The sequence below is a fragment of the Mesoplodon densirostris genome, chromosome 7, assembly GCF_025265405.1.
Source record: "Mesoplodon densirostris isolate mMesDen1 chromosome 7, mMesDen1 primary haplotype, whole genome shotgun sequence".
NCBI lineage: Eukaryota > Metazoa > Chordata > Mammalia > Artiodactyla > Ziphiidae > Mesoplodon > Mesoplodon densirostris.
The window spans coordinates 105,356,100-105,643,112 of record NC_082667.1 but is presented as its reverse complement, the minus strand read 5'-3'; the positions used below and the strand labels follow the sequence as shown (position 1 = coordinate 105,643,112).

The window sequence follows — 287,013 nt, the reverse complement described above, 5'->3', positions numbered from 1 at the left end:
TTTCCCCTGCCCTAAATCAACCTAGAGCCAGATGCCAGACAACAGAGACTGCCCTAACCCCCAAAGCCCACTGGAATTACTCAACCAATCCTAAAATATTTTCCTTTCCCTGCCTTGTCTTTCCCACAGAAAACATAACAAAGGCTGTGGTCTGTGCTTTTCCTTCCCTCCTCTCTGCTTCCGACTCTGGTGCATCCCCTGTGGCCCTGAATGGTATGACATGCCTTTCACTTCTAGGGCAACTTTTCTTACAATGGCATTGACCTCTCCGTGTTTTTACTCAGTCATTTTTATAAATTAAGAGCTGGGCACAAATGATCTTACTTTTCTGCATTCTTTGGCCATCATGCCTAGCTTTTTTTCATGTCTAGTTCTTTTTTCAGAAGCAGCTGCTACTGCAAAAAATATTTATTTACAATGTTATGGTATTGTCGAGCATCTGTTGATCATTCACTAACTGCACAATGTGTGAGTTCTGTTTATAACCTCCTTCCACACAGGCGTGCACTAATCATTTGCTGATTTTAAAAAAGGCGGGGGCGCTACAGAAGCCACAGCTTGTTCATTCATTCTACAACTTTTTCCTGACTACTTAGCATGTGCTGGACAGGGTGCTGAGTGCAGGAATGGGAATACAAAAGTAGCTGAGACATGATCCCAGCCCTTAAAGTATCAAAATCCAGCTGGGTAAGAAAAACATAAACAGAAAATTTCTAAATTATAAAAAAAATGTAAATTTAACTTAGAGACAGCTCTTTTGCTTTCACATCCTTTTTAAGGCTCTCCCAGAGAGCTGTTTCACAGACATAATGCTGATACTAAAGTCCAATTTATAAACGTGCTTACTTACTTTTCCAGAGGAAGGAAAGTGGTTAGTAGGTACTTTCTGAGAGTGAATGAAACAAAACTCTACAAGATTCAGAGTCAAATCTCAAGACTTGTGGAGATTGTCCTGTTTTGCTACTGTTGAAGGGGAAATATGGTTCTGCTGCGTTTCACTTGGCTTCTAAGAATAGTTGCATTTTTTTCTTTTTAAACTGGGAAGCATGGCTGGAAAACCAGAGGGAAAATACAACACACACACCCACACACACATATTTTTGTCAGGAAAGCTTCAGATTATATGACAATAGCAAAACTTTTGCCCATCAAGGAAGTATATAAATACAATTAAATTCCTAGAGCAACAACTTTAATTTTAAAGCTGGGTTAACGTCCTGAGAATAATATGGAACCAAATTAATTCCAAAGGGAATCTAAAACTCTCTAGTCAATTAAACAAATAAGTTGGGGATAGAAAAAGGCAAAAAGAAAAAAGGTGAAGAGACACTGATGGCCACCATGTACACACACACAGTTCTGGAGGATGAGGGACATGAATAAAAATGAGGAAGACGTGGCACAGAAGATGGGGAAGGTCATTCCAGGTCATTCCATTCCAGGTCATTCCAGGTACAGGAGATGCAAAAGTATGATAACGTTTTTACTTCAGCTTCTCATTGCTTCCACACCTGTGACCATGCACCCTTGCTCAGTTTTCCTCTTAGGCAGCACCTTAACTTCAGTTCATTAGAGCAGATTTTTTATGGTACCCACCAGAAGCCTCTCTTCACTTTCACTACAACTATTAGGGCACCTTTCAATGGGCTGGCCTGGGAGCTTTACTACTGCTCAATCCTTTCCCACACTGTAACTTTAAAGTGCTATGTGGGGAAATTAAATGCTGTGGGAATCTCATTCTCTATTCTTTCTCCTCGGACTTACCTGGTGAACTTATTCACATTATAGCCCTTTACAGTCTGTATCATAAACTTCCACTTACTTCTCTGTGTCCCCCACTAGACTATGAGCTCCTGGGGTGCAGGAACTCTCTTTTTTTTCTGTGAATATTAACATATATGTTGAACAGAACCTGACAGGACATCGAACGACTCTACCTCCCTCTTTCTCACAAGATCCATCAAGCTGATTTGTCTTCAGCTTTTCTGCTTTTCTGCCTGTTTTACTATAATATATAACTTCCCCAATTGTGTTATTAAGGCTTCTCATCTTTGGTAATCACATAAGTGCTTTGGTATCTAATTATGGTTTTAGTTATTAAGTAAAGTTATTGCTCCTTTCATGTATTTAAAAGCCACTTGTCTATCTTTAACCATTGCTCATTTTTCTATAGAGTTGTTTGTCTTTCTCACTGATTTATTTTCTAAAACACCAGTTAATTAATCTGTAAGTCAATCCATTAAAATGATATTTAACCCATTAAAAGGACAGTTTTGGAGTCAGATAAATCTGTGTTCAATCCTTGTCTCTGGGTACATATTGTCATTTCTAAAATGGGAATGAAGATAATACCTCCTGTCTCATAGAGACACTCATAGAAATGTCAAGAGTACTAAATGAGAAAATTCACAGTGTACCTGCTATATAATTATAGGTACCATTTAATGTTTAGTATCATTGTTATTATTAGGAATAAAAACACTAACACAATAATGAATGTTTATATTGGTATAGCATTTTAAAATATTCTAAGTATTTTAACATCTTTTAAAATCTTTAGAGCAATCCTGTAAAGTAGGTAGGACTCTGCTGAAATAATGCCTCACTTGTGCTCTCTAGGCTCAAAGAGTGAATAGAGTTGCAGGTAAGGTTTTTAGGTCAGAGAGGAGAGAAGACAAAGTCCAGGTAAGCTAGGTCTAGGAGCTAATTCAAATCACACCTTGTACGTAATGAGAAAACGCAATGCACAAGGCTGATCCTGAGTTCGACAAATATAAAGAAACACTGGACAGGGGTTTTGCATAGTGTAACCTAGATGTCACCTGAAGTTTTCCACATTGCATGGGATATTAGATCCCCACCCCAACCCCCAGGATTTCTACAAATTCCTAGGAGGCTTACATTCTCATACTCATTTCTGGCTCCAAACTCCTTCTTCCAGTGAATTGGTAGAGTTCGTGGATCATCTTGGCATCTAACATGTGCTCTGTAATAAGGATATTGCTTTGACCCTGATAGAAATTCATTCCTGATATAAAATATCCAAAATAAAATAAAACAAAAACACTCATACTCTTTCAAGAATAGTAGATATTACCAAAAATATGTGAGGGACAAAAGAATGAATCATGTTGTCAAAATGGAAAAAAAAATTCAAATTGCACACAGACAATCTTGTCCGTCTTTTGGTCACTCTACGACCAGGAATTTTTTTCTCTGGCCACTGTTTCCCCATTGTTCCCCGGATCCCAGGCTCACTCCCTCTTGCCACGTCTTTCCTCATCTGTCCCTCTGATCTCACCTCTTTCCCAAGTTCCTTCCTGGATTAGTTCTAGGAACTTCAAATTCTCCTTATTCTATTTTGCAGAACAATTTTTCATTCCCCTCAATCTTTGCTCTAAAACTTGGGCTCACATCTGCCTTTCCCAATCATTACATGCTCAGCAGAACAGAAGGGATTTTCATGTAACTCATGCTTTTAGAAGACTTTCTTTGTATGTTGGCCCCATTCTCTCAGTTATGATTATACAACACATTTTTTTCCTCCATTACATCATCACTTAAAATTTCATACAGTAGCAACATATTTGTCTCCATGTCTGTCCCCAGTGCTCAAATGCTAACAATAAGTGAACACACTTTCTGGAGAGTAATGATGGAGGCTCCAGATACCAACATGCTTTAGTCTAGAAACAAAGATTAAGATAACCAGCCTACGTCTGCTCACTACTGAAACCCACCCAGCTAATTTCATCAAAGAATACAGAGCAGGAAGAGGCCAACCCTAGCAGGATGATAAAATACACACTACCTGTGTATGCACTGTTTTATTTTTTTAATTTATTTTTTAAAATAAATTTATTTATTTTATGTTTTTATTTTTGGCTGCATTGGGTCTTCGTTGCTGCGCGCGGGCTTTCTCTAGTTGAGGCTAGCAAGGGTTACTCTTCGTTGCGGTGCACGGGCTTCTCATTGTGGTGGCTTCTCTTTGTTTCAGAGCACGGGCTCTAGGCGCTTAGGCTTCAGTAGCTGTGGCGCGCGGGCTCGAGAGCGCAGGCTCAGTAGTTGTGGCGCACACGCTTAGTTGCTCCGCGGCATGTGGGATCTTCCCAGACCAGGGCTCAAACCCGTGTCCACTGCACTGGCAGGCGGATTCTTAACCACTGCGTCACCAGGGAAGCCCCACTGTTTTATTTTGTTAATCTATTTTTCTAATTGGAATATATTTTCATTGCCAAAAAATAAACATTACCAAAGGATATAATTAACCATTGTTAATAGTATATATATATATATATATATACGCACTATATACACACACAAATTTTCAAAACAAAATTGGAATCAAATTATAATAACTGCTGCACTGGTTTTGTTTGTTTGTTTGTTTTTTGCAGTACACGGGCCTCTCACTGTTGTGGCCTCTCCCGTTGCGGAGCACAGGCTCCGGACGCGCAGGCTCAGTGGCCATGGCTCACGGGCCCAGCCGCTCCGCGGCATGTGGGATCTTCCCAGACCGGGGCACGAACCCGTGTCCCCTGCATCGGCAGGTGGACTCTCAACCACTGCGCCACCAGGGAAGCCCTGCACTGTTTTTAATTAAAATGTAGGAACATAACTTACACATCTTAATTTTAAAGGTTAAATGTTTTTATGATGTGTGCACTTTGGGAGGAAAACAAACTATGAGGAACCTTCCACTAAAATTATTCCTTTAAGTCACATTGCTTGGAATGTTAGATTATATCAAAACAGAATCCGACTATATCATCTTCATCAAGCAATGGACACTTCTTTAATAAGCTATGGTAGCCCAAAAAGCAATCTGAACCATTAAGGCATGGTAGAAGATCTCAGTGTGTTGCCATTTCTTTGAATGTGTTAAATGGATCACATTTGCTGCAATGAAATAAACTGTTGAGACTAAAATCTGCAATGAAGTGAAATGTGAACCTTTGCCTATAGTCAAATCCTTCCTGTCATCTTACTTGCTGTTGCTTCGTAAGGTGGACACCTAGCTCATTGATTTTCAATCTCCCTTCCTTTCTAGTCTATATTTATAAGGCTATAAACACAGCATTTAAAGATGTTTTGACTGCAGGAAATGAGTTTTGCCATGTACCATTTTTAATTGACCTATGAATTTGTTATTATCATATAATTTCTACCATAACTCATTCTTTGACCTATAAATTATTTTGAAGTATCTTTCTTTACAAATGTATCACACTGGATACTGTTTTGGTACTTGTTGAAGCTTCTTTGTAGTCTACATACATGGTCAGGTATGCTCTTGAAAAGAATGTGTATTCTCTAATTGCTGGGTTCAAAATTGTATATATGTCTACTAAATCAAACTTGTTGATTTTATTGTTTAAATCATCTATGTCATTATTAATTTTTGTCTAATTGATCCATCCATCTCTGAAAGATCCTTGGAATTTTCCACACTTTCTCTTAGAATTCTGTGAATTTTGTTTTGGAAACTTTGAGGCTGTAATTATCAGGTGAATTTATAAAATATTGGTGAATTTTTTATTTTATCATGTAATGGCCCTCTACCTTTAACAGTGCTTTTTGCCTTGAAGTCTACTTTGAATGATATAAATATAGATATGCCAGCTTTCTTTTGGTTTGTATTGCACTACATTTTTCTATCCCTTTGCTTTCAACCTTTCTATGTTCTTATATTTTAGGTATATCTCTGATATGGTATATAGCTGGATTTTGTTTTATCTCATCTGTGGATCTCTATTTTTTAAACAGCAAGTTTAACCCACTTACCCTTCCAGAAATCAGTGCTATATCTGGATTAATTTCTACCTTTATTTTCTGCAAGTTGCCATGAATTTCTTCTTCTTCCCCCTCCTATTCTTTAAGTTAATTAGTACACCATCCCTGGACACCTGGACAATTTCTAAGTAAGACAAAACATTGGTCACCAATCAAAAATATTTTTAAGTAAATATTTTTATACATTATAAACTTACCATCAATTAACAGTTTAATAGAATGTTCCTATGCCCTTGGTGACATTAGTGTTACTGAGGTACTTTGTACATCAGCTCTTAGTCATCTGCCTTCTGCTTTTCTGTCTGTAAGAGAACAGAAATTTACTGCTGTGATTAAAGGTTGTAACTAGATGGATAATTAAGACTATACTAGACATAGTAGGTGCAATAAAAATATAAATTTGAAAAAATTGATATTTGTCTATTTATCAAGGAAATTTTTAGTTCATGAAGGTAGAAAATTTAACAAAATATATGTTTGCCTAACATGCTAAGACTAATTACTTTTTTTTTTTTTTTTTTTTTTGCGGTATGCGGGCCTCTCACTGTTGTGGCCTCTCCCGTTGCAGAGCACAGGCTCCGGACGCTCAGGCCCAGCGGCCATGGCTCACGGGCCTAGCCGCTCCACGGCATGTGGTATCTTCCCAGACCAGGGCACGAACCCGTGATCCCTGCATCGGCAGGTGGACTCTGAACCACTGCGCCACCAGGGAAGCCCAAAATTAACTACATTTTAAAGCTAAAGGTGAAAGTTTTAAATCTATCATCTACTCGTATATTTGTATAAGCATAACATATGAAGAAATAATAAGATTAGTAGGCAAAAAAGGCTTATAAATCATTTTTAAAGAGAAAATTGGTAGTACATAATAAGATTGATTTTTAAATATAGTTTTTGTGTCTTTATCATTCTCTTGAATCAGTCTTAGCAAAAGTTCCTCACTTCTGAAAGTTTCCTGTTGTGCATATTGTTACTCCAAAGCAAGATGTTTTATGTATTTTGGTATCTTTGACTTAAGCCTATATTTAATAACCAATATTCTCTGACAGATTTTTGTTGTTGTTGTTGTTGTTCATTTCCTAAACTCAAGGCTTAAATTCAGAATAATAGAATTGTTAAGAGGACTTTTACATCCAAACTTTCTTTGGGGTGTCCTAGATGACTATAGTATTTTCTTACCTCATGAAAGGAGAGATACTAAAAATATTAGTTACGTTTGTATTCTTCATACTTTGATTAGCTAAAACACTATATGAGCTGACTTTATTTTTTATTAATTAATTAATTAATTTTTGCCTGCATTGGGTCTTCATTGTTGTGCACGGGCTTTCTCTAGTTGTGGCGAGCAGGGGTTACTCTTCATTGCGCTGCACAGGCTTCTCATTGCGGTGGCTTCTCCTGTTGTGGAGCAAGGGGTCTAGGCGCACGGGCTTCAGTAGTTGTGGCACTCGGGCTCAGTAGTTGTGGCACGCGGGCTCTAGAGCATAGGTTCAGTAGTTGTGGTGCATGGGCTTAGTTGCTCCGCGGCATGTGGGATCTTCCCGGACCAGGGATTGAACCCATGTACCCTGCACTGGCAGGCAGATTCTTAACCACTGAGCCACCAAGGAAGTCCCATGAACTGACTTTAGAATATCCAAGAGCTCTGCTATGGGATACAGATGTTCAATGGGACTTTTCTTTCTTTAATAACCTATCTTACATTAACCTCTTAACTTTGGACATTCCTAACTATGCTAAACCATTCTTGTTGACATGAAAGACAGACTTGTGTTTTAGTGATGCTTACTCAAAAGTAGGAACCACATAAGCTACCTTTTATAATATTATTTCATTGTCTGCTTCCTTTATAACTATTGAGTGCTACTCCAATCTAAATCTAGTTGCCATACCTCCCCTTCATGATAAAGAGTAATTTCAGTATTATTCAACAGCTGTTAAACTCTAAGCAAGTTCAGCCACGTTTTAAAAGTTATTCTTGTTGTTTAACATTCTTAGGTGCGTCATAGCAAAGTAATTCCTAAAATTTAGTCTGTCATACTGACAAAAAATGCAAGTCTACAAATCCTCTCTTCCTGGATATCTCACAAATCCAAAACTTTTGTAGTGACCTAACCCTCCACTACCATATCTAATTTTCCTTCAAAAATTAATGACACTACTTCCCATTTTTCATTTTTTACAACAAAAAAATTGAGCTAGCCTCCCTCCTCTCTCAATCTTTCATACCCCCGTATAACTTATTGATTCTAAGTTCTAGATATCTCTTGAATTTATTTTCATCCTCACTACTACTGCCTTCAGAATTCATAATTGCTTTTCTGGATCACTGAAATAACCTGCTTCCTCCTTCAAATCCACACTGTGCACAGCTGCCAGCATAACCTATTTAAAATAAACATCTGGGGCTTCCCTGGTGGCGCAGTGGTTGAGAATCCGCCTGCCAATGCAGGGGACACGGGTTCGAGTCCTGGTCCGGGAAGATCCCATATGCCACAGAGCAACTAAGCCTGTGTGTCACAACTACTGAGCCTGTGCTCTAGAGCCTGCGAGCCACAACTACTGAAGCCCGCGCGCCTAGAGCCCGTACTCCGCAACAAGAGAAGCCACCACAATGAGAAGCCTGTGCACCGCAACAAAGAGTAGCCCTCGCTTGAGAAAAGCCCGTGCACAGCAGCTAAGACCCAACGCAGCCGAAAATAAACAAATAAATTTATTTTAAAAATAAAAATAAACATCTGACCATGTCATTTGCATAATTAACAACCTTCAGTGACTCAATTCTCTCAATTACTTATCACGGCATAGAAGGTCCTCTACAGTCAGTCCCTCTCTACGTTGCAATCGTACCGAATCACGTGCAATCTTCTGCCTGATCTATCTACCATCCTCTAGCCTCCTCACACCTCACCCCAGCTTGCCTGGCCTCGTATCAGCTCCTTATCTTTCAGAATCCAGGTCAAGACTCTTGTCTCCCATGAAACTTGCAAGCAAATTCTTCTTGTACCCTTTGTTACATCACTGCTCAATGTGCTTAACTATTCTCGCACTTATTACACTGTACTGCAATCATTTATCTGTTGCCCCAATTAGACTATGAATTCTTTCTAAGGGGAGAGAAATTCCTACCTCTTTTGCCACCGTACCTGGCACAGTGCCAATTACACAAGGTACTTAATACCTACCAAATGAATGTTGACTTCTACACCTTTTGAAATTGACTCCTACTTTCCACTGTCACTGTCTTCTACATCTATCTTCTTATACATCCTTCTGCCTCTAGTTCACCAACCTTCCTAATGCTGCCTAAATTCCTTCTGAAGCACAATTCTGATCATGTCCTGCCTAACCTCAGAAACCTTTTATTGCTGGTAGCCCCTGCCTCATCTTCGCTGCTGCTCCAGTAACTCACAGCAACCCATTGATTTTCCAAAGTGACAGCTCAGCTCCAACCTAATTACAAAACTGACCAGGACGTGGGGCAGGTCCACTCTAACCAGCCTCCACTCTAACATTCAATCACGATCTAATGAAGCTTATTAGCGTTAGACACCCTTCCAAAGCCAAACTACGATCTGATGGTATCGGTGATAGCGACTCTATGGAAAAATCCATTTCCCCACTCCATTTGAGAGCAGTGGTGTACTGGGGGCTGGGGGGATAGGGAGGGCGGGGGGGGGGGAAGGAATGACTACAAGGGGGATCACTGTCTATAGAGAATTCTAAAACAATAATGAAACTGACTAAAGGTCAGTCCGCTTTTTATCATCGTAATGAACCACCAATTCTAAACCAAGTCAGTAATAAAATCCTCCTCCCTGCCAAGGCGGACTGGCCCACCACCATGACTCCTTGGTGAACCACTGCTACTCAGGCATCACCCCCTTCTGGCACCTTTAACCTGCCCCAAAACAGAATTAACCACGTCTTCCTAAACCCTTAATACATATCCTACAAGGCCGTAAGCACATTAAGGGGAGCTTATCTTTAACCTCCAGCATGAACACTTACCCTCTAGCCAGCTCCCCTTCCATAGCTTGCCTCAGCTACCCAGTAAGGTCCTCAGTGAGTGAAATGCACCAACTCCCATTTCATCTACACCGCTAGATGAAACCATCATGCGTTACACTCATCCCTTAAGACCAGACTAACTGCACACAGTATAAAATTTGAATATAAAGGCTGGCAACCACAGAACACCATAATCTGGACCGAATTCTAATTCCTACTACTTAATCTTACTACTTTCCTCATACCAAACTACTTATACTCAGTATATTTCTGCCTATTACATGTAAGTCTTTTCTGTATTACAGCACTTTGTGTCTGATTTACCTAACTGCTAAACTCAGAAGGAAATTTTAAACACTCAGTCCTGTTTCAGTGCTATAGATGCAATAGACACTCAGTTCTACTGAATAAAACTATGGACAATTAAGACATAAAAGAGTAGAACAAATTTTTATTATACAGCATTTTTATTCTTAAAAAAACTTTACCTTCATAGAATACATTTTCACATTAGCGATTCCCACAGTGGGAAAACAACTTATTATTACTTATAATTTTATATTTGTGAACAGATTATTTTAGGACAAGTAAAATAAACATATTTGAGGATTAAGTCTCCATTTAGAACCTGTAACAATTTGAAACATCTTTAAAGGGACCTCTTCCCTACATGAAACTTCTCTATATTCAGAAACTCTCCAGGCTCTTCTTCCTAGGATTTAGAAATCAGTAATGTGAAAACTCAGCATTTTTAATTTTCAAATCTCCCTAGGACACGTAACCATCAGTAACTGGTATCGACTGAACAGAGGGGGGATGTTTACAAAAACGAAACACTGCCTAATTTTCTGCAAAGTCTTTACTTATGAATTAACAGTCGTTCCCTTTCTCCATCATCCTAGGACAAATATAGAAGTTTGATCAAATATTGAGAGTAATAAAGCTGAATTCCCTTTAAGAGTCTGATAAATTAACAGGCAAAGGCTCATATATAATGTTTAGTTATACTGTGAGTCTTCTGAGAAGCTGTGAGACACCCCATTAACTCTCCAGAATAAAAAACTCAGTCTCACAATTTCTTGGATACAATTTCTCTCAAATCTTTCTTCAAAGATTAAACTCTAAAAATAACTGGCTGATTAGGAGAAGAGGTTTACCAGCGGACTAATCTGTTATTTCCCTCTTATTGTGAGTTGAAATGGCATGACAGAGCAGAGGCAAGGAGGTGTACAAGCAATTCTCAAGGTGTCAAGTCTAAAGGGTCAGAGCTTCCACAGCATAGCCACAGCTTTGCAGATGCCCACATCATGATAGTTGAAATAACAAAGCCCAGCAAAGGTGAACGCCGAGAGCACCAAAAAGCCTGCCTTGGCGGCTTTCTGCAACGCAGGCCCTCGAACATAGTCAGTAACAACTTGTCCAATGCCCCTAAAGAAAAAAAAAAAATCACAGTACAAATGAAAAACCACAAGTGGCGTTAGAAGGCTATTCGGTTAACTTGGCTGCAAAAAAAATAATCGGTCAAGGTCAAAATGCAACTCATGGTAATAAAAATCATAAACCAAAATGAAGGAATCAAGTGTACCCTAACAATATAATAAAGACACCTTCCTATCCTTCAGATTTAATTTTCGAGTCGTTGATATCAAAGACAGTAACTAATTCCTACTCTATTTATAAAATTTTGTTTTTTATTTTTAAACCCAAACAAATGGCCTACAGAGTTTTTCATTAATTGAAAAAGAATTTATTAAGCAGATATTATGTGCCAGAATCTGTTACGGATGTTGAGAGTACAGCAGCAAATAAGACAGCATTCCTGCCCTTATGGAACAAACATTTTAGTGAAGAGAAAGAAAAAGTACACACGTGCTATGAAGAAATATTTTAGAAAGGATGGCTTGAATGAAAAGAACATCCCAAACAAAAGTAACAATGACCTTGGCATCTCTGAGGAATCGTAAAAAGGTTATGTGGCTGGAGAACAGGGAGACCAGAAGGCGGGGCAGATCGCACAGGGCCTTGAAGGTCATAACAAGGAGTTTGAATTTTACTCAAAATACGACGGGAAACCACAGCTGTGCTTTAAGTGGGGAGTGACCTAAGTAAGGAGTGACCTAATTTTACTTTTTAAATAACAGTTCTATTGAGATATAATTCACGTACCATAAAATTAACAATTCTGTGGCTTTTAGTATACTCACAGAGTTGTGCAACACCATCACTGTTTAATCCCAGAACATTTTCATCAAAAACAAACCCTGTACCCTTTAGCCCATTACCCAATCACTAATTTGTTTTCTGTCTCTACATATTTGCTAACTCGGGACATTTTTCATAAATGAAATCATACAATATGCGGCCTTTCGTGTTGAGTTTCTTTCACTCAGCATAAGGTTTTCAAGGTTTAGCCATGTTGTACCATGGATCAGCACTTTAATCTTTGTATGGTCAAATAATATTCCTTTGTAAAAACATATCACATTTTGTTTAGCTATTCATCAATTAAGAGACATCTGGACTGTTTCGCCTTTTTGGCTATTATATAGTAATAACACTGCTATGAACATTATTGTACAAGTTTTTGTGTGCGTGGGGACACATGTTTTCAATTTTGGTAAGTATACACCTAAAAGTGAAATTGTCAAGTCATATAGCAACTCTCTGTTGTTAACTCATATTATAACTCTTTGTTATAATAACTTCTGTTAGACCTGCCAAAATGTTTTCCAAGGTAGCCGCAACGTTTTACATTCCCAGCAGAGATATTTGAGGACTCCAACTTCTCAACACTCATTATTGTCCATCTTTTTGATTACAGCCATCCTCGTAAAGTGTAAAGTGGTGTAAAGTGTAAAGTGGTATCTCAATGAGGTGTAAAGTCAGTGTAAAGTGTAAAGTGGTATGAAGTGTAAGGTGTAAAGCGGTATCTCAATGAGGTTTTGATTTGCATTTCTCTAATAACAAACAATGTTGAGCATTTTTTCATGTGCTTATTTTCCATTTGCATATCTTGTTTGGATAAATGTTAATTTTACCTTTTAAAAAGGTCACTCTGGCTATATGTGGTGAAAGGACAGTGCGGGCAGAAGGGTGGCAAGAACAGAAATAGACACCTAGTTAGGAAGCAGCTGGAGTAGCCTAGGCAAGGCTGCTGGCTTAACTTAGCTCACATTATGTTCTGAGGAGAGAACTAACACGAGCTGATGGACTGGCTGTGGGGTTAAGACAAAAAGTAATACCTAGAATGACTCCCAGGATTTTTGGCTTGAACAACAAGATTTAATTGAATTAGGGAAGAATGGGAGAGAAGGAGGTTTTGAGGGGAAATCAAGAGAGATTTCGGGGGCGGGGAAAGAGTGATTTGGGGCAATATTAAATTCGGGATGACTATTAGACATCCAAGTGGATATGTCGGTCAGACAACTGGAAATACAAGTCTGCAGCTCAGGAAAAGAAGTCTGATCTGAGCTCACATTGGAGAAGTGTGTAGCCAGAGAAATTTAAGAAAGCCTAGAATGAGCCTGGACGTCAGACCTTTATTATTCAGAGGTCAGACAAGAGGAAAAGGAGCTGACAGAGGAGACTAAGAAAGTACAGCTGGTAAGGTAGAAGAAAACAAGGTGAGTATGGCATCTAGGAAGCCAAAGAAAATTTACTTAAGGAGAGAATGGTCGATTAAGTTGAATGCTGCTGAGTTTCAAGTGGAGGACAGAGAATGGACAACTGGATTTGGAAAAAATGAAGGTCTTTAGTGATTTTGCTAAGAACAACTTCAGTTACACAGTTGGGATAAAAAGCCCAATTAATGTGGGTTAAAAAAGATTGGATGCTAAGGAACTAGTGCACAATTATAGACAATTCTTTCAAGTCTTTTCTGTGTATGTGTGAAAAAGGAAGAGAGAATCAGTAAGGTAACTGGAGAAATCAATCGTAATTTTTAGAATGTATGACTTTAGGACTTCCCTGGCGGTCCAGTGGTTAAGACTCCACACTTCCACTGCCGGGGGCACGGGTTCAATCCCTGGTTGGGGAATTAAGATCCCATACGCCACACAGCACAGCCAAAAAAAAAAAAAAGTATGACTAGATTTAGCTTATTCTGATTCTTCACCGATTTTGATGGATCTCCTTTCAAGAAACACACATCAGAGAAATCCTACTGTAGCTGTGAGCTAGTATTTCATATGCAACTGGAATCTTTTATTGTGAGAGGTCTATCTGGTTGAAGGGTAACTCTAACCAACCCTAGAAAACTAGGTAAGCAAAATCCCCTTTAATACTAGCTAGAAAATGATTCTGACAAGTTACTTACTTCCCTGGGGTTTAGTTTCTACAACTGTAAAACAATAGGGTTGGTTAAGATACTCCCCCAAGTGCTTTCACTTCTAACAATCCAAAAAAATCCTCCCCCACCCATGACAGCATATTGTCCTTGCAAAACAACATAAAATGGACAACTTAAGGAACCCAATTGTTATTAACAAACTTTCTAGAAGGTTCATTAACTTAGAAAGTCTAACAAACTACACTGGGTAAAATAAATAAAAACTGGAAATTCATCCATTCGACAAATATTTACTTAGTGCTATGTGTGAGATACTGCCCTAGGCACTAAAGATACAACAACAAGTCAAAACTCCTATTACATTTCTTTGTTTAAAAAGGGCAAAACTGAACTATAGTGTCTAGTGATGCACATTTGGGTGATAAAACTATGATGAAATGTAAGAAAATGATTGCTATAAAAATCAGGATAAAATTGTTTCTGGTGGGGGGATGTTGAACCATTATGCCTGAGATAGAACACAAGGAAGAGGCTTTTGCAGTAGGTGGCAAAGGTCTATTTCTTGACCTGGGGGGTATTACTATTATAATAATTCACTAAGCCATAGATTTGATTCTTACGATTTTCTGTATCTGTGCTTTCATTCTCGTGAGGGGAGACAAGAAATATACAAGATAATAAACAGATGATAAAGTATATTAGAATGAAATAAGTGCTACTGAGACAATAAAGACAGCGGAGAGGGATAAGGAATGTTGGGAGAGACACTGCAATTTTGAGTAAGTCGTTAGAGACGGCTTCATTGAGAGGTAACATTTAAGATGTGAAGGAAATGAGGCAACAAGCCAAGTATGTAACTAGGAAGAGTTTCAAGTAGAAGTAACAGTAAGAGTAGAGCCCCGAGGCCTGGAGTGACCCAGGTGTGTTCAAGAATTAGCAAGGGGACTTCCCTGGTGGCGCAGTGGTTGAGAGTCCGCCTACCGATGCAGGGGTCGCGGGTTTGTGCCCCGGTCCGGGAAGATCCCACATGCCACGGAGCGGCTGGGCCCGTGAGCCATGGCCGCTGACCCTGCGCATCTGGAGCCTGTGCTCCGCAATGGGAGAGGCCACAACAGTGGCCACCAAAAAAAAAAAAAAAAAAAAAAATTAGCAAGGAAGCCAGTGTGAATGTGGCAGAAAATCGTTGAAAATGAGGAAAGAAAGAGGGGGAAAGACCATATAGAGTCTGTAAATCACTATAAGAACTCTGCCTTTTAGTTTAAGTAAGTTTAGGAGACAATGAAGGGTTTCGAGGAGTGTATGGACCTGTCTTAATATTTTAACAGGATTACAGGGGCTGCTGTGTTGAGAACAGACAGGAGTACAGTTAGGAGACTACTTCTGGAATCAAGCATGAGGACCAGGTTTGGGGCTTGAACAAACAGAAGAATGGAAATGTCATTAATTCAAATGGGCAAGAATACTGGAGGAAGAGATCTGGGGAAGATCAGGAACTCAGTTTTATGACATGCTGTGTTCAAAATGCGTACAGATATGAAAGTGAGGACATCAAAGAGGCATGTGGATACATAAATCTGGGCATATAAATAGTTTATAAATGTTTTAAGATTCTCTTCAGATCTTCAGTATCTCAACCAACTTCTCCCTCATACGCAATAGTGAGACAAGCTCACAGCAAACAAACTGAGCAGACAAGGTAACACTCAAAGGACTGCTGTACTTGCCAGTGACTATGAAGAGTGAGGGCTGCAGCCAGAGAGTAGTCCACCGCAGAGCAAGGGTTCAAATAAGCAGCTGGAATTAGGCCCAGGAGCAAAACACTGACAACCCTCTCACCAGTCCAGTGGAGAGATGCAGCCTTGGAAGCAGCTGTAGAAAGGAAGGACGAGATTCATAAGAGTTACAGGGGGAAACACACATCTCAATGTTTGCCACAAAATAACCCAAACTGACATAATGGCAAACAGAATGCGTGGAAGACTTAACTCTGAGCATAAAAAGGGTAAGACAAAGGTAAGGGAGAGATGCAATCTCCTTTCTTTGAAGTCTTTCAGCACAGGGTGTCTCAACGCCTACATATATTAATTAGAAGACAGATCCACTTTGCTTATAGGCAAGAAGATGGACCAAGTATCTTTGCAGAATTACCAATGTTGGACTTCAGTGTAATAGACAGATACCTTATGAATATAAGTTGGTGACACCTATGGAATTCCTTTAAAACATCACTCTTTTGTTTACATCTAATCTTGCTAAGTAAAGTAATATTAAAAATCCTCCCAAAAGAAAATTAAACCAGACAACTCAGAGAAGCAAAGTTCTCGGGCTTCCCTGGTGGTGCAGTGGTTAAAAATCTGCCTGCCAATGCAGGAGACACGGGTTCGAGACCTGGTCTGGGAAGATCCCACATGCTGAGGAGCAACTAAGCCCGTGCGCCACAACTACTGAGCCTGCACTCTAGAGCCCGTGAGCCACAACTACTGAAGCCCGCGTGCCTAGAGCCCGTGCTCTGCAACATAAGAAGCCACCGCAATGAGAAGCCCACGCACCGCAACGAAGAGTAGCCCCTGCTCGCTGCAACTAGAGAAAGCCCGCCCGCAGCAACAAAGACCCAACATAGCCAAAAATAAATAAATAGATAGATAGATCGAAGCAAAGTTCTAATGTCAACTTTTAGGATCATCGTTCTTCTTCTGTCCCGTTACTTATAAATAGCCAAAAATAGATATGGAACATGAAAACTTCTTTTATTTATTTTTTTTATAAATTTATTTTTATTTATTTATTTTTGGCTACGTTGGGTTTTCATTGCTGTGCACGGGCCCTCTCATCCAAGTTGCGGTGAGCGGGGACCACTCTTCGTTGCGGTGCGCAGGCTTCACACTGCGGTGGCTTCTCTTGTGGAGCATGGACTCTAGGTGCACAGGCTTCAGCAGTTGTGACTCACAGGCTCAGCTGTTCCGTGGCATACGGGATCTTCCTGGACCAGGGCTCGAACCCGTGTCCCCTGCACTGGCAGGTGGATTCCTAACCACTGGACCACCAGGGAAATCCCTGAAAACTTCTTTTAAACAAGTGAAAATAAAATGGGCTTTAAACATCTTTTTGAGAGCCTCTACCTTTTTTTGGTTACGTACCCCATTGGGAATCTAGTAAAAGGATGGAGCTACTTCCTGGAAAAGTGCACATAGGTACACACATTAAAAACTGTGTAGGGGGACTTCCCTGGCAGTCCAGTGCTTAAGACTCTGCACTCCCAATGCAGGGGGCGCAGGTTCGATCCCTGATCAGGGAACTAAGATCCCATATGCCACGCAGCGTGGCCAGAAAATTTAAAAAAAAACAACTGTGTAGGGACTTCCCTGGTGGCGCACTGGTTAAGAATCTGCCTGCCAATGCAGGGGACACGGGTTTGAGCCCTGGTCCGGGAAGATCCCACATGCCGCAGAGCAACTAAGGCCGGGCGCCACAACTACTGAGCAGGTGCTCTAGAGCCCACGAGCCACAACTACTTAGTCCATGTGCCTAGAGCCCGTGCTCCACAACAAGAGAAGCCACCGCAAGGAGAAGACCGCACACCACAATGAAGACTAGCCCCTGCTCGCCGCAACTAGAGAAAGCCTGTGTGCAGCAACGAAAACCCAATGCAGCCATAAATAAATAAATAAATAAATAAATAAAAGTAAATTTATTTATTTATTTAAAAATAAAATAAAATAAAGACTGTGTATACAACTTTGGGGGCCTTCCCTTAGTCCCATGCACCCCAAGTTAAAACCACTCTGCTAAATCTAACTGAACAAAGTTCAGAAACAAAACCTTTTCAAAGATAACATAATTCTAAAAAGCAGGAAAGGGCTTCCCTGGTGGCACAGTGGTTGAGAGTCCACCTGCCGATGCAGGGGACATGGGTTCGTGCCCCGGTCCGGGAGGATCCCACATGCCGCGGAGCGGCTGGGCCCATGAGCCATGGCCGCTGGGCCTGCACGTCCGGAGTCTGTGCTCCACAACGGGAGAGGCCACAGCAGTGAGAGGCCCGCGTATCGCAAAAAAATAAAAAATAAAAAAAAAAATAAAAATAAAAAGCAGGAAAACTATACTTGCCTAATTACTCATAACTCAGATGCAATTATAACTGGTAGACTTAAGAACCAAAGAAGTCTCCTCTGTAAAATACTGATCTTTCTAGACTTTAAAAATGAAAATATAGTTAACTTGTTATTCACCTACAGATTTTCTAAGATTTAGTAATACCTAAACAGTATTCATCCAAGAAATGCCATGATTTTAATATCAACCTAAATAAAAATAAGCATGTCAATTACAGCTATAAATATGCATGATTTTTTAAACTGTCCACTATTCCAAATTCTTTGGATCTGGCTCCTCTCCATTAGCTACATAAATAAAAGTAACTAAATTATATTGAATAGCCTCTTCCTACAGAACTATTTTCTTTTTAAAAAATTTAAAAAGACTTAGACCAGAAGTTTCTGTATGAGTGTAAATGGCATGATTCAACCATGCTAGCATTGTGTGCCCAGGTGTAGGCTAGGTCTTCATTCGACAGAGTTGGACACAAGAATTCCTCTCAGAGACAGCAAGTCCTGCCAAAGGCATGATAATCAGCCCAGATGAAGATGGACATACAATGGTGGCTGGGTGACAGGTGAATTTGCTGTATTCCACACCATCCTGGGGCTGATCGGTCCTGGAGAAATGCTGAGACATGAGCCGGTCTGACCACTGGGGTTCGGAGGAAGAGAACTAAGGAAAGAGACATTAGGGGGATCATAAGCACCTCTCCTTTAACAGGATTGACAGACTTTAGATAAATGACCACAGGCAAGCTATTTAACCCCTAACAGGGAATAACCAACTCATCTGTAAAATGAGGATAGCATCTATTTCACTGGGTTGCTATGAGATTAGACTAAGTAGCTATGGAAATATTGAAAAATCAATGAACACTTACATAAAAGGGCTTCACTTTGACTAATTAAAAAAAATAACTTATAGCTCCTTTCTTCTCCCATTTATTCATCTATTCATCCAACAAACATTTAATACATGCAAGATTATGCTCTGCACTAGAGCAAGAGAGATAAAAGACAAAGTCTTTGTCTTCAAGGAATTCAGTCTAGTTTGGGAAATACCATCTTTCTTTTCAAGATCAATTTCTCTGCTTGCACTCTTGAACCCATCCCTTTCTGTCCTCTTTTAGATCTTGTCTCTTGGTTTAAAAATACGCAGACCTAGGTACACCCAACCCTACCAATACTGCTGTGAGACGATGAGCAATTAAGTTAAATAGGCTCTCCAAGAGTCAATGTCCTCTCTTTTGTAAAATGAAAATACTGGTACTTACTTCATAATACTCCGTTGAAAATTTTAAAATGTATGTAAAATGTTCAGCATAATTCCCAGAATGTTATAAGCACTCAATAAAACGTAATTTCTCTCCTGTATCTTTAACCTCTCCTTCCTTCCTACTGACCATTTTCCCTCAACTGATGTAATATAATTAACCCTTCCCTTGATCCTATGTCCTCTAATGCCCATGCACTCTTTCCCTGCTCCCTTTTTTCACTTTCCAAACATGCTTCTTTAAAGTGTTGTCTAAATCACCTCAACTTCCTCATTTCCTTATCATTCTTCAACTCTGAAACTCGTCTTTATCCCCACCAAAGCTGCTTTAGTAAGTCACCAATGGTCTCCTGTGGCCACATCCAATAGGCACTGTTTAGTCTTCATCTTACTGGGCTTTCTGCATCACGTGGCACTGGTGGCCTCTCCTCCCTTCTTTTCTCTGAAAGAACTCTCTTCTACTTCTCCTTTTGATTCTCTCCTCTGCAGCCACTCTTAAATGTTTGACCAGGATTCCATCATCTGCCCATTGCTCTCCTTGCTTCCTATGCCCACCCCTAGACATTTTGTCCACTCAACTTCTAGTGCCTTTAAGCTGATGAAACCCAACTCTGTATACCCAGGCCTGATATCTCTCCAGAGTTTCAGAAGTTTAAGTGCCTGGAAGGCCTCTCCTCTGAGATACCCCACCTAGTCCTCAAACTTACCATGGCAAAAACTAAAATCACCCTTCAACTCACTTTCTCATTTAAACTTGCCTCCCATCTACATGCTTACCACTTTATTTAAGGACATCCCAGCCACTCTTTCACCTTACCCAGAAATCTGGAAGTCATGTAGGACATTCCCTCTAAATTCAGTCAAATGCCAAATCATACTGATGTATCTCCTAACATTTCCTGAGACAATCTTCTCTTATGTACAACTTTCCAAGTTCAGGACCTCACCATCCCTGCCAACACTGCTACAACAATGTCTCAACTCGTCTCCCTGACTTATGTCTTAGCCTGCCCCATTTCCCATGACGGCCATCTACCACATTGTTACCAAAGTGGTCAATGTAAACTGCGAATCTATGTCAAACCTTTCAAGGGCTCCCCTTCACACGAAATAAAATGCATACTCCAAATCAAGACAAGTTCTTCTGTGATTTGATTTCAGTTCACCTTTCCAGAACCATCTCATTCCTCACCTTGAGCTTCACACTCTAATATCTGATTTGTTTTATTTTCTCTCATAACAAGCAGTTTCTACACCTTCATCATTCTTTTGCTCATCCCAGTAGCCCTAACTGTAACGCCCTTCCTCCTGTGGCCTTCCTTACCCTCAACACTCAAATCAGGCACACCTCCTTCAAGAACCCAGACAGGGTGATCCTTCCAAAACACACAGCTAATATATTCCTCCTCTGGACTGGCATACAATTTACTTACTGCACAGTTTTTACTTTATGTTATATTATGTTTATATGTGTTTTCTCTACAAAAACGAAAACTCTTTGAGGGCTGGAACTATGCTTTTTCACATTTGTAACCCAACCATAATACAGTGCCTGGTATAACCCAAATGCCCACTTCAGTAATTATCGCACTGAACTCCAAGGGAAATAGGCAAGACGTAGATTGGGAGTGAGACCCTGACACTCTTTTGCAATTCAGGGAGGGAGCACTCTAAAAACAGCGAATGGGGAGAAAAAAGAGAACTCATGTGAATAGCCTCTGCAAGACTGTAACTTTCAAATTACCCCCATCACCACATCAGCCCAGAGCAGGGGAGATATGCCCTCGGGTAAACATCTGGGCCCGCAGGCAACGCTGGTGATGCTGTGGTTTCGGCAGGAGCTAGAGCTGCCAAAGGGAAGGAGGAGGGACACCCCGCCCCCACCCCACCCCACCCCCGCACAAAAGGTCTCACCGCCCAGCACACGAATCCTCACCGCATTCCCTTCCCCGGCTGGAGGTTGTGCTAAGCACCTCCGGCTGCCAGGATCCTCACCTCGCCCACCTCCGGCACCGCAGAGGACACTCAGCCTCCAGAGAGTCGCCATGTCGCTCGGGAAGGCTCAAGGTCATCCAGCAACCCGGAAGCAGTCATATGACAACATCCACCCCGCGCCGACGAAAGAAAACGAGGAAAAGGAAAACGCCGGGTGAACCGGAAGTCGGGGTTGGCTCGGTCCCGCCGCACATGCGCACACAGCTCGTCGGAAGGTCCCGAGCTCGACGCAGGCAATGGCGGAGCTGGGTGAGGCGGATGAAGCGGAGTTGCAGCGCCTGGTGGCGGCGGAACAGCAGAAGGCGCAGTTCACTGCACAGGTGCGGGGACAGGGACCAGTGTGAAGAGAAAAGAGGGTGAAGTACAGGTTCCGGGCACCCGCGGAGCTCTGAACGGTGGCGGTGCGGTAAAGCCGCCCTATGCTCCGTGCCTGCTGCGCCCGGTTCTGCTCACAAAAGAAACGAGTCACTCCTGCCGCTGGTGACCCGTAGTGCTCAGGTACCCTCTAAGCAAGCCTATAGTGGGGGGAAAGAGAAGGTGTAAAGCGAAGAAAGGCTCGGGTGACACAAAGGCACGGGAGCCTAGCTTGGCGGTGAGCTCTCTGGGCTGGCTTTCGGAAGATTCCGGTTCTAAGCTTGCCTCTGCCCCTTACAGGTCACGTGCCCCTAGACAAAACGCCCGTTCCCAGTAAGTCTTGGTTTCGCAGTCGCCCGCTGCCTCACTGGATATCGAGGATCATATGCAATAATGTATTGTAAGACGATAGAGCAGTAGAGCATTATTGGATCAAGGTGGGATCTGAAGTAGTCTGTCTAGACTGTTAGAACAAGGGTTCCATCCGCAGCGTTGCCCCTTTCTAGCTGCATGACTAACCCTAAACCTAATTACTTAACCGTGCCTCTTAAACGGAGGTGATAGTCATCTTTTAGGACCGCAGAAAGGATTGACTGCTTAGTACCCAGCCTCCCAAAATAGTTAAGCCCTTGGTAAATGGTTATTCCCCCGTGTTGGGGGTGGGGGGGGGGGGGGGAGGGGAAAGTTCGCTGAATGTAAGTAGCAAGAACCCTGGTTAGAAATCTTTGAACATTATTAAAGTGCACACATTTTCTGTGCCTGTGTGTGCATTTTTCTGTAGATTGGGCCCGTAACCTTCATCGGATTCTCAGATATGTCCATGACCCCAAAAAGGTTAAGAACTACTTAAGAATAGGTTTAGAATGAGATGAGTGCAGTGGTTTGGGGGAATTAATTGGTACCATAGCCTCCCAGCTTACACTGGTGCTAGTTTGGAAATACAAAAGAAGGTATTAATCCTGCCTGAGATTTTCTATCTGATTAAGGAAGTGACACAATTAGAAAATAATAGGCATTGCTCTCAAGGAGGTAATCATTTAAACTGTGGAAAATCTTTAGGGAGGAGTATTGAGAGTCAAGTTGAGTATGCTGTGTGTGGCCCTCATTGAAACAGATAGGTTGGGTGTTAAATAAGGGAGTGCCCTCAGTGGCTAACAGAGAAACTGATGCATTAGGGTGACTTGATGAAAAGTACATATTTTTTAATTACTAAGAAAAATAGAAAAGGAGAGAATAAAAGGATTGTTTCAATGTAGGGATGAGGAGTTGGGCCATATGGGTGACAAATTAGAAGTGAGGAAAGAGTCAAAGAATAGTTCAGTCAGGTGACAGAAAATGAGAAAAATGGGAAGGAAATAAGAAAATTCATAGTTAGGCCTGTCTGCAGACCCCAAGTGGTTACTATTTTTCTTTCTTCTTAGGTGCATCACTTCATGGAGTTATGTTGGGATAAATGTGTGGAGAAGCCAGGGAATCGCCTAGACTCTCGCACTGAAAATTGTCTCTCTAGCTGTGTGGACCGCTTCATTGACACTACTCTTGCTATCACCAGTCGGTTTGCCCAGATTGTACAGAAAGGAGGGCAGTAGGCCATCCCGTGGGAGAATGACTGAAGAAGCAAAGGACTTATTATTAAGCAGGTTGAAGGGCCACCAGGGGAAGGTTGTCAACCCATTGTCAGGTTAACTTCAGGCTGTTACCAAGCCTGTTGGTGCTAAAAAGTAAGAGATCAAATGTTCAGAAAGTGGAATTTATTTATTGGGAATTCAGAAATTCCATCTTGTATCACAACAATTATTCAATAAATGTGAATTCGCCAACTCTTTTTTTTTTTAATCCTATTTTAGGGTTTAATATATAGATCTCTGATTGGCAGGAACATTAGAAACAAATATGTTCCAAGGCCAATAGTGCAAATGAGAGATCTCAGGTTTTGAAGAGCCACCCTAAGCCATATTTAAGGGGGCTGCAAGAACCATCAAAGCCTTACCCTAAGGCATAGAAGAGAATTTGGGGTTGAGAAAGGTGAAGAACAGAAAACAGCTTTATTGCTTATATAGGACCAAGAAAAGGTAAACATGGCAAAAAACAGAACAGGCAAAATGTGTATTCATTGGGAAGAGGCCTGCTAGTATGAGAGGAAGGGAAGGTCAAGACCCAAACAGAACCAACTTCCTGGAGAAGCCTTGTTCCAATGGCCCATCTTCCTGAGTCTGTGCTTAGAATCAGTACTTTAATAGCACAGAAACAATGCTAAAAAAAAAAAATCCATCTAGAAAACTCCTTCCCACCAAGATTTCACTTGCTCCAAGAACAAAACAATTGCGTTAGGTTAAGAGGTAGTAATTATATAGACTATTCCTCCCTGCTTGGGCCACTAATAATCCCAAAGGTAAAAATATATACACCATGGGACATCAACAATTGAGTACCAAAGTATTAATATTTCAAATAAATATCCCAAAAAGTAGCACCTGCTTATAATCAAGGGATAGGGAACCTCTGGCCAACCATGTATTTTATGACTAAGCATTTTATTAGAAATCTGTTCCGTAAACAGAACAAATTTAATAGTTAAGAACTACAAAATATTGCCACCTCATGGAATGTTGTCATAGTCTATTGCTGGTGTTGTACAGTCATGCTACCATCAAGTATTTCTGTATTACACAAAGGGAAAGTAAGGCCAGGGAGGTTGACTTACCTGCTCCAGACCTCATAACCAGTGAATGGCAGACCAAGACCAAACGTCTGCGCCTTCAAGCTTTACTTCACCCATGAAGTGATGACCAAGAAAAAACAATGTCACTTGATCTGCCTTAATGAAAATAATACATGTGTTCTGCCAGCCTTCTTCCAGTGATATTTTGGTTTCTTAAGAATTAACATAGTAGGGATCACAGTATACAGCAAAGGGAAATAAGGTCTCTGCTTGGTGCTTTAATCCAAAGGCAGACTAGGAAGAAATGGATATGTCCCTGAGAAGTTACTTCATTTTGGAACTGATTCAACCTAGTTTCAGGAAAAATCGAAAGTTCATTAACAGATTAAGAAATGAACAAGGAAGACAACACTTAAGTAGCTGTTGCTGCCCTGAACCCTGTTCAGAGCACCATTAGCGCAACTAATGCCTAATTCTTCCTCATTTGGTTGAGGACTTACCTAAGAGAATTGAAGAAATAATTCTGAACACAAGTGCATTTAGACAATAAACAATGGAACTAGAAAACCTTTTACTATCCAATTACCATGTTTAGGGGTATACTGAGTGTAGCCACCCAACAGGGAAATTTGTCAAAAATTCCTAGTCTCTTCCAATAACAGCTGTCTATGGATGTTATCATGAATGGAAAATGTTTGTTCTTACGCTCATTTCCTCATCAAGTAAACTCGACCACACCTGTGGGGTCAAAATACGGAAAGATCAAAGCACCAAGGCTAAAGACAAAAAAAGTCAAGTTGTGGCACCTACTATGTAAACAGACGAGCAACACGATGTTCCCTTATCATACCATTGTATACAGCACTAGTTCCAATCCATCTGACCCCCGTCCTTGCTTTCCCCAAATTCAACATTCCAATTGGTATACCCAGGTCATTACTGGATTCAGCTTTCCGGGTCCTTTAATTTACTGCATATGCACTCTATGCTAAATGTGATTAATCACAAAAAATAATCTCTTCAAGAAACCTTCATACCAAAATAACCGATTCCCTATTAACAATAAGAGGATCAAGTTTAACAGGCCAAAATAGAAGACAAGAAGTCTGTCAGAATGTATATAGATGGCACAGGACAACTCTGACCTCAGGCCCCCTGTGCTGAGCAATAGAGTCACTGGCAAATCCCCAAGGTGTAAGAGCTGTAAATATCCAGAGTCATGCAAGGAAACGTGTTTCTTTCTCATTTAGTCATCCTCTGAACTCTCAGCAGACCTCTCATCTGTAGCCACTTTCCAATTTGTGCGTTTGTTTGTCCTCTCCTGTATTTCACTGTTAACTACAGGGATGTGGGCTTTTTTATCTCTCTTTTTCCTTTTGGTTTTCTTACTGTCTCTTTCCTCACTTTCCTCAGAACTGCTGGATGCAGAATCATCTGACTGGGAAGTGTCACACTCCACCTCTAAGAATAAAGCAGATTTCTTGAGAGATTTTTTCCTGGATTTTTTCTTGCGCTTATGTGATTGTTTCCTTTTCCTGGTACTAGAAGCCCCAGTTTCTTCTGAGAACTCACTTGAGGAATCTGCTGTTATATCTGTGGCTTCCTTTTTGCTTTTCTTCTGTTTTTTGTGTGACTTTTTTTTCTGCTTTTTTTTGTGGGATTTCTTTGACTTCTTGTGTTTGTGAGATTCATGGGTAGATGATTTTACCTGGGGAGATGTTTTCTTCCCATTGGTAATATCTTGCTGATCACTACTAATAAAAAAGAAAAATTGCTTTAATATAGAAAATAAGTGTATTTATATATTTTTTATATTCTGCTTTCTAGATGGGAAGTTGGGGTTAACATCTGAATTTTAAATCAAAACTGATATAATGTTACTATGAGACTTTATCACTGAGTTTTTGTTTCCTCATCTTTAAAATGAAGATAAAAATTCTAATCTGCCATACTGAGTTACTGTATGGAACACTATATATAAAAAAACCTACATGCTGTAGATAATGCCAAATATCAGGGAAAGGCAAAATACCAATCATCTCCCAACTAAATCTATTATTTCTCTGGTTATATTTTTAATGGCAAATGTATACTTTATAAAAATTACTAACTCGGGACTTCCCTGGTGGTCCAGTGGGTAAGACACCGAGCTCCCAATGCAGGGGGCCCGGGATCAATCCCTGGTCGGGGAACTGGATCCCACATGCATGCTGCAACTAAGAAGTCCGCATGCCACAACTAAGAAGTCCACAAGCTGCAACTAAGAGTCTGCTTGCTGCAACTAAGAGTCTGCTTGCTGCAACTAAACATGCCGCAACGAAGATCCCACCTGCCTCAACTAAGACCCAGTACAGCCTAAATAAATAAATAACTAAATAAATACTAAAGTGAGTTTATAAATCATTTACACGTATACATATATCCACTCTTTAAAAAAAATTAAGAACTCAATTTATAATTCAGACTGTGTATTAATCTTACCTTCTAACTTTTTTTCAGTAAGCATACTTGCCTTACCTGTCTGTTTCAAATTCTTCAGGGTATAACTCTTTATATCCACTGTGACCCCATCTGTAAAATAACATTTTATTACATGTATTGTTAAAGCAATGCATACATTTCTTAAAAATTAAAGACAGATTAGACTTAGGAGTGTACATATACAGAGACACACAGAACAAAGAAAGAGATAGGGTAGAGCCAGCACCACATTTATAGCTCGGTAACTTGGTTACATTTTCTGTACTGAACACTCATTTCAGACACAAAGGATTCCTTTGTCCATTTGTAAGAAAACTTGCCATTTTCTTCCTTAAGAAACACTAAGGGACTTTTATATTCTGCTCTTCAGCTGTGAAGTACTCCAAAAACATTTCAAAACATAATGCTGTCTACCTTGGGACAACTTTTTTTAAGTAACAACTTTATTGAGATATAATTCATATACCATAAAATTCACCCTTTTAAAGTGTACAATTCAGTGCCTTTTAGTATTTTCAGAGTTGTGCCACCATCACCACTAATTTCAGAACATTTTCATCACCCCCAAAAGAAACAATCCATTAGCAGTCGCTCCATTCCTCCATCTCCCGTAGCCCATGGCAACCACTAATCTACTTTCTATCTCCATAGAATCATATCATGAGTGGCCTTTTCTGTCTGCTTTTCTCACCTAACATGTTTTCAAGGTTCATACATGTAGCATGTATCAGTACTTTATTTTTACTGCCAAATAACATTCCATTACCATCCCATATACCACATTTTTTTAATCCATTTATCAGTTGATAGACATTTGGGTTTCCACTTTTTTGGCCATTATGAATAAATATGCTATGAACACTTCTGTATAAACTTTTGCAGAGACAATTAATTTTTAAAAGTACACATTCTCAGGCCAAATACCATTAATGGTCACAGGAATTTAGTCACAAACCTGTCTGGCATGTTAGCTTCATAATCATGTAACTTCTTGTTCCAGGATTTAGCCTTAAGAAAATCATCATCCAGTGCCCCAGAAATTTCACTCTTTGGCCTCCAGTAGTCTCTTTGACTTTCTTCATCAAAACCATCACTACGCATCCGGCTATAAGAGAAAACAGAAGAACTTTCAGATAGAGGAGCAATCTGTGAGGTTACTTTATGGAATATGCACAAAACTCACTGAACAAGCTAAGGGGAAACCAAAACAACCTGATACTTAACGTTAAAAAAATTTTTTTTAACATGATCTGTTCCTCTCTATTAATTTGTACAGTTAGGTGTTCAATGAAAATATGATCATCACTACCCGTCCTACTGCAGAGTATAGACGAAATGACTTTTCGACTGTGGCATGCTGTACCTCACTCTCTGATCCTCAAAGAAGGAAGCAGAGCATAATCACAGCTGGGGACATTTCAAACTGCCCTAGAGATTCTGAAATACACTCCCTTCCCTGAACACCAGCAACCTGCTGTAGTTAAGTCAGAGTAACAGTGGCAGCAAGGTGTAACCCATGAGTAAGCTGGGGTGGATAAACAGTTGAGAACCACTGACTTAGCCTGTACTTACAACATCCACTAACCAGTCACTAAGCCAGTTAATTGGTTATCAAAAATATTTGAGGACCTCCTATGTGCCTGCCAGGCACTGCTCTAGCTGCTGGGACTATAATGGCAAATGAGACAATCAGAAACCTGCCCCTAAAGAGATTATGTTTTAAAGACTTATTCATTATGACAGGCATTAATAGTCCACTCCAAAAGAACAATATTTTGTTCCTGGAAATGCTGCTTGTAACTGAATAACCAATACAAAACAAATCATCATCTGCACTAAGTACTTCCAAATTCTCAAAGAATCATCTTCAGAGAGAAAACAGACTGACAAGGTATTTATTTTTATGTTAAGACTCTGCCTTCTTTACCATGGATACCCTGAATACTTTCTTGTCAAAAGCCATTACACACAGCCAATCACACTCCAACGTACACACACTGCGCAGGCACACTCTACTTAAATATCTCACTATTAACTATTTCCCTGTGTGGATTTAGAAATCAGCATTATTACTTTATAATCATTTTTCATACACACAGTTCTATACCAACAGGCATATGAGACCCAGGAGATGTTCCCAATACTCAGACATTCCTATACCTCCACAGGTAAGACAACTAAGCCTGCATAATCCTTCATATCCACACTCAAATTATTAAGAAGGTAATGTGAAAGGTTGTGTGACTAAGATAGTAAGTAGATGGGGCAAAGAAAAGGCTGAGACAGAATGAAAGACTAATAGGGGAAAGGTGTGAATGATCAGCTAAGTGACCATAAGATACCTATAGAAAATCGTAAGTTAAAAGCCATCAGGTAAGGTCAGAATCCACAGAATCCTTAACGTTTACAATTGTTCAAGGCAGAATTTTTAAGTTCTCCATTGCAAATAAGTGCAAAGAGTGGGGCCATATGCATCATAGCCATTACCTTTATGATTGGGTCTAGATTTACTGAAGAGGAAAGGCTTAAGGACTCACAGAACTGAATTCATCTATCTTTAGCATACCATAATGTTTTTAAACAAAAGTTGATGATTCTGAATAAGATGAGAATTATTTTGGTTCTCAGAGTTGCAACTTCACCTTGAACTGCTGGGTAACATTTTCCTTTTCGTCCCCCGGTACACATCTTCCATCTGTTTCTCCAGCTCTCTTATTTTCCACATATCTGATTCCTCCTGAATCTGGATTTTTTTTTAAAAGGAAAGAAATAAAAATAAGTTACTAAAAATAACACATTACATCACTGAAAAGTAACTGAAAATACGGTCTGCACTAATTATTGGATTACAAACTAAGTTTTGATCAGGAATCTGGGAAACAAATTCTGGTTTCTCTAGAGTGATTAAACAATCCAACCTAGTACATCTCAAATATGTAGAATTCTGCAGCAACAAAAGAGCTTTTTCACCCCTGCACAGACACACTTATTACCTTATTAACTAAGCAATTATGCTGCAATTAGCAAATGATAATCCCCTACGTTTCTAAAATGCTTTACGGTTTTAACTATATCATCTCTCTATTGAACTTTAAGCAATCTTATGAGGAAAGCAAAGCAGGTACCATTATTATATTTTACTGAGAAGAAACAAAAGCTCAGGGATTTTTACCAAAGTCAAAAAGCTAGTAAGGACAGGTCTTGAAACTTTCTAGGCTAAGTCTCTTTTCACAACATAATAATTTTTGTTAAAAACAAAGCAAAACAAAACAAACAGCATGGGAACTGTTAGAGAATTTCCTGAAAGGCAGAGTACAGCTGCACAAAGAACAATAATAAATTTTATTTCTAAGTCCTCCTGTAACATTTTGTTAAATTTGTCCTAGATTTATCTTTTTTAGCTACTGCTTTCAAATCTAAGCTCACCATCCAACTGGGGTAGTTTACGCAATTGCAGAGGCTGCTTAGGTAGCAGTTATACCCTCACTCACAATGAGAATATCAGGTGATATGACAATAATAACATTTGTGGTCAAACTAGGTGTACAGTTCACCAAAGAAAACCAAACAAGGGTGCTTGACCCTTGTTTCACTATATGTGCTCTCATAGGTGACCTCACCTACTCTCGTGACCTCTATCACTTCCTATATCAGTAATCCCCAAATCTTTATATCCAGCCTCAACTTTTCTCCAAGTCTGAACTGCGAACTATTTGGACATCCTATAAGCATTTCACCATCAAGATGTTCAAAACCAAACTAATTACCTTTCCCATCACACTTGTCTCTTTTCTTTAGTTCCCTAACTCAATTAATGGCACCATCATCATTCACCCAGTCGCACAAGGTGGTTATATTTGATTCTGTAATTATCACTATTATCCAATCAATCATCAAGTTCTTTGAACTCTATTGCCTAAATTCCTCATCTTCATCCCTGTCACTGTTTTCATGTGAACCACTCACCATCTCTTACCTGGAACATTGCAATCGCCTCCTAACTGGTCCCTCTGCTGTTTCAACCCATCTGATCTATCCCCTACCCAGCTAACAAGTCAGCTTTCTAAAATACAAATACAATCATGTCAAACCCTGCTTAAAAATATTTGATGGTGGGCTTCCCTGGTGGCGCAGTGGTTGAGAGTCCGCCTGCCGACGCAGGGGACACGGGTTCGTGCCCTGGTCCGGGAAGATCCCACATGCCGCGGAGCGGCTGGGCCCGTGAGCCATGGCCACTGAGCCTGCGCGTCCAGAGCCTGTGCTCCGCAATGGGAGAGGCCACAACAGTGAGAGGCCCGCGTACCACCAAAAAAAAAAAAAAAAAAAAAAAAAAAAGTGATGGTTTCTTTATTGCCTACAGGAAAAAGTCTAATCTCCAAGCATCACAATCCAACTCAATTTACCATTTGGGCCTCCTCTGCCACTACCCCCCACATTCTCTACTTTCTGGATGCATACAATTTCTTGCCCCAAATGCTTCATGTTCCTTGCCATACACTAGTACAAGATGTTCCCTCTGTCCTGAATGATCTTTTACACCTGTTAAACTTGATCCTGTTCATCAATAACTAGTTCAAATAACACCCATTATGTGAAGCCTTTCCTAATTCCCCAAGGCAGATTTCATTATTCCTTCCTCAGTGCATAAAAGGACTTTGTGTATGTCTCCATTACAATACTTATCAAACTATATTCTAATTATTTTATTTATCTTTGTCTTTCCTAACTGTATCAAAATAATTCCTAGCACACTGTATGCCCTCATGAAGCATGTGGAATAACTAAGTTGTACCTCTCACCTTATTGTGAGCATCTGTGTGCCGGATGACGTTCCTCAGGAGGACTTTCCCCAAGGGAACTCGGGACATTCTTCAATCTGAAATGAATCAATAAGTAACATTTAATAATAATTTATGTTATTACCTTATCTTTTATTACTATGTTATAATGAAGCATGAGATAAAGGAAAGATCACTGAACCAGAAGTCAGAAGTCCTGAGGAATAGTTTTTCCTTCACCATTAAAAGGGGAAAACACCTGACCACACTACTGTGAGGATAAAAGGAGGTAATGTTCATTAGAGCTCTTTGAAACTGCACCAAATTAAGTGCTTTCAAGAGACCCACTTTATTTAATCCTCAAAATAACTATGTTTTATGAGGCAAGTATCTTCATTCCTATTTTGTAGATGAAATTCCATTAAAGCCATAACTTGCCCCAGGCCACACAGTCCAAGGCAAACATGGTTCAGACTAGAAATCAACTCCCGAATCCCAAAATTAGTTTGCAATTAAACACCTAGATTTGAGAGTGTCAGGACCACAAATGTCAACAGTAACAAAAACTGACGCCTAAAAACATTAAATGCAGAGATGCCCTAAATTTCTTCATTCAAGAGAATTTTATGTTCTATTTTGTACAGAAGCCTCCAAAAAAAATAGATGACAGGGATATTCACGTGTGTAGCCAGCAGGGGCTTTGTGCACCACCCCAACGCTCACTCACCCCTCGATCCTGAGGAAATCAGGCATCTTGCTAGTGTGAGACGAAGAACCACTCCATTACAAGATCTCCTCCGACCCAGAAGCCAAGCAAAGGCAGCTCTGCAGCTTCACCCGAGTCCTTCGTGAAAACGCAGCCTTCCCACCGGTTATTCCGCCCTCACCCGTGGCCCAGGCCACGGCCGCCTTTCCCCCAGCCCAGGCCGACAGGCAAATATCTCTCCGGACTGAGGCCGGAGGCTGCTCCGGCGCGGAATCCGGACGGCCTGGTTGGCTGGGGCATTACCCGCTCACGCTCCTCTGGGATGGACCCGGGGGTTGGGTTTCGCTCCCCAAAAAGGATGGGGACACTTTGGACGGGTACGACCTTCGACTGGGCCCCAAGATGTATCTAGAGTGGCTGAAGGGGGGGTTGAGGCTTCCAAGTGAAAGACAGAGAAAATACCCCCATCTTCGTCACCGGGACCCCTGCCCCCCAGCGGCCACGGAGCTCCCGGTAACCTTCCCTCCAAACGCCCTCCCCACACAAACACACACAAACACACCCATACCGTGCGCCGCGGCCTCGCGTGGCGGGGGTGGGGGAGGAAGCGGTCTGTGAGAAGAGGGTACCGACTTCCCTTCCAGGCCGGAAGTCGTGCTCTTGAGAAATTCTTCCCACCAACAGGAGTCCCAGAGACTCCCACAGGAGGGTTTCCAGGACACTCTAGAAGTCGACAGGTGTAGAAAGGGAGGCGGGAGCCTTCCTGGAAAAGAAGTGGGTCGGGCTCAGCCGAAAAGCAAGCCCAGCACCAGAAGAAGCTTCCGGAACTGGATGTAAAAAGACATTTCTTCCTGGAGCTTTCCGGACTCAATTAGATGTTGTACCAGTCTGGTTACCCTGGTAACAGGCGTCGCGGTTTGTCAAGAAACCGAGAGAAGAGGTGGGTTCGCCGGCCTCTAGAAAGATGATTAAATTTCCCATTTAGTCTAACCCTAATGTAGTATTTGGAGAACCCAAACCTTCTCTTCTCCTCACTCTGTGGATGCTGTGGGACACTTCTTCATTGAGGGAGGTAGGTTATTCAAGTGGTAGAATATTATTATTCTCACATAATGCTTACCAAGTGTTCCAGCCTCTCTGTATTACCTTACTTAATCCTCACGATAACCCTATGAGATAGGTATTCTCGTCTTCATTTCGAGGAGAATAAACTAAGGCACATATGTAAATTAATTTCTCAAGATCACACAGCTAGTAAGTGATAGAGCTAAGACTGGAATCTAGGCATTCTGTCTGCAGAGTCCATGCTTTTAACTCCTAAACTATGCTGAGGATTGAGGAAGTCTCATGTGGCCCTCGACCCACACAAAATCAGGAACTGGATAGGCCCCAGTCAGCCAATACCCAAGTGTTGGAACAAGAATATCCCCGGAAATACAGACTTTAAATGACTGTTCTGTCCTCTCTTATTATCTGAGAGAACATCTTGAGAATGTAGGAAAAGGCATTAGATAATTAGAGAATAAGGAAAAGATAAAGTGGTGCTGATCCACAATCGTTTACACACAGGGGTTAAGGATAGCTGCTAACTTCAACAAAACAGTTCCTGAACTGTTCCTCCTCCCCCAAAAGAAGAAATGAATCAATAGACTTTTTTTCTTCCTTAAGTCATGTCTTTCCACAGACTTCAGAGGCCTATTCATCTCAATCATGGAGTCATCCTCGAAGGGTCTGCTCACCCAAGTTACTCAATTCTGGAACCTCCTAGATGATCTGGCTGAAAGTAACCCTGAGAGCTATGAGAAGTTCATTCAACAGCAGCTGAAAGAGGGGAAAGAGCTCTGTGCTGCCCCAGAACCACAGCTCTGTCTACAAACCAGGATCCTGGTATGTAGAGTTGGTGCCCAGGGGAAGGGAAGTCCTGAATGAAATGGTCCTGGAATAACCAGAGAATGGCTTACCCTTAGCTATTACCACTTTAACACAAGAACACTTGAGGGAAACTGCCACTCTGAATGGAAAATTAAACATAGTGTGGAAGATTGTGTTGAAGGAGTAAGAATGGGAATTTCATATTTGATACATTTTGGAGATCTCAAAATGAGCCATTTTCTGCTAGGATGAAAATTAAGTCACGTAATTATTTAAAGGAGAATAATAGAGTTGGAGATTTTCCAAATAAAGAAAACTTATTTGATTGGGGAGGTAAGGAAGTGGTGAAGTAGGGTCAAATTCACCTGGAATAGCTTAGATCAATTCCCCCACCCTCCTCCCACTTCCTGTGGGAGCAGCAACTGGATGCTTAATGAAAAGCCAGCAGCGTTAGGGAAATCAGTAATTTCTTACAGTTTTTCAAATGCAGTTTAAATCTATGGAATGACTTATTTGGAGCCTAAAGTTCTCACTCTTCAAATTCTGTGATGAGTTACCTTTAGGATATTATTTAAAAATTTAAAAACTAGGTTTTGAGATATGCAAAATTATTTGCTTTCTAGAAACCGAAAGAAAAAATACTTTTTATCAACCTATGTCAGTGGAAAAGGATCCCAGCTCCCCAGTCAGCCACTCATCCAGTACCTCTAAGTGTTGGCAGACCAGAAGATATGTCTGAGACATCAGGTACATAGAATTATGGGAGAAAAGCACATTTTAAAAATTTGGGGGGAAATAAGCAAGAACCAGATTTTCCTTGGTAAAAGGCATTACATATTTTATTTGCTCATAATATACTTAATGACTAATAAGTATACCTTTATGAAAATTGAATACTGTTTACTTTTCTAATAATATGAGCTATTTTTAACCCATATAAAATGTCAAGAAATGCTCTAATTGGAATTTTGTGTATATAGCACCACTGTGATTGTCTCTGAAAATATAGGAATAGAATTTATACTTTCCCAGCTTTATCAGGATATGGTTTAATATATTACCTGACGATATCATTAGTGAAACAAATCGTTTTCATTTCACACCCTCTGAATTACACACACAGACGTTTACACAGTCATTGATGTTGCCTACCATCCTGATGTTCTCCAGGCAGCGGAAAAAGACCAAGTGAAAAAAGATCAACTAATACGGATGGCCATGAAATGCATTGAGGAAAAACTCCAATTCACTCTCTCAAACTCTTACCATGTTACCGAATTTAGAATAAAAGGAAGTGTTCACAGAATGAAACAAAATCTGATGGGAATCCAAACTGATCCCACAGATTTAAGAGAGAAAATGAGAAAGGGTAAGTTAATGAATGTAATGGAAAATTAAACTGATTTAAAATGTTTTTTTTTTTGCCTCTGGTGTACATTTTGCAGATTAGAAGTCTCAATTGCAAAAGATGAGAAATTTAAGATAGAAAAATATAAATGTTAGATGTTAGAAATATTAACATGTCCTAACATGGATGGACCTAGAGATTGTCATACAAGGCGAAGTAAGTCAGAAGGAGAAAGACAAATACCATATGATATCACTTATATATGTAATCTAAAATATAACACAAATGAACATATCTACGAAACAAAAACAGACTCATAGATATAAAGAACAGACTTGTGGTCGCCAAGGGAGAGGGGGGACAGGGAGAGATGGATTGGGAGCTTGGGATTAGCAGATGCAAACTATTATATATAGGATGGATAAACAACAAGGTCCTACTGTATGGCACAGTGAACTATATTGAATATCCTGTAATAAACCATAATGGGAAAGAATATGAAAAATAATATATATGTATAACTGAGTCACTGCTGTACAGCAGAAATTAAACACGACATTGTAAATCAACTATACTTCAATAAAACTTTTTTTTTAAATTAGCATGTCCTTAAAGATGTTTAAATCCTGCAAACTTTTAAACCAGATTCTTTGGTTTAAGAGTCTTTTAAGATTTCCCAAACCGATTTAGCTGCAGCTTTATCTGCCATCTTGGCTAACACTACATCTATTACAGCTCATCGCCTGATAGTACTTCATGTTGTTGATTGATTTTGTGATTTCATCTTCTCCTTTTTTTTTCATAAAGAACTAACCCTTGAACAGATAAGAAGCAGTTCTGTGTGCAATTCAGATCAGTTTCCTCAACTTTTACTGCCAAAAGACAAAGTTTCAAGTAAAACAAGGTGTCTGATAGAAGAGATTTCTAGTACAGAGATTGAAGTGGAGATGAAGAGACCAGCCTATGAATTAAAAATTGTGGCAGATCAGAATGAGAAACCTCTGAAAATTGAATTAAAAGTTGAACTGCCTGGTATTAATTCAGTATCTCTCTGTAACCTTAGTGTTTCTGAGGTAAGTTGAATGGATAATACTGTAAATTTGTATCAGTCAATATTCACTATATTATGCTTTAGTAACAAACTCCATAATCTAAGTGGCTTACAATAATTTGGTCAGGTTACATGTCAGCTCAGCCTGCTTTGCTCTATGGGTGTTGCACATTTTAAGATACAGGTGAAGAAACAATTCCTAATTTAGGTAAGTCATTCTCATGGAAGAGGGAAAAATAGAAATGGCCAAACCATGCAATAGATCCTAAAACTTCCTCTCAGATATGGAATATATTACTTTTACTCACACTGTACTGATCAAAGTAAGTCACAAGGCCAAGTCCTACATCAACAGGGCTGGGAAGAACATTCTTCTCACAGGTGGTCACTGGAAGTTACATGGCAAGGATGTATAATCCTCTTATAAAAGAAGAGTAACGATCCTACAGTCTACCACAGTCCACCCTCTTGGTCACAAATATTTGCTTCCTTCCCCAGAACGACACATCCAATCCCAGTATCAGGCTCCAAAGTATAGGATTTTGCCATCATAATCTGCGTTAGACAAAGTTTTCATAAACTGCAAAGACAAGTTATCTATTCCTGTAACCCCATGCACCATACAATGTGGAATGGGGAGACAATTACCACAATTAACAGTGTCAATTCAGAAATTGGAAAAAATATGAGGCACACAGTAGTTGCTGATGCACGGCAATTCTGAAATCCTGGTAGGCAGATATTGTGAGGGTCCCTTTCCTGGAGGTAGAGGATGTTCTTGCTTAGGTCCCTTGACAAGGTTCCTTGATTACCTAGCCTCCTAGTTCCATTGTTTTCCATGACTTTCAGCTCCATTCTTTGGAACGTTTTTCCTTTTTCATAATCTACCTTAGCCACATCTGAAAAGACCGTTGAAGAATATGCTGTCATTAGGTGCTGAGCAGCTTACTCAAGCCTGTTTGCTGCCCATGGAATGTTGGGGTCGAAAGATTATTTTAAATTAGTTTTAGTCCAGACTGGTAGCACTTTCTTTGATTCCAGTCAGTGCTACACCTCTCAATTCTTTTTTAGACATGTCCATTTTTCAATAGCCTCTTTTGACTTAATTGCTGTCATCTGAGCCAAATGTAAGGATTTAATGAGGTCCATCTTAAGCCAGTTAGAGGTTTTAGCAAAGGGTATAAAGACTTATGATTTAGTATTTGCCTCTAGGCAGCTTTACTCAGCCTTTGTTCATAAAGAAAAAATTTCTCAACTTTATTGTTTACTGGTTGAAAGTAAAAATTAGTTCCCTTTTTCATTCAAGTCTTAGAATTTCTGGGCTCTGTATATCCCCCTTCAATTCTGTATTTTCCCTTGCAAACTGAGAAATTCTTTTCTAAGCTCATCTTTTTGTAGTACCTTGTTAAATGTGGCCAATAGAACCAATGCATGCAAATAACATTCTATTTTCCCACTTCTGTACCTAAAGCCACAAATTAACCAGGTACATTATGTCTTCCAAATTATTGTGGAAAGGGCTTTGTCACCATAAAACATAGATCACCATCTTTCCAGTCTCCAAGAAGTTTCCTTGCCGTTTGCTGGTCAGCCCCAAAGTCAATGCCACATAATTTAGGATGGCAACACCGATCTTCTGGTACTGTATCAGTTAACTTTTGATGTACTGAGCAGCAATAACCACCTCAAAATCTCAGGGATTTACAACAGCAACTTTATTGCTTGTAAGTGGGATCCTCTTCTTGGGCGAAAGGAGTAACTGGGAACAATAAACAAATAACACAAATTTTAACCAGGAAATATTTTTCTATTTTCATCTTTAAAAATTTCTCTTGGTTTATTATTCTTAGGATGACTTATTGATGGAGGTTTCTGAGTACAGATTACATCTGAATCTTCCAGAATCTGTGGATACTGAAATGACTACAGCAAAATTTATCAAAGAGAAAGCTACATTAATTGTCACAATGCCATTGGTGTAAGTTAAGAGCATCGTGTATTTGGAGTTTTTGGACTTTTCAGTGATAGTCATGTGAACTAGAGGGCCTTCATTATGGGTGAAGAGGTTTATCTTAAACACTAGTTTCATTTTCTAAGAGTTCCTTTTGATGGAATGAGATTTTCTCATCAGCCGTTTTTTTTGTTGTTGTTGTTTTGTTTTGCTTTGTTTTAATTCTTTCTCCTTCTCAAGTAAACTTAGCATCAAGCAGAAACTACTGAAAACAGTACTGCCGTGATATGCTTGTTTCAAAGATATTTGTAATGGTCTTAAGTAACTTAAATATCATTTGGGAAAAGTCTATTTGTCTCCAAGTATTCAATAATATGTGAAAATTCTTGCTTTACCAGTTGAAAAAAAATTTTGTCTCTAGTAAATTTTTTCATCAGGAATAAATCCCACACTGTGAAAGAAGTTTTTTATTACCAAGATGTGCCTTAGCAGTGACAGCTTCCTCCAGCAATAAAGATGTAGGGCCAATGTAATAGTATGCAAACCTTTCCTTCTATTAACTTCTGTACTTCTATAAAACAGCTCTGGCAGGAGTCCAAGCCACCCAAGCCTACCTACCTTTTAATATCAGATATGGACTTGTCTGTGGATTAGATACAACGATGCAGTAACAGTAATTGGAGGTTATTACACAGAAGACACAAAATACATCCAACTCTAATTTAAGAAGAAGGAGCTGACTTTGGGGCCAGTGCCTTTCTCCTAAGAAAATAATTTTTAAAATACAGAAGTGATGTATTTTTAAACTCCCATTCATCTGTCAGTTCATTGTTCAATACAAAAGTATCAACTTTCCAACTTATGTCCTAAGTAAGGAACATTCACATCAAACTTTAAACATCTGTCTTTTCTAGATATAAAACAACTTCCTTGTAATTATTAGTTTCTAATCCAACATAAGGTCTTTAAAGTTCTCATTAACTTTGAAACTTTTTAACTTTAGAAACCAATGTATGTGTAATAGAAATAATTGAAATGTGACAATTAAAAACAAATATAATTTTCTTAAACCTGGCCTGGACTTGAATTTTTCTAGCAATAGGATAATTTATTGTCTGAAAGTTTTCTAGAACTATATGATGTCCTAAAATTAACAAACCTATTATATTCGCCTTATCCCTCAAAAAAACTTGGAATGCTTTGACCTTATCTTTGCTTCTACAAAATCACTGTGGAACCTTATTTCCTATAAACTCCCATACCTAACTATATAGAACTGGCTGACTCTACTCTTGCACTCTCGCACTTAGGTGTTACTTATGTCAGCAGCTATGTAATTGGGTACTTACTAATAAAATGAGTACAAGATCTAACATGCTTAATGTTAAAATGTTAAACTTACATCCTAGTTATTTTCCAAAATACTTTCACTTATATTCTAACATCTCCACCTCACGCCCCCTACAAAAAGCAAAACTTTGTCCAGGAAGAGCATTAACTAATAATGAACTGTGGAGTAGTTTAAATTTGAAGCTTACCAAGATTTTTCTTCTTCAAAACTGAAAACTTTGAGACGGACATGAATTAGCCTTGATTTAGATACCAGATTTTTCTGTAAACTTGGTGTTAGAGATCAGTAATCAGCAGTGATTATTTTCCCATGTATTCCAGAGTTCACGCATTACTGGGTGATGAGTATTCCTTACAGCAAGCACATTCCTATTATCTCTCGCACTGGTCAACTCCTCTTGTAGACCATGCCTTGGGATATTTTAACTTCACTCACAAACCTCAGGAATGGAGTAAAGTACCTAACAGAGCCAGACCACACTTCCATCTTGCTATGTGCCACCCCCCAACAAGAGAGCTCCTTGAGCCTAAAGCGTTAGATTATATGCTCCTAAACTCAGTCCTTATTTTACCAATTCTATAAACTCAAAATGTTTCTGTATTAAGAGCTTACCATGTACACAGCTGTTCCTGGTCTTAAATAATCTAATGTGAAAAATAATTACCCACAGATAAAAAATATTAGACCAGACACATTGAAATCATATAGTTTAATTTTTAAACAATCTAATTTGAACCAAAGCACTATTTATAACTTTTGTTCATTCAGTTCTGGTAAGAAAAATAGACTGAATCCAGATTTAGATTATAGCTCAGATTAATTTTTAACTCAGAACAATTTTTCTTAGAATTCAACTTTTTATTTTTCTCTCAAGGGAACAATAGAGCCGTAAACATTAGCAAAGAATGAGTTATCTTTGAAGTTTCATGTATTTGAATCACTCATACTGGTGATTGTCCCTTGTCATAAGTTTGTTCCTTCTGCATAATCTTCAGTTCAAGCTAAAATTACTAATTACTGAAAAATCAGATTAATGTATTGAATTGTTTTCATAATAATACAGCAAGGAAAATATTTCTGGAATATATGGAGTGTCACTTGTGCACCATGAAATAATGAACATTTAGAAATAGATTCAACATTGAAAGACCTAAATTTCAGGGAACAGCTCCACATATTACAATTCCAAATATTTATTAAAACAAATCAATAGAAAGTCTAGAATTGTGATGTTTCTAATTCATTTTTATTATCCTGAATATCACCACCATCCACCCCCACCCCAAAGAAAGGCAAATCGTAACAAAATGGAAAAAAAATATTTAGGCTGATAAGGTAGCAAACAACCTAAATAATTTTTTTCTCTCTGATAGGATTTTAGGGCTTTCTTATTTTACACAAGACAACACTGGGGTGGAAAAACACAGAACACTTTTTTTGTACACATTTAACATTTTTCACTTTATCCAAGTAAAACTAACCACTTCGTTTTGGTCATCATCTTTTATCACTCCAAACTGTTCAGCAGCGTATCGCTCCCCTCTTCTTTTCAGATAGAACCTGGTGATATATGGACTTTGGCACATATCTCACTAGGAAACATAGTTTACATATGCACACTTAATTCCATAGTTACTTGATATAGTTTTTCAAAGTTATTTAAGTAATAAATCCTGGTAATTAAGTTCATTTACAAGTAACCACCAGTTAATTTTGGAGGAAAAATTCTACTTTCACAACTTCACTCTGTTAAATTCTATAAGCATGTTCTTTTATTTGGAGGTAATTATAGAATTCTGCTCTCAGAATGACACATTTCAATTGTTTAAATAGATACCCACACAAATTCTCACTTATACCAAGTAGCTGGCTCATATTTATATCTTCATCTCAAGAGGGGAAAACAACCATTTCTGAATTCATAGAAAAATAAACAAAGAACAGCTGGTGGAACAGTTCTAAGAAAATGTTGACTTTTAAAATTTCACTTATTTTCCTTGAAGTTCTCTATGTTTCCCATCCATGATAAACCGAGATTATGTAACAGAAAATTTTAAATTAGGTTTATGTTCCAAAATCAAGCCTCAATTCAAACCCTTTCTCCAAGAGAACTAATTTTCCCGACTTCTTCTCTTTTTCTCAAATCTAAACAAAACATTTGAGGTAATTAAATTTCAAAACCTCAAGATCTCATCAAGGTTACTTTTATGTGCCTGTCTCAATAGGGAACCACAATTCTACCTCTACATTTCCCAGTGGAAGTCCTTATCACCAAAGGGCTAAGCCACATGCCCCTTGACTAGGAGTATACAGCTTAAAATTTGGTATTGATTAAATGTGCACAAAATTTGGATGTAATTGGCATTTTAAAAAATTCAGTAATGCCCATTACAAATAACTTATCTGGACAGACTCAAAAGTAACTGGTCAACCTTAAAATAAAAAGAGAACCACCGGTTAATAACATATTTATATCTTGGTAAGAATGAACCAGTGTGACCTGGGAGAGTCTAGAAATTCTTGGGTTAATTATAACAACATGGTGATAGGTTTTTCAAGGAACTTTCTAAACTCAGCAAGCCACTGGGCTCCAACTGCTCCATCCACAACCCGATGATCACAACTGAGTGTAACAGACATCATGCTGGCCACATCAAATCTAGAAAAAGATAAAAACATTATTAGGAATTCTGAAAGCAATCACTAGATTTTAGCTAGTAACCAGCCCAAATGCCAACACCTAACTTATAATCCCAACCAGGTAACATTATTTTCCATGTATTCTTCATGGGCTGTACACCCCTAGCTCAAATTAATAGTTTGAAGAAACAGACCAAACAGCCATCTAGAGGATACAGGTCCACAAACAACAGCCCTCAGACCAAATCCCACAAGTTTACTGGAATACATTTATGTATTGCCTATGCCTGCTTTCACACCACAATGGCAGAGTATTTGCAATAGCCACCGTATGACCCAGAAAGCATAAAATAATTTACTAACTGGCTCTTTAAGAAAAAAGTATGCTGACCCCTGACCTAGAGTAAACAAGACTTCCCATCTCAAACAGTAAAATAAGAAGAGTTGTTGCCTGAAGCTCCAATATGCCACGGCAATAATTATAAAAACTGAGACTCAAAAACAGGTATATTGTAATGAAAGTGAGTTTACAACTCCCTCTCCATTTTGGCACTTACCCTTTTTCACTATCTGCTGGAACCAGTCTATCCTCTGAAGCACCAATTGCCAAAATACATGCTTGAGGTGGGTTAATAATAGCAGAGAAGTTCTTAATTCCAAACATTCCTAAATTTGAGATCGTAAAAGTGCCACCCTAAAGAAAAAAAGATTAAAAACAGATCATGGTAACTGCTTGTCAACATAAATTAGAAAAAAATGACAAATGTTTTGTGAAAAGACCTTAAGATAATATTTTACTTTAAGGACTCTCAGCAACGTGGATTGGACCTAGAGATTATCATACCAAGTGAAGTAAGTTAGAGAAAGACAAATACCATATGATATCACTTATATGCGGAATCTAAACTATGACACAAATGAACTTCTCTACGAAACATAAACAAGACTCACAGACAGGGAGAACAGACTTGTGGTTGTCAAGCGGGGAGAGAGGGTGGGGGAGGGATGGATTGGGAGTCTGGGATTAGTAGATGCAAACTATTATATATAGAATGGATAAACAGCAAGGTCCTACTGTATAGCACAGGGAACTATATTCAATATCCTGTGATAAACCATAATGGAAAAGAATATGAAAAGGAATGTATACACATGTATAACTGAATCACTCTGCTGTACAGTAGAAATTAACACAACACTGTAAATCAACTATACTTCAATAAAATGAATTTTAAAAAAGGATTCAACTACCATAAAAAAGAAAAGGAAAATGGTAAATATATGAGGTGATGGAAAATTGGCTTGTCATGATCACTTCACAGTGTATACATATATCAAAACATCAAGTTGTACACCTTAAATATTACAATTCCTATTTGCTAATTATACATAAGTAAAGCTGAAAGAAAAAAAGGAATGAATGGAATACACTTTACTGAAAACATACAACTATAGCAATATGAACAAAAGTTGTGTGGCTTTTGCACACTACTTGAAAATGTGTTATTTTCAGCTTTTGATAGGTTACTCAGTTTTTCTTTATTTTCAAGACCTTGTGTCAGTGAGAACACAAGGCAGAATCAAAAGGTGGAAAATGCAATAGAAATACAATGCCAAATTTTAAAATAACAAAATTCATTAAAATAACATAGTAACATTCAGAAGATAAATAATTAATACCTTACCTGGAACTCCTGTGGTTGTAGTTTACCCTCTCGTGCTTTGGTTGCTAAAGAAACAACATCATTAGCAATGGTTTCCAGTCCTTTTATGTGTGCATTAAATACAATAGGTGTGATGAGTCCTGCAGGGGTACTGACTGCGACACTGATATCAACAACGTGATTTCTATTTAAAAAGAAAAAGTAAACCTCAATAATCATCAACAATGTTTAATTAAGAGTTTGTTTTAGGTTACCCAAGAATAGTGGTATTTACTTCAGCTTGTGCTACTTTTCAGCCAGGGAGAGCTCTTTCCTGGTTTTTGAATTTTGCTGTGGCCTCTCTTAGACCTGCACTTTTAACAAATGAACGAGAGATGTGTCAGTAGGCTGGTTTCACACGTACTCGCTAACTACCCCTCATCTGCCTTGACTAACACCATGGGTACAGGTGGGGAAAAAAAAGTTTCAGCATCCAGTGAGAATTAAAAAGAACTCCTGAGATTTTGAAACGAAATGGACTGGCTGGAGCTGAGTCTGCAAGCAGAGCTTGAGCAGACCAACAGAAGAGTGAAGGGAAAGGACTGCACGGTGGGAGAAACAGAAGTACTCACGTGGTAGGGTGGTGGTGTTGCCTCAGAACATAGAAGTAGGATTCCTAATCCTTTCTAGGCCATGGGGCACATTTGCATTTGGGTCCCTTCTCAGAATATATTTTTTAAACACAGAAAACTAAATACTCAAATTACCAGAAAAACTTCCCCCAAAACAAACTATATTGAAATCCAGTTTATCAAACTATTCAAAAAACAAAATCGTGATACATGCGCTTCTGTATTAACTCAAAATAATCTTACAGCAGGTCTAATTATGGCTATACTTTTGAAGTAGTGATAAGAAAAAAATATATTTTAAGATATCCGCAATAACTACAATGTGATACGAAAATAACTTGATTTTTATTTGGTCATCAGCACAAGTACTATTAATACCTCTTTGATTTGTTCTTTATATTTATAATGGGAGGAAATGCTAAATTTCAGTTAAAGGTTAGTAGAAAAGAATGACTCCGCCCCCCCAAAACCAAGTTCCCAAACTCCTGAATTGTATCAGAGTCTCCTTAGGGGTCATCTGTGTAAGGGCCCCTGCCAAAGTGATCTGCAATAAAGAAAAAGTTAACAAATGCTGGTGAGGATATGGAGAAAAGGGAACCCTTGTATACTGTTGGTGAGAATGTATCAACAAATTGGTGCAACCACTGTGGAAAGAGTATGGAAGTTCCTTAGAAAACTAAAAAGAGAACTACTATATGATCCAGCAATTCCAATCCTGGGAATATATCCAGAAAAAATGAACATACTAATTAAAGACATGGAAGAAGGGACTTCCCTAGCAGTCCAGTGGTTAAGACTCCAAGCTTCCACTGCAGGGGGCTCAGGGTGGATCCCTGGTTAGGGAAGATCCTGCATGCGTGCGTGGCCAAAAAAAAAAGAAGACATGGAAGCAACCCAAGTACCCATACACACCCATGAACATTCCTCAGCCATAAAAAAGAAAGAAATTCTGCTATCTGCAGCCATGTGGACAGACCTAGAGAATATTATGCTTACTGAAATAAAGCAAAAAAAGACAAATACTGTGTATCTTACATGCGGAATGTAAAAAATAATACAAATGGATGCACATGCAAAACAGAAACAAACTCACAGATACAGAAAACAAACTAGTGGTTACCAAAGGATGGAGGGAAGGGGGGAGTGACAAATTAGGGGTATGGCATTAACAGATACAAACTACCATGTATAAAATAGATAATCAACAAAGATATATTGTATAGCACAGGGAATTATAGCCATTATCTTGTAATAACTTATAATGGAGTATAATCTGCAAAAATACTGAATCACTATGCCATACACCTAAAACTAATATAATATTGTAAATCAACTATACTTCAATTAAAAAAAAAAAGAAAAAGTTAAAACTTCACATGAAGGAAGAACTCCAGCTCTTTGGAGATTACGGGGACCATACCCCGCAGTGTGCCCAAGCTCGCCAGAGGCAGCAGGCTTTTGTCACTTGCAAACACAGGGACCTGCTCTAATAATACAGTGTGTGACACTTAGCAACTACTGTAGCTGGGCTCTGGCCAAGGTATCAAACAGCAAACACTGCTTTCTTAATTAAATTACCCTGTCATTACAATATTATTTGTTCAATAATCTTCCTCCTAAGAGAGTAGGGATGGTGTTTCCTATCTTGTTCACCACTAAATCCAGAAAACAGTATATGTTCAATAAATATTTGTTGAATAGCTGTATGAACAAATTGAAGGGCATTTGGTAAGGATTAATAAATAATTCATAGAACTTGCCCTGCAACGTCCATCCTTTCATCTAAGCAGTGTTTCCTTCAGATATTCCTGAAAGATTAAACATAAATTTACCCTATGACCCAGCAATTCCACTCCAAGGAGTCTACCCAAGAGAAATGAAAACATATGTCAACACAAAGAATTGTCCTCAAATGTTCATAACCGTGCTGTAAAAGTTATGTCTATGTCTTAATCCCAGAATCTAATAATGCGACCTTATTTAGTAAAAGGTCTTTGCAGATGTAATTAGGCTCTTGAGAGGAGATCACCCTAGATTATCTGGGTGGGCCCTAAATCCAATGCCAAGTGTCCTTGTAAGAGACAGAAGAGAAGACACGGACACATGAAGGCCATGTGAAGTTGGAGCTGTGCAGCCACAAGCCAAGGTATGCCTGGAGCCGCCAGAACTGGAGAAAGCAAGCAAGAGTCCACCCGAGAGCCTGTGGAGGGAGCACACAGTCCTGCCGACACCTTGATTTCACACTTCTGACCTTCAGAACTAGGAGAGGATAAATTTTTGTTAAGCCACAAATTTTGTGGTAATTTGTCATGGCAGCCCTAGAAAGCTAATATAGTCTCTAAAAAAATAGTAAGATCCTCAGATGTTCTCTAAGAGTGGGGTGACCAAGGAAAAAATTAGAATCAGTAAACGATTTTTCAGTCTTGTGAAACACGTTTAGAGTTCTCTTGGGGAGTTTCAGAAAGATTTCATGATGAGTAATTTAAAAATTAGCCCCTCTTAGGCAATCATTAAAATCAGGTTGGTATTCGTGGTATACTATACTTCCTTAGTCATAAACAATTTTTCATAGTCATAAAGATATTAACACTGAATACTGATTTGTCCAAAATTTGTGTATCAATCAATTTGGTAGGATGATGGGTTGTGTGTGTGTGTGTATGTGTGTTTGTAGAGAGGGTAGAACAAAGCTAAATCTTAACCTTCTTTAATAGGAAGTCAGTTGATAAAGTAAATGAAATGAAAAATTTATGAAAGACAACAGAAAATGTTGTTTAGAAATAGGAAAGAAATAACAATTCAAAGGCTGTGTTTGCCTCTTGGGAGTGGACCTCAGATTAAAGGTTGAGCAGGTCACCGTAAGCCATGAATTCATACTCTAATGTACATACTATTATTGTAAAAAAAATTAACTTAATAATATAAAAAGCATCTACATAGTAGAAAAAACCTAGGCTGAGTCAGAATCCTGGTTCCAATCACAGTTCTGCTACTTACTAACATATTAACTCAGGGAGTAACTCAACTTACTGAGCCTCAGTTTCTTCATCTAGAAAATGTGTGTAAAACCACCTAACTCATAACATGGTCGTAAGGATTAAATGAGACAACATGTGAAAGACACCAAGAGCACCACGCCAGTCACATGCTACCGTAATATTAACAAATACTCTTTTTTTGGTTTTGTTTTCAATTTTGCCCCCACTAAAGTTCAGCAGAACTCACTGGTGAACAAAACGATTTCAATCTTGCTTTGTGAGAGTCATTATCAACTTAATTATACATATCTGTACACTTATCTCCCTTTCCTGAACTCATACAAAGAATCTGTGGTCTTTACTAACTCAATGTGGGATTATCTCAGAAATAGCTTTATGTTGTTTTCAAATTGTCTTGCCTGTGGAAGCCATCTCCCCTCCATCTTCTGCTTCTCCTTACTCCCTATACTCCTAGTTATACGTGAGACAGCTCACAAAACACTGCTGATGGATATATATATAGATATATAGAGATATATATATACCTTCCCCAGAAGTGTTATACTTACTGTCTTATAACTGTGTCCAGCCAAGAAGAATTTGCTTCAGGAACTTTTAAACATGCCAAAGCTGAAGCTTTTATAATGAAGTCATTGACAGAAATTTTGCTTCTCCCTTCTAACATCTGCAAAGACAAGAAACCATAGTAGTTTCTTAAATTCTCTTCTCAAAGACTGAAATTATATAATCTTGAGAAGGTGGGAGGGGGTGGATATACAGATGTCCTGAGGTGGAAAGGATGAAAAGAAACCAAAAGTTGGTTTTCTTCATCTATTTTCATGTAGATCATTACACCTGTACGCTTCCTGCTAAGCACTGCTTTAGCTGCATCCCCTAAGTTACTAAGTAACTAAACACTAAGTAGGTGCTTGGTACTTAACGATAAACACAAAGTAAACATACTGTTTCCTACCTACCAGAGGAGACTCAAGTAGTCTCATAGGATCACAGTGACTATGTTAGGCTAAAATGGATCCACGGCAAAGTCGACTTTAATCATAAACTTTAATCAAGGGTTAGAAAATGAAAATTCTCCAGGATACTCTCTGTAAGTTAAAATTAAGATGACATCCATTTTTCCATTATCAATTGGCATTTGTAACAAAATACAATACATGGGCAAAAATGTAAATATTCAGTGAGGGAAAACAAGATTTTTAGAATTTACGAAGGTGGAATTTCCAGACCTTTTACCTTATTAAGTTCTTTCCGTACCAACAAAACTTCTCCCATATTTACATCAACAGAAAGGTAATAATGAGGTATGGTTTGCTTAGATTGCATTAACCGCTGTGCAATAACCTGAAATCAAAGAGATTCAAAAATCAATTATCTTGAGTTGAAATGAGACCTCAACTCATTCAGGGCTCTGTTTGCCCCTTTACCCTGTTCCCTGGTAATGCTTACCTCAAGCATTATTAGAACTGGAAGATGGAGGACTGCACCACAACTTAGCCCCTTCCAAGAGTATTTAATCAGAATACAGTGTTTGTGTATCCCAAGAATTCTATTGGCCAAACCAAACACCTATTAAATGAATCATCTAAGGTTCCCAATTTTAAAAAAGTCTCTTCTTAGTGTTTCAAACTGTGGATGCAACTGAACAATCAGAGTAAAGATGCCCCCAACAGCTTTGGGTCGAAAAGTTATGGTAATACTCTTACTCGGCGAATGTTGCTGATTGGGATATCTGTGAAGACACCTGTAGGAACCGGTGCCACTCCCGGACTCGGGGGAGACACAGCAGCTGCTGGAGTCTAGAAGGAGGTAAAAAAGTTCTTAGTCTTAGCATAAGCAACTGTGAACAACTGTTAGTGACTCTTTTACAGATGGCAAAGTGAAAATTAAATGGTTTATAGAAAAACAGCTATTTCTATCCTAAGGGAGCAAAAGGGACTCCAATTTGGACTGTGCTGGTTTAAGAGTTTTGTTTCTAATTTTCATACTTAGAATTGGGTAATCATGCTTTAAATGTCATTTTTCTATGACTAGTTTATATCAGAATAATTTTGTTTTCACAAAACTTTCTTAAAGAAAAGCAATCAAAGCATTCCTAAATTGAAAAGATTAAGAGATAAATTCAAAGAAAGTAATGTATTTTCCTGAATAGTGTTAAGAAAAAACAATGACAGGGGCTTCCCTGGTGGCACGGTGGTTAAGAATCCGCCTGTCAATGCAGGGGACACGGGTTCGAGCCCTGGTCTAGGAAGATCCCACATGCCGCAGAGCAACTAAGCCTGTGCGCCACAACTATTGAGCCTACGTTCTAGAGCCCGCGAGCCACAACTACTGAGCCCATGAGCCACAACTACTGAAGCCCGCACGCCTAGAGCCCGTGCTCCACAGCAAGAGAAGCCCGTGCACCGCAACGAAGAGTAGCCCCTGCTCACAACAACTAGAGAAAGGCCGCGCGCAGCAACAAAAACCCAACGCAACCAAAAATAAATAAATTTATTTTTTAAAAAAAGACAAATCTTTTATTTTAAAGCAAACATCTAAATATCTAAATCATTTTCCTTACTTATAGTTGATTATTTTAGCGCCTTTACTGATCAGACGGAGTTGGCTATGTGGATTTAATCCCTCTGTGAACTAATTAACCACATAAAACTCAAACGCTAGCCAACCAACTTGCAAGCATACTTTAAAAAATAGGGCCTGAATAAGATGATAAGTTAGGAAAAATTTAGTATCACTACTCAAAAAAAAACCAAAAACAACTTGGAGTGGATTTCAATGTGGTATATCATCTTTGCTTTTATGTATGAGTAACAGCACATTCATATGTACATATCGCTAGCCAGTGAAATTAGACAAAAGAAAACACAGTTCTGATTAAGCTATTTCACTCATAAATAATGTATGCAAGGGTCTAACAGGCTGGACAAAGCACTCTGCAGGGACAAACTGCAACCAAAATCTAGGAAGCGAAATATAACTCACAGGAGCAGCTTTAGTAGGCACAAAGGAGTCGATGTCCTTCTTGATGATTCTGCCGTCTGGTCCCGTCCCTGGAAGAGACACAGAAATACCACACACATGAAAGCGTACCACTAATTCCTCAAGGAGATCAGCACTGTGATCCTGAAGTGCAAGTTCCTAAAGGTTCTCTACCAAAGACCCTCTAAAGGGGCCACTGCCTTAATCATGCCCCTTAAACTTTTCCCTAAAAATACCACCTTTTGTTGCCCTCCTCTCCGTTAGCTCCAAAACACCCTTTCTGAAACCCTGGAATAGATCTCATTTGGGTTCTACATTCATTTGCTCATAAAGAATTCCCTTGCTACAGAGTCGACAGATATGATAACAATTATTTTGGACAAATCAGGCAAGTCAATTGTTTTTACCCTGAGATAACATGAATAACTCTCAAATGCAATGATCTCATCTTTAGAACCATTCATTCTATATGTGGTCTCCATTATTCACAGCTTTCTCACAGTAGCCAAGGCACTATACTGGCTTGTGTTAGAGATTATGAAGGAAAAAGGTGCCATGTTACACATGAAGAAAGATCTTCAAAGTTCCCTCAACAGGCTTAATTTTACTTTCATTCAATTTCTTTCCTCCTCCCATCCACAATCTCTTAGGTTTAACATTACACCTAAGTAGATAATCCTGAACCTTAATTCTAAGGAGATTCAGAATTTAGTTATTAAAATACCTTTTACACTGGCCCACTTCTAGAAAATATTTGGTCAAATTGATTCATCTTCCCCCAAGGCAGACTTTTAAAAGGATTCTCGTGGTGTGCAGTTCGTCCCAACTCCTTTCCTTCATTATGAAAACGGAGTTGGCTAGGATTGTGTTTATCCTCACCAGGAGCTCTAGAACAGAGGCAGTACGCCTATTAGATTCCCTTCCTTATAAAAGACAGAAACCATAACCTCCCCTTACAATCAAGGCTGATCTGGACACTGCAGCCCCTCAAGATGAGGAAACTGCAGTACCACCTGCCTTATACTAGGCTTCATCCACCTATAAGAATTTCCTGACTATTAGGAGTTAGCTGAAATCTTTGAAATTCTTTTGTCTCTCCCCCTAAGAAGGCACAACAGACCATCATAAAGCAATATGGTATAAAGGGAAGAAGACTAGACCAGGAGTGAAAAACATAGGGTTGTTGTCAAACATAAACTAGACAGATGACTGTAGTCACTTAATATCATCTGGTCTTTAGTCTCATCTGTAGGACAGATTATCATACCAGCCCCTACTCATGGGAATGCTGTAAGGATAAAATGGGACAGTGATGTGAAAATGCTCTGCATCAAAGAAATATAAACCATAATATAGGTAGCTCTGAGACAAATCAAACTCTGAACATCAGGGTTTAGGCTTTCAGAACAGTTTCTCCCCAAATGATTATATTTTGGTCAAATTTGGTAAGCAATCTGTCCCTGGGGGGAAGGGGTAGGGGTGGGACTGGAGATTGAGTTCAATAACCAATGGCCAATGATACAATTAACAATGCCTATAAAAATAGTAATTGACTCCTATAAAAATAAAACTCTTGAACAACAAGATTTGGAGAGCTTCCGGGTTGGTGAACACATTAATGTACCAGGGTGGGGTGCTCCCAGAGAGGCACGGAAGCTCAGCACCAACCCCCAATCCCCATACTTTGTCTCATGCATCTCTTCTATTTGACTGTTCTGAGTTGTATCCTTTATAATAAACAGGCAATAGTAAATAATGTGCTTTCCTGAGTTCTGTGAGTCATTCTAGTGAATTATCAAACCCGAGGAGGGGGTCTTGGGAGTTCCTGGTTTATAGCCAGTGCATCAGAAGTATGGGTGATCCTCAGGACTGGCATCTTAAGTGGGGGCAGACTTGTGGGACTGGGCCTTTAAACCTGTGGCGTCTCGGAACTTCCCTGGTGGTGCAGTGGTTAAGAACACCCATCCTTCTCAAACTCTTCCAAACAATTTCAGAGGAAGGAACACTCCCAAACTCATTCTACGAGGCCACCATCACCTTGATACCAAAACCAGGCAAAGATGTCACAAAGAAAGAAAACTACAGGCCAATATCACTGATGAACATAGATGCAAAAATCCTCAACAAAATACTAGCAAACAGAATCCAACAGCACATTAAAAGGATCATACACCATGATCAAGTGGGGTTTATCCCAGGAATGCAAGGATTCTTCAATATACGCAAATCAATCAATGTGATACACCATATTAACAAGTTGAAGGAGAAAAACCATATGATCATCTCAATAGATGCAGAGAAAGCTTTCGACAAAATTCAACACCCATTTATGATAAAAACCCTGCAGAAAGTAGGCATAGAGGGAACTTTCCTCAACATAATAAAGGCCATATATGACAAACCCACAGCCAACATTGTCCTCAATGGTGAAAAACTGAAACCATTTCCACTAAGATCAGGAACAAGACAAGGTTGCCCACTCTCACCACTCTTATTCAACCTAGTTTTGGAAGTTTTAGCCACAGCAATCAGAGAAGAAAAGGAAATAAAAGGAATCCAAATCGGAAAAGAAGAAGTAAAGCTGTCATTGTTTGCAGATGACATGATACTATACATAGAGAATCCTAAAGATGCTACCGAAAAACTACTAGAGCTAATCAATGAATTTGGTAAAGTAGCAGGTTACAAAATTAATGTACAGAAATCTCTGGCATTCCTGTACACTAATGATGAAAAATCTGAAAATGAAATCAAGAAAACACTCCCATTTACCATTGCAACAAAAAGAATAAAATATCTAGGAATAAACCTACCTAAGGAGACAAAAGACCTGTATGCAGAAAATTATAAGACACTGATGAAAGAAATTAAAGATGATACAAACAGATGGAGAGATATACCATGCTCCTGGATTGGAAGAATCAATATTGTGAAAATGACTCTACTACCCAAAGCAATCTACAGATTCAATGCAATCCCTATCAAACTACCACTGGCATTTTTCACAGAACTAGAACAAAAAATTTCAAAATTTGTTTGGAAAAACAAAAGACCCCGAATAGCCAAAGCAATCTTGAGAACGAAAAAAGGAGCTGGAGGAATCAGGCTCCCTGACTTCAGACTATACTACAAAGCTACAGTAATTAAGACAGTGTGGTACTGGCATAAAAACAGAAAGATAGATCAGTGGATCAGGATAGAAAGCCCAGAGATAAACCCACGCACATATGGCCAACTTATCTTTGATAAAGGAGGCAGGAATGTACAGTGGAGAAAGGACAGCCTCTTCAATAAGTGGTGCTGGGAAAACTGGACAGGGACATGTAAAAGTATGAGATTAGATCATTCCCTAACACCATACACAAAAATAAGCTCAAAATGGATTAAAGACTTAAATGTAAGGCCAGAAACTATCAAACTCTTAGAGGAAAACATAGGTAGAACACTCTATGACATAAATCACAGCAAGATCCTTTTGGACCCACCTCCTAGAGAAATGGAAATAAAAACAAAGATAAACAAATGGGACCTAATGAAACTTCAAAGCTTTTGCACAGCAAAGGAAACCATAAACAAGACCAAAAGACAACCCTCAGAATGGGAGAAAATATTTGCAAATGAAGCAACTGACAAAGGATTAATCTCCAAAATTTATAAACAGCTCATGCAGCTCAATAGCAAAAAAACAAACAACCCAATCCAAAAATGGGCAGAAGACTTAAATAGGCATTTCTCCAAAGAAGATATACAGACTGCCAACAAACACATGAAAGAATGCTCAACATCATTAATCATTAGAGAAATGCAAATCAAAACTACAATGAGATATCATCTCACACCAGTCAGAATGGCCATCATCAAGAAATCTAGAAACAATAAATGCTGGAGAGGGTGTGGAGAAAAGGGAACACTCTTGCACTGCTGGTGGGAATGTGAATTGGTACAGCCACTATGGAGAACAGTACGGAGGTTCCTTAAAAAACTAAAAATAGAACTACCATATGATCCAGCAATCCCACTACTAGGCATATACCCTGAGAAAACCATAATTCAAAAAGAGACATGTACCAAAATGTTCATTGCAGCTCTATTCACAATAGCCCGGAGCTGGAAACAACCTAAGTGTCCATCATCGGATGAATGGATAAAGAAGATGTGGCACATATATACAATGGAATATTACTCAGCCATAAAAAGAAACGAAACTGAGCTATTTGTAATGAGGTGGATAGACCTAGAGTCTGTCATACAGAGTGAAGTAAGTCAGAAAGAGAAAGACAAATACCGTATGCTAACACATATATATGGAATATAAGAAAAAAAAAATGTCATGAAGAACCTAGGGGTAAAACGGGAATAAAGACACAGACCTACTTGAGAATGGACTTGAGGATATGGGGAGGGGGAAGGGTAAGCTGTGACAAAGCGAAAGAGAGGCATGGACATATATACACTACCAAACGTAGGCTAGATAGACAGTGGGAAGCAGCCGCAGAGCACAGGGAGATCAGCTCGGTGCTTTGTGACTGCCTGGAGGGGAGGGATAGGGAGGGTGGGAGGGAGGGAGATGCATGAGGGAGGGGATGTGGGAACAGATGTATATGTATGACTGATTCACTTTGTTATAAAGCAGAAACTAATAATAAAAAAAAAATAAAAAATAAAAAAAAAAAAAAAAAAAAAAGAATCCGCCTGCCAATGCGGGGGACACGGGTTTGAGCCCTGGTCCAGGAAGATCCCACATGCCGCGGAGCAACTAAGCCTGTGCGCCACAACTACTGAGCCTGCGCTCTAGAGCCTGCGCGCCACAACTACTGAAGCCCACGTGCCTAGAGCCTGTGCTCTGCAACAAGAGAAGCCACTGCAATGAGAAGCCCGCACACTGCAACGAAGAGTAACCCCCTCTCGCCACAACTAGAGAAAGCCTGCGTGCAGCAACGAAGACCCAACGCAGCCATAAATAAATAATTTAAAACAAAACCAAAAAAACCTGTGGAGTCTGATGCTAACTATGGAGAGTTAGTGTCAGAATAGGATTGAATTGTTGGATACCCATGTGGTGTAGAGAACTGATTGCTGGTGTGGAAAAAAAAATTACATTTAGTGTCAGAGGTGGTGTCATAAAACACCAACCACTGATCCTCTCAGCTCACTTATTTCAGGCCACATGCAAAATTTCTTCCACTCCACTAATTCCTCTGCTCTCATCATGTTGTCAAGCCTCCTGTCTTCACTTCCTCCTTACCCAGCCTACACTCTATGGATCATTGTTATAATCACTCCCTGGTCAAACTCTAAAACATATGCCTTCTCAGTGCCAGCACCAGAGTAGCTTAATATTGCTGGGGTAAAAAAGTACACACCTAGCTGAATGACTGTACTATAAATTCAGAAGCACAAAACTAAAACAGACACACAAAACTACCCAGAAATTAAACTGTTTCCCTTAAGTTCACTTTCCCTGTCTCTGAGAACACTATTTCACAATCTCTCTAATCTCAGACCTTCCCACACTAACTCTCCAGCAGATCCCCTCACCTTATACTTTTTATTTTTTTTGGTCGCGTGCGGGATCTCAGTTCCCCAACCAGGACTGAACCCGGGCCACAGCAGTGAAAGCGCCGAATCCTAACTGCCAGACCACCTGGGAACTACCCCCTCCCTTTATATGTTACTGATCAAATAGCAGGAACCGGAGAGGTACTCTCCTCATCTGCTACCACCAAACCTATAAACCTACTCCATATTCTCTTCTCTCCTGTAAAAGTAGACAAGCTGTCCTAATTCCTACCCAAAACCAATCCCATCCCGTCTTACATTCTCAAAAACTTTGTACCTTGCCAAGTTATTCTGCTCTTTCTCCTTTTCTACATCATCCATTTATCCCTTTCTATTAGACCACTGGGCAATTTTGCCCCCAAGGGGGCATCTGGCAATGTTTGAAAATATTTTTGGTTGTCCCAAGTGGGGTATGCTACTACCATGGAGCAGGTAAAAGCCAAGGATGTTGCTAAACATGCTACAATGCACAGGACACCAGCTGCCACCCTGCCAACAAAGAGTTACCTGGTCAAAAATGTCAACAGTACCACAGCGGAGAAACTCTACACTAGACCTGTTTTACTATCACTCATTTTCAAAAGCTCCCTCTTGAGCCCATATGCTCCCAAAAGCTACATTTCTATTTCTATGCCTTCCTTCACAGCAAATGTTCTTGAATAAGTTGCCCACAATGTTATCTCCACTTCTTCATTCATTTTTCAACCTGTCCAGACCAGCGTCCACTGCACATTTCTTTTGAAGTTGCCGTTGTCGAGTCCCCATATCCAATCCCTGACTAAGTTGTTGATTCTATGGCAGAAGTGTATGTTGAAGCTGCCCATTTCTTTTCATTTCTACTCTCACCACCCTTGTGTAAGCCACCATCATCAGCTCCAGCAACAGCATCTTAACAGGTGCCTTGGTTTTCATTTAATCCATTTGCACAGAGCAGCCAAAATGATCTTTTAAAAATATAAATCACTTTATGCCACTTCCTCATTTTAATCTTTCAATGGCTTCCTACTGTACTTTAAATAAAATTCAAATTCTATCATAACCTGTAAAATCCTTTATGTTCTCACCCCTGAGTTTCTTTCTGACCTCATCTCCTACCACTAGATCCTTTGCCCACTATGCTCCATTAACACTGGCCTCCTTTTTGTTCTTCAAACATGCCAAGCTCTTTCCACTTCAAGCTGGTCTTTGCCCAAAATGCTTTTCCTCCAGTTCTTCACATGGTTGGCTCATAGCTGACTCATCTTTCACGTCAGATCAACTGTCACCTCATCAAAAAGACCTTCTCCAACCACCCCGTCCAAAAGCAGTCACGACTACACATATATTCACCCTGTTACTCATTAGTATGTCACTTGGTTTATTTCTTTCTTAGCATTCAAATCATCTTATTTAATAAGTTATTATCATCATAGCTAGTGCTATCATCATAGCTAATGCTTTCCATGTACAGGCACTGTTTATTAACTTATCTCATCCCAACAAGCTATAAGGTATTATTTTTATATACAAATGAAGAAACTGAGACACAAAAGGTAACGCACCTAGTGTTCGACAGAGCTGGGTTTTAAATCCAAGCACTCCAGCTCCAAAGCCAATACTCTTAACTACTACGCTGTAACTCCCTGTCCATTTAATTCTTTACTGTTGGTAATGTGAGCATCTGAAACTGAAATCTTGTCTGCCTTATGAACAAGTGTTGGATACACAGACAATACTCAATGAATATTTGTCTAAATAAATGAATCACTTAACTCTAACTGCATGATAAGAATATTGAGATTTTTCCACTTAAATCTCTCCTAAGGCAGTCAGTATTGCTAAATATCTAATAAATGGTCCTTGTTTACTTGTCTAAATTCTTCAGATATAATTATTAACCTTGTCCCTCCTCCCCTTAAAATGTATTCCAATTTAAATTGCTGTCCCTGATTCTAATCACATGTACATAAAGAATGGCAATACACTAGTGAAATAGTATTAAGGTGAAAAAAGGGTCTTCCAATATTACAAGAATCCCCTGAAGTAAAACAGCGATAACATTCTATTCTTGTGTCTTTGGGGATTGGCTTGCTTTCTAACCATAAAAACAATAGATTGCAGACAGATGATAACCACCGATGAGTACCCACAGCTGGACAATAAAAAAATGGGAAATGATAATTCTTACTTCAATAAATGATATGCAAATTAAATCTGGTAATTAAAAGACTAGCACATAGTATTAGCCATCAAACCGTGTTCCTGGAATAGTAATTTCCCCCCTTTTCTAAAGTATATTAATTACCTTACATTAAATTTTACCTTAAAACATTTAAATGCCAGCCAATAATAGTAATAATGTGAACAAAACTAATATGTATTGAGTACTTATTACATTCTAGATACTGTTCTAAGCACTTCACCTGTTTTAATGTAAACTATTATCTAGTTTTACAGATGGAAAAACAGATGGATTAAAGTAATTCATTGAAAGACATATTACACAGAAAATGATAAAGCCAGGATTAAACCCTAGATGGTCTGATTCAAGACCCCATGCTCTTATCACTAAGCAACACTGTCTCTCTGGGGAGGAAAAGATGGGTAAGACATTTTCCTTTGCCCTCAAGGGGCGTTAGTTCAGTTTTGTATGAATTTTATTATTTTAAGTCACTTCAAATCACCCCAACTTCATGTTTTGGTTTGTGTATTACTATATTCAATCAGCCTAGCACTAATACAGATTTCTTATTATACAGTCAAGTACCATAACCCAACTCTGATGAACAAACACATCATACTTTCACCAACAATTAAGCAGTTTCCGTTAACAGAGAAGGAAAAAAAGCTATCTAAATTATACAGGTAGATCTTAGACAGACTAAACAAAGCACAGGAAATTTTCCTACTCTATGGTGGCACCAAAGGAGATATTTCCCTCCCTCATCCTTCCCCCAACTATCGCAGATAAGACGACTATATATAGTTGTACTCTCTGGTCCTGAGGAAGAAACTCTACTACATTTTAGTAAAACCCCACTCCATAGAAACAGACTTACCTTTTACTTGTGTAAGGTCAATCCCTTTCTCTGTTGCCAACTTCTTTGCAAGAGGGCTAACAAACAACCTTCCCTTTGGTCCAGCAGGAGTAGCTGGGCGGGTGGCTGAAGGTGGAGGGGCTACAGGTTGGGGAGCTGGAGAAACAGGGGCTGCCTTTTGAAAAAAGTTACAGATTGTTAATTCACCACTGCAAAGACTGGTCTGAAAGATTTAAGAGTTTATGGTTTATTTAGTCAAACCTATTTTAATTAAATAACTTTCATCTTTTTTCCAAATGCACATTTTTCCTGCTTAACCAACATAATACAGCAATATGAATAGAATAACATTATTTTATGTCAAAGACAGAACAAAGTCAAATCCTCTAACTCCATGATTAACAAAGAGAGGCATGGAATTTAATTTTGGTAACCAGTATATAACATCCTTATAGCCTTTCTTCACTTTAATCTCTTGTCCCTTCTTTATTCTCATTCTCGTATATCACCTACATGGATTTTGTTTTTACTTAACCTAATTCCAAAATAATAAATTATTCTGGAAGGTTCCATGTTGGAACACATTAAAAAATAAACCACTACAACTACCTGCCAGCTCCCCATAAATGTATGGCAGTCAGAAATCAAGTTTTTTCTGACAGAACTGTGTACCTCATCTAAACTCACATGATTCTACACCTGCAGAAGCTTCATTATAGTGTTACTGATGCCTGGAATTCATACAAGCTCATGTTATAGCTATATAGTATACAGTGCATAGAGACAGACTAAATTCTATGCAAACTAAGCCGTTTACATGAAGGTTCCAATGTATTACAAATATAAGCTTGACCTACTATATGTTAATACCAAGAAGATTGACAACGACAAAAACTACAAATTCTACAGAAAATGGGTGACAAACCATTACCTTCCATACACACACACACACACACACACACACACACCCCACCCCACCCCCAAAGCAGAAAAAGAACATGTCACCTCAGCTGTGTTCTCGGCAGGACTCAAAACACCAGGAAAAAAAAAAAGCTATACGAATCAAACTATTGACCATTATGTAAATGGTGCAGTGCCACACACTGTGTAGGTCTCCGCAAATGTTAACTATCTCCTTCCTTACTCATAGAATCTTAGAGCTGGAAGGAACCTAGAATACCATCTACTTTAATCCCTTAATTTAGAGATGAATAAGGTTTAAGTGTTCCCTCAATTCTAGAAGCATACCTACCATGGATGGGATAGGTGGTGGTGCTGGTGGTTTTAAATCAGCTACTTCTGTTGGCCGATAGTCAGCAAATGCTGGTATATCTGCCTCTTTTTCTACAATGATACAGAGTGGGGCTCCTAGAGGGACATCTCTTGTACCTTCAGGGACCAGGATTTTTGCTAGGTAACCTTCTTCCTGTGCTTCAAAACCTTAAATAGAAAGAAAAAACCATTATGGAACTTAAAGGACTCCACTATCCTATCAAACTCAAAGCACAGTTTTAAGTAAAAGGTTCTTCTTCAAAGTAGCTATATAACCTTTTGCAAGCTATTTAACCTCTCTGTGTCTCAGCTTCTTTACCTACAAAATGGGAATGACAATAGTACCTACCTCACGGGGATATTACAAAAATTAAGTGAATATTTTCCAAGTACTTAGAAACAGTACCTGGCACAAAGTAAATACTAAATAAATATCTGTTAAATAAAACTACAAGAGATTATACAGTGGTTAGTTCTGAACATTTTCTTTAAAACATCCCCAGGGGCAGCCCCTTGCAGACCCACAAGACTCCAAGATGGCATCAGTTGTACTGCGAAAGATCAGAACCACATGGTTAAATTAAAAGACCTACTATAGTTGATAGTGACATGGGATTACACCCCTAAAAGCATCTTTGGAACTTTCTGAAGAGGTCATACTTGGTATTACATCAACTATTTCATTATGAAGAAATACAGCATAACTAGAGATTCTGTGGTGTTGACAACTTTATTCAGCTACTGCTTTTCTTTTCTTTTTTTGGCCACATGGCTTGCGGGATCTTGGTTCCCCTACCAGGGATTGAACTCAGGCCCTCGGGAGTGAAAGCATGGAGTCCTAACCACTGAACCGCCAGGGAATTCCCAGCTAGTGCTTTTCTTACAAGGAACTCAAATATGAAGAGTTCCAAAAGTAAAACTAAAAGAACCCATTGGAGAGGACAACTTTTGCCTTCCAGATCTTGGCTTTCTGTGGCGTTGTGCCTCTCCCTGACAAACACATCTTTGATGAATCCTTCCATATCCCAGTTGAGAATTAATATCCAATACAAGACATGTATAAAAAGAAAAGACTCCAAGGCCACAATAGAGTTTAAAGAGTTTGACCAAGGTAATACTTCTCTAGTGACCAGAGTCTTTAGAATACTAGTCTCTACAGCAACATTGGTATTCAAGTTAAAATGCAAACCAGATCTATTTTTGCCAGGTTTTTTTTGTTTGTTTCTCTCTTTTTAACAAACAGAATCCTTTCTTCTAATAAAATCTTATGGGAGGAAGTGCAATATGCAGAAAGATAAAAAGGAGTTGTCCTGGTGGAAGTGGGGGAGCGGGCACGGAACAGTAGAGTGCTGCTCCTTAAGTTCTCCTTTGCCCCAACGTGCCATCAAGGAATCACAGGGTTTGAATAACAAAATCTGAAAACAACCACTGCAGAGGATGCCCAGAATCTCATAAAGCATCTCTGAGAACTGGACAGGAAGTACATTTATCTACAGATATCTATACACGGTATGACAAATATGATTATCTATATGGGTTTTGTTCTAAGCATAAAAATAAATCAGAGAGGGAATAAAAGGAAATGTGATATGATATCTGAACAGGTAATACATACATTCCATCACTCATTCTCAAACTATGAAAACAATCTAAGCCCTGCTTTCAAGTCTTCCCTCAAAGTCATCTGAAATTCTTTGGTATTTTCCTGCCTTTGATGTTATTTTCTCCTGTTTCTTCTTTTTTCCTCCTTGCCCAGTTTAGATAATGATAAGGCTAATAAATAAGCAAACTCTGGCCTAAAAATAATCCCTAAACTGACATATCCTTGATTCAATGAGACTACAGTATGGTACTGACAAATCCAACTATGCACACTTTTGTTATGAAATATTCTGTTTCAGGAAATGAATCCCAAGAATTAAAATTTTTCACGTTATCACTCACTCATTATAGGATAGGACGGCAATCCTCTTCCCTCATTGGAAAACTCAGTGCCTCAACCATTAAGAGCTGAAGAAATCTCACCTATAGTGGCCTTGTCAGTCTCTATCTCTGCCAATAAATCTCCTTCACTTAGCTTCTCACCCACTTTTTTTTCCCATCTCTGAACTGTGCCCATGGTCATGGTGGGAGAGAGGGCAGGAAGAAGCACCTGTAGAAACAAACACATTTTATTACTGTGTAATACTAGGAAGCTGTGGACACAGTGGAACTCAGGCCAGCAAACAGTTTTATGGAATGATAGTGACTGTGACCATCCAAATTCCCATGCCTCCACAGCAGCAAAAGCCCACTGCCTCAAGTGTCCCTACAAGTGAATCTATCAAATCTCAAGCTTTTATAGTACCAGCGATACTCTGACCCACCTTCAAAATACTTTTCTACCCTCCAGACATAAAAACAATGGGCAGATGGGAAAGAGTTCTTTCTAGACAGTTAAAATTAATTCCTCAATAAATATCTAAGCACAGAACACCTTTTCGTCTTTCTTAACACTTAGATTAAGCTACAGTTTTTCATTTTCACAGAATGACCTTAGTCCAGACTTTCCACTAAAATTTTACTGTGCGCTGTACTGGAATCTATCTCTTCACTCAGGGGAAACTGAATTTCTCCCAAACTTCCCAGATACTTTTTCAAGATTAAAAAAACTCTTATTAAGAACTGTTCGGGACTTCCCTGGCAGTCCAGTGGTTAAGATTCTGCACTCCCGATGCAGGGGGCACGGGTTCGATCCCCTGGTCGGGGAACTAAGGTCCCACATGGTGTGACAAAAAAAAAAATGAATGAATGAATGAACAAATGAACGAACTGCTCTTACAATAGTCACTTCCACCCCAGTAACATCTAAACATCAGATTGGCTGATCTAAATTTAAAATTGCTTTCTTATTTATATGGCTTGTATGTCCACTGAATTTGGATGCTTACTCATTATGGGTTTTGTTTGCTATCTTTTAGTTTTTTAAATCTAATTAACAACAGGATTATGCTGAAAGAAAAATCATTTCAATTGATGATGTCTCAGGAAGGTGGTTGGGGAGTAAAACAAAACTTAGAACTCTAATTAGAAAATTTTAAAAATGTTTTTCTTGGTCAGAGTTATCTATCTTATCTATGTACCTACCTACCTACCTACCTATACCAGGTCTTAGTTGCGGCACTCAGGACTTTCGTAGCTGCGTGCGGGATCTTCATTACGACATACAGAATCTTTTTTTAGTTCCCTGACCAGGGATCAAACCCGGGCCCCCTGCATTGGGCGCGTGGAGTCTTTAACCACTGGACCACTAGGGAAGTCCCTCATCTTCACCTACTTCTTAAAAATTAGTGGATCCAATAATCTCTATCCTGTATCTTAAAGGATAATTAAGACAGAACCATAAAACTTTCACAAAAAGACAAAGACATAAATTATAGAGAAATGTACTGTCTTGTGTAGTGAGACAGAATTTGCTGAACAGGATGAGATAAATGCGTGAAATGACCACCAGGCAAAACTTTATAATGAGTGAATGTTAATAAAAGATCAGGGAGGACTTCCCTGGTGGCTCAGTGGTTAAGAATCTGCCTGCCAATGCAGGAGACACGGGTTCGAACCCTGGTCTGGGAAGATCTCACATGCCGCGGAGCAACTAAGCCCGTGCGCCACAACTACTGAGTCTGTGCTCTAGACCCCTGAGAGCCACAACTACTGAGTCCATGTGCCACAACTACTGAAGCCCGCACACTCTAGGGCCCGCAACAAGAGAAGCCACCACAAGGAGAAACCTGCACACCTCAACAAAGAGTAGCCCCCCCTCGCCGCAACTAGAGAAAGCCCGTGCACAGCAACAAAGACCCAATGCAGCCAAAAATAAATAAATAAATAAATTTATAGGGAAAAAAAAAAAAGACCATGGAATAGAACATGATGTCCAAAGAAGAAAATTATTCCTATACAAAAATTTCTACAAATAAACTAAGTGAAGGAAAGTTCTAGTCTTAATCCTTTAGAAAAAGTGCAGCTGGCTTTTATCCAATTCCAGTATCTGAAACACAAATACAGATGGGATAATCTTAATATCTAATAAACTAATTAGCTTCTTATAAACTGATTTAGTTAATCGAATCAACAGTGACTATATTTACCACCTTCAGCTTTGTTGCAATGTTATTATATGTCTATTTGACACTTATTCTTTATTTTAGTTCAGTCTTTTATTAATACTACTGGACTACTTCACTTACTCTTAGAAAATAGAATACCACATGTCAAGGAAAAACACCAATTGGGAACTTTCATTCAACGGACAGTACTTGGGGCCTACTAAAAACTCTTATTTATACAGGGAGTAGTGTAAGTACAAATCATCCTCAAAATCTAACCAAATGTTCTTGAATGAGAAGTACCAAACATTATCCTATCTGCTACACTGAGGCTGCGAAAGGTTAAAAGAACTAGCCAAGTTCACACACCTGGAAATAACCACCAGGAATAAAAGTTGTCAATTTTCATGTTTAAACCTCTATTTACTTTCAAATGACAAAAACTAGCCATATTTAATGCCAGTTCCCAGGATGTGAGAGCCACCTATGAAAAATAATGAACGAATAATAAATTTTCTAGAGCAAACACCCAGAGGTTGAGCCTCACCTGCATGTGAGGAGGATATGAGCTACCAGGAGCCTGAGCGGGAGGTGCAGGTGACGGAGCAGCGGCAGCAGGGGTTGGTGCTGGGGCTGCTTGTGGGGTAGGTGCTGCTGAAGAGTCCAGCGTATAATTTTTAAAGGCCTCAATATCTTCAGGCCTAAGGAAGAGAAAGAATGCGTAAGTATAAGGGGGTTATAAAGCGGATTCAGTAGTCTTAGAAGCCTTTAACTAACTTCTCAATCCTGGGTTAAAATACTCCACCTGAGCACCTAAGTTCCAAAGATTGCCATGGTACCACTCACTTTTCAACTGTGATACAGATGATTGCTCCAATTGGAACATCTCTGGTACCTTCAGCAACAAGTATCTTTGCCATGTAACACTCCTCCAGGCTCTCAAATCCAACAGTAGCTTTATCAGTTTCAACCTTTAAACACAAAAAAAGGAGCTTAGACTTCTGCTGCCAGTATGAAGTTTATTAGGTTGTGTCTAAAATCATTCAGTTCAAAGTGCAGCAAGTCAGAAAGAAAAAGAAAAATAACACATGTTATCACTTATAAATGGAATCTAAAATATGACACAAATGAACTTATCTACAGAACGGAAACGGACTCACAGACATAGAGAACAGACTTGTGGTTGTGGGGCGGGAGGGGAATGGGGAGTGGGAGTTCGGGGTTAGCAGATGCAAACTATTACATAGAATGGATAACAACAAGGTCCAACAAGGGAACTTTATTCAGTATCCCGTGATAAACCATAATGGGAAAGAGTATTTTTTTAAATGTATATATATGTATAACTGAATCATTTTGCTGTACAGCAGAAATTAACACAACATTGTAAATCAACTATACTTCAATTTTAAAAAATCATACAGTTCAACAGTCATGAGAAAATAAAGCCTCTATCACAGCTTTGAAAGAATTACTATTAAAAATATCTTAGCTAAAAATCAGTTTGGCTAGCTGCTGCTGCTAACTTAGCTAACCAGTCTTCTCTAATATCAAGTTGTAAAAAACATCTAAGTTTCTTAAGCAAAAGGGATAACTACCCACTCAGAAAGTTAATGCTCAGTTTAGCTAAGCCGGTCCCTTCTAACTCATTTCCATGTTTTATAACAACTTACCTCTGCAATTAATTCGCCCTCATTGATTTTTTCCCCTTCCTTTTTCTCCCAGCGGGCTATGGTGCCTGCCTGCATTGTGGGGGAAAGAGAGGGCAATGGAACCTGGAGAAGACAAAGGAGAAGTACGAAATTTACAAAGAGCTACCTAACTTTCATTCTGGTTTAACGCTTCACTCAATTCACTACAATTTAACGCAAAGAGTTTGAGTCCCAACACACAGTGGGCACTGGGGATATAAAGGGGGTTCCTGCCACCAGAAGCTCTCCACCAGGACAGGCTTTCTGCTCCGCAGGCCTGCGTGGGTCTCACAGCATGTACTCAGCAGACGTTCCACACACCGCCCCAGGCTTGGCGCTCTTCAATGGAATAGGTCAGGAGAAGGAAGCTCAAGAGCTACAGCAAAGCTGGGTAATGGAGAAGGGACACTGACACGCAGTATACTTGGAGGGGGATGGAGGGTCACTGACTGAGGCCTCTGAGGAAGGATCCCATGAAGGACAACGGGGTTCCGCGAAGGACAGGTCTGGGGCTCACCTTCTGATGCGGGGGGAGGCTATACCAGCGGCGCCTAGGAGATCCCCAAAGCTGGAGCAAGACGCGATTCCGCGGTGTGGCCCAGGAGCTGGGGCTCCAGCCGCAGAGTGCCCGGACCCTGCCATACCCTGTGGTCCTGCTGCTGCAACGAGCCGGAGCCGAGCCAGCCTGCGGGGTCACGCACCGAGCTCCCGGCTCCTCCCGCAAGGCCATCCACCGAGCCCCAAATCCTGCCCTTGGGGCTGCATTCTGGGCCTGTCGCGCACAGACGCGCCACATACTGCCGCTGACCCACACAGCCCAAAACCAGCGCCGTCTCCGAAGTGACCTCTCCAAGAGCAGCGCGGCGTTGCCGTCAGCCGCACCGCGCGGCCGCAAGTTGTCGTAAAACGGGCTCCAAAGATTCGCCTCACACCCTCCGTGGACCAGAAACGCGTAGAACGTACGGTTTTCCTCCCGGGAGTCGGGCAAAAGCGTGGCCCAGGGCGGCTATTGTGGAGCCACGAGTGGGAGGGGCGTTCCAGCGGAGCTTCCGCAGGCCGAGTCTGGGAGAATTAGACGTGGAGAGGAGTGGCAGGTGATGGGCTCGCAGTAGTGGCCGCATCTCAGGGGAGGACTTCACCTAAGCGCTGTGTAGGGCACGGCCGAAAGGGAGGGGCCTAAAAAGGTGGCGAGAGCGGGGCTGATAGAGGCAGAGTGGTCTGAGGTGGGCTGAGGGGCGTGGCCCCGTTTTGAGGAAAGAATGGGAAGGGTCTCGAGGACCAGCCGGGCGCGGAGAGCCTGCGGCCGAGGGGCGGGTCTAGGCGCTCCGGCGGAGAACTGCCAGAGGGGGCATCACTGTGCTTGCCGGATGCGCCCGCAGCCTCAGCGGACCCAACCGCACCCAACCGCCTCCAGGTTTGGGGCTTCGCTCCGCGCAGGCTGTACTGGGTTACAAAGATTTAATATCAGGTTTGTAGCCCAACAGGGAACCGGGGTGAACAGGTTTTCCAGCCAAATGATGCGAAGAGCAGCCGAATGGAAGATATATTTCCCACATTCTAGAGTACTGTAGCAGGATTAAGCATATTCTCTGTATGAAGCTACAAGTTTACAAAACAGATTTCTGTTTCTAATTTGCCATGTAATCCCTTCTACCTATATTTGTGAGGTACCCTTCTGTATAGGGTTATCCTATAATTAGAAAATGTCTCATTTCTCAGCTGAGAGTGGCATTAAACTAGAAGGAAGCACATGCTATATTTATATCCCTAAATCCCCAGTGTACATCAAGAACACAAGAAGTAAGAAAAACCAACATTTGAAAACATGTTCAACTTGCTGGTAATTAAACATTTGGAAAAATAAGGCAGCCAGAAGGCACTATATCATACCTACTTAAATTGGAAACTTTAAAAAGTCTAACATCTCAGTATTAATGAGATTGAAGAGAAGGAGATGCATTCGTCGGGAGGTTGTTTTTAGAGATGGTAGGATAGTAGGGAAAAAGAACCAGGGGAAAAATGTTTGCACATTTCTCCCAAATCCTATTCTAGTATCCTTAAGGCATCCAAAACAAGGTTAAAAAAAAAGTTTTAATATCTTCATGACAGAAAAAGAATTGGAAAAACGTTAACTATCCAAAAATGAGGAAAAGATTAAGCAGGCACGGCTGTCTGGCAGAATAATATGCAGGGAGTACAACTGAGAAACAAAATTCCCAGATTAAATGGAAAGGCACATGTGAAATACTAAAAGTAGAGAGACTTCCCTGGCGGTCCAGTGGTTAAGACTCTGCACTTCCACTGCAGGCGGCGGCGGCACAGGTTCAATCCCTGGTTGGGGAACTAAGATCCTGCATGCCCCACGGTGTGGCCAAAACATTAATAAAATAAAATAATGTAAAACTACTTATGAGTAACAACTGGAAGAAGCAACGTAAGAATAATTGTGATTAGTGAAAGGGCTTACACTGTAACTGTAAATTATTATAAAAATGTTAATGATTTTGAATTGGCTAAGATATCTTACTACAGTACTTCCACTGCATTTGAATAATTGGATCTAAATTACTTTAAATTAGTCTTTGTATGAGATGATCTTCAGTTTGCTGTTCAGTTACTTAGGTAGCCTTGCTTAAACCTTGTTTTGCATCTTTCAGTGCATAGCAAGTTTGCATTTCGAATATACTTTTTACAGGTGTAGCTTAATCATGAGAGGGCACAGGTCAAACAGTCTAGGAGTGTTAAGTTTACCCCAGAGGTAAGCTAGGAATAATTAGGTTTGTTGAATCAGTCCTGAGACTTGTAGAATGATATTACTGATACAGAATGGGTTAGATGTAAAGAGGAATTAGTTGGTAGTGAAAGTTCTTTACGTGTTTAATTTTAACATAATGATGGAATAACCCAATTAAAATGGCTTGTAATTAATAGTTGAAAATATGTAATTGGAAGGCAAGTGAAAGCACCCCGGGCTAAAGATTTAGCTATATAAAACATTTAAAGTGATAAATGAAGGCTAAGTTTTAGGAAGGCATCTTTCAAATTAATTTGGAAGTTCTGGTTCTTTTAAATACACATTCCTGAAAGCCTCTTGTTAATGTTTATTGCTTTTGCATTAGAGACTGTTTTGTCATACAGTTTAGAGTCTTGGGTTCTTACCTGTTTGCACATTTATATATAATGTCAAAAGAAGTGCTACGTAAATGAATTTTCTTTGATAATATAACCTATTGATATTTTGCACTTACATTAGAAATACCAATAGTAATACCTGTAGCAATAAAGTAATCCTTATCTCTCCAAGTAATCCTATTACTCCCCAAGTAATAAGTAAACATGCTAGCAGGGAGATCACTTGAGGAAATTTACTTTCACTAAATGTAAATGGCTTTCTTGATTAATTTCAGTCAGTAAACACAAGTGAAAATTATTAATAGTATTTAGTTTGCAAAGTCCATTTTATTCATAGTTTGTTTCTGAGTTTTTTTTTAATTAGGTCACAAATCTGGTACAGACAGGTAAAACTGTTTATCACTTTGATAATCAGAAGCCTCTGGTATAACACAATCTTCATGAAAACGTAAAACAGAGAGAATACATGGTAATAATCTCTTTGAAAGCAATGGTTGCAAACATCCATGTTTCTAAGAAAATATAACTTTACATATATATTTTAAGCAAGCTATACCTCTTACATAAATTCAGACCATAGAAGGAGTGTGCAATCATAATGCTTATTTTATGGAAAAAATGAAAATTATTATTATTATGACCTAAATGATTTTAAGTAATTAGAGTCCTCTTGGATTGAATACAGAGTATAAAGATATTTTCCTTAATTTACAACCGTCCTGGTCAAAAAGAGCTGGAAAGTTGGTCAGTAAGCAGCACTGATATTACCAAGTAGGTTTAACCTAAATTCTTTAGGTAGAAGTTGTAAAGTGTTCCACTTCCAGCTACTTTAGTTAACTGAGTGAGAACAGTCCAGTTTTTAAATGAAGACTGTTTAAGGAATTGAGCTTTTTACTAACTTAGTTTTTATGAGAGGGTCATTTTTAAAATCAGGTTTAGAGATTATTTCATGAACTCTAAACATTCTAGTTCCTTAGTTTTCTCAAAGAAAGAGAACTTCAGCAGTAGCAGGAGGGACTATCCCACACAAATGCCAGTAGGGGGTAAGACTCTGAATAAGTCAAAAGGCCTCCTAGTGTATCAAATAGGAGACAGTTCAAACCAGAATGAATCAATGCACACTCCTCCTAGAAGGCTCCTCTGTTTAGAAACTGGAATGAGGATTAGCAACACATTTTATAGAAGCACTCTGGCGTGCCATCCTGTAATGGGGGTGCTTAGTTATCACCCGTGGCATATGAGATTAATGAGCTATTAATTCAACTTAAGCTTTCTGTGGAGGCACTAAGGCCATGCAGCTCCTTTTCCAAAAGACATAGAGATAAAAGACAAAGAAGGTAGAGGACTCTGAAAATTTTCTCTGATTTAATTTTCTCTGAAGTTAAATTCTACATAATAGTAAGAATGTTTGCTGAAAGAAAACTGACAAGTAAAACTGACTTAAGCGACAGATGTTCAAGATAAATTGTACTGAAAATACAATAACAAATTTTGGCCTGATAACCCTCATGCTGTCTTATAGCAAAACACTAAAATTCATGCAACAGACAAACTGGTGACGAGGACTTCTTCTCCAGACTTCCTGGTGGGGGGGGGGGGGCTGGGGAGGAATGGAGAATATACTGTTTTCTTCTGTTTGCTTTCATAATGAATTCTTCTTGCTTATAAATGACTTCCCCAAATTTTCCCAGTCATTTCTGATGAGAAATCATTCTTCAGTAGGAGGAGACCAGGTAAACTTACACGAAAGACATCAGGTGTCTTTTGAGTTCCTTCTGTCAGCTAGAGGAGCCATCAAATAGGTTCCATAAAACTAACTCCATAACTAAAATGGCTGGTAGAATTGGAACAGGAGTAATCTGTCATTAGTATACTTGTAATAAAATAAAGCTTGTTCTGAAACCATAGGGCTGGTAAGAAGAGAAGAGCCTGTATAAAAGCAACTGGGTTCTCTAGAAAATGGATCTAGTATACAGAATGTGAGAATATACAGAACTCTCACTCAAGTTATAAAAATAGACATGGTTCTTGGACAAAAAGCAAATGAGTAGAAAAGAATTCTCCAAACATGAACTTAAAGACACATCTATATAAAACAACAAAATGTCATCTCGGAGCTCCGATCAGTCGTCTGTTGAAATGGCTGAAAAGGGGAGATGAACTAGAGACAGACAGGTCAAGAACCCAGAGCTGATCTGTCTGACTCTTCTGGTTGGCAGTGTACACTGGTGATCACAGGCAGACTGATATATGTATATATCTGATTGGTTGATGGTGCTTGGTGAATGAATGAGAAAACTCAAGATATAAAGTAATCTCTGAAAGTTTAAATCTTTTAGCTTCTACACTTGACAGTGTTGCACATGAGAAAGGATTCTAGGTGCTATCACCCAGAATCAACCCTGCCATTCACAACTCATGCTCCATGCCCCCATGGTTTCTTCTGTGGCCAAAGGATCAGCCTAGACTAAATATATAATAGAAAATAACTCTCAGGCCTTGAAATGAAGAGGGGTAGACCAGTAACTCATGCTCAGTACTTATCAATCACAAATACTGAAACTAATGGTCTGTTTCCTTTTGACTGCAAAGGAGATGCCATGAGCTAAAGAAAGTCATGAGAGAAAGAAAGTCAAGAGGACATGGGTAGCAGCACCTTTCCATACCCGCCTGGATTTGAAAGGAGACTTTCGCTCCTTATTCCTTTCAAACACAAAGTTCATCAGTTGGAAGGGGAAAAAATGGCTCTAACGTTAAAGAGTCCCCAGAGAAAATGAGCAGTACATGAAATATGCCCTCTGTGGGCTAAAGGACAAGTTGCAAAACCAGTTAAGACACAAGAGGCAGCCCAAGGTCTTACTTAATTATGGTTTTAGCGTAGTGTATAGCACAATATGGGCAGCCCTTTTTCAATCCATTCAACAATTCAGCACCATCCACGTCCAGTCCAAAAAATTCCTGAAGAGTGGGCTTTCATCTTTGGTACCACCTTACGAGTTATTCTTGGTTTGCAATAGCTGCAAGGAAGCAAAAAAGCTGGTACCTTCACCTTGTCTGTGAGTACAAATGCTGGTACTCTGATTGCTGCAACCACTGAGGCCAATTAAAATAATACTGTAACACACAGGAGTGATACATCCAGTTCCCAGGTTCCAGATAATAGCAGCCATGCCCATATAGGAGTGGGATCATCCATCCCCATTGGTTAAGGCCTTCGGTTTGTTGTCCTCAGAGTAGAATAAAACACTGTGTTCCCACGGACAAGGAACTCCACAAGAACCCATGGTCTACTTTTGGACAGGGTCTTGAAGTACCACATGTGCCAGGCACAGAAACAGGACTGGCCTATGGCTGTCACACTTGGAGAAGCTTCTGTTTTGGCAGCACAAACTAAAAACTTCTTAGTGTATTCTGGTTTTAGTCCTCTCTCCTGAGTGAAGCAGCCAGGGACTGCCAAGTTCCACAAGCCCTCAATCTAATACTCAGCATTAATTCTCTCCATGGTCTTCTTCCACCCAGGCTACAATTTTCCCTTCCCATCCAGGGATGGCATCATCATCGTGGAAAACCTAGAGAAAAAAAAAAAGCCACCATGAAAAAATTATAAGATAGGGAGTCTCACTAAACATCTGTGGTTGATAAAAAGAAGATCTCAGACATAAAGGATAAGAAAGTATAGAGGAAAGCCTTGAGTTAGAGCCTATGTCCCTTTGGTTTTGTCCCTAAAGTTATAACTGGTAAAAAAAATATATATACAGTTGACCCTTGAACAACACAGCGGTTAGAGACACTGCCCACCCCCCTCCCTGCCCACCCCCCTCCTCTGACTGCACAGGGCCAGATGGCCCTGTGCAGTCAGAAATCCACATATAACTTCACGGTCGGCCCTCCATATCCACAGTTCTGCATCCTCAGATTCAACCAGCTGCCGATTGTGTAATACTGTAGTAGGTATTTATTGAAAAGCATCTGTATATAAGTGGATCCATGCAGTTCAAACTCATACTGTTCAAAGGTCAACACTGTATGTGTGTGTGTATATATATATATATATTTATATATATATATATGCCTTATATATCCTTAGTTCTGCATCTATGAAATGGTAAAAGCATTCCTCTAGTACTGCTTTGCTCATAGAGATTTATAAGAATTAATAAATTACTAACCATAGAGCACTCTGGGCTTCTTAAAAGAAAGCAGTACTATAAGCATTTAAAAAATGAGAAAGGGGAAAATTTTGGCCTGAAGCATTGTAAAGAAAGGGTTAGAATGAAGACCAATCTTAACATGTGTGCATGCAGTTCTTTTCATTCATTCGTTCAATTCATTTCCTAAGCCACTAATAAATAGAAAGGGTTATTAAAACATTTCAGTGAGAAAAAAAAATTTTTTTTGGGCTGTGCCACGCAGCGTGCAGGATCTTAGTTCCCCGACCAGGGATCGAACCTGTGCCCCCTGCAGTGGAAGTGAGGAGTCTTAACAACTGGACCTCCATCGAAGTCCAGGAAATCTTTACAAAATAAAGTATTGGCTCTTCCAACCTTTTTCATTCTGTAACCATTATGAGAGCACTCGTAATACGTCATGACTCAGAACTCTCTTTCAAAAAAAAAAAAAAAGGTCTGTTTTTGGCAGATGTATTATAAAGAGAAGTGTAAGCTAAGAAAATAGTCAAGGAGTTGAGAATAAGCACAGATGACTTTGCAGAATTTCCTCATTTTCATTATATGAGAAGCTACCACCACAATATACAGTTTCATATATTCATGCCAGTTTGTTGATTTTGCTCTACATAGGAAGCAGAAAGTTTTCTAAGGTTTGGTTACAGATAGAAAAGAGACTCCAAAGCCAAGCATTTGTTCAATGTAGGTTCTTTATTTTCCCTAACAAAACTTTTTCCTTTTTAAAATAAAAATTCTATCCAAGTTTGATCAGAGTGATTAAGACCTTGAACTAAAGAAGCTATCAACTTCTTGGGCCATTCCCTGAACCTTCTCCGTCTAGAGTAATCAACTGGTCGGAGGTACTGGGAAACTCCTCTGACCTGGTTAGGAAACTGAGGTACTTCTAGGTACTAGTCCTTGAGTAGAAGTCTTTGGGGTTCAAGAACAACCAGCAATACCACCCAGACTCCCTGTGGCTTCTGTACCTCCTCCTTGACAGTGCCAAACTCAGGATCCAGTGCTTTGAAGTGATACCGATGATTTCCCTCCCGGTCAATAGCTGCTTTAAAATCCTTCAGTGTCACGTCCCCCAACCTGCAACAAAAATAGAGAACACTAAAATAGACTGTTTATCAGTAGGTTGGAAAGATAAGATGTTAGATTTAAATCCAGGCCCCTGCCAAAGTCTCTGGAGGCAGAAACAGTGTGGCCTTGTTAGGTCACCACCCTTGATAAACCAGACGATTCTGAAACAGCAGAAGTTAGGGAGCCAGTCACTATTAGGGAATGAAAATGGCATTACAAATGGGTTGACCTGAGAATTTAAAATAGGTTTATTGCTTTGGCAGCAGCCAAATTACTTTTTTTCTGTTTTACTCTGAAAATAAGACACAAAGTCTCTGAAATCTAATTTGTTAAACTATCAATATGTCTAAGTTCTCTTGATTTCCTTCTTTGCAACAATTCCATTTCTATAGGCTGGTAGAATTAAATCAGTATCACCATCTTTACTTCAGAAAGCTCCCCTCTAACACAAACCAAGTAAGACTCTTTAGGAAAGAGAAATCTTATCACCTCTCTCAGAAGTTGGTTCCAGAGGTTAAAAATCTTTATTTCAAAGCCATTTACCTTAGAAGGGAGTATATTAATTGAGTGTTTGAAGGTTTTTAACATGAATTCTCTACAGGTTAGCTGCAGTCCTCAAATAGTAACAAAGACCAATGAGTAATAAGTAGCCCTGGAATGCCAGGCTGTAATCCAAAGCTATCAGCAGAAGCTATTTTGAACACTTAAAAAACTGTTATTCCTAACTTAGAGCATCTTTGCATATCAGGATTGGAAGCACTGTTATTGTGTCTGTACCTTGTAATGCCACTGGTTAGTGGTGAAACTAGAACTTGAATCTCTATTCTATCTCCTGTGCCCTTCTCACTACACTGCTTCTCAAACACCTTACAGCTGGTTAGATGGGCAGTAACGAATGATTCTGCCTTCCTGTCCTTTTTAAAGGAGAAATAATCCCAGAATCTCACCTCTTTGGTATATTGACCATGAAGGGCGTAAGTGACCGGTCAGTGAAATAGAGCACCTTCGTGCAGGCGCTGCTGACAGTTGGAGAGCTCTGTGAGTGAGGCAACTCTGCAATCAGAGAGAGACTTTGTGGTCAGAACATTCAATTTGCTTCCAACGACCCATCATTTCTAGTTATTCAAAATGCCCCAGGAGAATGAAGCTGCCTGAGGTCATAGCACAGTTTTCGCACTCTTGCCAAACACCTTGTCCCCAGGGTGTGTGACCCACAGGAAGTCACCACTGGGGCCACTTAAGACAAGAGGTGCTTCGGACATGGATGCTATCACAAGGACCATCATTTCTCACCCGTCCCAGGTGATTCTAACAGGGGAACAGCAACTGTTCTGACAGGCACTGTTGCCAAGAGTCAAAAGAGGTCAGAGAAGCCAGGCAAGATTTCAGCTAGGGCAGAATGGACACACAGCAGGAGCTGCAGACACTGCCAGCATTTTGACTGCGGAGGTCAGTGGTAGAGAATGCACATGCACTTCATGAAAAGACAAATGATTAGGAACAAGAAACACAGAAGCAAAGTAACCGTAGAAACTCAGATTCCAAGAGGCCTTATATTTCCAGTCTAAAAGGCAAAAAGTCTACTTTTATCCCTTAGCTACATAGGATCTATATGTGTTGGTCCCCGTGTTTTGTTTTGTTTTTAATAAATTTATGTATTCTTGGCTGCGTTGGGTCTTCATTGCTGCGTGCAGGCTTTCTCTAGTTGCGGTGAGCAGGGGCTACTCTTCATTGCCATGCGTGGGCTTCTCATTGGAATGGCTTCTCTTGTTGCGGAGCACGGGCTCTAGGCTCGCAGGCTCAGTAGTTGTGGCTCACGGGCTCTAGAGCACAGTCTCAGTAGCTGTGGCGCCCGGGCTTAGTTGCTCTGCAGCATCTGGGATCTTCCCCAACTAGGACTCAAACCCGTGTCCCCTGTACTGGCAGGCGGATTCTTCACCACTGCGCCACCAGGGAAGCCCGGTCCCCAGGGTTTTTAACTCAAATTTCTTAATCCATATCTTGTCTCTATTCTTTGTATAGGTACTTATGGAAAAATTTAATCAATGAGTTATTTGTGATTATGACTTTAAGAGAATAGAAGAAAAGGCCAATTAAAAACTTTTATCACAAGGACCAAAAACAATAATTAAACTTTTATTAAAATATCTCCTGCAATTCCAGCTACACGTTTTCTTCATTTATTCTACACATTTATCCCAATCAAACAGGCAGCCACCAGAGAGCAGTTCTAGGAAGGGGTTTTTTGGTTTTTTGGTTTTTGTTTTTGATTTTTTGGCTGCACAGCACGGCTTGTGGGATCTTAGTTCCCCAACCAGGGATCAAAACAGGGCCCTCGGCATTGAAAGCATGGAGTCTTAACCACTGGACCACCAGGGAACTCCCTAGGAAGGGGTTTAAAATAAGGAAGTAGGAGGGATGAATAATACAGGAGAGAAAGACAAGGGACCATTCTCTCTTTGCACAGCAATCAATCAGTTTTCAGAATTTTTTTCAAAGAATGCCAATTATTGCGACCTACATGCCACGATGTTCCTTTGACTCCAGCACCTAGAACAGGGCCTGGCACACGCTGGCTTTTTAATAAAATAAAATATTCACTTTTATCATTAAATTTATGATTGATCCTTTCACTCATTCATTCAACAAACATTTATTGAGCATTTGCCATGCACTAGATTTTGAGAATATAAAATTAATTAGATGCCTCTGACCTCAAAGATTTCACAGTCCAGTATAGATGACAGGTATAATAAATAATTACAATACACTAAAATCAGATTGGTACAAACTGCACAAGAAGACTGAAGATGGAGTAGTTAATTCTACCTGGAAGAGGTCAGAAAGGTCCCATAGTTGGAGAACTGTTAAACAAAGCACCTAAGAAATATATCAGATATAGAAGTTGGAAAGGGCATTCCCAGAATGAAGGAAACTTGTAAAGGCATGAAAAGGGATGGATCATGTATTTATAAAACTGAAACGCAACAAGTAAGGCTGGAGTGTAAGTAATACATTGGGAAGTAATGGAAGGTGAGGATAATAAAGTAAGCAGGGCCCAGATCACAAAGGACTCCACCAGGCTAAGATGTTTAGATATTAGTCTTAAACTCTGGGGAGATATTAAAAGGAAGTGATACGATCAGACTGGCATTTTAGAAAGGTCAGTCTAGCAGCAAGTATGGGTCTAGTATGGGTTGGACGGGAGAAATTCTGGAAACAGTAATCCCATTAAGAGGCAATTAAAATAATCTGAAAGATGAGGAAGGGTAAGATATAGCCCTGGAGCTAGAGAAGGGATGGATTTGAGAGAGCTTTAGAAGGTAAAAGTCTTGGTACTTTGGAAATAGTTGAACATCAAGGATAAAAGGGAAAGGGAAAAATAACTAAGATTTATAATCTAGGAAAACAGATGCATGGTAGTTACCAGTACCTAAGATAGGGGAACAGAAGTGTCATCCATTTAAAATGTTTACTGGGTGCCTATTATGTATCAAGTACTAGAGATACAAAGATAAACTAGGTACTATTCCCGCCCATTAAGGAGCTCAAAGTCTAGTGGGGTAAAATAGCAAAACAGTTATAATATAATAAAATAAAACATGAAAATAATATTGCTATGGACTCAGTTGTGTCCCCCCCAGATTCATATGTTGAAGCCCTAGACTCCCATATGACTGTATTACAGATAGGGCCTTTAAGGAGGGATTAAAGTTAAATGAGGTTATAAGAGTGGAGCCCTGATCCCATAGAACTGGCGCCCTTGTAAGAAGAGGAAGAGACACCAGAGCGCTCTCTCTCCACCACGTGAAGACACAGCAGGTAGGCAGCCATCTGCAAGCCAAGAAGAAAGCCCTCTATCTGCAGAACCTGACCACACTGGCATCCTGATCTTGGGACTTCCAGCCTCCAGAACTGTGAGAAAATAAATTTCTGTTGTTTAAGTCACTCAATCTATGGTATTTTGTTATGGCAGCCCAAGCTGACCGATAAAATGTTATGTACACATTTTAGGTGAATTTGAAGGTAAGAGTATGGCAAATGCCACACAAAGGTCTAGTAGATAAAGACAGGTTTGGTAAACAGGTCACTGATGACATTAGTGAGAGGAGTTTCAGGTGACTAATGAAGAAGACTGAGTTGGATTGCACAGGCTTTTCGAGTAAAACAGGAAAAGATTAATGAGGGAAAAATAGTCTTACTCAACATTAACTCATGTGATAAAATGATAATTGCTGTTTCAGGGTGACAATACTATAAAAATCATATACAAAAGCCTCAGAGAATAAACGACCCAGAAACATAGCCTGGTGTATACATGTGTGTGTAAATTTAATACATGATTTTAAAAGGCATCATAAATCAGTTTTAGCTTTTAATTTAGGTTTATGATCCATTTGGAGTTGATTTTTTGTATATGGTATGAGGTATGGGTCAATGCTCTTTTTCTGAATCATTTGTTGAAAAGCCTATCCTTTTGCCATCAAATAGTTTTTGCACTGTTGTTGAAAATCAACTGACCAAATATAAGTAAGTCTATTTCTGAACTTTCTACTCTGTTCCAATGACCTATGTGTCTATCCATTCACCTATACTGCACTGTCTTGATTACTCTAACTTTATAGTTAGCTTTGAAATCAGGTAGTGTGGCCCTTCAACTACTTTATTTTTTCTCAACTTTTTTTTTGAACTATTCTAGTCTCATCCATATAAATTTTAGTATGAGCTTGTTTATATCTACAAAAAGCCTGATAGGATTTTTATTGGAATTACATGAAGCTATAGATCATTTGGGGAGAATGAACCATCTTCACAATGTTGACCTATGTTTTCCCCATCAAACAAGGCTGCTTCCCAATTAATATGATGCTGATAAACAATAATTTTGTAAGTGGTAAAAAACTATGTAATAAAAACCAGATTATTTTTAAAATCTATCATCTCCCTTGTTTCTATTTGTTCCATGTTTTTTGTTCCTTTTCTCTTTTATCCTCTTTTTCTCCCCACCTTTGGAGTGTGTATGTGTGTATATGTATGTATGTATATATATGTATATATGTATGTGTACATGTATATATTTTGGTATTGTCTTCAAAGCCCAGTGTGTTCAGATTCTCAGTTTGGATACACCATTTCAACATGTAAACTATATTTTAAATAGTGAGATATTTTACTTTTTTTGCTATTGGATTGGGCATTTTTACAATTCCTTTTTATCTCCACAATTAATTTTTTTATTTAATTCTTCAAAAATTTAGTGGTCTCTCTTGGGTTTAAATACACATCTTTAATTAGTCAGTCAGCTTTCAAATGATACTTACCGCATCACATGTAATGTAAGAACTACAGAAGTGACAACAGTAGAGTCCTAATTCCTCCATCCCAATCTCTGTATTATTGTCATACATTTTACTTTCACATATGGCATAAACCAATAATACATCAATACATTTTTTGCTTTAAAAAGCCTGTTATCTCTTAGAGCAATTAAAAATAAGGGTGGGAAGGTTTTTATATTTACCTTCATTTTAACCACTTCTTTTTGCATCTCCCACTTTCTTTCATATCATACTCTTCCTGTCTGAGGAAATTCCTTTAACATTTCCTGCCGTGCAAGTCTGCTTGTAGTGAATTCTCTTGGTTTTGTGTAAAATATATATATATACTCTCTAGCTACAGAATTCTAGCTTTTTATTAGAATTCTAGATTTTTTTCTTTCAGTGCTTTAAAAATGTCCCCCCACTATCCTATAACTTGCAAGGTCTGATAAGAAATCTGTAATTCTCATCTTTGTTCTTCTGTATGTAATAATTTTCCCCCTCTCTGGTTACCTTCAAGATTTTCTCCTTTCTTTGATTTTCAGCAATCTGACTCTTTTGTTGTTGTTCTTGCTATTCATACTTCTTGGAATGCTCAGCACTTCTTGGATCTGTAGTGTGATGTTTTTAAGCATTTCTGGAAAATAATTGGCCTTTATCTCTTCAAATACTTCTTCTGCCCTGTTCTATCTCTTCTTGTTCAGGGATCCTAATTACTTGTATCTTAGTCCATTTGATATTGTCCCACAGCTACTGGATGCTCTGGGTTGTTTGTTTTTACCTCTCTCCTACTCTTTTTCTTTTTGTATTGCAGTTTGGGTAATTTCTATTGACCTATCTTCAAGTTTACTGATTCTTTCCTTAGCTGTGTTGAGTCTTCTGATGACCCTGATGAACCTGCTGAAGGCACACTTTTTTTAAAAAAATTAATTAATTAATTAATTTTTGGCTGCATTGGGTCTTTGTTGCTACACGCAGGCCTTCTTTAGTTGTGTTGAGCCGGGGCTACTCTTCATTGTGGTGCACAGGCTTCTCATTGCGGCAGCTTCTCTTTGTTGCAGAGCACAGGCTCTAGGCGAGTGGGCTTCAGTAGTTGTGGCACACGGGCTCAGTAGTTGTGGCCCAGGGGCTCTAGAGCGCAGGCTCAGTAGTTGTGGCACTTGGGCTTAGCTCCGCAGCATGAGGGATCTTCCCAGAGCAGGGCTCGAACCCGTGTCCCCTGCATTGGCAGGCAGATTCTTAACCACTGCACCACCAGGGAAGTCCCTGAAGGCACTCTTCATCTTTGTAATATTTATTTTTATTTCTAACATTCCATTTGACTCCTTTTCATAATTTCCGTATCTTTGCTAAAATTCCTCACCCGTACATGCATTATATTAACATTTTTACTTTAGCCATTAACACAGTTTTTAAAAATTCCTTTTCTGGGGGCTTCCCTGGTGGCACAGTGGTTAAGAATCCGCCTGCCAATGCAGGGGACATGGGTTCGAGCCGTTGCCCTGGAAGATCTCACATGCCACAGAGCAACTAAGCCCGTGCTCCACAGCTACTGAGCCTGAGCTCTAGAGCCCACAGGCCACAACTACTGAGCCCACGTGTCACAACTACTGAAGCCTGCGCGCCTAGAGCCCGTGCTCCGCAACAAGAGAAGCCACTGCAATGAGAAGCCCGTGCACCGCATCGAAGAGTAGCCCTGCTCACGGCAACTAGAGAAAGCCCGCGTGCAGCAACAAAGACCCAACACAGCAAAAATAAATAAATAAATAAATTTATATATTTTTAAAAAATTCCTTTTCTGATGGTGTCAACATCCTAGTCATATCTGAGTCTACTCTTGAATAGATGCTTATTGACTCTTGACAGTGGCTTATATTTTTCTTGCTTCTGTGGATGCCTCATAATTTTTTATTGACTATCAGACATCATGTGTAAGACAGTAGAGACTAAGGTAAAAAAGGTTTATGTCTAGAAATGGGCACACTGCTTGTACTTCCCGGCCATTGGTGGGGACAGCTCAGCCAATCTAGTCAGGAACTGAGCTGGGATTGGGATTTTTGTTAAGGTTACTTTCCGCACACCATCACCTTCAAATTTCTCTAAGGTTATGTTTAGGAAGGCAGCTGGTTTGCTGGAGGGTTTTTCCTCAGTGTTCCTGCTCCACCCTCAACTTTAGACTTCACTTGTGTGCCTGTGCCTCAGAGTCAGTCTCTTCACACGTGTGCCCCTCCCACAGAGGCAGACTGCTATTGCTTCTTACACAGTACTTGCTCATCTGGTGGTGAGGGATGAGGGGGGTTTCTCTGTTGTCATGATCCAACCTCAGTCTTGAGGGTGGGGCTTTCTCAGTGATCCTACTCTTTCTCCAGTGGTAGGCAACCTCTAGTGATCTGAGCCCAGTACAGTTTCCTGCCACTCCCCTGGGGGAAAGAGTGCTTTCATCCTTTTCTCTTCCCCCTAGCTGAAATAGGTCTCCACCTTTGCCTGGGAAAGGGAGGCAGGGGCAACAGAATTTGCTGCCCTTTCTTAGTGGCTCAAGACTTTTGTTCTTTAAGGGACAAAGGTCCAGATGGGGCTTCACATTTTTCCAGCAGTGACAGGTGCTCCCCTCCTCTGGGCCTCCACCACCAAAACAGGTTTTCTCTAGACTCTATTCCCACAAAAAATCTTTGCCATAAGCACTCAAATGGAAGTGGATGGAAGAGTCAGCAAGTAGGTGCAAACTATTCTTGCCTTCATGGCCCCCAGGGTTCCTATACTCTCTGCTCAGCCTTTCACAATTCATTAAAATCTTAGCTGTTTGTGTGGTGGTCCCATCTTCCTCCCATGTTCTGCCACAAGTGAGCAAGTACTGTATCCTATCTGTCTATTGAGGGACCTGTTTACATTTCTGGCTAGTTAGCCACCCTCTGATTTCATTTCTCTGATGGATTCAAGAAAGTTATGGTATTTTGGACTATTCAACCTTTTCTTTCTGTTAGCATAGGAACAAGGCTCCTTCCAGGTCTTTTTAAAAATTCACTTTTTAAAAATTGAGGTAAAATTCACATAACACAAAACTCACCATTTTAACCATTTAAAGTGTACACTTCAGTGGCATTTAGTACATTCACAGTGTGGTGTAATCATCACTATCTAGTTCCAGAACATTTTCATTCTCCTTAAAAGAAATCTTGTACCCATTAAACAGTCACTCCCTTCCTAATCCTGACATCTGTCTAATCTACTCTACTTTCTGTCTCTATGGATTTGCCTACTCTGGACATTTCATATAAAAGGATCCATCCAAATTGTGCCCTTTTGTGTCTAGCATCTTTCACTTAACATTTTCAAGGTTCATTAATGTTGTAGCAGGTATCAGTACTTCATTCTTTTTATGGTTGAATAATATTCCATTGTATGCATATATAAGAAATTGTTTATCCACTCATCAACTGATGGACATTTGGCTTGCTTCCACCTTTTAGCTATTGTGAATAATTCTGCTATGAACCTATGTGTACAAGTTTTCTTTTTTGAACACTTGCTTTTAATTCTTTTGGGTATATACCTAGGAATGGAATTGCTAGGTCATAGAGTAATTCTATGTTTAACTCTTTGAAGAGCCACCAAAGTGTTTTCTACAGTGGCTGTACCATTTTACATCCCCACCAGCAATGTATAAGGGTTCCAATTTCTCCACATCCTTACCAACAATTGTTATTTTCCATTTTTTTGGAACCACCTAGTAGGCATGAAATGGTATCTCACTCTAGTTTTGGTTTGCATTTCCCTAATAACTAATGATTTTAAGCATATTTTCATGTGTTTATTGGTCAACTATTTATCTTCTTTAGGGAAATGTCTATTCAAGTCCTTTGCCCATTTGTTATCAGATTTTTCTGTCTTTTGTTATTAAGCTGTAAGAGTTCTTTATATATGGTTCATCCCAGGCCCTTATCAGATATATGATTTTCAAATATTTTCTCCTATTCTGGTCATCTTTTCACTTTCTTGTTAATGTCCTTTGATGCAAAATAGTTTTCAGTTTTGATGAAGTCCAATTTTTCTATTTTTTCATGCTTTTGATGTCTAAGAATCCAAGGTCATGAATATTCCCCCCTGTGTTTTCTTCTGAGAGTTTCATAGTTTTAACCCTTGTATTTAGGTCAATAATGCACTTGGAGTTAATTTTTGTACATGGTGTGAGGTAGGGGTAAAACTCTATTCTTCTGCATGTAGGTATCAGTTGTCCCAACACCATTTATTGAAGATACTATTTGCTGGTCAAATGATCACAGATGTATGGGTTTTATCTGAACTCTCAATTCTATTCCACTAGTCTACTGTATTACTTTTTAAATAATTATTGTTGTTGTTTTTCCTTAAGAGTAAATGGCAAGACAGGAAGTGGGTTCAGAGAGAAGATTACTCTTTTAGGAGATTTGACTGTAGTGAAAAGGAGAAAGAGCATAGCCTTGCATATCTCAGATGCCACACGCAACACCAGATTATTTGCATATAATATTGTACTTAATGCTCATAATCCTTCACGATTATCTCCATTACATAAATGTGAAAACTAAAATACAACATTAATTAATACTCTTGCCCATGATATACTCTGCTGATAGCTACAAGTGCATCCCAGATCTGTTTGATTCTATACTCCATCTTTTTCCCACGCTATTGTTTTGTGTCCAGTTTTGCACATGAGTTTGAAGTGCCTTTCAATCTAGAGAGATATCCAGTTGGCATTCAAAAATATAGTCCTGAATTCAGCTCAGAAAAGGTTTGGAGTTAGAGATGAAAGTTTAAGAATAATTGGCACACGAGAGTAGCTGAAGCCATGGAAGTAGAAGGGATCACCTATAAAGAATATAAGACCAAAGTCTAGACCTTAGTGGAATCTCAGGGCACATTCAAGGGTTAGACAGAGAAGGAGAAGAAGAGGAGGTTGTACCTAGTTCATGAGACTACAATCCAGTGAGGGCAAGTACCAAGTCCATCTTGTTCATCTCTATACCTCCAGTGCCTAACAAGGGTGCTACATAATGGATGCTCAGTAAATATCTCTTGAATGAATAACTGGTTGGTAGTGAAGTTAAAGGAGAAAAAGGTTTCCAGAAGAAGACTCTTCAAGAATAGTAAATGCTTTTGAAAAGTCTATGGAAGATAAGGTATGAAAAGTAACCACTTTGATTAGGCAACGAGAAAGTCAACAGTGATCCAACAAAAAGAACACTAAGTGGAGTAACTGAGTAAAAGTCCAACTAGTGGATTAAGAATTGAATGCGAGGTAAGGATGAAAAAAGAGCAATTGCAGACTATTCTTTCAAGAAGTTTGACCTAGGGGAATAAGAGAAGTAAGCCAGTAGCTAGAGGGCTAGCAAGTTACACAAGTGTTTGTATTTCTAGATGAGAGACATTTCAGCTTCTTTGTAAATATAGATATTAGATTAACACCGTAGTTTATAAGAAGCTCTGAATTTATTTGTAGTATTTTAAATAAGTAATTCATATACACAAGAGAATTATTCCAGGGAGGGAGAAATTTATTAGACTTCTGAAAAATAATTTCCAAATATTTAGCTTACGTACATTGGCAGTTTATACTAACCTAAAGGAAGTACTGAAGAGGATAACAATAAAATAAAAACCCTATCAAGAAAACAGAAATGACTGGGTCAAAACAATGCTAGAAAAAGAAACTGAAACTAATTTTGGTACTAACGTAATCTGTTTCATTCCCAGTGTAAAGATCTCATTCAAGAGGAAAAGATATCTGGAGGCTTGAGAATGCTATCTTATCTACTCTACAAAAAAATATTTTACCTTTCATATTTGTGCAAATGCTTTAAATGTTTTACTTTAGATTTTGTTTATTAATGTGGTTTTAAAAATTATATATTTAACATATAAATCTGGTATGGTCAGCCTTTAACTATTTGGTTTTTAAAAATTATTATTTAGATACTTTAAGATTAGGCCTGGGTAAACTATAAAAGGTAAGAAAACGTGAATGCTATTAGACCAAAAGGTAAGATACAAAGTAAAATAGAAATTACTAGGCAGGGTAGATTTCCAACCTGTCAGAATTAACAAGGCAAAAAGATGTAATGAGTGGGCACAGGGCAGGTTAAAACAAACTGAGTGACCTATGCACTCAAAGTTGTTGGTTTTTTTTTTTTCTGTGGTACGCGGGCCTCTCACTGTTGTGGCCTCTCCCGTTGCGGAGCACAGGCTCCAGACGCGCAGGCTCAGCGGCCATGGCTCGTGGGCCCAGCCGCTCTGCGGCATGTGGGATCTTCCCGGACCGACCGGGGCATGAACCCGTGTCCCCTGCATCGGCAGGCGGACTCTCAACCACTGCGCCACCAGGGAAGCCCTGCACTCAAAGTTTTAATGACAGTCCACAAAGAAATTAAACTTCTTGCCTCTAGGAAGAACTGGAAATTTTCTGTGCTATTTGGAACTTTAGGGTGATTTGTATGTGTGGGTTTTTTTTTTATATTTTACTTTGCTTGGTGTAACTATTTTGAGCTTGTATATTTCCAAAGATATTTTATTTAAGATATTTTAGCCTCTCTGAATCAGCAGCACCTTGCACGTGGCCAAATGGTACTCGGGGTAACGGTGGTGGTGATGATGATGTTATGGGTCTTCACAGTCCTAGAAATAACTCAATTCTAGTATTGCTACAGAAACAACATATTACAAGAATGAAGTACTACAAGAAAAACTCTATCCCCAAAATATCAGTAGCATAAAAAATACTAAGTTTCTGACCTAATATGCTAGGAGTCCTTACTGAGCAATAATGAGTACTTACTTGAAATAGGGGGCCAGGACTCCCGGTATTCACTACCTGCTTGAGTTCTGGGTGACTTGACCCGAACCTAGGGAGCCACACGAAAATCACGAGAGTTATAATCAGTGGGAGAATTCAACCAAGAAATATAAATCCTAAAAGTGTACCTAAAATATATACTTTTCTACCACATCTTTTTCCGCAGTATATAAAATTGGACATGTTTATCCTAACAATAAAAATGTACATTTATAAAAAGCTTTTTAGTTTCCAATGTTTTCCCCACGTATTTCCCATATATAATGCCAAGTTCATTCGGGGGGAAGAAGACAGAGAATAAGCAGTAAAGGGACCCCTGTGGGTCAAGAACCACAATTCCTTAGACAGTTACACAGTTGCCAAGAGCAAGAGTTACCGGTGAATTCCCTCCCTGGACTGTCATACCATGATGAACAGTCAGCTCCCCAGAGAGGAAAACCAAAGAGAAAAGCAACTGTAACCTTCAGCAGGGTCTTATATCTTAGCACTGCCTTCATCTACATTAAAATTGATAAGACCAAGCTTCTTTGGGGGAATAAGAGAAACACCACCGAAAGAGGGTTACCCTTCTGTCCTGTTTCCTCTGGGTGTCCATGGCGTGCAGGCGCTCCATGAGGCTGGAGATGCCCTGCTCCAAGCTGTCGATGGTGTGGTGCTGAGGGTCGTGGCCACTGAAGCTGTTGCGCAGGCTGCGGAGGGCATCCCGAACAAGCTGAAGGTCGCTGCTCTGTGGGCAAAAATGTGGTGCTGCTGGCACGGCACGCTGCCATGTTATTAACCACATCCCAACTGCTGGGCTTAAGAAGATACAGGGGAGAGGTTTCCAGAAGAGATCTTTTATTTTTGAGGGAGGAGGTGTAAACTGTAGAAAATTTTCCTCCACAGATACAAGCCCACTGTTTGCCCACTAATTCTTAATTTTGGATAGTAAGTGCCTCACAACTTTACACACCCAACAGATGCAAGAATTGGGGAATGGGGATATGAAAGGCCTACTCCACTGGCGATGGCTAGGGTACTCTTCTGGTTTTGGCTGGAAGTGGCAAGTCTGCACTCAAATCCTAAGCACCTACCCCTCTGTGAGTGACTGAAGCAGCTCCTTTTCCTGCCACTGGAAGGAGAAAACCATTGCTTTGAGGGTTGTGACTGCTGCAGTGGGTCACCTATAGCGGCAAGAAGAAATGATGCTTGTATAATGGAGAATTCCAAAGTAAGGTGTCCCACCTTATTTTTCCTCTTTACACTGGTCACCTCCTGACACAGTGCAGAGATTTTCTTCCCTTTTGTTCACTGCTATATCACCAATGCTTGACACTCAGAAGGCACCACTGAACGCAGAGTGAACAAAATGAAAACCTCGCCTGGAGGCACCAACCTAGCCTCTGCCTGGCCCCTGGAGGGCCTGAGAATGCTGCTCCAGCATCTCCTGCCTTTGCTTCAGTAATAGAACAAAAAAGAACAATGACTAGTATTTTTTGAGCCTAACTCTGTGCCAGGTGGATCTACCAGGACTGTGTTTAGTAACTTAATGGGTTATCTTATGTACTCTTCATAATGGCAGAGAAGGCCACTGTCATTTTCCAGATGAACGTTATTTCTAAGGTTCAAAAGCGAAGCAAATGAAGGTACACAATGGTAAGAAAGTAATAGAGCTGGAATTTGAAACCAGACTTTCTTATCCCAGAACCCGCACTTGTAAGTGCCTCGCCAAATCGCCTCCTGACAAACTGACCTGTGGTGTTGGTTCAGCCCCGAGTCGATAACAGAGTCTCCCTCTTTGCCCTTGTAAACATGGGAGGGAGACCCCGAGTGGAAGGTTACCTCCTCTGCCTCTCTTTTCATACAGTGAGCCAAAAGGACATCTTTGTGTTCCAGCTCCCGCTCCAGATCCACCTGCAAATCAGACACTCCATCAGAAAAGGACTTGCTCAGGTCACAGGGGCAGGAAAGTCCGTGGCGGAACGTGTCCCCACCTGCTGGTAACTGGCCTCAGAGAGTTTCCGAAGTGCTTCCTCCAACTTGGCCTGGTACTGCTTCAGGAGGCGGTCCTTCTGGCCCAGTTCCTTCTGCAACAGAGACACAGCCTTCAGATGCACGGCAAAGCCAAGGACATCCAACGCTTCACCTGCTGTGATGCAGTTTCCACCTGAGGAAAGCAGAGCCGCAGAGGGAACAGCCCTTTCCTCAAGCTGCACGGGAAGACGTTACATACCATGGGAGCCTCACATGGAGCAAAGGATTCTGGGAAAGGGAAGGAGGACGGGAACTACCATTAGCAGGAGGACCACTGCATGCCGTCCATGCTAGCTAGAGGTAAAGGTTAAGACTGAAGTGAAGTTTCCAGACTCCTAGTTCTGTGTTCTTGCTCCTAGCCATGCTATCTACCTTCAGGGTTACTGGATCAAGGGAACTCAGAAAAGGATTTCCTTGTAGAAAGCAAGAATGAGAACAGAGTACTTAAGTGCTGTTTGAACAACAGCAACAATAGGCTGTTCACCAAAGGTCAGATGGAAATAATTTCCAAACTGATATACATTCTTACTTTATATTCTCCCAAGAGCCGATTCCTCTCGTCTAGCTTCCTCTGCAGATCCACCTGCAAGAAGAGTAAGAAAGAATTCGCTGGTGTGGAAGTATTGTCTGCCAATCCAGTAGGAAACCAGCTACTTAGTAACTGGAGTTGATGTTGGCAGTTACAGCATACAGCACAGAGAGGGCATGACTATGGTAAAAACACACAGCTGCTCTCCACCTCTTCAGTGAGATAATCAGACTACAGAAGCACAATGCAGCCTCAGTGTCTCAGTGCCCTCAAAGTTGAAGGGCTCGAGGCCAGTGTGGCATGGGCTTTCACCTAGGAACAGAGAGGAGTCTGATGGGGAATAGATCTAAACGGACTTTATACTGTATCCTACTTTGCTACCTGGGGCTCAATGAAGTCCAAGTTCACTCTTTCAACTCACGTTCTGGTTGTGCAGCTCATCTTTGTCCATATTTGCCCTCAGCAGTTCTTGTTTGAGCTGAAGGACTGACGTGTCCTGCTGAGTCAGCCTCTGCTGCAAGGCATCCTGGGGAGAAAGCACACTCACTACTTTGGTCCCAACTCATCAATCGGTCAGTTATCACTAAACTGGGAGACAAAAAGAGTACAGGGTCGGGCTTCCCTGGTGGTGCAGTGGTTGGGAGTCCACCTGCCGATGCAGGGGACACGGGTTCGTGCCCTGGTCCGGGAAGATCCCACATGCCGTGGAGAGGCTGGGCCCATGAGCCATGGCCGCTGAGCCTGTGCGTCCGGAGCCTGTGCTCCGCAACGGGAGAGCCCACAGCAGTGAGAGGCCCGCGTACCGCAAAAAAAAAAAAAAAAAAAAAAAAATACAGGGTCTTGCCACAAGGAGATGAGCAGTAATTTTTCTGTTCCCTTCCAGGACACTAGAATCTAAAGGAAAATCATATCCATTGTCCTACCAAGCTGATGGAAACCTGATTTTTTCCTCCATCCATTACCTGCCCCTACTTTCCACTGCATTGCTGACAGCATGATGGCCTAGAGGAAGAATAAGTGGCCTTTGGGATCAGACAGACCTAGTCTCAAATTACACGTCTACCACTTGCTTACCTGACAGTGACCTTGGACAATGCACTCTCCCTCCTCCCTCCCTGGCTTTCTTCTCTGTATCTTGGGCCTATAAATACTCAGTCTAGATGAGCTCTTTTGTCCTAGACGGCTGGGCCCTATCACTGTCCGACACCCTGTTCACATAGGAGCCCTGGAATCACTGCCACCCTTGCCTTCTAGAGCCCTGCTGCTGCCCTGCCTCCACCGCCTTCCAGTGCCTAGTCTGGACCAGGATTGGGATTCTATTTCCATGTTCAGAAATGTTCTTAGACTGATGGTTCCTCTTCCCAGTGTCATAGGATCCTACAAGCTTTAGGCTATCTTTCTCTTAGCTTGGACCATCTTGGTTTCCACCAGGCCTCAGACAAGGTGGGTTGTACATACTTATTTAAAAGGATCAGCTATGACACAATCCTCCAACCACGGTGACTTCAAATGGAACTAATGGACTGGAGCTGCATCACAGGGGATTTGCCCTGATTTTTCTCTCTTTACAGACTGCAGAGAAATGGTGTAGGCTCTGGAAAATGTGGGAGCCCACTCTTAAATATGCTGCCTTGCCATGACAGTACATGGCAAGGTGGTCTAAGATGCCCTTGGCACCAGTGGTGCAGAGGAATGTTTCCCAAAGTGTGTTCCATGGGATGTTAATAAGTGTTACATGGCAGGGGGGTGGGGGGAAACACTTCTGTGGTTAATAGTCTAACTTTTTTAGGCCAACCTCTTTAGGACAGACCTTCTCTGGTCCTTTAATATGCTGTTATTCATTGTGACTCTTCAAGCCTATAGAGCACTGCTTTTTATTTGAGCATGAAACATGCTGTTTTCTGGAGTATCTCAAAGGACTAAGGCTATAGAATATACCCTGGAAAACGCTGCTGAGTTATACCCTAGTCTAGCCCATGAATGGGAGTATCGGGAAGAGGAGAGGGAAAAGCAGCAGCTTGAGAACATCTTTTTCCACTTCCAGGTATTCATTCAGCACATATACTCCTACTTGGGTGAAATAACATATAAGCAAGATTATTAGCCAGATCACTGTTTGTATTAGCAAAAGACTGGAACTAACCCAGAAGACTATCAGTAGGAACTGATTAAATGAATTATAAGATTCCACATACTGGAATACTAAGGTCTTTATGTACTGAAATAGAACGATCTCTAAGATACATTGCTAAGTGAAAAAAACAACGTGTCAAACTGTATTTATAGTATGTAATTATTTGGGGAAAAATTACATACATACATATTTGGTACTAACTGATAAGAAAGAGAACTAGGTGACTGGGAGGACAGGGCTGGAAGGCAGACTTCTCAAGGATCATCCTTTTGTACCCTTTTAGCTTCAAACCATTTGAATGTCATTAACTATTCAAAACCTAAGTAAATTACAATTTTTAAGAGTATATTCTTCTCAGAACTGAAGAAAACTGACAGAAAACTGAAACTGAAGAAAACTGTAATAACGGATTGTTTTCACACATAGAAACAACGAAGGTGGCAGAGGGAAGTGACAGCACCATGAGTCATAACCACCAGAAATAAGCCTCAGCAAAACAGAGGTATATTCCTCCACCTGTCTCACCTCCCATCCACAAAGCCCTCTCTTTACTAGTAGCACAGAGCCTGTGAAAGGCCCCATCAGATGTACACAAGAAAAGACTATAGGACCCAGCTAGCCCCCCAGGACCCACTCTTATCCACAGACTGCTTTACTTTGTAGAGAGTTTATTTAAAGAGTTATATGTCTTTCTTTTTACCTTGATCCCCTGTAAGTTTCTGGCTTCTTGTTTATACTTCAGCAGCTCCTTCTGCAAACCAAATATCGTTAGATCAGATGGTAGCATCTGGGTTGCTTCAGAAGCATTAGCTCATTCCGTCAGTAAGAACACCAAACTCAGATATAACCATTCCAAGAAAAATCAACCTTCCACCGAGGCAGAAGGCAGGTCTGCCTTCTAGTAAACAGTAAAGGCTGACCCACAGAAACAAACAGGACCCATTCCATTCTTCCCTGTGGCACCCAGGCTCAGCTGTCCAGTTGTCCAGGCTCAACTGCCCATGCTCTTTCTTGCCAAGAAATAAGTTACCATACATTCCCATAGGTTCTCATTCCTATATTTAGCAATCCTCGCCAACAGGGAAACTTAATCATAAATCATAACAATCTAAATCCCTCTCACTGAAATATATGATCATATCTTAATATGGCTACCCCCAATTTCATGAAATAATTATCTTCATTTTTAATGTTCATAAAGGATTAGAGTGCTTCTGTTCTCGAAGAGCGTATTGTTCTTTATGGACCAAACAAAACCACATTTAGCCCAATAATAAAAGACTTAGTTAACCCTCCCTTACAACAGATTATGACTGTTACTAGGAAAGAGATTATAGGAGAGAAACACCCACAACTCAGACTGTACTCTCTTCTTTTCCTATTGCACCCCATCAAGAGTTTGGAATTAACATATCTAAAATGGGGATTCTTGACCTGGACTCCACAGATGGGCTCCAAAGTTACTCCAATCAAAATTCAAGTCAGTGAGTGGGTGTGGGTGCTTTCATGCAAATTTCTGGGGAGAGGGTTAATGGCTGTAGTCATATACTTATGGCCTCAAAAAAGCTAAGACCCACTGAACTAAAAGAATTTTGGAAAGTGTTCATTAAAAAAGACCATACTGGGCTTCCCTGGTGGCGCAGTGGTTGAGAGTCCGCCTGCCGATGCAGGGGACACGGGTTCGAGCCGTGGTCCGGGAAGGTCCCACATTCCACGGAGCAACTAAGCCCGTGTGCCTCAACTACTGAGCCTGCGCTCTAGAGCCCGCGAGGCACAACTACTGAGCCCACATTCCACAACTACTGAAGCCTGTGCACCTAGAGCCCATGCTCCTCAACAAGAGAAACCACGGCAGTGAGTAGCTCACATACTGCAACGAAGAGTAGCCCCCGCTTGCCACAACTAGAGAAAGCCCATGCGCAGCAATGAAGAACCAACGCAGCCAAAAATTTTTAATTAATTAATTAATTAATTAATTAATTAATTATTTAAAAAGTTCTCATCGCAAGAAAAAAATCTGTAACTATGTATGGTGACAAATGTTAACTAGGCTTATTGTGATTATTTTACAATATATACATACGTTGTACAGCTGAAACTAATATAATGTTATGTCAATTATTTAAAATATGACCATATGGATATTAGATCCACTGTTTATTTTAATTAAAAAGATAAACAATATGAAACATTTCAAATATACAGAAAGGTATAGGCAATAATGACATAGATACCTATTACTAACCACTGAGATTAAAAAGGTATCACCTTTTTGCCATATTTAGGACATATCTCTTTCTCTCAATTAAAGACATAATACAGGTACAGCCAAAGTCTTGAGCCTGCATCCTTCCCTGCTCCCCATTACTGCCCTGAAGTTGGTGTGTAATAGTCCCATAATTTTTTTTCAAAGGGCAAAATGTACATTTCCTGACATACCTTTAGGTCCTGATTCTCCTCCATACTCTGATCCAGACGACTTTGGATTATAATCTGAATGTAAGGCAAAAAGAGATGGTTATGTACCTATGCTGTAAAATTCAGAGGCCATTCATTCAACAACTATTTATTGAGCAGTTATTAGATGCTAGCCCTGTACAGCGGCTGCAAAGAACAGGAAACAGTCCCTGCCCTCCAGTGATGCATATGGCCGGGGTGGTGTGAGTAGATGAATGTGGATAAAGTTTAGAATGAATATGTGTGTGTTGTGTGCAGGGGCTGGGCAAGTGGAAAGAGAAATGACAAGAGATGAGACTCGAGGGGAAAATGGAGCAGGATGATGAAGGCCAGTAAGGGCAATGGGGAACTGATGAAGTTTTAGGCAAAGGGATGACAAAATAAAATCTGCTTTGAAGTCAAATTATTCTTGCTGTTTTATGGAAAATGAATTAGAGGAGGACAGGACAGGAATCAGGAAAACCAGTTAGAAGGCCACCAGAATACTGGACGGAGGCCTGAAATTAAAGTAGCAGCTGTGAGAATGGAGAAAACTGGATGAAGATATTTTCAAAGTATACTGAAAAACTTGGTAACTAACTGGATATAGAGGGAAGGGCCGCAAAGGATTCCAGGATGAGATTCAGATTTGTTTTGGGTATTTGGGTAGATGGATAGTGATAAAGATCAGAAACCTAGAAGACAAGTAGTTTTGGGGGTGGGGAGAGAAGGAAGAGAAAGGTATTTAATTTAGGACTCATTGAAATTGAGATGCTTATGGGGCATATAGTGGAGATAATCAACAGGCAGGTGCATGTTACATTTATAAATGTAGAACTCCATGGAGAGAGCTAGGCTAGAAATAAATATTTGAGAGGCAACATATGAGACAGGTGGGAAGCAAGTGAAGCCATGGCAGCAGGTATTACTCAGGTGAATGGATAAGATAGAAGAGGGTCCAGAGTGGAACCCTGAGAAGCAGCAACATTTAAGGCACAGGCAGAAAAAGAGAAGATTCAAAGGGGATGTGAACTAAGAATGCCACCTGCCAAATCAATAAATAAAGACAGCCATCAAGCCACCGCAGGACAACTGCCTGGGCGGTGAGCCCTGAGGGAACTCGGGGTGGAAACAAAGAATGCCCGCATCTAGCAGTCAACTGCTGCAACCACCTCTGAGGAGACTCAGGATGAGAAAGCGCAGGATCCTGGCCCCAGATAGCTGAGGTGCACATCAAAGGAACGACGTCAGTGAGACCAGACTCTTGCATCTTCCCATACATAGAAAAGCGCGGAATTCCTTGAAATACCTGGTTTTCTTTTATTAAGAGTAATCTTTTGGGCTTCCCTGGTGGCGCAGTGGTTGAGAGTCCACCTGCCAATGCAGGGGACACGGGTTCGTGCCCCGGTCTGGGAGGATCCCACATGCCGCAGAGCGGCTGGGCCCGTGAGCCATGGCCGCTGAGCCTGCACGTCCGGAGCCTGTGCTCCGCAACGGGAGAGGCCACAACAGTGAGAGGCCCACGTACAGCAGAAAAAAAAAAAAAAAGAGTAATCTTTTGATGTTCTGACTACCTGTTTTTTGTTGCAAAAACTCCTATATATCCTGGCTTCCCCCCTTCCTTTGTGGAGCAGTCTCTCAGAGTTATCTGAGATGCTGTGTCCTGGGCTTAAGTCCTTAGTTTTGTCCTTAAGTCCTCACCGAATGAAACATAAGCCTTGACTTTTAGGTTGTGCATTTTTTATCAGTCGACAGGGACCTGAATGTAGACTCCACGAGGAGAGGGTCTGAGGTCTGATCTGTCCTTCAGGTGTCTCTGGCTCTTTGAAACAGTGTCTGGGACAGAGTCAGCACACAATAAATATTTGTGGGAGAAAGGAAGAGTAGTCAAACATATATGAGGAAAGCCAGAAGAGTTGAAGTCAGGGAAGAGAGCATTTTAAGAGGGCACAGATGAGTGTCCAATGCTAAAAATAAATCAAACACTCAAACCAGATTATTCAGTGTCCAGTCACAAAAGAAGGAGCTCACCAATTGTTCCTCGGGATTGACTCCTGGTTCACAGAGGGCCAAGGGCCTCTCCTGTTCATCTTCGGGTAAGGATCCATTGAGCAGTAAGGCCTGGACAACCACAAAGGCAGAAAGAAACTTAACTCCCATCAGATGATGGAGTCTAGAGTTGGCCTTGGTAAGCTCATCCCAAAATGAAACTACAACTGGGCTTCCTCTAGAAATCTCCCTGGTAACTGTGGACCCTTAGATACCTCCAACTGCTCATCCTGAATCTGTCTGGAGTGCTTTTGTCCGGCCGGTGCTCCAGGCCTCTCTCACCTCTCTGGATACACCTCAACCCTCTGCTCCAAGGCTCCTTGGCCCCAGAAAAAAATTCTAAAAATAAATTTTCCTTTCAGAAGCGACATTTCAAACCGGAGCTGTTCAAACTGAATTTTACCAGCTGGAAAGTGAACTAAAAACAGTGTAGAATTATCCTGCCATAGAAAAGTTTATTATAAGGAATTATTTGGAATACATTTAGAGCTTGGACTTGGGTTTGTTTGATTCTTGTTTGATTTAATAATTCTTCTTTTTTGCTCCCTAGGGCAACCTGGATAGAACAAGAAGGAAAACGTATTTGCGGAAAGGTGTCCGTATTTATTTCAAGGCCTCACACCAGGCTTTGTTTTCATTAGAATATTGGCGGTGGGGTGGCGGGGTGATACAGATTTACCCTGAGGCTAAGGAAGCTCAAACCTCAGGGCGCCTTCCCAGTCCTGCCCCTCCCAGGGTCCTATAGCTAACATTGTCGTCATAATCTGTAATCTTAAATCTTAAAGAAGGCCCCCCCAAATGGTATGCTTTAGGACCCACAAAACTTGGGTCTACCCCTGCAGGTAGGTACAAGACCTACGGGCTCAGTGAAAGATTTGAAAATCTAGCACCATTTTGTATCATGATTTTTTCTCAATCCAATCCAAAGAGAAGAGATACAGAGGTTAAACCTTGTTTCAATAAATATAACATAAATTACATTATAAATGTTGGTATATAAAATCATTTTAAGACCCAGCCACTACCAAGTCTACCAAGTACTAATTAATAATACAATTTTAGCCAAGCGAATGAATTTGGTTATCCCATGGAGTTGTGGCAGGGACCTGGGGAGAACGACACTACAGAAATATGGACTCTATGGTCAAAGTGTTCACCCGGCTCTAATAACGTACACTAAAAAGTCAGAAATCCTGGACGTGGCTCAGCATGCAACTTGTTCATCACTGAAAGAGTTAAGAAGCCCAGTGGATGCTGTGAGCCCCATTGTATTCTGTAATGGAACTGAATTCTCATTGTGATCCTGTGGCTGTGAATTAAAACTCCTCTGTTTGCAGGGAATATTAGGATGCTGACTTTCTGCCTGTTGATTCTCTTCTTTTTCTGTCTAATCCGCTATGGGATTTCTCCCAGATTGAAAAACGCAAACCAAACTGAAAACCAAATTGATGGATATCTATGTTCATACAGTGAAATTATCCTGGGAAAAACCTGGTTGAGTACAATCCCAAAATCCTCCATGCTTTAATCCTTCCTATTAAAGGACAGCACAAAAAAACCATTCCATTAACTAAACCATTCCTTATTGGAGGGACAGAGAAGGGAACTAAAAGGCAGACATTTAAAAATACAGAGCAAATGAGGGAAGAGCAACAACCTCCTTGGGAATGTTTAGGCAGTAAACGTTCCTCCAACCCCTCTCAGTTCCTGGGGCATACATTATGCAAATTATTTTACCACTGCACGAATCTCCCTTTTTCTTTAGGAACGCTTTGTGTCCCCACCCTGTTGCTGGCTGGCTGGGAGTACGCCCTCCACCGCCTGCAGGCTGCCAGAGCCACTCACATAATGTGGGCTTTGTTTACGTGTCCATAAATATTTGACAATTCAGAAGCAGTGCAGTTCCCAGCACAAACAGAAAGGAATATTCCTAGGCAATTTCAGGGTCATCAGAACACTATAAGGGCTCCCCCAAACAGGGACAGACACACAAAGACGGAGGACTGAGGGGGGTCATTCAGGGTAGGAACTAAGTCAAGTGGGTCAGTTGGCCTCTGGGGGAGATTTGCTGGCACAGAAGGTATAGGAAAAACTGAAGGGCTTTGTTGCTCTTCTACCTGATCTTTATGCCTTGGCGTCCACTTACAAATGCACTAAGAGTGAGCTAAATCCCTTAGCTAGACCAGGCAGAGACCTGCAGCATTACTGGCATGTACAGCCTTCCTGACGGTGAATTCCTAGGAGAAAATCCTGACTCTTCACAATGCCATTCTTCGGTGAAAGCTGCCATTGCAGGTCTGTGGCTGCAGACAGGGGAGAAACCCACCCACAAAGCAGAGAGCCAGAGTAGAGGTTTGGTAACGGTGGATATGGCTCCCATGCTTGCAGAACTCCTAACAGCCATGCTGTCAACAAGAGTCCCTGAGGCCCATTTAAGCATACTCACCTGTAAGGGATTTTCTGCTCTTCGCGCACTACTCCCCCTATGTAAACTCCCCAATTCTGACCTCATACATAACTGAGTCAGTTTACTTTCAACTGATCCGAGTGACTTAAAAATAATAAACAATTGGTGCGGGAATTCCCTGGTGGCCCAGCGGTTAGGATTCAGCACTTTCACTGCCATGGCCAGGGTTCAATTCCTGGTCGGGGAACTAAGATCCCACAAGCCGTGCAGCGCAGCCAAGAAAAAAAGAAAAAAATTGGTGCACCGAAGACAAACTATGAGGCAAAGAGCTACCTGTAATCCTGATATCATTTTCTTGGCTTCCTCCATTTCTTTTTCCAAATGTTCTTGTTGTTCCAACAGCTGTTCTTCCCATGAAGTCTCCAGATAGGGCCGGGGGCTGCCTGGTCTCCAGTCCCGGGATAATGGAGAGTCTGTCTCCTCTACAAGAGGAAAGGAGGGAGTACAGTTCATGTTGAAGAAAACTGAGCTGCAGGCAGAAAGCAGTCACAGTCCTGCGTGTTCACAGGGCCAGGTCACCTGCCTGCGGAACCTGCCCTCACTGCACAGACTGGACTCTCCACCAGGTGGGGTTGTGAGACAGAGAGAACTGGCCATTGACAGACTCCAGGCTCACGGGAGTGACACTGTTGTGGAGATCCATCCTCTTTCGAACCTTAAGGAAGCAATAAGACTCCCTGGGAATCTTGGTATGGGACAGATTTTCCTCTTAATTCTCTAGAATTGGCATTCCTAGTGCTTGATCCTGCCAGCTACAAAGGGGGAAGCTGTCAGAGGCAATGAAAACAAAATTCCTGTTGGTTGCTCTGGAGCTTTAGAGGGAAGACCTCAACTCAAGTTCCTTTGACCATTCTGCTATGACTGAATCCCTTTCACATATAACATTGTGTGAGTCACAAAGGAAACAAACCATAGTTGTACAAAGTGTTTCATATCTCTCTCTCTCTCTCTCTCTCTGGTTTTATTTCCCTATCTTTACAGTCTCTTTGCTCTGAGTTCATTCATAAGAATGAATATGATAAGTATAATCCCTCTGGGTTGTTGTGCGACTAAATGAGGTAACCTATGTGCAGGGCCCGTGGTAGCTGGTTCAGAGCCAGCACTCTGTAAAGGCCTCCCTCTCCCTCCCCAGGGTGCCAGGAATTTCTGACTCAGGAACAAGACTGACTTTTTAGTACTAACGCCAGGGCTAGACAGGAAATGGAATAAGGAAGAATTTAATTCCAGTTTTCCTTCAGAGGGCTTCAGTTTCATTATATCCCTTACAGGCAAATAAAACTCTAAGTCTTGTGCTTCGCTTCTTCCATGCTTTCCTCTGGGTTTAATGTAAGAAAAAGATCGACCGAGACAGAGGAAGAAGTCTACACAAAGGGAACTCTGGTCCTTTCTGTAGCCTTTATACCAAACATGATGCAGAACTGCTCTGTGCTGTATGTTCTCACAGATGCCTCACCTCCTACTATATATTCCTGGCCCCAACTTAAGTTAGAGAAGCACTGAAATTATTTGCATAACACAGAAATAATAAAAACTGTTAACTTGAGTAGGCTTCTGCCTGTTTTAAAGTCATCTCCTAACTCATAGGCAGCCGGCTAATGAACAGCCTGTCTACACTGCTGCAGGATGTTTGACAGCTAGGACATCAGAAGTGACAATCTATGAGAGGATACAACATTTACCGGCTACAAAGCATTAGAGCTCTCTAGAGTGGACCCTGCATGCACAGAATATGGAGGGAGAAGGCCAAGGAGACAGTCAGGACCCCCAGACTCTTGAAGCTGTTCCTTGAGCCAACCCAGGCAGGCTGAGAAATAGTACCTGTTTTGTTCTCTATTCCTTCAGAGGGAATAATCACGAAATCTGCCTTCTCCTCCGACTGGGTTATAATGGAGTCGCTCTTTGCACTGTGGATAGGACTGGGGGAAGTCAGGCTGTGACCGAAGGAAAAGAAAGAGAAACAATTATTGCGAACCGTTGTTTAGAAGCCAGCTTTCCTAATTTATCCCAGAAACGTGTTCTTATTCATCTAACTCCTACTGCCTGACACGGTGCCTGGCCCACAGCAAGAACAAATGTTTGTAGAATGAATGATGAGCTTGTTAAATGAATGAAATGAATATTGAATGAATGAATGACCCAGTCCCAGGAAGTCTTTTCCACAACAAGGCTGCCTTTAACCCTAGCTCACTGAGAAGAGATTTACCAGAAGGATGGATAATCCAGCATTTTAAAGAACTCTAAGTTTTGTTTGGTTTGGCTTTTTGTTTTTGTTTTTGCTTTTTACTTAACTACCACCTCCTCCACCATCATCCCTGGGCCCAAGTTCAGGGGCTGATGTAGTATGTGTTTTAGTAGCTTTGGGAGCTGGAAGGAAAATCTATGGCAGATCAGCTCTGGGCTGATCCCAAAGTAGGGGACAGTGTGGAGGGTGCCTGAGAGGGGAGAAACTGCTGGAGTGTGGACAGTGCCAGGCTGGGCAAAGGAGCAGTGACATATCAACAAAGCTAGGACATGATACAGAAAAGGATAATATGTCAAAAGGGGAAAAGACCTGCTAGGGGATGGTAAAGGTTTACTTGATTTACTGCCATCAAGGAGTTATTCATATCTCTGCCACACTATTTTCAAATTGTCATCAGAAACCCTGCAACAATTCTTAAATTCTAGTAGAACTACTAGCCTTGGAAGGAACTGTTTGCATTTTGAGGGAAGCAGGATTTTAAATCTCCAGAAGCAAATCTACAGGACACGATGGGAATGTGGCCGATGCTTCCATCTGAAGAGCCATCTTTCTTTGCATCACACCTTGAGAACATCAGCACTGAAACAATCTCAGGGGTTGTGGGGTCTGCAGACCCAGCCCCCTCTCAGGAATTCCTTCCAAATCCATCACCCAGACAACAGTGAAAGTGTCTTGGATTCATTGACCCACTTAATGTGCCCCTGAAGTCTCCCAGGCTAATCCTCCCAGCCACGATCAGGAGTTAACATTTCATCTTCCTAGAAACCACCAAAAACAAGAGCCAAGCACAGTGGAGTTAGCAAGAGATTTCAAAACTCTCTGAAACAGCCTGAGGACCAGTGTCTCAACCTCCTCGTTGTCCGGAGTTTTGGGCTTTGGTGGGAATGACCTCAACCAGTAACACATCCTCATCCTTATTAGAACCACAGAAAAAATTTTCGTTTTTTGCTTCTTCAAATTAAAAAAAAGTCACTTGGGCTTCCCTGGTGGCGCAGTGGTTGAGAGTCTGCCTGCTGATGCAAGGGACACGGGTTCGTGCCCCGGTCTGGGAAGATCCCACATGCCGCGGAGCGGCTGGGCCCGTGAGCCATGGCCGCTGAGCCTGCGCGTCCGGAGCCTGTGCTCCGCAACGGGAGAGGCTGCGGCAGTGAGAGGCCCGCGTACCGGAAAAAAAAAAAAAAAAGTCACTTAATCATATCTCTAGACCTACAACCCAAACAGGTAAGATGGGTGGAGATAGGCAAGAAGTGGTATTTAGAAAAGGTAATTGCTTCACAGAACTCTCTTATCCATCTTTCACCACTTAGGCAATCTGACTTCCAGGCCAACATGCATGAACTGCCGGAAAAGCATTAGTCTAAGGGTACTATGTCATTCATAAGAAGAACAGATTTATGACTCTTCAGGCCTCAGCATCCGCCTTCATATAGCAATGGGGATCCAAGTGCAGAAAGAGGTCTGCACCAGCTGCTCCTTTTTGAGAAATGGTAAGACAACACTTTCTCAGCTGACAAGGTGTTATGGCTGACACGTTCCCTTGCTTGCATTTAGCTGGACCACTAAATGTGGGTATGTGTGAGACGAAGGGGGGTGGGGGAGGGGTGGTGTGAACCTAGGATGCAGGCGGAAAGATGCTTTCCTAAAAGCAGAGACGCATGCTCAGCTCCACTGGCTCCCTCCTAAGTGAGCTGTCTCCCATATAAGGGCAGAAAGAGGCGGATGTCTGCATATCCAACCCCACTGGGGGAGTGGCAGGGCAGCCAAAGGAAAACAACATTTCTCTTTCTTGAATTGGGGCTGCCAGTGTGTGAGGCCACAGAGAGACAAAGCCATGAAACTAACTGGCCAAGTCAAAAGGTAAAGGATCTGAGGAAGAAAAATCCTGAGGCACATGTCAGAGCAGGCATCTTGCCGCCTCCCCAAGAAGAACCTCACGGATGAGGATGGTACACTAAATCCTCTGCCTCTGGCCAGACAAAAGTACTTTAATGCTAATTAATTATATGATTTAGGCTCTCCCTGATTCGCTTTAAAACCCTATCTTATAAACAAGTAATTTCCTACTTGCCATCATAATCCTGTCAAGTCAAGGAACAAGTGAGTGCAAACTGGGTCTGACTGATACATTATTAATTCCCACAGGTCTAACATCTCTCCAATCTTACCAGACAAACAATCTCCCAGAAAAGCTACCTTCAAATTAGAGTCAAATCAATTTTTTTTAAAAAAACGGGTACTGGGCCATATGAGTTCTGTTCCGTCCTGAAGTGCCTCCTTCAGTAGAGACCAGACAGTGTCAAGGTCCACTCCTTCCCCTATGCTGGTTGCAGCTTCCTAAACCCATGTCTTTTACAGTGATAATCCCAGGCCAGCAGCCTGTTCTCCCCAGTATAGCGCCCCCACCGATCCCCGCCTGTCTCTGGCCAACAGCATCCTCCAGTCCTGGCCCTGCTGCCACCCATGCCCCCCACCTCCAAAGCCAAAGTGGCTTCACCTCACCATTTGACTTGCGTCCCTCCCATGGTCCCCCTCGTGGCTCCGGCTTCAGCAAGTCGGCTTTCCGGGGTGAAGTGGGAGGCTGAAAGTCACAGCGCTCCCCAATTCGGGCATGTCTCCCCGCGCTGGGGCCCGAAGAACGACTCCACGGGCAGGCCAACTACCAGAGCCGCTCGCCCCGGTCCCGAGAGGGAGGAGGGAGGACAGAGAAGCAGGCGTCTCGGCCCCAGGGACGGGGATGCTCCCGGCTCTGAGGCGCGCTGTCCCGGCAGCTCAGACACTGCAGCAGCCCAGCCTCGGCGGAAGCCGCCTCCCCTCGCAGGCTGCGGGTCCCCGGCAGCGGCATCGTGGTCTCCGCGGCCGCGCGGCTCCCGGCGTGCCCCCGGGCGCAGGCATTTCAACCCATCTCCGACCCACCGGAGAAAGGCTGCCTGCAGCTCCGGCTGCGCGGTCGAGTCCCGGGCGGGCGGCGGGCGGCGAGCGGGCGACGATCCCAGCTCCGCACCGCCTCCCCGGTCCCACCCTCCCGACGCCCTCCCCCGCGTCCCAGGCTGTCACTTGCGGCCAGGCAGCGCCGGGCTCGGACCCAGGCTGGCGCTCGGCCGGCCGACTGAGCTCCGGGCAGAGCGGGGCGGGGCTGCGGGGCCCAGCGGGAGCCCCTGGCGAGGCACCGGAGAGGCCGCCGGTCGGCAGAGGGAGGAGTCTGTGGTCTCGGTCTGGAGAAGCCCAGAACTGATAGCGGTGCCTTCTCTTCTCTGAACCCTGCCTTCGTGGGCACGGAGGTCGGAGTGGGTCTAACCCGGCCCCTTGTGGGAGGGGGCTTCCCCGGAAACCCGCCGAACGCCTGTCTCCCCGCACCGTCCCCTCGGGCGTTTCATGTGTTATTTTTTCCCCAGCTAAGGATCGTTTTGCTTGGATATGGTGAGAGGCTGGCCCGAGGTCTACAGGTCTACGAAGCAACAGGCGGGCAGTCGGGCAGGGCTTTGCCAGGATGTCTCTCAAGGAGCAGGGGGAGGGGATGGGACATAAGGGCCTATCTTTCCTACCTTCTGAACCACTCCCCGTTCTGAATCACATACCAGGGACCTCCTGGCCTTCATGGATCACTTAGACATTAGGTGGACTCCCCCTGAGTGGGGGGTGGCGGAGGGGGGTGGGGAGTGGGACAGAATGTGCCAGAGCCTTCTGGATCCCAGCGTGCTGCCTGAGCATCCCAAAGAGGTGAGTGAGAGGTTGGCTTAGAAGAAAACGACCAAATCAGGAAGGAGAGAAAGAGGAAAGCAAACTATTCTCTGACCCCTCGCCTAGAAAACTGTCACTGTTGGCCCACTGAAGCCTGATTTCCAATGGCCCCTAATTCACACGGTCTCATACCCCTGCTCCCAGTCTGAGTTCTGCCAGACAGGAGGAAAGCAGGTGCTCTCAGGAAAAAATCCAGACTCTTTATTTCTCTCTCTAACTCTGGCAAGCACTATCAGGCAAAGAAAAGTAAAAGGCCTGAAGCCATGCAGGAAGCAACAGATCTCATTATACAATGAAATATCCTTTGATTCTATACCAAGTGATAGTCCAAGCAGCAAGCAAGGAAGGAATGGTTTCGATTCTCAGTAAAAGCACATCTATTGCTTAATGGATACAAGGTTTCCCTTTGGGGTGATGAAAATCTCTTTGGACTGGATAGAAGTGATGGTTGCACAATATTAATGAAGGTACTACATACCACTGAATTGTACACTTTAAAATGATTAATGGTTCATTTAATGTCATGTGAATTTTAAAAATAAAAAACCACAACTATTAAATGTGAAAATTAAAGTCGAGCAAGGTTACCAGTATATTAAAATGATGGAAAGAATTCCGTGGGGCCTCAGCAAATTAGAAAATGATCCTCAGCAAATTAGAAAATGATCCATCAAACTAAGATGGAATTTTATTAGGAAAAGAAATAGGAGGAAGAAAAACACATAAAATACATACATATTAGATAAAGAACAATTAGGCTTAACTAGAACAGACTAACCCTGGGTTGAGGTAAGAGAGAAAAGGTTATAAGAGCATAAATTAAATATGATTCAGCAATGAAATGAAGTTAGTAAATAAGCTAACATGATCTGGGGATGTGTTTATAGGAGCATGATTTACATGGGCCAGGAAAGTAATCTTTTTCTGCCACTATACTTGGCATTGATCAGGCTTTTATTAGAGCACTGTGTCCTGTTTTGGTCACTGCATTTGGCTCTAAGGGATATAGACAACATTTTTCAGCTAGAGTCACACACATTGTTAGCCCACTCAAATGTGTACTAATCGGCCACAATTCCCAGCCCTGTAAATGAAAGCTGGGAACATTCTAAAGGCTGTAAGACAACTCTGCTCATTTTCTCTTGCTATGAGCTTTATACAGCCTTCTCAGGCCATAACTTAAGAGTCAGACTCAGGCACAAAGACAGTGCAATGGAACTGGCTCTGACAAACACTGGCAGCTGATATGCAAATATCAGAACCATCAGGCTGGGCCCTAGCAGGTCCCAGTCATGCCCCCACGTGGACACAGCGAAGCACTGGCACTGGTATGTAGGAAATTCACAAGCATCCCAGCCTACCCTCCCGTCAGCACAAAACCACAGACCGTGCTGAGGGCTACCCCTTTAAAGCCAAACATAAACTGAGGGAAAGAGAAAGGGCTTCAGTGCCTTATTGCCTGTTGCATTACTACCTGAAGCCGACAACCTTGAGAATCCCCACAATTCAGCTCTTAGGGAGGACTGTAGTGGTGAAGAATCAGAAGCCACAGTTACCTGGAGCAGCTGGACTCGGACGGGGACCTTTGTTGCCCTTCATACTGCTGCACCAGGGCTCGCACGCTCCAGCATGGATTCTCAATCTCCTCATCCAGGCTGCTGTTCCTAAAGGCAGAGGGCACCAGCAAAGGAGAAGGTGTCAGTCCTTCAGGTCAACCCAACAAGTACTGATAGACACCACTTTGGGAGCACTATGGGAAAAAAGATGAATAAGGCAAAGCCCCTGCCTTAAGGACACTTGAAACCTAGTAAGAAAGGTAGATACAAAAAAACAGTAATTTCACCAATCTCTGCAACACCTCAGAGTCGTGTTCCCTCTCAGCAGACGCACTACCCACAAAGCGTTTCCTGCCATGACTCTCTAGGACAGCCCGCCCTTTAGGATACACTCCAGGGGGAGACTCAGGGATGAATCAGGATGTTGCTGCCACGTATATCTCCCGGTGCAGAAAACACACTGTGCCAAAGGCATATATTTAAAACTCTGGGGACTTCCCTGGTGGTCCAGTGGTTAAGAATCCGCCTTCCAATGCAGGGGACATGGGTTTGATCCCTGGTCAGGGAACTAAGATCACACATGCCGCGAGGCAACTAAGTCCATGCGCTCTAGAGCCTGAATGCTACAACTAGAGAGAAGCCTGCGGGCTGCGATCAAGAGTCCGCGTGCCACATCTAAAAGATCCCGCATGCCGCAACTAAGACCAGATGCAGCCAAATAAATAAATACATGAATATTTTAAAAAATAAAATAAAACAAAACTCTGCACACCAAAGCAAAAAATTACATATACGATTCCTTTACTTTCTACTAAAGGCAAAATAAACATCTCTAAAAGAAAGGGCCTTTTTTCTCTTTTGGAGCGCCCTCTCCAACCTCCACTCCATGCTCTTTTCTGCAATGTGGGCTGTTTAGTTGATATTTCCATTTACTGCACTATATCATTTAAGGGAAGAAATATCAGAGTGCGTTGAGTTCCCATCCCCAGATTTCCATCCTTACCTCTGTCTGTATCGAAAGACATCCCGCCCTGACCGTGACATGTCGTGACACACATCAGCTAGGGCGGCAGCTGCTCCCTGGGCCACAGCAGTGGCACAGTGTGGCTGGTGACTCTGCAGAGGGGCTCTGGCGTCCTGTCCTTGGTTCACTGTCCTGCTGGAGCCCGGTTTGAAATGAGCTGCCAAGGCCAGGACCAGCCTCATGATAGACTTCAGGTTGCCTTCCACGATATCTGAGGATCAGAACAGACCGAGAGGTCCTGAGAGAGAGGCAGAGAGCTGAGGACTCATTCAGTTACTATGTATTTGCTAGTGAGCAGGTAAGCGAGGCAATCAAGCTCTCTGTGTTCAACAGGGAGACAGAGTATTTGAAAACAATTACAATAAAGGACAATAACATATGAGAGGAGAGGTACAGGCTTCTCTGGGAGCTCAGAGTAGAAGCATCTTGTCTAGTCTAGAGGGCTCTGGGAGCGACTCCCAGAGGAAGTGAGTTCTAAACTGAGACGGGACTGACCAATAACGGTTTATCAGATGAGGGAAGGGAAGGAAGAGTATTCCAAGAAGAGGGAACAGCAGGCATGAAGGTCTAGAGGTGAGACAACACGACACACCCGAACTGCGCCGTCCGGTATGGGAGCCACTAGCCACATGTGGCTAGTGAGCACTTAATACCTATTAAGGTAGCTGTAGTCTGAACTGAAATGTGTTAGTACTAACCTAGCACACACACAAAAACAGAATGAAAAATCTCATGAGACTTAGTACAAAAAATAGAATGTAAAATGTCTCATTAATAGTTTTTTACATTGATTGTATGTTGAGCTGATAATATTTTGGATATGTTGGGTTAAGTAAAATATATTATTAAAATTATTTTCAACCATTTCTTTTTCTTTTTTTTTTTAACCGTGGCTATTAGACACAGTCAAGTCACGTATGAGACTCACATTATATTTCTATGGCACACGCTGTGGAAGAGGAACAGAAAGCAGTTCAGCATAGCCAGAGCTCAGAGTGCAGGGGGAGAGGGTGAAAGATGGAGGAGGATGAACTGGAGGTGAGGTCAGGAAGGGCATGGTAAGCCAGAGGAAGGACTCTGGATTTTCTCCTCAGGGCCCTCAGATGCGGAGGACTGGCATGAGCATATATATTCTTAGAAAGATCATTCTGGCTGCAGTGTGGAGAGCAGAGGGGAGGGGGACAGAAATGGATGCAGTGGGACTAATTAGGAAGCTGTTGCACTTCTCCAGGTAAAAGACAATGATGTCCTGAACAGCCGTGTTCCCTCAAAATAGCCGACTTTAATGGGCCAGATCCCCAAGCCCACTCCTCATGGGGACCAGATCTGAGATATTATGGCATTCTAAATTTTGTCCTAGAAAAAAAGAGAAATGCAGGCAGAAAAAAATATAATAGGTCTGGTTAACATAAGGAAATAGGTAAAATTCTATTTTTTAGTTTCATAGCCTTCTAAAATATGCAAGGCTTCCAAAAGGATTGATTGATACCTTCTACAGGCCCTCTCAATGGTCAGTATCTGCCCCACCTGAATGAGCCCAACACAGAGAACACTAATAACACATGAAAGGTGGGCTCCCTCCTGCCCCCATTCTCATTAGAGCCACAGGCAATCAGGCCCAGAAACTGAAGCTGAAACAGAACCAGATTATAATCAGTTCTACAGAAGCAGTGACAGGACCTGGGAGCCTGTGCTTTCTGAGGACACCTACACCATTTCTTCCCTGCAGCCTGGGCTCAAACTGGATTGAGAGGTGTCCTCTTCTGGCCATGTGGCTCAAAAAACTCAAAAAACATAATCTATCTTCATTTTTGATAACTTAAACAAGACATTCTAAAATTAATATCACAATTTTATAATTTCTTTTCTGTTAATCTTCCTACACACACTCAAGCAAAACTTTAGTCAGTTAAAATGAATAGAGAACTTCTATCTTCACCCAGGTTTCCAAAGCACTTAGATTTTGATAATCACTCTGTCCCAAGAGGATAACTTTCTTTATGGAAAAATGATACGAGGTCGTGGGCCTAATCCTACTCGAGTCTACTCGGAACCCTCAGCTACATAACAGATAGTTCTTCTGAGGGTGACAATCACCAGGTAAAGAAAGATGAGTGTACTCACCCACCATGGACAGGATGAAGCACTGACCTTTAGCTGAAGTCTGGTGCATACGAATCTTTTTGGAGGCTACAAACTGTAACACTTTCTCCACATTATTCTTCATCTCCTGCTGGTTACTGGGACTCAGCTGTACACCACTCAGCTTTTCTCCTGCTGTTAGGATAAAGAAAATATTTGAAGTTATGAGGAGCAGTACTATCACAGTTTCATAGTAGCCAGACACAGAGAAAGAGAATATTTGATGTAAACACTAAGATTATCTATAAATATGCAAGTGAGTTAGGTCTTGGTGTTTGTAATTTGGAAGGGGAATAGGAAAATGAAAGCCTTTTGCAGGGCCTTCAAATTTTCAAATTTATTCCCAGGGGCCTGTGAAGTTGCTGTGCGTACATTTTTTCATTCAACAAATATTCATGAATATTCATTCAACAAATATTCATCACAATATTCACTGTGTGCCAGGCCCTGTTCTAAGCACCAGAGAAACAGCAATGACCAAGACTACGTCTTTCCTTCCATCATAGAGTTTATATCTGTAGGGATGACAGATGACAAAGGTAACAAATAAATCTTCAATATAATTTCAGGTAGTGATAAGTTCTATGAGGAAAGACAAATAAGAGTGATCACGGTCTCTCTAATAACACATTTGGGCAGAGGCTTGAATAAAGTAAGAGAGGTTAAGATTTGCGGAGGAAGCATTCCAGGCTGAGAATCCACAGATCCCAACCCCAAGGTGGGAATGAGCTCAGCTTATCTGAGGAACAGCAACAAGACCATAGGGCTGGAGTGGAGAGAGCAAGGAGTCGAGTCCTAGGGTAAGGTGGAGAGGTAAGCAAGGCCAGGCCATGTGGAGCTTTAGGGACCAGAGGAAAAGAGCAAAGACCTTGAATTTTATTCTATGTGTAATGGACAGCCAACAGAGGGTTTGAGGTAAGGGAGTTACGTGATCTGATTTATGTTTTTAAAAGTTGACTCTGTGTGGACATAGATTATGTGAAGAGGAAATAGGGAGATTAGTTAGAAAGGAAGTGAAAACAATCAGACAAGAGATAATGATGGTTTGGGAAGAAGCTGAGAGGTAAGAAGTCAGATACTGGGTACATTTTTTTAATTTTTTAATTAATTTAGTAATTAATGTTTTAAAGTACCAATGTTTATATGGGTGATTACAGGGCACTGAGAGTAAGAAAAAGGACTCAACACAAGGAAGAACAGGAGGTAATGCCAGGTGATAGCAGGTTGAGTCTGCTTCATGACAAGCCTCGAAGAGGCACAAAAGCTGTGTCCACTGGCTACTTGGGAGGTCTCCCCAGTGGGAGAAGTGGTATCTTGCACCAGTTCAGGGAAGGGAGGGAAGAAGAGGGAATTTATCACCTGGATTTCTCCCACCTCCCATTAGTCAAATGTTACCCCAGGAGCACTAACTCTTCCACATTCCTGGGTTGCTAGTGGCTATTTGAGATACCAGATCCCATATCCTGTGGGGTCATTCCATCCAAGTCTGGAAATGATGGGAGGAGACAAACTCTGGGTATGTGGCTGGTGAGTGCCGGAGAGAATCTGCTTTTGTACGTAAGATGTGTTCATGACAGTCCAACACTGTTTTTCTTTTACCAGAAGAGGGAACCTGGCATAATGATCAAAGACCTTTCCCAAGGTCACATAACTAGTAAGTAGTAAATTCAGGATTTGAACATAGTCTTGGCTCTGGAAACTGGCTCTGGAAACTGTCAAAGACCAAGATAAGGAAGTCGGGTTTAATGCAGCAAGCAAAGGAGAGTCGCTAAAGGGTTTCAAGCTGGGAATGACGTAAGATAAAGAGCTTTTTATAAAGCTCCCTATCTCTACTTTGGTCCATCTTCCCATGTGGCTGAACTTGGCACAAAAGTAGGTGGCCCCAGAGATATGAGGACATCCAAGACAGTTTTTGAGCCCTGACCAGATCCAGAGTCACATGGGCTTCAACACTGCCTCATAATCTTTCTGTCTTCATCAAAGCCTACACCTACCAAAGAGACTAGCTTGTCAGAGGCAGGCAGGATCTGGGCGGAAAGGTCAAAATGAGGGGAAGAGCAGATTGACCTAAAGACCAGGAGCAGGAGGACCAGCCATATGTCCACTGTCAGCCGGTGGGTCTGGGGATGTTGGGATCCGTGTATGAGTCCTTTGGTGTTGCCTGAGATGGTCAGATCTCACAAACTGTCGGCTGCACTGGTCACATTTACATGGTCGGTATTTGGTGTGTATCCGAATATGTCTTCCAAGTTCATCAGATAGGAAGAAGGACCAAGTACAGGCTTCCCACATGCATTTACAGGGCCTTTCACCTGTGTGTTTGCGTTGGTGACTCACGAGGTGGGAGCCCTTAGTATAAGCTTTTTCACAGTTCTCTCAGTTGCAGCGGTTAAGGCCTTGAAGCTGGGGATCTCCTCCTGGGAGCCCTTTCCTGGGCCCCGGAGTACTGCTCTGCTCTCCGTGGAGCAGGTAAAGACTACTTAGGTAGGAAGGGGTCTTCCTGGGAGACCGGCTGGTTCACAAAAGAGCCCTGGGATTCCAAAGCCAGCAATAATGGGATCCAGCTGGGGGCATCCCTAAGTTGTGGGGTTTCTAGACTGCAACATCTGAGCCAAAGAGGGGAGCATTGCCTGGGCCTCAGTGGAAGGCACGGTTATATACAATAATATTTTACGTGTTATAGGGTCTCTGTTAGAAGTTACTGTTGGGAGGCCAGAATAAGGCATTGTTCGCATTCTGATGCGGGACATCATTGGGATTCCACTGGCAGGTGAGACTGGCGGCCCATTGGGGGGCATCCTTAGATTCCCACCAAAGGTCGTGGCCCCTGGAATACTGGGCTCTCCTAAGGGCATTGTTTGGGGCCCCTGGAAAATCATCATTCCTGGCTGGGAAGGAGACATTCCCTGAGTAAATCATCTGGGAAGGAATGAAAGTCACTTGGGGGCTCACATCGTGGTCAGGCAGCAACATACTGAACTGTGGTCCCATTTCACTGGCATTCTGCCTGGGTGCCTCAGCAGAGACCAAGGGGATCCTCTCCAGCTCTGTGCACTGAGGGACATGTTGAAAACCTCATGGGCCATGGTTCCAACAGGTGTGCACCCCACTGCCTCCAGGAGATGAAGACACGTCCAAGATGGACATTGACTTCTCAGTCTCCTCTGTGAACTGGTGCAGAGCCACATGCCACCAGCTCAGGCCCTTGGCTCCCTGCTCCATCTTAACCCGGGATTGGTTGCACATCGAGACTACGCAAGGGTCCAGACCCACACCTGAGCAAAGCTCCTGGGAACATTTTTAATATAAAGCACACAGCACATGTGAAGGACTGGATATGATATATGAGGAAAAGAGAATAATAAAAGACAACTTCTAAATGTTCTGCTTTAACAGCTGGGTGAATGGTACTGTGATGTGTTAGATGAAGAATCTCAGAGGATGGAGGGATCAGCGGGGAGAAGGAAAAGCTCTGATTATGACACATAAAGAGAGTTGCATTTTTTTCTTTTGGCTCAACCACAGATTGAACCCAGGCCCTCATCAGTGAAAGCGCTGAGTCCTAACCACTGGACCGCCAGGGAATTCCCGAGAGCTGCATTTTAGACATCCAAGCAGAGATGTTGAACAGTAAGTTGATATTCATGTCTAGAACTCAATGAAAAGCTTAGGGCTAAAGATACAAATTTGGGAAGAGCTCACTTAGGGATAGAGAATATACAAGGACTAAGGTCTAAGCCTCTAAGGAGAACTTCAACATTTAGAGGTCAGGAAGGAGGAGAAAGCCAGCAAAGCAAACAGGAGAGGCCAGTGAGGAAGGAGGAAAACTCGAAACCACAGGGTCCTGGAGACCAAGGGGAGAAGGTGTTTGGAGGAGGAGGGAGTGATCCACTGTGTCAGGTTCTGCTAAGTTGAACACAGCGAGGACTGAGGCCCGGCCACTGGATTTGACAAGGCAGAGGTTGTGACCTTGAGGAGAGCAGTTTCGGGGGAGTAGTGAGACCAAAAGCCCAGTGAGGGCTGGCTAAAGAAAGAATGGGAAATAAGGCAGTGAATTCTGTGAATTTTTCTATATAGCCAAGTCACAACAGAACGCAGCATTTAAGAACCTGGGTTCGGGGAAAACAAGAATACATATTCATATTGCTTATATATGCATAGAATATCTCTGGGGAAAAAAAGCAAGAAACTGCTAACACTGGTTGCCTCCAGAAAGAGCAGGTAGCTGGCAGGGGGACAGAGGTGGAAAAATGGCTTTCGACTTTATATCCTCTTGTGTTCTCTGGATTTTCTAATTGATTATATTTCCAGTATAATCTATTCAAATGAATGAAAAGTTAAATGTTTAAAATGAGCTTTGGAATTAAAGCAGATCTAGGTTTGTATATCTGCTTTGCCACTTACAGTTACGTGACGTTGTAAAGTTGCTTAACCTTTCTAAATCCTATAAGATGGGTGAAATAGTACTTACATCATATCCATATCATAAATCCATCAAAGTAGCATGCTTAGCACGATGCTTGATATATACATATACATACATATATATATATATATATATATATATATATATATATATATATATAAAGTACTCAATGAATTTACTTATTTTTATAAGTTCTCTTTTAAGTTTGTTTCCTGAAAATGGGGCTATTATGTTTCTCAAAGGTTGATGATCAAATGAAATTAAATGATGATGTTCAATAAATAGCAGCTGCTATTACTATTACCATGGTTATTATCACTATAAGTGAATATTCTAATGAATCCATGAGCTGTCTGAATGAGGTATTCATGGACAGGCTGCCTGTTGCAAACCTGACTTCTTACACACCACTTGCAAACCCCACATCCCTCAAAGACTCTAAGCAAGGTAAGCTGACTTACATGACAATGAACGTCTGAGTACCTACTATGTGTCTGGCACTTGGTTAGGGGTTGTAGAAACAGAAAAAATATTATACTGTACTTGCTCTTAAAGAGCTCAGTCTATACAGGAGAAATAGATAGTAAATAATTACCTTTTGGTGAGAGAAATAATAACAGAGCTACAGACAAATGCTATGGAAATAAGGTTATGATACCATCTAATAAGAATGACTGGCAACAACTCCAGGGCTTCAAGAAAACAAGGTCTCTTGGGAAGCATCATGGTAGTGAATACCGTAGAGGGGTCCTTTTGCTGCTAACACACCTTCTTTTTGCCTGGCTACCGCTTCCTTTTCCAGCCTCAGTCTAGACATCAAATCTTCTGGCAAGCCATCCCTCATCCCCTAAGACTGGGTTGGGTGTCCCCCATGTGCTCCTATCTGTACTTGCCCCATCAGAATACTAAGTACATTAATGGAAGTGACTTCACTTTCCAGTCTTTCCAAATAGATTGGGAGACTCTTGAGAGCCTAGACTGTGCTCATCATCATATTCCCAAAGCTTAACACGACACCTGGAACACAGTGTTTATTGACAATAAATAAATAAAGTAACCTTAGGCGAGTATCTTAAGTCTTCTCTACTTCCATTTCCATTTTTTTTTTTTTTTTTCTTTTTGCGGTATGCGGGCCTCTCACTGTTGTGGCCTCTCCCGTTGCGGAGCACAGGCTCCGGATGCGCAGGCCCAGCGGCCATGGCTCACGGGCCCAGCCGCTCCGCGGCATATGGGATCCTCCCAGACCGGGGCACGAACCCGTATCCCCTGCATCGGCAGGCGGACTCTCAACCACTGCGCCACCAGGGAGGCCCTCCATTTCCATTTATTTTATTCATTTATTTTTTAAAAAATTTTTGGCCGCAGTATGCGGGATCTTAGTTCCCCGACCAGGGATCGAACCTGTGCCTCGTGCAGTGGAAGCGCAGACTCTTAACCACTGGACCACCAGGGAAGTCCCATTTCCATTTATTTTAAAGAAGAAGCAATCTGCTCAGAAGGGCATATGGAGGATAAAAGAGGCCATGTTCTGGTTTACACTAGCATTGGAGTCCAGGGCCAACTGACCTACAATCTCGATGAGATATGCCAGGATCACCCCATCCCGGAGATCCTGTCGCAGGTCCTGCACAGGCTTCACTGTTGGCCTCTTCTTCAGCTGTGCGTTCACCCAGGCCACATATGCCTGCAGCTGTTGCTGGAAAATGAAAGGTGGAAATAAGGGAAAAGTTGCATATTACTCTTATCCTCTACCCTGCACCCTCTAAGGCAGCATTTGAGATTGGGCAATCTATATCCAGAGGGAGGAGGAGAAGGTTTTAAGGAAAGAAAGAAAGATGGTCAGACATGAAGTATGTTCTAAAATTCTCTAGTTTTATGCTAGTCTCCAGGGATAAGCTAACCTCTGACTTGGGTGGCAGTATGGACACAGGTACGCAGATGAGTGTTTCAGTGACTATGACTCCTGCTTTCCTTGAGTTTTGCTCTGTTGACCAGGGATAAAGGCTGGGCCAGAATCACAGCCAGTTTTCAAGTGTAACCACTGCTGACAGCAACCCATTATGCTTCTCAGGAACAATCACTCATGTCCTGTATGCACAATGAACTGTGACACTCCTAAGAATTGATCTTGAGGAACCAGGAATCAACAGAAACCAAGCTCAGAAATGCCTCTCCCATAGCTGATTTCTTTACAGTGAGACTTAACTGAACCCAATCCAAGGTTTATTCTCCTGAGCCTATAATCCTGGGATTGCTACAGAGTTAGTTTTAATCCATGCTTTATATTGTCAAAGAGGATCTAGTTACCTGAAACCTGCACAAAGAAAGAAAAAAAAAAGGCTATGAGCAGTGTTCCTGAGGACTGGGGCTGCAGATGGAGGGAGCTTTCATTTATTTTCAGACAAAGCTATGGCCCAGTACCATCAGAAACCCGTCAGACTCAGGTTGGACACATAACTCATCCCAACACTGAGACAACCTTACATATTCCATTTTAAACACAGCTTGCATTCAGGTGTTTATTCTGATTATCTGGTCTGAAGATGGGCATCAAACACCAAAATAGCACATGAACAATGTTTTAGTACAGGCAACAGTTCTGTCTGATTTCTGTAGAAGCCCAAGATCCTGAACCTAAAAATTAAGTTCAAAGGCTAACGGTATTAAACTATAATTTGGTTAAAGTACAGTTGATTTCTAAGCCCCAAGTACTTCCTTAATGAAATGATGTTGGAAATTACTCACTGGCTGCTTCCTGGGCTTAAATGAAATCTTCACTATTTTCTTTCTCTACGTCGATTTGTGGGAATAAATAAAGTCCTTTGGAAGGTAGTGCTGAGGCAATAATCTATCAGCTATGGACAAACTATAGGAAGTGCAATGATCAGCAGGAGGTGGGGGGAGGAATCTGATATTTACTGAGTACCTACCATGAACAAAACACAATTTTATTTTATTTATTTATTTATTTTTGCGGTACGCGGGCCTCTCACCGCTGTGACCTCTCCCGTTGAGGAGCACAGGCTCCGGACGCGCAGGCCCAGCGGCCATGGCTCATGGGCCCAGCCGCTCTGCGGCATGTGGGATCCTCCTGGACCGGGGCACGAACCCGTGTCCCCTGCATCGGCAGGTGGACTCTCAACCACTGCGCCACCAGGGAAGCCCTAAACACTATTTTTTATGTTTTATATATGGTTTTTTACAATAAATTTACTTATTTATTTATTTGATTTTTGGCTGCGTTGAGTCTTCGTTGCTGCACCTGGGCTTTCTCTAGTTGCGGTGGGCGCGGGCTTCTCATTGCGGTGGCTTCTCCTGTTGCAGAGCACGGGCTCTAGGCGCTCGGGCTTCAGTAGTTGCAGCACATGGGCTCAGAAGTCGTGGCTCGTGGGCTCTAGAGTGCAGGCTCAGTAGTTGTGGTGCACGGGCTTAGCTGCTCCGCAGCATGTGGGATCTTCCCAGACCAGGGCTTGAACTCGTGTCCCCTGCATTGGCAAGTGTATTCTTAACCACTGCACCACCAGGGAAGCCCCTATATATGTTTTAATGAGTTAATAATGTACCTGGAAAACAGCCTGCCACACAGTTGATGCTTACTAAATGGTCATTATTATTTTCATTATCATTACCTAATTCAGTTCTCACAAAAGCACTGAAGGGTCGGTATCATCTCCATTCTATGGATGAGGTTCAGAGAAATTATGCAACTTCTCTAATGTCCCCATAGCTAGGACCTGGCAGACCTGGTAAGGAAACCCAGTAAAGGTGGTTCAAGCATTTACCAAGGGCCTCTTGCTATTCAACTCACTCTGCAGAATAGAGGCGGCTGCACCTTCTGCCTTAACATGGGCCAGACTCCTGTCCAGGTCTGCTCCCACTGTACAGCCCAAACACTGTGAGGCAGGCGAGGCAAAGGGCACTTCCATAGCAAACCACTCTGCTCCGGGCCAGAAAGGCATTATGGGGAACAGCTGGGTCAGATTACCAGGCTTATGTACAACTCGCTGTATCAAATCTCACCCCCGACCCACCCTCCACGCATTCCTGCTTAAAATCCTTCACTGGCTTCTCATTATCCTCAAGATAAAACCCAATCTCCTCAGCTGCATTTAAGTCTGTCATGTGCTGGCCCTTACCTCTTCTCCAGCTTCACTCACTCCCTTCCCCCACTTTTGCCCCCCATGTTTCAGTTCATCCAAACCATGTGCAGTGCCCCAAACACACCATGTTTTCCAGCCACGCTACCTTCTGCTGCTTGCCATCTCCTCTTAAATCTCAGCTCAAGCATCACCTTTTCCAGGAAGCCTTCCCTGACCCTCCCACACACCTCAGACTCCAATCTCCTTGAGGACGTCCTGTGTCAAGCAATCAGTTCAACAAGTTGAGTGCAGGCACTGTTCTGCTATGGGGCTACAAAGAGTGTTATGCCTTCAAGAAGTCTGCAGGAAAAATACGAGAAGAGAGGGAGAGGAAGAGAAGCTTGCAGGCTGGTAGAGACAAGCACTATGACAGGGGTGTACAAGGTGCTAAGAGACTATTAGCCCAACCTGAAACCCATGCTCGGCGGTGGAGGGGTTCCTGAAGGAGGAGAGGAGGCAGAGAGGACAGTGAGCTCACAAGGAGCTGAGGTCTGAACTACGCTCTATGCAGGAAGTTGTAAGAGTTCAAGATTGTTGGACACAGAGTAACAGGTGCTCAACAAATATCTGTTTGAATCAGTGAATCATTTGTCACATTTCATCAGGCTAAGACTTAAAATGATTGTAAAAGTTAATTATGCAAGGGAAGAGAACAACAAGTATTTTTCATCAGGCCAGGACGATTTTACTTAAGTAACCATAGCCTTCTTTTGGCCAATGAATAAAAGTAAGTCGTCTCTGATGCAAAACTACTTTGAGGTTCCAAACAGTAATGTTCATGCACATTAATCACAGCTCTGGTCTTCCAATAAAGAGGATTCAACAGCATAATAATTGTCACCACTTTTCTGAACACCTACGCTGTGTCAAGAGCTATGCTAGGTCCTTAAACACATTTTCTCTAATGCTAATCTGCCAGGGATATATATATATATATATATATATATATATATATATATATATATATATTTTTTTTTTTTTTTTTTTTTTTTGCGGTACGCGGGCCTCTCACTGTTGTGGCCTCTCCCCTTGCGGAGCACCGGCTCCGGACACGCAGACTCAGCGGCCATGGCTCACGCGCCCAGCCGCTCCACGGCATGTGGGGTCTTCCCGGACCGGGGCATGAATCCGTGTCCCCTGCATCGGCAGGCGGACTCTCAACCACTGCACCACCAGGGAAGCCCCTGCCAGGGATATTTTACTGTATCTATTTTGCTAACTGGAAACTGAGGCTCAAAAAAGGAGAAATAAATTATTCAAGGCCACCCAGATTGTAAACCATTTGAAATTCACCCTGACTCCCAAGCCAGTGCTCCTTCCACTCTACACTCTACCACACTGCCACCTAAATTAATGCATCGCGGAGGTTTAAATGACCTCACCAAAACTCTTAGAATGGAAGTCACTTCTTCCACCACATCCAATGTTTGAGTCTCTTGTGTAATAATCTACAGTAAGTAGTTTTCTACTAATCAAAGTGTGCTCCCTGGACCAGCAGCATCAGTATCACCCAGGAGCCTGTTAGAAATGCACTCCCATAAAACACTGTAAATCAACTATACTTCAAAACAACTATACTTCAAATAGAATAGAATAGAATAAAATAAAATAAAATAAAATAAGGGCTTCCCTGGTGGCACAGTGGTTAAGAATCCGCCTGCCAATGCAGGGGACACGGGTTCGAGTCCTGGTCCAGAAAGATCCCACATGCCATGGAGCAACTAAGCCAGTGAGCCACAACTACTGAGCCCACATGCCACAATTACTGAAGCCCTCGCACCCAGAGTCCATGCTGCTCAGCAAGAGAAGCCACCACAATGAGAAGCCTGAGCACCACAATGAAGAGTAGCCCCCACTCACTGCAACTAGAGAAAGCCCACGCGCAGCAACGAAGTCCCAATACAGCCAAAAATAAATTAAAAAATAAAAATAAAATAAAATGGAGGGCTTCCCTGGTGGCGCAGTGGTTAAGAATCCGCCTGCCAATGCAGGAAACCCGGGTTCGAGCCCTTGTCTAGGAAGATCCCACATGCCGCAGAGCAACTAAGCCCGTGCGCCACAACTACTGAGCCTGTGCTCTAGAGCCCGCAAGCCACAACTACTGAGACCACATGCCACAGCTACTGAAGCCTGAGTGCCTAGAGCCCGTGCTCTGCAACAAGAGAAGCCACGACAATGAGAAACCTGTGCACTGCAACAAAGAGTAGCCCCCGCTAGCCACAACTAGAGAAAGACTGCGCGCAGCAACAAAGAGCCAATGCAACCAATTAATTAATTAATTAATTAATTAAAAAGAATAGCGGGACCCTTGAATTGGGTCCCAAATTTCAAAAAAATAAATAAATAAATAAATAAAATGGAAATGCAGACTCTCAAACAGTGCCCCAGCCCTAATGAATTAGAACCTGTATTTTTAAAAGAGTCCCCTCATCTTGTATTTTCTCTGTCCCAGCTCTGTAATCAGCTATTTCTCAAAAGAAAACAATTCTGGCTCCTTTTATTGGAGAACAGTTTTTAGAATCCAAACTTTGGGCATGAGGTGTACTCATTCTACTTGGGTGACATTCTGGGCCCTCTCGGTAGTAGAGTAGGAAATATGTGTATGTATACACACATACACACATATCTGTATCTACTTATCTTGACAGACAGATGGAGAGACATACCATGAATTATCCTGGTCCCGCCTCCAGCCCAACACCACAGGGTTCATCTCTCTTTTCCCTTTTCCTTATACGTAACTCCTTTCTCCCACAGTGAGAAATCTGACTCTACTCACAGTATATTTACCAACATTTCCGCAGTCCTAGAAAACACATCAAATAGTTTGACTTGCTAATCCATACCTTGTGAAAAACAAATTTACTAACCAGAACACAATATTTGTATATAGTTCTTTTTGTCTTTGGCCTTACAGTGTACACTCAAAATACTGATTCCAAAGTGAAAAATACTGATTCCAAAGTGACTTAGGTTAGTTCTTTTCTTTCCACCAACTTCAGTGTGGTTATGTTACTAACTGCAATATGGTTAGGTACATTTCTTACAATTTACGGTCCATTTTGGGTTCTCCTCACGTTTTGGTGGATTTTAATTATTCATTTTTGGGGTAGGAGAAAGATTACCATGATTCTAAAAGTCAGAGCTATACAAAAACATATATTCAGAAGCATCACTCCTCCAACATTCTTTCTACTCCATTCCCTTTTCTCCATTCTTTCCACCCCATTCCTATCCTCCCCTGTAGGTAACCAATCGGATTCGTCCTATGTTATCTGGGGAAAAAAAGATACGTATATTTTCTTTTTTTAAATTATTTATTTATTTATTTATGGCTGCGTTGGGTCTTCGTTTCTGTGCGAGGGCTTTCTCTAGTTGTGGCAAGTGGGGGCCACTCCTCATCGCGGTGCGCGGGCCTCTCACTATCGCGGCCTCTCTTGTTGCGGAGCATAGGCTCCAGACGCGCAGGCTCAGTAACTGTGGCTCACAGGGCCAGCTGCTCCGTGTCATATGGGATCTTCCCAGACCAGGGCTCGAACCTGTGTATCCTGCATTGGCAGGTGGACTCTCAACCACTGCGCCACCAGGGAAGCCCCGATGTATATTTTCTTATTTCCCTTTTCTTCTTATGTGAAAAACAGCATAGTATTGATATTCTTTTTACACCTGCACTTTTCACTTCACTTCAATTAATATTCACTTAATATATTCTGGAAATCACCCCATAATGGTCTAGAGATCTTCCTTATTTTACAGCTACATAGTACTCCATTATGTGGCTATACCATAATTTATTCAACCACTCTTCTACATATGGGCATTCAGGTTTTTTCCAATATTTTGCAATTAGAAACGCTGCAGCAATGAGTAACCTTATGCATGTGTATTTTCATGTTGATGGAGGTCTACCTTCAGGGTAGATTCAAAGAAGATTGCTGGGTAAAAAGGCACATTAAGTAGATAGCTTTATTATATATTGCCAAAATCCCTGCCAAAAGCGTTGTATCCATTTGCATTCCCAACAGCAATGCATGACAGTTCATTTTCCCACAGCCTCGCCAACAGAACATGTCATACTTTAAAATTTTTGCCAGTGTGATAGATAGGTGAGAAATTGTATCTCAGTGCTGTTTTAATCTTCATTTCTTTAGTTATGAGTTTGAACCTCCTTTGGTAGGTTTAAGAATTCATTTTAGGGGCTTCCCTGGTGGCGCAGTGATTGAGACTCTGCCTGCCGATGCAGGGGACACGGGTTCATGCCCCGGTCCAGGAAGATCCCACATGCCATGGAGCGGCTGGGCCCGTGAGCCATGGCCGCTGAGCCTGCGCGTCCGGAGCCTGTGCTCCGCAATGGGAGAGGCCCGCGTACAGCAAAAAAAAATTCATTTTATATTCTTATCTTTTATATCTATTTTATATCTACATGGACTGTCTGTTCACATCTCTTTTCCATTTTTCTATCAAAGATTTTGGTCCTTTGTGCCTCCATTTTTAAAAGTTCTTTATGTATTAGGAATGTTACCCTTTTGTCTTTGACACATGTTGCAGAGATTTCCCAGTTTGTCAGTCATCTTTTGACTTGGTTTATAGTAGTTTTTTGGCCATGAAAAGGTTTTCATTTTTATATAATCAAATTTACTGATATTTTATTTTATTGCCTCTGAATTTTGAGTCATGGTCAGAAAGCCTTTCCCTACACTGAGGTGAAAGAAGAATTCACCTCTGCTTTTTTCTAGTTCTCATATGGTTTCAAAATTGTTTACATTTAGGTCCCTGATCCATTTGGAATTTATTCTTGTGTATGATATGAGATATAGATACAATTTATCTTTTTTCAAATGGCTACCCAGTTGTTCCAGCACCATTTACTAAAAAGTCACTCTTTACCCCAGGGATTTGAGATGCCACCTTTATCATATATTAAATTTCCATAGTTTGGGTCTATTTCTGGACTTTGTGTTCTATATCACTTGTATATTTGTTTATTCATGCACCAGTACCAAAATGTTTTCTTTGTAGAGGCTTTATAGTATATTTTAATATCTGGTACAACTAGTCCCTCCCTCTTGAAATTTTTCTCTTTTTAGTGTTTTCTTGTCTATTCTCGCAAATTTATTTCCCCATATGAACTTCCGTAAAGCCTGTCAGAATTTTTACTGGGATTATATTAAATGTATAAATTGACATAAGCAGAACTGTTACCTTTATGATGTTGAATCACCCTATTCAAGAATAGGGGGTGTCTTTCCATTGGTTCAGACATGTCTTTCAGGAGTGTCTTAAAGTTGTCCTCTTGGAGGTTTTATACATTTCCTATTAAGTTCATTTCTAAGTATTCAATTCTTCTTTATTGTGATTATAAATGTGGTTTTCTCTACCATTACTTTCTGTAATTGGTTACTCTTTGTGTATGTGAAAGCTGTAGGTTAACTTTATATCCTGTTACCTTATCTTCTATTGTTTGAGTTTTATCAATAATTCTCAATGATTTCCAGGATTACTGTCATATCATCTACAAAAAGAAATAGTTTTACTTCTTTACTAAGCCTTCTGCCTCTAATCAATTTCTAAATACCCCTGGTACAATGTTGACCAGTAGTGGAGATAGTGGGCATCCTTCCCTGTTTCTGGACTTAGAGAAAATACTTGTAGTGTTTCCCAATTTAGAAAGTGACTGGTTTTTAGGAATAAGGTATGTGTGTATACATATATATATATATATATATATGTATATATATATTATCATGTTAAGAAAGAATCCATCAAGTTTTTTTTTTTTTACTTCTTTGGGGCTTTGTTTGTTTGTTTATTTATTTTTGGCTGTGTTGGGTCTTTGTTGCTGCGCACGGACTTTCTCTAGTTGCTGCAAGCAGGGGCTCCTCTTCATTGTGGTGCACAAGCTTCTCATTGCAGTGTACGAGCTTCTAGCTTCTTGTTGCGGAGCACGGGCTCTAGGTGTATGGGCTTCAGTAGTTGTGGCATGTGGGCTCAGTAGTTGTGGCATATGGGCTCAGTAGTTGTGGCTCGCAGGCTCTAGAGCACAGGCCCTGTAGTTGTGGTGCACGGGCTCTAGAGCACATGCTCAGTAGTTGTGGTGCACGGGCTTAGTTGCTCCGCAGCACGTGGGATCTTCCCAGACCAGAGCTGGGACTCACGTCCCCTGCACTGGCAGGTGGATTCTTAACCACTGCGCCACCAGGGAAGTCCCTACATTTTTGTTTTATTTTTATCATACACTATAAAATACAGGGCATGCTACACAATACGCTGCATAACCTTCTAGCAGAGGTAGACGAGCATAACTGAGTTATTTTTCATCCATCAGGAAAATGCTTCCTTAATCAATGTTCTCCAAACTCTTTAACACATAGTAACGATTAACTCCAGAGATGCACCTAGCTCTTTCCATCAAGTTCTACTGATATGAATAATGGGCAACTATTTTTTCCTTGCCCCTGTTAGTGAACCTGTGGATGCGTGCAGTGGCCTTTTGCAGGATGAACAAGCACATGGTCATGATGGCGATCCCAGAGTGAATCTCGAACCACATCTTGCTGCCGTTACCAAGCAAGTCTTATTTTCTTGAGTGGTTTTATAAGGAACGGATGTTAAATTTTGATGAAAGTTTTGTCAGCATTTATGGAGATAATTCTATGATTATTTTTCCTGAGATCTAATATGGTATATGTGGATTTCCTAATAATAAACCTACCTTGCATTCCTGGAGTTAATCCTACTTGATCATAATAATTACATTTTTAGTGTGGTGTTGAATTTTGTTGGCTAATAAAATATTTACTAGTGCTATATTAGTACTATATTTGTTGTAGTTTTTCATGGGTATTCACAAGTAATATTAGTCTGTAGTTTTCTTTTCTGCACTACCATGTAGATATATTCATAAAATGAAGCACAAAGTTTCTCCTTATTGTCAATCCTCTGACATCATCTGTAGAACACTGGGACTGTCTGATGAGTGGAGGTTTGGTAGAATTCCCCTGTGAAATAATCTCTGCCTGGTACTTGTTTTGAGGAATAGTTCCTTATTAAGGTTCTCTATTTCATCTACAGAAATTGGTCTGTTTAAATATTCCATTTCTATCCATTTTAGTAATCAGAATTTCCCTCAGAAATGATCAACTTCACCAAGGTTTTAAAATTTATTTGTACAGACCTGCAAAGACTGTTACAGTTTTTTCTGTTTCAAGGATTACTTCTCCATTCTCATTTCTTATTTTGTATATTTGTGCTTTCTCCTTTTTTCTTCCTCATCATGTTTATTTTCTTCTTCATCATCCTATTTACAAATGGTTTCAAGAATTGTTGCTATTCTGGCCTAAATCCCTCTAAAACCATAATATCTAGAACAAAACACAATACTCTGGCTATAAAATCAGACAAGATATTTCACATTCTTTTCTCCTTCTCTTCCCCTTCCTCCTCCTCCTCTTCTTCTCCTTCTTTTTTTTTGTTACCGCCTCACATAGTTGAGTCAGTGCTATCAACCAAACCCCTAAAAATGTTTAACACATTCTGCTGTGAAGCCAGTCTCCTCTATTTCCATTCTTGTATAACTGGTCTTCTTGACACATATTTACCTCTAACAAATTTCAGCTGGTTAGATCCCATCTCACAAGATCCTTCCAGACCCTGTCATTTCATGTATTCATTTATTCAAATCAACCAGCATTGCCAGGCATTGTGCCAGGCCCACTGATTACAGGCATATAAATAACTCTAATACAAAATGATTACTGCAACAATGGAGAAGTGTTAAAAAAACCCCGCTATATATGCACAGAAGGAGCAACAGGTTGGAAGGATGAGGCTATCAGGGAAAGATCAAGAGGAAAGAAGACATTTGTCTGCTTCTTTAAGGATATTTGCCAATTGGAGAAGAGTAGAAGGGTATCCTAGTGAGCAGTAATAAAAAAAAAAAAAAGGAAAGAAAAGAAAAAGAAAGGAAGAGCCTGAAGGCATATGGTATCTTGGAGGAATAGCCAGTTAACAAATCAGTGTGTGGGCAGAGCTGTAAGTGGCAGGCAATGATTTTGGAGAAATAGGTCAGCACAAGACCTACCAGAACTTAGACTTAAAGCCTAGAGAGCTTCAGCAGGAAAGCATGGAGTTTGGGAACAGGAGAGTGAAACGGTGAGACATGTATCTTAGAAAGGTCACTCTGGACACAGCAGAACATGGGACAGAAAGAGCAGCATCCAGGCAATAATTCAAGCGAGAGAAGATGAAGGCCTAAACCGAAGCAGTACAGTTAGAAAAGGACAAATTACAGAATTAAGTCAGAGATGACTGACAGGAGGTAGGCAGTGACGAAAAGAGAGAGTCCAAAAAGTCACACCTGAATGGATGGTGATGCTTTAATTGAGATAGAGAATACATGAAGAGCAAGTATTGGGGAAAAGTAAACAGTTCAGTTTTGAACAAGAGTCTGAGCCATTTGCAAAACATCAGGGTAGAGATGTTCCACGGCCAGCTGGCAAAATACAGGTCTAGAGCACAGGACATGGGCGTGGGGTGGGAGAGAGATGTTTGAGAGCATCTGTGTGTGACAGACATAGCCATAGGTGCAAATGGGATAATAACACCATCTACTGAGCACTTACTACATGCCAGGTACTGTGCTAGGTACTAAACCAACATCTTTTCATATAAATATATGTGTGTGTGTATATATATATGTATACAGTTGACCCTTGAACAACATGGGTTTGAACAGTGTGCATCCAATTATAAAGACATTTTTCTTTTTTTTTAAACCTTTTTATTTTTTTTTTTATTGCAGTATAATTGATTTACTTTTTTTTTTTTTTTTTTTTTTCGCTGTGCTGCGTGGCTTGTGGGATCCCAGTTTCCCAACCAGGGATCGAAGTTGGGTCCTCAGCAGCAAAAGCACAGAGTCTCAACCACTGGACTGCCAGGGAATTCCCAACACAGATTTTTTTCAAGAGTAAATACGACAGTACTATAATGTCTGCGGCTAGTTAATGCAGATGTGGAGGGACTGTGGGCCTCCAAAGGGCTGACTATAAGTTATATGCAGTTTTCCCACTATGCGGAGGGTTGGCACCCCTAACCCCCGTGTTGTTCAAGGGTCAAATATGTAAATATTTATCCCCCCCTTCACATTGATTAGAGATGTGGAACTACTATTACCATATTACAGATGTGGAAACCACGGTTCAGAGCAACAACAAACCCAGGGTCACAGGGCTGGTAAGTGGTAGAACAAGTATCTCAACCCCGTGCTGACTCCAAATCCTGGGATCTACAACACCCCCAAAAGTAAGGTGAACCATAAGAAGTTATTTTGGCAGGAAAGGGAGTGGAGAGAGAGGGCACTGAGGGAAAGAAGAGAATGAAAATGCCCTGAGTGCCCACCCTTGTCAGCCACCAAATGAAGCTCTTTGTATGCATTATCTCCTTTAATCATCATATCCAGTCATTAAAATCGATATTATTAGTCCCATTTTTCATATGGGAAACACTGCTCAAGATCATAGTGCTGATAAGTGGTGAAAATGGAATCTGAATCCACTCCATCTTACTCCAAAGAATGTATTATTTCTACTATAGCAAAGAGAGCATACAATGAGAGAAAAGGAGGGAATGCTCAGGTCAGAGGCTGGGGTATATCAACATCAAAGGGGCAAGTGAAGTGAGCAGCAAAAAAAATTCTTTTAGGGAGTCCCCTGGTGGCCTAGTGGTTATGATTCTGGGCTTTCACTGCAGGGGATCGGGTTCAATCCCTGGCTGGGGAACTGAGATCCTGAAAGCCTCGCAGCGTGGCCAAAAAAAAAATTTATTTTAGAACATGCAATCAGAGGGACAGGCGAAGAATCAAGAGAAAGTGTTATATGGGAATCCAGGACCAGAGAATGTTAAGGAGGGTGGTCAAGAAGTTCAAATTCTATAGAAAAGTCAGGCTGAGGACTGGAAAACCCATTTCATTTACATTTAAGAGGCTTTGGTCACTGATAGCATGCACGGTGGGGTGAAAAGTCAGATGGCAGTGAACTGAGAAGACCTCAGGAAGGAGGAAAACAGAAATGGTGAGAGGAGGAGAGAGGGTATTTGCTGGCGAGGAAGGTGGGAAGGAATGAGGGTTTTTTAGGATGAAAGGATATTTGCAGGCTGAGATGAGGGGTTAGTGAAGCAGAAACAGATACAAGGGGAGGAGCATGAATGAGGAGGGAAGAGGGCCGCTTCCTCTGATGATGATGAGAGGCAGGACTAGGTACCTCTGTGGGGAGACGGGGAGGTGGGGAAGACGGCAGCTGAAGGAGCTCAAATCCAAATACCCCTCTATCCATTATAAAGTAGGCAGGTCTACCTGTTGAGAGTGAAAGGGACAGGGAGAGTGACGGAGGCTTCAGGAAAGGGACCCTGTGGGAAGCTGGAAAGAGCTAAAGATTTCCTGGCAGCACCAAGGACTCAGCTGGGGCTGGAAATCATAATTTTGTAACTGAATCAATCCGCAAGGTTCTGTGTTTCCTCTAGATGTGCTCAGCAGGCCTGGGCCCTGAGTGGAGGAAACCAGAAATAGGCTAATGTAGGACCAGAAATGGTCAGAGGAGAGGCAGAGATCGTTAAGGCAAAGGAAGTGAGGATGGTGATGAGAGTGTATTTGAAGGGATTGATCGTGGAATCTGCACCTGGGAGAAGAAACTAAATGAAGGCTGATAAACTGAGAAGATGGAGAAGAGTAAGGAGAAGAGAACTTGATGCGATTGAAAATAAGCTTCATGGGAATGGAGGAGTGTGGAAATTGGGGCTTTGAGCACCGAGTGGAGTTTCAGAGTTCACGATTTCAGGGGTAGGGCAATTCTGTGGAATAAGATGCAGGATGTGGCCTCAGTACGTGGCCTTAGTGAAGTGGCAAAGAGGGGGAAAAATCATCGCAGTGGGGACAGTCAAGGAATTGCAAGGCTGGAACTGTCTTCATCATGGATCCTGAAGTCACTCCAGGAGAGTGGTAGATGGTTAAATCCTGAGGATATTTACTACTCTGCCCAGAGTCATGTGATTTTAAAAACTGATAAGCATGTCTTCAGTGCAATCATTGATAAAAAATTTTAGTTGAAGAAAGGCCTTTGTCATGTCACTACTATGTCTGCATGTTGATCTGTTAAGTGGCATCTAACAAAGAGATCAGAGATTCATGCCTGCGTGGGACTATTCTTGTCCACAGGTTAAGGGTCACATTGACTTCAGGTCTCGGCCTCTCACTTTTTTTTTTTTTTTTTTTTTTTTTGCGGTACGCGGGCCTCTCACTGCTGCGGCCCCTCTTGTTGCAGAGCACAGGCTCCGGACACGCAGGCCCAGCGGCCACGGCCCACGTGCCCAGACGCCCCGCGGCACGCGGGATCCCCCCGGACCGGGGCAGGAACCTGCATCCCCTGCATCAGCAGGCGGACTCTCAACCACTGCGCCACCAGGGAAGTCCACGGCCTCTCGCTTTAAATCTAACTTGGGAGCCAACCACTAAACCGAGCCTCAGTTTGTCTCCTCTTTGACTTGAAGATTCCTGTACTTCTCACCTAGGGGGCAGGCAAGACCTAGTTCTTGCTATAAATGCCTGCTGCTGGCTCTGAAAAAAATTGATTTGAAGGACAAAGTAGACACTTATGAGGACCAGCCACACCACCCACTTTCCTTCCCCACAAAGATGTTTATCTTAAAAGAGGCCTGGGGTGCAAGCCCAGGCCCTGAGTAGCTCTGCTGCTAGGTTTTACAGCTGACTACAGCTGCTCCTGCAGCAGATGAAATAACAAGTGCTTTATGTAAGAGGCTGTTACCCTCTGGGGTGTTGGACTAGAAGTTTTATTTTTATTTTCCTCCTCCTCCTTTTTGCTTCATAATCTTTTTTCAAATTATAACTTCTATGAAATCCAGATATGTAGAATAGGGAAAAGCAGAGCTTCTCTGTTAGGGCTGGGGTGGGAATCCACAGGTCAGTTCACTTACTTTCTTATTCTCTACCTCCACCCACCCCCAACCCAGACCCCCAGACATCTGAAATAACTCCTTAGGGCTTCTTTCAGCAGCTGGGAAAAAAGCACTGCATTTTGTTTCCTTCTAGCACTGTCATTTTGTAAGTCTATTATTCAGTGAAGACAAGATGCAACAGGTTCCAAAATATGAAAGTATCTTGGTTATTAAGAAATATATCTTGAACATGCCCCCAGTTCTTGATCTGTTTCCAACAGCAGCTGGAGAAGCACAGTAGGACCACAGTCAGGTTCAAATCAGGCCCCTGGGGGTGTTGTAGCTCACAGCTCTTGGGGTAGCTGCCCAGCTCACAATAATTCCCTTCTCTAGAAACATGCCCCCTCTGCAAAAACAGTGGTGGGCCCCAGGACCAGCTGGTATCATGTAACCCCATCTACTGGCCACAGGTGACTGGTCTAGCTGAGTTGATTGGTCAAATCCAGCCAATCCCTGGAATTTTTTGATCTGGCATTTAGGAATAGAATCAGTTTTCTCTCTCTGTCTCTGACAAAGTTGTAAGATATAAAAGTTGGATGTTGCCATAAGCCATGTTGCCCACCTGGGAGAAAAGTCATTTGTAGTGAGAAGGAACAGAGCTACCCACAGAAAGAACCAGAGATAAGAGACAGAGAGCAGAGGGAGAGATCCTGCCAGTGTTTTGAGCTCTTTATTTTCATTGTTTCTGGGACACAGCCCAATCCTTGCCCTTTCCATGGTTTAGTTTTTTTCAGCCTTTCCTTGGATTCCATGAGTCAGTAAATTCCACTTTCTCTCTCTGCCATTTCAAGATGGGTTCTTGGCACTTTACAACCCAACTAATAAAGGAAACAAGACAATAAACAGACAATGTCAGTGGCAGCAAAGAACTAATCTCAGTCCAGGATTAACATCTCTAATTTGTTCTGGGGAAGCTAGAAGGATGCCTGTGTAATCCAGAAGTCAAGAAAGACAGAGTTTTTATGACAATCTGAGTCAGGCCTCAGGGGGAGGAAAAGTAGACATAGCAATAGTCAAAAGTGTGTGAGCAGGATTTTGGGTTGATGAGACTGGACCACTAAAGCTGTGAGAGCAGTGGTAATACCAGGGGGCAGCTGGGGGTATCTCCATCAGCTTCCTCCAGGTCACTGCAAAACCGAACAAGAATATGAGATAAAACTCTTCCAGAATAGACAATTCTGTCCACATTCTTCCTTTGTGCAAGAAAGCTTTATTGGCACCAAATGTAACTTTCATTCTGTTTTTCTTTGGGACCTGAACTTCCTTCCAAACAAGTCTGTAAACCCAGCCTCTGCTCTCAATCTACTCTAAGCCTCTAGGTCAAAGAGAATTCCTGCAGGGGACTTATGCCATTAGAGTTGCAAAAGCACTGACTGGACTTCACCAGGGAAGTCTGTGATACCTAGTGTTCCCAGTGGAGAAACATCCAAGGAGTTGGCTTTATGGCTCCCTGCTGGCAAGCAAGAAAGACAAACACGAAAAGCATCGGGCTTTTGTGGTGCGCTGGAGAGAGAGTTCAGGAGGAGACCTGAATGGCTCAGGAAGGAAATCAGTTCTACACTGAAACCAGATGACTGTTTAGAACTCTGAGACCCACCAGCTGCAGAAGATGAGATGCGGGTGGAGACATTGCTGAGAAACTGAGAGGAAGGCAGGAGTTTTGGAAACCTTGAGTTATTACTGGCCTAAATTCTCCCAGTAAAAGAATGCAATATTGTATTTCTTTTCTATTAACTCTTTGAGGCTTTTACTGAACCAGGAAAAGCTATTCATTGAACCTGATGGGAAACACTTAAAAATAAAGTTAGTAAGTAAAAATATCATTAAATGTCTTCTTCCCTGTATGGGCAGAGCTCTTTGTATTCCTGTTCAGCCCAGTGGTCAAAGAATAATGATATGATGAAATCTGAAAAGATACCATCTCCTAACCTTATTTTAAAATGTCCATTAACTATGAGTTCAACAAACACTCTGTTCCTTCATGAGTACCTGTTACAAGGTAAGTGCTCAAAAAATGCATGTGAATGGATGAATGAAGTATCGCTGTATGGTCTACGAGTGTCCCTTATAGAAATAGAGCATGGAGCCCACCGTAAGGGCCTTTCGGATTGGTTCCCTACCCCCTTACCATACCTCACCACTGAAGGTTATGTCCGTGACCACTCAAAGGGGGCCTGGTTTGGAGATAACAAATAAGGAAATACACTCAGGAAAACGTTAGTTGGAATCTTTGGTTCCAACACAGCTTAGACAACAAGGCCAGTCAAGGCGGCCGAAGCACTTCCAGTGCTCCCCAGCCTCTCTGAACTGCCTGGGGGAGTGGCACCTGGCAAACAGCACCCTATCACTGATCCACATGCCTGGCCAGGCCATCACTCACCACAAGGAACATAAAACTGCCTGACAGCTTGCTGCCAGGGAGCATCTGTTGAGCTGGCGTTGACTCCTGTGGGAACAAAGCCAAGGAGCCTGGGTGAGGAGAGCAGAAATCAGTCAGGAGAGAAAAAAGAAGGCTAGGGATGTGGTGCTCTGCTACGCTGAAGACTTAACGGGCCTTTAATTTCTATAGTAAATCACAGAGGAATTCATTGTGGAAATGACTGAGGGCCTCCGATTGGCCCATGCTGCAAATCCTCCTCCATGGAAGGCATGGGGCACTTAGGAGAGATGTGTCCTGCAGCTGCTCCACTTGCCAGTCCCCTTCCTCACTCATTCTGTGTCCCCCTTACGGGCATGACACCACAAAAAGCCCTTCCTATATTTCTCAGGGCCTGCCAGGCAGATGACTCTCAATGTGGGATTTACATTTCTATTTTTCTAGGTGGAGGGAAAATTGTAGGGAAAGTCTTCCAAGTCATCTGTTTAAAAGGTTAAGGCTCAGAGAACTGATTTCCTGTCAACCAGCATTTTAATAAATCATTCCCACAACTTCCAGTCCCTCAGGCCACTACACTACAGCCAGGCACAAGCTGGCTCTGCCTGACAAGCAAGATTTCTGTTTTGTCAGAATTTTCCCAAGTTTCCACTCTGAACATTTGCTCTATTTTCACTGGCCTGTGAGTGCCAGTTGGGCACAGATTCTATGTTATTTGCCTTCTATTTCCAGAGCTTGGCACAGTGCCTGGTAAGCACAGTAATTCAGTGACTGTCTATCGATTGTTTGCATGCATGTTTACCAAATGAGCAGGAAAAAAAGTCTGGCCTCAGTGTTCAGGTAGGTTGGTAAATATTTGGTGCTTTTCATGATATCATTAACTGGAAGATATCTCTTTGATCTCCCCAAAACACTACCTCTTTTATGACACTTAGCACATTAAGCACCCTATATGGTTTTTTCAGTACAACTATAAATCTCTCTCCCTATAAATTCATTGCAAGCAGGGACCAGGTGTTTTTCAATTATTTTTTCTATCCCCTCGCCCAACAATGAACTAAATAACTAAATGAATGAATGCTTACTGGCCAAACCATATTGTAGTCTCAGGTCTGTCAAAACCTTTCAACACAAGCACCAAAGTCTTTTTTAAAAGAAAGTTCAGCCCCCAGAAAAAAACACTGGCACGTGAATCAAAGACGATACTCATATAACAACATCAATACCAAGAGGCAGAGAAAACGAATAAATAGCTTTGAGGCAGAAGCAGAATGGGGAAATTCTGACCGATAGAAAGCCTGGCCAGGCCCAGAACATAGGAGACAGGGAGTGACAGCCAGGGTAAGCTACAAAATGAGGCAGTGGCCAAAACTTGTGGATAATTCACAATGCAGATTTGCCATATCAATGAAAGCAATTGCTCTGACATGGATCAATCCTGTGAGTAATTTGTTAGGTGTGTGGAGGCCAGGAAGGTGGAAGAAGACAGGTGGTAGAAGAAAGAAAGGAAGGTGGGAGAAGAAAATTCTGATGTGCATAGGCATCCAGAGTGGCAACTGGACTGAGAACAGAAGCCAACAGTGGGTAGAGGGAAGCCTTGATCCAGAGGGCAGTTTCATTGCTGCAGCGTTCCCTTATAATTAACCAATTAGGGCCATAGCTTCATTTCCTGTGGCAGTTTTCTCTGCCATAGAGAATGAGGTCACAGCCCTAACCACATAGACCTATAAAGCATCTGGGTGATAAAGAACAGGTTCAGATATGCTTGGCTCATTCCCAGGAGATGACTGGGTACGTGTGTGGTATTCTTAGCCCCAGGAGGAAGAGTTTCTCAGAGAAATTGAAGTGTATTCTGACATTAGCTTTTAAGTCCCTCTTTACACCCTTTTCACATGACTCTAATGAAAGAGACTGAACATTACTGGATCTATTAAGCAACCCTAGAGGCTGGAATAGGTCAAACAGGGTCCCACTGACTCTGAAATGACCAACTGTACCATTATTCAGTAGCACTTTGTGTGATCCCATATGAGAAAAGCATTGTTTAATATAATTTATTATGTATATGAAAGAATTATTTAAACTGTAAGGAATTATTGAGATTAAACATGACTGTTATTTAGATGATGTCAATTTCTCAGAGAAACCGAAAGTGCCTATTGGCTATCAGAGTTCAAATCTACTAAGAGAAGGGAGTAAACTGTACATTAGCCTGTGGAGGGCATGGAGGGAAGTTTACAAGATGGGTAGAAAAATCAAATGTCAGAGAGGGAAGAGAGGCATTACTGCATTATTCTAAAGATGAACTAATTATAAAGTTGTCTGTTGTTTTTATGAAGACTCTGTTACCACCACAGAAAGAAAACTCTCCCACTCTCCTTTACCCTTATATTTTATAAGAATTGGGTGTCGGGCTTCCCTGGTGGCGCAGTGGTTGAGAGTCCGCCTGCCGATGCAGGGGACACGGGTTCGTGCCCCGGTCCGGGAGGATCCCACATGCCGCGGAGCGGCTGGGCCCGTGAGCCATGGCCGCTGAGCTTGCGCGTCCGGAGCCTGTGCTCCGCAACGGGAGAGGCCACGATAGTGAGAGACCCGAGTACCGCAAAAAAAAAAAAAAGAATTGGGTGTCAGGAGACATTTATGGAAGCACCAAAGCGTGAAAAAGAAAAAGACAGTCTAGCCTCTCGGTTTACCTGGCTCTTCAGCTGAAAGGTTTGGAGGTGAAATGAGCAGTAGGCAAAGACTAGGACTCACTCTGTGCAGGTTTCCTCTTCCTAATAAGACAGTGGAACCTGGTCCCTGGGGACTGACTGACAAAAATGGGAGACCATAACATGGCCTAAGGAGCTTCTATGAGGCTCAAGACCAGGGGAGGCCCAAAGGCAGACAGTGAAAAAAGAATACTGGAAGCACTCACAAAGGTGGCTTCCTGGCTCGTCTGTGTTTCAACTCTCAGACTGTAGCTCTTTGTTAACAATCCCCTTCCATGTGTTCAAAGGGGAATGATGCAAAGATGAGGACCCGCGCAGTGCAGATGGGACACAAGCTCTACCCTTCAGCGAAGGCTGTGACACGCCTCAGCCAAAGGAAAATTCTGTCTCAGTTGGTTAGGTTGGGACAGCATTTGTGCAGCTTTCCTCTCTGTGTCAGGAAAAAGGCTGGGGCACTGGGGCCAGGACTGGGGAAGGATCTGAGGCAGGTCAGGCTGCAGAGCTTCTTAATTAAAAACAGGAATTAAGGAAAGAGTCTGTAGTGCAGATGTAGAAAGAAAAGCTTATACACAAATTCATGAGAATGGTTACCTCCGGGGAAAAGGCCAGGATGTCAGGGGTGGCCAAGGCACTCGGTCTTGCCTGCAGTGTTCATATTTAAGAAGAGAATGTATTCATATGTTAACTGCTTAACAAAAAACACACTTTAAAAAACCTTAAACTTAAGAAAGAGCGACATAAAGGGAAGAGAGGGAGAGGGAGAAAGGAAGAAAGACACAACTAACAGTCCAGCTCTCCTCGTAGGCGTCTCCCTGGATGCCGGGATAAGGCAACCCAAGGGGTGGGGTGCAGAAGCAATGGAAGACATATGGAGCAAATTGCAAGGGGCAAAGGTCCTAAACCAGAATGTCCGGGGTCACAAGAGAGGAAAATGGAATAAATAACAAAATTCTGAGAGAAAACAGTGAAGAGAAAAAGACTCCCCGCCAGCCCTAGCCCATACTGCCTGTCAGATTGACGCCCCAGTTTCCCACTCTCACACAGAAAGGAACAAACACCGCTCCCCTGAATTGGGCCCAGAAACCTCTCTCTCCTCCTAGGTCCTGTCTGCCAATCACACCCGGGGGTGTGGAGAAATGTACTACCTAGATTTAGAAAGAGATGTGAACATGAAGAGGGCACTTCCTGTGGACCACCTACTCACCCTGCCCCCTCTCAAACTTTCTACCAATGCAATGACACCCTACCCTCCCTTGGCTCACCCACTTAGCTCCTGAAACAGAATGAGCTCCTTTGCCATATATTCACAGGCTTCCTGGGGATTTCCTTAGGGCAAAGCCTGGGGAGAGAGGAGACCACTTCTTCTGGAAGGAGATGACCTCTGAATTTGTGGTCCTGTCTTCTGGGCTCAGGCAAGCTACCAGGGAAGGTCATCGCCCAGCTCAGCTGGAAGAGGTCGGCCCTTTTGATTTCACCAGGCTCGTCTGTACCGTACCCACCACCTTAGCCTCCTTAGGGCTCTGTGGGGGGATTGTTCTGGGGTCCCGGTGAGGATGGGGGCAGAAGAGGACCCCTCCCAGAGGTTAGGCGGGAGCCGCTAGGGCAGGGGAGCTGGGGTGTGGGAGAAGCGGACAGTTACCTCATTGAAGCCCTCCTGCAGGACGTCCAGTAAGTTCCCCCGGGTTAGGCAGGCTAGCATTGTTCCTGCCGGGCCCCCGGGGCGGGGTCTCCGGGCCCGGCGGCCACCGCCTCCTTCTCCCTGTGCACACAAAGACTCTCGGCTCAGCTCATTGGGATGTCTCCGGAGTCCCGCATGCCACTTACTGGAAACCTCGACCCGGGCCAAACTAGCGGCTTCCACTGGGCATGCTCGCACCCGGGCTCCGCAGGAGGGGCCCGGGCGCTGTCGCGGTTCCTATAGAAACTACTGGGCGCGCACCCAGCGGAGGGGCGCTGGCTGGGGCCCCCCTGCCCGGCGTGCGTCAAGGAGAGCCCCGCGGCGCGCACACACACGCACACTCTCACACACCGGGCCGGGGGATGGGCGTGTGTGCGTACGCTGCACACACACAGACACACCAGGCTGGCCTGCCGGCGTGTGCATGTGCTGTGCGCGCGCGCACACACACACACACACACGCACACACACAGACACACACAAGTTCTGATGACTTAAGGCCTCAAGTGCCCCACCACAAGGTGAGTAGGAAGGGGAGTGAATCATAAGATTTTTTTTTCCCCCCAGACCAGCTGAAAATAGCAACCTTTTTCCACATGGGGCCTGGACAGTGAAGTTAGGCTAAAGAAGGGGAAACAGAAAGGAAAGACACAAACAGAGGATAGAGAGAGCTTTAGTTATTGATGGTATCAGGGTACGTTTAATAAAATAGTACTAAACCAATCACAGGATCACAACAGAAACATCAAGGGTGAACCAAGGAGGAACAAGGTTTTACCAAAAAACCTGTCTTTCTTTTTCAAATGACTGCTAAAATGTAAAACCCATATTTTAAATGAGTTTTAAATTAATTAAATGGGTTTTAATGGAAATGGGTTTAACTGCAAAATGTCCTGGTACTTTTGAAAGGGTTAGGAAAAGCTTCCTCAAGGGACACAGAGAGCTATCCCCCTGTTTTTAGTTATTCCAGTCACAGTCATATTTATTTTTAAAAATATTAATCATCTTTTCTCTCAGTGCACACTTGTCTCTATAGGAAAACTGGAAGCTGAAGGAACGCCCATATTATGTTACACCTCGTGATCCCAGATGGGCAGAAGGGTTTCCACAGTGTTAAGGCGCGCAGAAGGTCAGGCCTCACTCAAGGACGCAGCTGGACAGTGACAGAGGCTATTTGAGGAGCTAGGACTCTACACTGGTGATTTTGCAAAAGGCCCAGATTCCCTCCCCAAATCCCGTTAGTACCTTAGGAAGAAAAGTCAGTCATGGCTCTTGTTCAACCTAATTGACCTCCTCCTCAGGTCACTAGAAAAGAAGAAAATCCTTATCCGAAGCAGCTGGAACTAGCCACATCTGCCTGAACGTCTAAAGCTGCTAAACACAAAGAGAAAAGACACACCTCCCTCTGACCACAGCAAAGAGGAAGCAGAAGTCAGCCGAGGTGTTAAGTGGCTGCTGCTGGTTGAATGCTGTGGGTTCAATTTTGGCTAAGGCCATGACACCAACTCAGACTGAACCCGAACAGCCCACAAGTCAGAAGACCACTGTCCTTTATCCTCTAGATGGGGAATTTGGTTGCCAAGAACTCCCCTCGCGGCCACCACAGTTCATGGTGTAACACCCTCAGTTGAGTCACTAACCCATGTTAATGCAACAAGGCCCCTTTTAAAGAGAATTGTGAAACTTCCAAGAGTATAAAGTTGTATGCAACACATCTACATACTTAGTGATGCAAGTCCAGAACACCCAGTTGGTGGATCCCCAGATAGAGGATTCTGATTGGTTGACAGCCCATCATGCTTTGGTTACAGAATAAAATATTGAGACATCAGAGGGAGGTCCTGCTGACAGTTATCTATGCCAAGAGGTCACTGTTTCTCAAACAACAAGCTATTTATCAAAGTAGGACCTGTGAACTCAATATTCCTAGGAAAAGACATTAAATCACTGAATTTTAAAGCTCCAAAAAAAGATCTCATCTGGCCCAACTCTCTCATCTCACAGATGAAGGAACCAAGGCTAGCAAGAGGTGCTCACAATCACTTAGCAAGTCAGTACAAGAGCTAAGATCTGAACCAAAGGCCTCTGAGGCCCAGTACCATGCTGTTTGCCCTATGCTGGAGGAATTAGAGAGAATTGTGGTAAATAGATACAAGATCTATTATAGGGCGTATGATCCAAGACTACTATTCCTTGGAAGTCTATAATAATACCAACCACATATTCTACAGCAGGAGTATCCAATAGAACTTTGTGTGATGGTGGAAATGTTCCATATCTGTGCTGTCCAGTCCAGTGGCCACGAACCACATGTGGCTAATGAAAACTTGAAATGTGGCAAATGCAAGTTTGGAACTAAAATTGACATGGCATTTAATATTAATTCATTTAAATTCAGGTAGTACAATTCCAAAATATTCTGGTCCATTGTCCCCACACAACTACTGGAATGTTCCAAAAATTATAATATGTTCACATAGAGTCTGCCTCTCAGACTTGGAAAAAGCAAAAAATTCTTGTGGGACCAGATAATCCCAATTTTTTTTTTCTCAAAACATATGTTCACCATACTTATCATGGTCTGACTTAGAAAGAGACCCAGGTAAAGAATCAAGCTTTAGCTCTAAGCAGCACTAACATTTACTATTCCTTCTATCCTCTCCATCTCACCCTATTGTGATAGCAACACAAGAGCTGGGAGAATCAGTGGGTTAGCTAAATGACCTAGGCATAACTAGGACAATGATCCACATCCTGTAGTGCCCGAGCCAGGGAAAACTGCAAGCCAGTCCCGGTAGCTGGAACCACTCCCACCGCTACAGGCTTGTTATTCACTCTGCCTGGAGGAGAGGCAAAGAGTCCAAGCAAGCTGCTTTCTACATATCTCTGTCATGCTGCCTGGTTTCTGAAATTATACCAAGCTTCCTCAGTCCTGCATTACTTTAACAATAAAGGCAATGGATAAACAAGATCCTACTGTATGGCACAGGGAACTATATTCAATATCCTGTGATAAACCATAACAGAAAAGAATATGAAAAAGAATGTATATATACGTATAACTGAATCACTGCTGTACAGCAGAAATTAGCACACTGTAAATCAACTATCCTTCAATAAAATAAAATTTAAAAAAAACAATAAAGGCAGATACTTTCCTCACCAACTATAAGCTACCCAAATATCTATCTACAAAAGTAATAATATCAAAATTGAGCTCTTACTATGGGCCAAGCCCTGTACTCAGCACTTACATACATTAGCTCATGTGATGGTCACAGTTACCACAATCAGTAGGTTCTTTTTATTGTCCTCACTTTACATATGCAGAAAGAGAGATCTGGAGGGTAATTTGCCCCAACCCCATAGCTACTAAGCGGTGAAGCCAAAGTCCAAGTTCTTAATCATTATGCAATATTTTTATATGATGTTACAGCATAGAAGGAACTCAGCATATGTTTTTAGTTGAATGAAAGAATGAGCCAATGGAGGAAACACTGGCAAACTGATTCACCACTTCTATTAATACAGATAATAACATGTTAGCCTAAGTAAGACTTTGAACCTCAAACAAAACTGTCATTTGGTGAAAATATTGACTGTGACTTCTCCCTGCAGAGAACTAAGAAGTGTGAAATTCACACCTATGTAAAATTTAACACATCTATTATGGGCAATCATTAATGACTATAAGGAAGCAGAAAGGAAGTTTGAATAAACAAATAATTAAAATTGTCAATGGAAATCTTTTAAATGACTCTCTGAAGTAATTTCTTAGTCTTTTTCTGTTTTCTCACATTAGCAAGTTCCTTGGCAGTAACATATGTTTACAATTTCTATTGCATTTATCTTCAGAGACATCACCATAAATACATATACACAAAAGGGTTCACGTCTACCGGCAAAGGTCCCAAACGTGTCCTGGCTCCTAAACTGCTCTTTTGTCTCCAGGCTTTTCTGCTAGTCTGCATCCCTTAATCTTCCTTAGGCAACACATTCATCTTGCTGTTCAACTGCTCAAATGTCTTCAAACACTCCCTTCTCCTAGCATGTCAGATATAAATTCCTCATGCCCAGCTCTTAAGGCCTCCCCCCTCACTGCCTATGCTCAGTTTGCAGGCTTTTCACCATTTCATAGATTCACAGGGCTCATTTTCACCGCTATACCTTCATGACTATCCCTCTGCCTAGAATGCCCCTCACTTCTGCTACTCAAATCTTCACTATGCCTAGTTTAAGTTCCACTTCCTCATGGAACTCCTCTGACCACTCCTGAGTTTGTTAAAATCAAGACAGATCTGATCATAATCTGTCTGGAACACCCACCTCTCAGATAACCCATGGTGCATCCCTGCTCTTCTTTCAAGCCTCCGCCCAAATGTGTTTATTCTGTTTGGCCTTCTCTGACCACTCAACTTAAAATGATACCACCTCGGGCTTCCCTGGTGGTGCAGTGGTTGAGAGTCCGCCTGCCGATGCAGGGGACACAGGTTCGTGCCCTGGTCCGGGAAGATCCCACATGCCGCGGAGCGGCTGGGCCCGTGAGCCATGGCCGCTGATCCTGCGTGTCCGAAGCCTGTGCTTCGCAACGGGAGAGGCCACAGCAGTGAGAGGCCCGCGTGCCGCAAAAAAAAAAAAAAAAAAAATGATACCACCTCCTCACCTCAGCACTCCCAAACTTCTTTGCCTGGTTTATTTTTACTTTCCTTCCTAACATTCATCACCATCTTGCATACTCTAATATTTACTTGTTTACTTGTTTATCGTCAGCCTCCCTTCTGCCCAGAATGTAAGCTGCATAAGGGCAGGGAGTTTTGTATGTTTTGTTACTGATTTATCTCTAGAACCAAGAATATTTCATGGCATATGGTAGATGCTCAATAAATATTGGCTTCTTCTCCTTAAAATTCAGAAGTGATAGCATGCTATATACTACATCATTTAGCACTTTATAGTTAATTTAGGAATGTGATTTTTTATCTCTTTTACTGCATTTCCAAGACAAATATAAATGATTTCTGGTATTCATCTATACTTTCCTCTTCTTCACCAATGCAGTCTTTCATTAAACATATATTAAATGTATACTGAGCACCTATTATATACAGCAGGTCCTATTCTTTTAGCAAAAACTTCAAGAAGTCACAGTTACACATAAATACACACACACACAGAAGGGCAAGAAACAAGACTAAAAGAAAGAATAGAAAAAGGAAGACTAGTAAAACAGAGAATCCAATATAAGTATGTGGGGACAGGGTGTACTGGGTGATTGTGACAGACTGAGTGGGGAGAAAAAGGAAAAAAGAGACAGAATGGTGTGAGACTAGAGTAGGATGCTGCCCAAGTAGTCACCAGATGCTAGTGCTTAATATAAACTGTACCAAAGCGGATATGCAAATATATTCTACATGATTTTTTTATATTCACATTTCAAACATTATCTACCCACTATCCTGTGGGTAAAAATTAGATTAGGACTAGCACCATCTGGTGGATATTTTGGAAGTGACCCTGAGTTTCTCTAAATAAAAACACCTGTAAATGCCCCCATGTCTCTGGACGGCCATTCATAATATACTACCATGAAATAATCTTTCTGCAGGACCCTGGGTCTCGTTGCAAGAGGTAGCCAGATTTCTACCAAGGACCTTCCTATCTCCCAACTGACGTCCCTCTGCCTTCTGAAGGATGTATACAAAATCTGACACTGCAATTCTTCTTTTAAAAAGTAACTTATTACTTAAAATGTTCACATCCTTTGACCTAGCATTCTACTTCTGGAACTCTATCCTGAGGGAAAAAAGTCTTAAATGAGAAAGTCAATTAGTTATTTACAAGGAAGGGAGGGGAATCTAAAAGTCCAACAACAAAGGAATGGTGAAGAAATTGACAGCCATAACAAGAAGAATAAAATACCTAGGAATAAACCTACCTAGGGAGACAAAAGACCTGTATGCAGAAAACTATAGGACACTGTTGAAAGAAATTAAATATGATACCAACAGATGGAGAGATATACCATGTTCTTGGATTGGAAGAATCAATATTGTGAAAATGACTATATTACCCAAAGCAATCTACAGATTCAATGCAATCCCTATCAAGTTACCAATGGCATTTTTACATAACTAAACCAAAAATCTTAAAATTTTTATGGAGACACGAAAGACCCCAAATAGCCAAAGCAGTCTTGAGGGAAAAAAACGGAGCTGGAGGAATCAGACTCCCTGACTTCAGACTATACTACAAAGCTATAGTAATCAAGACAATATGGTACTGGCACAAAAACAGAAATATAGATCAATGGAACAGGATAGAAAGTCCAGAGATAAATTCATGCACCTATGGTCAACTAATCTATGACAAAGGAAGCAAGGATATACAATCGAGAAAAGATAGTCTCTTCAATAAGTGGTGCTGGGAAAACTGGACACCTACATGTAAAAGAATGAAATTAGAACACTCCCTAACACCATACACAAAAATAAACTCAAAATGGATTAGAGACCTAAATGTAAGACCGGACACCATAAAACTCTTAGAGGAAAACATAGGAAGAACACTCTTTGACATAAATCACAGGAAGATCTTTTTTGATCCACCTCCTAGAGTAATGGAAATAAAAACAAAAATAAACAAATGGGACCTAATGAAACCTAAAAGCTTTTGCAAAGCAAAGGAAACTATAAACAAGACGAAAAGACAACCCTCAGAGTGGGAAAAAATATTTGCAAACGAATCAATGGACAAAGGATTAATCTCCAAAATATATAAACAGGTCATGCAGCTCAATATTAAAAAAAAAACAACCCAATCAAAAAATGGGCAGAAGAGCTATATAGACATTTCTCTAAAGAGTACATACAGATGGCCAAGAAGCACATGAAAAGCTGCTCAACATCACTAATTATTAGAGAAATGCAAATCAAAACTACAATGAGGTATCACCTCACACCAGTTAGAATGGGCATCATCAGAAAATCTACATACAACAAATGCTGGAGAGGGTGTGGAGAAAAGGGAACGCTCTTGCACTTTGGTGGGAATGTAAATTGATAGAGCCACTATGGAGAACAGTATGGAGGTTCCTTAAAAAACAAAAAATAGAATTACCATATGACCCAGCAAACCCACTACTGGGTATATACCCAGAGAAAACCACAATTCAAAAAGACACATGCACCCCAACGTTCATTGCAGCACTAGTTACAATAGCCAGGTCATGGAAGCAACCTAAATGCCCATCAACAGACAAATGGATAAAGAAGTGTGGTACATATATAGAGTCTCTTAACATATATACAATGGAATATTACTCAGCCATAAAAAGGAATGAAATTGGGTCATTTGTAGAGATGTGGATGAATCTAGAGACTGTCATACAGAGTGAAGTAAGTCAGAAAGAGAAAAACAAATATCACATATTAATGCATATACATGGAACCTAGAAAAATGGTACAGATGAACTGGTTTGCAGGGCAGAAATTGAGACACAGATGTAGAGAACAAACGTATGGACGCCAAGGGGGGAAAGCAGCGGTGGGTAGGGTTGGTGGTGTGATGAATTGGGAGATTGGGATTGACATGTATACACTGATGTGTATAAAATGGATGACTAATAAGAGCCTGATGTATAAAAAAATAAATAAAATAAAATTCAAAAGAAAAAAATAAAACAACAAAAAAAGAAAATTACAGCCATTATAATGTCTACCAAACATTTGTATTCATATGAAAACAAATATTTTAACAATTTCATATTAACAAACATTAAGCCAGAAAAAACAAAAGGCAAAAATATGTGCATAATATGATCCCAAATATGTAAATAATATACATAGAAAAAAGGTTAGAAGAAAATATTCTAAAATATTAACAGGATTGCTTCTAGTTGGGAAGATTATGTTTTTTTAAAAAATCATGGTTTGCACTATTTCCTAAATGCTCTATAATTCACATACATTATTTCTTTTTTTTTTTGGCTGCACCATGTAGCACACAGCATCTCAGTTCCCCGACCAGGGATCAAATCCACGCATCCTGCAGTGGAAGCGTGCAGTCCTAACCGCTGGACCACCAGGGAATTCCCATGTACATTATTTCTATAACAAATGTTATTGAAATCTTTTAAACAATCCATATGTTCTGATTAATTGCTAGAAATTTTCAACCTCTGCCTGATTTTATTAATTCCAGAAAAAGATAATAAATCAAGTGAGCCAGAATTTCCACAAGAAGGGGAAGCTAGAAAAGAAAGCAAATATATTATAATTTTGTTCCAGGATCTGAGTCCTGATGGAGAAATCCCCCAGTTGTTGAGCTGTACTGAAATTCCATTAATGTCATCACACTCCTCTCAGTGGTACACCAGAAACTTACAGAGGGCTCTGCTGGTAGCAGGGGGTTACAGAGTCTCTTAACCACTTGGGTACCCATCTTCAGAGTCCCTAGAAGAGCTGGATCAGGGCCACCTTAAAATAGGAAGAGAAAGATCCATGCAAAAATACAGGTCAGGAAAAAAATTTCAAAAGTTAAACCAATTTAGAGGCGTCAGGTTCCTGCCCCAAGCATACCCATTTAAGTCATCTGGAAGTATGAAAAAAATAGGACCCCGGTGAGCAGGAAATCCAGCCCAAGATAGTATAATTACAATAGGGCTATCCCAGTGGCATTTTTAATACTAATGACTTAGGTTTTAATAGTAATAAGTAAAGACAAGTGCTTCCCTATCAGTCAAGCAAGAATGCATTTTCCTTCCTCCCTAAATGTATCAGTCTGTTGACAGAAATAATCAATACACAATCTATAATAGAAATAGAAAAGAGTTTTATTTGAGCCATCCTGAGGACTATAGCCCAGAGATAGCTTCTCAAATAACTCTAAGGAACTGCTCTGGAGAAGCATGGTTTTCAGCACAGTTTTAAATCTTGTCAGAACAAAGAACATCAAACAAATCAGAGATTCATTCCTTCAGTCTTCCAAACAAACAGATCAGCATGTACACAGCAAGTCAGTATGGCCCTGGCACCTGGGAAGGGAGTCTTGTCATCGAAGGAGTAGCAGCCTTGGTGTCCCAGGAAGGGAGGCATTTAATCTTTACTTTTAACATGGCTATTCTTTACTTCTAGTCAATGCACCCTTTTCTATAATGATTAAAGCAGATGTACAATGTATGTTTGATAAGCCACAAACAGGCTGTTTTAGTTAGCACCAACTTCAAGTTAAACCATGTATAAGCCAGAATGACTTTCCCTTACCTCAATATATGAAAATTTCTTCCATTCAGTCACAGACCATAGGAAGGATTCTGAAGACGATGAGGAGAAATAACCGGGAGCTCTGCTTCTGGCTCACTCTTTCCTTCATCCTCAGGAATTCAGTTTTAACCTAGAAAGGCAGCACTTACATTTCAAGGCAGAAATTTTTAGACAGCACTTGAAGTTTATAAAGTGCTATCACCTATATCAACTTATTTGACCAGCATAGTAAACAACCCTTGGAAAATGAGTCCATTTTATTACCCCCAGCTGACAGGAAACAGGCTAGTGTGTTGTTCTGCCAATTAGTAGTGCAGGCAGTGTTCTAGCCACCTCTTCTGAATCCACTTGCACTAAATCTGTGCCAGAGAACAGGCCTAGAATGGTGCCTAGCGGTGGTGGTGATAATCATGGTGACAGGCATCATTTGCCCACATACTATGAACTCTTCCAAGTGCTTTAAATTCTCACAAATACGCTAAGTAGTTGATACTATTATTTCCAACTATTTTTTGCGCTGTGATTCCATTTTTCAGTACTCTATCCATCTTAAGGAATCTTCCCTCTCAGGAACAAACCCAGGGGCCACCGTATTTGGAGAGGATGGTGTGCAGCTTGAGAACGGGAAGTCTTCAAGCTCCGAAAGTCTGAATCAAGAACTGCACACTAAGAACCTGCAAAGCTTGGAGAAGGTTCGGAACCTGAAACTTCCACCTCCTTCTTCCCACCACACTCTCGCCCCTCCGTTTGTCCCCAGTTCTGGTCTGGAAGCTCAACCGATGGTAATAATACTTTCCAGGTAGGTACCCGCCACCTTTCAGCACCTACCTCTTAAATCGTCGATGTGTGGTTCCGCCTTTCTGTCCCCAGCCCTTCTGAGCATGGCCTCCTCCTGCTATAGCGTCGCCTCTGCGTGCCCGCTGCCATGGTGACGGCGGAGGCCTGCCCGGACCGGTCCCGCCTCCAGCCAGCCGCAGCCAGCCCTGGTCCACCCGGGCTCCGCCCCATGCCTGCTCAGACCCCGCCCCCTGCTTGTCCAGCCCCGCGTCCTAATGGCCCAGAGCACAACCTCTACGGGCCTTCACCCCGTCTCTTGCCGGCCCGGACCCCGCCTCCCGATTGCCAGAACCGCGCCCTCTGCCCGTCTAGACCTGCCTCTCGCTGGCTCGGACCCTGCCTGCTGATAGCCAGAACCTTGACCCTCGACCCGGACCCCGGCTCCTGCCGGCCCCGCCCCCGCCCTGGGAGCTCGTCCTTTTGTAGATGGAAACCTGCCTCCAGTCCGTGCAAACTACTGCCTTCGCGGCTCTACTCCGACCGCAGCCGGTAGTAAGGCAGAAGGTGGCTGGCCTTCCCTACTACCCTGAGGCTGAGTGAGACCCGCTGTGCTTCGAAGAGCCCGCAGACCTCCACCCAAGAAAACACACCAGGCATGTTCCTTATGCGATTTATTGATCCTAAGGGCTCTGCACCCGCGAGAGAAAACAGTCCAGCTAAAGGGAGCTTCTGGGCCTCGCAGTGCTGTCAGCATCTGTGACTTGACGTCCTTGTAATCGATGGTCAGAAAACGCTTGCTCCATGCCTCAGCTCCTGCCCTCATTTGTTTGTGTAGGTCTGGGACCCTTGACCCAGCCACTGAGGAAATTGCCCAAGACAGCCCTAGAAGCTGCGTACAGAGCTCTGAATGCTTCCCAGAGCACCTCTTTTTCTTCAGCTTTGGCGTTTAAGGTGTGTAGAAGGGATACCATCAAATTAACTCCAACAAAATCAGCTCAAGTGCAGATGCTTCAAGGGTAACCTGTTCTCTCTGCACTTTTCTAGAGAGCAGGAGCAAAGGTGGGGGACAAAACGCTACCTTCCCGCACACTCAGCCTAGCCCCCTCATTTTGTAGAACTCCATCCACCCCCCAGGTAACCCAAATACAACCCCAAGCTAATGGTGGCAAATAAGAGATAGGCTTAGGGAGAGCGCAAGACTGGGGCCCTCAATTCCAGGGGCTCTGTAGTTCTAAAACGTGTCCGCCATCCCTGGGCTGCTAGCCAGTCCCCCAAAGCAGTAGATTCTCCCCACAGCCATAGTGGTGAAATGAGGCAAGCAGGTCCCTCCTCCCCAGGGCTCATACTAGGGTTCCATTCTTGCTGTCATAGCGGGGTGTGGACTGGGGGAAGTAAAGGGTCGCGTACTCTGTAGCATTTTCTAGCTGTAGGTGCTTCACCTCCTGGGCAGAGCGTGTCTGGGTTAGGCTGCACACTTGAATGTCTGCATAGTGTAAGCTGCTGTCCTCCGACCTGAAGCCTTGACTCCTCTCCTGAGACACTGGCTGCTTTAACACCAGCTCATACGTATGTCCCGTTAGGTCATGGCCCTGAGAGGAATGGATAGCATTAAGGGAGATTCTTGACTTGGTTTTGCCCCTCACCTCCAACGCAGGGTCTGTTAAATGACACTTTGCTTTGCTGCTTTGGGGGATGGGGGAAGATGGGCAGAACCAGAAACTTCTACAGATGACTGAGACGTTTCTGTCCCAGGATGGAAAAGCTGAGTCCTGGGATCCCATGTCTGAGCAGCCTCCTGGAAGGGACGGAGGTTGTCATTACCTTTGTGCCATTCTGTTGCTGCTGCTGCTGCTGCTTTAATGTCCATCTTGCTTGGCTCCCTGAGAGGAAGAAATCCGACTTAAATCCATTTTCTCTTCCTGTCTCTACTGAGATTGCCTTCTTCAAATCTCTGTGAAATTATTATGGTGGGTTTCTAACTAATCTCCCTGCCTCTGCTCTGATCTCTTAGTGCTACCATTCCCACATTCAAACTCCTTAGCAGGGTATACAATCTGGCCCTTTCAGAGTCTGCCCGTAATATCTGCCATCCTAATTTTTCACTGGCCCCTAACATAGTTCAACAGGCATATGTTGAGAGCCCGTTGTATGCCAGGCTCTGTGCCACATTCTGGGGATAGAAGGATGAGGAGGCTGTTTTCTCCTGTGCAGGGGAGCTTGCAGTCTACTAGGGGAGACAAGTAAACAGACTATTACAGGGCAATATGGTAAGAGCTCAGCTACACCAAACATTTGGTCACTTTCCATAAAGTCACTCTCTTCTCTTGTCTTCCTTTTCTCTGCATGAGATAATTCCCCGGCCTAAAATACCCTCTCCTCCCTGCTCCTCTTCCAGCTTGTGAACTTGCTATTATACCTTCAACATCGGTGTTTTTTCCCCTTCTCTCACAGCATGAATACGGTGCTGTTGGGAGCACTAGTAGCAATACGTGATATTATGGTTACTTGTTAACGTGTATCTCTTTCTCAAACTTGATTTTCAGTTCCTCTAGGGCCGAGACCATGTGCCCTTCCTCTTGTGCCTCTCTGCCTCCTTGGAATCCTGCCTAGTGCTTCACATACAATATAAGGGTTGAATAAGTTTTTGCTGGATGAATGAAGGAATGAGCAACCAACCTTGCCACTCTGAGATAATGGAGAGGATGAGACTCAGAGTTTCAGAGCTGGTCTTGAGCACAGTAACCTAACGATTCTCTTTGGTGTACTATCTCCCTTTAGCCGTCCCCCACCTTATGCCCCTTCTAAAGACACTGGTTCTCTTATCTTCTTTTCTCAAATTTGCACTCCCCCTAGCATCCCCCACCCCACTCCCCCAACACCCATTACCCATTTTCTTTTTCCTCTGGAAAGTTGATGGGCAGCTCCTGTGAAAGGAAAAACAGATCACTCGTGTGTAAGAGCCTGGCCTCTATTTTCCCTCCTTCATCATTTGCTCTGTGGTCTCCTTAGCATTCTGGTAGGATGACCTTCCTTCACCTCCCTCTAACAAAGATTCACCCTGAGCCAGCCCCAAAGGATTTATCAAGGGTACCATAGCTCTCCTAAAGGGACGGTTCTGGAAGGTGGAGTGGTACAACTGACATAACCAAACCCAAAATACAGCCTCAGGCAACCAGGCGCTACATGCCAGGGATGTAGCTGGGTTGAGGGCTATTCTGGGATTGTCTAACAGGCTAATCCCAGCAGAGGGTAAGGGAAACTGGCCAAATAATGGGATATTCCTGGATTCAGAGACCCTCTTGCTTCTTCTCTGGTGTCTCTCCTTCAGGGTCTCTGCCAACCTGGGGTTCTCATTCTGGGAGTCACAGAAACTGCCACAACCAGGGCTGACTTATTAGAGCCCTGAACAGCCCTTTCCTAACAGGTGACCTCCCGCCCTGCTTTTTTGTCCTTGTTTTTAATTATCAGAGAAAGTGAGAGATGTTTAAGCTTTAACATCCATAGCACAGGAAACTCTGAATTTGGTGAGTGACTCAGCTACATTGCCCTCCCTGCAGGACAGACCTCTTATACTAATTTCTGAGCCCCTGGGGTCCCCGATGGAGCCAGTGTGTCTACGTGATTGTCAACTGTTGGATGGCCAGAGAAGCAACACTTGTCTGAGGAAATAGGCTGAATAGTTTGTAGCTTACTCCAGATGCTTTTTCTTGCTAGTACGTTTCCAACTGTAACAGAGCCAACCCTATTTGTCTGACTTCTGTCTCCCCAAGGAAGTTTCCTTCTTTTGCTAATTAAAAAGAAAGAGGGGGGGGGGACTTCTAAATCATGTTCATTTTACTAATGTAGAAAAATCAGGATTTTTCCACACATATCTGTCAGAGCTTTGTGTTTTGGTTTTAATGCAGCTTGCTGAGCTGAGAGTAGTTTGAGTCTCCATTTGAACTCTAGAGGCAGTTCAGAAGAAAAGCTCTGAAACTATTTCTGGGTCTTTCTACTTCCTCTTCTTCCACTTTAGCTCTTCCTTTCCTTTACCACTGCCTAGTCATAGCCTAATCCTAGCCTCTAATTCCTTGCCCCTGGTCACTACTGTCTTCCTACTTACTTCTACTTAAACAGATAAAGAGAATATTAATTCTAAAATAATGTAGACTTGGGTGACTCAATTTTAGTGAACAGAGCCTGTTCCCATGTTGGATGTTGCACAATGCCTGGACACGACCCAAATGGAATATTCAGTTAGACTCGCGGGTGATAGGATTTTATTTTTAGCCCAGAATTAAGGAAACCAAATGGGCACTCTCCTATATTGGTAGTAGGAATAAAAATTGGTGCAGTCTTTCTAGAATGCAATTGGCAATAAGTATAAGAAGCCTTAAACATAAATGTGTGTACCCTCTGATGTAGCAGTTCTAAGCAATAATCAGACAGGTGCAAATATGGATGCTCATTGTAGCATTATTTATAATTGCAAAAAATAGGAAATATCTTAAATGTCCAACATTGGGAACGAACTAAATAAATGGCATCTCCAATCAATGGAACATTATACATCGATTTAAGAAAGATGTTATGTTGGAAGAACACCTAATAGCATAGAAAATTTTCCTCTTTATTAAGATAATAAAAAGGTAATATGTTTGGGATAAAAACTATGCATATAGGCATTTAAAAAGGATTACATGGAAATACACTAAAATGTTCCTGTCATCTCTGGGTGCTTATACTTATGGTTGTTTCTTATCTTCTCCTCTTTGGTGCTTTCCAAATTTTCTACAGTGAATGTGTATTACTTTTGAAATCAGAAAAAAAAATTTTAATAAAAATCTCAATTGTCACAGTGTCTTTAAGTTTCTGAAGTTTATTGAGATAATGAGAAATAGAGAAGAACAATATTTATCCAATCCTACTAATATTTTAAGAGGAAAAAATATATTTTGGTTAGAATATCTGGTGCAGTGCTTCTAGCCAGGCTCTAGAGTCTGATTGATGGTGTCAGACTAGCTCTATGACCTTTAGCAAGTTTTTTACTTCATTAGACTTCCATTTTCATTTTATTTATTTAAAAAATTTTGGCCATGCCGCATGGCATGCGGGATCTTGGTTCCCTGACCAGGGATCGATCCCAGGCCCTCAGCAGTGAAAGCATTGAGTCCTAACCGCTGGACCGCCAAGGAATTCCCTCCATTTTCTTATTAATAAAATGAAGATAATAATAGAACTTAAAACTCATGGGATCATTGTAAAATTTAAATAAAATAATAAATGTAAAATACTCAGCTAGGTGTCTGGCATATAATGAGTGTCAATCAAAGCTGACTACTATGACTACCACCATCCGAGGAAGAAATAACCAAAAATGAAAACTATGAAGACTTGGGAAGAAAGGGAGTGAAAGATGCTTTACACCCCCTTCTCTGGAAGTTTTTATGTTTCTAGATGTCCCATGTCTATAGGACATCTCAGAGTTTAAAAAGTGCAGTTCTCATTTTATAGATGGGCCAACTAAGGCCCTAGAACTTTGGTACCTTACTCAAGAAGGCAAGAACCAAATTTCCTATTATTGCTATGTCTTCTGCCTCTATCACTATGCCTGATACACATAGGTGTTCAATAAAATATTTGTCTAATAAATGAATGAGTAGTAGGAACAGGACTTGAATCCAATGTACTGACTCCAAATTATATGTGCTTTTCAATGTACCTCACCTATCTCTCTAAACATAATGATACTTTATTCACAAACAGGACACCCTCAAGACAAATGCAGGCATGGAGTGATAGAGCTAAGAAGGCAGTGGACAGGATAAAACTAGGCCCAGGGGTTTATAGCATTAAAAAGAAACAACAGGCCGGGACTTCCCTGGCGGTCCAGTGGTTAGGACTCTGCACTTTCACTGCACAGGGCATGGGTTCGATCCCTAGTCGGGGAACTAAGATCCCACATGCCAAGTGCAGTGTGGCCAAAAAATTAAAAAAGAAAAGAAAAGAAAAGAAACATCAGGCCTCAAATGGTGTTGCTTGTGCTAAGCTCATACCACCAAACTATGGCTTAATACCTAGCCTAACTGGAGTTTCAACCTTCCCCAGGAATGTAGTCTTAAACATCACTTTGGAATTTTCTGGTCAGCATCAGTGAGATAATCTGCCACACAGAACTTTTCCATCACCCAAAGGAAGATGAGGTCATCTGCTCTTCCCTTGATCCCTTCCCCCTTCTGCCTATAAAAGCCTTTCATTTTGTACAGCTCCTCGGAGCTCCTTTCTACTTGCTAGATGAGATGCTGCCCCATTCATGAACTGTTCAATAAAGCCAATTAAATTTTTAAAATTTACTTGGTTGAACTTTTGTTATTTAACAATAGTGATGACAATGCTGGGAAAGAACAATAAAGACAATATGATTCATTTATTGTGAGGCTTTCACATATAATCTGCTCTTCAAGTCCGTGATCTAAACAACACATGTTGTGTTATCTACATATTACATATGAGGAAAAAGAGAAGTTACAGAATTTGCCTAAGGTCACACAGCAAACAAGTGTGAAAGTTATATTCAAATATTGCATGGATATTCTCCTTCTCATTTCTGCCCTTTTATTTTTTATTTTATTATTATTTTTACTTCTATCTTTTTTTTTTTTTTTTTTTTTTTTTTTTTTTGCGGTACGCGGGCCTCTCACTGTTGTGGCCTCTCCAGTTGCGGAGCACAGGCTCCGGATGCGCAGGCTCAGCGGCCATGGCTCACGGGCCCAGCCGCTCCGCGGCATGTGGGATCTTCCCGGACCGGGGCACGAACCCGTGTCCCCTGCATCGGCAGGCAGACTCTCAACCACTGCGCCACCAGGGAAGCCCACTTCTACCCTTTTAAATAAACATTTCTCCAAAGTTGATTTGCTTGATTCAGGAGGCAGTATTATGGCATGATTAAAAGTATGGGCTTTGAAGTCAGATAAACTTGGGTTGGAATCTTGGTTTGTTTGCTTACTAGCCATGTGACCCCAGACAAATTAACTTCTCTGAATCTCAGTTTCTTAGCTGTAAAATGGGAGAAGGAGTAAGACCACCTCCCTCAGAATTGTTGGGAAAATTAAATGAGATTATAAAGTTCCAAATGCTACAATTATGACCATTATCTGGAGGCGAAAGGAAGAGGATAAAGGGAGAAAGGAGGCAGAGGAAGACAAAGAGAAAAAATGTCAAGTTACCATTCCAGCCCTGTCCTGGCCGTTGGACAGACAGCTGGCTTGGCTGTTTTTTAAGGTTCCCTGAAAGGAGGGAGCACAGAAGGGGTGCTGCTCTGGTGTTGGCCCCTGGAGGTGCCACGTGGAGGAGGTGCCGTGTGGAGAAGGTGACAGTGGGAAGTTGGCAGAGGACTAGCTGCAGGCTCTCTCTTATTCTTGGGGCCTTCATGTCCACCAACAGAGACCTTACCCTCCGACCTTTCCCCCTACTCACCAGCTTCCCCCGCAGCAGAGCCGGTTTCCCATGGTTCTCTGTCTCCCAGGGAGCCCAGCTGTTTTGCTACAGATAGGGGCTTGTGCATTTCCTGGTTCCCGGTTCAGCTTTCAGTAGCAGCTCCCAGGGAGTCTCCGTCAGGGTCATATTTCAACCTAACAGGTTGGACTTTGGAAGCCACCTGCTGGAAAGATTCCCAGGTGACTGCTCCCAGCCAAAGGGTAGAGGAACACACACAGGCTCCAGGTGAAAGCAATCTCACCTTCGGGATTTAGAGCTACTTTGATGAAGCGTTAACTTTTGAGCTTCAAGCTTCAGTGAGAAGAAGCCTGAGACAGAAAAGGGCTCTGGGTTTCCTTAGGAAATGTTTCTCTACTGCTTCACACTGTCATTGAAATGTATCGTCTATAATAAAGAGTCTTACCTATGTTTCCCCAGCACTATGCAGGTCTAATTGAGTTTCACTTTCAAGGTAATCGGTGTCAGTCTCTTATTATCCTTGTCCAGAATCTGGGATTGAATACTGGACTCTTTTGGAAACTAAAATTTAGGGAAATGTATTCCTTTTGTATTCTCCCTTGCTATTGGAATTAATGTGGGCAAATTACTTTTTTCTAGGACTGTAAAAATGGAGGGTTGAACTCATTACTTAATCCCCTTTCTGGTCAAAAATCATATGATTCTATGATTGGAATGGTCTCAGCACTTCTTAGCCACTCACTTCTCCATCCCCAGTAGAGAACTACGGAATCTCCATTTAATCTCAACTCAGCTTTTCCTCCAATGACCTGAAGCTGGACTCATTCCACACTCACTGGCAACTAGGATGAAGTTGAGCAAATTCCTCTGTAGAAAATAGGGGCTCCAGGAGAATTTGTGGAGCCTGTATGGCTTGTCTTCAGTGTTCCCACCCCCTCTTTAGTGTCTTGTTCAGATGCCCAGTCATTTGTGTGTCCCTTATGGATGTTCAGGACCCAGCACTCAGCCCTGTACTCCACAGAGAGTACCCTGGACGCTTCATTCCTCCCCATCTTCTTTCCTTATGAAAAATGGAGATAATAAGAGTCACAGCCTTGTAGGATTGTGGTGAAGACTAAATGAGATAATGTATATAAAACTCTAGTCCAGGGCCTGGCACGTGGGACCCTCTCAGTAAGTCCTAGCTATTGTTATTATTATTACTTCTTTTTCTCAGCTAATTGTTAGATGGTAAAGCATCTTACTTTATTGTCTGGTGACGGATCATTGCACTAGCCTCTTATTTCATGGCTGTGCTTCTCCCTGGCAATCCATTCTGTACTCTACCATTAACTGTATTCTTTTCATCCTGTTACCCAAACTTCTTAGCTTGGCACCCAAAGCCCTCCACAATCTCGGTCGCTTTCTAGCTACTTTCTCTAATTTAATGAAAAAATTTAAAGGAAAACATGTGAGATTTTTATATGACCAGAAATTCCAAAGGAACCAACACTGTGTTGTGGTAGCCAGAAAATCTGATATACCCAAAGCACCATTAATAGAAGTCTAGAGTGATAAACGATGGTATTGATTATTCCACTGAAGTCTGTACCAGTCAGTCCATGATTGGAATAATAATTTTAGGTTTACATGTTGAATTTCAAGTTACAGTGTCAAGAGGCAGTGTATTGAAGAGAAAGTTGTCTGAGTTATAAGTGGTATGGAAAGTCCTATAAAATATGGTTAAAAGAATTAGGCATGTTCAATTGGGAAAGGGAAGCTTTTGGAGGACAGGATGGTTACTTTTAAATATTTGAAGGGACTCTCAAGTGAAAGAAGGATTGCATTTATTTTCTGGACATAACCTGAACCAATGGGCAGAAGTTACTGAAATGTAGATTTTGGATCAATGGAAGGAAGAATTTATAACAGATGTGTCCAAAAAGAAAATGAAATGGGCTACCTTATGAAGTTCTAAGCTCTCGGTCACTGAAAATGTCCAGAAGTTGGCTAATAATCTTCAAAGTATTTGAATGGGATGGGGATTTGGACAAAATCAGAGGTTTCAAATTTTTTTCTAGCTAAGGAACCCTTTCTTTTAAATGAAGCTCAGGTAAAAATTCTAACTACGAAACAGATCAAAGTGAAGCTGTTCTGGTTGAAGTCTGAATAGGATCCTTTTACAATTCTTTTTCTTCTCAGCTAGACGTTAAGATTCCTGAGAGTAGACAACAAAGGAGCATAGTTTTAAATTTATATTTACAATGTATAACCTCCATAGTATATTACTTGGGGTTTAATAAATATTTGTTGAATGAGTGAACAAAAGAATACATCAATAGTTATTTCTCTAAGGCATGCTTTAATTTTTAATAGATGGCAATCCTTTAACCAAGAATTGTATTCTTCAAGTGAGGGTTCTTATCCTGGGGGTCCACAGATTCCCTAAGAGGGGCATATGAATGGATCTCAAGAGCTGTGTGAACCTATTCAAATTGTATGCCAAATTTCAGAGCATGTGTGTTTTTCTGGTAAGAGGATCTATTGCTTTTGTCAGATTTTTCAAGAGGGTCCATAAAAAAAGTTAAGAAGCAACCACTTTAATGGAAGAATTTCAGATGTCCATCACAACCTAGTAAAAGATATATTTGGGGGCAGGGAGGTCTTCTGGACACTCCTCAAAGCATACACATGCATGTTCTCTTGATTACAGAGAGTAATTAAGAGGTCAACCCCCCCACCCCCCAGGCTTTCCTGAATACATCATATCCCTAGTATTAAGACTCTACTTCCAAAGGAAGTCTCCCTGGCCATCACCACCATACCAATAACCCTAGCTCCCCTGCATTTAGACTTGGATTGGGTGGAGTGATGCAGCGATTCCTCTCTTTGGGATGTTTCAAGGTTAGAAACAAATGCTTTCTCTCATAGGCAGAGGGTGGGGAGACTTTGTGATTCAGTGACAATGGCAGAGGCTTCCGTGTCTGTGCCCCTGTGTCTGCATACTCAATCCCTCAGAATCAGAGAGCATTTACAGTGGACAGACCTTAGTATGGGAAACCAGGGCTTTAGGCAACTCTGCAGCCAAAAGCTGTTTTCCCAACCCCTACCCAAAACAGGCCAGACAGTCTGGAGACCCTTGTTTTTGTGTCTCTAATCACCAGCTCAGACAGTGCCCTCTGGGCTGTTTGGATGGCATATCCCTTTTCCCTCCCAGGATCACTCTCTCTTTTGTTGCATTGTGAGAAAATTATGGCCAGGAATTTGATCTGGAGCCAGTGTCAGCTTCCAGGTGTGATCTCAGCATCCAAGTGTGAGCTCAGGGTGCTATGACATTGGGTACATCTAACTGAGGACCTTTTTGTCTAGCTGTCCTTTTTCTCTCCCTCCCTGCCCATCCCATCCTCCAGGCCACAGAATAGGGAGCAGCACAGACAAGGCCCTGAGATTTGGGTTTATTCAGCTCCACCCAAAACTAAATGAAAACACTGACACGTCCCAAGGGACCAAACCATACATTGTGACCATGCACTTTTCCCTTCCCCCAAGGATGTTGCTACCTCTGGGGTGGTGAGCAGCTAGTCCTATCACCGCGGGAGCTAGAAAGGGTGCTGGGTCCGTGGCACTCAGGGCTCAACACTGGCTGCCTCCTCTTCCTCTGGATCAGGAGGTGCAGGGAGCAGGGAGATGTAGACCTCATTGACCTCTGTGTCCAAATGTCGGCCACCCCGAGGCGCCTCCAGGTTGAGGATGCCATCATGGGAGAGAGCAGCGCGGACCCGCCAGGGGTCCACATCAGCAGGCAGGACGTAGGTTCGGCAGAACTCTCTGGACACGAAGCCATGGCGGTCCAGGCGCTGGGGGTGCCGGGCAGACACCTCCAGTAGGTTGTCCACAGTCCTCACGGTTACCTCATCGGGGGTAAAGTGGCTCACATCCAGAAACGCCTGGAACTTGCCCTCACTGAGCCGAAGCTCAGAGGCCCCTGCCCTGCTGCCCTGCCCAACTTGGGCAGCCCGGGGCCGGACATAGTAGCCATGGTAGAGGGTGGGGGTCAGGATCTCTTCTGGCAGGAGGCCTGAGGGGCAGAGAGACAGAAGGCAAGAGGCAGGATGAGGGAGGATGGGGTGGGAAGGAGGGCGACATGAGAGCAGATCAGGAGGTGAGGCCTCGGGAGAGCTGGAGGGGAGTCAGGAGAAGCAGGCAAGGGGAAGGAGGGGTCCCAGTGGCTGGAATGAGGCGGCTGGGGAGAAGAGATTGAGAAAGGGAATGAGTTGGGATGAAGAAGAGCAAACCAAACCGGGTCTGGGTGGTTCGCAGGGGAGGCATCCCGAGGGGAGCAGGGGCAGGTATCAGAGCACAGTGGGCAGCAGTCCGCACCGAGGTCAGTAGGAAGGGAAGCGAGCCCTGCCCGGGGTGGGGTGAGGGGGGAGTCTGGGGTGGGAGACGGCTCGCCCCAGGAGTTCAGTTAAGCCCGGAGTGGGGTGGAGGCCAGTATCATTGGGAGGCCAGCCCAGAATTTCAGCAGGTGGGGGTGGGAGGCAAGGGGGTGGCGTCCGTGCCATACCTTCCCCGAAGCGCTGCTCGCCCAGGCGGCTCGGGTTGGCAAACTCGTACTCGGCGGTGGCCGGGTGGGCATGTGGCACCGAGCGGCCCGACATGGCTGCAGACCCGCCGGCGGCCCCGGCTCGAGGTGCGGCCCCAGCAGGCGCAGCGGCACCCCTCCAGCTGCCGCAGAGCCCCGGTGCACTCGGAGGTGGGGGCGGGGTCTACACCACCCAAAATAGTGCCGAGCTCGGTGGGGGAGGGGCGGGCAGCGCCCGCGTCGAGCGTGTGGCCCGCGGCGCCTGGACCCCCGCCGTCCCCTCCGCTGCACACCCTTCAGCTGTCACGGGGGGCCCCTCCGGGGAGGACAGCTGGGGGTCCTGGCTGCGGAGCGAGCTGGGGAGGGGAGGCTGGTGCCGGAGGCCCCGGAGAGACCGCGCTGAGACCCTCCCAAAGCGTTTGCACGTTTTCCACGCCCCTCTTCTCCTCCTCAGTGGTAGGCAGCCGGCGCTCGGCTTCATCAAGCTGCCCTGGATTTACTGTTCTGCCAGGCCTGTAAAGTGAACGACGCAAACAACTTTCTCCCCTTTCTCTGGGGTGGGGTGAGGGGCCTTCCTGCCTAGATTAAGGTCAGGGTCCTCTCTGAACCCAGGGCGACCCAGGGCACCACGTGGAAACCTGCCGTTGACATGATCACTACTCTCCTTCAGGGACCCACAAAGAGTTAATATCCTGGGGCCCAGCCTAGGAAGATTCCAGTTCCTGCCCAGGCCCAAGATAGTCTCTGGCCGCATTCCCTTGGCATGCTAGGCTGCAGAGGAGGAGGAGGGGCCCACTGCCCACCTGCCTGGGATTCCTGCCTCAGTCCCAACTCCAGAGAAGGGGATGGGGGTGGGTGCCATGAGGTGTGGACAGAAAGCGAGTAAAACAAGACCAGGACAAGTCACTGGCCAGCTCAGACGTGTTTGTATTTCTCTTTTCTTAGCTCAGTGAGTACTGGGTATGTGTCACACTGCCAAATCCCCAATCACAAGTCTCCGTGAACGGGCAGTGAGCTGGGATAATAAAACCCCTGACATCACCATTCCAGAAGCTTCAGAAGACTGCGTATATAAGGGGCTGGCTGTAGCTGCGGCTGAAGGAGCTGACCAGCCAGCTGAGTCCCCACACTCGCCCAGCCACCATGGACATCGCCATCCACCACCCCTGGATCCGCCGCCCCTTCTTTCCTTTTCACTCTCCCAGCCGCCTCTTTGACCAGTTCTTTGGCGAGCACCTGTTGGAGTCTGATCTCTTCCCAGCTTCTACTTCCCTGAGCCCCTTCTACCTTCGGCTGCCTTCGTTTCTGCGGGCACCCAGCTGGATTGACACTGGGCTCTCAGAGGTAAGCCTCCCCTCTGCCAGGACAGGTGAGTTCATTCTGGAGCCTCCTGGAAGCGTCTGCATCCACTGTCCTTTTCCTCCTGGCCTAAATCTGACTAGGTCTAAGGGTCCCAAGTGTCTTAGGCTCTTGTGTGTCCTGCAGTGAAGAAAGATGAGGTCCCTCGTTCCTCTCTTCTCTAGTCACCTGTTTGTATTCGATGCACCTCTGTAGTTCCTCTCTTCCCATGTCACCTGTTTGTATTCGATGCACCTCTATATCCTATTTATTACATTTTTTTCATGTGTTATGAAGATCATTCTCTGTCCCATCTTCTAAGTAGGATGTCCCTCTCTGGTTTGGTTCATAATGATCTACAGGGAAAGAGCTGCCTTCAGACTCCTTTGCTCACCTCTTCTAATACCTCACACTCCTGGCAAATACTATCATCTCAAGTTCCAGAGCCAGGAGGCAGTCCTACCTCATCCTGAGCTTTTCATCCCAGCTGCATGGAGCTGGAGACAGCGGCCACTATTTTCTTCCTTTCTATTCCCTCTTCTATGATTTTCTGGGTTTCTCAGGGCTGTGACAGGGCACTGGCCTGGGTCCAAGCCTAATGAGGATAGAAGGTAGATCAATTTAGGGACCCCCCTCCACTTGTCCTGAGAGGGTAGGAGAATGGGGCGAATAGATAAGATTGACAGAAGCTGTCACAGATAACACTCTGGTTTAAAAATATTCAAGAGTGAGTAAACAGGAGCCAAGTGGGCAAGGGCTTTGGAAGGACAATCAGAGCTAGCAGAACATTCCAGATTGAGTGGGTGGGAAACTTGGCAGAGACCTGAGTAAGAAGAAGGGGCTTTTGTCTCACAGACAAATGACAAGGCCAGGCATTGGGTCAGAGAAGCAGCAGAAGCCATGCCCAGACCCATCCTTGTGATTTGTCCCCTGGGTGGCCTGTCTTCTTCCCTGTCCCTGTAAATAAAGTTTGGCCTGATGACCAAATGGTGTGCCTTGGGTACCACTGTAGTGGCACCCCTGAACTAGAGAGTCATGTTTATTCAAAAGGGGATTTTTAGCTAAAAAGAGGAGGATAAACTACCTGGAAAGAAAGCAAGTCTGCAGAATGAGACTGTATTAGTGTTGTTCATATTCCTACTACTTTTGTCTTCCCCTCCCCCACCTTGCTATTTCCAGATGCGGCTGGAGAAGGACAGATTCTCTGTCAACCTGGATGTGAAGCACTTCTCCCCAGAGGAACTCAAGGTCAAGGTGCTGGGAGATGTGATTGAGGTGCACGGCAAACATGAAGAGCGCCAGGTACGGAGCTGACTTTCTGTTCTGCTCATTCATCCAGCGCGTACAATATGCCAGAGACTGCCATCAGCCCCTGAGGCTGGCAGCATTCCATTCCTAAGCCATAAGAGTGAAGAACAGGGATAAACCTGTTGTTGTTATTGTTGTTGTTGTTTTGGCCAGAGAAGTGATCTTTGTTGTTTGTTTTGATTTGATTGCCTCAGATGGGGTAGATGGGATGTTAACTTCCTGTTTAAGCCGGTGGTTCTCAACCTTGAGCACATTAGAATTGCCAGGGGAATTAAAAAAAAAAAATCCCAGGGCTTCCCTGGTGGCACAGTTGTTGAGAGTCCGCCTGCCGATGCAGGGGACACGGGTTCGTGCCCCGGTCTGGGAAGATCCCACATGCCGTGGAGCGGCTGGGCCCATGAGCCATGGCCACTGAGCCTGCACGTCCGGAGCCTGTGCTCCACAACGGGAGAGGCCACAGCAGTGAGAGGCCCGCGTACCGCAAAAAAAAAAAAAAAATCCCAATGCTCAGGCATATCCCAGGTCAGTTAAATCAGGATTTTTCAAAGCTCCCTAGGGGATTCTAATGTACAGTTAGTCAAGGTTGAAGACCACTGATTTAGGAGTAGTGGTTGTCAGACATCTGATTGCTTTATATAATTAATTAACTGCATGCACTCGGAAGGCCCTTGAATTTGAGACTTTTCTTTCAGATGTTTTGGAATTCACTTCTCATTAGCCCATCTTAATGCTGAACTACTTGCTTTGCCTAAGCTTCAGAGCTCTACTCACCTCCTAATACCCTAGACCCATGTGGAAATTAGTTGAGAGCCTGTCTGGATAAATGCTTGAGATTCAGCAGGTGTAACGGTTAGGGTCAGAATTCTTGAGCCAAATTCTAAAGAATGGAATAGCTTTTCATTACTTTCTGGGAGAGTTTTTCAATGAATTTGCTTCCTACCGAAGGCAGTGAAAGTGGGGAGTCCTTGCCACTGGACTGCCAGGGAATTCCCAACTCAGAAACTTGTGCACCAAACAGTATAGTGTGAGGTCCTCAAGCTGTTTCAGTTTTGCTTGTATGATTCAACTTTAGATCAGAGCCTCCCTGGAGGGAGTCTTTATTGTTGTTGTTGTTATTATTAGGTCTATTGGTCTGGAACCTTCTGGAACATTCCTGAAGAGTCAGGACAATTTCTGGGTTTCCTCAGGGACTCAAATCTTAAAAGCCAGATGATATTCCAAATCCTGTAGGCCCAAAAAACATTGATCTAAACCTCTAGGACATACCCCTGAACATGTCCATGTCTATGTCTGAGGGTTTAGAGAGCTATGAAGTTTTGGCTGTTCAGACTTCTCAGACTCTCATTGGTAGGAGTGACCACCTAGGCAATTTCATCTTAGTCCGAAACAGAACAGCTATTTAGCTTTCTCTCATGTTGCCATGCATTTGGCCACACCTAAGGAGAAGGACGATGTCTGAGTTCTAGGCAAGTGATGCTATTTCCTGTTCTTATCTCTCTACCTCTTTCCTTATTCTCTTGGATTAGGATGAACACGGCTTCATCTCCCGGGAGTTCCACCGGAAATACCGGATCCCAGCTGATGTGGACCCTCTCACCATTACTTCATCCCTGTCATCTGATGGCATCCTCACTGTGAATGGACCAAGGAAACAGGTCTCCGGCCCTGAGCGCACCATTCCCATCACCCGTGAAGAGAAACCTGCTGTCACTGCAGCCCCCAAGAAGTAGATGCCCTTTCTCTAACTGCATTTTTTAAAACAAGAGAATTTCCCCACCACTGAATGAAAATCTTGTGACTAGTGCTGAAGCTTATTAATGCTAAGGGCAGGCCCAAATTATTAAGCTAATAAATATCATTCAGCAACAGATAACTGTCTTGTGTTTGAATATTTAGTGATAATCATCACATATGATTTAGGGGACTCCAGGGATATTAGAGTCAGAATGACTGTTTCCAGCATTTACTTATGGGATAAATTTAGCAAGTCACTTAAACTTTATGGTCTTTAGGTCTTCCATTTATAACAAGGGGTACTGATTTGTACACTAGTTGTAAGGAGTAAATTAAGGAGAAAAAGGAGGTAAAGCCCTTAGCAGAGTTCAAGGAATATTAGTTCCTCTCCTCCCTCTTTGATTTTGGCCCTCAGTTCCAATAACAGATCTGAATGAGGTCTGGATGACAATGCATAAAAGGCCTTAGTGCATCTCTGAAATTAATCATGTCACCAGGGAGGAGATGGTGTCCTCAACTTTGACATTTTGCTACTGATAAGCATTGCCTTCAGCTGATTCACAAGGTGGACAGGTGATTATCACAATAGGACAGGTAATTACGCCAAACAAGCCTCTCAGGTGTAGTACCTTAATTAGCCAGTAAACACCTATTAAAACTAAGACTGGGAAATATACAATCCATTGACCCACAATTTAAAAAGGTTAACTTTTGTATTTTATTTATTTTTAAATATTTATTTATTTAAGCCACTCTGGGTCTTAGTTGTGGCACGTGGGGTCTTTAGTTGCAGCATGTGGGCTCTTAGTTGTGGCATGCATGTGGGATCTAGTTCCCCAACCAGGATTGGAACCCGGGCCCCCTGCATTGGGAGTGTGGATTTTTACCCACTGGACCACCAGGGAAGTCCCTTATTTTTTAAATTTTATTGAAGTATAGTTGACTTATTATACAATGTTGTGTTAATTTCTGCTCTTCAGCAAAGTGACTCAGTTATCCACATGTATATATATTTTTTCATATTCTTTTCCATTATGGTTCATCACAGGATATTGACTATAGTTCCCTGTGCTATATGGTAGAACCTTGTTGTTTATCCATCTTATATATAATAGTTTGTATCTGCTAATCCCAAACTCCCAATCCTTTCCTCCCCCATCCCCCGCCCAGGCAACCACAAGTCTGTTCTCTATGTCTGTGTGTCTGTTTCTGTTTCATAGGTATGTTCATTTGTGTCATATTTTAGTTTAGTTTAGTTTAGTTTTTTTTTTTTTTTGGCCGCACCACGTGGCATGTAGGATCTTAGTTCCCCGACCAGGGATCAAACCTGCACCCCCTGCATTGGAAGCATGGAGTTTTAACCACTGGACCACCAGGAAAGTCCCTTTTTATTACTTATTTATTGGTGTGTCATATTTTAGATTCCACATATAAGTGATATCATATGGTTTTTGTTTTTAAAATGTTTAAGAATTACAGTGAATAACAACAGATCAATAAGTGATTATATTATTTAGCTTAAACAAAGACATACTGCTCTACAAAAACACCTCTATTTCACTTTTGTGAGTCTAGACAAACTTCTGATTCAATTAATGAAAAATAGCCCTGGTATAAATGTTTAGAGACCACTCTTATTTTTCCTGCACCCTCTTCCAGTTGATTTCTGATTTCTCACAAGGACTCTTTCCTTCACAAAACCTACAGTTTGGGGATTGGCCATGCTTTTAAAATATGACATGTGAAACAACTGTTGAAAGCTTTTGTGTTGCAGGGGTGTGGAGCTAGGACAATATACATTGCAAATCTATACATGTTCAAAATGATTTCTCTTAAAAAACAACTTCCTAATAGTCTGAAATGCTGTGATCTAGCCAGAAGTCAGATTTCTCTAAACTTAGAGCCAATTTTTATGGCTGTGTAGCAGACATTGTTGGCTACCTAAGTAACCTATTTACCACCTTCAGTCTTGCCAACAGCACCCCAGATTGGTTTAGGTATCCACCATATTCTTCCTAGCCATGTGCTTCAGGAAAGTGAAGGGATCCCCCAAGCTCCAGTCAGAATTGGTCTAAATCGATCATGGAAATTCCCCTCCTTCTGTAGGGATTAGTCTTGAAAGGGCTACAACCGAATTATGATAAATGAGACAGGATGGAAATTTGCTATAGATGCTTCTAGAAAGGCTTTTTACCTTTAAAAAGACTTGCCAAAAAAGAGAGAAGGAGGGAGGGAAGAGGGAGAGGGAGAGAGACAGCGAGAAAGAGAGAGAGACAGAGAGAGAGATTAATTTTTTTCTTCCTCTGCATGTTGGAACATGAGAATGTGATACTCAGATTGCTGTAGGCATCTTGAAACCATGAGGGAGCCTCCATTATATACTGATGATGGTTGAGCAAGAAGATGGTAAGACTCCGAGACCTTGATGGGTCATTGAACGGCTTAACTGGTCAACTTTAGAGCTTCCTTACTTCACAATGTCTTATTACATCTCATTTTTGTTTAATCTTTTTTGATGAGGGTTTTATGTTACTGGTATGCAAAAACACCTTAACTGATTGAGGCTGAATTAAGTAGTGTAAAAAACTGAAGAATGCTCTGGAAACCATGTGTCAGCTTTAATCATTTTAGTGAATTACCAGATTTCTCAAGCAGACATAATCTTAATGATTTGATCTTAAATGAATCACACTTTGTCTATTAGAGTATGATATTTATGTTTTTGACAAATTTGTTCAGAATGTGCAGGGTCACCTTTTTTGTTTATTATTACCATACCCAAGTTAGACTAGTTTTTTGTTGTTATTCTTTTCCAGATCACATGCTTTGCTATAGCTATTTGTTCACTGCTATTAGTATAGGACTTTTCTAGTCTAGCATATTTGAGGGATTTTTCTTTAGCTTTATAGATAGCTCTTCCATAATTCTACTTCATTCCCTATGTCTGAATTATGCCAGAAGTTTGTTGAGGCAATTTTAATTAGCATTTATTATGTTTTTTAATATGAGCTAACATTTATTAAGCACTTACTATTAGGTATGCACTGTGCTAAGAAGTGCTTTACCTTTTTTTAAACTATCATTTTTTTAAAGAATAAATCTGGGAAATGTGTGTAGAGTACATACATATAATTTCAATGAGATGTAACATTTAGAAACCAAATGGATGTTTTGCCTAATGGTTTGGGAATGATATATATTTTCATGATTAGAAAAATCCTATTCTATTTAATACCTCACATTTTATTTGAATATTGTACTGGATTTGATCTTTGCTCTGAAGATTACAATGACTAGTTTTTTAATGTATATATATTTTAATTAATTTACTTATTTTTTTGACTGCGTTGGGTCTTCGTTGCTGTGCATGGACTTTCTCTAGTTGTGGCGAACGGGGGCTACTCTTTGTTTTGGTGCACAGGCTTCTCATTGCAGTGGCTTCTCTTGTTGCGGAGCACGGGCTCTAGGCATGTGGGCTTCAGCAGTTGTGGCTCATGGGCTCTAGAGCACGGGCTCAGTAGCTGTGGAGCATGGGCTTAGCTGCTCCGTGGCATGTGGGATCTTCCTGGACCGGGGCTCGAACCAGTGTCCCCTGAATTGGCAGGCGGATTCTTAACCACTGTGCCACCAGGGAAGTCCCTTACAATGACTATTCATTCAACAATTATTTGAGTGCCTACCATGTGCTAGCTACAAAAATAAGACATGCTTTTTTGCCCTAACACAATTAAAAATTGAGCAGAAGAACAGGCAAGTAAAAAGACTTAGATTTCAAGTTTCTACGATGTCCACTCAAAATGTCTGTTATGGGGACACTTAAGGGGCTTACCTACCCTGGACATAGAAGGAATCCTGGAGATGGTTACTCCTGACCAAATTTTTTTAACAGCTTTATTGAGATATCATTCATTACTATACTATTTACCCATTGAAAGTGTACAATTTAATGGTTTTATTTATATTCACAGAGTTGTACATCCATCACCAAAGTCAATTTTAGGACATATAATTAGCCAAGATGCTAACTTATAACCATTAGTTATCACCCTCCAATGCCCACCCCTCAGCCCTAGGCAACCTCTAGTCTACATTCTGTCTCTATGTATTTGCCTATTTTGGACGTTTAAGTGGAATCATACAATACGTGGCCCTATGTGACTAGCTTCTTTCACTTAGCAGAATGTTTTAAAGTATCCGCCATATGGTTGCATGTATCAGTACTTCACTCCTTTCTATTGCCAAATAATATTTCTTTACATGGATCTACTGCCTTTTATTTACCCATTCATCAACTGATGGACATTTGAGTTACTTCCACTTTTTGTCTATTATGAATAATACTGCTATGAAAATTCATGTACTAGTTTTTGTGTGGACATATGTTTTCATTTCTCTTGAGTATATATCTAGGAGTGGAATTGCTGGATTATATGGTAACTTTCCATCTAGACTTTTGAGGTACTGTCAGACTATTTTCCAAGGCAGCTGCCCATTTTTAAACAAATTAATGTATTTTGTTTTTATTTGTTTTTGGCTGTGTTGGGTCTTTGTTGCTGTGTGCGGGCCTTCTCTAGTTGTGGCCGGCGGGGGCCACTCTTCGTTGCGGTGCCCAGGCTTCACTGCAGTGGCTTCTCTTGTTGAGGAGCACAGGCTCTAGGCGTGCGGGCTTCAGTAGTTGTGGCTCGCGGGCTCTAGAGCGCAAGCTCAGCAGCTGTGGCACACGGGCTCAGCTGCCCCGCAGCATGTGGGATCTTCCCGGACCAGGGCTCGAACCCAGGTGCCTTGCATTGGCAGGCAGATTCTTAACCACTGCGCCACCAGGGAAACCCAGATGCCCATTTAAAATTCCCACCAGCAGTGTATGAGGGTTCCAACCTCTCAATATCTTCACCAACAGTTATAATTATTTATCTTTTTGGTTATAGCCATCCTAGTGGGTGTCTGACTGAATTCTTAATGGTTTATAGGACTTGGCAAGGTTAAGAGGGAAGAAAATGCATCTAGAAGGGGGAACAGCATGAAGTGCCCAGGCAGGTATTGATATTTATGTTTGGTTGGAGCACTAGATATATGAGAGGGAATGTGGGAGATGAGGAATAAGAGTCAGAAAGTAGAGAAAACCCTGCTAAGGAGTTTGAAGTTTATTTTGAAGGCTATAAAAGCCAATGAAAGATTTTAACCAAGAGACTAGCATGATACACTCTGCAGTTTTAGACTTAATCTGGGAGCAATATAGTGATTGATAAATACAGACCAAAATGGAAAATAGAGACATCAACCAAAAGGGTAAGAGCAAGAAATAATGGGAAAGTGGAATATGGCAAAGGCAATAGAGATGTAACAAAGAGGGACATAATCAAGACATAATGTGGAGATAGAATTTATAGGGCTTGGTATCTGTTTTAATGGGAAGGATGACAAAGGGGGATTCAAAATAATTTCTTGCTTTCTGTTTTTGACAATTGTGTGAATTTATTATGCAATATGTAATATTAAAAATAAGAAAGAGTGGTTAAGACACATAAAAGAAAACTATGGAATTCACCAAGATATGAAATATATAAGATTGACAAATTTGAGACTGAAGATTATGAACTCAGTTGTAGGTATCAGGAAATTACCTCAACCATATATGAAAAACCCACAGCTAACATCATACTCAGTGGTGAAGATTGAAAGTCTTTCCTCTAAGACTAGGATCAAGACAGGGATGTCCACTTTTACCACTTCTATTCAATATATTATTGCAAGTTCTAGCCAGAGCAATTAGGCAAGAAAAAGAAAAGCATCCAAGTTGGAAAGAAACAAGTAAAACTATTTCTAATTACAAAAGACATTATCTTACATATACAAAACCCTAAAGATTTCACCAAAAATATAAATTAGAACTAATAAACAAGTTCAGCAACATTGCAGGATATAAAACCAACAAACACACAAAAATTAGTTGCATTTCTATACACTAACAATGAATAATCCAAAAAGGAAATTAAGAAAACAATTTCATTTGCAATAGCATCAGGAAGAATAAAACATTCGAGGAATAGTCGAGGAATAATCTCGACTAAGGAGGCAAAAAATTTGTGCACTAAAAACTATAAGACATTGTTAAAATAAATTAAAGAAGACATAAATGGAAAGACATCTATGTTCACAGATTGGAAAACTTAATACTGTTAAGATATCAATACTAGCTAAAGTGATCTACAGATTCAAAGCAATTCTTATCAAAATTCCAATAATGTTTTTTTCAGAGATAGAAAATTCCACCCTAAAATTCACAGATTTCTCTAGTTGCAGCGGGCTGGGGCTACACTTCATTATGGTGCATAGGCCTCTCATTGTGGTGGCTTCTCTTGTTGTGGAGCACGGGCTCTAGGTGTGCACCTAGAGCTGCATTGGGCCACAGTTGTGGCACACAGGCTCAGCAGTTGTGGCTCATGGGCTTAGTTGCTCTGTGGCATGTGGGATCTTCCTGGGCCAGAGCTTGAACCTGAGTCCCCTGCATTGGCAGGTGGATTCTTAACCACTGCACCACCAGGGGAGTCCCAAAATGGTACATTTTATGTTATGTATATTTTATCACAATAAAAGATATGCTGAATCCGGCTCCTGGACTTCAGACTATACTACAAAGCTACAGTAATCAAGACAGTATGGTACTGGCACAAAAACAGAAATATAGTTCATTGGAGCAGGATAGAAAGCCCAGAGATAAACCCATGCACATATGGTCACCTTATCTTTGATAAAGGAGGCAAGAATATACAATAGAGAAAAGACAGCCTCTTCAATAAGTGGTGCTGGGAAAACTGGATGGCTACATGTAAAAGAATGAAATTAGAACACTCCCTAACACCATACACAAAAATAAACTCAAAATGGATTAAAGACCTAAATGTAAGGCCAGGCACTATAAAACTCTTAGAGGAAAACATAGGCAGAACACTCTATGACATACATCACAGCAAGATCCTTTTTGACCCACCTCCTAGAAAAATGGAAAAAAAAAAAACAATGGGTCCTAATGAAACTTAAAAGCTTTTGCACAGCAAAGGAAACCATAAACAACACGAAAAGACAACCCTCAGAATGGGAGAAAATATTTGCAAATGAAGCAACTGACAAAAGATTAATCTCCAAAATTTACAAGCAGCTCATGCAGCTCAATATCAAAAAAAAAAAAAAAAAAAAAAACCCACAACAACCCGATCCAAAAATGGGCAGAAAACCTACATAGACATTTCTCCAAAGAAGGTATACAGATTGCCAACAAACACATGAAAGGATGCTCGACATCACTAATCATTAGAGAAATGCAAATCAAAACTACAATGAGGTATCACCTCACACCAGTCAGAATGGCCATCAACAAAAAATCTACAAACAAGAAATGCTGGAGGGAACTGGCGGAAGTGACGTTAACAAAGGGAGCCAGGAGTTCTGTAGAGTCAGAAAGGGTCGCCAGTAGCGGGCGCCGCGGCCGTTTGCGGCTTAACTTCGTTTTCGCCGACCGTTAGTTGTCTCCGCAGTGACTCCAGAAGCATCACTGTTTCTTGGTGTGCATGAAGATAACCCAGAGAGTTGAGGAAGTCGCTAAGAGTGTGCTGGGGATGCTCTAGGAAAAGGCTGAATGCTGAGGTGATTCCCAGTCCAAAGGTTTTTGATTTGCCAAAAAGAAAGTGAACCTCATGGATCAGAACAACAGCTTCCCACATTATGCCCAGGGCCTGGCCTCCCCTCAGGGTGCCATGACTCCTGGAATCCCTATCTTTAGTCCGATGATGCCGTATGGCACAGGACTGACTCCGCAGCCTATTCAGAGCACCAACAGTCTGTCTATTTTGGAAGAACAGCAAAGGCAGCAGCGGCAACAACAGCAGCAGCAGCAGCAGGCGGCAGTGGCAGCCGTTCAGCAGTCGACCTCCCAGCAGGCAACCCAGGGGGCCTCCAGCCAGACACCACAGCTTTTCCACTCACAGACTCTTACGACCGCACCCTTGCCGGGCACCACTCCCCTGTATCCCTCCCCCATGACTCCCATGACCCCCATTACCCCTGCCATGCCAGGCTCGGAGAGCTCTGGGATTGTGCCGCAGCTGCAAAATATTGTATCCACAGTGAATCTTGGCTGTAAACTTGACCTAAAGACCATTGCACTTCGTGCCCGGAATGCTGAATATAATCCCAAGCGGTTTGCTGCTGTAATCATGAGAATAAGAGAGCCCCGGACCACTGCACTGATATTCAGTTCTGGGAAGATGGTGTGCACAGGAGCCAAGAGTGAAGAACAGTCCAGACTAGCAGCAAGAAAATATGCCAGGGTTGTACAGAAGTTGGGTTTTCCAGCTAAATTCTTGGACTTCAAGATTCAGAACATAGTGGGGAGCTGTGACGTGAAGTTCCCTATAAGGTTAGAAGGCCTTGTGCTTACCCACCAACAGTTCAGTAGTTATGAGCCAGAGTTATTTCCTGGTTTAATCTACAGAATGATCAAACCGAGAATTGTTCTCCTTATTTTTGTTTCTGGAAAAGTTGTATTAACAGGTGCTAAAGTCAGAGCAGAAATTTATGAAGCCTTTGAGAACATCTACCCTATTCTAAAGGATTTCAGGAAGACAACGTAATGGCTGTCATGTACTCCTGCCTCCCCCACCCACTTGTTTTATTAAAACAAATCAGTTCTGGTACAATTAGTGGTGTTGTGGACAGCCCCATGTGATGAGAGGATGGATGTCTGGTTGTAGGTTGCAGCACGAGGTGAAGCTCTCCTGCATGTGTACCCCATAGGGATGCCAGGGAGGGGGTATTATTTCTGCACAGAGAACACCGAAGTGTTACTGTAAGTTGCTCGAACTGTGCTGCTATTTGGGCAGCGCTGCCCGTTTATTTATATTTACATTTTAAGCACTTACTGTTGTTGACAAGTTGGTTTAAGGGACAAAACTTTTAAAGCCACCTCAGCAATCCATTGGACTTTGTTTAATTTCTTCCCCATAAACCACAGTTTTTATATTTCTACCAGAAAAGTAAAAATCTTTTTTAAAAGTGTTGTTTTCTAATTTGTAACTCCTATGGGTTATTTTTGTGCCACATTCCGCCTTTTCAGTATTGCAGGACAGAATAGAAATGTATTAATGAAAACAAATGGCTGTACATATTTTTCTTCCTTCAGAGTACTCTGTACAATAAATGCTGTTTATAAAAGTGAAAAAAAAAAAAAAGAAATGCTGGAGAGGGTGTGGAGAAAAGGGAACCCTCTTGCACTGCTGGTGGGAATGTAACTTGATATAGCCACTATGGAGAACAGTATGGAGGTTCCTTAAAAAACTAAAAATAGAACTACCATACGACCCAGCAATCCCACTACTGGGCATATACCCTGAGAAAACCATAATTCAAAAAGAGTCATGTACCACAATGTTCGTTGCAGCTCTATTTACAATAGCCAGGACATGGAAGCAACCTAAGTGTCCATCGACAGATGAATGGATAAAGAAGATGTGGCCCATACGTACAGTGGAATATTACTCAGTCATAAAAAGAAACGAAATTGAGTTACTTGTAGGGAGGTGAATGGACATACAGTGTGTCATACAGAGTGAAGTTAAGTCAGAAAGAGAAAAACAAATACTGTATGCTAACACATATATATATGGAATCTAAAAAAAAAAGGTTCTGAAGAACCTAGGGGCAGGACAGGAATAAGGATGCAGATGTAGAGAATGGACTTGAGGATATGGGGAGGGGGAAGGGTAAGCTGAGCTGAAGTGAGAGAGTGGCATGGACATATGTACACTACCACATGTAAAATAGATAGCTAGTGGGAAGCAGCCGCATAGCACAGGGAGATCAGCTGGGTGCTTTTGGACCACCTAGAGGGGTGGGACAGGGAGGGTGGGAGGGAGGGAGACGCAAGAGGGAAGGGATATGGGGATATATGCATATGTATAGCTGATTCAGTTTGATATAAAGTAGAAACTAACAAACCATTGTAAAGCAATTATACTCCAATAAAGATGTTAAAAAATACGCTGGATACCTAGGGTATAGGACAGATATATAACATATAAACTTAAAACATGTGCCTATAAAATATTCATACTGCAGGAACACACACCAATGAATTATTAGTATCAATAAGAGACAACACAAATTCTAAAGTTGATCTGACAATACAATGCAATTTCCATCAATATCCTAACAGTATCTTTCTGTGGAACTTGACAAGTTGATCCTAAAGTTTATATTGAAATGCAAAGGGTCAAAAATAGCTAAGACCCTCTTGAAGAAAAACAAGGTAAAATGATTTGATCTACTGCATATTAAGACATACAATTATCATAATTAAGATAGTGAGGTAATTAAGCCATTGTAGCTAAGATGGGATTTTAAAAAATGACAAATAGGCCAATGGAATGTAAGAGAGCCCAGAAACAGTTCCAAGTATACACAGTTAGTTGACTTGTAATAAAAATGGCTTTGAAGTGCAGTGAAGAAGGTATGGTCTTTTTAATAACTAATATGGGGACAACTGGATAGCCATACAGAAAAAAATAAAACTTTGTCAGTACCTAACATCATATATAACATAAATTCCATATTTATACCCATGACATAAAATAATGAAGGTTTGGGAGGTAATATATGGGAGATATCTCCCAAATATTATATTGTTACCTTAAACAGGAGAGCAAAAAGATTGGAAAATACTGATGTTTAGTCATGTTAAGACGATTGTCTCCCAGTGTTCACCAACCCTAAACTATTCACAACCTTTTCTCAATCGCTGCCAGTTCCCCACAATGAAAGACCCATCTTAAAGCAGCGGAGTCATCCCAAATTCCTAAAAATACCCTACCCTAACGTCACCCTTTTCAATCATTAACAAGACTGTGTAAAGTTGAGGTTCTTCCTTGCCAAAGGCTTCATAAATAACTCAGTTTTGTTTGATCAACTTTTCTTCGGTGACTTTTGTGGGGGAGTAAAAAACGGACAATCCTTATCTTTTTTAGATATAAACTGAAATATTTATAGATGAAATAATACAATTTCTGAGAAAAATTTAAAAATAGAGAAAGTAGATAGGGATAGATAAGATTGGTAATAACCATTGTTGAAGGTGGGTAATGGTACATGGGAGTTCTTTATACTATTCTGTCTACTTTTGTATGTTTTAAATCTTCTATAATAATAAAAAGTTATTTTTCTTTTTCTAGTCCTTAAGAGGGGATATATTTATTAAGGTCACAGTAAATGTAAACTCTCTGACCATGACTACCAGGCTCACATCCAGAAAGCATCTAGCCAAATGTGTTCTAAGTCATGATGGATTCTGCAGTTCCGCCCCTGATGGAAGGCAGGGAAAAGCAGAGTGGCTGTAGATTTGAGAGAAATAATTCTTTTTAATGCCTTCCTACAACACCCGTAATGTAGACCTAAGAGTAGAAATAATTAACTTAAATTTGACATTTAAATTTGGGTTTAAAAAAAAAAGGAATAGAGAATATTTTTTTGTGCTTTATTTATTCAGAGAGTGAAATTGTGCTACAGTCAGCTAAATTCTTAGTTGTTCTTCGAATGTGCTCCTTCCTACATTCTACGCTAGAAAAATGAAACTTCTTATTCTTTCTTAGAATCATGGATTCTGAAATTGGCAGTTATTAGGATTCCACACACAAACAGAGTGATGCTCAATTTGAGGCTCTGAATAGCTACTCATGTAAGTTGACTTTTCTTTGCATTTGTATGGAGGAGGAACCAGCTCAGGTTGATGTCCTGGGAACCAGTGAGGCTCTCGCTTATACCCTGAGGGAAGAGAAAAGAGAAGGAGTCTTAGTAACCAATCTCATTCTTATTTCTGAGGGAATAGACAGTGAGGGTATAGACAGTGAATCATGTCAAAATTGAGAAAACAGAGAAATCATTCACTCATCCATTCACTTATTCATTCATTCAATTTACTTTAATTTGTGTTCCTTCTATGTTCCAAGCACTGAGTTAGGTCCTGAGAATATAAGAATTAAAAAGAATAGTCCAGGGCTTCCCTGATGGCGCAGTGGTTGAGAGTCCGCCTGCCGATGCAGGGGACACGGGTTCGTGCCCTGGTCCGGGAAGATCCCACATGCTGCGGAGCGGCTAGGCCTGTGAGCCATGGCTGCTGAGCCTGCGTGTCCGGAGCCTGTGCTCCGCAACGAGAGAGGCCACAACAGTGAGAGGCCCGCATACCGCAAAAAAAAAAAAAAAAAAAAAAAAAGAATAGGCCACCTACTATGGGTTGAAAGTGGTATTTTGTTGTTGTAGCTTGTATCATATGTCGTTTCAAAATAGTGTCCAAACTGCAAAGAAAAAGTAGTAGATTAAAAATACAGGAGTCTATAACCAATAATGGGAAATACAGGACACAATGACATGAATTCTAACAGGCTGTGTCATATTTTAGATTGACTATAAGTCTATATGTCATTAGCCTATATCCTACTAATGTTCACATCCTTTGTTGGTTTGTTTGTTTAGGAGATTTAAGGGCAAGATGCAGATAAACAACAAGTCTAGGTAGGCAGGGACCAGGGAAGAAGCTACCCTGAGTCAGAAAACATTATATATATATATATAATTTCTGTAGATTGATGAAGTCCAAAGAGAAGCAAGAGAAAAAGCATGCTACCCATCCTTTCATGACCTTACAATAATATAATGGTCAACTTGATAGTAAAGTGGGATAGGCATTCCAGCTGAGGACTGTTGCCCTTTCCCAACCACTCAATGAACAGAAGTCTGAGAGATCTCAACATTGGAAGTTATCAGATTCCTGCCTCTCAAATTGCCATTGGTATTTCCTTTTCTAACAGAAGGAAACAAAGAAGAGAAAGTTCAATTACCTGGGAAGGCAAGGGTTTGGGCTGCACGATATTCTTTAGGTCATATCTTTCCTGGTTCCAGTTGCCCATGAGGGTACGGTTTGAATAGGCATCTTCATTAGTGGTACATCTCCATCCATACTGGAAAAACTTGGACATATCATTCCAATCTGTCCACACTTCAGCATGGCCATCTGCATTAATGAGGCTGCCACAGTGTGGGTTCGTAAGGAAAGAGGTGAGGCACTGTCTCTGGGAAAAGGCAGGAATAGAAAAGCTTGTTGCACAAACCAGAGAGGAGGAAAGGCATCCCTATCTCTTCCTTCGCCAAGCATAACATAACACCTTCTATGAGTCTAGGCTTTCCTCCCAGTTTAATTGTTGTGGTTCAGTTTCTTTCTCTCCAAGTTCATGAATCCTTTGACCTGCCCTCTCAATCAGCAGTAGTAGGTGACTATATAGATTAAATGTCCCCCCGCAAAAGACAGGAGAACTTCAGTACCCCCAATACTATATGGAGAACTAGAAAATGTTCTGGTAATTTTGAGATGTAGGAATTTAAGGACTAAGAGTATTGCTATCATCAAAGAGGACAGGAAAAAATGAGAGTTGGATAACTAGATAATATAATAAATGATCAATAAATGATAGTTTCCTTCCTTCTGGGCCCAGATCAAATGTCACTTCTCAGGATGTGGCATTCCCTTTTCATGATGCCTTCCCTCAAGTTAACTTCTCTTTCACTTGTCTCACACAGAACTTTATATTCACATCTTTATATATTTATAACTTTATACCATATGTTAGAGTTCTTCAAGGAAATGTGGAATCTCCTACAATGATCCCTTGAGGACAGGATCTGTGTCTTTTTCATTACCATATCCTCTCCTTCTGTCTACCCTCCTAATCAATAGTACTTTGCACATACCAGATGACCGATGTCTGAATTTCAATTTTTTATAAGTAATCAGAAGCCTAACCATGTTTACTTTTGGTTAAAAGATGAGTCTGGTCCCTTGGCTTAGGAGCAAGACAATACCTTCCCTGAAGCTGAGTCATTTGAAGTTGAGGAGCTTGTGTTGTTTGAAGATTTTATAGTAGAGTGACAGAAAACCTTGCTCTGCCGTTCCATGTTCTTTAAAGGAAGAGATGTTACCAAACCTGGCCCTCCCAGTTCTCCAAGCAAAGAAAGAATATAGATCACCCAGATCACCAGATGGCCATGAGTTGGGAGTCACCACCCACCCACCTTTCCACAGGTAGAGACAAAGCCAACACTGTAGGTTTAAAGGTAACTGCTCTCACACCATGTGCCTTTGTGATGAAAGATGCACACACTGATGTCAACAAACAGCATGATGACTAAAGAGTAGCTGGTCCTACAAAGTCCAACAGACCAAGTACTCAGACTGCAAACCAAGATGACACCGTCCCTGGGGCTGTAAGGACAGACATCACCACCCACTCAGTCATCCAAGCCTGAAACCTGGGGCTTATCTTAGACTCTGATTTCTCTTTCAACTCCCTACATCCATTCTCAATCACTAGGTCTTGTTGATTTTTGAATCAGTCCACTACCCTCCATCTCCATTGCCAAGTTCCAATTCAGATCACTATCAGCCTTAGTTTCCATTACTGCAGTAGCCTTCTCTCTGACCTCCTTGCCATCAGCCTTTTTCTCCTCCTATCATTTCTCCATAGGAAAGCAGAATTTTTGAAAATGAAAATCGAACTGTGTCATCTTCCTATTTAAAATCTTTCACTGGCTGGCCACTGTTTTCAGAGCAAGGTTCAAGGTTGTTAAAATGTCTATATGACCTGGTCCCTGCTTAACTTTTCCGTCTCATCTGTTACCCACTCTCCCTCCAAGTACATTTCAGCCAAACTCAGCTGTTGTGTTTTTCCATCATGCTTTCGCATGTATTGTTCCTTCTGCCTCTGCACTCCTCTTGACTCAGGTAAGGTGCACTTTCCTCCCTTTACCTTTCGATCCAGGTGCACTTCATCCAGGGAATCTTTCCACTTCACCCCCAAACTTGGTAAGGTTCCCCTCTGTGTGCTCCCACAACACCCTGAATTACTCCATTCATAGCACTGCATCCCACTAAATCAGAATTGCCTCTTTTGCTGTGCATCCTCCACGGATGAGATGAAGGCTGTTAGAAAATCCTCTGTGTCAGGATGCAGGACACAGCCCAACCTCTTCTTGGCCTCAGCCCGGCCCTGCTTCCTTCACTCAGAACTCGCCTCACCTTCGACCTGTCCCTCGGCACTAGTGACTGCTTGTGACCTCATGTAGGTGTGACGAAGTCGCTCATGGCTCAAAGGCATCTATTTTAACACTTCCGATAGGGTGAGGGAGTGAGGGGACGGGGTGGTCGGTGTATTGCTTTTGCACTCACGGATATTTTCTTCCTCGGATGTTGCTGCACCAGACTGTGAAGACAACCGGGCGCTCTGGAGCGTCATCAACCAGCGACGGGTGAAGAGGTGGGGCCGCAAGAAACCGGCGAAGGAAGTGACGTAAAAAAGGAGCGCCTCCGAGAACGCGAGCTGGGAGTACGTTGAGGCTATGGCCCCTCGGCGCCTCCTGTTGGTTGGGGAGGGGAATTTCTCCTTCGCCGCCGCTCTGAGCGAGACCCTGGATCCGAGCACCAGTATAACTGCCACCTGCCTCCAGCGCCCGGCCGACTTGGCCCGGGATCCGCTGGCCCGGGAGAATCTGCAGCGCCTGCGCGAGCGAGGTAGCGAGGCCCACCCCTCCGTGAAGCCCCGCCCAGCTGTGGCACCGTCCAAAGTGGAAAGGGTGGGCACGTGGGGATTCAAGGAATCTGGGGGTTGCTCTTGGTCTTTACATGGACATTTACAGAGAGCCTGCTGTGTGCCTAGACCTGGGTTGTTTTTCACGGTTCAGGTTAGGGAGGGGTTTTCTCTCGTTCCAGGTCTTAAGACATCCTTCTGTCTATATTTCGTTCCAGGTACCGAGGTACGCTTTGGTGTGGACTGCACCCAGCTGGTAGATGCCTTTGAACTGCAAGACAGAGAGTTTGATCGAATTTATTTTAACTTTCCGCACTGTGGACGCAAAGCTGGAGTAGCTAAGAACAGGGAACTGCTTGCCAAGTTTTTCCAGAGGTGAGCACTCAGAAGTGAAATGTTTAAGATGTACATTACATTGTTACTGCACTCAAACATGTTAGTCTGGGAAATATGGCGTACAAGAGAATATAATGCTCCAAAGGAACCCACAATCTAGTTGGAAAGGCAGACATTTAACCCTAAATGCTAAATAAAAGTACTAATAATGTACTGTTGGGCCGGCAAAGGGAGGATCATCTATTTTTGATAATACAAAATGATGGTAGTATAGTCTAATTTAGGAGCCAGACTGCCTGCATTCAAATCCCCACCCACCACTTAATAGTTTTGTGATTTTTGTGATTAAGTTTACTTGATCCTTACTTGCTTTTGCTTCCTCATCCATGAACTGAAGACGTTAACAGTAACTACCTCATAAAATTATTGTGAACGCAAAACAGTGCTTTATACTATTATACAATAACATATGATACTAATGGAGGTCTCTTTTGCTCATAGTTGTCATGAAACTTTTCACAGAGGCCGTATTTTAAGTTAACAGGCAGGAGGGGAGTGAAAAGAACAACTTTCTAAGTGGGGAAGAACAGCCTGATCGCTGAATCACATATAGGAACTTTACAGACATTGACTTTTCAATGAGATATAGATGAACAATACAAAAGCAACGTTGGATAACTCTGTTGTCAGCCACTGGTATCAGTTATGAGTTGAACATTGAATTTAAATTCTTGTTTACTTCCAGCTACTTTTTTTGCATGTTTGAAGTCTAATAGACCTTTGCAAATAGATATGATTGGATTTTAACTATTTCACAGCCAAACCATATATATACAGCTAACTCCTATGGTAACTTCTACTTGTTTCTGATAAACGGCTGGTGTTTCCCTATCTCCGTTAGCTGTGCAGATGTTCTTGCAGAGGAAGGAGAAGTCCATGTGGCATTGTGTAGAGGACAAGGTGGGACTCCTGCTGATAAGCCCATGAGAGAATGGCACAACAGTTGGCAAGTGGTTGCTATGGCAGCTCTGGGGGGATTCATTTTAAGTGATGTGCATCCCTTCAGCTGTGAGGCTGTGCCAGGGTACAAGTGCACTGGATATAGGTAAGTAATAACAGAGTTCTAAGCCTTTTCCATCTCTCTCACTAATGATAAAAAAAATCTCAGAGACATACTTTTTCCTTGTCTATTTCTTGATCCAGTCTCTAGAAGTACTTGCTTTCTTTAATAATGACAGTCTTAATAATTGCTGTCTATTTTGCCAGGAGTCAAGATAAGTCCTTTCATGTAGAAGGTGCTTTGAACCATATCTTTACCCGGAGCTTACCCTATGAAGGTTTGCAACCAAGAATTTCCAGGATCAAACTGGGTGACCACTGGTTTTCTTTTCTAGAACCAGAAGTACTTGTAGGAAAACTGCACAGGTAACCTGATTTTACCAGAAATCACTTCTATCTCTAGTTGTATCCTGATTGGCTTGATAATCAGGCAACCATACATTGAATGGATGCCACATTAATTGTTAATGATGTCATGCTGTGAATACTTGTCAGTCTGGCCTGCACAAGCCTCTTTAGAATTAAAAATTGTCATATTTTCTGCAAATATCATATGATATCACTTATATGTGGAATCTAAAAAAAGGGTGCAAATGAACTTATCTACAAAACAGAAATTGAGTTACAGATGTATAAAACAAACTTATGGTTACCAGGGGATAAGATGGGGTGATAAATTGGGAGATTGGGATTGACATATTCACACTACTATATAAAATAGATAACTAATAAGGACCTACTGTATAGCACAAGGAACTCTACTCAATACTCTGTAATGGTCTATATGGGAAAAGAACCTAAAAAAGAGTGGATATATGTATATGTATAACTGATTCACTTTGCTGTACATCTGAAACTAATACAACATTTTAAATCAACTATACTCTAATAAAATTTTTTTAAAAAATTGTCATATTTTCTGGTATATTGTAGGCTGTCAGAGTTCTGAAACACATGATATCTCTCTTTATGGTAGATGATTTCTTTGTTTCCTTTCCGGATCAACTTAAGGATAATTCTTTTCTATACAGCTATTTGTGCTTTTAATTCTAGCTACGTTATAATTATTAATAATTTTAAGTTAAAAAGTTTATTTTTGTGTGTGTTTAAACAGGGGTTTCCTAGAAGCACCTTCATATCATCCTATCAAAACCATAAATGAGAAACTCAGTGCTGAATTGGGGAAAGCTTTCCCTCTAAAAAGGCTGAAGTGTTCTTCCCCTTTGCTGCCACAGGGAGACACCAGTCTTCTCACTTCCTGCCACTGTGACATCCTATCATCTGCCTTTTGGATTAGTCTCCGTGAAGATAACTCAAATTTTGAGTCCCTGACTGGTGGGACAACACAAGACATGGAGGACTTTCTAGTGTCATTTTCAGAACTCAGCCTTCCCAAGAACCCTAGAAGAGACAGTAAGGAAGAAGCTCAGGAAGGAACGTATGGCCAGGCCAAGGTCTGCCTTAGACCTTCTCTTCTAGTTCATGTTCAGGCTCTAATCCAAGCACCAGACTTCCTCCCAGGTTCTCTGTACGTCCTCAGTGGACCTGTCTTTCAGAAGTGCCGCATCTCACCTTTCACAATGCCAGCATTTCATGAGACTTTGTTTATCCTTGGATTTAATAAAAATCTGAAGGATGGCTGTCTTCAGTCACTACTGGATCATCTGAAGGGCATTCTAGATAGCCTTCTGACCCAGACATTGCTCAAGGGCTCTAAGCTGGGCAGTTCAGTGGAATTTGTCTTTCAGCCACCTGGGGAAGATTATATGATTACTGTGAAGTCTCAAAATTTTGGCCCAGATTGTGTTAAGGATTTGATTATTGGGTCTGTTACCACATCTGCTACAAGCATCATACACAAAGACCAGTGTTTTGTGTGTGTGTCTATGAACTTGGACCTATTAGCCATGCTTGTCTGGGGTATCTCTGATTGGAGGATGTTGTGGACCTTTGATAATCGTTTCCTGAAGAATTTTGCCCCTGGGAAAATAGAACCCTTTAAAAGCTATTCCCTATATCCTCCATACTATGTGCATGATATTAGTTTTTGGTTAGATACAAAGAAAAGATTTGATGAAGTAGAGTTTCACACTGTGGCCCGAGCAGTGTCACAGGACACTGTCATATCCATACAATTCCTTAGTCGTTTTCAGCATCCAAAGACGGAACAGGTCAGCCTCTGCTATAGATTGACCTACCAGACCTGTGACAAGGCCCTCACCCAGCAGCAGGTAGCATCAATGCAGTCCCAGCTAAGGAAGGAGATTCAACAACGACTACATGTGACACCTCGGTAGTTTAGTAAATTCATCTCTACATAGTGATCCTCATGGGTGTGGATGAAAAAGACCAATTTGTAACCGGTAGTTCTTTACACTTTTTTTTTTTTCATCTTTTACTTCGTGACTATAGCTACTGATGGTTGACTTTAAAGATACCTGTGACTCGATCACTTAAAGTTTACAGACTATAATGTGAGTGGTGACCTTTGGAGTTGTGCAATATTTTGTTCATGAGTAATGACTAGGAAAACAAACAAAACAGCATCTTATGCACTAGATGTTGTAATGCTGAAACAGTAGAATTTGAGTGTCTCATCAAATATATTTATAAATATATTTTCCAAATTGTCAATTCCTCTTTCCTTAACTCTATCATATCATCTCTCTAAATCATTGAGAATAGTTGGGGTGTTTTTGTTTTTTTTTTTTTTGCGGTACACGGGCCTCTCACTGTTGTGGCCTCTCCCGTTGTGGAGCACAGGCTCTGGACGCACAGGCTCAGCGGCCATGGCTCACGGGCCCAGACGCTCCGTGGCATGTGGGATCTTCCCAGACCGGGGCACGAACCCGTGTCCCCTGCATTGGCAGGCAGACTCTCAATCACTGTGCCACCAGGGAAGCCCTGAGAATAGTTTTTAGAGTCAGACAGACCGGCATTTATTACCTGGGTAAGTTGCAAGTGTTCCGTATTGGTATCGTCATCATGTTTATTCTGTGGTTGACTGTTGTTAAAGTCATGGAACTAAGTAAGTGTCACACTTAGAGTTCACACCTGGGTCTGTCTGACTCTAAATCCCCTGTTCTTTCTGCCACTTTCTGTTACTTTACTTTTCCTTCCATAGTTTTTTCAACAGTAATCTCTGAACTGTGATTAACACTTCACTTTTCCCCCCTAGATTTTGGGACTTCCTGTTGTAAGCATCTCTAAGGGACATTGGGAGATTGGCTTAGCCCAGGACTCTGCAGAATGGGGTGCTATAATGTGCATTAATGTATGTTCCTGTTAATTAATAGTTAGGCTCCACCAATTGGAGCTATATTGTAAATTCTGTGAAGGAAATAACTTATTAATTCCTTTTATTAAAAAAATGTTTTAATTGAAGAATAGTTGATTTAATATGTTGTCTATCCTTGTATTTGGAGAAGAGCATGTGGAAAGGCAAGAATTGAAGCAAAGAAACAAATTAGGAGGTTATTATAATAATGCAACTAAGATATGATGGTGACCTGGACCAGGGTGGTAAAAAGTGTTTGGACTGGGTAATAATTAGAAGAACTTACTGATGATTTAAATATATGTGCATGCATGAATGTTTTGGAGTTAGAGAAATAGAGGAATCAAACAGAATCCCTAGGTTTTTGACCCAAGCAACTGGGAGAATAGAAGTGTTTTTAATCAGAATAGGAAAACTGGCATGGGAGTAAGTTTGGGGAGTGAAGAATCAAGGGATCTCTTATGGACATATGTATTGCTTAGCTCTCCACATAGACTTAAAGCTACTCGAGGGCAGGTAATGTGATTTATAGCTTTCTTCCATCCCCAGTAGTGCCTGGTACATGTGAAACCAAGCAGACCCTGCAGGGCCTTCCTGGGGACAGATTCCCCCACCCTCTCCGAGTCTCCTGCCTCTTGTTTGCAGAAAAGCTTTAGCCTCCTAGGCCTTCCCTGAACTCTAAAGAGTAGTTTTTTTGTTTTGGCCTTGCGGCATGCGGGATCTTAATTCCCTGACCAGGGATCGAACCTTTGTCCCCTTCAAGGGAAGTGCGGAGTCTTAACAACTGTACCACTAGGGAAGTCCACCAAAGAGCAGATTTAACCTGAGAAATGGGAAAATGCAGAAACAAAGGAAAACAGTCATGTAAGACAAAATTATGATAGTTTAGCCATAAAAAAGTCAAGTACCTTTAGTTCCTCCTCAAGGGCCATAGATGATATCCTGAGCCATATCCTTGTATGTTTTATTGATCCTAAACCCCTTCCAGGTGGAAGAAGTTAATTGCATGCTGATCACCAGCACGAAGACCCCAGGAGGTTGATGCTGTTGACCCCTGAAGTGCCAACCTGCTACCTCATCACCAACCAATCAAGGATGTCCATGAGCTGATCAAGCACACCTCAACTCTTTCCCTCACCTTGCCTTTAAAAAACCTTCCCTGAAAGCTTCCGGGAGTTTAGGTCTTTTGAGCATAAGCTGCCTCTTCTCCTTGCAATAGACACTGTACTTTGCTTCAACACAACCTGGTGTCAGTACATTGGCTTTTCTGTGTGTAGGCGAGCAGACCCAATTTTGGTTTGGTATCACTTGGATGAGGTGGATCTTAAAACAAGGGCAGGGTTGTGATGGAAGGGTTGTTAGGCAAGGAGGGCATGCATTCCAGGCAGAGGGCATACATGAGCAGAGGTAGAGATATGGGAGCATTTGGGGTACTTTACAGGCTAGTTGGAACATAAAATGTGTATAAGAAAGTAGTGGGAGATAAGATTAGAAAAGTAGGTTGGGGCTGTAGTATTTTTGAAAATTAATTGGACAGTATTGCACAGGATCAATTTGAGTTGGGAGATCCCTTTAAGGATGCTACTGTAGTAGACTCGGGTAGAGTCAGGGAGGGTCCTGCACTAGAGTGAAATGAAAAGGAGGTGGCTGTATGAGATATAGTTACATTGAGATGTCTGAATTTGGCAACTAGTAATTTCATGTGGGAATTGAGCAATAGGATCAATCTCCATTGTTAATACTCAGGAATTTTTAGTATGAAGTCATAACTTGGGACCCTGTCAAGTTTAGCACTCCCTCTATAACTTTGGTTTACTTACTGGTACAGAGCTTCACAGGGTGGGATAGAGCTCTGTGATTGGGGGAGTAGGCAGAGTATCAGGAACAGATGAATGACCTCTGAGAGTCACAGGCATGATATCATCAAAGTGCCCATGTAAAAATGCCTGTGTGAAATCAAGAGCTTTCTCCCGATCTCCTGGTTGGAAGAGCATGGATTTTGTAGTAAGACCTGGGTTGGAACATGGCTCCATCACTTCCTAGCTATGCAACCTTGGACCTCAGTCTCCTTTTTGATAAAACAAGGTTGTTGTATTATATTTTAAAAGGATAAGGTATATTAAATGCTTACCATAATGCTGTAGTAGCAATGGCACTGACTGGTGTCTGGTTGAATTTGCTGCACAGTTTGAATCTTCAGTCTTTCACTTTTCTCCTCATTCTGTATTCTGCCATTATGGCTTCATCTCTCTGAAGCAGTTAATTAGCTACAGGCTGTCCCTATCACTTGCCAAAATATAAAGGACAAGGTGCCAGTGATCTTTAAAGAACTTCCTCTTTTGTAGGCGGCTGTGCTCTGATTTTTAACTGAATATCTGCGTACTCGGTGGAGTTAATTACTCTCTATTTGTGCTTTCTTTTAAACAGGGATGCTGAAGGACAGTATTTGTAGAAGGGTGGAGAATGTTGAGAAGTGAAGGCAGAGAGAGTTAGAGGGAGGGAGGCATGCCTAGAGTTACAAGTATGTGGAAGGGATAGCTATAACGGCCAAAGTAAAGTCTCAGGTCGCATTTCTTTTCTACCCAGGGATTTGCCCCGATTAGCCCAGAACACTATAATTTAGTCGTGTCTGCGCATGTCGAGGTCTTTTGTCCCTCGGCGGACACCGTTGCCAGCCAAAGGCTATGTCTCCGCGCTCGTCGCCTTCGTACAGCGCCGAGTTCTACCTTTTTTCCCACTCTTGCCATGGCGAGCCGAGGAGCCCGGCAGCGCCTGAAGGGAAGCGGGGGCAGCGGCGGGGACACGGCCTCGGCCGCCGACAAGCTGCGGGAACTGCTGTGCAGCCGGGAGGCGGGCAGCGCAGAGCCCCGGCCCGAGTAGGTGTGCGGGCGCGGCGGGGGCGTGGCCGGGCGGCGGGCGGCGCGGGGCTGCCGAGGGAGGGTCTCGTCGGCGGTGCTGCGCCCGGCCCTGCCTTCCCGCCGGGAGGGCCCGCAGCCTCTTCACCCTGCTCTTTCTGCTCTTCCAGGGCGGGTGGACGCTGGGTCTTCACCCGCCTTAGATTAGATCCCCCAGCTCGGGTCCCGTGTTGCTAGAGAAGAAACCCTGCAGGTCTGTGCGACTTCCGGCCCAGGCCCAGGGTGGGCTGGCGTCACGGTGTGTGTGTGGCCGAGCCGCCGTGGGGGACGTAGGCGAGAGCAGAGAGTACCTTTTCCGGCTGTCTCTCCCAGCTTCCTTCAGTCCCCTCAGAGTCCCGACCCTTTACTCTTCTGTGTGGGCCTCACCACCTTGCACACCAGCAGACACCTCTCTCTTCAAGCCGGAGGGCTGCAGGTTAAGCCTGCGCTGGGGAGCTGTCAGCATATGGAATTGGAAAAGGTGATGTCCACTGCGCAAGTTAGCTTCTGGGCATTTGAACAGATGGGGAATTGAATAAAGCCATGGAAAGTAATGACCTTGTTAGGAGAATAAAGAAAAGGCGAATAAGAGCTTGTGGCCTGTAAGTGAGCGATTTGTTGGCTTGGGGTAAGCGGAGTGTCATAGATGCAAAGAACTAAAGTGCATGAATTAGCTTACACCTTAAAAGCAGGAAGTAATGACTAACGTTGATTAAGGTGTTAATTCGTTCCTTATTTATTCTACTCAGGACAATTAACAGTTCACCCTAAATAGGTGACTAACTCATGTGCTTTGGTGTCTCTTGACCTGTTATCCTTTCTGTCTAGTTTTAGCCGTTCTAGTTAGCAGGTCCTTTCTGACACATACTTATTTTTGCTTCTGAGCAGGTTATCTGGGAACAAAGCAGGACAAGTCTGGGCACCTGAAGGATCTACTGCGTTCAAGTGTCTGCTCTCAGCAAGGTTATGTGCTGCTCTCCTGAGCAACATCTCTGACTGTGATGAAACATTCAACTACTGGGAACCAGTAGGTGATTTCTTTTGTTTTCTTTTTTTTGTTCTTGATTTCACTGTTTGGAACCTTGTTATGAATCAAGATACAAATAATATACAAGTGTGACTATTAGTAAAATAACCTTATTTTCATTTCTGTATTCTAAACTGATGATTTACCTACTATTGAAGGATATAGGAATTTGCTGTTATACAAAAAAGGTGTAATTGTAATTTTCTTAAAAATTTTTTTAAGTCAAAATAATACTTTGAGGCAGTTTAAAAATATTAAACATAAAAGCAAAGCAGAAACTCCCTGTTCCACTTCTCATGGCCAAATCCTTGTCCCCAGAGGCAACCACTTTCTTTAAACATTTTTGGTTTTTTTCTTCTGATGTTTAGTAAAATAAACAATGTTGCTACACACTATGCTTATATTGCTGCTTCTTGATTTATACTTTTATAAGTCTGTTGGACTCCCTGTTATAGGAAATGCAAAGGTGAAATTTTCTGATCACATTTTGCATAAAAAAATAAGGAATGCTTAGGGTAGGTAGTTTAAGGAAAATATAAGATTTAGAGTTTTCCCGATTTGGTTAATGAGTAGTTTTAAAAAAGTAAATAGAGGGTAAAATTCAAGCTTTCAATGTTGGCCAAACAATAATCTTGTAGGATTTATAATGTCTTAATATTTTTCAGTATTGGGTCATTTTGATTCTTATCCATTAGTTGCAAATCTTATTGAGAATTTCAGCATTTTTGTATACCTTTGTCTCATTAATACTTTTGCTTAGAAACTTCGTCTGCATCCTCTTAACAAGGATTTTTGGCCAATATAACCCTGAATCCATCCGTTTTGTACTTTCAGACACACTACCTCATCTATGGGAAGGGGTTTCAGACTTGGGAGTATTCCCCAGCTTATGCCATTCGCTCCTATGCTTACCTGTTGCTTCACGCCTGGCCAGCTGCATTTCATGCAAGAATTTTACAAACTAATAAGGTAAGGGCAGGCCAACCTGGAAGCAATCACAACTGATCAAGAGGTGGGTGAGTCTCTGGAACAATTTGGGAAAAGGACCAAATATATTCGTAGTTAGGAGGGGATTTTTTTTAAGAAGAATCATTTATTCATTCATTATTCAACAAGTATTAATGGAGCAACTTTTATTTGGTAGACACTTTGTTAAGTGCTCTGGGTGTAACAATGACCAAATCCCTGCCCTCATAGAATTTATAGTTTAGTGGAGAAGATGAACATGGAACAAGTAATTATAAATGCAGTGGGTCATGGAGGAAAAGTACAATGTGCAATGGGTTAGCATATTAGGGAGAGCTTAATTTAAACAGAATACTGAAGGATAATTAGGAGTTAACTGAGACCTAACCTGATTACCTTTCAGAAATTTGACTATGATGTGTCTTAGCATGGATTTCTTTGGGTTTATCCTGTTTGGAGTTTACTCAGCTTCTTGAATCTTTAGACTTATGTCTTTTCCCAAATTTGGGAAGATTTTAGCTGTTTTTTTTTTTTTTTTTTTTTGCGGTTTGCGGGCCTCTCACTGTTGTGGCCTCTCCCGTTGTGGAGCAACAGGCCCCGGACGTGCAGGCTCAGCGTCCATGGTTCACGGGCCCAGCCGCTCCGCGGTATGTGGGATCTTCCCTGTCCGGGGCACGAACCCATATCCCCTGCATCAGCAGGTGGACTCTCAACCACTGCACCACCAGGGAAGCCCTCTCTTCACTTTTTTCCAGTCTGTTTTCTCTGTGTTCAGATTGAACAATTTCTATCGTCTTTTTTCCAGTTCATTGATGCTTTCCTCTGTCTCCTTCATTCTGCTGTTGAGCCTACCCATTGAGCTTTTATTTTGGTTACTGTATTTTTTCAGTTCTAAAATTTCCGTTTGGTTTTTCTTTTTATCTTCTATTTCTTTACTGAGACTTTCTATTTTTTCATTTGTTTCAAGCGTGTTCTTAATTGCTTATTGAAGCATTTTTACAATGGCTCCTTTAAAACTTTGTCAGATAATTCTTATATCTCATCTCAGTTTTGGTATCTATTAATTGACTTTTTTCCTTCAGTTTGAGATCTGCCTGGTTGACAAGTAATTTTTAGTTGAAACTTGGACATTTTGGGTATTATAGTATGAGACTCTGGATCTTATTCATGGGCCCAGCCTGCTTTCTCTGCACTATTCTGCTTCTCTTTTAGCTGGCTTCTTTTGATACCACTGCAGCTGGAAAAAGGAGAGGGCTCACCACCTTGTTACTGCCAACTGGGGCTAGAAGTCCAGGTTCCCAACTAGGCCTCCACTGATACCACCCTAGTGGCCAGGGTAGAGGTACCTCATTACTGCTAGGTTTGGGGGAGGTGGAAGTCCAGGCTCTCCAAGTGGTCTCAGAGGAAAGATATATAGGATGGGGGACTTAGTAGAGAAATAACAATATGCAATGCTTAAGGTCTTCATCTCCATTTGGATATCCACTGTCACTTCAAATTTGGCATATTCAACCCAGAATCCTACCTCTTACATCAGTGATACAAACAGCAAGCAAAACAGGAATGAAGATATCTGTTCTCTTGTTCTTTCTTCCAATTTCCTCCTTTTTAGGTTCTGCCAGTGGGAGCCACAGGGCAAGGGGGAGTTGTAGCTTATAGGGTCCCAGCCCCATCATCATAATTAGAGTAGAAAAGGGTGGATTGTTGCTGAGAGACAGTATGGTAATAATTGGCACCCCTAGTGATGGTTACCTTTACAACTTGCTACCCTAAACAAGAACAGCTTTGTTTTGTCTCCCTATGGATTGAGGTGTGAAATTCTCTGAATTATACACTCAGGAGTGGGATCCTGTACATAGATCCATGGGCTACTTAATTTCATGGAGCACTGCCAGATTGCTCTCCAGAATGGCTATTCAACTTTATACTCCCTACAACAGTGTTTGGGGTTTCAGCTTCCTAACATCTGAGCACTTGATATTTCTGACTTTCTAATTTTTGCCCTTCTCATGTATATGAGATGCTTCTCATTTTAATTACATTTCTCTGACAACTAGTAAGGTGGAGAATTTCTTCATATATTTATTGGTCATTCATATTTCCTTTTCTGTGAATTACCTATTTACATCCTTTGTCTGTTTTTCAGTTGGGTTTTCTGGTTTTCTCTTGTGATTTGTAGAAGTTCTCAATAATAACCCCTTGTAGGTTTTTGATACTGGAAATCCTTTCTCTTAGGCTGTCTACTAACTTTGTCTGTGGTCCTTTGTTGAACAGAAATCTTTAGTTTTGATAGAGTCAAACCAATTAGTTTTTCACTTATGGTTGGTGGGTTTTGGGTCTTTCTAAAAGAAATCCTTCACCACAGGTCACAAAGATATTCTTATGTATTTTTCCCTAGTAACTTTATTATTTTATCTTTCACATACAAGGCTTTAGTCCATTTGAATTTTATTTTTTATAAATTGTGGAAAGATCCAGCTTTATTTTTTCCTATATGGTGAACTGGATTTTCCAACACCATCTGCTAAATAATTCATCCTTTTTCTTCTGGTTTGTAATACCATCTCTATCATACATCTCATTCCCATGTATGTTTCTGGCCTTTTTAATTCTGTATCATTGGTCAGTTTGTCAGAGAGTACCATATTGCTTCTATTATTATGGCTTTGTAGTATGTGTTAATATTTGGCTGATGAATTTCTCACTCTATCCATTTTAAAAATTGTGTTTTATTTTTAATTTTTTAAATATTTATGTATTTATTTATTTATTTGGCTGCACTGGGTCTTAGTTGCTGCCCACGGGATCTTTAGTTGCGGCATGCGAACTCTTAGTTGCAGCATGTGGGATCTAGTTCCCTGACGAGGGATTGAACCCAGTCCCCCTGCATTGGGAACGCAGAGTCTTTTAATTGCTGGACTGCCAGGGAAGTCCTTAAAATTGTATTTTAAAAATCATTTTAGAATCAATTTGCCCCTCTCCCAAATTCTGGTAAGTATTGATTGGAGTTTCACTGAGTTTATGTATTAATATGAGAATCAATATTTTTAGAGTGTTGAGTCATTCCATCCCTAAAATGATGTATTTATCCACTTAGTTAGGTTTTCTGTGTCTTTTAATAAAATTTAAACAATGTATCCATTTTAGGCTTATCCATTCTTTGACTAGGATAATGCCTAGATTCTTTATACTTTTTGTAACTGTTATGAACAGGTATCTTGTTTTCTGTAATTTTTGTAGGAGGTCATTGCAGGTGAGGAACATAATTGTGAGGAACACAGTTGATTTTTGCTTTTTGATCTTGATCGAAATCTCACTGAATTTCCTTATTAGTGTCAATGGTTTGTCAAGTGAATCTCTGGATTCTCTTTCATCTGTGCATGTAGAGTTTAGTTTCTTCTATTCCATTCCTTATATCTCATTTCTTTTTTGTGTCTTTTTTTTTTTTTTTTTTTTTTGCTTTATGCGGGCCTCTCACTGTTGTGGCCTCTCCCGTTGCGGAGCACAGGCTCTGGACGCGCAGGCTAAGCAGCCATGGCTCACGGGTCCAGCCGCTCCGCGGCATGTGGGATCTTCCCAGACCAGGGCACGAACCCGTGTCCCCTGCATCGGCAGGCGGACTCTCAACCACTGCGCCACCAGGGAAGCCCGCCTCTTTATTGTGCCTTTTTGCACTAACCCGACATCCAGTTACTATGTTGAATATTAGTTGCTATGGGAGCATCAGTGTCCTGTTCCCAAATACAATTCTTATATTAACTTGTGTTAATTTTTAACTTTCTAAGTGTGTTTTTGTACTCTCCTCAACCAGATGAAGAGTCCTTAAGTGTAGATACCTTGTACTAAAATTATCTGTATTCCTAGTAGCATCTAGAGAGTGCTCAATGTATAGTAGGTTTTCAGTATGATTTTATTGAATTAATGAATGAACTTGGGCATTTGCTGATCACTTGATTGAACATAATGATGAAAACTGAAAGTACTTTTAAGTTATATGTAGTAATATTAATCATAGAATATATTTAAATAGTGCTTATTTTCAGAGGTATTCATTGCTCTTAAACATACCAGTATACTGTAGTATAAAAGCTATTCGGTACAATTCTTATTATTTTGTTACTTTTATTTGTAAAATTCATGTCAATTCCTAAAATTAATAAAACCACATTACAGACATTTGAAAAATAGGAGGAAAGATAGGTACCTAAGTCTCACTAGCTTGATATAGCCACTTTTACCATTTTATTATATTTCTTTCCAGTTTTTTCATATACAGTACTTCTGATTTCCATAGCTGTAACTCTGATGTATAAATAATGTTATATCATATATATTCATTTAGTATTTTGTAATATAATTTTATAATAATTATAATCAATTATTATAGTTTTCTAAGAAATGCTTGTTGAATAAATGAGTTTTATATCATAAGAATTTTTCCACTGTCTTTGTAACCATAAACTTTGATATGTGTATAATAATCCATGAATAGATATAATTTAACCATTTCCCTGTAATTGAACAATTTATAGTTTTTAAAATAGTTTTTACTAAATTAGTAGAGCTGCAATTAACATTTTAATGAATAGAACTCCTCCCCTCCCATATTTTGAGTTGCTTCTGTGGGCCGGAATCAGAGCAGTAGATATACTTCTATACTTGAATTTAGGGATATGAAAATTTGCATGGTTCTTGATACATATTGCTTTTCAAAAGGATTATACCAATTTATAGTTATTAGTGACAAATGAGAATGGTTTCATCTTTAAGAGTTTTTCTAACTTGTATCTATAACTTCTGTTTTCTTGTTCTGGGTTTCTTTCAGATTCTTGTCTTTTACTTTTTACGATGTTTGCTGGCTTTTGTGAGCTGTATATGTGAACTTTACTTTTACAAGTGAGTATAAAAGCTTTGCTTCTAGGGGCTTCCTTGGTGGCGCAGTGGTTGAGAGTCTGCCTGCTGGTGCAGGGGACACAGGTTCGTGCCCCAGTCCGGGAAGATCCCACATGCCGCGGAGCGGCTGGGCCCGTGAGCCATGGCCGCTGAGCCTGCACGTCTGGAGCCTGTGCTCCGCAATGGGAGAGGTCACAACAGTGAGAGGCCCGCGTACCGCAAAAAAAAAAAAAAAAAAAAAAAGAAATGTGTGTGGTCAAGTTGAAAGATCTGATATATATCTAATCAGATCTAGGAGAGATAGACTAGGGAGAGGCAGGATTCAGGGAAGTAATAATTAATAAGATTTTTCCAGAATCAAAGGAAAAAATATGCTAATCCACAGATTGAGGAAGCCTAACATCCTGAGCTGGATAAATTAAAAGGAATTGGTAAGACTGTGTAAAACAAAGGACAAAGAAGATCTTGCAAGTTGACAGAGGACTAATATAAAACCTACAAAGGAATGTCAGGCAGTTAGACCAACAAAAGCATTCTCAAAAGCCAGAAGATGAAAAATATGTTCAAAGTTCTGTGAGAAAATGACTGTCATCCTAAAATTATGTACTCAGCTAAACCACCTTTTAAGACCAAGAGTTAAATAAAGACTTTTCAGACAAAATGTAAAGAAAGATCAAACAAAAGCCAGAATTTACCATTAAGAGATCCTCACTAAAGAACCTTCTAAAGGGTGTATTTAGGAAGAAACAAAATTATTTCAGAAAGAAGCTCTGAGATGCAATAAGGAACCTGAGCAAGAAAATAGGTAACACATAGTTATGTCTGAACAGATATTGACTAAATGAAGCAATGATCACCTCTAATAATGTTTTATTTATAGGGTTGAAAAGGCCTGTAAGACAGAAGTAAAAGGAGGTATATAATTGCTTTAGAAACGTTGTCTTAGATAACAATTTATTAAAACTTTGGGGGCTTCCCTGGTGGCGCAGTGGTTGACAGTCCGCCTGCCGATGCAGGGGACACGGGTTCGTGCCCCGGTCTGGGAGGATCCCACATGCCGCGCAGCGGCTAGGCCCGTGAGCCATGGCCGCTGAGCCTGCGCGTCCGGAGCCTGTACTCCACGATGCGAGAGGCCACAGCAGTGAGAGGCCCGCCTACCGCAAAAAAAACCAAAACAAAACAAACATTGGTGTATCTCCTATTCTTTTTTTCTGATAACTGCCATCTATTGAGCATCTCTGTGTCTGGCACTCTTCTGCATACTTTACCATGCATTGCCCTCACAAAAACCTTACGCAGTAAGTATTATCATTATCTTCATTTAACAGGTGAGGAATCTGACAGATTATGTCACTAGATGAGGGTACCACTGCTAGTGAGTGGAAGGGCCAGGATTTTAACCTGTGCTCATCTGAGGCCTGTTATTTTTCCACTGTATCAGGCTGTTTTCCTACTGATATTAGACATAATCTAGCACAGAAAGTATACATTTCCTCTTAGGTAGAGAGCTTCTCTCCTGCTTAAGGAATAAGAATGTTTGGGTTTCTTATGCACATGGAATTGCTAACAGACCTGTTGAGACAGTTCTGTATTTGACTTTAGATCTTCAGTGTTCTCTGTGATGCAGGCATGTTTTTGTCCTTTAATTTGAAATTTCCATCCCGAAGGTTTGCTATGCTGATAGTCTTTGCCTTTCCTCTAGGGCTGTGTGCAAGAAGTTTGGGCTGCATGTGAGTCGAATGATGCTAGCCTTCTTGGTTCTCAGCACTGGCATGTTTTGCTCATCATCAGGTAAGTAAAAGAGCAGGTGAGGGCATAAAAGGTTCACTGATATTTCACAGTTGCATCAAGCAGAAGAACTTGTCCAGATGTAGGTTATATTTGTATAACATGTCAGTAATTTACAGTCCTATTATCTACATGATCTTGATTGACCTTTACAGCCATCCTGTGGTTGCAAGGTCAGATAAATATAAGTCAGATAAATATTTTCTCATTTTTGCAGGTAAGGATGCTGAAACTTAGAAAGGTGAAGTGACTTACTGAAAGCCAAAGAATTCATAAGCTGTAGAGCTGTTATTTTCATCAGGTTGCTTTCTATTACATTATATTTTTTATCACAGCAGGGCTGAGAAACAGAGGCATCCACTGCCTTTCTTTGCTGTTAGGGGAAGGACAGTAATTTTGTTATTTTGCTCAAGGAAGCACTTTATGTCTAAAAACCCTGGTCTTGATGGTTCTATTTTATGCCAGTTATTTGCAATGTACACTATAAAAGACAGTATTCTATAAAGTACTGTATTTTATAGAATAAAGTAAGCTTCTGGAAATTTAGAATAAAATTGTTACGGTAGAGTGGTGGCTTTCAAACTGTGCTGCCATTGAACATTTGTGTTCTATGAGCTGAGCCAAAGTGGCCTGTTGCCAAAAGGTAGCCTGTTTCCAATTTTTCAGAAAAATTAAGTTACTAGATATAATCATCTCAATTTTAATTTTAATTTTTGCTTGTGTGTACCAGAATCTAGTATACACACTAAATATACACAAAAAATAGTATCTAGAGCAAAAGTATATGGTTACTTTTCACTGACTGTATCAAAATCCATGTTCTGCAGAGATCTCAGGGCCTCACGCCTGAATAACTTTGAGAGCCACTGTCCTAAATGAGACTGTGCTTTGCCCTCTGAGCTGGCAGAGACCTCCGATCCCTCTGCTCCCCTTGGAGCTAGAATCAACAGCTTTGCATGACATCAGTATTATTTAGCATTTATCTGGGAAGGTTGTACTTCACATGTTTTTTTAGTTACTTGGCTACTCCTAAAATTGATTCTTATGTGAGGGAGATACCTGGGAGTATTTTTAGTTTTATAATTTCAGCTGAGGATGTTAAGGCACAGATAAGTTAAAGGCATCCTTTGATATGAGCGTCTGAACCCTTTGCTGAGTTTCTCAAATCATACTGCCTGTTCATTGTGGTCCCTGTTGGATTTGGTATTGATTTTTCTAGTGCTAGGTGAAGCACTTAAACAGCAGGGAGAGGCAGATCTGCATTTTTTGTAGAATTGTTAGAAACATTTTGATGAAATGTTACTGTTGCAGAGACCCTGAAGGTGGTCAGCCCTCTGCTGTATGCAACAAGAAAGTTAGGCTTGATGGAAATAATTAGGGGGACATCTAAAGGCCAAACTATCTATGTCAGTGGATGAAGGATGCAAAGCAGTGCTGCCATCGAACATATTTCTTCCTCGAGAAGGCTTCTGAGAATTCCTACGGGGTACAGGTTACTAATAGGACAGTCTCAGAAGACTGTCAGAGGATAAACTTCTTCAGAAACAGATTGTTAGCAATGGCTCTAAATTTCTTGAAGCATACTTCCTGTCTGGAAATATAACCTGGAGGTACTTCTGGGGAACCTGGAATCCTGTAAGTTTTAGACTTGGGGTACAGGCCAGGAGATAAATGGCATGGTTGGCATTGTATAATTGGGTGATGTGTTGGTACATAAAAAACAGGAGAGAGAAAATAAGAAATTCATTGAACTTTTTTTTTTTTTATTTTAATGAGTATCACTTTACTCCTCATTTCTAATATAGCATTGCTCAAAGTATGTTCCTGGTTATTGACATATTGCAATGCAGCTATATTTTTAATAATTGATAACTCATAAATCTCAATCTCTTGTCCCTTTCCCCCCCCTTTTTTTTCATTTCTTTTGTCTTGCAGCATTCCTTCCTAGCAGCTTCTGTATGTATACTACATTGATAGCCATGACTGGCTGGTATATGGACAAAACTTCCTTTGCTGTGCTTGGAGTAGCAGCTGGGGCTATCTTAGGCTGGCCATTCAGTGCAGCTCTTGGGTAAGAAACTAACATGATTCACCTTCCATGTATCACTGGGTATATAGTTAATCCTAATGTTAGGTTATCTCCATATTCTTTGGGTAGGACCTAAAGTTATAGAAATTAATTATTCAAAGATTCTGGGAAGTGGAAGAATATTTCTCTTAGTACTTATTGTTCTGATTAATTCTAATAAGAAAGTGACTGTTAAGCATCTGCTGTATCCTGTGCACAGCTAAACCCTTCATGAACTTTATTCCTAAACCTACTCTGCAAGACAAATACAATTATTAGTGCTTTTTTTTTTTTTTTTTTTTGGTGGGTCTTCATTGCTGCGTGTGGGCTTTTTCTAGTTGTGGCAAGCAGGGGCTACCCTTTGTTGTGGTGCGCAGGCTTCTCATTGCAGTGGCTTTCATGTTGCAGAGCATGGGCTCTAGGCATGTGGGCTGCAGTAGTTGTAGCACGCGGGCTCAGTAGTTGTGGTGCGTGGGCTCTTGGGCACACGAGCTTCAGTAGTTGCGGTGTGTGGGCTCTAGGGCACATGGGCTTCAGTAGTTGTGGTGCGTGGGTTCAGTAGTTGTGGCTCGGGGCCTCTAGAGTGCGGGCTCAGTAGTTGTGGCGCACAGGCTTAGTTGCTCCGTGGCATATGGGATCTTCCTGGATCAGGGATCGAACCCATGTCCCCTGCATTGGCAGGCAGATTCTTAACCACTGCGCCACCAGGGAAGTCTCCAATTATTAGTGCTTTATATAAATGAGAAAGTGGACTTTGAGAGGTTTTGAGTAATTTGCCTTTAAGGTTATGTTTGCTTTGGATCCAGGCCTTCTGACTCTTAACAGCTGATGTTTTTTCCACGCTGTACCACCCTGTGCTGTGCATTTTCCCAGTCACCCAGGCTTGTTATCTGAGTTTCCTTTCAGTCCTTCTTCTTTCCTGCCTGCAGCATCTTTTTTTTTTTCCAAGTTCCATAGTATCTCTCATTCCTTTTGTACTTTTTGTTTTCACAACTTCTCTAGTTTGTGCTGCCTTAATTTCTTGCCTGTACCACTAGTTATTTAGAAAAATATGTTAGTTTGTGTTAAGGTTATTATCATAGTAGCATATCTTTATTATTTAAAAAAAGTACCAGATTGTATGAGGTAAAAAGAATTCTTAGTTCTTTTCTCCCCAACCCAGTCTTCACAGTTAGTCACTGCTGATAGTTTTGTACATATCTTTCCAGAAATTATCCTTACGTGAATAAGTGCGCACATACACATTTATACATACATGCATACTTAAATTCTTAAAACAAACAGAATTATCCTATACATATGTATATCTTCTGTACATAGATTTATATCATTCTTTGTATCAGTTGCATAACATTCCATTATTATATGGCTGTCCATAATTTATTTAACCATTGCTTTATTGGTAAGCATTTGGTTTTCAGTTTTTTTGCTGTTGTACCCAGTGCTTCAGTGAACATTTTTATACATATGTCTATACACTTGTGGAAATTTACCTATGGGATAAATTTTTATAAGGGAGTTACTAAATCAGAATAGGCATTTAAAATTTTCTTAAGTGGATTTTAAAGGATGGTTTCCCCACCTCCAGTCTTCTCTTCTACTCTGCACATCATTCTCAAATTATTATATTTCTCAAGATTTTGTGTAAGAGCCTCTTAGGCTTTCTGCTCTCTCCATTATCTTGATGGGTCCCATATCTTTATATAGTCCAGTCATCTCTTAAGCTTCACTCATATATACCTAGCTGCCTATTGGATATCTCCATTTATATAGCTAAACATTTACAAAACTGAACTCATTATCTTCCCTCCAAATCTGTCCTTTACCTTTGTTTCTAGCCCAGTAAATGGTACCACCATCTGTGCTGAGCCAGGACCTGACAATTATCTGTGACTGTTTTCTCTTTCTCATGTCTTATTAATTTCTTGTACTTCTTGAATATCTTTTGAATCTACTTTTCTTCACCTCTCTCTGTTCTTTTATGTAGGCTCATAAATGATCTTCCCACCTCTAGTCTTGATCCTTATAAATCTGCTCTCCATGCTCAAACTAGAGTTATCTTCCTAAAATGCAAATATGATTTTATCACTCTGTTTTGTCTTTGTAATAGCTTCCCCATTGCTCTGTGTCACATAGAGGTTGGCATTCTATAGCCTGTGGGTCACACATCCAGCTGGCCTGTTTTGTACAGCCCAAGAACTAAGAAATTTTTACATTTTTAAAGGGCTGTTAAAAAACAACACACACACACACACACACACACACACACACACACACACACACACACACACACACACACACACACACACACACAAATATGCAACAGAGACCCTATGGGCCCCGCCAAGCCTAAAGTGTTTGCTATTGGATCCTTTAAATAAAAAGTTTGCCAACCCCTGCTCTCTGGGGTCCAGACTTTAATGTGACTCACAAAGCCTTGTTCTTCCCTCCTTTTTACTTCTCCACCCTCCTTTTGTCAGTTTCTCCATTCCTTTTACTCTCTACTGGGTTTACATTGAACTTCATGAGTTCCCCAAATACCTCTGAGTTGGCGCATTTTGATTAGTCTGCCTTTAGATAAATGATTTCAGGATCACAGTTAATCAGTCAGTTAGCAATGTACTATCATTTATTGACTTATCAAAGGAGAAATGCAGGTGCTATGGAAATGTAACTAGTTGGGGAGAAAAAAATAAAAACACAGAATTTTAATGCAATATTTAGGTAATAGAATGTGGAATTTCAAATCTTAGAAGAGATGTTCACATGACATTGCCAAAGAGATGATAGAGATGATAGTGCCGTATAAACGTAAAGACCTTATGGAGGAGGCAGGAGCAGAGCCTGTAACTGACATTGGGTAGAGCCTGTGTAAGTAAGTAGATTGGTGTGGGATGGAATTCTTTGTGACTGGAGCACAGGTAAGGGCCCTGACTGGTGTCCTAGATTAGGAAGTCATAGATATGAAGGTGATTGTTCATGCAAGAGGAGTTGAAGCACCCAAGAAAATGAGTATAGAGAGAGAAAAGTAGAACCTTGCTTTTGGGAGCTAGGACCATGGTAGGGCACACCGCGAGGTAGGGAAAAAGAAGCCTAGAAAGGAGCACTAGAGAAGCCCCCAGAAAAGAACATCTGAGCCAGGGAGTCTAAAGAGGAAGGAGCAGATGCTTTGTGTCAAGTGCAACAGAAAGACAAAGGGAGGTGAAGCTTGTGGGAAAATACTGGGTTTGGCGGACAGGAGATTCCTGGTACCTTAGATCAGTCTTAATGGCTTGATGTTAGGCCTTAAGGAAGAAATAGTGAAGGCAACACACATATGCTGTTGATACTTGCTTGAGGAATTTAAGTGAAAGGAAGAAGAACAAATATTACATATTACATTTTGGAGCAGTATTACATATTGAAAAGGGATATATCAGAATTGAAGTGAAAGTTTGTAATATTACTAAAATCTTAATAAATTGTGGAAGGGAGAAATCAGTATTTATTTATTTGGCAAGGTGGGAGTAGGGCAATAGGGTACATTTACTTACAATTAATATATTTTAAATGTCCATTACACATAAATACGTGTAAAATGGAGCTCATTCCGAATACGAATATTTATATTTCTTGTGCGTTGTGGGATGCATCTCACGCTGATGAGTCCTGTGAAGAGATCACATTTTTTATTTTTGAGAAGACATCCTTTCATGTACCAGCTTTCTTCCCTCACTGTAATTGCTAGAGACATTTTATTCCCAGTTCAGCATGAGGTATGTGTAAATCTGGCCTATTCTAAGTATTTAACTCCCCACTTTCTGTTTCTCTGTTACATAGTTTACCTATTGCCTTTGATTTGCTGGTCATGAAGCACAGATGGAAGAGTTTCTTTCATTGGTCGCTGGTTGCCCTAATGATCTTTCTGGTGAGTTTTCTTTTTATCTTGTTTTGTTCTAAAGTTGTAATGAAAGCAACTTCTGATGTGGATGGAAAAGAGAACATTAGGAATTGATTCTGTTTTTCATTCTGAAGTTTATCCTATTAGCATTGTGAGAATGTTTCCGGAGCAAAACTCTACAATTGCTATATATTTTCTGCTCTATTTTAGGTGCCTGTGGTGGTCATTGACAGCTACTATTACGGGAAGTTGGTGATTGCACCACTGAACATTGTTTTGTATAATGTCTTTACTCCTCATGGACCTGATCTTTATGGTAAGGCCTTATGAAATTAGGGAAGAGTTAAGGGATAGCTTAATTTGCCTCAGCTTTGAAATTTTAATTCAGTCATTGACAGCTACTATTACGGGAAGTTGGTGATTGCACCACTGAACATTGTTTTGTATAATGTCTTTACTCCTCATGGACCTGATCTTTATGGTAAGGCATGAAATTAGGGAAGAGTTAAGGGATAGCTTAGTTTGCCTCAGCTTTGAAATTTTAATTCAGCTGCTACATTTTATCAAATATAGCCTTTCTTTGCTGGTAATGTTTTCTTATTTAAAAATAAATGACATTGGAACATAGCACAGTGACGATATATGGCCACTAAATATTTTTCCTTGATTAACGTGACGTTCACATCTGGCTTTCTGTTAGTCCTGCGGCCTCTTATTCTCAGTTTCAGAGTAGTGAGGACTCTGTCGGGTATGCCTTGGGTTTTGAGGCTACTCGTTTAAAATTAAGTTACTTTTTTCTCTTCTCATTAGAAAATCAATGTGATAACAAAAATAAGAAAATTAAAACATTCATAATCCCGTCATCTCCAGATAGCTATTGTTAACACCTTGGAAAATATTCCTCCAGACATTTTCTATACATTGGGTATAACATTTGGAATTACTTTTTCTTTTTTTTTATTTGTTTTACTTTAGTATTATGCATTAGGGGACAATGTTTAGAAAATCTGTAGACAAAGTGTAGCACATGGGGGTGAGGTCAGCATGAGAGGGTGGATAGTTTGGCCAGTTTAGGATTAAGAGGGGAAAAAAGGGAATGCCTTTAGTCTGGGGTTGGTTCTCCAGTTTCCATCCATCTCTACCCCTCCCCTGATGTTTTTTTTTTTTCCCCAGCCAGCCCTTGAGCTTGGGTTTTTTGTTTGTTTGTTTGCTTTTTGGGTTTTTTTTGCCCCCTGAGGGCATTTGAGTTAGTGACCACTACAGAGGGATAAGCTAGAGATCTTTCTAATCAGATCAGCCAAGTCAGTAAACATTTTTATGAGACAGTTTCTCATTAAATAAGTATAGTTTCTTCTGCCTTAATCTTTTGAAGGTCTTAGAGCATTCTGTATATGTGACTGTCTTGGGCTCTGCTATGAAACAAGTTAATATTATTTCTGTGTCTCTTATCAATTTAACCCACGCCCATCATTTTTCTGTGCCACTTTGCCAATAGAACCAACAGATTGACTGAGGAGAATTAAAGTAAGCATATGAATGAGATTTAATTGGGCCTCCTGGGATTTGGGGAATGTTGTCATTTTAGATGTCGAGTAATAGGTTAAAAATAAACAGTGTTTTGTTCAGTGAATTGAATCCACAAACTGCATAGTTAGAGAATAATTGCTAAGTGAAGGAATTTTAAAAGGCTCTTTTATGTGGCTCCAAGATCGCTGAGACTATGAGAAAAAGCCCCAATTTTAAGCTTTTGCCTCTAGATGTCTCCCTTTATCTAGGGAGAGTTGCATGTTTTTAATTGCCCATTGTTTTAGTTTACTTCTAAAACTTCAGTTGATTCTACAGGACAATAGAAGGGGGACTGTCCTCCTAGATCCAGATTGCATATTAGAAATTGATTTACAGGGAACCTATTGGTAACATAATATACATTATATATAGGTGAATAAATTGTGTTAATTTGAGTTTAATTTTGAAAAGTTGGCTTCTCCACCTTTTAAATGGGTTATTACATATTGATATTCTGACTGCTTATTTATAAATAAAACTTTGTGTGAGAGTATATGAAAGTTTCATAATTTTTATAGTCCTCTAGATTGATGAGGATTTTACATCTAGAGATAAGCAGGTCGGTAGGGAGAATAGGAAAGAAATAGTAAATTCTGACCTAAGTTTATGTTTCTAGTTTAACAGTGAGTAGGTTTTGGGATCCAGCGGAGCAGTGGCCAGTCTTTCCCTGGATTTTGGCATCTGCTGTTCATTTCAGCCAATGTTTTATCGGGAAGAGTCCTTGGATCTCTGTTCTGCCAGCTTTAGTTAACCTAGGTTAGCTTCAGTTCAGATTTTGCTATTTTGGATGTGCAGGAACTGATCACTTTCCTAATGATAGAAAAAGCTTTGTTGGGACAGAGGTAATTGTCATACTGGGTATCAACAGGACTGATTGCGGGGCTGTAGTCAGCCAGACTTTAGGGGGTTGTTCCTTGATGGTAGAATTTTTGTGCTTTTCCCCCATCTTTGACAAATTTTCAGGGGTGTGTGATTTCCATGTGAACTCCATTTTGCTTTAGCAGACTTACAGAGAATGTTTCTTCCATTTTAGGAGTAGGTAGTCTTTGTGTATTCTAGGTCTTCAATAAAGATTTCTCATGAATGAATGAATGAACAAATTCTGGAGTACCCATCAGATTACATAAATGCCCTGATCACCATTATGTCCTAGAACTATTTTGTCTAGACCTGTTGTGGTGTGCTAGGTTGGGATTATCTTGATTCAAATTAAGAACAACAGAGGTAAAAGTAGTACTTTACCATTGTCAGCTAATTTTATTGTAATTGTTGAGTCCATTCAGTAAATATCAAAGACTTATATGCTATACAGTTGTCAGACAGCCTGTTTTTTGTCATGGAAACTCTTTCACTTGTTTGGCACTTTTTGGCATTATTTTGACTATATTCTAAGAGTCTCCTGCTTAAAGTGCTTTGTTAGCTATGGTAGGCACATAGTTTTTTATCTGAAAATTTAAAATGCGTTGTGCTGATAGTTTTTGCATACATCTAGTGTTGTTTCTTACATATAAGAACATAATAAGCCTATAAATACTTCTTGAATGAATGGATAAATGACTTCAGCTAAAGAAACATTGAATCAATTGCTTTTGAGCATTTATCATGTGCCCTCATAGAATTTACTGTCTAATAAGGCTGTAGACACATGAATAGATAATTACAGTCCAATCTATTATGTGCTACAGTGGAAAGATAGGGAATCAAAGGAACAAGTTCATCTGGTAGTATCAGGAAAGACTTCTTAGAGGTAGTGATCTTTGAGCTGAGCCTGGAAGGAAGAGAAGGAGTTTGCCAGGTAGGCACCATGCAGGTACATTGTAGAAAAATAGAATTTCAAGTGTAGGGACTGCTGAGACAAAAAGATTGAATATTGAGTTCTTTTTTAAAAACTTAAAGTAGTTTTACAGCATTAGCTGAATTTTAGGTAGGAACTACACAGGCATGAGCAAGATAATTTCAGTCTCTCCATTGTGATTGTAATAATGGTCCCCAGCTTACGATGGTTCAACTTAGAATTTTTTTTTGACTTTATGATGGTGCGAAAGCAATACACGTTCAGTAGAAACCATACTTCGAATTTTGAACTTGGATCTTTTTCCAATAGGCGGTATGATATCTCTCGTGATGCTAGACAGTGGCAGCAAGCCATACCTCCCAGTCAGCCACTCCATCATGAGGGTAAACAATGGAAACTCTTATAGCCATTCTTTACCGGCAACCATTCTGTTTTCACTTTCAGTACAGTAGTCCATAAATTACATGAGACAGTCAACACTGTGTTATTAAATAGGCTTGATGTTAGGTGATTTTGCCCAACTGTAGGCTAATGTAAGTGTTCTGAGCATGTTTGAGGTAGGCTAGGCTAAGCTATGATGTTCGGTAGGTTAGGTGTATTAAATGCATTTTTGACTTACGATATTTTCAGTTTATGATGGGTTTATCAGGACTTAACTCCATCATAAGTCGAGGACAATCTGTAAATATTTATTCTCTCTGGTTTTCAAAGGGACCTTTCTATACTTTCTTGGCCAGATAACATATATTAATGACACATTCCAGACCTGGGCTGACTCTTGACTTTTGAAGCCAGGGGAAAGAAATAGTTTTCACAACTATTACTTGGACGAGGTAAAGAATACTTGGCATTTAGGAAATTTAGAGTAGTGTAGACATAAAGTTGCAAAGTTGTAGGGGAAACATCTCTATAGGGTCAGAGATCAAGAGGTGAAATTTAGTGTTGCAAAAAGGAAAGTGACTGGGCTTGGCACTGATTTTGCCTCTTTCCCTTGTAACATTTCAAGTTCTCAGATGTTGAGGTTAAGTATTTTTGTGTGTGAGTGAAGAGCAGTGCTGCTGTCTGATGAGGGGGACACAGGCCTGGGGAAGGTGTGGGAGGACAGGTGTAAGAAATGCTCTCCCCTCAAAAATAACACTGGGTCTGCTCAAGGATGCCACTTGGTGGCCTAGGATGTGATCCCCGCCTGTTCGTGTGTTTTATAAAATCTGTCAGATCACAGGACAGGAGATTTCAGAAGGTAGGGGCTGGTGTCCTCTATCAAAAGGCCCACAGTTTTCCATTCCTGCAGCGGCAGAGGATGAAGCCCCAGAGGAGTCTTTTGGGGAGTACTCAGGGTCACCTGCCAGCCACAGCTGTTCCAGAGCCTTCCCTCTTTTGTTAATCATTTCTGTTGAACCTTGGTGGCTTTTTCTTCTTGGTGGTGCAAATTTGATGATTTACTATAATTTAGTTCCTAGAGTTCTATAAAATTGTAGGCCTATAAAAGATTCCAGATTCCATTCAATCTGTGGAACAATAAACATTATCTCCTCTTCTTCTGGCCTCTTGCAAAGCTCCCTTTAGCTCCTTTGAATGAAAGGAGTTGAGGCACTTTCCATAAAGAGGGAGATAGGTGAGTCACTCCCTGCAAAGACCCTGCTTCCAGCTTCCTTTCACCTTTCATTTTGCACCAGTTAAATGCTTAGCTTGTCATTCTGACACATTTTTTTTTCTACATAGTTCAGCTTTGATATTTTCTGAGAGCAGCGCTGAATATCTCCCTGGAAAGAGATAAAAGTTTTTGCTCTTTGAAGGCAGATGCCTCATCAAGTAGGGGAGAACACTGGCTAATAGAATTCACTATTTTTGTCCCCTTTTGCTCTTGTTTTTAAGACTGTTGTCAACTTGAACCTTCCCAAATCTTGACTTATCCCCCGATTTTTACCCCATCCTTCAGGGAAGTAACAGTCTTATGAAATGTTCACAGCCTAGCTGTGAACTTGATCTATGAGCTCCTAACACATAAAAATAATTGAGTTTACCAACTTAATGCTTTTGGTTCCACATCTCAGAGTACGGTGTACCTTGGTAAAAAGATACCCCTAACAGGAGGGCATAGTAAGTTGTGGTAAAGACAAAAAGACTAAAGAGCTTTCCTGAAAAAACATATATTTGCAAAGATCAAAGAGAAAGAGGCTTTTTTCTTTTGCTGTTTAGCATCTGTAATAGATGATGTGGAAGATGATCTCCTTTCCTCTAGTCACTCTGGTTTTTCTTCTCAGGGTCAGATTTCCAGAATTTTGTAAAGAAAAAGGTGGGTCAAGGTTGATAGCATTGCCACCACACTGGCAGTCAGGAGAGGATTGTGCAAAAACTTACTTCTCTGGAACCTGGATGTCTAAAGAACTCAATTTAGGAAATGTGTTGTTAAATAGTAATTAAAATCCAGAGAAGACGTGTATGTCTGTTTTGAAAATAAAACCATCCATTAGTTTTCTATAACCCAAAAGGTTATCGTAGAGAATACAAGATATAAATGTCTCTAATGAGCTTGGCCTGGGACAAAATCTCTGTTCCTGAACAGTCCCTATCATTGTATTTAGACAGGAAGGAGAGAGCTTTCCCAAAAGGTGACCCGCGATTGAATTTGGGTCCTTCCTTAGGGTCCCCCTCTTCCTCCTCCCTTAGATGTTTCTAGCATTAAGGGTTTGGTTTCTAATCTTATTTTGCTGTGCAAGCTGCAAAAATGTCAGGCTTTTCTGCCTATTTCTCTGCCTTCTGATTACCCTTTTAAGCAATGCTGATTGCAGGAAATTGCTGTGGTGCAACGCGGGTGTCACAACACACAGTGATTAAAACCCGCATGTGTCATTCACTGCCTGATTGAAGTAATCACATGGAGGGGAAGAGCAGATGAAAAACCTGCTAAATGTGCAGAGGGGGCTTTTTCTCATCATTCGGGTTTAAGGATTTTGAGTTAAAGAATCAAAACTTGTGTGAATAAGGCTTGTGTTTTCAGTCATTTTGTTTCATTCTGAAGCCCCAAAACTTCGGAGCAGGGTGTGGGTCTCTGAACATGGTTTTCCTAAGGAAAACAAGTTGTTGCTTTTTATGGGAACACAGGTCCCCTGTATACACACTATCAAATAGTGGTTGAGTGTATCAAGGGGAAGGATGCTAAAATGTAACTAGGAGAAACAGGTGGGAAGGAAATGGGAAAGGCCCTAATAACTCAGCCCTGCAAGACTGCAACCCACCACGCCCACCCTCCCCCAACCCCTGTGCCCCTACTTCCCGTGCCAATTCAAAGTCCAGGTTGTCACCTGGGCTTCTGACTGACCAGCTGTAGATTAGTAGTCCCTGCAGCCCCCTCCTCAGCTTCAATCAATTTGCCAGAGTGGCTCCCAGAACTCAGAGAAACAGTTGCTTGTGTTTACCAGTTTATTATGAAGGATGCAAGCCAGGTGGAAGAGATGCGTAGGGCAGGGTGTGTGGGAAGATAATGTGGCACTGCCGTGCTCTCTGGGCGTGCCACAGCCCCGTGGGCTTCTCTGCCTGTTCACCAGCCCAGAAGCTCTCTCTGAACACTGACTGTCCCTTTGGGTTTTTATGGAGGCCTCATTACATAAGTACCATTGCTTGAATCATTGGCCATTGTTGATGAAACCCTATTGCCAGCCCCTCTCCCCTCCCCAGAGAAGGGGACGACAAGACTGAAAGTTCCAACCCTCCAATCACTCGATTGGTTCCCCTAGCAACTAGTCCTCATCCTTAGGTTACCTGGGGCTTTCCTGAAGTTCCTCCATTAACAGAACAAAAGACATCTGGTTCCCGTAGCAACTAGTCCTCATCCTTAGGTTACCTGGGGCTTTCCTGAAGTTCCCTCATTAGCAGAACAAAAGACACCTTTATTACTCTCACCACTTCGGAAATTACAAGGGCAATTTTAGGAGCTTTGTACTAGGAATGGGGGTGAAGACCAAATAAATACTTCTTATTATAAATCATAGTGTCACCACTAAGCTATTTATGTTATTTGGTGGTTCTGAAAAGTTTTAGTTCTGTTTGGGCTAGATATAGTGGTCATGATAGAAAATACAGCTAAATATTTGAAACCTGATTTCTAAGAGGGGGGCGGCTTGTGGACTCTCATACACTTGAGGCAGTGGATCATCAACATTACTTGAACAAAGAACAGTATGAGTCAAGCGCTGTAATAGGTATTGGAGGCATTCACTAATGATTTCTTATCTCGTTATCTCCCTCAGGTGTAGAGCCCTGGTATTTCTATTTAATTAATGGATTTCTGAATTTTAATGTAGTCTTTGCTTTGGCTCTCTTGGTCTTACCACTGACTTCTCTTATGGAATACCTACTGCAGAGATTTCATGGTGAGTGGCATAACGGATGGTAGACTTGGTGGGGGGGGGGAAGAGAAGTAACAATGGGTACCAAGAAGTGAAAAAGAATCTACTTACTTTATTCTCCATTTTCTTCCTATGGAAATGGCTGGTTTATTGCACTTTCTATTTGTGTTCGTAGATTATTTAATTTATGTTGTTAACCTATGTGAAAGTTTGGTTAATAATTGCAAGTGAAGAGTCTGTATGATTTACAGAACCACCTGGGGAGGCAAAAACATTTATAAAATCTTGGGAGATAAGCCTATATGAGTCTTCTGTTTTTTAAAGAACTGTGTGTTGGCATGCAAGATGGCTTAAGATAATCAATGCTAGGGGCAAACATTCTCTGGGAAATTCAACCAAAATTTTGAAAACGAAACCATATAGAGGTTCCCCCAAATTTGATGCTTGTTCTGATTCTGTATTGCACAGCCAGTGTTCTCTCAGGTTGTCATGGCTCTGGATATGTAGTGCCCATAGTTTCTTTTATGGAAGACAGATCTGAGCAGAAATGCATCTGAGCTTTGGAAGGAGATTTAACTTCAGACTTTTTAGTCTGATTTGGATGCCATGTGATCCCTCAGTACCATTCCCCATTCTGTTGTTCTACTATTAATGGTTTATAAAGACTTCACTGTGTTCATAGAATATGAAAGCAGCCTTCAGAGTCACTTTTGTTTTGTTTTAGGACTTTCGTTGTAACATAACCGTGATGCCATTATCCTAACAAAATTAACAGTAATTTCTTAATATCATCTAATACCCAGGTAATATTTAGATTCCTACATTGTCTGAAAAATAGCTTTTTATAATTTTTATAGTTCTTTGTAGTTTATGTTTGTTTAAAGCAGGATCTAAACAAGAGTCATATAGTGAATTTGGTGCTATGTTTCATAAGCTTTTTTTAGAGGTTCCCCCTCTCACCTTTTTCCTCCTGAAGATTTCTAAAGAAACCAGGTCATTCATCTTGCATAGTGTCCAACATTTGGATCCAGCTGTTTGTCCCCTCGAGGTATTAATGTATTCCTCCATTCCTTGTATTTCTTAAGGATCATTTTTTCTTTTTTTTTGAAAAGTAACATTTTCCCTGACTATAAAAATAATTTATGCTTGTGGAAAATTTGGAAATGCTTGTGATGTAAGTATAAAAACAGTAAAAATAAAATAAAAATAGGATATTAAGCTGTTCTCTAAAGTATGGATCCAATTTTGGTTTAAAAGTGTGTAATGTATCCACGTGTCCACCTAGTAACTAGTCCCCATCCTTAGGTTACCTAGGGGCTTTCCTTTATACTTTTTAAAATACTTTTTTAGTGCTTTTGTTCTGTTTTTTTCTTTATATTTTTTGTGTATTTTATAATGGAAACAATACTTTTTCAAAAGAAGAAACATTAAGAAATAAAAATAATAAAAGAAAAAATGTAGAAAAATATAAAGAGGCAGGAAAGAAATTACCCATTATCTCATCATGTAGTACAACTGTGGTTATAATTTTGTACATTTTATAGAGGATATTTCAAAATTTTAGGCCATATTTTTTAAATGTATTCATTAGCTTTTAAGATACAGAAGAGGAAGAGATTGTTTACTTGTAGAAGATAGATTTTTTTCTTATGATGAAGAAAATTCCAACCTAAAATACCTCCTGGAAAGGTATAAGTCCTAAATTATAACCTAAAATCTCACGATAAAATCTTAGAGTGAAAAGTTTAAAAGATAAGCTTGTTATTGCAGTTCAAGATTTTTATTCCTAACGAGTTTCTGCAAAAGCACGGATAACTACGGAGCACAGTTAAACATTGCTAAGTTGGGCCTTGGTGACAACCGTGATCTTTTTATCTAAATTTGCTCAGTGTAGACATAATGGACACCAGGGGGCACTGTCTATCTACCCTTGGCCAGTGATTCCTACGCACTGCTTGTTGTCACTAGTATAAGCACAGTAGGGGATGCCTTCGCTGTAGATGGCAGGTTTATCACTCAGTGTTCATGTACCTAAACACAGGAACCTTCCAGTAGGTGCTTAGGTCTTAGTTTTCATTAAATTCCTTTAGTTCTTTCACATGCTTTTAAGTACATCTTGGCTTTAATTTTGCGATACAGAGTGGATGGGTACTGCAGAACAGGAGAGAAAACTTGATCAGTAAACTTCCTTTAAGAGTGTTTTTATATTCGCTTTGAATGAGTTTGAGAATCCTACTTTTTTCCTTTTCTTTGATCTATAGCTATTTGGTGTATAAGTAAGATTAATGCAGTAAACAGAATATAGGAATTAAAATCCAAGAAATGAATTTATGTTATGCTTTTGGTTAATCTCAGGAGCTTTTAGTCTTAGTGGCAGGACTCATTAGAAAGAGAAATCTGGTTTTTCTTCATCCATTGTAGACATTATTAAGCTCTATTACCCATTCACCTGTTCTAGCTAAATCCAGTATTGTGCCTCCCTTTAAATGTTGGACCTCTTGGGAGAGCTAAGGAGTATATACCCCTTTCTACCTAACTCCTTTATTATATCAGAGAAAGTGTGAATACAAGAATTGAAACATTTTATTGGGTGCCCTAGGGTATACATCCCAGTTTGAGATCAAGAGAACATTGAAACTAAACATGCTGTTTTGTTCTAATATGGTGAAAGGTGGATATTTTTCTGTCTTACAGTTCAGAATTTAGGCCACCCATATTGGCTTACCTTGGCTCCAATGTATATTTGGTTTATAATTTTCTTCATCCAGCCTCACAAAGAGGAGAGATTTCTTTTCCCTGTATACCCACTTGTATGTCTCTGTGGTGCTGTGGCCCTTTCTGCACTTCAGGTGAGTTTCAGTGAAATGTATATCCGCTTCATTCTGTTTCACTTTAAATCCTTCATAAAGCTTATAGGCAAATTACAGAATGCTTCCACCTAAGATATTTTATCTGTACATTAAACCTGATACAGATCGTATTATAAAGCTTTATGTATTGATTGCTTAAGTGTTGCTTTCTCTTATTTGCTGATTACATATTTGCAGTGTTAACTTGTGTGTTAATTTGTCCCTGTTGCCAATAAGAATCCAATTGCTATGAAAGGAATTTTTTTAAGTCACTGAATGGGCCTAGCACAGAACGGTGGAACCACAGCAGAGCTAATGGAATGTCTACTTTTCACTACAAGACCTGAATGAAACTGGCTCAAGTGTTCGGGATTACATCAGGCAGTTAGCAATGTGGGACACTTTGTAATCCTGGCTTAAAACCTGTCCAGGTCAATTTCCTGTCAGAACTAATCTTGAATATCTCTGTATTTATGGCTTCAGAAGCGCCAGACTCTGTTTTTTTTTTTTTTTTAACCTCTGTTACCATTTGCAGTTAGCAGAAGAAGAATAGTTAGGGTGATAGGTTTTTTTCTAGTTTTTTTCTTAACAGACTTATGTAAAGATAATAATTCACAAACCATAGAATTTACCCATTTAAAGTGTATGATACAGTGTTTTTTAGACTATTCACAGATCTATGTAAGCATCACTGCAATCAATTTTAGAACATTTTCATCACCTCAAAAACCCTGTACCCTTTAGCTGTCGTAACCCCCCTCCCATATCTCCTCAGCCATAAGCAACAGCTAATCAATCTACTTTGTATCTCTATAGATTTGCCTATTCTGGACATTTCATATAAATGAAATCATAAAATATGTGGTCTTTTGTGACTTCTTTCATTTAGCGTAGTGTTTTTATTTTTTTTAATAAATTTATTTATTTATTTTTGGCTGTGTTGGGTCTTCGTTGCTGCACGTGGGCTTTCTCTAGCTGTGGCAAGCGGGGGGCTACTCTTTGTTGCGGTGCGTGGGATTCTCATTGCGGTGGCTTCTCGTTGCAGAAGGCCAGCTCTAGGTGTGTGGGCTTCAGTAGTTGTGGCACGTGGGCTCAGTAGTTGCGGCAGACGAGCTCTAGAGTGCAGGCTCAGTAGTTGTGGTGCACCGGCTTAGTTGCTCTGCAGCATGTGGGATCTTCCTGGACCAGGGCTCGAATCCGTGTCCCCTGCATTGGCAGGTGGATTCTTAACCACCATACCACCGGGAAGTCCTAGCATAATGTTTTTAAAGCTCATCCATGTTAGGATGATAGTTTTAAAAAATAATTTTAATTATAAAAGTAACTGAACTTTATTGCAGATAATTTTTCTTTTACCACTTTCTAAATCAGTCCTACTACTCTAACAAAATCTCCTTCTAGCATTTTTGCCGATTATATAACAGTCTATTACGATTGTAATCTAAGGTTCATATAACTTTACATCCCTCTTAATATAATTATAACATTCTCTATATTGCCATATCTCTACCCATCATTTTAATAGCAATATAATATTCTAAGGTGGATATAATATACAACATTATTATGTAATATATAATATATTGAATTGGTTATATATAATGATTAGATATAATTTATGTTAAAATTTAGATTGCTCACTTATTTCAGTATTATAAGTAATGCTAGGGTAAATATCTTTGTTTAGGTATTTGGATTGTTTGCTTAGGAGAGATTCCAGAAAATATGAAAGGGGTTCAGACATATTTATGGCACTTGTTATGTATTGCAAAATTGCTTTCCAAAAGTAGTTTCTAGTCTAGGAGGGAAAGAAGGAAGGACAGAAATCTCATGGGAAGGTGTTCAAAGGCTACAGAACTCATGCAGATGTGTATATATTGTTAATGATATTCATCTAGTTTGTGAAGTAGTTTAGCAGATAATTAACAGAATTTTCCTAATATTCTATGTGAGGAATTCTTTTTTCTTTTTGTTTGGTCATGAGACATTTTGTTGTTTCTAAAAACTTAGATGAAAACTTGTTAGTAAGGAAAGTGAAGGTTAATAACTAGTTATGTCAGAATAGATTGAGATACTTCATATATCAAAAAAAACTAGGAAAAGCATTTTTGTTTAAATATTTTTAAAAAATAAATTATTAGGACTTTAAGCATTAGGGAAGTATCCAATTAATTTTCCTATGAAGCTAGTGAGATTTCATTCTTGGCAAGCCCTCTGGCTAGGCTGATCTACAGACAATTTAGCAGAATTTGCTTTAATCTGAGAACTTGGAGTGGGTACTTCATTGTTTGCTACTGCTCAGACCCTTGGTAGAACCTCTTTTTCTGCTTTCTTCCTCTTAGTTATGATGATGTCTTGTGATTGTGTATATTTTGCAAGGTGTATCTTCTTTTTTCAATAAAGTTTTCTTTCCTTCTAGAAATGTTACCACTTCGTGTTTCAGCGATACCGCCTGGAGCATTATACTGTGACATCGAATTGGCTGGCGTTGGGAACACTCTTGCTGTTTGGGCTCTTATCTTTTTCTCGCTCTGTGGCACTGTTCAGAGGTAGATGTACTGAGAATATCTTAACCCGTACTCACAAGGCACTATACCTTGGGTTTTGCTTGACCCATGATTGTTTGTTTGTTTTTTGTTTTTTTGTGGTACGCGGGCCTCTCACTGTTGTGGCCTCTCCCATTGTGGAGCACAGGCTCCGGACGTGCAGGCTCAGTGGCCATGGCTCACGGGCCCAGCCGCTCCGCGGCATGTGGGATCTTCCCGGACCGGGGCACGAACCCGTGTCCCCTGCATCGGCAGGTGGACTCTCGACCACTGCGCCACCAGGGAAGCCCCCCATGAATGTTTAATACAATTCAGCTTAAGCTGAGGGGGGAGGACTTTTCTACAGGGAGAACCTGTGGACTTCATATTAAGATTGGGATGTGACTTCTGTACTTTAGGATTGAAGAGAAGATCGAGAATTCCTTTTAGTGTGATTAACTATAAACGTCTTCTCTATTCTTACTCATTTTTTTTTTCCTTTTAAAGGATGAATTAAGGAAGCCTTAAACTTAGGATGCAAATTTGGGGCTCAAGTCCCATGATTATATTCTTTCTTATAATCATTATTTGGATCCAGAATATTGAAATGTGCTCAAAGAACGTGAAATTAAAAAGGTGGAAGCGTATAGAGAAGGGCAAGAAAGCAAATTATTTCTGGCAAAAATAGGGCCTCTGCTTTAATCATCTTCCTAACTGTAGAGGTGTTTTACACTGTAGAGTGGGCTTCCTGCTGGGGTTGCGGTGTACCTTTCACATGGATCACAGTGGGACATTAACATGCATTATAATTAAATGTCAGAATCTCATCTCCCTCATCTTTGGCTTTCACAAACCTTTCTCCCTTCCAGGGTATCATGGGCCCCTTGATTTGTATCCAGAATTTCACCGAATTGCCACAGACCCAACCATCCACACTGTCCCAGAAGGCCGACCTGTTAATGTCTGTGTAGGAAAAGAGTGGTATCGATTTCCCAGCAGCTTCCTTCTGCCTGATAAGTAAGTTGCCCTTTAATTCTCAGAGTTTTAAATCAAGGTGTAAAAATAGCAATTCTGTGGCAATGTCTTCTTAATTTTTCCTTCATTTTAGATTTTTCACAAGTTTTTGAATGATTTTCCATCTCAGAGAGCTGTGGGAACTGTGCTGAGCACCCATGGCCTGTGTTTGGTAGAATGAGTGCTGTGTCTGGTAATGCACCCTGCACTGCCCTTAACCACAGAGGTCTGGGGACGTCTGAAGACATTCTGGGCTCTGGGCTTCTGCTAGTGGTTCTTCCTGAGGATCCATATTTAAATTTTTATAATTAACTGATATTAATCCACTTTTAAAAGTGGTTTAGAGACTCTAGGTTTCTAGGGTGTTTTTAGAGAAGACATGTTTGTCGTGCGACAGCAGTGGCCATTCTCTACCAGTGTATGGACACTGGGAAAGCTGTGGCTAAGACCTCGGTACCACTTTCCTTGATGCTGTCTGTTGTTGGATGTGATAGCAGAGGCTCTGAGTTCCCTTGTATTTGCTTCATTTGGACAGAGAGGAGTCCTATTTAGGGAAAAGGGAAGTCAGGTTAAGACGAGTCATGTTGCTCCATTTGGGGACTGGCTTCAGCAACTTAGCTGGTGGTAGTATTTTTTGATTGATAAAGATCCTGTATCAGTCATTAATGATTAATTAAAACTTGTTTTTTCAGTGTTAACTTTAGCCTTTGCCTTTTACATTTGAAATAGTTTCACAACTAAAGATACTTTTGAGGATTACTCAGGAACAAAGTACTTTTCCCACAGTGAGTTCTTACATTTCACTCTTTTCTCTACACACCTGATGAATTTGCTTTAATTTTGATAAGTCCCTCTGATCACAGGTAATTGGCAATAAACTTTGATGTTTCTCTTTTGATGGTATGATCACTATTGCAGATTTCACTGCTAAGAGTTGGTGAAATGGGTTGAGAGACCTCTAGTTGAAAATTTCTCAACGATTTTGGACTGAATTGTGACCTCTGTCTCTATTCTCTCTGGTTGAGGTTTTAGCAGAAACATTTTGTCTCCAAGTGAAATGTTTTTCACATGAAACTTTTTTTTTTTTTTGCTTGTGTATTTCAAGTACATTTGGCAATGTGAGCCCCCTGTGTTTTTCTTATTCTCCTTACTTGTGTTTCTGACAGTTGGCAGCTTCAGTTCATTACATCAGAGTTCAGAGGCCAGTTACCAAAGCCATTTGCAGAGGGACCACTGGCCACCCGGATTATTCCTACTGACATGAATGACCAGAACCTAGAGGAGCCATCCAGATATGTAAGGGCATTATTCTCCTTTTACTACTTTGAAAAGAGTTCTACCCTTAAAATCTGTTGGCATACATAATAGAGCATTGATGAAATGGGACTTTTTTAGAAAGTGATTTCTTTAGGGTGAGGGATATAATGACTTTTGTTGAGAAAGGATGAACAGTATCGTTTTTATTGTCAAATGACCTCCTTTATTTTCTATGTAAAATATATAATTCAACATATTTTCTAAACTGGGCTGGAAATTTTCCTATGTCTAATTCAGATCATCATTTTGAAACACATTCTGCAGCTCTTATCACTCCTTGGTCCGTTAAAATGCTTCATGGGGAACTTTCAAGTTATAGGTGGACCTTTGACCTAACTATTAGTATACTCTGGTTTTAGCAAGTGGACAGTCAGTGAAGGCTGTTCTCACACTGAGACCGTGAAGCAATATCTGTCAGGGCCGTGCTCTTCCACCCACTCATCTTTATGCACTCGGAGATCCCATGTGGATTTTATTTCAGTTCCTTCGAAAGATGACACTTTTGTCATTTGATACCTGTAAAATCTTTGATTGTGGAAAAGGTGAGGGCAATAAAGATAATGTTCCTGGTTCCCAGAGACAGTAAAGGACTATTTGTAGAAGTATTAGAAAACACATTTTTTTGGCAACCTATCTGTTAAGAAACATTTAACAATTTAAATGTCAGATACATTTCATTTAGATTTTCTTTTGTCATATACTTAAAGTGAAATATCAAGACTTTCAGTTCTCTTCCAAAGCAAACCTGCAGCCACAGCTGGCTTTTTGTCTCCCAGATTGGGGCAGGTTAGACTTCCACGGAGACCCTCAGGGTTTATGAGTGAGATTCTTACTGTGTGAGCTTTCGCTTATAAGCTATGAAAATGGACACGATAAAATACAAACTTGGCTTGGCTCCCTGAGAAGGTGACACACGTATTCCACTAAGTGACTCATCTTGGAGCTTCCTTCTAACTTAAGCCTCTGATTCCTGTAACAGTGACAATACCCCTGGGCAGTATGTTCTGTTGTTAGTCATTTTTATTTTAGCTGCAGATATTCTTCTGAGAGCAGGCTTTGATGTACAGGGGATCACCATGGGGACACTGGATAGTCAAAAGGGTAGGAGAATACACTGTGATAGGGGGAAGATATAATAAGTTCAGAGTGTTATCACAGCTGTATTTTGGGAAGAGATAGTATAGCGTAGTAGAAAAAAGAGAGCATGGACTTCGGAGTCAAGTAGGCCTGAATTCTAGTCCCAACTCTGTGTTGCCTACCTTGGTGACATTGGGCAAATTAGTTAACATCTGTGTTTAACTAATTTCAGTTTCTGTCTGTGAAGTGGGAATAACCATACCTACTTTTGGAAGAAATAATAGGAGATTGGATATCATATCTCTCTGTCATATATAGCATAGTGTCTGGTACATAGTTTTTCCCACATATGTTCTTAATTTGATAATGGTGTATTTGATGGATTAATTTGATTGCTCCCCAGCTTGATGTTTGTTACAGTCTGTCCAGACTCAGTGTTGCTTTTTCAATCCCAGTGACTTTGCTTATCTTGGTGACAGTGCCTGGACTTCCCTTGTCTACCTTCTTAAACTATCAAAACTCTTTCTCTCTGAAGCCTTTCCCAACTATTAAAGTACACAGTGGGCAGTGTCCTTCTTTAAATGCCTTAAATATGTATCTGTATAGCTCATTTAGCCATTTAATTTTGTTGTCTTATGCTATTTAAATATTTCTGATGTGTATGTCATATTTTTCACTATCAGATTGTGAGTGCTATGGAGAGAATGACTGCACCCTATTTCTTTTGTATTCACCATAGTGGCTAGGATAGTGCTGTATATCTAGTAGTTAGCCTATACATGCTTTCTGACTTGAGAGATGAATATTTATCATTGTTGAGATAGTGATATTGAGAGAAAGCTGGCTATAAAATCTTCAGTGGCTTACAGGCACATGAAAAGATGCTCAGCATCGCTAATTATTAGACAAATGCAAATCAAAACCACAGTGAGGTATCACCTCACACCAGTCAGAATGGCCATCATCAAAAAGTCTACAAATGGGACTTCTCTGGTGGCGTCGTAGTTAAGAATCTGCCTGCCAATGCAGGGGACACGGGTTCAAGCGCTGGCCCGAGAAGATCCCACATGCCGCGGAGCAACTAAGCCCGTGCACCACAACTACTGAGCCTGTGCTCTAGAGCCCGCAAGCCACAACTACTGAGCCTGCATGCCACAACTACTGAAGCCTGCACGCCTAGCGCCCATGCTCCGCAACAGGAGAAGCTACTGCAGTGAGAAGCTTGCGCACCGCAAGGAAGAGTAGCCACCACGTGCAGCAACGAAGACCTAATGCAGTCCGAGGAAAAAAAGTCTACAAATAATAAATGCTGGAGAGAGTGTGGAGAAAAGGGAATCCTCCTACACTGTTAGTGGGAATGTACATTGGTGCAGCCACTCTGGAAAACAGTATAAAGCTTCCTTAAAAAATTAAAAATAGACTTACCATATGATCCAGCAATCCCATTCCTGGGTATATATCTGGAAAACACAAAAATGCTAATTTGAAAAGATACATGCACCCCAGTGTTCATAGCAGCACTGTTTACAAATAGACAAGATATGGAAACAACCCAGGTGCCCATCAACAGACAGTTGGCTTAAGGAAATGTGGTACACACACACACACACACACACACATCCAAATATTGCCATTTGCAGCAACATGGATGGACCTAGAGAATATTATGCTTAGTGAAGTAAATCAGACAGAGAAAGACAAATACTATATATCACTTATATGTAGAATCTTAAAAATAATACACATGAATACAAAAACAGAAATAGACTCACAGACATAGAACACAAACTTATAGTTACCAAAGAGGAAAGTGGGGGTGGGGAAGGACAAATTAGGAGTATGGGATTAACAGATACAAACTACTATATATAAATAAGCAACAAGGATTTACTGTGTAGCACAGGGAATTATATCCAATACCTGTAATAAACTATAATGGAATATAATCTACAAAGAAAAAATGGAATCACTATGCTGTACACCTGAAACTAATAAAATATTGTAAATCACCTATACTTCAATTAAAAAAAAGCTACAGTGGCCTGTTGTACATTTCTTAAGCTTTGGTCACAGGTTGTCTCTGGTTAGATCATATTTCCATGTTCTCCACTACCAGATACTGTTAAATATAAGTGACTATATTAGCTTTACCCAAAAGGGAAGATTTTCTAGCATACCTATAGGAGTCACCAAAATGCTGGCTGGTAAAATCTGGGACAAACAGGTCCTATATGTATTCTGAGTGTGTAGTGTCTGTCACTGTTGCTCACACACCTTTCTCTCTTTGGATTTTCCTGCATGGTGGGGGAAGTGCCCTTCAAATCCAGTCCACTCACCTTTGACACTTTGGAGAGAGATACTTGATGGCTTACTGTGAATTCCACACAAACTATGATCAGGGATTAATTTCTTTCAGTTGACTGTTTAAATAGGTATTTGTTTTTCTTTGATGATAAAAGTAATAAACACTTGTGTAAAATAATGAAAGCTATCAATAAAAAAAAATCAGCTATAATCAAATGACCCAAACATTAAAGCACTGTTACCATTTTGATGGTTTTTTCTTTCACTTTTTTCTCTTGCATTCATATGTGTATATATATGTAAATAAAAATCTCAATTATTTTGAAAAATAACATAGTTCTTTAAGAAACAGTGCCAGGATCAAGACTAGTGACCAAATAATTCTGGTCTCACATTTGGCCAAAATGTGAGAGCACACGTTGTAGTACATTTATGTTTGTTACTTCTGGTATCAGTCCTGGTTTTAAGTATGGGTTCATTCAAAAAGGCAAAATAATTATGTTCTCTGTCTTTCCTGAGCATGCTAAATAGCAGCATTATTTTTATTTACCCTTTGGTTCTGAGTGACAGGTTTTAGTCAACTCTTGGCTTCAATGCTGTGGTCTGTCTCCTATTTCTAGTCTGAGTGGAAACTAAGAAACATGCATGACCTCCTGTACTTCCCTATGCTCTTTTACCTCTGAGTTTATCAAGAATTAGGAGTGAGTGTTTGTAAAGGCTCTTGGTTTCTACTGTATTGTTATAACTATACTGCAGCAATAATATTTTTTTGCTGCATATTCTTTCATGATAGATACTGAGTAGCTGTTGAACAGGTGGTATTATTCAATGGTACCTGCCAAGATTTTCTGCCAGAATCAAGGTCTGAATTTAGAAGGTACATTCAGTGTCTCCTCTTTACTTCTTGACAAATCCAAATTTTTGTTCACTGTTTCAAGGTGAATGATAACCTGTTTCCAAATCTGGTGTCTGATGTAGGAGCTACTTAGTCAGTGGATGGAGTTTGGGGCAAAAAACACACGTTCAGGAGGGATCTTACAGATAAAGACTTTTCCCTGACTTTGACTTAATGCTTAAGCAGATTTTCAGGAAGCTTGTCCATCTGTTACCTTTGAAAAAATAAAACTGGTCATTGATGAATTTTTTTCCCAGATAGTAATATAGTCAGTTCTGCTATAACATGATATACAATTGCTAAAGATAATTGTGTGGAAAACCACAAGGCTTGTGGGAAAAATGGAGTTAGGGACACAATACTCAAAAACTTTGTCAGTGACACATAAAAAAGATAGGAACCTAATAAAAACAGTGGCATAGTTTTATATATGTTAAATGGTGAAAAGTACATAAATGCTACAATAATATGGCAGTTTACCTTGAAGAAGACCTCAGGTTGCTTCTTGAAGTGGCATTGGGAGGGCTGCAGCTTGTGAAATAAGGGTTATTTGAAACATGACAGAAAGCTGTAATACCAAATATGGATGATATGAATGGGTGTGGCTCATAACAGGCAGTGAACGGAAGAAGGTGGGAGATATTTGAGTGTGGGCTTGTATGCACTTTGTTTATTTCTGGGCTGATTGGTTCAACTGGGCGTAATTTTCTGGATTCATCTAGTTTTTCTTGTGGATTAAATGACACATAAGCAAACACAGAAATTGAATTATGCTCACATTGTTCCCTAATATATCAGTTGCATTGGAACAAATTTGCATTTTCAAAACAAGTGTTATGATAGAACTGACTGTATATTCTTTTTCTTCTTTATCCCTGCCTTTACCATTTAACCAATGGGAAGAATTATGGTTTTGGAAGGGAACTTAAGGTATCATAAAGTTTATGATCTCTTCTTTTTATGGGTGAAGAAATTGAGGCTCAGAGAGGTGGTAACCTGACAAAGGTTAGTCCTAGGATAAGAAACTTGGTTTCAGGATTCTCCAATATTCTTTTCACGCCTCCTCTTACTTCCAAGTTTATACCATATGGTGTATCACTTGAATATATGTTTTCATGCAATGGTTAATTGTTCTTTCATGTAACAGGGCTGAACAGACATCAAGTGGTTGAGCATTACTTCTTTTTTTGGCTGCGCTGGGTCTTCGTTGCTGCACGCGGGCTTTCTCTAGTTGTGGTGAACAGGGGCTACTCTTCGTTGTGGTGCGGTGGCTTCTCTTGTTGCGGAGCACGGGCTGTAGGCACGCGGGCTTCAGTAGTTGTGGCTCGCAGGCTCTAGAGCCTAGGCTCAGTAGTTGTGGCACATGGGCTTAGTTGCTCCGCAGCATGTGGTATCTTCCTGGACCAGGGCTCGAACCTGTGTCCCCTGCATTGGCACGTGGATTCTTAACCACTGCACCACGAGGGAAGTCTGAGCATTACTTGTTTAAGAAGTTACTTTCCATTTCTAGAGCACTATTACATGTATGCCAGGTACTTTATGTAGTAATCAAAAGAAATGATTGGGGTCTTCTCCCTTTTCTTTTTTCTCTCTTTCTTCTTTTTCTCTCTTTTAATCATTTCTCCTACCCTTACTGGAAGTCCTTATTTGAGGAGAAAATTAATTGCCCTATAGATTGCCTTACTAATTGTTATTAGCCTTGAGTAGCAGAGCAAGCAGATTAAAATTGCTGTAATATGTGCAGTAGAATAAGATTGGAATCCACTCTGAATTTAAGTTAAGGCTGTTCAAAATGCTTCTTTCAAATTAATTCACTAGTATCCATTGTGTTGGCATTTAGAAATGAAGTGATGTTTTCATGAACTTTAGTGATTGAATGACCCAAAATTTTTACCTGTGAGTTTACATTTTTATAGTGCAGTAAATTTTTACCTGTGAATTTAAAGATTCATTCAATAAATATGTATTTAGCAAGGCTTTATGGGAGACAGTAAAACTATACAACAGCCTATGCCTCTGGGTGACAACTACTTTTTAAAATTTAATTTTAGTATATATCAAAGAAATGAAAATCCTGAAAAATACTTGAAATCTTTCCCAATCAGATGTTTCCTCCTAGGCCCCAGTGTTCCTATTCCAAAAAAAAAGGGACTATCATAGGATAATATTGATGCCTGGCACAATGATGTAGTGGCAAGAGCTCTGGGCTGGGAGTTAGGAGAGCCTATGATTCTTTTCTGGAATTCAGTGAAGTATATTTTATTCTTATATGATTTTATGAGTTTCTAAGACCCTTGAAATAGGTTTGCATCTCTCTCATTTGCTGTAACTACATCTGAAATCCAGTTGCAGTGTTTAGGTTTCAGCTGGTCCTGTTTTGTAATCAAATATTTGATGGTGGCAAATCTTATCTTGAAACATGATTTCTGGGCCACGTGACCTCATGACCAGAGATGGAAGTCTGTCTGCTGTTTCTGTCCCAGAGGAGATGAGTATCTGTGTCATGCTACCTGAGTGTGATGTTTGAGAGTTGAGAAGACATGGCTGCAGACTCTATCCCTGGCAGAATCTCTGCAACAGCTGATGAGGAAAAGCTGTGAGAATATTTATTATTGCCCAATCCCCTTGGCCCACTCCTCCCCCAACAAAACGCACACCTTTTATTATTGATGTCTTGATCTCTGTCTCAGGCCTTTTATTTTCTTTTTAAATTCTATATTTTTGTTTACATCTGAGGTGGCATTAAATTGTCATCCTTAATATATAACATCCTTACATCTTCCTGATAAGATGTAAACAATGTGATATCGATTATCAGTAAATTCATTTGAATTCCCCTCCCACCACCTTTCTTTTTCTTTTGGTTTAGAGGTGCTGATATTTTCTTCTTCAAAGCTTCTAGTGGATTGTTAGAAACTGAAAGAAGTCACATTTCTTTCAAAGTGATTCTTAAATGCTTGTATTTTACAAAATTTTATACTAAGACATATTTTTAGCTTCGACATCTGGTTGATATGTAGCCTGTGACTAATGAAATGAAACACATTTTTGTTTCACGATCATGTGTTAATGTCACCCTACAATTTTGTTATTTTTGATGCAAGAAAGAATGATTAAATCTGAAGAAACAAAAAAAAATGAGCTATTTGGTTACAATTTAAGTTAAATTTAAATCTAGCCTTTTGATTTTTGAATTGTATATGATGTGGTTATGGAGTGTGGTCTCAGATTTTGCACTGAGACATTGATAAAATTGAGAGAAGAAACTATTCTTTCTGATTCTCTTAGAACTAAGGGGCAGTAGTAGTCACTTGGTTTTACCAGGGATTCAAACTGAGAAATCTCAAACTATAAATAGTCACAGTAAAACAGAATATATAGCGTGATCCAGATTCTATGAAGAAAAATCTTGATCTCCAAAGAAAAAAGCCTGGAACATAAACTAACAGGTTGATGTTGATTTTCTTCGGGTGGTAGGATTATAGGTGATTTTTAAAATGCATTTAAAAAATATTTTATAATAAATCATATTTTACTTTCATAAGTTAAAAAAATTACCATAGATATCTATACATTACTATAGATATCAAATCTTGGAAACTACTAAGATCTCTGGTAGGCTTTACAAACAATACTCGAAATGCTGTCAACTGACCTCAGGTTTTTGTCTTTGAGCACAAGAACTGTCAACTCAAAATTGAGAGAGAGATTTTCTATTAAGTAATTTTTGCCTCTTAGCCTTCTGGCCTCTTAAATCATTTCAGTCATTATATCTAAGACTACTTTTGCTGCTCTTTCTGCAAACTAGATCTAGATTGCGTCAAAGAAATAAATTTGGTTTACCTATTGCAAGCTATGAGGAAAAAAAAATTTTTTTTAACTAAAACTAAAAGAAGATGTTGCTGTGGCAAAGAAACTATATAAAGTAATATGTTCAATTCTTCCAGACAGGAGGGGAGTTAAAGAATTATATAAAAGTTTAAATAAAATTAAATAATTTGCCTATTGTTGAGGTTTGGACAAAAGGCCTTGTCCGTCCACTGAGTGCCGGACAACACCTGTTGGCAGGTGCATCCCCAGCAGTCCTAGAGCACTGGCTAAAAAGACAATGACCTGTAAAGCTTATCAGCACAATAACAGTAATCTCCAATCCTTTGTCATCTTTTTATTCTTAATTATTTTTAAATGTTTCTTGTTTTGTTCCTTCTTTGTTTATTCATCCACTCCTTTAACTTTTTATTGTTCTAGACTATGTGCTGAAGATGCAAAGTGACAAAAAACATAGTCTCCTGTCATTTAAGAAAAGTCCCTAACAAGTAAAAAAGGAAAGAAAAAATTTATGGGGATAGAAAGGAATTTGGAAAACAATGTAAGAACCAGAAAAAAAATTTTTTTAACTTCTATAATTAGTGTTCCCTGATAGGTTAAAAGAAAAGTTTGGGGACCATAAAACAAAAACATGTTTTGAGAAGGGAACAGTCAGAAAATAAGAGTTCCTAGAAATGAAAAACAAGATAATAGAGATTTTAAAAATCAATAGCATGATTAGAGGACAAAGTTGAAGAAATCTTCCATACAGTAACAATACAAAAACAAAACAAAAAAGCAGATAGAAAATAAGAAAAGGAAAAAAGATCAGAGAATCCAGCATCTAGCTAATAGGAGTTCCAGAAAGAGAGACCAAGTGAAATAGAGAAAAGAAAATTGCCCAAGAAATAACGTGAGAAAATACCCCAAGAACTGAAGGACATTGCTTTTCAGATTGAAAGACCCCACAAAGTGTACCTAAAATGATGAATGAGAAATGATTCATACCAAGATGTACTAAGTACCAAAAGAAGTCAGCATGTATTATTATTTGATAATTGAAACATCAAGAACTACCAGAAGAAAACATTGGAAGAGTTGTGAGTTGTTGCCCCTGGGAAGTGGGACCAGGGAATAAGAGTGTACTGCTGTTTTTCATAATAAGCTTCTCGTACTACTTAAATTTTGAACTATGCACGTACATTATTTTGATAGACCTAAAGATGAATTTAGAAAAAAACATAAATCTTCCCCTCAGAGTTTAGTAGGAGAGACAGTTCTAAAATATTATTCAGTAGTATAATTAGTACCATAGTATGCTGTGGGAGTGCAGAGAAAGTAGGAAGCACTCTTCCTACTTCTCTATTTGAGGGCAGCTTCACATAAGAGGTGGCAGGGGAGCTGGGTCTTAGAGGAAGACCGAGAGTTCTCTGGCAGAGGAAGGGAAGTGTACATTTCCGTCAAAGGGACAGCACATGCAAAGCCTTGAAATATGAAAAAACATCGAGTGTTCAGGGGAAAAGAAATGATTTGAAGTTTCTAGATTTTAAGTAGTTGGGCAGAGCATTTTTAATTTCTTACTTCCCTGTTTCATGTATTCTCATTATCTATGTGTGTGACTGTGTTCTCTGATAAATTATACATTTATTTAAGGACAAGAGTTCACGTACCTCCACAGTACCTCACTCACATAGGGCTTATACACAGCAGATCATTTAAAAAATTTAACTAAAATACTCAAATAGCCCTTCATGTAGTCTTCTTGAACTGAAGAGAGGCCTCCCCAGACCCTGATGATAGTAGAAATTTAGACTAACTAGGATTTGAGCACTGTCATTCTTCAAGGTCTGGGTATACAGTCCAGTTAGTGTACTAGGTTACAAGCCCCTAGAGGGCAGAGATCATGTCCTTTCCATCATTGCATCACCCACATGGCCCAGCACTGACAGATACTAATTGAATGAACGTTTTCAGTATTCATTAACAGATGCCAGACTGAAAGAAATAAATGCTTCTGCTTCCTCTTGTTTTAATAGTGAGATCCTTAAATTACCAAAAACCCGGATTTCTATAGCTGTCTCTGCCTGTCTTTAGTAAGGAATAGAACTAAATAGGTTTATGTTACCTACCAAGATGCCAAACTACTAAAAAGATTCGTATTATTTATTGCCTTAATATTGTAGCATTTACTACAAGACAGGTTAGTTTATTTTTTAGAAAACAAGGTTGATATTTTCTTTTGATTAATATTGTTTCTATTATTTCTTTTTCAAGTCTCATCAACATGTTCAGTCCTCTCCATTTCTACTGTCATGTTGAAGGATTTTCATGAGTTTTGGCCATTCAGTTTATATTATTTGAGTTTGTTTTGAGAAAGATATACCCTTCTCATAGATAGAAGTTAAATAGTTCAGTCACATATACCATCCCCCCAGATCTTGAGGCTCCTTGCTGCTTTATTTTCATTTTTAAAAACTTTTTATTTTGAAATAATTACAGATTCACAGGAAGTTACAGAGACAGTACAGAGGAGGGTACATGTACCCTTCATGCAGTTTCCCCCAGTGTACCTCTAGTATAATTCCAAAGCCAGGAAATTGGCATTAGTATAGTTCTGTGCCGTTTTATCCCATGTATAGATGCATGGAACCACCACTGCAATCAAGGTACAGAACTCTTCCAACACCACAAAATCATCTTTGTACTACTTCTTCCTAGTTACAGTGCACCGTCACCATCCCTAACCCCTGGCAACTGCTAATTTGTTCTCCATCTCTGTAATTTTGTTATTTTGAGAATTTTATATAACTGGAATTATGTAATGTGTTACCTTACCTTTGAAATTACCTTTTCCCCCTCAGCATAATGGTCTTGAAATCCATTCATACTGTATCAGTAGTTTGTTCCTCTGTATTTCTGAGTGGTATTTGGTGGTATCAATATACTAGAGTTTGTTTAACCATTTACCTATTGAATGACATTTTTGTTTCCAGTTTTTGGCTCCTACAAATAAAGCTGTTATAAATCTCTGTGTACAGGTTTTTGTGTGGATATACATTTTAATTTCTCTGGGATAGATGCCCCAGAATGTGATTGCTGGCTCATATGGTAGGTATATGTTTAGTTTTTTCAGGAACTGCCAAGCTGTTTTCCAGATTGGCTGTACCAGTTCAAGTGATGTGTAGAGATCTTACCTCCTTTTGCATTCCTTTACCCTCCCCTGTTTATAATTGTCTTAAATCTTTCCTCTATGTATATTGAGAACCACTTTGGAACATGTTATAATATTTGCTTCAACCTCTAAGCATAATTTAGAAAACTCAAGAGAAGAAAATCTATTATTTTCATCCATATTGTTACTCTTTCTGTTCTTTCTTCCCTCCTTATCTTATGTGATTTCTTCTTTTATCATCTCCATTTTGTTTCACGAATTCCTGTAGCCATTCTTTCAGGGTAGGTTTGCTAACAACATATTTTCTTGGTTTTCCTTCATCTGGGAATGTCTTTTTTTTTTTTTAATTGCAGTATAATTAATTTACAATGTTTTGTTAGTTTCAGGTGTACAGCAAAGTGATTCAGTTATACATATATATAGTTCAGATTCTTTTCCATTATAGATTATTACAAGATGTTGAATATAGTTCCCTGTGCTACACAATAGGTCCTGATGGTTTATCTATTTTATATATAGTATGCGTATCTGTTAATCCCAAACTCCTAATTTATCCCTCTCCACCCTTTTCCCCTTTGGTAACCATAAGTTTGTTTTCAATGTCTGTGAGTCTATTTCTGTTTTGTAAATAAGTTCATTTGTATCATTTTTTTAGATTCCACATGTAAGTGATATAATATGATATTTGTCTTTCTCTGTCTGCTTACTGCAGGTAGTATGATAATCTTTAGGTCCATCCATGTTGCTACAAATGGTATTACTTCATTCTTTTTTTGTGGCTGAGTAATATTCCATTGAATAAATATATATGCCACATCTTCTTTATCCATTCAGCTGTCAGCGGGCATTTAGGTTGTTTCCATGTCTTGGCTATTGTAAATGGTGCTGCTGTGAACACTGGGGTGCCTGTATCTTTTTGAATTAGAGTTTTCATCTTTTCCAGATATATGCCCAGGAGTGGAATTGCTGGATCCTATGGTATTCTATCTTTAGATTTTTAAGGAACCTCCATACTGTTCTCCATAGTGGCTGCATCAATTTACATTTCCACCAATAGTGCAAGAGTGTTCCCTTTTCTTCACACCCACTCCAGCATTTATTATTTTAGACTTTTTGATGATGACCATTCTGACCAGTGTGCATCTGGAAATGTTTTGCTTTCCCCTCGATATGGAATTCTGGTTGACAGTTTTTTTTTCATTTAACACTTGAAAAATATTATGCCCCTTCCTCTGACTTCCATGGTTTCTCATGAGCAATCTGTTGTCACCCTACTTGTTTCTCCCCTGTAGGTGAGGTGTCATTTTTCTCTGGCTGCTTTCAAGAGTTTTTCTTTGTTTTTAGTTTTTAGAAGTTGAATTATGATATGTCTTAGAGTGTATTTTTTTGAGTTTAGTCTGTTTGGGGTTCACTCAGCTTCTTGATTCCATAAGTTTAAGTCTCTTGCCAAATTTGGGAAGCTTTTGGCCATTATTTTAGTACTTTTTCAGCCCTGCCCTCTTCTTCTCTCCTTCTGGGACTCAATGACATTAGTGTTAGATCTTTCGTTACAGTTCCACAAGCTCCTGAAGCTCTCTTCTCCTTGTTTTTTCTCTAGTCCTTTTTCTTTCTGTTATTCAGATTATATAATTTTATTATTCTGTTTTCTACTTCACTGATCTTTCCTCTGATTCGTCTGTTCTGCTGTTTAGCACATGTACTGAGCTTTTAGTATCAGTTCTTGTCCTTTTTATTTCTAAAATTTCCATTTGATTCTTCTTTACTTCCTCTGTTTCTTTCCTGTGACTTTTTTTTTAACTTTTTATTTTATATTGGAATATAGCTGACTAACAACATTGTGACAGTTTCAGGTGCGCTGCTGTGACTTTCTATTCTTTTGTTTCAAGCATGTTTGTGATTGCTCGTTGAAGCATTTTTATTATGGTGGCTTTAAAATCTTTGTTAGATAATTTTAACATCTCTGTCATTTCTATGTTGGAGTTTGTTTGTTGTCATTTGTCATGTCTTGAGATCTTCCTTTCATTGAAACCTGGACGTTTTTAGTATTATGAAACTCTGGATCTTATTTAAAGCTTCTGTTTTAGCCAACTTCCTCTGACCCTACAGTGATGGGAGAAAGAGTGTGTTGCCTTGTTACTGCCAGATGGGGAATGGAAGTCCAGGTTCCCCACTTGGCCTCCGTTGACACCTGGAGCTGGACAGGAGTATTTGTTACTGCTGGATGGCAGCAAGAGTTCATGCTCTCTACTAGGCTTATACCGATATTGCCTTGCTGAGAGGGGCAGGGGTGCCTTGTCCCTGCTCTCCACATAGCCTCGACTGATGTCATTGGAGGGGGCTGGCCTCATTACTGTTGGACAGTAGTGAAAGTCCTGACTCTCCACTAGGCTCTGTCTGAGACCACCTCAGCGTGTAAGAGGAGGGGTGTCTCATTATACTGCCAGGTAGCTGGGAGTCCAGGCTCCCTGCGTGCTTTCCACTGTTGCCACAGGGTGATGAGGGAGAGGGGTAGCTTGTTACTGCCCAGATCCCTACTTGGTCTTTTCTGACACCATCCACTCTGGGAGGAGGGGTCCCTCTTACAACCTGATGAAGGTGGAAAGCTGGGCTCTCCACTGGACATTTACTTTCAGAGGTATGGGTGGAATGACATGTTTTTGATGGCGTGTTGGCCAGTATGTTAGGTTTCTGAAGAGAAATAGAGATCAATAGAATGTGTGTGTATGTATGCATGCATGTACGTATGTGTGTGTGTGTGTGTGTGTGTTTGTGTGTATTAGAGAGAGATTGATTTAAGGAATTGACTCAATTGTGGGAGCTGGTAAGTCTGAAAGTCTGTAGGGTTGATTGGTGGACTGAAGACCCAGGGAAGAATTGATGTTGCTGCTCCAGTCGGAAGGCAGTCTGGAGACAGAATTTTCTCTTCCTAGAGGGGTGAGAGAATACTTCTTTTTCTCTTAAGGTCTTCAGCTGATTGGATGAGGCCCACCCACATTATGAAGGGTAATCTGCTTTATTCAAAGTCTACTGATGTAAATGTTAATCTTATCTTAAAAATACCTTCATAGCAACATCTAGAATGATGTTTCGCCAGATATCTAGGTATTGTGGCCTAGCTAAGTTGACACATAAAATTAATTATCACTGTTGGAATAGAGTGGTTATTGTCTAAAAATATTGTTCCTGGGGTCCTGAGGTTCCTAGCCAGTCTGCCTTCTTTCATCTACTCTTTCTAGTTGTCTTATATTTGTTTCATGCATAATGTCCAGGGTTTTCAGCTGGACTCAGCTGAAGGAATATGGAAAAGTACCTACTCTGGTTTTTTATTTGTCACCTTCTTTTAACATGTTAGATTAAATGCTTCATTGATGTTTGAGGCCATAGGTTTCTATTTCTAATTCTCTTCTCTATTTTCTCCTGAAACTTAAGTTCTTCCTTCTGTGTGTGTGTGTGTGTGTGTGTGTGTGTGTGTTTTAATATCACATCTTTTGGACTAGAGTGTCTGATTTTATGATTTTCTCTGGGTGTTTTTTTCCTCCTTCAGATTTTAGTTTAAAATTTTCTTTATTTAGTTGTAACTTTTTCTAAGCACATTCACTCTGGTCTTGGTGAGATGTATCCTGACCCTTACCAAGAACTCACTAGTCTATAAGCCATAATTCAGAAATACAGTCCTGTGATTTGACTCCATTGTTTATATCCTGCTGTTCACTTCCCTTATCTTTCTCTTCCAAAATCCCAACCTTTAGCTTGGACAGAAATTGAAAATATCATCTCTTGGTTACAAAGACCTTCAGTATACTATCTGTGACCTCAGAGTCACTTAAGATACAGTGTCACTTTCTTCTGTTGTTTGTTTCTGATGTGAGTTGGCAGAGCTTAGTGTTTGGCAGATTTGTGTCCTAGCTGGTTCCCTATCAAGTTTGATGTATTGCAGGAAGATAGAATACTTTTCTCCTTTTCTTTTAGCGATGTTAGGTCTGTTTTCACATGGATGCTTCTGAACTCCCCAGTCGGGGTCGTGTACAGAAACACTAATTCAAAGCCTGGGAGCCACAGCTGCTTCAAATAAGTTAGTCTCTTCCACCTGGCCTGTCTGGCTCATTTACACCTGTGAGTCTTTACAAAGGTAGTTTGCTATTCCTGTAATGCCACTCTTTTCTGCTGCCTTTCCTCCAGATAGTCTGCCAAACCACTTTTCAAACTACGGATCTTGTTTTCTACAGGAGTTCTTGCAGATTGAGCAGAGGAGAGCGTCTTATATTTCTTTTTATTTTGTTATTGTGACATGATTTTCCCATGGCTCTTTACCCTCTCCAATCCCCTATTAATTATGCACCATCCATTTCTGTTTAAAAAAATCTAAAAATCTTAATCTTTCAAAAAATCCATTTATAGCCACCCTTCAATTATCTATGTTACTAGAAACAACAGTACATAAATAACCACTACTCCTGAATATATTTTGCTATTAATATTTTGAGAATTCACAGAATTCAAATAAGCTAACAAAGTTACCCATCGAAACCCAGCATAAGAATCACCAGAAAATTATCACCTTTCCCAGTCTGTTTCCCCTACCTCTCTTTTCCCAACATTCATGTACAGAACAAGTTATATAATTTCAGAGGTTGATGCAGATATTAACCTAGGCAGAGCTTCATTTATTGAATTTATATCCTTTTGAATGGGTGATGAAAACAACTGTGAAAGGTTTGAATTTAAAAACCTTTTCTTCTTGGAACGCAAAATATATACCAGGAACTGATAATAATGTCAGTCAACTGATTAAGCAGAGAAAATTATAATAGAAAAATTTGTGAGCATGTTTTGCCAACTCTGGATGATTAAAAATTAACTTTCTGTTACTTTTTATTTCTACTTTGGCATAATTGCTTTATTCTCTTGGCTGAATGCCATTTAAAGTTTATTCATCTGGTATTGTCCATCTTAGGTAGTGCACTCCTAAAGGGTAGGTATCTATCTATATGTTTGTCTTCCTCTGGTATTCTTTTTTTTTTTTTTTTTTGTGGTACACGGGCCTCTGACTGTTGCGGCCTCTCCCGTTGCGGAGCACAGGCTCCGGACGCGCAGGCTCAGCGGCCATGGCTCACGGGCCCAGCCGCTCCGCGGCATGTGGGATCTTCCCAGACTGGGGCACGAACCCGTGTCCCCTGCATCGGCAGGTGGACTCTCAACCACTGCGCCACCAGGGAAGCCCTGGTCTTCTTTTAAATTGCAGTGACAATATAAAAACCTTAAAGAAAACATGGAAATTTTTGACAAAAATGGTGTGTAGCTTTTTGTATATATGACTCAACTTAAATAGAAGTTTTCTGAAAGTTGTGTGATGTATTTTTCTTTTTTTCCCTAATTTGGCACTTAATAGACTTTTCTTAAAGACGGTAGTGATAGTGACTTCAGTCATAAAAACTGATGAATTTCATTCTATATTATAGATGTAGTCTTAAAATATTTTATATAAACTGATATTTTTAAAAATCAAATTTACAGAGAATTCCCTGGTGGTCCAGTGGTTAGGACTTGGCACTTTCATTGCTGAGGGCCTGGGATCAATCGATCCCTGGTAGGTGAACTAAGATCCCACAAGCCGCATGGCGGGCAAAGGGAAAAAAAAATCAGATTTACAGAAGAAACCCTGAATTTGCTGTTGTAAAACAAAAGAAATTAAACAGTTGCCCATGACTTCCCAGTTTTCTGAAAATGCATTTTGTACAAAATAGTAGGTTTGTTTATATTGAGATGTGTTCTTGAGAACTAAGAGATACGTAGATTGGGCTTCATTGAGTGGCACTACCACTATCCTGGGTATTCATCTGCCTGTACATTGATAAAGCCCTTGGAACTGAAGAAGCTATGTAAAAATTTAACATTTTTTCATGCACACAAGCCCACAAAATTTCCCTAACCCTTTACATATTTAACAATGTCAGAATAACAATGATAATATCTTGGCTTTAAATAGCTCCTTGACTATTTAAGGAGTTCAGAGAACTGAATGATCTCATTTTGCCTTTGCCATTCCTGACAAATATGTATCTTCAGCTATGTTCAGTGCTAGTAGTAACATAGACCTTCTAATTGCCCATGTCTTGGCAATATGAAAAGCAGACCCTGTGTATTTGTTACCTCTAGTATAGGGATGTCTTTCAATATGAAAATACATCTAATGATGAACAGCAGTAGTTTGAGAAGAGTAGAATCAGCAATGTGGAGTATATTTACAATTATAATGAAATTATTTTCTCCACAGTGATCCTTAAGAGTTAAGAGGGATTTTAGTGGTTTGTAGTCTAAACCCTTTGAAGAGATGGTAAAACCTCTGAGGCTAGGTTAAGAACTTCCCTAAATCACAGAGCTAGAGCTAGGGGTAGAGTATTTAGAGGTCCCATTTCTTGACATGCATGGTAATATTAGACAGGTTTAAATAAGAAGAGCTCTTAGTTGGGGTCAAGGGGTTCAGAGCATTATTCTGCTTTTCTATTGGTGTCATTTCAGAGAGTTAGCTTTTTCAAATACTTGTTTGTTTTATGATGGCATAATCCACATCTAAGTATAATAGGATTATATACAATAGGATTTCTTTATACATTTATATTCTTTATAATGAAACGTTGTGGCTAAAACGGAGTCAAAAGGTATCTTCTCAGAGAAATTCTTTGCATGCAGAAAGTTCTGCAAGCTTGTAGAACTGGACTTAGTTGTCTCTAACATCTTGTCTGTGAATTGAGAATAAGCAAGGAATATCCATGTGGAGTTTTGCTTTACTCTTTTTTTTGGCTACGTCGGGTCTTAGTTGCGGCATGCGGAATCTTTGTTGAGACATGGGGGATCTTTTATTGCAATGCACGGGCTTCTCTCTAGTTGTGGCATGCGGGTTTTCTCTTCTCTAGTTGTGGCGCGCAGGCTCCAGGGCATGCAAGCTCAGTAGTTGTGGCACACGGGCTTAGTTGCCCTGCGGCATGTGGGATCTTAGTTCCCTGACCAGGGATTGAACTTGTGTCCCCAGCATGGTAAGGTGGATTCTATACCACTGGACTACCAGGTAAGTCCCTGGTTTACTCTTAAATGTGATTCTTCTGTTCATTTTCTGTGTTCTTTGTGTTCTCTAATCCCCTTCCCAAGAGCAGGAATGCACTCATAGATCTGAAGGGAGTTACATATTCTATTCGCAGTAGTGGGATCCCAGAATAATTGTTTAAATTGATTTTTCTAGGCAACTCTCATACTTTAATTTTTTTATTCTATAAAATATCTAAGTAAATCAAATCTTGTTATGATGAATTGTCTAACCTTACTCAAAATTAGTAGCCAGTTTACTGAACTTGAACTCGTTTTGATAGCTAGAGACTTTTTAGTAGATTTATCACAATGTGATTTGATCTTTATTGTATATTTTTGAGGAAATAGGTTGTCCTCCTGGGGCTTAGAAGCTAAGGGAAGAAATTCTTGGCACTTACAGATAGTTGGTCTCAGTTTTGGTGTTTGAAGTTATCCAGCATCCTGATGCAGCTGGTGACCATTCTTTCCTTCAGCAAATACTTTGACTGCCTGCTGTGTGCCAGGTACTGTATCAGGCACCAGCGAGACAGTGTTGATCAAGAGGGACTCAGTCCCTGCCTTCACAGAGCTTAGAATGCTCAGCTATAAGGAGTCCTGGGCCTCACTACAGTTGCTCACAGAGGGACATGAAGACATGTAATGAATCAAAATCTATTACATGTTTTGTAAAGAAAGAGGACATCCTGAGAACTGCTTAAAAGTTCAGTATTAAATTCATAGTGTATGTCAGCCATTGTTGCTGTTTGGTAGCCTCAGTTAGAACCAAATTTTACTTAGCTCTGGGCAAAGCGTCTAAACAGTTTTTTCAGCTTCAGTCCTCCCACTTGCCTTGGCGGTTATAGGACGATTGATTTCGATTGATCTTTCACATCATCACCTTAAACTCTTAGAGGATTCTTTATTGCATTTGTTTACCAGAGAATTTTCAGTGACATTTGAGAAATAAGATGTTTTCTACATGGAGATGGTTTCTCTGTGATGTTCCCTGAACTTCACGTTGGCCCTTGCCAGAGATCTCTATTTTTACAGCTATGTGCGTCATTGTTGTTTCCAACTGATAGATGCATGAATGCAAGTTCACATCCTTCCTGCCTTAGGACTTGTGGGGGCTTGGCTCAGGCGGCTGGATAGACAGCAGGGAAGGTCACTGAGAAAAGGAGGTTAGACTATTAGTTCTTTCTTTGTCCCCACACGACATTCTAAGCTGTAATAAATTTATTGTTTGGTACAACTGTTAAACCCATTCCTGTTGTTATTTTTTCTCAGTCTTCAGCCTCCTCCACAGCCTTTCTGTGGCTTTTGAAGTCCACCCTCCCCGAGTTTCAAAACAGTGTACTTCTTTGATCCTTCTCCTACGACCTCCCTAAGGGGTCTTTTCATACCCTACTAATGCCACTTTCTTCTGCCCAGTACTTCAGGTATCTCCCCAAACTTTATCTGGGGCCTTCTGCTCCTCTCTGTTCTTTCTTCTCTTTTCCTACCCTTTTACCTTTTCCTCCCTCATCTTTCACTTTTTTATTCATGCACTCTTGGGTACATTTGTTAAATATATATTTACTTAGTGCCTACTGTGTGCTTTGTACTATGCTAGGTACTAGGTTTTTGGAATGCATGCATGAATGAGATAGATACAGCTCCAGCTTCCATAGAATTTACGATTTTCCCAATTGATTCATAAATTATAATTATGCAGAGTTTTAATGGAGAAGTATTGGTTGATATGAGAGCATGTAATTTAGGGACCTGTCCTGGTTTAAGTGGACAGTGAAGTCTCCCCTAGGAAATCATTTTTAGCTAAAATCTGAAGGGTGAGTAGGAATTTCTGAGGTAGAAGCAGGGAGTGTTCCAGGCAGTTGCAACAGAAGACTCTAACTCAGCGGATTTTCCTGGTGGTCCAGCAGTTAAGACTCCGTGCTCCCAATGCAGGGGGCCTGGGTTTGATCCCTGGTCAGGGAACTACATCCCACGTGCCGCAACTAAAAGATCCCTCTGCTGCAACTAAAGATCCCACATGCCGCGACTAAAAGATCCCTCTGCTGCAACTAAAGATCCCACATGCCGCGACCAAAAGGTCCCTCATGCCACAACTAAAGATCCCGCGTGCTGCAACTAAAAGATCCCATGTGCCGTGACTAAGACCTGGTGCAGCCAGATAGATAGATATCTAGATAAGTAGATAAATAAATAAATATTTTAAAAAAAGAAAATTCTTAACTCGGTATTCTAGTCACACGGGCCTTCTTTCATTTCCTTGAATACACCATGTTTCTTCCCACCTCAGGTGATGAAACACAAGTTATCATCTTTTCTCAATCTTACCTAAACTGATTCTTCACTGCAATTCCTTCTTTTCCCCAGTTCACTGCATTAGAAGTCTTGGTGTCATTGATTTCCTTTGAAATAGACCTGAGATCTACCCTTCCTGCTTCCTTCATTTGCTCTGCCTGCCATAGGGCTTCAAGGTGTGGTCACTCCACAGCTGGATACTGTGATAGTGACTAGAGTCCTCCCAGCCTTCTCCTCCAACACTTCCTTGCCCCACCCTCCCCAGCATAGCCAATACGGACCTCTCGTTCTGAGACCCGTTTTTAATTATATTACTCCTTGGTTAAAAAACCTAGAGTAGATTCCTGATGCACAAAATCCAGATTCCCCTAACTTGGGTCCTCCGTTATCAGTCCTCAGACTGCCTCTCTCTCATTTTGTTTCTCAATACACACCTCCTGGGACAAGCAGATATTCCACCTCTTTCCCCTGTAAACCATGCTCCTTTCTGCCTTTTGTTCTCTGTTCTAACATTTGCCACCATCTCCAGGAAAGCTTTTCAACTACTGTAGCCCCCAGTGATTTCTTCCTCTCTGAACTCTACTTATAATACTTTCTGTATTTCATATGCGCTAATATTATTTCCTGACCTAAATTATAAGTTTAAAACCAGAGACATGTCTTACAGGAATTTTATATACCCTGCTTTAGGACTCACCTAAGTATAGGTACTTAATAAAGGCTTTGATGATGCCCAGAAGACTGACTTTTCCAGTTTTTTTTAATTGAAGTATAGTTGATTTATAATATTGCATCAGTTTCAGGTGTACAGCATAGTGATTCAGGGTTTCTGCAGATTATATTCCATTATAGGTTATTACAAGATAGTGGGTATAATTCTCTATGCTATACAGTAAAGCCTTGTTGCTTATCTATTTTATGTGTAGTAGTTTCTATCTGTTAATCCCTTACTCCTAATTTGTCCCTCCCCTCTCCCTCTTCCCTTTGGTAACAATAAGTTTCTTTTCTATTTCTCTGAGTACAGAAGATTCATTTCAATATTATTTAGTGGAGGCTGCTAATCAAGGATTATGAGTCGTTAATATTGTAACTGTTGTGTCCTACACATTGGGCATAACTTGAATTGACAGTAAACACCAATCTAGGTTGACAACAAGAATAATTGATTGTAACGGGCTCTAATGCTCCAAGGTTCTTTTATATTAGTCAAGTTCTCACATTTCACAGAAGTAATTAGGATTCCTTCTAATATTACAGCTATTTGCATACTAGTCCTTTATAGTTTGCAAATTTTATTTAAACGAATCATCTCATTTAATCCTCATTACAACTGATTGAGGTAAATGGTATTATCCTTATTTTTTACTGAAGAAGAAGTTGAGGTATAAAAAACTTAAATCAGTGGGAGTCACCCAGCTAGTTTATTATGGAACCCAGACAAGAATCTAGGCCTCTGACTTAGAGTTCCTCTTCTAATTAAAAAAAATTTTATTTATTTATTTATTTATTTTTATGTACTTTTTTTTTTTGGAGTAAAATTGCTTTACAACGTTGTGTTAGTTTCTGCTGTACAATGAAGTGAGTCAGCTATACGTATACATATATCCCCATATCCCCTCCCTCTTGGACCTTGCTCCCACCCCCCACCCCATCTGATGCATCTAGGTCATCACAGAGCACCGAGCTGAGCTCCCTGTGCTATACAGCAGGTTCCCACTAGCTATTTATTTTACACATGGTAGTGTACTTATGTCAAACCTAATCTCCCAATTCATCCCACCCTCCCCTTCCCCCTCTGTGTCCACATGTCCGTTCTCTACATCTGCGTCTCTATTCGTGCCCTACAAATAGGTTCATCTCTAACATTTTTCTAGATTCCACATATATGCATTAATGTACAGTATTTGTTTTTCTCTTTCTGGCTTACTTCACTCTGTATGACAGACTCTAGGTCCATCCACATCTCTACAAATGACCCAATTTCGTTCCTTTTTATGGCTGAGTAATATTCCATTGTATATATGTACCACATCTTTATCCATTCATCTGTCGTTGGACATTTAGGTTGTTTCCATGTCCTGGGTATTGTAAATAGTGTTGCAGTGAACATTTGGGTACATGTGTCCTTTTGAATTATGGTTTTCTCAGCAAACCCAGTGGGATTTCTGGGTCATATGGTAGTTCTGTTTTTAGTTTTTTAAGGAATCTCTATACTATTCTCAATAGTGGCTGTATTAATTTACATTCCCACCAGCAGTGCGAGAGGGTTCCCTTTTCTCCACACCCTCTCCAGCATTTATTGTCTGTAGATTTTTTGATGATGGCCATTCTGACTAGTGTGAGGTGATACCTCACTGTAGTTTTGATTTACATTTCTCTAATAATTAGTGATCTTGAACATCTTTTCATGTGCCTCTTGGCCATCTATATGTCTTCTTTGGCGAAATGTCTATTTAGGTCTTCCACCCATTTTTTAATTGGGTTGTTTGTTTTTTTGATATTGAGCTGCATGAGCTGTTTGTATATTTTGGAGATTAATCCTTTGTCCGTTCTTCATTTGCAAATATTTTCTCCCATTCTGAAGGTTGTCTTTTTGTCTTGTTTATGGTTTCCTTTGCTGTGCAAAAGCTTTTAAGTTTCATTAGGTCCCATTGTTTATTTATTTTCATTACTCTAGGAGGTGGGTCAAAAAAGATCTTGCTGTGGTTTATGTCAAAGAGCGTTTTTCCTATGTTTTCCTCTACGAGTTTTATAGGGTCTGGCCTTACATTTAGGTCTTTAATCCATTTTGAGTTTATTTTTGTGTATGGTGTTAGGTAGTATTCTAATTTCATTCTTTTACATGTAGCTGTCCAGTTTTCCCAGTGCCACTTATTGAAGAGGCTATCCTTTCTCCATTGTATGTTCTTGTCTCTTTTGTCATAAATTAGGTGACCATATGTGTGTGGGTCTATCTCTGGGCTTTCTGTCCTCTACCACTGATCTGTATTTCTGTTTTTGTGCCAGTACCATACTATCTTGATTACTGTAACTTTGTAGTATAGTTTGAAGTCACGGAGCCTGATTCCTCCAGCTCTGCTTTTCTTTCTCAAGATTGCTTTGGCTGTTTGGGGTCTTTTGTTTTCCATACAAATTGTAAAATTTTTTGTTCTAATTTTGTGAAGAATGCCAGTGGTAGTTTGATAGGGATTGCACTGAATCTGTAGATTGCTTTGGGTAGTATAGTTATTTTCACAATATTTGTTCTTCTAATCCAAGAACATGGTGTATTTCTCCATCTATTTATGTCATATTTGATTTCTTTCATCAGTGTTTTATAGTTTTCTGAGTACAAGTCTTTTGCCTCTTTAGGTAGGTTTATTCCTAGGTATTATATTCTTTTTGTTGCGATGGTAAATGGGATTGTTTCCTTAATTTCTCTTTCTGATTTTTTGTTGTTAATGTATAGGAATGCCAGAGATTTCTTAATTTTGTATTCTGAAACCTTACCAAATTCGTTGATTAGTTCTAGTAGTTTTCTGGTGACATCTTTAGGATTTTCTATGTATAGTATCATGTCATCTGCAAACAATGACAGTTTTACTTCTTTTCCAATTTGTATTCCTTTTGTTTCTTTTTCTTCCCTGATTGCTGTGGCTAGGACTTCCAAAACTGTGTTGAATAAGAGTGGTGAGAGTGGACATCCTTGTCTTGTTCCTGATCTTAGTGGAAGTGCTTTCAGTTTTTCACCATTGAGTATGTTGTTTGCTGTGGATTTGTCATATATGGGCTTTATTATCTTGAGGTACTTACCCTCTATGCCCACTTTCTAGAGAGCTTTTATCATAAATGGATGTTGAATTTTGTCAAAAGCTTTTTCTGCATCTATTGAGATGATCATATGGTTTTTATTCCTTAATTTGTTAATATGGTGTATCACATTGGTTGATTTGCATATATTGAAGAATCCTTTCATTCCTTGGATAAATCCCACTTGATCATGGTGTATGATCCTTTTAATGTGTTGTTGGATTCTGTTTGCTAGTATTTTGTTCGGGATTTTTGCCTCTGTGTTCATCAGTGATATTGGCCTGTAATTTTATTTTTTTGTGATTTCTTTGTCTGGTTTTGGTATCAGGGTGATGGTGGCTTCATAGAACAAATTTGGGAGTGTTCCTCCCTTTGCAATTTTTGGAAGAGTTTGAGAAGGATTGGTCTTAGCTCTTCTCTAAATGTTTGATAGAATTCGCCTGTGAAGCCATCTGGTCCTGGACTTTTGTTTGTTGGAAGAGTTTTAATTACAGTTTCAATTTCATTACTTGTGATAGGTCTGTTTATATTTTCTAATTCTTCCTGGTTCAGTCTTGGAAAGTGTATCTTTCCAAGGATTTGTCCATTTCTTCGTGGTTGTCCATTTTATGGGCATATAGTTGTTTGTCGTAGTCTCTTATAATCCTTTGTATCTCTGTGGTGTCAGTTGTGATTTCTCCTTTTTCATTTCTAATTTTATTGATTTGTATCCTGTCCCTTTTTTTCTTGATGTGTCTGGCTAAAGGTTTATCAATTTTGTTTATCTTCTCAGAGAAAGAACTTTTAGTTTTATTGATCTTTGGTATTGTTTTCTTCATTTCTATTTCATTTATTTCTGCTCTGATCTTTATGATTTCTTTCCTTCTACTGACTTTGACTTTTCTTTGCTCTTTCTCTGGTTGCTTTAGTTGTAAGGTTAGATTGTTATTTGAGATTTTTCTTGTTTCTTGAGGTGAGATTGAGTTGCTATAAAATTCCCTCTTAGAACTGCTTTTGCTGAGTCCTATAGGTTTTGGGTCATCGTGTTTTCGTTGTCATTTGTTTCTATGTTTTTTTTTATTTCTTCTTTGACTTCTTCAGTGATGTCTTGGTTATTTAGTAGCACACTGTTTAGCCTCCATATGTTTGTGTTTTTTGCAGTTTTTTTTCCTGTAATTGATTTTGAATCTCATAGCGTTGTGGTCAGAAAAGATGCTTGGTACAATTTCAGTTTTCTTAAATTTTCCAAGGCTTGATTTTTGACTCAAGATGTGATGGATCCTGGGGAATGTTCCGTGTGCACTTGAGAAGAAAATGTATTCTGCCACTTTTGGTGGAATGTCCTATAAATATCAGTTAAATCTATCTGGTTTACTGTGTCATTTAAAGCTTGTGTTTCCCTGTTTATTTTCTGTTTGGATGATCTGTCCATTGGTGTAAGTGGGGTGTTAAAGTCCCCTACTATTATTGTGTTACTGTTGATTTCCCCTTTTATGGTTGTTAGCATTTGCCCTATGTATTGAAGTGCTCCTTTGTTGGGTGCATAAATATTTATAATTGTTATAGCTTCTTCTTAGGTTGATCCGTTTATCATTACGTAGTGTCCTTCCTTAACTCTTGTAACAGTCTTTATTTTAAAGTCTATTTTATCTGATACGAGTATTGCTACTCCAGCTTTCTTTTGATTTCCATTTGCGTGGAATATCTTTTTCTATCCCTTCACTTTCAGTCTGTATGTGTCCCTAGGTCTGATGTGGGTCTCTCAGAGACAGCATATGTATGGGTCTTGTTTTTGTATCCATTCAGCTAGCCTGTGTCCTTTGGTTGGAGCATTTAATCCATTTACATTTAAGATAATTATTAATTTGTATTTTCCTATTACCATTTTCTTAATTATTTCGGGTTTGTTTTTGTGGGTCTTTTTCTTCTCTTGTGTTTCCCACCTAGAGAAGTTCCTTTAGCATTTGTTGTAAAGCTGGTTTGGTGGTGCTGAATTCTCTTAACTTTTGATTGTCTGTAAAGCTTTTGATTTCTCTGTCAAATCTGAATGAGATCCTTGCTGGATAGAGTAATCTTGCTTGTAGGTTTTTCTCTTTCATCACTTTAAGTATATCCTGCCACTTCCTTCTGGCCTGCAGAGTTTCTGCTGAGAAATCAGCTGATAACCTTATGGGGATACCTTTGTATGTTATTTTTTGCTTTTCCCTTGCTGCTTTTAATATTTTTTCTTTGAATTAATTTTTGTTAGTTTTAATATATGTCTTGGTGTGTTTCTCTTAGTGTTTGTCCTGTATGAGAGTCTCTGCGCTTCCTGGGCTTGGGTGACTATTTCCTTTCCCATGTGAGGCAAGTTTTCCACTATAATCTCTTCAGATATTTTCTCAGACCCTTTCTTTTTCTCTTCTCCTTCTGGGACCCCTATAATTTGAATGTTGGTGCATTTAGTGTTATCCCAGAGGTCTCTTAGATTGTCTTCAATTCTTTTCATTCTTTTCTCTTTATTTTGCTCCTTGGCAGTTATTTCCACCATTCTGTCTTCCAGCTCACTTATTCGTTCTTCTACCTCAGTTATTCTGTTCTTGATTCCTTCTAGTGTATTTTTCATTTCAGTTATTGTGTTGTTCATCTCTGTTTTTTTGTTCTTTAGTTCTTCTAGATCTTTGTAAACATTTCTTGTATTGTCTCAATTCATGCCTCCATTCTATTTCTGAGATTCTGGACCATCTTTACTATCATTACTCTGAATTCTTTTTCAGGTAGGTTGCCTATTTCCTCTTCATTTATTTGGTCTTGTAGGTTTTTACCTTGCTCCTTCATCAGTGATCTAGTTTTTTGTTGTCTCTTTTTTTTTTTTTTTTTTTTTGATGGGTGAGATTGTGTTCCTGTCTTACTGGTTGTTTGGCCTGAGGCTTCTATCACTGGAGTTTGTAGGCTGCTGGGTAGAGGTGGGTCTGGTGCCAAGAATGAGGAACTCCGGGAGATCTCATTCCTATGAATATTCCCTGGTGTCTGAGATTCTCTGTTAATCCAGTGGTTTGGACTCAGAGCTCCCACTGCAGGAGCTCAGGCCTGGCCCCTGTCTCATGCACCAAGATCCCACAAGCCATGCAGGGTGGCAAAAAAAAAAAAAAAAAAAAAAAGAAAAGAAAAGAAAAAGGAAAAATAGGAACAGAATAATAACAAACAGTAAAAAATAAAATAAGATTAGAAAACCAACAGATATGTTACAAAGAATAAAAAAATAAAAATATAGATGAAACAAGAACTGGAAGGTAAAACAGAACCATAATAGTAAAAAAGAGGAGAAAAGGAAAAAAAGCCTTGGCTGTGGAGAGTGGGGTTTAGGCAGTGGGCAGGGCCTTTGCTTAGGACCACAGGTCCAGAAAAGGCCCTGGGGGGTTGGGGGTGGGGCTTAGGCTCATCTCAGCAGGAGGGGCCCAGGAGTGCCTCTGGCCTTTGAGGGCAGAGGGCCAGCTCCAGGACCGCAGCAGGCTCACTGGGCCCAAGTGGGCAGGGGAAACGCCAGCCAGCCAGCTGAGTTTTCCCCTGATCCTCCCATCCCAGAGGGCCCCTCCCTCTTGGCCTCTCTTCTTCTTCTCCCATCCCTCCCTCCTATGCCCCTAGGATCCACATGACAGAGGGGGCCCCAGAAAGCAGGTGAGCAGACCTGGAATCCCAGTAGGCTTCCCGGGGCCAAGTGGGTGGGGGAAACACCTGTCGTGCCTCCCCTACTCCTCCTATCTTGGAGGACCCCTCCCCGTCAGCCTCTCCATTGCCTCCCACCCCCCGCCTCCCTCCTACGCCTCTAGGATGCTCCCAGATGGGGCCTCAGAGGGCGGGTTACCAGGCCTGGGAGCCTGGCAGCCTTTCTGGGGCCAAGTGGGCAGAGGAAATGCCTGCTGGGCCTCCCCTGATCCTCTGGTCCTGGAGAGTTCCCCCCATCATCTGCCTCCCCTCCTCTTCCCCGCCCCCCATACCCCTAGGAACCATGAGGCTAGAGGGGACCCTGGAGAATGGAGGGCCAGGCCTGGGAGCCCAGCAGTCTTCTCAGGCCTGGGTGAGCGGGGCAAATGCCCTCTGCACCTCCCTGGATCCTCCAGTCCTCGAGGGCCCCTCCCGCCAGCTTCTCCTCTTCTCCCCCCACCTTCCTCCTACACCCCTAGGACCGAGGGGGCCTCAGAGGATGGAGGACCCGGCCTGGGAGCCCCACAGGCTTCCGGGCCTGATTGGGCAGGGAAATGTCTCGGAGGATCAGGGTTCCTCCGGGCGTGGGAACCCCTCCCCACTCCCAGCCACCCCTCAGGGGCGCCAGTCCTGTCCAGCCTCCACTGTTCCTCCCCTCTCACTCCCCCCATGTCCTACCTCGTCGCTGAGGGGTTCCTCCTGTCTCCTTAGGCGTTCAGGTCCCCCACTAGCGTCTGGCAGTCGCCCTAGTTGTGGGGAGACACGAACTCCACGTCATCCCCCACTGCCATCTTGACCGGAAGCCTCTAATTTTTTATTTTTATTTTATTATTTTTTTATTTTTTTTTTGCGGTATGCGGGCCTCTCACTGTTGTGGCCTCCCCCGTTGCGGAGCACAGGCTCCGGACGCGCAGGCTCCGGACGCGCAGGCCCAGCGGCCATGGCTCACGGGCCCAGCCGCTCTGCGGCATATGGGATCCTCCCAGACCGGGGCACGAACCCGTATCCCCTGCATCGGCAGGCGGACTCTCAACCACTTGCGCCACCAGGGAGGCCCTCTAATTTTTTAAATAAAAATTTTTTTCAGCTTTATTGAGGTATAATTGACAAATAGCATTGTGTAAGTTTAAGGTATACAATGTGATGATTTGATATATGTGTATATTGTGAAATGATTACCACAATACATAGTTAACACATCCATCACCTCATGTAGTTACCATTTATTTGTGGTGAGAACATTTAAGGTCTACTCTCTTAGGTGATCTCAAGTATGCAACACTGTATTGTTAACTATAGTCACCATGCTGTACATTAGATCCCTAAAACTTCGTCATCTATAACTGAAATTTGACCAACATCTCTCCATTTCCCCCAGGCCCTCGCAACCACCATTCTACTTGTTTTCTATGAGTTCAACATCAGGGGTGCAGATATTGCTTCAAGGTAGTGATTTCATTTCTTTCAGATACATACCAAAAGTGGGATCGCTGGATGATATGGTAGTTCTATTTTTGATTTTTTTGAGGAACCTCCATACTGTTTTCCATAATGGCTATGCGAGTTCCTGTTCCTACCAACAGTACAAGGGTTCTCTTTTCTCCACATATTCGCCATTGCTTGTTATCTCTTGTCTTTTTGATGATGGCCATTCTGTCAGGTATGAGGTGATAATCTCGTTGTGGTTCTGTTTTGCATTTCCCTGATGATTGGTGATATTGAGCACCTTTTGGTGTACCTGTTGGCCATTTGTATGTCTTCTTTGGAAAAGGGTCTATTCAGGTCCTTTGCCCATTTTAAATCATATTATTTGGCTTTTTGCTGTTGAGTTGTATGAGTGCCTTATAAATTTTGGGTATTAACCCCTTATCAGATATATGGTTTCCAAATACTTTTTCTCTTTCCATAGGTTGCCTTTTTATTTGGGGCTCCTTTTTTAACCACTGTATTTCTTCTCTATTAGAGAATCTGCCCTTGATCATACTTAACCATTTTCTGCTGGAGAACTTTGTCCTTGTGTATTTTAGTTGTTCAGTAACTGATTCCTAGAAAAAAAGAATGTTCAGCAGCTGCTTCTCAGGAAGCGTGAAAAGAGGTTGCATTTTTAAAAATGGATTAGTATTTCAATTAATATGATTTTGCCTTAGTATCTTTCTAAAAACTTTAAATGAAATTTGCATATGGATGGTGTGATGAGTGAAGCCTAAAGCTAACTGGTGTAGTTGGGTATTAATTAGTTACTACCCACATCTCTGGTAGACCATGTATCCAGCAGCAAAACTAGATAATCAGACCTGTAGTATGCCTAGCCAGAAAAGGCCAGGCTGAGGTCAAGTATTGAAATGTCATACTCAGAGCTCCCTCACCAAAGGAGGTCTAGGCATGAGACCATGAATCTTTACCCCTTGCTGGTTCGATTTGATTACAGAGGCATGGCGCTGGCAAAGGTTTTAAAAACTTGTTTCATGTTTTTAAAATCCTTGGGAGCTACAGAGTGGGTGTTCAGACCAAAAAGGCTGCTTCCTGGAGTGTTTATGCAAAGGGTCATTTTTAGAGAGTTATGAAGAATGGAATTGGGTCTGACGTCAATTCTCAGTGTGCTTTCTCTCCCCGGAGGAATAGCCCATATGTAGAGACAGATGTGAGACTGAAGTCTCTTTTACATATAAATAATGGTGGGAGAGAATGAGAACATTACTGTGAGTTAGAGGTTGGGGAAGAACAGAGTTTACTGTAAGCCAGAGATTACAAAGTTGTCTTTATATGTGCTTTTTCAAACATTCAATTGTGTATAACCCATAAGCCTAAATGTGCACAAAACATAAATGTACAGTAAATTAATAATAATTAATAATAATAGAACAAATACCTGTGTAATCATCCAAGGTTAAATACTAGAACATTACCAGCACCCAGAAGCTCCCCCAACAATTCCTTTTGATCACTATCCAGTTCCCCCTTCAGGAGTCTCCTGACTTTTATGGTAATAATCTCCTTGCTTTTCTCTTTAGATTTATCACTTCTATATGCATTCCTAAACAACATAAATTAGTTTTGTCTATTTTTGAACTTCATATACATGGAATCATATTGCATTTTTATGTGTCTTGATCCTTTTACTTAATGTTTTGTTTGTAATTACACATTGTTGAATATAGCTGTAGTTTGTTCTCTTTTATTACAGTAGAGTATTTCATTGTATGACTATATTATTTTACTTCTGATAGTTGTTTGGTTCTTTCCAGTCTGGGCCAGCTGTAAATAATGCCACTTTGAACATTCTTTTTTTTTTAAACAAATTTATTTATTTATTTTTGGCTGCATTTGGTCTTCGTTGCTGCACATGGGCTTTTTCTAGTGCGGTGAGCAGGGGCCACTCTTCGTTGTGGTGTGCAGGCTTCCCATTGCGGTGGCGTCTCTTGGTGAGGAGCATAGGCTCTAGGTGTGCAGGCTTCAGTAGCTGTGGCACGCGGGCTCAGCAGTTGTGGCTCGCGGGCTCTAGAGTGTAGGCTTAGTAATTGTGGCTCACGGGCTTAGCTGCTCTGCGGCATGTGGGATCTTCCACGACCAGGGATCAAACCCATGTCCCCTGCATTGGCAGGCAGATTGTTAACCACTGCGACACCAGGGAAGTCCCCACTTTGAACATTCTTGAACTTGTCTTTTGGTTCATGCATTCCCGTTGGATATACATTACCTTGAACCATGTGAAATTACCTTTTTTCTTTCCTGCGCCATGCAGCTTGCGAATTCTTAGTTCCCTGACCAGGGATTGAACCTGTGCCTCCCTGCAGTGGAAGTGCGTTCCCTGACCAGGGATTGAACCTGTGCCTCCCTGCAGTGGAAGTGCAGAGTTCTAACCACTGGACTGCCAGGGAAGTCCCTGAAAGTACCATTTTTGTGGATCAGTCACATATTAATGATTCCATATGGTTCAATGTAATACCAAGGAGTAGAATTGTTGGATCACAAGAATTGCATATGTTCAATTTTAGTAGATTCTGCCAAATAGTTTTCTAAAAATCTTGTACCAACTTAATCTCCCGCCAGCAACGTATAAGAATTGTTCCACATTCTGGCCTACATTTGGTATTGTAATTTTTCATTGTAATTTTGATTTGCATTTCCCTGGTTACTCATGAGGTTGAGTACTGTTTCACTTGTTTTTGGCTGTTTAGATTTCTTCTTATGAAGTACCTATTCAAGTCATTTGCCTGTTTTTCTGTTGAATGGTCCATTTTTGCCTTACTGATCAGCAGGTGTTCTTTATATATTCTAGATATGAATACTTGATTGTTAATGTGTCACATGTATCTTCTTCCATTCTGTGGCTCATCTCTTTACTCTCTTATTGGTGTCTTTGATGAACGGATATTCCCAATTTTAATGTAGTCAAATTTATTCATCATTTCTTTTATAGTTAATACTTTTTGTGTTTGTCTAAAATGACTTTTGCCATACATAAGATTTTGACGATAGTCTGCCATATTATCTTCCAAGAGCTTTGTTTTTCACATTTAGTTCTGTAATCCATCTGAAGTTGATTTTTTTTACGTTATCAGTTTTTTTATTGATGTATAGTTGATTTACAACGTTGTATTAATTTCTGCTATACAGCAAAGTGATTCAGTTATATAGATATAGATATAGATATATACGCACATATTCTTTTTTATATTCTTTTCCACTATGGTTTACCATGGGATATTGAATATAGTTCTTTGTGCTATACGGTAGGACCTTGTTGTTTATTCATTGTGTACAGAGGTCCAATTTCATTTTTCCCCCATGGATATCCAGTTGTCCCAGCACCAATTAGTGAAGAGAGATACTCTCACCACTGCTCTGAGGTGTCACTTCTGTCATAGATCAGTGTCCATATGTGCCTGTATCTGTTCCAGGCTCTGTTCTATTCAGTGGTCTGTTATATTCCTGCACTAATACCTCATTGTCTTAATTACTATAACTTTATAGTAAGTAAGTCCCCACCTTGTTCTTTTCTAAGAGTGCCTTGGCTATCCTTGTCCTTTTGCATTTCCGTATACATTTTAGACTCAGCTTGTCAAGTTTCATCAAAAAAGTCTGTTGGCATTTTTATTGAGGTTGCATTTAATCTGTCAATTTATTTAGAATTTACATCTTTATAATAGTCTTAAATCTAGAAATAAGGTTTATCTCTTCATTTAATAAGGTCTACTTTATTGTTTATCAAAAATTTTTTTGAGGTAAAATTCATATTTCAACAATATTTTATCATCAAATTTACCATTTTAATCATTTTTAGGTATACACTTCAGTTGCGTTAAGAACAGTCACACTGTTGTGCAACCATCACCACTCTCTACCTCCAGAACTTTTTCAGTGGCTTTCAGTACATTCATAATGTTATACAACCACCAGCGCTATCTAATTTCAGAGCATTTCATCATCCCCCCCCCCCAAAAAAAAACCCATGTGCATTAAGTTGTCACTCCTCCAATCCTTAGCAACCACTAATCTGACTTCTGTCTTCATGGATTTGCCTCTACTGGGCATTTCATGTTAAGTGGAGTCACACAAAATATGGTCTTTTGTGTCTCATTTCTTTCACTCAGCACAATGTTTTCAAGGCTCATCTTTGTTGTAGTATGTACCCTTTTTAAGACTGAATAATATTCCATTGCATGTATATACCACATTTTGATTATATGAATATACCACATTATAAATTCATCAGTTGATAGACACTAGTCAATAAAATTCTATACTTCTTTATAGAGGACTTGCCCATATTTCGTTAGATTTATTCCAAGACACATGTTTTCATATCCTTTTAAATGATATTTTTATAATGTAATTTGAAAATACATAATTTTTTAAAATGTAATTTAATTTGTTGTTTACCACTGTTATATAGGAACATAGGATGTTAATTTTACATTCTATAAATGGTTTAAAGTTGGATAAACTCTCTTAATCCCAAAAATTTATGTTGATTCTTTTGGATTTTATATATATCAATCATATCATTGTGATGAATGAAGGACTTTTGTTTGTTTCTTTTTATTTCTTCTGCCATTTGTTTCTTCCTTGTATCTTACCCTGCTGACTAGAACCTCTAGTACAGTGTTGAACAGAGTAATGATAATAAGCAGCCTTGACTTATTCCTCATTCCAAAGGAAAAGCTTTCAACCGTTCACTGTTAAATACGAGATTTGCTATATTTCTATTCATATTTCAAATGATTTTTATCTTAGCTGAAACCTGACATTCTAGGACAAATCATTTTTGGTTTTAATTTTTAAGAAACATCTAAATGAGCTCCTGAGGGCACTTCCCCTCTGATTCGGTCATTTTTGGCAGTCTTGATTTATGACTTTGGAAGTCACACTGACCTGAGTCCAAATATGGCTCTACTATAAACTCATGTGATTTTGGTTAGGATGATAAATCCTTTTAGGGCAAGAACTGTATGCTATTTATTTAATTCTGTATCATTAGCTTTAACTTATTAATGCCTAGTACATTGTAGGGGCTTAATATAGATCTTGAAAAAAATGAAGTTATATAATTTGTCTCTGAGTCTTGGCTTCCTCATTTATAAAATAGGAATTAATAATCCCCTATAGGCCTTTATATAATGATTTAAAAAATAATATGTGTAACATAGTGGCATGTAAAAAATGCAACTTTCCTTTGAGATTTACTTTTCTTTAGCTGACTACGTTAGTAATTAAGAGGGTTCTGGGACCCAATTTCTAATATTGAGTGTTGGGGGGTTCTCCACAGTAACAGCAATTCTCAGACACCATCTGGGTGTCTTACAACGCAACACAATTCTTACACTGTCTACTCAGAGATACCATTAGATTCCACAGGTTGAGGGCTCAGTCCTACAAGACTGCCCCCTTCTCCTGCCTACTTCAGACGCCAGTCTTAAGCCCAGGTTGTTACCTGTTTCTGACTGCCTGGCTACAGATTGGAGCCATGACCCGCTCCTTGAACTTTAGGTGCTGGTTGTAAGTCCAGGTTGTTCCCTATACTTCTGACTGGATATAAAGCGGAGGATCCCATGACCCTCTCCTTGTGTTTGATTAATTTGCTAGAGTGGCAAACACAGAGAAATATTTTACTTACTAGATTATTGGTTTATTATAAAAGGATATAATTCAGGAACAGCCAGATGGAAGAGATGAATAGGGCAAGGTATGGGGGAAGAGTGGGGATCTTCATGCCCTTTCCAGGTGCAGCACTCTTCCCGAACCTCCACGTGTTCACCAACCTGGAAGCCTTCCGAACTTGTCCTTTTAGGGTTTTATGGAGGCTTCATTACACAGGCATGATTGATTAACCCATTGGCCAATCTCCAGCCCCTCCCTCCTCCCCCCTCCCCCAGTGACTGAAAGGTCCAACCTTCTTTTCACATGGTTAGTTCAACTGGTGACCAGCACCCCCTCCCATCTTTACAGGATTTTGGAAAGTCACCTCATTAACATAAGCTCAGTTGCGGTTGAAAGGGGCTTGTTATGAATAACAGGACACCCCTTTCACCATTATGGCTTTGAAAGGATTTCAGGAACTGAGGACAAGAGACTGAATATTATAACAAAAGATGCTCCCATTGCTCTTATCGCTTAGGAAATTACAAGGGTTTGGGGTGCACTGAACCAGAAACCTTGGAAGAAGACCCCCCAAAAATTTTATTATAAATCACAATATCACAATAATGATTTCCATCTTTGGGTTTTTATTTAATCTCATAGATACTTGTGTACTGTAGTTTTTGGGGACTATCATTGATTTACAATATTGTGCTAGTTTCAGGTGCACAGCAAAGTGAACTTTGGCTGGGTGAGTGCATGTATCACCCCTGCCCTCAGGAGCCTAAATAACACCCCAACACCCAGCACTCTTAGCTGAGTGAAGAGAGCACTGGTAACATTTTCTGAGGACTTAGATGTTCGTGCTTCTAAAACCCTGTGGGAATTCTTAGGATTACAGTTGATGTTTCTTACCCTGAAAGGACCTTTGCAATTACTGATGAAGAGTTGGCCTTTCTCTGTTGCAGATTGACATCAATAAATGCCATTATTTAGTGGATTTGGACACCATGAGAGAAACACCCCGGGAGCCAAAATATTCATCCAATAGAGAAGAATGGATCAACTTGGCCTACAGACCATTCCTTGATGCATCTAGGTATGTGGCTTTAGTCCTAAGAAATGTACTAGGATTAGTAAGGGCAAAAATTGGAATCTAGGATTGAATAACTTCCAGTCCTGGGCTAACTCTAGTAGCCATTTAATTTTATTTTTATTTGGGCCCAGACATCTTCTATTCTTGTCCAGTTCCCTGAGAAATCTAAAAGAGTCCTCTTCTTTTCTAGGCATCAGAGTGCAAAGTATATTCTGGTATCATTCAAATAACAGAATCTAAACAGATAGATCCACTGAAGAAAACACAAATAAGGGTTTGACATTGATTATTTTTGGCAATCAACTTCAGCTTTCTTAACCAAGAGTTTTCTAATACTGTTAGGAAGATTGACTGTGTTCTTTAAGGAGCTAGAAGTTCATATCCATTATTTTTGGGCTCCAGGCTCAGTCAGAGATGGGGCCAGGCCTTACTAGATCTTAAGTAGTGAGACCAAATAGACCAGGGCTTGGCTGGCTCTTCAGAAAGGCCTCAGAGTTCATGATAAGAGGTTGAGTCAGGATATCCAGGTGAAGGAGTGGGGGAGAGTTAGAAAGGTGTAGGTTGTCTGTGGGCAGAGGTCCAGGTAGACAGACAGTTAAGGAGGTCCAGGGAGGCCTGGTGGGCAGAGCCCAGGATCCAAGAAATCAGGCAGAAACAAAAAGGTAGAGGACCAGGTCTTGAGAGGCAGGTTTGGGACTCAGAAACAGGGAAGAAAATATTTTCAGGAAGAGGGAGTGATTAGAACCTACTGATAAGTCTGTTTGATTAATATAACAACTGTTCATTGGATTTGGCAGCTGATAAAAGCAACTTTAGTGGAATGGTGGGGGCACAGGGACTTGAGAGATTAGAGGGGTCAAATCAAAACTAGCAGGGAGGAAGGAGGCAAGATGGTGGAGTAGAAGGACGTGAGCTTACGCCTTCTTATGGAAACACCAAAATCACAACTAACTGCTGAACAACCACTGACAAAAAAACACTGGAACCTACCAAAAAGGATAGCCTACATCCAAAGACACAGAAGAAGCCACAGCGAGATGGTAGGAGGGGCGTAATCGCAATAAAATCAAATCCCATACACACCGGGTGGGCGACCCACAAACTGGAAAATAATTACACCACAGAGGTTCTCCCACAGGAGTGAAAGTTCTGAGCTCCCCATTGGACTCCCCAGTCTCGGGGTCTGGCAACAGGAGGAGGAGCCCCCAGGTCTGACTTTGAAGGCCACTGGTGTTTGACCACAGGAATTGCACAGGATTGGTGGAAACAAACTTCACTCTTGGAGGGCACACACTGGGTGTCATGCACACCAGGACCCAGGGAAAAAAGTGGTGCCCTCGTAAGAGACTGGGCCGGACTTACCTGCTGGGGTTGGAGGGTCCCCTGCAGAGGCAGGGGGCGGCTGTGGCTCACTGTGGGGACAGGGACAGTGGCAGCAGTGGCCCTGACAAGTGCTCCCTGGCTGGGCCTTCTAGGAGGCGGCCATTTTCTCACCAAGACCTGACCCCCCCCAACAGCCTGTAGGCTCCTGAGTGCTAGGATGCCTCAGGCCAAACCACCAACAGGGTGGGAACATAGCTTCACCCGTTAGCAGACAGGCTGCCTAAAGTCTTTTTTTTTTTTAAGATTTTTTTTTTGATGTGGACCATTTTTAAAGTCTTTATTGAATTTGTTACAATATTGCTTCTGCTTTATGTTTTTTGGTTTTTTGGCCCCGAGGCATGTGGGATCTTAGCTCCCTGGCCAGGGATTGAACCTGCACCCCTGCATTGGAAAGTGAAGTCTTAACCACTGGACTGCCAGGGAAGTCCCTTAAAGTCTTCCTGAATAAACAGCTGCCCGATAATAAACACACCTCCCAGACATGGCCCTGCCCACCAGAGGGACAAGACCCAGCACTATGCACCCAGTCCCTCCCACCAGGAAGACTGCACAAGCTTCTTAGACAGCCTCATCCACCAGGGGGCAGACGGCGGAAGCAAGAAGAAATACAGTGCTGCAACCTGCGGAACAGAAACCACAATCACAGAAAGTTAGACAAAATGAGATGGCAGAGGAATATGTCCCAGATGAAGGAACAAGATAAAAACCTAGAAGAACAACTAAGTAAAGTGGAGATAGGCAATCTACCTGAAAAAGGATTCAGAGTGATGATAGTAAAGATGATCCAAGATCTTGGAAAAAGAATGGAGGCACAGATTGAGGAGATACAAGAAATGTTTAACAAAGACCTAGAAGAACTAAAAAACAAACAGAGATGAACAATACAATAATTGAAATGAAAAATACACTAGAAGGAATCAGTGGCAGAGTAGCTGAGGCAGAGGAATGGATAAGTGACCTGGAAGACAGAATGGTGGAAATCACTGCCATGGAAGAGAATAAAGAAAAAGGACTGAAAAGAAATGAAGACAGTCTAAGAGACCTCTGGGACAACATTAAATGCACCAACATTCGCATTATAGGGGTCCCAGAAGGAGAAGAGAAAAAGAAAGGGTCTGAGAAAATACTTAAAGAGATAATAGTTGAAAACTTTCTTAACATGGGAAAGGAAACAATCATCCAAGTCCAGGAAGTGCAGAGAGTCCCAGGCAGGATAAACACAAGGAGGAACACGCTGAGACACATATTAATCAAACTGACAAAAATTAAAGGCAAAGAAAAAATATTAAAAGCAACAAGGGAAAAGCAACAAATAACGCACAAGGGAACTCCCATAAGGTTATCAGCTGATTTCTCAGCAGAAACTCTGCAGGGCAGAAGGGAGTGGCACGATAAGTTTAAAGTGATGAAAGGGAAGAACCTACAATCAAGAATACTCTTCCCAGCAAGGCTCTCATTCAGATTCAGTGAAGAAATTAAAAGGTTTATAGACAAGCAAAAGCTAAGAGAATTCAGCACCACCAGACCAGCTTTACAGCAAATGCTAGAGGAACCTCTCTAGGTGGAAAACAAAGGCCACAACTAGAAACAAGAAAATTACAAATGGAAAAGCTTACCAGTAAAGGCAAACATACAGTAAAGTTAAGAAATCATCTGCACACAAATATATCAAACCCACTATTTGTGAGGAGAGCACAAATGCAAGATACTGGAAATGCATTTGATATTAAAAGACCAGCAACTTAAAACATTACACTGCTATATCAAAACCTCATGGTAACCACAAACCAAAAATGTACAATGGATACACACACAAAAAAGAAAAAGGAATCTAAACACAACAATAAAGTTAGTCATCAAATCAGAAGAGAAGAGAACAAAAGAGGAAGGGAAGAAAAAAAGACCTACAAAAACAAATCCAAAACAATTAACAAAATGGCAATAAGAACATACATATCAATAATTACCTTAAATGTGAATGGATTAAATGCTCCAACCAAAAGACATAGACTGGCTGAATGGATACAAAAACAAGACCTGTATGTATGCTGTCTACAGGAGACCCACTTCAAATCAAGGGACACATACCGAAAGTGAGAGGATGGAAAAATGTATTCCATGCAAATGGAAATCAAAGGAAAGCTGGAGTAACAATATTCACATCAAAGCTGGAGACCCACTTCAAATCAGGGGACACATACTGAACGTGAGAGGATGGAAAAATGTATTCCATGAAAATGGAAATCAAAGGAAAGCTGGAGTAACAATATTCATATCAGACAAGGAACACTATGTAATGATAAAGGAATCAGTCCAAAAAGAAGATATAACAATTGTAACTATATATGCTCCCAACATAGGAGCACCTCAATATATAAGGCAAATGCTAACAACATTAAAGGGAGAAATCAACAGTAACACAATAATAGTGGGGGACTTTAACAGCCTACTTTCATCAATGGACCAGATGGATTTAATTGATATTTATAGAGCATCCATCCAAAAGCAGCAGAATACACATTCTTTTCAAGTGCACATGGAACATTCTCCAGGGTTGATCACATGCTGGGCCACAAAGCGAGCCTTGGTAAATTTAAGAAAATTAAAATCGTATCAAGCATCTTTTCTGACCAAACGCTATGAGATTAGAAATCAATGACAAGAAAAAAACTGTAAAAAAAACACGAACACTTGGAAGCTTAACAATATACAGCTAATCCAACAGCCAATGGATTACTGAAGAAATCAAAGAGGAAATCAAAAAATACCTTGATAGGGCTTCCCTGGTGGCGCAGTGGTTGAGAGTCCGCCTGCCGATGCAGGGGACACGGGTTCGTGCCCCGGTCTGGGAAGATCCCACATGCCGTGGAGTGGCTGTGCCTGTGAGCCATGGCCGCTGAGCCTGTGCGTCCGGAGCCTGTGCTCCGCAATGGGAGAGGCCACAACAGTGAGAGGCCCGCGTACCACAAAAAAAAAAAAAAAAAAAAAAAGAAAAAAAAAAAGAAAAAAAACCTAGATACAAATGAAAATGAAAGCACGATGATCCAAAAACCTATGGCATGTAGCAAAAGCAGTTCTAAGAGGGAAGTTTATAGCAATACAGTTTTACCTCAGGAAACAAGAAAAATCTCAAACAACGAAACCTTCAAACTAAAGCAACTAGAGAAAGAAGAACAAACAAAACCCAGAGTTAGTAGAAGGAAAGAAATCATAAAGGTAAGAGCAGAAATAAATGAAATAGACACAAAGAAAACAATAAAAAAGGTCAGTGATTGATCATGGCCTTAAGTGGGTAGGGAGGGAGGGGGGAGGGCCCTGAGGGAGTGGAAGACCATGACAGGTGGTAGGATCATGGCCTGATAGTCAAAAAATTGTCAGAATCAGGGCAGTAGTAGGAGAGAGCTTGAAATTCTCTTTCAAGCAGCAGTGAAAGTATGAAGTTCTCTGCATCACACATATTCTTTGGTGCCTGATTGTTGTTTGATATAGTATTTGGGGGGCAGGTTGCTATTGTGCCTTCATTTTTGTTAAGAAAACTATGATGACATGAGATCCGGGCCTGAAAATATCTCCAGCCCTGGAGGGTCAGTAGATCCCAAACAACCTTCCTGTTAACAAAGGGAAACTTAGTGGTTCACAAATACTGACCAGCAGTACCTTGGTCACAGAATAAGCTCTGTTTATAGCACATGGGGCAAGGGAGTATTTTTGAGGCAAATTTTTTTCCTTTGGTTTTGAAGGATTGAAGTGAGAAAGATTCCTCATCTTCCCATTTCCCCTTTTGGTAGCACACAGGCACCGCAGCTGGTAGACGTGAACTGAGAGCCCATTCGAGGCAAAGAAGCCTGATGCTTGTATGTTTCTCACTGGAGAACTGGAACTCTTTTGAGGGAAGAGCAGAAGGTGTTGGTCACCTTCCCAACTGCCTTGTGGTGAGCAGAGAGTGACCAGAGGTGACCACACAGTCACACAGTGATGTGCTTGAGCATCACTCCTCCAGGGCCCTCTGTGTTCAGCCGTCTCCTCAGCCAGAGGGAGCAGCAGACACAGTGGGAGACCATGAAATATGAGGGCCTTTCCCAGGGGTGCTACTCACTGCTCCTCACGGAACATCCTGCTTCCCAAACAGGCTAGATATTAAGGGCAGAAATAGAGCATGACTAGCTCAGTTTGATAAACGTTTGTTGGACATCTTCTACGTGTAAGACTAAGTAGACTGTGTGCAGGCGAGGTGGCTGCCTTGGGAGTTTATAGTTTACTTGGGGAGGAACACCATAGTTCAGAGAGGTGCTGTTGGGGCATCAGAGGGAGGGCTTAGTTCCAGCAGGCTATGGTGAGAGGGACTAAGGAAGACTCCAAGAGGAGATGACATCTGAAGGTCACACTGGTGCTAGTATGGGAGGTAGATGAAGGGAGGGAACGTTGGAGGCATACAGACAAGTTGGGAGGCTATTCTGCTTGACTAGATGAGAGGTGACGAGAGAGTGAACTCAGCTTCAAAGGATGGATGGACTCAGGAGGCACATTTTTGCAGAGAAAGATCAGGCCAAAGTTTAGATCCCAGGAGCCTGCAACTTTCCCCAGTGACCTGTATCAAGCTTTTAATTTTTTCCCTTTGCTCTATTAGCAGTGAAGTACTAATCATTTTATTGTTTGCTTTCTCTGGCTGGGTTGGTCCCTAATCAGAAGCTTTCACAAGTTGAGCAGCACTTGCTAGAGGGATGAGACCCTAAGCTTATCTCGTACATCCGGTTCTCTCGTACGTCCTGTTCTCCTGTGGGTCCCTGGTGCAGCTTCATTTCCCATTTGCCCACTGAGCACACCTCTAGTGTAGGTGGAGGGAAGGAGAAGGCTATTGGGGAATGCCTTCACAGGTTTTTAATTTCCCATAAATTGTACTAATTTCCCCTAAACTGGAATTCTTTTCATGACCAAATGCTGAGAAAAAAAAGAAATCAGTTGGTTTAAGAACTGAAAAGGTAGTTACTTGAAGGTATGCAAAGTATAGTGAAAAGAGCATGGGGTCATAAGACATGTGCATTTAATCCTGGTTACTTGTTGGTTGTTCTTCTCTATTCCCAAATTTCCATATCAGTAAAACAGAGATAATATTTTACATACTTTATGGGAATGTTGTAAGGATTAAATGAGAGCTGAAATTTGAACGTGTTTTTAAATTCTAAAGTATTATATAAATGTCAGGCCTTCCAATGAATTAGCAGGCTGCCTGAAGTTCCAGAGTTATGCTGATTTTCTTTACATTTCTCTTCCTCAGCGTTTCCTAGTATATACTGACCTAACTGCAAAAACAGCAGGATCTTACAGCCCCATCTGCCACCGCCATTTGTAACTGTCAGCACTGTGACATCTCCTGTTGCTGACTTCGGGCCAGTCAAGCTGGACTGTACTGTCAGAGGCTGTGTGCCTCAGAGATACCACTCTGAGGTGGTGCATATGAAAGGCTCTTGGGAGACTGACCCTGGAATGCCTTTGAGCCTATTGAATGGGGCTGTTAATGTTTCCTCTGTCTTCTTGAAACAATGGTTTTTGTACTTTAGCTATTTATATAACAAGGAGAGTGAATGGTACTACCCACATGTAATAGTCCCTCAGGTCTTAGACCCTCGATCAGGTGGGGCTGCAGGCCTACCTATTTATTATTTAGCTCTTCCTGAGGAAAGGAGGTTTTCATAAGCCTGTGACATACCACCATGTGATCTTTTTAGAAATGTAAGCAGGTTAGATGTTAAAAAAAATTTTTTTCCAGGTGTTTTTTTCATTTTATTGTGTTAATTAAATTAATTTTCATTGGAGTATAGTTGATTTACAATGTTGTGTTACTTTCTGCTGTACAGCAAAGTGAATCAGTGATATCCACTCTTTTTTAGATTCTATTCCCATACAGGTCATTACAGAGGGTATTGAGTAGAGTTACCTGTGCTGTACAGTAGGTTATTTTTTTTTAACATCTTTATTGGAGTATAATTGCTTTACAATGTTGTGTTAGTTTCTACTGTATAACAAAGTGAATCAGCTATACGTATACATATTTCCCCATATCTCTTCCCTCTTGAGCCTCCCTCCCACCTTACTATCCCACCCCTCTAAGGTGGTCACAAAGCACCGAGCTGATCTCCCTGTGCTATGCAGCTGCTTCCCACTAGCACCCTGAGGAAACCATAATCCAAAAACAGATATATACTACAGTGTTCATTGCAGCACTATTTACAGTAACCAGGACATGGGAGCAACCCTAAGTGTCCATCGACAGATGAATGGATAAAGAAGATGTGGCACATACATACAGTGGAATACTACTCAGCCATAAAAAGAAACTAAATTGAGTTATTTGTAGTGCGGTGGATGGACCTCGAGTCTGTCATACAGAGTGAAGTAAGTCAGAAAGAGAAAAACAAATACCATTTGCTAACACATATATATGGAATCAAAAAAAAATGGTTCTGATGAACCTAGGGCCTGGACAGGAATTAAGATGCAGACATAGAGAATGGACTTGAGGACACGGGGCAGGGTAAGGGTAAGCTGGGACGAAGTGAGAGTAGCATTGACATATATACAGTACCAAATGTAAAGTAGGTCCTTATTAGTTATCTATTTTATATATAGTAGTGTATATATGTCAATCCTAAATCTGCCAGTCCATCTCTCCACTACCCCCTTTCTCCCTTGGTAACCATAAGTTTGTTTTCTACATCTGTGTAAGTCCCTAAAATTTAAATCTGCTTTCTTTAGAGTTCACTTTTAGTTCATTTTTTCTTTCTTCCTTTATCCATCTATCTGTCTGTCTATCTAAATGACATCCATCTAATCAGCAGATATTTTTTGTACACTGCCAGGAACTGTGATGGAGCTTAAGTATATGGTGGTGAACAGAACACACAAATTCCCTGTCCTCTTGGACCCTACAGTATAATGGGGAGGCTGGCATTAAACAAATAACCATACAGATCAATCTGGAATTACAACCCATGTTAAGTACTTTAAGAGAAGAGTACGGGGTGCTGGGAGAGAAGGAGTCAGCAGCAGGACGTCCCTGGAGTCTTCTTTTATGTCCTGAAGCCAGCTGGTTAAGCAGGTTTGGAAATCAGAAAATATTTATTGAATAGCTATTATGTCCTTGTCACAGAGCTAGATTATTTAAGGGGTATAGGAGAAGCAGTTAGACACAGATTTTTACCCTTGAATAATTCACAACTTTTGTACTTACATATACAAAAACACCTTGAAAGGCCATAGATGGTGCCAGGTTGTGTGCTAGAACTGTGGAGGTTAGAGTGTACCAACCTCCTGTAGCCTGTGAAGGCTTCCTGAAGGAGGTGGTGCTTGAGTTGAGGCTTAAAGGAAAAAGAGGATTTGTACCAGTGATAAAGAGGGTAGAATCACATCTATAATTCAAGGAGAAGAAAGCATGAGCACAGGTGTAAAAATAAAAAGAAGCCTGTTGGATGAGGGGCCTGAGGATCCATAAAGAAAAGTTTAAGGAGTTCCCTGGCGGTCCAGTGGTTAGGACTCGGCGCTTTCACTGCCATGGCCCAGGTTCAATCCCAGTTGGGGAACTAAGATCCCGCAAGCCACTAGCCACGGCCAAAAGAAAAAAGAAAAAAGGAAAAGTTTAATTTACCTCTTTGATTTAAATTTGCTTTTAGTTAAAGTGATCCGCAATATATCATCCAAATCAGAACACTTTTAAAAGTGAAAGGGGCCCTGCCCTGGGCGAATTGAGATAGGTTGTCATCCTGTTGTAATGTGGCCATATACAAGAGCTTATTCCAAAAAGCAGGATGGGAGAATGGAGCACATAGATGTAGTTCCTTTGCCCCACAGTCCATATTTACCATGTGGATTTGCCCATAGTTTACTTATTTGATAATCTGTGGACCTTTCTTGGTGCTGTAGCGTGGACTGGGTCTTAGCTCTCTGAAAGGGAAGCGATGAGTCTAGTATGAAGACAGTAACCAGCACATAAAAAAATTGTACTCTGAGTGTATGCCAATGGAGACTCAACCCCGGGGGGAAGCAACCTAAACTTATTAGGACAATATTGTGACTGGTGCAAATTTAGGAATTCTGTATACCTCTGAATATGTGAAGAGGCGTGTTTTCTGTTGAACTTGTTGGAAGATAAGCAAGGCCCTTACTGTTGGACTCTTGGAGAAGGACTCACAAATAGGGCTGAATGTTGTTAGCCTGTCTGGGAGAAAAGCAGCCCAGATACCCATCCATTCTTTTCCTGTTAGGCTTCTTCTCTGCTGTATCAAAGGACTGGAGACCCCAGATCCCATTAGTTTGAGAGAAGATCCGGGCATAAGATCTTGATAACCATCTTCTTGTCTCCCCTTGCACATAGCTGGTACCAGAGCTGCAGCTTCCTCTCCCTAAGTTTGCTATGTCTGTGTCTGGCTAATATTATAAAGGTTTATCAAACTTCCAAGATATGGGGGCTAAACTAGTTGAAATACCACTTTTTAAATCAGACACATTCGTTACTCTGTGGACATCTCGTACAACAAAGTTTCTAAAATGAGAGGATTTTTTTTTTCTTTCTTTGAAGCATGGTATAATGGCTACTTGTGTAAAATAGCTGGACAAGTGGGTGGATGTAATGCTTACTTTGAGATTCCCCAGAGAGGAGTGAAGGGAGACTGTTGCAATAACTTGCTAGCTCAATGGTGGGTTCCTTTCTAAGTGTGGTGAGAATATTTGGCTGAGGGAGTCTGGTGGGAAATGCCTCTCCAGGATGTTGGAGTTGGCCTCGTGAGCAACAGAGCCTGTTTGTAGCTTTAGAAACAAATTGGGAGGCCCTGCCAGTGCTTCTCACAGCCACTTTCCACCCACTCTTTCCTCCTTCATTATAGGTCCCTTTTGTTTTGCTTGCTTTGCTTTCACCTTTGGTTTTTGGATTGTGATATTTTCTTCTTCCCCATTTTGGAGCATATTAGCCTCATCCAGCTGAATTTTAGGCTTTGCCTGACTAAGGATGTGAGATAATTTGGGGAGACTTAAATAGGACAGGATTTCAAAGCCCTGCCAAATTTATGATTACAGGTAGATGCAAGCAAAGAGTTAGAACTTCACATCTTCAGCTAGTATGGTAGGAGAGGGGCCTTTTCTAGTCAGAGGATTTCTGTAGAGCCAGGTGGGGATTGTGGTGATAGCATCTGCAGCTTGTGTTCTTTCAATGCCCAGCACAGGATTCTCATGTAGGTTTTTCTTACTGAGACTATTACTCTCCTTTTAACATCCAAGAAGAAGTGAATCCAGCAGCTGTGAGGCCTAGAGTACATGGCACCTGTATCCATTTTGGTTCTGTGTCGTAGTCTAGTTCATGGCAGCCATTGTGTCCCCAGCCCTAACCCCAGCATAAGCAGAACAGTTTATTTCTGGAAGGTAAGAAGACCACTGGAAAACCACTGTAAAGTGAAAATTAATTGGACACTCGTGTTCCAGTTATTGCTGTGTAACAAATCATCCCAAACTTAATGGTATAAAAGGACAACAGTTAATTATTATTGTTTTCTCTCATGGGTCTGTGGACTGACTGGGCTCAGCTAGACAGTTCTTCAGCTACTCCGGATTCTTATACATTGGCCATCAGATGGTGGTGGGGACTGGAGGCATCTCAAAGGTTTTCCCACATGTCTAGCCATTGATGCTGGCTATTGGTTAGCTCTCAGCTGGGGCTGTTGGCCAAAACACCTACAAGTGGCTTCTCCATGTGGCCTGTGCTTCCTCTCAGAATGGTGGCTGGCTCTCAGGAGCTAGGATCTCAAAGAGCTGTATAGTTTTTTATGACCTAGCCTTGGAATTCACACAGTATCACTCCCACATCATTCTGTTCATTGAAAGCAAGGCATTCCAATAGCCCATGTTCAAGGGGGAAAGGAATTAGACTTCCCGTATTGATGGGAAGGGTGTCAAAGAATTTATGGACATGCTTTAAAAACATCACATCTCTTGATGCTGTCCTTTATCCAAATTTAGATAATTTTTGAAAAAGAATTTTTTTTGAAGGAGATTTCTTGCAGAAGAGACCTATGGCGCCCAAAATAGTCCAGCAGGCTGTTTCCATCTGCAACTTCTTGCTACCCAGGTAGAAAGGGAGACTACACTCCCTGGCAGAATTCGGCTTTAGGCCAACGGTTTGACATGCTTCAGATGGCATTCAGATCCTTTGGGTGGAGTTAGTTTTCCCTCCCAAGCAGCGATTGTCTTTTCCCTGCACGTCAACCACAGTGGTACCCTCAGCTCCTTCATCTCTGCCAAGAGTACTGAGAAACTGTAAGGAAGAAGCGATCAGAGTTTCTGTACTTTTGTAATTCTTTATCACCTTATTATTCTCTTATATTTATGCCAAAGCAAGAAGGAAAAAAAAGGTGAAATAAGAATTTCTTCAGAAGTTTCTCATGCTCTTATTTAGTAAAATAAAGATTGTGGAGTAGCTGATTGGCTTCTATTTCCTGTCTCCTGGAACGCTCCTTCTTTGGACCCAGGTACCACCCCTTAAGGAAATCCAAAGGCTGTGTGGAGAGAGGAGCCCACATAAAGGAGGACTGAAGGCCTGTAGATCTAGCTGAACTTGCAGCCCATGGCTGGCCATGAACATTCCAGCCAAAGCCCAGTGAAACAGAAGATCCATCAGTCAGCCACAGATTTGGGAGAAATAATAAATTGTTTTTTTTAAGCTAAAAAAGAAGAGAAAAGATTGTTGAGTTATTTTAAAGTATACTCATTATTTCCTCTCTCTAAAACTTGCCAGAATCATCTACCTGTTGTGACCTCCAGTGCTACTTACTGTCTGTCACAGAGAAGTAGCTCAAACGAGGGTCCAAAGAGTAGGGACAGAAACCTTCTTGAACACTGTTTAGCGTCTTCTCCACAGGAATGGTGGATGGAGCATGTAATACCTTCACATCTAAGTAGCTATCAGGTGGAAAAAGGCTGGTCAAGAGCATTTCTCCGTCAACCTTGGTGGGACTGAAGGTCAGAAAATGACCGCTTGCTTAATACCAATTCTTTCTCAATTCCCCCATTCTGAATATTGGTGAAAGGTGACTGGTCAAGAGCTTATGCTGTTATGTCAGATGATTGGCCAAGGCCACAAAGCAGTGAAATGATTCACTCCGTACACCATTCTTGCAGTGATGTGATTCGTTTGTTCCTCAGCAAACTTCCAAGTCACGACACAGTGTGGATCTTTGGAGTTGTGGATCAAAGAGTCAAAACTGTGAATGGGGGCTTCCCTGGTGGCGCAGTGGTTGAGAATCTGCCTGCCAATGCAGGGGCCATGGGTTCAAGCCCTGGTCTGGGAGGATCCCACATGCCGCGGGGCGGCTGGCCCCGTGAGCCACAATTACTGAGCCTGCGCGCCTGGAGCCTGTGCTCCACAAGAGAGGCCGCGATTGTGAGAGGCCCGCGCACCGCCATGAGGAGTGGCCCCCACGTGCCGCAACTAGAGAAAGCCCTCTCACAGAAACGAAGAGTCAACACAGCCATAAATAAATAAATAAATAATTAAAAAAAAAAAAAAAAAAAAAAAAACTGTGAATGTATTCATTGAATGCTGAGGGTCTGTGGACATGCCCACTGAAAACAGTGTCATTCTGGTCACATGGGTAATGATGATTTAGTAAATTTTGTGGAAGCTGAAACCTGGAGAGGTTTCTTTCTTTCTTTCTTTTTTTTTTTTTTTTTGTGCCACATTGGGTCTTCTTTGCTGTGCATGGGCTTCTCATTGCTGTGGCTCCTCTTGTTGCAGAGCACAGGCTCTAGGCACCTGGGCTTCACTAGTTGCGGCACATGGGCCCTAGAGTGCGCAGGCTTCAGTAGTTGCAGCGTGTGGGCTTAGTTGTGGCAGATGGGCTCTAGGGCACATGGGCTTCAGTAGTTGTGGCGCACAGGCTCAGTAGTTGTGGTGCGTGGGCTCTAGAGTACAGGCTCAGTAGTTGTGGCACATGGGCTTAGTTGCTCTGCAGCATGTGGGATCTTCCCCGACCAGGGTTCAAACCCATGTCCCCTGCATTGGCAGGCGGATTCTCAACCACTGTGCCACCAGGGAAGTCCCTGGAGAGGTTTCTTGACCTTTTGCATTAATGTTCTCTTTGCTAGGTAAGAAATGGGAGTGTGCAAGTAGTTGTGTGTTGCTGGGGCATAAAGTGAGAAGCTGGAGGGGAGAAAAACGAGGCAATAAAGGAAGTAGGAACCAGAAGATGATACGAAACATGGAGTGTGAGAGTAATCTGATCCGCTCCATGAAGCCCTAGCAAAGACTGAGAAATGCAGGTCTGCAGAAATGCTTTGTACCGCCAGCACAATGCTTTTAAATGGATTTGAATGCTTTTTTCCACTTTGTCAGAGTCTTCAGCATTCTCTGTGGTTTTGTCTCTTGTCTCTCCTCTTCCTGTTCCTTCAGTCACTGTCGGTTCCCCTGGCTACTACTTTACTGACATTTAGGCCATTTGTATTGTACAGGTGTGTCCTACAGGTGTTTCTCATCTACTTTTACCAAATTTTGTTTTTTAAACCCTTGATGTGTGAAGCCTCCCTCCCCACCAAAAAAAGATTAAAACTTTTTGGGGAAAACAATATATTCTCTTTGCTGTGTTATGGTTGACCTCCGCATCTCACTGGTGCTCTAAGATCCCAGTGGCCACTGCAGCTTCCCCCTCCTCACGCGCACACTGAAGACTCCTACTTTGCTCTGCCGCATCTGATGACTTTAGGACTGAATTGGTTGAGAAGAGACGAGAAAGAAGAGCTTCATATTACTTTTGATATTTCCTTTTCCTTGTAGAAGATGAATATTGCCAGAAGCGAGGGAGATAAACTAGATGCTCGGATTTAAGAGTCAGGGTGTAGTCATTCATTCATTCACAGGATATTTATTGAGCACATTCTGTGGCACTGTTCTAAAAGCTGGAGTACAGCAGTTAGACAGGTAAAGTTCTGTCTTCAAGGGACTGATATTCTAGGGGAGAATTAACATATAGCATGTAACTCCTGTGTCCATTTTGGAGAAGTGATAAATGTCACCTCTGTCTTACTTACCACGAGAGTAATGTCTCTCACCCCATTTCCTATTAGGGAATATTAAAGACCAGCCACATTTTTGCTGCATATCAACTTTTTGAGCAGTTCTTAAACGGCTTGATACGAGACTAAAGACTGACTGTGACTAAGATTAAGTCTTGAGGGAATTCTGAGATTCTCTTCAGAACTGATGATTTCTCTGAAAGGCCAGTTCTGTTCTGAGGGTTGTGGAAGTCTGTCACTGAAATGTAAACTAAGTGCAAGAGAGAACAAGAGACAAAGACAAAAAGAGAGGGAACTAGCTTTAAAAAGAAAGAGAACTGGCAGTGAGCTCAGACTGTAGGTTTACACGGATAGTAATGCTTGGATGGATGGATGGATGGATGGATGGAGAGATAGAGAGATAGATAAAAATAAAAGAGAAAACCTGAGTACTAGGACGTTTTCTTTTTAAAATGAAAAATTGACCCAGCATTTCTATTGTGTCTGTTGAACTGGTGACATCAGGGACTGGCAGCCAGTCTTCCACTGACATCAGCAAGAGCAGATTGAAATCTCCACAGCAGAGTGCTCCCCAGCCCTGATAAGTAGGGCTGGTAATTGAATTAGAAAACATTCTGAGCTATCAGCTAATTATGCTATTCAGGCAATTGCTTTGTTCACGTCTGTTTCATCCTTGAATTGCCTGAGTGACTTTCTCACTGGGAGGGGAAGTACTTCAGTATCCACGATAGAGGCACATATTTTGCGTGCTTCCCTAGGGCAATACTTTGGCATTTCACATTATTACGGACGTTGTATGAGTTTTGATCGGCATTAGTTTTGTTCTAATTTGTGATTCAGTCTGATCTTTGTTTCCACGTGTCTGAATGTGTGCACATGCATGTTATTCCAATGCTCCTTTCTTTCACAAAGGCAAATAACCAATTTGATTTCCCTTCTTCCAGCAATCATACAATATAACAATTTGAAAGGCCCTAGTCATGCTTTAACATATTAAAGCTACTGATGGGAAAGAAATTAATCTAGAACAGCAGCTATAGTATTAGAAATGAAGGATTCACGTCAACTTCGTCTTTTGGTTTAAAAAAAAACCCCACAGAATCTTCCCTTCCCAGCTCAGAAGTGTATGTGTTGATTGTTTACTCACTTCATCCACTAGAAGAAATTAGTGGCTTTAGGTGTTAAAGACAGATAATGCTATTAAAAGTCATAAGCAAAATCTGCAAGAGAAAAGAAGGTTCATCTTCTAGTAAGGATTTTTCCAGTACCAAGCACTGATGATAAAGTTTACTTAACTTCTCCTTACATTTAGTTCCCACCTCTTATATAATTTTGTGTTCAGGCTTAACTAGAAATGCCTCCTTGCTTCCTGAAACACATTATCTAGAATTTGATGCCGAATTTCTTATGCTTGTACACTGAGGAAGCATGGGAGACTCCCAGTGCTTCTTGGGTCTCTTGGGACAAACACGTGCTTGTCCTTACCAAGATGGTTATTGCAAGCCACACATTCAGTGGGACTTTGAAATCCTCACTGAGAGTAGGAGAGAACTTGTAATTTTGAGGAACTTGAAAGGAGGCTGGTGTGGTGAGAGTGTAGTGGGCAAGGAAGAAAATGGCACAAGGTGAGGTGAGACAGGTAAGTGAGGGCTAGATCTCCTACGGCTTTGTAGATCATTAGAGTTTGGATTGTATTCACGCCATTCTCCAGTTGTTGCTGAGTGGACAGAGCATTTAACCTGAGTTGCCTATAGATTTGGTTATGGATGGGCACGTTGCTTTTTTTTTGCCTAGTGTACCTTGGAATGTTGGATGGACAAAATGGAATAATGTATAGTAAATGCTTCTTCCACACCTATGCAACCCTCAGTGTTTGTTCTCTCTTCTGAATATGTGTATTATCACTTTGAACTTCTGTATCAGCTATTTAATATTTAGTGTATGCTACATTATGGTTATGTCATTCATATTCTGTTTCTTCCAACTATAGATTATTAGCTCTTTGAGAACAGAGGCTTCAGGGCTAGCACACAAAGCTCTACACATAGTAAGCACATAGGGGTTTTTTTGTTTGTTCATTTTAAGGATTTGAGGGTTCCTTTATTTAAAACTTTGTCTACTGGTTTTTAAAAATTATTACAAGTAATATATTTCATGTTCTTTTGTATATGTTTGAAATTCTCTATTGTAACAAATGGAAAACAAAGTAGGTTGTTAAAAAAAAGCAATGTGGTGCAAAGTACAAAATAAAAATCATCTACTATATCATAGGGACTGCATAATTTTTGTTTTAATTGGTATTGTTAAAATTGCCTTTCCAAATGGCTCTTGCAGGTTTCCACTTTTACTGGCAATATCAGTTTCCTGATTTCTCGCCAGTGTTTGATACTGTCAGACTTTTCAACTTTTGCAAACCCGATGATTGAAAAATTGTATCTAGATTTACATTTCCCCTATTACTACTAAAATTGAACATTATTTCATATGGTTATTGGCCATTTACATTTCTTTTCTCTGTTTATGTCCTTTGCCATTTTTTCCTTTTGAGTTGTTTGTCTTAGTGAATGCAGGAATACTTTACATATTCTAGGTACTCTTCCTCTGTTAATTGTATGGTAAATATTTTGTCCCAATCTCTTTTATTTTTTTACCTTTGTTTCAGCTTGCCTTTTGCATTCAACAGTAAAGCATAGTGGCCCTTCTTCCATTTTAGGGAGGTCAGTATTTTTTTTTTTTTTTCTTTTTGCGTTACACGGGCCTCTCACCGCTGTGGCCTCTCCCATTGCGGAGCGCACGCTCCGGACGCGCAGGCCCGGCGGCCATGGCCCACGGGCCCAGCCCCTCTGCGGCACGTGGGATCCTCCCAGACCAGGGCACGAACCTGTGTCCCCTGCATCGGCAGGCGGACTCTCAACCACTGCGCCACCAGGGAAGCCCAAGGGAGGTCAGTATTTTTGATGATGATTATGTCCCATGTATAGCCCAAGATAGTTTTCTGAAATGATCTTTTAGAATGAACTCCTTGGCATGACCTATCAGCCTAAAAAATAGTCATCACCATTTGCTGTCTTGGCCCAATAGACCCCTTTTGTTTTCATATATTTTAGTTATTTTAAAAATAACTTATAAGAATAATGAAAGGATAGTTTAAAAAACTTCATTTGAAATTTTAATAATAATATAAATGTAGCAACCCCAATCTTTATTCCATATTCTCCTGGTTTTGAATATACATACCTGAAATGGGCACCTCTGAACTCAACTAACTACTCATCAACTGTCATGCATGAACCTGGAATATATACATCTTGAAGATACTGGTTCCAGACTTCAGATACATCTCTAATAGGTTCTAGCTTGTTACTTTTGGTTCTTTCTGCATTTGTATTATCAAAATGCAAAACTTGAAGAATTTTTTGAAACCTTAAATGGCTCATAATTTTGTTGAAGAGAAGACAACTATCTTCTTTGCTCCATAATTTAAACACTTTCATCTTTAGATTTATAAACATCAATCAAAATGATCAATTTTTGAATTTTTTATTTCTTTATTATCTGTATTCTTCTAGTCACTTTCGTATATTAACCTGCCCTCAGCATTTGTCCACTCATGAACTGTATCACATAGAATTTGGCACACAGACCCCATAAAAGATAAAAGAATGTAGTCATATGCCCTTTTAGCATAACAGGATAGTCCAGGTTCTTGTTGCAAAATATTGCATGATGAAGTCGTAGGGGAGCAAAACTTTTCCTTCTACCCTTCTAGGTTCTTTTGGTTGGCCTAATAATCAAATTGACGTAAGACAGATTTACAAGGGAAAAACCAATTTAATTTCATATGTACAGGAGCCCCATAAAAATAAGAGACCCAAAGACAAGCCTCAGGCAGTTGAGGCTTATATGCCATCCTGAGCTAAGGAACAGGATAGAGGCCTGGGCCTTTGGAGGGGAGGAGGGTCATTCACAGGACAGTAAGAAGGGCAGATGTTTTCCCTGCCCCACAGATATGTCATTCAGATTAAAAATTATCTCCGGTAATACCTCTCTCTCTGAGCCAGCTTCCCTACCTGGATTCTTTTAGGTAGTTAAAGGGGAGGTAGAAAGTTCTTCCTGTGTCTCTTGGGCCTTATCTTTAACTCAGAATAATCTGCACGCTGAAGCTGTGTGCTTTGGGGAGGCTCATTCTGAATCCCTCCAAAGGCCTTCCTGTTGAATGACTAACTGAAGGAGAACACCTATTTCCTTTTTGTTCTTAGAAATATACTGTTCACTCATCATTTCTTGAGTTAGAAAATTTGTCTAGTATGTGGTCATCTAAAGACTCATAGTCTGAAATTTTGCCTTTATGATAAATGTTACCATCATCATTAGAGTCTTAAGTGCTGCTATTTGTCTCTTTGCACTCACCGTGTGATTTGTCTAATTGTGAAATGTCTTCCTCTGTCAATTTTCTTCTCAATGGCATTATGGACAGAAAATTTTAAAATTCTGAACTCTCAGCTGTGCTCAATTAAAGCTAAGTGCAGACTACAAAGATAGTGTCTCAAGTCTTTTGTACCTTATTGAAAGATGATGCATACTTTGGACAGTGCAGTGAGAAAATTGAAGGATACTATAATTGAATCACTTTTGCATCATCCTTTTTGGGGATTTCATCACTCTTCCTTTCTCTTATCATTTGTCTTTTTTTTAAAGCACAGTTGTAAATAATCCAAGATATAGGAAAAAAAAAAGACCACTAAGATTCAATAATATAGCTTAAATTTATAAAAGTTTGTGCTGGACCCATATGGTAGTTACAAGATAGAATGAGTTTTACTCTATTTTTGATAATAAGTATAATTTCCCTTTGTTGTTCGGAAGACTCTAAGAAGAATAAAATTATGAAATAACAATCCTCCCAAGTAGTAAGGAATAGTTCCAAAAAGAAAGTAAAATTGGGCCCAATGGACGTAATGTTATACCAAGGACTGAGTTGACCGGAAATATATACTGACTGTATTAGTGAAGCTTTTAGTGTGGAGACAGCTGGAATGGAAATAACGTTTAATTCGGTTTAGCCTTTCTTTACTACACTGAAGCCTGCAGGAGTTTGCTCCAGCTTACAACTTTCTGTTCTGACCTTCCCCTTATCTGTGCAGCACGGACAGAAAGAATAAATTAACTTCTTTTTGACTGAGGTAGGTGCTTCCTCCTCCTGTTCATTTTGTTTGCAGGAGCCCTGCTTTATCTCGTGTGTCTCTCTTCTAAGCCTCTTTTCTCTATCAAAGCCCTTGAGCTGTTAGCTGTTGAAGTGAAGTGCATCTCTGTAGAGCACAGTGCACTGCCAGCATCCCAGTTGGGGAGAATCTCTAAGAGGTGTGTATGCCAAGCACGATATCATTGTGTGCAGGCATTGCAGGAGTCTGCCAAACTCCGGGGGTAGGCTGCCAGTACAAATGCCACGTTGACATGACATTTACAAGTTGAGAGTCTGGAAAAGGACTGGCAGTGGAACACCCTTCAGCTACCTCATTTAGGTTGGCAGTTTCAGGGCCAACTTTTGGTTTTTAGACTCAGAAACCATAGTCAAGAAGTAATACTTTGTATAGAATTTAAAACTATCACTGCCGCTTTTTCTAGTAAGTGATGAATCCTGTTAGCCTGTTCCTGGGATGCAGGATAAACCAGAGTGGTAAGAGTGTAGAACCTGGAATCAAATCTGGATTTGAATGAGGGCTTTATCACTTACTATGTAACCCTGATCAAGTTACTTAATCTATGTAAGTTCTCATTTTCCTATCTATAAAATAGGGATAATACCACTTTTGTCATAGGGTTATCAGATGGATTAAATAATATCCTTAAAAGTGTAAGCACTTTTCCCAGTGCCTGTTCAATACTAGGTATTCAATAAATGTGAGGTATTTCTCACATTCTTTCAAAACTTGTGAGAAATTCAGGTTTTTAACTGTTCCTATCTATATTTTAGTAAAAAGTAAAAAGATTCTCTCTTCGACTTAAGAATTGCCAGAACAGTACGCACAGGAAGCCCAGAACATAGTTTTCTCCAGCTCTCTAGGAAAACTTAGAGCCAGAGTCAGGATCATTTGAGCATTTTGGCATCTCTGCAGTTTCTTAGGTACAGAAACCTTTGATGTATTAAGAATTTATTTCTGTAATAGCAGTCCTTTGATTGAATTGGAATTTTTCTATGGCAAATTCTAATGCAAAGTGCAGACCTAGAGCTATTCTGAAGGATATCCTGTGGCTTAATAGAGAGGCTGTCATTTGGGTGCAGGTAAGAAGGTACTTGGTCTTGATTAAGTCTTGTATCAAGATCTAGTAGCTAAATAACAGACTTTTCTGTGCTGCTTGTATAAAATATAATCCTCACCATAGCACTTTGTTTATTTCCTTTAATCATTTTTAATACATTAGTAAATTCTCTCAAATGATAAAATTCTGTCTTTTCTTTTTTCTCTTGCTTTTCAGATCTTCAAAGTTGTTGCGGGCATTCTATGTTCCCTTCCTGTCAGATCAGTATACAGTGTATGCAAACTACACCATCCTCAAACCCCGGAAAGGAAAGCAAATCAGGAAGAAAAGTGGAGGTTAGCACCATGCCTGTGGCCCCAAAGGACAACCATCCTGTTAACTGGTAATTCCACTGACAGGACTCCCTCCAAGTCATCGTTTGTAACATTTGTAATAAAAGCTGTCTGACAAGAATACTGGAATCCGGGCTCTTTGGGCTTGTCAGAGTCAATCACATTCACTTCTTAATGTGTGTCTCTGCTCTGCATGTGTGTCTCTGTTCTGCATGTACACTTTGTGCAGCTAGGTGGAGAAAGGCCCTAAAGTCCGGGTAGATACATTGCTCCACATCTCACTGTTTTTCTTCTGTTCAATTATTTACTAGACCGGAGAAGAGTAGAACCAGCTTTCAGGAAGAATTGAAAATCCCGGGACCGGATGGCTGTGTTGAGCTGTTCTACACACTCTGGCTTGGCATCCAAGAACTAGCCTCCCTTGGGCCGTATGAGCTTCTCCACCAAAGCTCTTTGGCAGCTCCTAGCAGACCTTCTTGTTCCAATCCTAGTGCTGAAAATGAGCACAGCCTGATTGCCAACCTACATGTCCTTTTCACCTCCAGCAAGACTAAGCTTTTCTAAAGCACGTCACAGGACCAGGACCCTACCCTGGAGGTATCTCAGGAAAAAAGGCAACCAGTTGAGGAACTGTGGCTTAATTTCATTACATAGGATGCCTCTTGCTTTCATCTTATTTCCTTTACAACAAACTATAACTATATGGGTTTGGGTTTTTGTTTGTTCGTTTATTTGTTTTTTAAGTTTTAGCATGCTGTTTCTTGAATTCAAGACTTCCCTGTATAAAGGTATCAACAGACCAGACTATAACTGTACAGGACATATGTGGAGAAAATTAACTCTATCAGTTGGTAGATTTGGATGACCTCACATTTTAAAGTAATTTATTCTGAGGCCATTTCTGAGGAAATTAAGAATCTCCCTTTTTTAAACAACCCTAGTGAAAAAGACCAGTGTATATTCATGGCACCTGTTTTTGAGTATGTCTATTGCAAAGCACATCCTGCATGGGGCACCTCTAGTCAAGTAGGCAATGATAAGAACTTAATTAAAACACAAGTATATACTTTACTTTGCTTTTACACACAGTATTTCATAGTTTACAAAGCACTTTCACATTATCTCATTTGATCCTCACAGTCATGACGTGAGGTAGACAAAGCAAGTGGTTTTGTCCCCATTTTACAGATGAAGAAACTGAGACTATGGGGCAGGGGGCAGGGAGAGGTAAGGTGACTTGCCCAAGGTCACGCAGCCAATAAGCAGTAGTGCTAGGACCAGAACCTGTGTTGCCTAACTTCTCATCCAGCGCTCGTCCCTGCTCCTCACTTTACTATGAAAACATTACTTGCAAGAATGATGAGGTTGGCCAGAGACCTAATTGATAACATAACTTTCTATTTTAAGGAGGAACTTTATCTGTGTTTCTGTGAGTTCTTTGGAGCCTCCAGTCTGCCTGTTGGTTAGACCATCATAGCTGTACTCCGGGATGCAGCCTGGCCTGTGGCAGGAAAGTAGTGCTCATGTTTGGAAGTCAAGCTCCTTTGCAGCCACACAGGATCCAATACCAGTTCCATTCCTATAGTCAATCTGGGGTCACATTATAGTGCCTTATTTCCCTAAGGGTGATTGTGTCTAGTATCTGCAAATAGGATGCATTCATTTTTCAGAGTTTCCATCTTTCATTTTTCAAAGAGAAGGGATTTTCAGTAGGAACTGATCCCAAGAGAGGAAGTGACAAGGGAAGAAATGGCTAGTTACCATACGAAGAGTCCTCATTCGGATCCCCTCTAAAGGAATATCTGGGGAGGGGTTGAAGAATTGTGAGTCAGTAGGTCTAGATAGCACAGAACAATGATAACTGGAGAGTGAAGATAAACTGGGGTCCCACTCGCTGCTTTAAGGATTTTTGTATTTAATTTTCAATACTTGATTACTGTTTCCCAAGGCAAATATTGGCACATGTGTTCTGACTATAGGATAGAGAATTTTTAGTGAAATATCTTGCCATACCTGCAGTAATAGTGCACTGTCCTTCACAGTGGCTAGAGCTCTTATTATTATTATTATTATTTTTGCCAAGGTAAATGAGAGAGTACAGTAATGAAGGTCCATGGTGAGTGGTTTTTTTCTAATCAGAGTGGTACAGTGCTGATCCATTTTATCATGTTGCATGTTAAAAAAAAAAAAGCCTTCTGAGCAAGAACTTACTGTAATATAGCACAAAAAAGGTCATGATCAATCTAGGTATTCCTTGGGAATATCAGTTGCTGTCCCTTTTAAAACCTGATTTCAGTTTGCTCTGTTCTATGAATATCTTTAGTGAGAGCACAGTAAATTGCAGAACACCCTGCCAAATTCGATAGGTAAAGGATATAAAAATGAATGTTTTTTGTTGTGAAGGTGTTTTTCACATGATATATAAACACGTTAAAACATCTCCACCTCAGCAATACAGGGAGGTTAGCTTTGCCTGGGAAGAGAGTTTCAAAACACTTGCTGAGAGTAGCATTTCTCCTCCAGAGAATCAGTGTTCAGCGTGAGCTGACCTCTCTGCTCACTGTAAGGGTAAAGTATCTCAGATACGTTTCTCTCTACAGATTGTTGACTATCAAGGAATGAATGAAGGTCTACAGCTTGTTGGTAATAACCTTTGATTATGGAGCTGAGCGAGGGAGTCGGGTGTATTGGCAGTTCCAGGGCTCTCTGATCTCTAGATCTTAAGCAGCCTTGTCTGAACCCCAGATCTCACAACACTGAGTCCTATTACTGAACCAGCCTGTGTAGTAGCATCTGCTATCAAAGTATACCTGTCAACTGGTAGGTGTCATCTGATAAGAAAGACCACTCATTTTAATCTCTTGAGATTACAACAGAAAAGTGAAGCCCACACTCTTTATTACTGAATTCAAGTTTAGAAACTGATTCTCTGTTTTAAATCAAGGTGGTTCTTGATCCCAACCATTTATTTGGGTCATTTTTTCTAGTTTGGAGTTCTGGGAAAGAACCTTCAAAACCCCATGTAATTCTGCAGCATTAGATCCAGATTGACCATTTGGGCAAAGCACAAATGGAAATCCTTTATTGTGTTTTGCATTTTGTGGGATTGATTTATTGAAATAAGAATTCACCGTGATTGTGCTGTCTTCTGGCCAGCGTTGGGCAGCTCTGCTTTAAATTTGGTTAATTTTATTTTCTCTGAAGAGCGAAAAGAGGCACAGTTTAATCTTTGCCTCCATAGGCATATTAAGCTCATGTATTAATTCATTCTTAGGCTCCTACATTAAAAGCCTTGGGTAAACAGATAAATGGACATGTGCTCAGCTGTAATTTTTTTGCAACAGAAAGATCTGACTTCCATATGGCATTGCTGGATTTCAGAGGCTCTCTGGTGTTTTGATAAATCTAAATGAATGTTGCCTTTAATTTTTCCAGTATATAATCTATTTAACCGTGAGATTCATGCTGCAAGTGAAATCAGGAAGCACTGCAGTGTTGAAGCAAGAGTATTGTTCAATTCATTTGTCTTCCTGATCCTTGTACTTTATTTCACATGTCAGTGTTTACATTACATACTTGTATTTTCTGTGAAAGAAAAAGTTAAATAAATCTTGGCAGTTTGATTTTCCTTTTATTAAGTTGATATTTTCTCTTTTGCTTTTAGCTTTTAAATCTTTGGTGGAGATTGGAACCTGAAGGGGCTCAACTCCTTCCATCACCCCGCCCCCCCGCTTTCCTCCTTCAGTGTATAGACCTGCCCTCTGTAGACCAAATAGCCCAGAATGTTTATTCTGAAAACTCTGGGAAGAAGCCATTGGAAAACCCAGTGAGGGTTAGTTTAATTTTGTGGAAAAACCAAGCACAGTGGGAACTACTCAGTGTGTCAACATTGTGCCTAAAAGAGTTTCTGGGTCCATGTTATGTTTTTGGATTAAGAATCTCTGGACTTTGAGAGTCTTAATATTCATAGAAATGTGATCTAGTAATATCTAACATTTAGGTAATTTTCCACTTTGTCAGGAGTTGTCAGGAGCAATAAAACTTTTTTTGTGAATGAATTTCTTACATCATTCCTGTGTCTTGCACCTTATAGCCAATAACTTCCAGTAGCCATCTGGTTTAGTAGCACTGGTTACCAGTTTTCTTTCCATAGGACCCAAAATGCCCAGGAAACTTGGTTTGATGATTTCTTCCAAGTTGTTTTAGAGAAGGATATTTTATTAATATAATTCCAGAAGGGAGAAGTCCACAGCCCTAATGAATTTCTTTTCCCCGCCTAGAAGGTCATCCTTCTCCCTGTTTATTTCTCTTACTTTTAGGGCCAGCTTGAGTCTCCCTCTCTTTTATGAAGTCTTTCTAGACTTCAGACCCCTGTGATTACTTCCTGAACCCTCTTGAGTACCTAGTGTCTTTACTAATGACATAGAACCTTAACATGCATCCCTTGCAAACCTGTCTCTCAAGAACACTGTTGGCACGTCTGGGGGCAAAGACCATGTCACACTTCCAGAAACCTGCAACAAAAATACAGCTGTTGCTTTCAATTTGGTCGATTTTAAGCCACAGAAAATAGAGCAAGTCATGAGCCCTATAGTAACTCAAAGGGCAATTTGAAAGATGTGAATGAGGCTAAATGCTGTGTATATTTCAGGAATTCTGAAGGACACATGCTTTCACACAAAGGAGGATTCCTCAGAATACCTTCGAAAAAGATTGTGTACCTTTATTGAATATTTTTATTATTACTTGGTTTTGGCCCACAACACCTTCTGAATGAATTTGGAGCAGAAAGCCTCTCCTCCAGGTGTGAGGAGATGCTCGGTTCCTACCAGATACATGCCCTGCTAGGAAAAGGAAGTCTAACTGCAAGATGACTTTGTAGTGATACGTTCAAATTCAATAATACCAAGTAGTAAGTGGTTTTTTGCAGCTGAAAGCTGTTTTGGCTCTCTTCAGCCCTGGAGTTCACCACAGACCTGGCATTGAAACAAATTATAACCAACAGATTTGATAAATGAAATGAGAGACATTCAGATAAGGGATGTGAGAATACAGAATTGTAGTGAGACGACAGGCAGACTGGGAACTCCTATTGTAGCTCCTTAGAATAAACAGCTCGTGATTAACAATTGGGTTAAATAGCATACCTAAGTATGAGCATTTCTTTAAAATATTTAAGGAAATCTTAAGGTATCTTTATAAAATACTTCAAGGTAGTAGGGGTTTTTGGTTTGTTTTTGCTTCTAGTTTCTGGGCTGCGTGTTCTGCCTTGACATGCCTAGAGATGAGAGTGTAAATCGTGTGACTCTTGATGGTCCTATCAGCCAAAAGATGGTGTGAGATAAAAGTAACTTCTTCTGACAAGGGTTTTTTGCAGACCACAACCATGGCTTCCAGCCATTTACTGCCTTAGGAGGATTATCTTTGACTTTTATTTGCCTGCAGAATCAGTATTTGGCAACTGGTGCCATTGGACTGTAATTTGCCATTTTAACCCTCGAATTCCAACTTGCCAAATGAGAAGGGTATGGTTTCTGGTCTGTTTGCTAGGCTGCTTCAGCAGCATTATACTCAATGCTGGAGAGAAGATGTGACCCACAGAGCAGTGATTCTCAACTGGAGCTCCAGGAAAGAATCACCTGGAGACCCTTTGAAAATTGCCACTGTCTGCTTCACCCACCCCCTTCCTCCCAGGGAATTCTGAGTTAGGGGCCCAAGATGGGCCTAGTCATCGTTACTTTTTTTTTTTTTTAAACTCCTTAGGTGATATTTCTAATTACCCACTGCTATTGATATGAGAGACTGGAAAGCAGTCACACGAAAGGTCAAAGGTAATTAAGTCAGCAAAATGTTTGGTGTCTTTTTCCAATTACAACCCCTGCTAACCCAGCCCTCTTACCCTCCCCAGAGCCTTTTCTCTGCTTTTTTCTGCCCTATCAAACCTTACCAGTCCCATCTCTCATTCTTTCTGGGCCCCGCTTTCTGGGAAACAATGAAAGAATGTGGTACTGAAGTACACTAATGGATGTGAATAATTTACCCCAGTTCCCTTCTCATTGATCCTCTCATCTCAGTACATCTGGATGATAACAATCTGGAAAAAAGGAATGACTAATTTTGGCAATTTCAGACCCATTCAAGTGCCATTTCATTTATTTATTATATGGAAGGAGAGAGTTTGAGCTGGCAGACCCAACCTTCAGGAAGACTGCCTGGCCTTTTTCAAACCCTATTGGCCTCCTCAGATAAGGACCTGTGGCTGTCTTGAATAGGAGAATGAAAAAAAAAAAATGTGTGTGGGTATGAAGCCCTCCTGCTCAGGGCACACTGAGAGAGGCTGCTTTGTCGATCTTATATACTTACCTGTTTGTTTGAGACAAATACAGTGAAGACTTCCCCTTTGTTATTCTGCCGCTGGTCTTCGGAGCTTCTCTGGAGCTGCTCTTACCCCCCCCCCCCCTCACTCCCGCAGACATGAGAGCAAAGGTTAATCTCATTTTGAGAGAAATGACCTGATACGTGTTCACTCAACCAGCAAGAAAACACCACGTATCATTCAGGAATTGGTCTTGCTCCTTGTCTCCCTATTAACAGTATGTCTCTAAGCCTCCTTGGTATTTCCTATAAAATGTTGCCATTTTTTCTTGCCTGTGAAATATTTGTGGAGTTATGTAGACAAGGAGGCTGGCTTTACAGTGCTACATTTATAAAAGAATCTTGTGAATTTTTAAAAAAACTCAGCCCCTTCCTCTTTCCTTGGGCTATTTTCTATAATTGTGTTCCCAGAGTCTGTGAGAGTCTAAAAAATAGAACTCAGAATTTAAATTTGTTGCCATGTTTTTTGGGTTTTGTTTTTGTTTTACTCCCAAGGATCACAGTTTCTGAAAACTCGAGGCAGCCTTGTCTGCAGTGCCCTAGTGTCCAGCAGAGGGCAGCCTATTCTCACTAAAAATTTCAGCTCTCCTTTTCCTCCAGGAATCTAATTAGTTCCACTATTTGCTGTATCCTTGGTGTCAAAATTCCAGTGTAAATTGAAATATCTGAGTTGCATTTCTTTAGAATCTGTATACTTTAGAATTACACTCCTATATTTCTATAATTACAAAATTTTCCTGGAGAAAACCGTGACCATAATTTGTGACAGCTGGATCATCACCGCTAACAGTGATTCCCTGGCTGGTAAATGATCCACAGGTCATTTCTTCCCAGTTAACTTTACCTCTGTTGACATGACCTTGATGGTATTCATAGGTAGTAAAAGATATGTGTTTGGTTGAGAGGGGGAAGCAGCTACTTTTAGGGGTAATTACCAGCCATTTACTCATTTTCAAGTTTCCAGACATGAGCAAAGCAGTCTTAACTTTTCCTCTGCTAACTTATTGATATCAAAGGCAACTCAAAGGCTATATGAATGTTCAGGGTTCTCCCCTCCATCAGATGCCAACACATTATCTACAGCACAGTAGCTCAACTTAAGGTAGAAGGGGCTGAGCCTCTCTTCAGTAAACGGTCTGAGAATACCTTTTATTTCTCCTCATGTGTAGGTCATGGGGTGAAAAGCAAACATTTGCAGAAGGAAGTAGAACTTGCATTTAAACGTATAGGGTATCCACTCAGGCAGATTTCGGCCTTTAGGGACAGACAAGTTCAGCTCTTTGATAAAGAAGGAAGATTTCCCTTCTTGATCCCATTTCTGAACTCAACCTTAGAACTATCTGGGGAATAGATTGAGGTTTGGGGTTTTTGTCATTTGGGGGGTTTCTTGTTTTCCTTTTATGTTTTTTTTTTTACCCTCTAGATCATCAGATTTGCTCTGTGCAGAAATAATATGAGTAATAGCTGACACTTATTAAGCATTTACTATATGTCAAGAAGGTTTCAAGTTGCTTTTTTTTCTCACATAATCCTCACAACAACCTTGTGAGCTCGGTAACTATTATCCTCTTTTTAAAGATGGGGAAACTGATACTCAGAGATATTAAATGTCTTGCCCAAGATCACCTGGGTAGAAAGTTGCAGACCTGGGATTCAAACCCAAACAGTCTGTCTGGCTCCAGACCCTCTCTTGTAACCATGATGGTACACTCCCTATTTCATGACCTTTTGTTTGGGTATTGTGCTCAGGTGTCTGGAATGGCTAGATGGGCAGAGATAAGAACAGGGTCTAGTCATAGTCATGTCACTTTTTCAACGACCTTCTTATGCTACCTTCCATAATCAGAGTCCAGAGCTTGTCCTAGTAAGAGTGTTCAGTCTTTGTAGGGGCTTTTCTTTTCTTTCTTTTTTAAAAATATTTTTTATTTTATATTGGCATATAGTTGAGTTACAATGCTGTGTTTCAGGTGTACAGCAAAGTGAATCAGTTATACATACACATACATCCATTCTTTTTCGGATTCTTTTCCAATAGAGGTTATTACAGAGTATTGAGTAGAATTCCCTGTGCTATACAGTAGGTCCTTGTTGATTATCTATTTTATATAGAGTAGTGTGTATCTGTTAATCCCAAATTCCTAATTTATCCCTCCCCCCACCTTTCCACTTTGGTAACCATAAGTTTGTTTCCGAAGTCTGTGAGTCTGTTTCTGTGTTGTATGTCTATCGCCATACCACCCTGAATATGCCCACTCTCATCTGTAGGGGATTTTCTAGAACACTGTGAGCCCTCAGCTAATTTTAATTTCACACAGCTAGATTAAAAAGGGAGCTGATTTCCTGAAGTCCTAGACGTCAGTGGAAATTCTGGTTTCTAAGTACAGTTCCAGCTGAATCTCTGCTGAGATGTGAATGGTGTGTCCAGAGGTCTTGGCACTGCTTCTTTCTTACTCCTGTGACCTTTTTCCTAACAGTTCTGTTGGGCAGATCAGAGAAAAAAAGGGGGGCGGGCTTCCCTGGTGGTCCAGTGGTTAAGAATCTGCTTTCCAGTGCAGGGGACGTAGGTTCGATCCCTGGTCAAGGAACTAAGATCCCACATGCTGCAGGGCAACTAAGCCTGTGTGCCACTGCTACTGAGCCTGCATGCTCTAGAGCCTGTGCGCCACAACTAGAGAGAAGCCCGTGTGCCACAACAAAGATCCCGCATACCGCAACTAAGACCCGACGCAGCCAAATAAATAATTTTTTTTTTTTTTTTTTTTTTTGCCGTACGCAGGCCTCTCACTGTTGCGGCCTCTCCTGTTGCGGAGCACAGGCTCCGGACACGCAGGCTCAGCGGCCATGGCTCACGGGCCCAGCCGCTCCGCAGCATGTGGGATCTTCCCGGACCGGGGTACGAACCCGTGTCCCCTGCATCGGCAGGCGGACTCTCAACCACTGCGCCACCAGGGAAGCCCAATTTTTTTTTTTTTAATGGGAAAGAATACCATCTTCGGGGACACCACAGGGAAAAGCTTTTAGGGGACCTAATCCCTGCTTTTGCTAAATCAAACCTCTGTCTAATTGGTGTCTGGGGACAGTATGCCCTGATCCTGGAAGCTACTTACGTTGGCTGGGTGTAGTACAGTACATGGTGATGAGGGCTTACAAAAATAAGGAGAAGGGAATCTGGACTCCACCCCGTGGACATAGCAGGGCTAGATAGGGAATAGCTGGCAGGAGGGGACTATTAATACACATCTATGGATGTCATAGGGGAAACTAGCCAGGGGGAGGCAGAGTGCAGTCTACAGTGTGGTAACCAAGAGCCAGAAGGTGTGTTTGTTTGAATATATAATAATTTTTATGGTTCAGTATTCAAAAAGCTTAAATGCAATGTGATATTGCGGATTGGGTCCTGAAACAGAAAAAAAGACATTAGTGGAAAAATGGATGAAATTTGAGTAAAATCTGGAGTTTAGTAAATAGTAAAAACCAAACAAACAAAAGGATAAATGGAAAAATTGAAAAATCTCCCATTTCTGTTTCCCAGATACCTATAATCAACCAATGTGATTAGTCATGTGTGTTCTTCTAGAGATTTTTTTTAATGCTTATACAAGCACATATATGTGCATTCTATTTTATACAAATAGTAAGATACTATATACATTGTTCTGGCACTTGATTTTTTTTTTAAATCTTAAGGTATTTTGATATAAACTATTTAGGAGTAATCTATTAATTCTGAACATTTTCAGTTTAAATTACACCGTGTACCACAATTTCAATAACACTGTGTACCTTGCTTTTTCACTTAACACTGTAACAAAGGTTTTTTTGGGGGCTGTGTATAGCATCTGGCAAGATAACCAGGGGTCTGTCCTAAGGATGTTAGGGCCCATAATAGGACTCAGGGGCCTAAGACTTTTGAGAAAGGTCACCATGTCTGCTTGATCTCCAGATTTGTTGTATCTTAAATCTACCCTTGTGGTCAGGGGAAGTACTAATTCTGACTGCTGTTCTTCGGGAATTGGGGGCCGACAGACCTTGAACTTAGGTCTCCGGGTGTTCTCTTTATGTGTTTGGTGTGGGCACAAGATTCAGTGATTCAGTGAGAGCCCCTGGAAATCAAAAACATAACTGCTAACAGTTATGTCATGCTTACCATTTACAAGGTACTTTACAGTATGGATCTTATTCCTCACAACAACCCCAAGAGAGAAGTAAGGTAAGATTTGTCCCTATCTTACCAATGAGAAAGCCTTCTGGAAGGCCTTGAGTCAGGTCTTCTGACTCTAAATCACGTAGATTTCATCATCCTTTCACATTGGTCCTCTTTGTTGCCAAAGCTCAGTTGATTGGAATGTTTTCTTTCCTGCTTCTGTTTCCTCAGTAGATGATAACTATGAATGGCTAATATCTGAGGGCTTACTCTTGTCAGGTACTAATCTAAGCACTCTATGTGAATGATTTAATCTTAACCACATGCGGTAAGCTTTACAGCCCCACTCTACAGATGAAGAAACCAAGATTCAGAGACGATAAGTTATTTGCCCAAAGTCACACATTAGTAACTGGTAGAGCTGAGATGTCAATCTAGGTCTTCCTGATTCCACTGTATACTCTCGTAACCACCGTATAGACTGCCCTGAATCAGAACGGTCTCATTTCTTTGATGTGTTCTTCCCAAGAATTCAAACAAAGTTTTGCTCTGGAAATCCAATTTTACCTACGGTGATAAGCTGTGGCATGGAGGGAGGGGATAAAGCAAGGGAGAGTGAGAATCCCTGATTATGAGTTCTATAGCTTCTTCTGAGTCACTGTGTGGGTCCAGGTAAAGTCTCTTTCTCTTTGTCAAGTATTCCCAGCCATAGTATTGGCATTAACATTTTGCCACAAAGTGGAAAAGAGAAAAAAGGAGAAAATATTGAGGTAAAGTTGAGGGGAAACTATTTGAGTCCCACAGAATGAAGACATTCTTTGTATAAATATAAATTGGAAATATCGTTAATGCTACAGTGATAATTACTACCCTGTAGTGAATTAAGTACAGACCTGGGAATCAGTTTCCCAGGGTCATCTTGCTACATGAAGAGAGTTGGAAAATGCCTGTATGTGCCTCAGGTTTTCTGTGCATGCACTGGGCCACCCACCGCTTCCTTGACGGCCTTCTCAAAGGAATGACACTTCTGGGTCTGCCCTGAGAGAACCACCTACACATAGTTCTCTCTCCTGCCCTCAGCCTTCTCCCAGTAGGGTGGAGCGGATCAGCCCTTGAATGAGCGCTTATTTGCAAAGCTCTGTGAGGAAGAGGCAACCTTAATACATGTGCGGCAAGAGGCAGGAGGATACGCCAATGTCATCCAAGCTTCCTCAGGACTGACCCTTTTCTGTTGTGACACTGAGAGCTGTTGATCCCATCTGCTTGTGCTTCTCTGTATTCTCCATGCTTCATCTGACAGGAACTGGCAAGTCTAGCCTTGTCTTCCTTTGATTCATTTGATGAGTGAACTGTATGTGGGTGTCAGAACTCAGTGCTTTTGTGCTGAGCACGTCACGTTGTTTCCCAAGGGTTGCCTTAAATCCTCAGCCTAATCTCAGCGGCTGCCTCTGGTGCTCCCTGGTCACTAGTTTCTTGTGGTGTGTGTGGAATGTGGAAAGGAGAACCAGAGGGAGCAACAGAGGGGGGAGGGGGATATAGAAACAGCTCAGTGCCACAGGACTGTGTTTGCAGTGCTTTGCTAGCTTCCAGGAACCACGCGAAAGAGGGATCATTATAATCTGGCAAAAACCGCAATGAAAAGGGACAGAATTGTTTAGTGATAAGCAGCTGTAGCTGTCATTTGCTTTTCCTGGACAGAGGTGGCCTCCAAAGTCTACCTGAGCAGAACTTTCAGACTCTCCATGAGCAGATGCTTCTTTGTTGACATGGAAATTATTTTTCCAGATGAATTTTTAAAATCAATGACCTTCAAACATCAGTGAACATTAAAATCACCAGGGGTGCATGGCAAAATGTGCCCCATTCTCAGGGATTCTGATTCAGTAGATCTGGAGTGGAGGCCAGGAATCTGCATTTTTAACAAGCATTTTAGGTGATTCAGAGTCAGTGGACTACATTCCCCAAAAGACAGTCTTAGATTTAGTTCCAGTTTCCATTCAGCCCAGTGTTTGAAATAGCCTCTTTCTGCTGCAGTCTGTTTGTTTTAATCACTTTGTTGAAGGATTTACTAGCATCTCCACGTTTACTACCTGTTTCATCCTCACATCATCGCAGTAACTAGAGAGGGAATCAGAGGTGGTTAGCTCCATTTTATTGGGGGTGAGGGGGTGGGAGGTAGGACTGAGGCATAGGGAGAGGTAAGTCACAATAAGTCAGAGACAGAGGTGGGGACTGAAGTCCAGAATTGATGACTCAAACCGGGCAATTTTCTGGGGCCTATTTTCTCAGCTTGTGTTATTCCATAGGTGTCCAATTCATTGTGCTTGGGTAAGCAAAGCATATTTGAGTTTTAAACAAAATAGCTTAGCATCCATCAGTGTGCTAGTTTTTGTTTAGCATACCGAAGCTCGTCTAAGCCTGCGCTAATATCTAGAGGTGATATGTGTGGAATTGACTTAATGTGCTTCTTTCTGCGCTTGCTTCCTTTATCATTTCTGAAGCCTTTTCACATAAACTGTAGGGAACAGATTTCTCCTCCCCATGCCAAAAGGAACCCCCTCTGATCTCCTAACTGGTAAAGTACTAAATCAAAAAAACTATTAACTTTCTGCTTCTCAAACGAGTAGTATTTGGATCCATTTTTAAGGAAAAAAATCTTGAAAACCCTAAGTTAAATTATTTTTATTACCATGTTACTTAAATATACAAATATAAAGTAGGAATATAATGTTCTTTTATTTATAGTTCTTATACAACTAAAAAAACCAAAATAGATTTACAAGTTAAATACAAATGAAACCACAAAACTAATACTACTCATATTAATATTATAGTAATTTAACATGGCAAATGATGTA

The 287,013-nt window shown here is 41.0% G+C and overlaps 12 protein-coding genes and 2 pseudogenes across 24 annotated transcripts; 5 read left to right on the top strand and 9 right to left on the bottom strand.

The window, feature by feature from the left end:
* Window positions 1–10,269: 10,269 nt before the first annotated feature.
* Window positions 10,270–21,561, bottom strand: SDHD (succinate dehydrogenase complex subunit D). Of its 2 annotated transcripts, XM_060103382.1 has the most exons (4): window positions 21,455–21,561; window positions 18,743–18,859; window positions 15,817–15,961; window positions 10,271–11,232 (listed from the first exon to the last, which is right to left on the bottom strand). In XM_060103382.1, the coding sequence occupies exons 1-4, from the start codon at window positions 21,504–21,506 to the stop codon at window positions 11,067–11,069; spliced, it is 480 nt and encodes a 159-aa protein (XP_059959365.1). In that variant the 5' UTR covers window positions 21,507–21,561; the 3' UTR covers window positions 10,271–11,066. The 2 variants fall into 2 exon arrangements, with proteins under 2 accessions (XP_059959366.1, XP_059959365.1); XM_060103383.1 differs by lacking the exon at window positions 15,817–15,961 and having other exon boundaries at window positions 10,270–11,232.
* Window positions 21,562–21,638: 77 nt separating this feature from the next.
* TIMM8B (translocase of inner mitochondrial membrane 8 homolog B) lies at window positions 21,639–23,628 on the top strand. The gene is made up of 2 exons (XM_060103384.1): window positions 21,639–21,774; window positions 23,230–23,628. The coding sequence occupies exons 1-2, from the start codon at window positions 21,691–21,693 to the stop codon at window positions 23,395–23,397; spliced, it is 252 nt and encodes an 83-aa protein (XP_059959367.1). The 5' UTR covers window positions 21,639–21,690; the 3' UTR covers window positions 23,398–23,628.
* Window positions 23,629–23,834: 206 nt separating this feature from the next.
* NKAPD1 (NKAP domain containing 1) lies at window positions 23,835–33,089 on the bottom strand. Of its 4 annotated transcripts, XM_060103379.1 has the most exons (7): window positions 33,004–33,027; window positions 32,457–32,486; window positions 31,751–31,827; window positions 29,594–29,694; window positions 27,907–28,056; window positions 26,988–27,041; window positions 23,835–26,224 (listed from the first exon to the last, which is right to left on the bottom strand). In XM_060103379.1, the coding sequence occupies exons 3-7, from the start codon at window positions 31,817–31,819 to the stop codon at window positions 25,717–25,719; spliced, it is 882 nt and encodes a 293-aa protein (XP_059959362.1). In that variant the 5' UTR covers window positions 31,820–31,827; window positions 32,457–32,486; window positions 33,004–33,027; the 3' UTR covers window positions 23,835–25,716. The 4 variants fall into 4 exon arrangements, with proteins under 4 accessions (XP_059959362.1, XP_059959363.1, XP_059959361.1 ...); XM_060103380.1 differs by lacking the exon at window positions 32,457–32,486 and having other exon boundaries at window positions 33,004–33,089; XM_060103378.1 differs by having other exon boundaries at window positions 32,457–33,044.
* A 33-nt stretch (window positions 33,090–33,122) lies between these two features.
* PIH1D2 (PIH1 domain containing 2) lies at window positions 33,123–39,616 on the top strand. 3 transcript variants are annotated; one of them, XM_060103473.1, is made up of 7 exons: window positions 33,123–33,375; window positions 34,120–34,322; window positions 34,931–35,054; window positions 35,431–35,676; window positions 36,463–36,728; window positions 38,557–38,684; window positions 39,240–39,616. In XM_060103473.1, the coding sequence occupies exons 2-7, from the start codon at window positions 34,146–34,148 to the stop codon at window positions 39,280–39,282; spliced, it is 984 nt and encodes a 327-aa protein (XP_059959456.1). In that variant the 5' UTR covers window positions 33,123–33,375; window positions 34,120–34,145; the 3' UTR covers window positions 39,283–39,616. The 3 variants fall into 3 exon arrangements, with proteins under 3 accessions (XP_059959456.1, XP_059959455.1, XP_059959458.1); XM_060103472.1 differs by having other exon boundaries at window positions 33,123–33,507; XM_060103475.1 differs by having other exon boundaries at window positions 33,123–33,507; window positions 38,557–39,616.
* A 1,141-nt stretch (window positions 39,617–40,757) lies between these two features.
* On the bottom strand, window positions 40,758–67,534 carry DLAT (dihydrolipoamide S-acetyltransferase). The gene is made up of 14 exons (XM_060103471.1): window positions 67,046–67,534; window positions 66,511–66,612; window positions 65,684–65,808; window positions 65,385–65,538; window positions 62,775–62,901; window positions 60,730–60,917; window positions 59,499–59,652; window positions 50,905–50,972; window positions 49,626–49,718; window positions 49,156–49,263; window positions 48,471–48,586; window positions 44,334–44,496; window positions 43,206–43,342; window positions 40,758–42,667 (listed from the first exon to the last, which is right to left on the bottom strand). Exons 1-14 carry the CDS (start codon window positions 67,322–67,324, stop codon window positions 42,538–42,540), a joined length of 1,944 nt encoding a protein of 647 aa, XP_059959454.1. The 5' UTR covers window positions 67,325–67,534; the 3' UTR covers window positions 40,758–42,537.
* Window positions 67,535–69,977: 2,443 nt separating this feature from the next.
* Window positions 69,978–146,888, bottom strand: DIXDC1 (DIX domain containing 1). 4 transcript variants are annotated; one of them, XM_060103927.1, is made up of 22 exons: window positions 146,809–146,888; window positions 145,981–146,110; window positions 145,103–145,194; window positions 115,382–115,511; window positions 109,399–109,524; window positions 107,227–107,458; window positions 106,224–106,331; window positions 100,506–100,618; window positions 98,961–99,109; window positions 96,203–96,292; window positions 94,175–94,228; window positions 92,436–92,486; window positions 90,023–90,127; window positions 89,602–89,655; window positions 89,033–89,125; window positions 88,881–88,952; window positions 88,133–88,222; window positions 87,625–87,786; window positions 87,042–87,108; window positions 75,860–75,965; window positions 74,813–74,921; window positions 69,978–73,229 (listed from the first exon to the last, which is right to left on the bottom strand). In XM_060103927.1, the coding sequence occupies exons 3-22, from the start codon at window positions 145,157–145,159 to the stop codon at window positions 73,149–73,151; spliced, it is 2,049 nt and encodes a 682-aa protein (XP_059959910.1). In that variant the 5' UTR covers window positions 145,160–145,194; window positions 145,981–146,110; window positions 146,809–146,888; the 3' UTR covers window positions 69,978–73,148. The 4 variants fall into 4 exon arrangements, with proteins under 4 accessions (XP_059959910.1, XP_059959909.1, XP_059959911.1 ...); XM_060103926.1 differs by lacking the exons at window positions 145,103–145,194; window positions 145,981–146,110; window positions 146,809–146,888 and adding an exon at window positions 136,682–137,107; XM_060103928.1 differs by lacking the exons at window positions 88,133–88,222; window positions 145,103–145,194; window positions 145,981–146,110; window positions 146,809–146,888 and adding an exon at window positions 136,682–137,108.
* Window positions 111,457–112,611, bottom strand: LOC132494429 (Krueppel-like factor 17; annotated as a pseudogene).
* On the bottom strand, window positions 124,292–124,504 carry LOC132494403 (NADH dehydrogenase [ubiquinone] 1 alpha subcomplex subunit 1-like; annotated as a pseudogene).
* A 1,209-nt stretch (window positions 146,889–148,097) lies between the features above and the next one.
* Window positions 148,098–154,244, bottom strand: C7H11orf52 (chromosome 7 C11orf52 homolog). The gene is made up of 4 exons (XM_060105649.1): window positions 154,213–154,244; window positions 149,644–149,681; window positions 148,579–148,637; window positions 148,098–148,346 (listed from the first exon to the last, which is right to left on the bottom strand). The coding sequence occupies exons 1-4, from the start codon at window positions 154,242–154,244 to the stop codon at window positions 148,098–148,100; spliced, it is 378 nt and encodes a 125-aa protein (XP_059961632.1).
* A 3,552-nt stretch (window positions 154,245–157,796) lies between these two features.
* On the bottom strand, window positions 157,797–158,831 carry HSPB2 (heat shock protein family B (small) member 2). The gene is made up of 2 exons (XM_060105311.1): window positions 158,738–158,831; window positions 157,797–158,248 (listed from the first exon to the last, which is right to left on the bottom strand). The coding sequence occupies exons 1-2, from the start codon at window positions 158,829–158,831 to the stop codon at window positions 157,797–157,799; spliced, it is 546 nt and encodes a 181-aa protein (XP_059961294.1).
* A 902-nt stretch (window positions 158,832–159,733) lies between these two features.
* CRYAB (crystallin alpha B) lies at window positions 159,734–163,240 on the top strand. Its single transcript, XM_060104263.1, has 3 exons — window positions 159,734–160,099; window positions 161,273–161,395; window positions 162,928–163,240. Exons 1-3 carry the CDS (start codon window positions 159,899–159,901, stop codon window positions 163,129–163,131), a joined length of 528 nt encoding a protein of 175 aa, XP_059960246.1. The 5' UTR covers window positions 159,734–159,898; the 3' UTR covers window positions 163,132–163,240.
* Window positions 163,241–170,791: 7,551 nt separating this feature from the next.
* LOC132493566 (TATA-box-binding protein-like) lies at window positions 170,792–171,845 on the top strand. The gene has a single exon (XM_060104256.1). The coding sequence runs from the start codon at window positions 170,827–170,829 to the stop codon at window positions 171,760–171,762; it is 936 nt and encodes a 311-aa protein (XP_059960239.1). The 5' UTR covers window positions 170,792–170,826; the 3' UTR covers window positions 171,763–171,845.
* Window positions 171,846–174,634: 2,789 nt separating this feature from the next.
* Window positions 174,635–178,620, bottom strand: CFAP68 (cilia and flagella associated protein 68). Of its 2 annotated transcripts, none has more exons than XM_060102734.1 (4): window positions 178,398–178,620; window positions 176,017–176,247; window positions 175,407–175,473; window positions 174,635–174,943 (listed from the first exon to the last, which is right to left on the bottom strand). In XM_060102734.1, exons 2-4 carry the CDS (start codon window positions 176,152–176,154, stop codon window positions 174,774–174,776), a joined length of 375 nt encoding a protein of 124 aa, XP_059958717.1. In that variant the 5' UTR covers window positions 176,155–176,247; window positions 178,398–178,620; the 3' UTR covers window positions 174,635–174,773. The 2 variants fall into 2 exon arrangements, with proteins under 2 accessions (XP_059958717.1, XP_059958718.1); XM_060102735.1 differs by lacking the exon at window positions 178,398–178,620 and adding an exon at window positions 178,248–178,383.
* Window positions 178,533–277,247, top strand: ALG9 (ALG9 alpha-1,2-mannosyltransferase). Of its 3 annotated transcripts, XM_060102732.1 has the most exons (20): window positions 178,533–178,739; window positions 178,974–179,130; window positions 179,993–180,196; window positions 180,358–180,517; window positions 186,167–186,303; window positions 187,210–187,348; window positions 188,183–188,317; window positions 193,140–193,210; window positions 194,910–194,998; window positions 196,931–197,066; window positions 200,883–200,970; window positions 201,154–201,259; window positions 208,555–208,677; window positions 211,348–211,502; window positions 213,922–214,051; window positions 214,897–215,044; window positions 216,208–216,337; window positions 252,483–252,613; window positions 273,521–273,686; window positions 273,948–277,247. In XM_060102732.1, exons 1-19 carry the CDS (start codon window positions 178,568–178,570, stop codon window positions 273,642–273,644), a joined length of 2,535 nt encoding a protein of 844 aa, XP_059958715.1. In that variant the 5' UTR covers window positions 178,533–178,567; the 3' UTR covers window positions 273,645–273,686; window positions 273,948–277,247. The 3 variants fall into 3 exon arrangements, with proteins under 3 accessions (XP_059958715.1, XP_059958714.1, XP_059958716.1); XM_060102733.1 differs by lacking the exons at window positions 178,533–178,739; window positions 178,974–179,130; window positions 179,993–180,196; window positions 180,358–180,517 and having other exon boundaries at window positions 186,098–186,303; window positions 273,521–273,639; XM_060102731.1 differs by lacking the exons at window positions 186,167–186,303; window positions 187,210–187,348; window positions 188,183–188,317; ... (11 more) ...; window positions 273,521–273,686; window positions 273,948–277,247 and adding an exon at window positions 181,265–183,480 and having other exon boundaries at window positions 180,358–180,516.
* The last annotated feature ends 9,766 nt before the right edge of the window (window positions 277,248–287,013 follow it).

Excerpts from the sequence above, each read along its gene's own strand:
- SDHD (XM_060103382.1), bottom strand. The coding sequence starts at position 21,506 with ATGGCGACTCTCTGGAGGCTGAGTGTCCTCTGCGGTGCCGGAGGTGGG. Across the intron at positions 18,860-21,454 it reads CGGTGCCGGAGGTGGGCGAG|TTCTCTTCCTCCGAACCCCA; the intron begins GTGAGGATCCTG and ends CTCTTTCCTTAG. Across the intron at positions 11,233-15,816 it reads CTCACTCTTCATAGTCACTG|GGGCATTGGACAAGTTGTTA; the intron begins GCAAGTACAGCA and ends TTTTTTCTTTAG.
- TIMM8B (XM_060103384.1), top strand. The coding sequence starts at position 21,691 with ATGGCGGAGCTGGGTGAGGCGGATGAAGCGGAGTTGCAGCGCCTGGTG. Across the intron at positions 21,775-23,229 it reads AGGCGCAGTTCACTGCACAG|GTGCATCACTTCATGGAGTT; the intron begins GTGCGGGGACAG and ends CTTTCTTCTTAG.
- NKAPD1 (XM_060103380.1), bottom strand. The coding sequence starts at position 31,819 with ATGTCCCGAGTTCCCTTGGGGAAAGTCCTCCTGAGGAACGTCATCCGG. Across the intron at positions 27,042-27,906 it reads GAAGCTAACATGCCAGACAG|ATGGGGTCACAGTGGATATA; the intron begins GTTTGTGACTAA and ends GTTATTTTACAG. Across the intron at positions 26,225-26,987 it reads GAAGAATTTGAAACAGACAG|TAGTGATCAGCAAGATATTA; the intron begins GTAAGGCAAGTA and ends CTTTTTTATTAG.
- PIH1D2 (XM_060103473.1), top strand. The coding sequence starts at position 34,146 with ATGGAGTCATCCTCGAAGGGTCTGCTCACCCAAGTTACTCAATTCTGG. Across the intron at positions 34,323-34,930 it reads GTCTACAAACCAGGATCCTG|AAACCGAAAGAAAAAATACT; the intron begins GTATGTAGAGTT and ends TTTGCTTTCTAG. Across the intron at positions 38,685-39,239 it reads ATTGTCACAATGCCATTGGT|CTCTGGCAGGAGTCCAAGCC; the intron begins GTAAGTTAAGAG and ends TCTATAAAACAG.
- DLAT (XM_060103471.1), bottom strand. The coding sequence starts at position 67,324 with ATGTGGCGCGTCTGTGCGCGACAGGCCCAGAATGCAGCCCCAAGGGCA. Across the intron at positions 65,539-65,683 it reads ATCTGTATCACAGTTGAAAA|GCCTGAAGATATTGAGGCCT; the intron begins GTGAGTGGTACC and ends TCTCTTCCTTAG. Across the intron at positions 62,902-65,384 it reads CATATCCTCCTCACATGCAG|GTGCTTCTTCCTGCCCTCTC; the intron begins GTGAGGCTCAAC and ends TTGTTTCTACAG.
- DIXDC1 (XM_060103926.1), bottom strand. The coding sequence starts at position 136,741 with ATGCTAGCCTGCCTAACCCGGGGGAACTTACTGGACGTCCTGCAGGAG. Across the intron at positions 88,223-88,880 it reads TGAAAAGAGAGGCAGAGGAG|GTGACCCACTGCAGCAGTCA; the intron begins GTAACCTTCCAC and ends TTGCCGCTATAG. Across the intron at positions 75,966-87,041 it reads GTCCTGGCCCCCTATTTCAA|AGTTGCCTCACTCACAGAGC; the intron begins GTAAGTACTCAT and ends CTCTGATTGCAG.
- C7H11orf52 (XM_060105649.1), bottom strand. The coding sequence starts at position 154,244 with ATGGGAAACCGGCTCTGCTGCGGGGGAAGCTG. Across the intron at positions 148,638-149,643 it reads CCAGAGGAAAAAGAAAATGG|GGAGCCAAGCAAGATGGACA; the intron begins GTAATGGGTGTT and ends TCTTCCTCTCAG. Across the intron at positions 148,347-148,578 it reads AGCAACAGAATGGCACAAAG|GGCCATGACCTAACGGGACA; the intron begins GTAATGACAACC and ends CATTCCTCTCAG.
- HSPB2 (XM_060105311.1), bottom strand. The coding sequence starts at position 158,831 with ATGTCGGGCCGCTCGGTGCCACATGCCCACCCGGCCACCGCCGAGTAC. Across the intron at positions 158,249-158,737 it reads CGAGCAGCGCTTCGGGGAAG|GCCTCCTGCCAGAAGAGATC; the intron begins GTATGGCACGGA and ends TCTGCCCCTCAG.
- CRYAB (XM_060104263.1), top strand. The coding sequence starts at position 159,899 with ATGGACATCGCCATCCACCACCCCTGGATCCGCCGCCCCTTCTTTCCT. Across the intron at positions 160,100-161,272 it reads TTGACACTGGGCTCTCAGAG|ATGCGGCTGGAGAAGGACAG; the intron begins GTAAGCCTCCCC and ends TGCTATTTCCAG. Across the intron at positions 161,396-162,927 it reads GCAAACATGAAGAGCGCCAG|GATGAACACGGCTTCATCTC; the intron begins GTACGGAGCTGA and ends CTCTTGGATTAG.
- LOC132493566 (XM_060104256.1), top strand. The coding sequence starts at position 170,827 with ATGGATCAGAACAACAGCTTCCCACATTATGCCCAGGGCCTGGCCTCC.
- CFAP68 (XM_060102734.1), bottom strand. The coding sequence starts at position 176,154 with ATGTCCAAGTTTTTCCAGTATGGATGGAGATGTACCACTAATGAAGAT. Across the intron at positions 175,474-176,016 it reads CCAAACCCTTGCCTTCCCAG|TTTGGACACTATTTTGAAAC; the intron begins GTAATTGAACTT and ends TTTTCTTTGCAG. Across the intron at positions 174,944-175,406 it reads AATACCACTTTCAACCCATA|GGTATAAGCGAGAGCCTCAC; the intron begins GTAGGTGGCCTA and ends CTCTTCCCTCAG.
- ALG9 (XM_060102732.1), top strand. The coding sequence starts at position 178,568 with ATGGCCCCTCGGCGCCTCCTGTTGGTTGGGGAGGGGAATTTCTCCTTC. Across the intron at positions 188,318-193,139 it reads GAATTTTACAAACTAATAAG|ATTCTTGTCTTTTACTTTTT; the intron begins GTAAGGGCAGGC and ends GGTTTCTTTCAG. Across the intron at positions 194,999-196,930 it reads CATGTTTTGCTCATCATCAG|CATTCCTTCCTAGCAGCTTC; the intron begins GTAAGTAAAAGA and ends TTTGTCTTGCAG.